At 40.8% G+C, this 280396-nt stretch overlaps 1 protein-coding gene, 1 long non-coding RNA gene and 1 pseudogene across 9 annotated transcripts; 2 read left to right on the top strand and 1 right to left on the bottom strand.

The window, feature by feature from the left end:
* The first annotated feature begins 22881 nt into the window (after window positions 1-22881).
* LOC130684930 (uncharacterized) lies at window positions 22882-40249 on the top strand. Its single transcript, XR_008999309.1, has 2 exons — window positions 22882-23147; window positions 38936-40249. It is a non-coding gene; the product is annotated as an uncharacterized LOC130684930 (long non-coding RNA).
* A 20412-nt stretch (window positions 40250-60661) lies between these two features.
* On the bottom strand, window positions 60662-256049 carry ENAH (ENAH actin regulator). 8 transcript variants are annotated; one of them, XM_036900853.2, is made up of 16 exons: window positions 254824-256049; window positions 145330-145495; window positions 141511-141688; window positions 108907-108963; window positions 104633-104717; window positions 82779-83029; window positions 80762-80872; window positions 78514-78836; window positions 77572-77714; window positions 77350-77407; window positions 76480-76528; window positions 72828-72894; window positions 70082-70144; window positions 67271-67349; window positions 64541-64598; window positions 60662-64018 (listed from the first exon to the last, which is right to left on the bottom strand). In XM_036900853.2, the coding sequence occupies exons 1-16, from the start codon at window positions 254826-254828 to the stop codon at window positions 63981-63983; spliced, it is 1731 nt and encodes a 576-aa protein (XP_036756748.2). In that variant the 5' UTR covers window positions 254829-256049; the 3' UTR covers window positions 60662-63980. The 8 variants fall into 8 exon arrangements, with proteins under 8 accessions (XP_036756748.2, XP_057363796.1, XP_036756949.2 ...); XM_057507813.1 differs by lacking the exon at window positions 254824-256049 and adding an exon at window positions 145578-145668; XM_036901054.2 differs by lacking the exon at window positions 70082-70144.
* On the top strand, window positions 246431-252088 carry LOC130684929 (cytochrome c oxidase subunit 7B, mitochondrial-like; annotated as a pseudogene).
* Window positions 256050-280396: the final 24347 nt, after the last annotated feature.

Below are 280396 nucleotides of genomic sequence, written 5' to 3'. Positions count from 1 at the left end.
CCGGCCCTTCCCGCCGCGGGTCCCCGCAACCCACTACACAAAGTCTGGGCGGTCAGGCGGCGTAACCTAAGAGATAGTAAAAAGGTGCAAACAAAACAATAAGTCCTCGTGGCGGTAGCTGGAAACGCGCGGCTGGGATAGAGGCGCCGCTGGCGGAGACGGTGCGGCCTTCCCACGTCGGGCCTCCCGGCGCCTCTGCGCTCCTTTGGGCCACGGCTGTCCTCGCGGACCCCGACCTGGGCGGTGGGGCGGGCGGGGCGAGGCTCCCGCAGCTCGCGGTCCGGGTCGTGAAAAGGGGTGGCGGGCCTGGAGCGCTGCTAGGAGGGGGCGCGGGCCGGGAGGCGCTGCGAGCGTGGGCAGAGCTGGTCCCTGCGCCCCTCGCCGAGGTATCGCCGCACCTGCCCGCGTCTGCCGTTAATGGGCCTCCAAAATGCTGCATCATCACAGCATTAACTCTGAATCTGTGACGGATCCTGAGCGTTTTTTGACAACAAATTTTCATTTTTGGTTATTTGGTTTTCTTCCTTTGAGGTCGAAAATGTAAAGCCATCCATTAAAGTTACCCATTTTGCAGTGTGGTTTTAATCAAAGTATTTCTTAACCAGAGTACTAGGTTAGCCTTACTAGGTAAATTTGAGTCTCTATTTTAAAAGCACTATACATTATAATAAATAGGCTTCTTCATTTATAGCACTGATTCAGGTACAAGAGCTCTTGTTTTCTCAGCTATAACTACAAAATATACACGTTTCAACTTAAAAAAACAAACAAACAACCTTTTCCCAAGGTTCGTGCCGGAGAGGCCTTGTAGGCGCAGCCGCCGAGGCTGTCAGCGCCGAGTAGGGTCTCCTACCCGGGTCAGAGCTGGGGGTCCGCGCCCTGCCCCCTCCCAGCACCTGGACCGACGAAATGACCATTAAGAAGTAGATGCCCAGCTGCAAAGTGATGAAAGTCAATTTGTCATAAAGTAAAATGCAGCTGTAGCTTTTAAACCAGATTAGAACAAAATTGTGTCTCTTTTTCTCAGAGGAGAATTCTACAAGGTTGTCAGCAAACAAAGAAAACATGGTATTTTGAAGTATGATTAAACTCCTGATGCTGCAGCAGAAGCTAAGAATATTAATGGCCAGATCTAGGGATGTGTTTGATCAAATGGGAAAGTAACTATAACACACGGGCTACAAACTACAATCGTCCAAGCCAAAGCACTGATTACGGGATATTTCAGATCAACAGCCGCTACTGGTGTGAGGATGGCAAAACCCCAAGATCAGTTAACACCTGTCACATACCCTGCAGCGCTTTGCTGAAAGATGACATCGCTCAAGCCGTCACCTGTGCAAAGAGGGTTGTCAGTGATCCACACGGCATTAAAGCCTGGGTGGCGTGGAGAAGTCATTGTCAAAACCAAGATGTCTCCAAGTATGTCCGGAACTGTCGCATTTAACTATGCAGTTCTATTCCCTCAGCATATTTTGTCTCTTTTTCCACATTAAACGAGGAGTAGTTGAGTGAAAGTTCATGCTCCCATTCTTTCAAACAAAGGTTTTAGTCTTTTGAACAGGAACAAAATATGGTCTTTCTTTTACAAGGCTTACTATTTACTAATGTGTTTATTATTTAAAATTAAGCCCAGATTTTTCAATTTGCTAAAAGAAATAATGCTGGTGAAAATTTATCCAGAATTTCAGCTCTCAAATACATCTCTAGTGTACATTCAGTTATTGATCAAACAAATAACCCAGACTTAATCTTGAATGCTACAAGTACTCCCTAGTAAATAAAAATGTAACAAAAGATTATCTTAAAACAAGTTGATCTTAGGCAAAATGCTAGCTGTATACACGTGACATCTTCAAGTAGTCCGTCATCTCCAAACATGGTAAAAAAAACAAAAAAGCAAAAAACACTCTTTGTTGGGGAATATAACATAACATTTTTAAAGAAGCTTAGTGGCAAATGAAGAATTTTGCTTCTATAAAGTGGGACCTTTGGTTTAAATATATCCTTAGAAATGTTGCTTTAGAAAGAAATTCACGTTTTACACATCAATCTATTTTAGCCCTTTAAGGCATTATTTTATGCATCTTGCTGATCACGAAGGAATATAAAGGATTAGATGCGCTGTTGCTGTTCTTTAACTTTACTGACTTAGATTCGTGCATTATGACTAAATCCTGAGGCAGATGGGTTTGCAAGTATTGAAGTAATTCCTAATTAACCACCAGTCTGAAATTATGCATGTTGTAAAAAAAAATTATTAAATACTTTGCAATGCAAAAAAAAAAAAAACCTACTACATTGAGCGTCCTCAGTCATTTACATCCTGTATTCCAGTATGAATGAGTTCGACAGAGCCTTTCCTGAGAACAAGGTCTGACCCAGTTGTGGTCATTGTCATTGAATTTGCCCTGGTGGAAATCTGATCTACAGAAATGCACATTGCATTTCCAAGTCAGAAACTTGTGATTTTTTGCAAAGCCCTAATTCTGAGTTACCTTAATATTTGCAGTAAGATATTAATGCTTACCTCATTTTTGCAGCAAATGACGCAGAAATGAAAACACATACACCAGCTCTATGGGGACCCAAGATAGATTACTAATCCTAATAGCCAAGCAGTGCTACATTATTCTTTTCTCATACTTTGTCCCAGAACCAAGAACCAAGATTTCACTGGGTCTCTCTCCAGGTACACGTCTGCAGGCTCACTACCGCTTATGAAGTAAAAGAAGATTCATTTTAAAACAATTCATTTTAAAGGTCAAATTTATAAAGTCTCATCATAACAAAATGAAGTTAAAACATTGTGAATTACTAGAATCAGTGTAGTGAACATTCTACTCTATAAATTATCTACTTAAGGCTTTTAACATAACTGATTTTGACATCAGAGAAACTAAACAATAGTTATTTAGTTAGTGGACTGAAGCATACTGAAAAATCAGATTAATATCTAGGCCACTTTCTCAAAAGATCTGTTGGTATTTTCCTTTTTGGCGGGGGGAAGAGACTGATAAAAGTGTAGATTTAAGAGTGGAGAATTTCTAAGCTTAGGTTTCAGAGAGATGCTTGTCAACCACAATTAGCAAGATGCGGATTTTCAGAATTAATAAAGTCACGTAAAGAGCCATGTCTTGGCATTGCTGTTTATGTGGCCACAAATGGCATGGTCCCTTTCTCCACTTACAAGGAAAATGAGAAGTAGTGGAGTAGCAAGCCCATCAGCATCGCCAACAAAGCAGCCAAAAATCACCTGTGGAGCCAGGAAACCTGGAATATGAGATACAGGAACCTCGGTGTAATACATTCCATTGTGACCATTACTTGACTCTGTTTCTCAGAGGATCTGAACTATCAGGTCTGAGCCCTCTCTTTTAAGGAATAGGTCTAGGAAAATTTCACATGGCATGAATAAGTCCAGTTGACTCATTTTGACACAGTTTTTCAAGAAACCATGGTTTATATTGCTGGGAGCTTAAGAAAGCCTTTGCCCATAAAGTACCCCAAAAGCCATCTGATAAACATTTCTACTGATGTCGTGTGATCTAAATGGTTTCTATTCACACAGTTCATGATTAGCATGATGGAATGATTATGTCCATCTACATAATGATTTTTTCCTTGATTTTGTTAGAAACACACTTCTGTGTATTTGTAGCACTTACCTGTTTCTTTTTTCTTAATAGTTAACCATCATTGGCCAGAAGAGGAAACTGAATAGACAGATCCAAGTACACCACTAGGCGCAGCTCCAAGGGAAGAATTTTAGAGAGGTGGTGCACCGAACCTGAATGTGTTGATGACACAGAAAGAAAAGCAGGACCTGGTGTGATCATTGTAACAACTAATGCTAACTCATAAGTCCTGACCTCTGCTGGCTGCTACTCTTAAGTAGTTCACTGTGCTGCCTGATCTATTAACCCTCAGGACGGCGCCAGCCAGGGGTGTGAATTCCAGTTCAGCACTCCCGCTCAGCCCTTCTCCAGCAAGTTCTCCAAGTCTTAATTTCCTCATCTGTAAAATGGGGATAATACATGCACCTATTCCACAAAGTAGTTGTGAGGATTAAATGCAATTATACATGTTGGGAGGGAGAGCAGTCAATAACTCTTTATATAACTTTTTTCAAGTCCATTAATTCACCATTTTTAATCAATTATAAATAGTTTTAAAGGGTGTTTTCAATAGCAGATATGTCAGTAAGTTTTTATTGCAGTTGATTATCTAAGTATCAGAATCCTTTGTGCCCTCCTGTACTGTTGTATCTGCAGTTTCTTTGTCCCTACTATTCAAAATGCAAAATCTAACCTATTCACTGGGTTACTTTTAAAGCGTAAAGATCCTTTGTTCAGAAAGTAATCATTATCCAAACTTAACTTTGTTTTTAATAACTTTAATAATTTGCTGATTAATAACTTTAAAAAAATAGCCTTTGGGAGCTCTTGCCCTGATGGATCCTTGCCAGCCTGAGCTCTCTCCATTCCTTTTTGTATACACCACTTCATCCTCCCATTCTAAGGGAATTCCTGATGGGTCCAAGACATGTCCTTTTCTTTCATGCTTAGACTACCCTTTACACCCTTCCGAGAGTGGCCCGCTCTTGCTCCGGCACAAAGCTTCCTTGCCTCTGCTCCTGTGACTCTTTCCACATACACCTTTTGCTGCTTTGCCATGTATGGGCATCCACACTCCCGGAAGCAGGAAGCATCTTTTATTTCTCTTTGTATCTTTCCCCATTAAATAAATGAATGATGAGTTAATTATGAAACTGTGTCATGTATATTCCTCTAAAAACCAGACTAGTAAATCCTCTCCCTTTGGGGCTAGTTGCTGAACTTCTGTAAGGCTGGATTAAGGTAAACTTCTACGAGGCTGAATTAAGAAGTAACAGAGCTTTTGCTGGCACTGGTTGTTCCACTAACTAGGGTAGATGAGGAAGCTTTCTGCCTTGGGAGCACGGCTCAACTGCTTTCCCCTCCATGTCTCCCTTGCCACTGGCCCCTGCTTCCTCATCATCACCATCTGCCATCCCCTATGCTGAAGTCCTTCCCTCTGCCTTGGTCTTGATCTCTGCAGCCTCATATCTCTAAATCCAGATTATGTAATTAAATGTTTCTTTTTAAAACCTGTATATTTCACATGGGGTTTAGACACTGAACACAGGTGCATGGCTTGTGTTGGCACAGTTGATAAATGGTGAATCCCTGAGACCAGCCTCCACCCCACTCACACCCAGAGGCTAGCACTTGTGGCTCAAGTGTGGAGCACAGCGTTCTTGCTTACATGATACATAATTGCCATGTTGCTTCACTTCCAGCCAGAGCTGAGGCTTAGTCCATCAAGGCTCAGGCTTGGCACTTACACTTCAGCAATTGTTCCAATCCTATCGGTCAAGCTGCACCCCACCCTTTAGAAGTAGGGAGCACCAATAGTTGGTATCAAGGTAGTAGAGCAAGTAAAGAAACGTGGAGGGGACTGAGGTCTAGTAAGACCCTGCTGTGTGGACAGCACTTTGCATCCCTTACCTTACTTGCGGCTGAGATCAACTCCATGAGATAGTCTCATTATCCCATTTTTAGGATGAGGAAACTGAGATCAGAGAGGTCAAAAACTGGTACCAGGTCACATCCAGCAAATAAGCACTGGAGCAGAAACCTCTAACCCAGATTTCCCTGAGCCCACCTGGTATACAAACATGCCCTTGTCTCTACCCTTTGATTCTTTTCCCCCAGGACTCTTAATTCTGATGTCCAGATTCTAGGCTCTGTAAGATTCCTTGCATGTCTTCCTTCCAAGGGGCTGTCTTAGAAAACTTCACTTTTGGATAACAAGGGCAAGATGGCTGCAATCTACTCTAGTACACTACCTGGTGCAATTAAATCTGCTTAAAACATGTTTGAGGGTGATGATAGAAAATATTTTAGATGAATGTTCAAAATAAAATTTGTGTAGTTATTTTAAATTTCTTCATTTTACTTAAGCAAGAGCATCCTAATTGATCTTACAACCTAAAACCTATTTGGAGCACAGTAATGTATGAAATTATTTTATTCAGAAAACACACCTACGTAAGAGATTAAAAATATGTATGAATATTGTAGCTCTTTAAACAGATGAATGTGACTGCAGCATAGATTTATTTGGAAGTAATACAGAGTTGGCTCAAATAGTTCTTCAACAGCATTGAATATTATTTAGTGTGAATATTTTAGGCAGAAGAAACATAGCATATTCATCCTGAGTTGCTTAAGATGTTCCTTTGCTTATCTGTGTTTAATACAAAGGGCTAGGATCCCAGAAACACCCATTGATAGAGAAACTTCAAATTGGGACCCAGCCTTTCCTCACAGCAAGTCATATTGTCAAACAAAAGGCCATTTCCAGGGCTACTCTAAGCTTATTTGACTATGTAGGTTTGGTTTTTACATGCCTAGGTTCTGAAATCTCAGTAAAATAACATTTTCCCTATGTAACATAATAAAGAACGGTTTGTCTTGGACCATCCCAAATGATCCCAAAGCCATAAGCTTTCCCATAGCATCAACCTGCAAACAGCATGACAGCAGCACCTGCCAAAAGTGTCATTTCTGCAAATATATAGGACCTCTTCCTTTTTAAAATGTCCACTTCCTCCTATTTTGCTTTCTTCAATGTTCTTTTTTGTTCATTCTCTTGGCTCTCGAACTCCTGTTGGTCAAGAAGTTAAAGTCAAGACACCCATCCTGACCCGCAGGAAAGATGCCCAGGTTCCCGCCAGGGCTCCTCCCACTGGGCCAAGACAGGCTACTCAGATCCCTTTCTGTTCCATTTTAAAGAAACGACCTATGCCTTGAACACACTTTTGCCTTCCACATACCTATTGTGTATGCGTGCAGAAAAATTCTACTTTGCTAACTGTGAATTTAATGGGATGTAGCTCCCTTCTTAATGTTCTCAAATTATAAAGTCAGACTAGAGATTCCTATTAATTGTAAGTCTTTGTTTTACATCCAAAAGAGAACATAAATCCCTGCCAGTTACCTTGAAAATACTTTGCTCATTAACACCTACTCAATAATATCTACATATACTAGTAATTTTTTTTGCTTCTTCTTAATTGTGATAAAATACATGTAACATTAAATTTACCATTTTTAAGTGTACAATTCAGTGGTATTAAGTACACTCACACTGCTGTACAACCATTGTCACCATCCATTTCTAGAATCTTTTTCATCTTTCTAAACTGAAACTCTGTCCCCATTAAATAATAACTCTCCATTTTCCACTTCCCCAGGCCCTGTCAACCACTATCCTACTTTGTCTCTATGAATTTGACTCTCCTAAGTACCTCGTATAAGTGGAGTCATACAGGATTTGTCCTTTCATGACTGGCTTACTTTACTAAGCATAATCCCCTCCAGCTCATCCACCTTGTGGTATATGTCAGAATTTTCTACCTTTTTAGGACTGAGTAATATTCCATTGTACATATATAGCACATTTTGTTTATCCATCTGTCGATCCATAGACACTTGGGTTGCTTCCATCTTTTGACTATTGTGAATCATGCTGCTGTAAACATGAGAATAGAAGTGTCTGAGTCCCGGCTTTCTATTATTTTGAGTATATACCAAGAGGTGGAATTTCTGAGTCATATGGTAGTTCTATATTACATTTTTTCCATAGTAGCTGCACCATTTTACGTGCCTACCAACAGTGCTTGAGGGTTCCAATTTCTCCACATCCTCACCAGCACTTGTTATTGTCTGTTTTTTGATAGGAACGATCCTAACAGGTGTAAGTTGGTACTACCAATGTTTTAATCAATGAAATACCTGTGATATTAGAATATTTTTATAATATATATGTTTAGCCAAACCACACAGGGTACCCTGTAAATTTTGATTTAGGATGTGCCCCTTAAATTAAGAATCATTGCTTTACAAGACTAACTGGCATTTGTGCCAATGCGATTTTTTTTAGTACGATACAAGACAACTTCTCATGTGGTTAGAGCTCAAAATTTTGCTGAGTTCTTTAGGGCTAGACTAATGGCAAGAAAAATGCTAGCAAGTAAGTGAAAGCTCTTCCAATTTCCTTAGGAAATATGACTTGAGAATAGCTGAAATATAAAAATATTAACAAGAGTAACTTAACAAAAAGAAAGCAAAGATCTCTTGGACATAAACATGAGCAACTTCTTCATGAATATATCTCCCTGGGCAAGGAAAACAACAGCAAAACTGAACAAGTGGGACTATATCAAGCTGAAAAGCTTCTGTACAGCAAAGGACACCATCACAGAACAAAAAGACATCCTACAGTATGGGAGAATATTTTCATAAATGACATCTGATAAAGGGTTGGCATCCAAAATATATGAAGAGATCACACACCTCAACAAACAAAAAGCAAATAAGCCAATTAAAAAAGGGGATGAGGAGCTGAACAGACACTTCTCCAAAGAAGAAATTCAGATGGCCAACAGGCACATGAGAAGATGCTCCACATCGCTAATCATCAGAGAAATGCAAATTAAAACCACAGTGAGATATCACCTCACACCAGTAAGGATGGCCACATCCAAAAGACAAACAACAGCAAATGTTGGTGAGGATATGGAGAAAGGGGAACACTCCTACACTGCTGGTGGGAATGTAAATTAGTTCAACCATTGTGGAAAGCAGTATGGAGGTTCCTCAAAAACTAAAAATAAAAATACCATTTGACCCAGGAATTCCACTCCTCGGAATTTACCCTAAGAATGCGGGAGCCCAGTTTGAAAAAGACATATGCACCCCTATGTTTCTTGCAGCACTATTTACAGTAGCCAAGATATGGAAGCAACCTAAGTGTCCATCAGTAGATGAATGGATAAAGAAGATGTGGTACATATACACAGTGGAATATTATTCAGCCATAAGAAGAAAACAAATCCTACCATTTGCAACTACATGGATGGAGCTAGAGGGTATTATGCTCAGTGAAATAAGCCAGGTGGAAAAGACAAGCATCAAATGATTTCACTCATCTGAGGATGAGAACAAAGAAAAAACTGAAGGAACAAAACAGCAGCAGACTCACAGAACCCAAGAATGGACTAACAGTTGCCAAAGAGAAAGGGACTGGGGAGGATGGGTGGGAAGGGAGGGATAAGGGGGAAAAAAGGGGGCATTACTATTAGTAGACATAATGTAGGGGAGGGCACGGTGAGGGCTGTACAACACAGAGAAGACAAGTAGTGATTCTATAGCATCTTACTACGCTGATGGACAGTGACTGTAATGGGGTATGTGGTGGGGACTTGATGATGGGGGTAGTGTAGTAACCATAATGTTGCTCATGTAATTGTAGATTAATGATACCAAAAAAAAAGTAAATTAACAAAAAAGCAAACTATTGCCTCAAATTACTTTCATCTCAATATATTTAATTCAAGGTGGAGGAGATGTGAGGTTCATTGGACTGTCCTTTGCAAAGCAACAAAACATTTCTCTGATGGTGAATGTGTGAGCAAATGCCAGCGAAGCTACAGTTTGTTCACCCATCTGGATTTCCAAAGATGAAAGGCAAATGTCAAACACCATGAACTGTTCAGTGTTTCAGAGCAAGTGTTTTGTACATGGAAGCATTCAAAGTCCAACGCTACATCTGCCTTTGAAATATATACATGGAAATGATAACTAAAGACGAAGGATGGTTTCCTTTCAATTCTGAGAACCCTTGATTAAAAGAGATGGAGCAATACTGACCGGCAGGACCGAATAACAGGGAACGTGGACCCAGAATCAGGGAGACCTGCATTTGAATCCTACTCTCTCCACTCATCCTTAAGACCTTGGACAAGGTGCCGAAATTTTATTTTCAGACTGTTTTCTTATCAGGAAATGGGGAAAAGTGTACATACCATTTACAGGCTGTTAGGAGGTTTAAATTTAATAATAAGCAATGACTAAATAGTTCTGAATTATCGACTTATTAATTAATTCATTCAGCGAATATGTATTGAACTCTTACAGTGGAAGAAAATTGAAAAACAAAATTTGAAACAAATTTTACAACAAATTCCAAGGGTGCCTGGAGTCTTTATGTTTATCCAAATGTGGTGTAAGTTAATGGGAGATTGAAATGCACAGCTTTTGAGGAATTATTTCAGTAAGGTTTTCCAACAAGAATCCACATACCTGTCATACAATTAGATGGCCTGGAACAGTCAGAGGCCCGCTAGCTACTGCTCAGAACACAGCCTCCCATTGGCAGGACCATGTTCCCAGTTCCCTGAATTAATACTTTTGGCTGGAAAACCATCACTCTGTCTCTGATCCCAGTGACACTGTACTGACTATAGCTAGAGGAGACATTTGCATCCCTAAGACAGCTTAGAATGACTAACTTGGCAAAATGTTTTTGCTAGTGTTTGGAAATATCTCAAAATGCAAAACTATTTCCCCTAAAAATACTTGTAGCACTTGGTAATTTTGCCATTACTATCTGACTGTAAAGTGCCAGGGGCCTGTGGCAGGAAGTCCTCCAATGGACTGGAGCGTGATCTTGCCCAGCACATACATGCCCAGCCTCCCAACATCCTCCACCTAAATACATCTTGGAGGAGGACTCACTGAATGCACACCAGATTATGAGCACTCAGGTCATACCCCGAGTCAGCATCCACTCAGGAATGATCTGAGGCTTGGGGAAGAGTGTGCAGGCCTCACATAGGCAAGGCATGGGACATGGCACAACAGCCTGGGGACTCCGGAAGGTCCCTTGCTCTGTTGGAAGGTACACTGCCACCCATGCCCTGATGAAGTGAACTAGCTTTGTCTGACCAGAGGTTCAGGAGTGTTTCATCATGAGCTGCACTCCCTTTTGGTGATATTCAGCTCAGGTTTAAGTGTTTAGTACTCTCATCACTGTGTGCCAAATGTTAAGCAATTCTGAACACTTAATTAATAATTAATAACATCCCTGAGCTCTCACTGCTGGCTCTGCCTCAACCAGCTCTGGCCAGAAACAGCTGTGTTTTTTCCTTTCAAGAGGAGAGCTGAGGACAATCCACAGAGATGACAGGGCAGAGGATGCTCAAAAGTACCTGCTTGGGGGCACTCAGGGGCAGGCCCTGGCTGCAGGCAGATCTACCTGCCCAGCAGCTCCTGGTTCCACAAGAGAACACTTCCCAGGCCCTTCCAGAACCTCATCTTGGAGAGCAGATGAAGCTGGGAGCAGAGGGCAGGAGATGTTTCCGTTTGTTTTGCACCTGGAGGAGTTCAATAGAAAAAAACAATCCCTGGCCCTTTGTTTTCTGTTTCAAGTTTCTAAACAGGAAAAACAAAAAAGGCCTGATTCCCCTGAGAGTGCCCCCACAATCCCCCACCACACGCACACGCACACACACACACACACATGCACAGGGCCTGGGCCATCTTTCCCAGAGCTCCTTGGAGGTGAGGATGGGCTCTTCCCAGACCAGGGGACCCTGCAAGGCCCTGGGAGCCAGGGGACAGAGGTGTGGATGCCACCCAGCACAGCCAGCAGGGTACATGTCCACGCCCCCTTCACACCTGGTGTCTTCGTGAGACAGCATGATGTGCATGCTGTGCTCTCACTCCAAACTGAGAACAGCCACTACACCATCATCTGGTGGACTTTGTGTCCTCGTCACGCTGTAGGCCAATAAAGATTGATTGAATGGATAACAAAATAAACACATGGAGGAACAAGGAATGGTGAGGAGGAAGGAGAGAACAGAGGTGTGGATAAAGTGTAGGTTCCTATGGCCAGGATTCTCACCTGGCTCTGGTTGGCTGCCTCACTGCATACATATGGGCAATGCATCTTTATTGACTCTATATGAAGAGCGGCTGCCTAGTACTCTGGGCCAACACAGTGGCACAGCTGCAAGGCTGCAGGAGAGCAGAGCAGAAGAGCTGGAGTGGTGGCAGTGCTGAGAACAGAGGCCCAGAGGACAGCTGTGGAGGCAGAGAGGCCCAGAGGCAGACTCGCTTGAGTGGACAGGATTCTAGTGATTGACCTGCCATGGTGGGAATAAAGTTGGATATAACCCTTTCACCCCAAGAACATTCCACTGTCCCTCCTACACTGCTGGTGGGAATGTAAACTTGTTCAACCATTGTGGAAAGCAGTATGGAGGTACATCAAAATGCTCAAAACAGACTTACCATTTGACCCAGGAATTGCACTCCTAGGAATTTACCCTAAGAATGCAGCAATCAAGTATGAGAAAGATCAGTGCACCCCTATGTTTATCGCAGCACTATTTACAATAGCCAAGAATTGGAAGCAACCTAAATGTCCATCGATAGATGAATGGATAAAGAAGATGTGGTACATATACACAATGGAATACTACTCAGCCATAAGAAAAGGGCAAATCCAACCATTTGCAGCAACATGGATGGAGCTGGAGGGTATTTTGCTCAGTGAAACAAGCCAAGCAGAGAAAGAGAAATACCAAATGATTTCACTCATCTGTGGAATATAAGAACAAAGGAAAAACTGAAGGAACAAAACAGCAGCAGAATCACAGAACTCAAGAATGGACTAACAGGTACCAAAGGGAAAGGGACTGGGGAGGATGGGTGGGTAGGGAGGGATAAGGGGGGGAGAAGTAGGGGGGTATTAAGATTAGCATCCATAGCGGGGTGGGAGAAAGGGGAGGGCTGTACAACACAGAGAAGACAAGTAGTGATTCTACAACAGGTTGCTACGCTGATGGACAGTGACTGTAAAGGAGTATATAGGGGGGACCTGGTATAGGGGAGAGCCTAGTAAACAAAGTATTCGTCATGTAAGTGTAGATTAATGATTAAAAAAAAAAATGCAGTTCCTATGTGGTGACCTCTAATGAGTTCTACACAATGATATAAAGGACATATAAAAGTGTAGGCAAAGGGTCTGTTTGTGTTTATACAGAGGATCAAAGCCTAATTTGGCTACCCCGAAAATGAACTAAGATACGATATGAAAGAGAACTTCCAACATCAGCACTCTCGGGAAGACTCATGCCAGAAGATGATCATCAAAAAACCCCAACAAAGATCCACGCACTGCTACAGCTGTAGATGCACTCATCCCACCAGCTCCTGGACTTGCCATGGGAATGAAGGAGATATCTAAGCTGGCCTGTGCATACAGTAAAACAACAAATTTGACTGGATCTATACTGTTGGAACTCAACCAAGAATTAGGAGAAGTGCAAATTGTAGCGCTCCAAAATCTTACAACTACAGACTATTTACTGTTAAAAGAACATATGGGATGTGAACAGTGCCCAGGAATGGGTTGTTTTAATTTGTCTGATTTTTCTCAAACTATTCAAATTCAGTTAGATAATAACCATCATATCATTGATAAGTTTTCACAAATGCCTAGGGTGCCTAACTGGTTTTCTTGGTTTCACTGGAGATGGCTGGTAATTACAGGTATGCTTTGGTTATGTAACTATACTCCTATTATGTTAATGTGTGTGCGCAATTTAAGTAGTAGCTTAAAATCTATACATGCTGAAGTTACTCTACAAGAAGATATGTCAAAGAAATAATCAATCTTCCCATGTTTTCTCCCGCCTGCTACTTCTATAGCTTTTCTTCTTCCTTCCTAATTACAACGAATTCTTAAATAGAATTCGTGCCTCATATCAAATTTACCGAGTATCATAACTCCTCCAAGTGGTAAAGATACCTCAAGACAAATGCTGGGCATAGAAGCCACAGGGCATAAATATGCAAAGAAATAAAAAGCTAACCATTTCAAACAATAAGGCTTCTCTCTCACTTACCAACTTAACATTTCCCTGTATGGCCCCGGAAGATGACTGGTTAGCCAGAGACGGGTAAGATTCCTCAAGGGAGGAACAACCTAAGACAGGCACAGTCGCAGGGGGGTCATCAGGTGAGAAATTGGGGATCAACAGAGGTGAGGCTTAGAACCTCACCCCCCCGTTCTGAGAGAAATCTTCTGCATATGTGGATGTTTTATTGCCCTTGTCTAGCTTGGATTAACACATAGTCTACAGGCACACACCTGATCATCTACATTTGCTCTCTTACAACACTAAACTATGTTTTCTACCTTTATGTTGTATCTACCTACCACTTCAGCATTTTATTAAAAATAATAAAGAGAGAAATGTGGTATCCACATATAAATCAAGTATAAAAATCAAATGTGTATTCATATTTGAACTGACTGTTTATAGTTCATAATGCATGAGCAAAACCAAAAGTTTCTGTGATGACTGCCCTTGTACTGTTCACCATGTAACTTATTCACTATGTAAGAATTTGTTCTCCATGTAAGAACTTGTTCGTTATGCTTCAGAAGATTGGAGACTGACGAAAATTAAGCTTGGGGTGGATTAATGATTGTGCATTGAGCATTGACTCCCCTATACAGAATTTTATTGTTGTTAACAACCATTTGATCAATAAATATGAGAGATGCCCTAACAACAACAACCAAAAAAAAGTACACACTTCCAATTGTAAAATAAATAAGTAACCGGGATGTAATGTATAGCATAAGGAATATAGTCAAGATATTGTAACAACTTGGTATGGTGATAGCTGGTACCTAGAATTATCATGTATATAAATGTTGAATCACTGTGTTGTACACCTGAAACTAATGTAATGTAATACTGTGTGTCAACTACCCTTCAATAAAAAATAATTATCTTAAAAAAAAAAAAAAAAAAAAAAAGAACATTCCACTGTCATTTCTTTGATCACAATGAATCCATAGTGAACTTGCCTGGGGCTGAAACCCATTGGCAAGACAAGTGGCAAAGTTCCTATGGATAAAATGAGAGTTCTTGTGGCCAGGATTCTCACCTGGCCCTGGTTGACTAGCTCCCTGCACACCTGTGGGCAATACATGGCTGTTGACTCTATATAGAGCTCTGCCCAGTGCTTGGGGCGCGACATGGTGGCAGGGCTGCAAGGCTGCAGGAGAGTAGAGCAGAGGCTGGAGTGGTGGCAGCACCGAGGACAGAGGCCCAGAGGATGGCTGTGCAGGGCGGAACAACTGAGCAAGAGAGGCCCAGAGGACAGCTGTGTGGACAGAGGGGCCCAGAGGCAGAGACTGACTTGCTGTATACAGACTCGCTCTGAGTGAATGCGATTCTAGTGACTGACCTGCCACCTGGAAATAAAGTTGGATATAACCCTTTCACCCCAAAGAGCGTTCTGCTGTCAATTTTCTTTGGTCACATTGAATCCATAGGGAACTTGCCCGGGGCTGAAACCCATTGGCAAGACAGCGCCCCACCCTGAGGGGCGTGGACATGCAGCTTCAGGCTCTGCCAGCTACTGCCCAGTGGACTGTGCCTCCCAGGCCGTGACCTCCCCAGGGGAGGGATGACCACGGCCCAGGGCAGAGCATTCCAGGAGGTCAGGATCTCAGCAGGACACCCAAAGAAGTTGGGGGGAGGGGTGTCCTGGCATGATTGATTAGAAAGGATACACAGGAGGGAGCAGAAAACAGGGACACGTGGTGTCAGGCTAACGCTGGAACCTGCACCCTCTGACCCAGAGCAAGGCTGCAGGCAGTGCCTGGGAATGATACTTAACTCCACTCAATGCCAGCATTTCATATACAGTGAAATTAATCCTTCCAGTGCCCCACCAGGTAGTACATTTATCTCCATTTTCAAAGTGAAGAAACTGAGAAAAGGGCTGACTGACTTGCAGGTTGACACAGTGAGTAAGCACTGGAGCTGGGGAGAGGCTCAGAGCCCTCAGTGACCTAGGAAGGACTGGGAGAAGCCAGACCACAGCAGCTCCAGTACCAGCGGCCTCCCAGAGAACCAGGGCAGGACTCCAAGCTGTCTCTGTGGTGGGATATCTCTGACCCCACTCAGTCCGTAATTACACACCCAGAGGCGAGTGGATGTGGGTGTCCACTCCCTGAAAATTCAAGGGAACTGCAGGGGCATGTTTGGGGGCAGGGGTGTGAGGGGAGGCTTGCAGGGGGGGGTATCCTGGGAGTTGTTTTCTGTTATTACAAATAGCATAGAAAGTGTTCTTAAAAGAGAACAGGGGCCAAAGCGCTCTCAGCGGATGGGTATATTCAGCACATTTGTGCACAGCCCTGGTGCCAACGTGGGGACCTATAACAAGGTCGTGTGACAAGATCTGGCCCTGTGAGGCCTGCTTAGAGTTGTTAACCTTAACAATAAAGTCAGTTATTTTACCAGTAAAAACGGGTGTGTTTTGAAACAGCAGAACATTGTTATTCAGGACAAGCAAGCTACAGCAAAACCCAGGGAAGTCCACAGCACAGGGGTGAGGAGTCTCCTCTAAAGAAGTGGCGCCGTTATAAGCAAAAAGCCCATTGGAGGAAACCGCATGTAATGGCTGCTCGTTGGCTGGGTTGTTGCCGGGCTGTTGCTGGGGGAGGCAGAAACTCTTCCCTCTTCCTCCTGAGCAGTAAAGAGGGCAAAATAGTATGAGTTGTAAAGTGTCTGTCTGCCTGCCTGTGGGGTCTGCAACTGACCAGGAGCGGTGGACATGAGAGCTCCCCATGCAGGCCTCCCGATGCCAAGTCAGCAAGGTTCCCTTGATCAATTTTTATTCTTCCGAGTAAATTGTAGAGTTAACCCATATTTAATTTCAAGGCCTGGAGTTTGTGAGATTGGCAAGGATTTATTGAGTAACTGAAGTTCACTTTGAGGATAGGGCAATTCTGAACAGTTACCCAGGGCAGGAGAGGTGCCTCGAGGAGCCGCCCCACTATTGTTTGGGGTTTGCTTTTGACTCCACTTCCTGGAGTAAAAGGTCGTTAGGGACCACGCACATGAGCAGGAAGTGGGCAGGGCTTGCTGCACGGCCTAGTGGTTCAGGAAAAATGAAACGGAAAAGTCACAACCTCTGTGGTTTGGTTCATGTCGCAATAAGAAAACCAGGAAGCTTATCTGAGAGGCTGATGTGTAGAAGTTGGGAACTGGACTGGGTCCTTTGCTTTGGAACCATAGGAGGGGAGCCAGCCTTTATTCTCCACAGGAAGCACCCAGATCCTGGCAGCTGGTAAAACCATAAGACTTAGGAAATACTCCCCAAAACATAAGCCTGTCAACAGAACGGGGCAGTCGGAAGTGTTTACAAGAATGCAATTTGATTTTTTTTTTTAATTGGTTTTCTCTAAAAGCGAACAGCCCCTCCTTCTGGTTGACTTAAGTGAGGAGCGGCAGGGGGTGGTCCTCCTCTCCTCCCCTGCTCAGGGCATTTCAGTGGGTAGAGCCAACCAACCTTTTTAATCCTGTGGATCTTCTTGGTCTTGAAAACCTGCATGGCAGCCCACAGATGGTCCACAATTGCCACCTGGATCAGTGCTAACACAAATGCTAGAAAGTACTGCTTTCAGACTAGCCAGAAAAATGTCTTTACTGGAAAATTGCTTGAAAATTGACCAGAGTTTCCATAGGGCTGCCAGTGAAGGACAGAAATACTGAAGCTTAGTGCAATGGAGCATTCTGATGGAGCCACAGGAAGACGTAACCACTACATCTCACGAAGGCATCCTGAGGGCTCAGGCAGGTGCAGCTCACTGGCTCCCAAGGTTCGGGGACCTCAAGGGGGAGAGAACACGAGTTTCCCTGCAGCTCTCTGCACCTGCTACACTTTGCTCAGCAGGTAAATCTGACTGGAAAAGCAAGACTGGGAGTGGTCCCTCCACAGGTACATGAGGAAATGCCTGAGTATTATGTGTCAACATAGTTCTTTCTGAGTTTCTCACCGTCCTTAAAGATTGCACACCACTAACTCCATTTCCAATGCTCCCCCAAGGTGGGTTATGATACTGGTGGTTCCCTGTGAGAAGCCCCTGCAGGTTGGCACCCTTGGGGGGCTGGCAAAGGTGATGTTGTAAAATGCCTATTCAGACTGTGGCACCCCCAGTGTAAACTGTCAGAGTCACTTTGATCTTAATTATAAACATGTTGGATGTTCAAGTAAACACCCAGCTCTAAAGGCAGGGAGGTAGGCCAGGAAAATCCTGGGAGGTGGGGTTGTCAGTGTCTGAAGCAGGCTGGTCTCCTAAAGTCCTGGAGCTCTTCCGAGATCCGGGTGTTTCCCAGAAGCTGCCAAGGCCTTGGCCAGCCTGGCCTCGTGTGGTTTCTGAGAACAAAGAGAAGGGGGACATGTGTGCCAGGCCTGAGACATGTGAGAAAGCCACTGCCCACTTGGGCTGCTAAACGCAAACATGCACTGGCCCTGAAACTGCAGGAAAAGGATGACCTTTTGCAGGGGTTGGAGGGTCCTTCACAGGGGAGGAGGGGAATCTGTCACCCAGACTCTGTTCCCAACCTTTGAATTGTGCCTTAGGGACTCCTGGAGGAGCTCTGTGTGCTGGGGAGCAAGTGAGCATGTCCCAAGTCAGGCCCAGAGAGGAGAGGGGTTTCTGCCTCTGGCCCCTTGCTCTTACCCCTGGAAACCCCTCTTCTGGCCCAGAGTGCCCCCTGCCCAGGCTCCTGTTTCCACTGGACACCAGGTGGGATCCCAGTGCCATGCACTGGCTGGGGCCAGCTGCCCTGAGAAGTGCGTCCTGCCAAGGAGTTCCTGGAGCATTGGGAAAAGGCCCCTTCCCAGGGGCAGGATTCATCCTATAATTAAAAGGTTGCATTTTAAAGACAACTTTTAATGATCCAAATGTTGTTGCCAGAGAGAAAAGAAAACCTCTGCTATCCCTAGGACAGTGCTGAGGGCCCTTTGTACAGTGCCTGGGGCACTGAGCCCACAGTAAGGGTTATTTGCTAGGGAAGGGATCCCCAGGGTCTTGCAGATAGATAGTGGATGGATGTTCACTCTTAAGACATCTGTTGAACACCCAGAGTGGGCAGGCACTGGCCTAGAGGAAGAGGCAGATAGGGCCCAGGTAGTGTGGGCCTGCTCTAAGGAAGCTGGGGCCCAAAGTAGGGCAGGAACAGGTCTGGGGGAGGACATTCTCTGCCAGCAGCCTCATTAGGTGGCGTGGGCTGACTAGGAGGGACTCCTACTGTACTTAATGCTTTGGTCACAGAGCAGCTCCTCTCCTCTCCCTCCCGTCCCCTTTCCTCCCTTCCTCCTTTTCCACCCTACCCCACCAGTTGGCCCCATCCCCTCCCCGCCAGGACCAGGGTCTCTGGCTGTGAGGCATCTCTACTCCCTGCAGGAACTGCCCTCAGGGTATGGCCTTCACCGGTCCTGGAACCAAGCACACACCACAGTGTAGGGGACAGCAGTCCCAGCTGTTCTCGTCCTTCTGATCCTTCTCATCCAGGATTCAGGAGCACTCCCACAAGGGGCTCCTTTCAGAACAGTCACTGCTGGAAGCGTCGCTGTGTTGTTGGCTTCCGTTTTACTCTCAGGCAGATTTAGACTTGGTTCTGAAAACATGATGGATTTCATTCCATGTTTTATTTGGGGTCAAGAGATTTCTGGAAGTCCACAGTGTCTGATGACAATGTTAGCCTTCCCAAACACACCACTGTCATTTGCCTCTGGACTTTCCATACTTTCACCCAAAACAACTGTCATTCTTGGCTTCATGGGGCTGAATCACATGCCTTGAGCCAAGCACAGGGTGGAGGACACCAGACTTGAGTGGTTTTTGTGAAGTGGTCCTGGTTAAGGACATTAGGAGTTTATTCCCCAGTTTATTCAGCTTGATTTCTCCCCAGCTCGCAGTTCTGAAAAGCCTCTCACTCTCTGGCACTCTAATCAGGCTCTTCTGGGACAGCAGGATAAGTAAGGTGTGGAGGGTACATCCTCCTCCCGCAGGGTCTGGCCCCTCTCCGGCTGGAGGCTTGCTGCCAATCACGGCTTCTCTTTCCTTCCCAGGGGCCACCTTCCATCCTGGCCCATGCCAGAGATTTAAGCACAAAGCTCAATCCAGTTGGCTGGTTGATTTCTCTGCCCAATCTGGAGAGAAAAGGAAGAATCCAACTCGGCAGAGCAGGGCAAAGTGTGACCCTCGAGGGGTCTGGCATCAGGGTGGCCTCTGGGCTCCAGCTGCCCCATCTTTCTGGACGGTTGTTCCTCATTGTGCCCGAGGCCTTCTGCTTGTGGCACCCACTGCTTCTATACCCTCAGAGCAGATGCTGTGTCTCACTCACTAGGGGTGCCCCAGCCTCCCTCAGAGTAGGAATTGTAGAAATAGCCTTCTGTGAAGCTGAAACTGTGAAGGAACAACAGCAAAGGGAGGAGAGCCAAGATTGTAGGACTGCACAAAGGAAACGCACACAGAGCCTGTTTCCAGCCTCTCCTCAGCTTAACTCCTGCCTGCATCTCAGCTTAATTTAATCTAATTTGTGTTTTTTAAATGGGAAGAGGAAACTGCACTCTCTCCATTCAATTAAAGGGCCACCTATGTGCCACTTCCTGGGCTGGCACACCTGTCAAGCTCAGGGCATGGAGAAGAACCAAGCCCTTAGGCCCAGAATCTGCCCTCAGGAGTGGGGTTGGAGGAAGGAGGACAGGCAGGCACAGATGCCTGACCACCACCAGCACACAGGCATCCCCTTCTGGCCCACACCTGCCTCCACCCCGTCCTGGCTTTCCATGTAGGTAGAGCACAGGAGTCTGTGAGCAGTTGGTTTGGGCACCTCCACCCAGCCCCTCCCTCTCTTAGGCATATCCTGGCCTGGCTGGGGCCTGGCATCTGGGCCCTTCAGTGTCTGTATTCTCAAGGTAGAGCATCACGCCATCGTTCAGGTGAGGACAGTCAGATTCAAAGAGGTGGATGACATGCTCAAGCTCACACAGATGGAAGGCTGCAGAGCTGGCCTCGTCCCTCCTGCCTCCCAGAAAAGCCTGACTCTGCTGGTACTGCCACGCTCCTGCACACAGAGAAAGGGGCCCCTGTGCCAGGGACAAGCCAGCAGGCTGAAAGGAGGAGGTGGCATTCCAGGTGGGCCTTGTGGGGTAGGCAGGATTTCAGCAGGTAGGAGACAAAGTGGGAAGGTTGTCCCCAGCAGAGGACACAGAGAGAGCTGGTCGGGAAGACAGGAAACACAGGCCAGGCCCAGGAGGTGGCTGGTGATCCAGGAAGAGCCCAGGCTACCTGTGCAGGTGGCCCACCAGCCCCTTGGAGGCAGGACAAGCTCCTGACACATTTCTCAAGTTATCCTGAACTCCAGAGTACACCTTTCCCAGTTAGCCCAGGGCTATGAAGTTGTTCCACAAAGAGAAATAAAACATGTACAAGTATGAGCAACTTCCTTCCTGATGAAGAGTGGGGCTGTCTCCAGGTAGTCTGCACTGTACCAGCCCAGCTTCCTGCCCTCAGAGCCCAGGGCCTTGTGTCAAGGGGTAGGTTGCAGTGGTCCACGTAGCCTTCTCCAATGAAAAGGACTCCATGGATGGTCAGTGGTACTCCACCACTGGGCCAGTCCACCCGGCCTTTTTATTTGATAGAAGCACACCAGTGAATGACTGAAAAATCCCTAAGTTTTCACAGCTCTCTGTAGCTTTCTTTTTTGTTTTTTACACCTGCCATTTCTCCTTTGATCCCCACAAAGAACCCGTGTGGTAAAGGGGCAGATACTTCTCACTTCCTTTTTACAAAAAAGGAAACTGGGACTCCAGAGATTGATTGGTTTATCCACATCTCATGCAGAGCCAGGATTGTGAACATCTAATCAATCCAGTGCTCTTTTCTTCACCTATACCCCGTGTGAGAAGAGAAACATCTAACCTCGTCAGGACCCCACTCAGCTCTACCTCCTAAATGCTGTTTATCCAGAATCTGACGGCTTCTCACACTTAACACTGCCACCATCTTGCCTGAATTGTGGCAGTTGCCCCCTAACTGGTCCCCTTCTGCCCTTGCCCTGCAGGCTGGTTTCTAAAAGCCACGGATTGATTTTCTCTTCTAAAAATGTGAGGTCTTGCCCCTTGTCTGCTTAAAGCCTCCCAGTGGCTTCCATCTTTCACAGTGGTGCACAAAGGCCCTTCAGAACTTGCCCACCCCTCATCTTTCACTTGCCTCATCCTTGCCACTTCCCCTCTGCTCCAGCTGCACACTCCTGGCCTCCTTGTTGTTGACTCCTACCGCAGGGCCTTTGCATACTCTGCTTTCTCTGCTAGAACACTTCCCCAGAGCTCCTGCAGCTTACTTCCCCATCTTCAGGTCTTGCCCCCACAGTACTTTCTCCATGAGGCCTTTTTTGACAACTCTTGTCTAAAAACACAACTTACCACCAACTCTTCAGTCCTTTAACGTATATATATATATATATATATATATATATATATATATGTCCCTCTTTTTACGTTTACCACTTTTTACAGCTAGAAAAATAGTGCCCACAGGGCTGGGAGCTCATCAGTTTTCCTGCGCTAAAACGATGCTGTGCAGCACAGCAGGTGCCCCTAAATGCTCAGGGAGTGAATGACTGTCAGACTCCACTCCCCGGCGTCCCTTGGTCCCAAGGACACACAGGACTGTGTAATAAGATAGTCTCTGAACAGGAGATGTGGAGGACAGCCTGCACCTGTACGGCCAGAACGTATCACGGTCGGTTCCCTGCAGGTCTCACCTCCTTCCCCAGGGCTGGGTAGCTCAACATAGGAATTTTGGGGCACATTGGGAGACTCCTTTGTTAGGGCGCACCACATCTCCTGAACCTTTCTTTATTCAGGGTTTCTAAGCACTGTGCCTGTCTGAAACCTTCAGACTCCCCACCCGCCAGACGGGTCCTGGAGGGAACAGCAGAGTAAACACGAGGTCGGAAAAGGAAACGCGGGGAGCGAAAATGGGCGTCTCCGGGCCTCTGGGTCTCTCCGGGTACCCTGTGCGCCGCGCCTCCTACCCGCTTCCCCCAGCACCCCGCCCCCTCCTCCGGGGCGCCCCGCCCCCTCTCGCTGCTCGGGGCGTCCCCCACCCCCACCCGGCCCCCTTCCCCAATTACGCGGCCGCGCTGGGAGAGCTTCAGCTCCGAGTCGGAAGCGGCAGCGAGACGGGAAGACCTGGCATTTGTCCCCAGTAGCCCGGGACCCGGTGGCGGGCAAACGCCTAGAGAGGCCAGCGGGACGCAGGGCAGTGCGTGCGTACGGTGGCGTCCAGGCTCTTCCGAGGCCTCTGGTTCCCTTAATCGCCACAACGGAAGCTTTCCTGTCGTACGTGTTCACGGCAGCACGGCGCACACCTAAGGCGTCGGTGGAAAGGTGAGTGGGTTGACAGGCCTGTGTCGCTGTGTAAGCACATGGGCTCAGCCTTAAAAAGGAGTAAGTCTGACACTTACAGCAATGTGGGTGAACCCTGAGGACAGTGTGCTGAGTGAGATACTCCACAGAGGGACGGCACCGTCCATTTCTCTCAGGAGGATCTGGTCAAATCCACAGAAACAAAGGTGGGTGGCGGGGCCTGGGGGCTGGGCGTCGGTGTTGACTGAATAGGCACTTCCGGTTTGAAAAGCTGAAACCTAGTGCCATCCAAATGTAGGCTTAAATGGTTAAATGGTTAAAACTTTCATATTTTATCACAAAAAAATTTTAACTCTTAAATTCAGCTGCTTAGGAGATAGGTGTTTGGGTGTGTTCCATGTGCAGACTCCATCGGCTGGACATGGTTAGATATTTATTTGGAGGAGAGGATGTAGCATAGTGGGGATAAATTCCTGGATTGAGACTCCCGGATGCTCACCTGCGGTCATGTGACCTTGCGGAAGCCAGTGCCCCTAAGCGCCACTTTTCCCCTTTGTAAAGTGGGCATAATGGTAACAAATGGTAACCCGGGCTTGTTTCGAAGGTAAAAGGGGACAGTACATTAAGGGCTTGGCGCAGCTCCTGACCCAGAGCAAATCCTCCAAATATTAATTCCTTTTAACTGCTACATGTTGTGCATAACAGGACTTCACAGGAAAAGCAGAACTGAAAGCTGCACTCCTGGAAGTACAGCGCCCAGTCTAAGTTTGGACTAAGCAGAACATCCAACAGAACCAGCCCCGCTCCAGCTTTCTCAGGGGGGTTTTATTTACTTTACCAGCTGCCGGGAGCAGAGTCCTAACCCAGTTTAGTCGCAGTTGATACAGTACTGTTAGTTGATTCAACATGTATTTACTGAGAACTCTGTTCTGAGCACTGAGAACTCAGAAGGGCAGCCCTGCCTCCTGAAACATGTGGTCTAGCGGGGGAGGGAGCGCCCCCTGCCGCACATTGGCAGTAACAGAGCCAGGGGCCATCCTGAGCATGTCTGCAAGTCGGGACGGCCACGCAAGCACAGGGAAATACAAACTAACAGTCATTCTTGGAGGAGGATGTGGCTCGAGACAGCCCAGGACACAGGTTGCCGGGGCTAGGGGGGCCTTCCCACAGGAGGCTCTGCAATTCGGGCAGGTCTTAGCCAAAATGTCATCTGAAAGAGCTTCTCTCTGCACCTGACCTGGAATACCTTTCCAGTACTGTCCAGTATTTTTACCGTTTTCTTTAAAGCACCTAATGGAATCTGATATTATCCTGCTCGTTATTGGCCTTTCCCCCTCCTCAGCTACTGAGAGGATCACAGAATGGTACAGCCACTTTGGAAAATAGCTTGGCAGTTTTCAAAAAGTTAAACATAGAGTTTAGCCAGTGACTCCCAGGTATAAAGAGAAATGAAAACATACGTCCACACAAAAACTTGGACACAAATTTCTTAGCAACATTATTCATAATAGCCAAAAGGTAGAAACATCTGGTAAGTGGGTAAACAAAAGCTGGCATACCCATACCATGGAATATTGGCTATAAAAAGGAATGCTAACCTGCTACAATGTGGATGAACCTTAACAACATCACCCTAAATGAAAGGAACCAGTCCCAAAGAACCACATGCTGTACGGTTCCCTTCCTACCAGATATCCAAAACAGGCACATCTCTAGAGACAGGCAGGCTGGGTGTGGGGGCAGGTATGGGACTGTGATGGGCACAGGCTTTCTTTCTGGGGGAATGAAAATGCTCTTAAATTGGTTGTAGAGTTGGTTGGACACCTCTGTGCATATACTAAAGACTACTGATAGGCACTTTTAATGAATTATATGATCATGAATTATATTTCAACAAAACTTACATTTTTAAAAAGGAATTTTACAGGTGGACTGGAGTAGGGAGGGCATGGAGGGTGACGGCAGGGAGGAGGCGTTGCAGTAGCCCTGGGCTGAACGGTGGAGCCTGAGTTGAGGCTGTGGGGTTTGGGTGGAGAGCAGGGACCTGTGTCTGCAGATGAGGTTGTGACCACAGTATGGAGCAGATGTGCATGAGCATGTAACTTTCCAAAGGGGCCCTGCCCAAAGTTTTTAGTTCAAAAGCAAAGCCTTCCAGACCTGCATTGTCATCAGCATCTGCTGGGCATAAGTGACAAAAAGCGTGGTTCCCTCCACCACGGGGCCTTCCTGTGCTGGCTAGCAGCGCGCACTACTGCCCCAGCCTGGTCCAGCTGCAGGGTAATTTCCCTTCTCCTTGGGGTCATTTCTCTCTGCTCTAGCTGTCCTTGGAATGTGGGACAGCCTTTGGGGGCTCGTGCCCCACCCAGAGCTCACCCAGAGGGTGGGATTGTTTTTAAGGGGCCTGAAGGACCCCCCCGACTTCCTGCATCTGCTGTCTGTTCCTGCCTCCCTGCAGATCTCATGATATCTACTGAGGTCTGGAGGGCAGGTGTGCAGGGAGCAGTGGCCATAGCCCAGACGGGCCAAAGGGGCTGCATAAAAATACACTGAAAGCCAAAAGGACCAAAGATCATAAAACCACCCCTGAAAACAAACCCCTAAGGAGAGTCCTCTCTGTTTCCGTAGTCCCTGCCGCCACCTCTCACGGCTCTGTGCTCTGCTCTCCAGGGGCAGGCGGCCTGTTGCAGGTTTGGGGCAAACATGCTGCTGCTCTGCTGAGACTGCAGCCTGCTCACTGCCCACTGGGCCAGGCCAGGGTGCAGTGGCAGGGCTTCTAGAGCAGCTGGGCCAGAGCACCAACAAACTGCTTTGTCCCAGAACCAAGGAGGGCAGGAGGCAGCTGTGCCCCACCACAACCCACGCCGAGCACCTGCTGTCTGGAGGAAAGCTCAGCTTTGTTTCTCGAAAGCCTGGCCCCAAACCATCCTGGCCCCAGCCTTCCTGCTCACGACCCCTTTGTCAAGAGGGCGCTGGGGTAAGGGAAGGGGGCAGCAGAGGGCACAGCGGCAGAGATGAAGGGTCTGCCCGCCCCACCCAAAGCATGGCAAAGCTTCAGAGGATTAGGGGGACCTACCTGCCTGCAGAGAGCAGAAGCTCTCAGGGCACAGAACTGTGTTAGGGAAGGAGGATCAGGTCACCAAGCCTGGCTTCTGGCCTTGGGACCACTTGGCTCTTCTCTTCATCTCTATAGGGGGTGCATGCCCTGGGCTGCCACCACTCCCCCAGCCTCAGGCCTCAGCTGCTTCCCTGTTCCTGCCTGCACTGCCTCCTCGCTCTAGTGCTGCTCACCTGCCTGTGGTGGCGGAAAATGCCTCTCCCTAGCTCCCACCCATGCAGTGCAGACCAACTCACCTGAAAAACACCAACACGCTCGGGTTCCAGATTCCCAGGGAAGAGGCTGAATGGCCAGCTGGGCTCATGGCTAGAGGGGTAAATGGCTAGAAGGGGCAGGAGGCTGTGGCTCAGGGGTTGCCATGAACTGTGAAAATACTCCAAAAACCTGTCCCCCACCCCAACATGCCACCTACAGAGGGGGACTTGTGAAGAGGCAGAGGTGGAGACAAGCAATGGGCACAGGTGTGGCACACTGAGGTTGAGCAGCCCGTGTGGTCTTTGCATACAGAACACACATCTGGTGAACTCAAACCTCTCATGGCCTGCAGAGGCCTGGCGGGAGGTGTGCCTCTTGACGGAGGTAAGGGCCTCATGGGCAGACCACCTGAGGGGGCTGGGAAAGCAGCAGCTGAGATGACGGAGGGGATGAGAAGCCAGGGAGCCAGGAGGAAACTCAGGAACAGGGCAGGACTGAGGGGAGGGAAGAGTGGGAAGGCAAGGAAGAGGCCCAGCAGGGGCTTGTGCTGTTAGAGGCCAGGCCAAGTAGAGCCTGATGGGTGAGCACCCAGCAGTGGTGCATGGAGAGGCTCCACTGCCTCTGGAGGGCCTGTGGGAGGTCCCAGGTAGGGGAGCTCCAGCATCCAGGAGGAGGAATCGCCAAGTGCAAAGACGCTGGGGGAACACAGCCCTAGGAGTTGCACCTGGTGGGATGCCTCAGCAGCAGGTGACAGGCAGAGGGGGTCAGGCCTGCACCTGTGCAGCCTCTACACCTTAGTCTGTAGCCCAGCTGGCAAGCCAAAGACACTGGTCAAGTCCAGCCCAACACCTGTATTGTAAATAAAAGTATTGGAGTGAAGTCCTGCCTATCCTATGATAGCAGAGTTGACCTCATGGCCTGAAAACATGTATCTGACCTTCTACAGAGAAAGTCTGTGGCCCCTGCTGCAGCTGTGTCACCACTTTCTTTTTTTTGGTATCATTAATATAAAATCACATGGGTGACACTGTATTTACTAGATTCCCCCCGTTATCAAGTCTCCACCACATACCCCATTACAGTCACTGTCCATCAGCATAGTAAGATGCTATAGAATCACTACTTGTCTTCTCTGTGCTATACAGCCTTCCCCATGCCCTCTCCTATGTATGTGTGCTAATCATAATGCCCCTTATTCCCCTTCTCCCTCCCTTCCCACCCACCCGCTCCAATCTCTTTCCTTTTGGTAACTGTTAGTCCATTCTTGGGTTCTGTGAGTCTGCTGCTGTTTTGTTCCTTCAGTCTTTGCTTTGTTCTTATACTACACAGAAGACTGAAATCATTTGGTACTTGTCTTTCTCCAGCTGACTTATTTCACTGAGCATAATACTCTCTAGCTCCATCCATGTTGTTGCAAATGGTAGGATTCGTTTTCTTCTTATGGGTGAATAATATTCTACTGTGTATATGTACCACATCTTCTTTATCCATTCATCTACTGATGGACACTTAGGTTGCTTCCATATCTTGGCTACTGTAAATAATGCTGCAAGAAACATAGGGGTGCATTATGTCTTTTTAAACTGGAATCCTACATTCTTAGGGTAAATTCCGAGGCATGGAAGTTCTGGGTCAAATGGTAGTTTTATTTTTAGTTTGTTGAGGAACCTCCATACCGCTTTCCACAATGGTTGAACTAGTTTAAATTCCCACCAGCAGTGTAGGAGGGTTCCCCATTCTCCGCATCCTGCCCAGCATTTGTTCCTATTCTTTTCTATGTTGGCCATCCTTACTGGTGTGAGGTGATATCTCATTGTGGTTTTAATTTGCATTTCCCTGATAATTAGTGATTAGAGCATCTTTTCATGTGTCTCTTGGCCATCTGAAATTCTCCTTTGGAGAAGTGTCTGTTCATATCCTCCACCCAGTTTTTAATAGGGTTATTTGCTTTTTGGGTATTGAGGCATGTGAGTTCTTTTATGTATTTTGGATGTTAACCCCTAGTCAGATATGTCATTTACAAATATATTCTCCCATACTGTAGGATGCCTTTTTGTTCTGCTGATGGTGTCCTTTGCTGTACAGAAGGTTTTAGTATGATGTAGTCCGTTCGTTCATTTTTTATTTTGTTTGCCTTGCCCGAGGAGATGCGTTCAGGAAAAAGTTGCTCATGTTTATATTCAAGAGATTTTTCTATGTTTTCTTCTAAAAGTTTTATGTTTTGTGACTTACATTCAGGTCTTTGATCCATTTTTAGTTTACTTTTATGTATGGGGTTAGACAATGAACCAGTTTTATTCTCTTACATGTAGCTGTCCAGTTTTGCCAACACCAGCTATTGAAGAGGCTGTCATTTCCCCATTGTATATCCATGACTCCTTTATCATATATTAATTGACCGTATATGCTTGCATTTATATCTGGGCTCTCTATTCTGTTCCATTGGTCTGTGGGTCTGTTCTTGTGCCAGTACCAAATTGTATTGTTTACTGTGGCTTTGCAGTAGAGCTTGGTGTTGGGGAGTATAATACCCCCCCACACACACTTTATTTTTCCTTCTCAGGATTGCTTTGGCTATTCAGGGTCTTTTGTGGTTCCATATGAATTTTAGAACTATTTGCTCTAGTTCGTTGAAGGCTCATCTTTTTCTGAACGAGCAAAGTGGGTGAGCTGCAAAGCCCCCACCCCCTCTTCAGTGCAGGAGTGCAGGCCTGGCTGCAGTGGACTGTGGCCCCAGTGTGGTCTGAGACCACCCAAGACTGGGCATCATTTCCCCTGAACTATGGGGCCTCCTTTAAGCTGTTGTGGGCTGCAAGTGTGCAGGCTGGCTGGGAGATTAACTGTCTGCACCCTGGAATGAAATGAGAGGAATGTACCCTGCCTCCACTAAGACAGGCAGGCCTTTGTGTCCCTCACCCAGTTTCTGAGAGTGGAGAATGGGGATTGAATGTTACTGGCAATACTTCAGGGCCTGCCCAGGCCTGCAGGGATGCTACCTGGCTGCCAGAGGAGGCCCTGGGCTTGGGATCATCCCATGGAAAGGCAAGGCCAGACTGCCCAGGGGTGGCAACAGGGCCCTGCATGGGCCCACAGAGCTCCCCAGTCTCAAGAGCAATGTGAGGGTTGTGGGGGACATCTCAGAGCCCCTGAGCTGTGGAGACTTCCCAGGACCACAGCCCAGGCCTCTTCCCTGTGTCCTGTTCCCTGAAAGCCTCAGGATTCCAGATGAGTCTGTGGAGGGAGAGAGTGCCCAGAAACGGAAAGCAGATGACCCCTCTCAGGGAGGTGCAGGCTTGAAGTTGATGAGGAAAGTTCTCAAACCCCCTCCCTGCCTCCCACTTTGGGGCCCTTCTGGGTTCTTCTCCTGCCTTGCTTGCCACACGCACCAAAATGCCACATATACAGAAGTAGGAAAGTATAAATTGCTTACCCTTGCCTGTGCTGGGGCCTCAGAGCTTTGGAGATCACTCTCCTCAGAGCCCATCAGTGTGAAATAAACCTCCATCCTCCAAGACCTCTGAGTGCTGCTTGGTTCTTCCGTCAGGTGATCCAGTCCAGGTTCTGTAACATTTGGTTCGCTGAATGGGAAACCCAACTGCGCTGGCCCATTGTTGCCACTGGTTTGGGGCAACGGCAGGGCGGTAATAGAACAGGCAATCGCAACAGAGGAGGAGCGCCCTGCCTGATCTTTTGGCAGTCTCCTGCCCAGTCAGCCCAGCTCTGCTCAGCTGTTCCTGCCGGGCTCAAAGAGGCTTGGCAGGTGAGGATCTGGTTCCGATGTCAGATTATAGTAAGGTTCCGGGGCCCCTGATCCAGCCAGTTCCCACCCACTGGGGTGGAAGGGAAGTCTGATCACCTCCCGGAGACCTCTTAGAGTTTTCACAGGTAGGGATTCCCAGGGAGGAAATGTTTAAAGTCTGGTCTGAATGTGTGAGTGATTGTACAGAGCGATTGAAACCATGCAGTTTGCACTAAATCTTTGATTTCACGGCCTGCTCCATGGAATCTGAGTGGGCCCTTTACCATATTCACAGTTGGCCACCACGACATAATAGTGACTCGGCTTCAGCTGACCTGGCCTGGGACTTAAACGGGTGCACCTTAGTCAAGGCTGACCAAAGTCTCCAAGAGGAGAGCAAATGGACAGGCATCTGACTCGTCTCCTCTCTGAAGGAGGCACCCCTCCCCTACTTGTCTGTCTTCCCAGCACTGTCTCATGGACACATCATGGGGTCGGGACACAGCAAACTCACAGTTCTCAAAACCATGATAAAAAAATTTCAGGAAGGGATTTACGAGGACGACAGACTAAAATTAACCTCTGGCAAGTTAAAAACCCTGTGTGAATCCGAATGGCCTACCTTTGGTGTAGGATAGCCTCCATAAGGAGCCCTAGATGTCCCAACAGTTTTTTGAGTCTGGCGGGTCATCACTGGAGATCCAGGTCACCCTGATCAGTTCCCATACATTGACTGCTGGCTAGGAGTTGCCCATACCCTCCCCCGCTGGGTGCGATTTGCTTGCGACAGGCATGGACAAAGTAGGGTCTTAGTTTCTCAACAAAGCAGCCTACAAAAGACCAACAGAAGCCTGAGCCTGCACAAATTTTTGCTAGTGATCCAGAGGAAGAACCAATATCTCCTCCACCTTATGTGCCTCCAAGGTCATCAGCACCCAGCCCCCAGACACTCCGCCACTGTTGGTCTCCCTGCTGCCTCCAGGTCCAGTGGACCCACTCTCCCCAGGACCAGCAGCCAGACTGCGCCCTTGACCGGGCACAGGCACCCTTCAGATACTGGTGTGAGAGGTGAGGGAGCCTGAGAGGCATGATGAAGATGGGACCACCCAACCTGGCCAGGCCATGCTTTACTATCAACTCTTCTCCACTACTGACCTCCTCAATTGGAAGCACAATACCCCAATCATACTCAGAAAAGCCACAAACCCTAGTTGACCTCATGCAGTCCCTCTTCCAAACCCATTGGCTGACCTCGAAGATTGCCGATAGCTTCTCCACACCCTATTCAACATGGAAGAAAGAAGGTAGATTATCAAAGGCACCTGCCAATACCTGGAAGAATATGCACCAGCTGGGGTCCTTGATCGGGGTGCATGGGCTGAAATCACTGTCCCTGAGAAACCCCCCAAGTGGAACTTCATCACCACTGAGGGATAGCACCAGATCCGCTGATATCAGGATACTCTCCTCCAGGGGATCAAAGTCGGGTCCAAAAAGCCCATAAACATGACTAAAATATCTTCAGTCACTCAACAATCAGGAGAGTCTCCTGGGGACTATTATGAAAGACTGTGTGAAGCTTATTGCATCTACACCCCCTTCAACCCTGAGTCACAAGAGAGCCAACAAATGGTCAACACCTCATTCGTGACCCAAGCTGCCCCAGACATCAGATAGAAGCTCCAGAAAGTTGAGGGCTTTTCTGGAATGAACATCACCCAGCTGATTGAAATTGCCAACAAAGTATATATGAACAGAGAAGTTCAGGCTGACAGGGAGGCTGAAAAGTGGATGAAGAGAAAGGTCATCCTCCTGGCAGCTGCCCTAAAGGAAAAGGATGACCAAAAGGCAGAAAGAAGCCGGCCGCCAAGAGGGGGGAAACCTAAGATGCCCCTAAGCAGGGACCAGTGTGCTTACTGTAATGAGAAGGGGCCTTGGAAGAACAAGTTCCCCAACCGAGGCAAAGCCCCAAAGCCCAGCCACTACCGGAAGGAGCCTCACAGGGAAAGGCTCACTGGCCTGGCAGGAGCAGATTGAGATTGACAAGGACCGGGCTTTCTCACACTCAGCCCCCATGAGCCCACCGTCAAAATGAAGGTGGGGTCCAAAACATGACTTTTATGGCCGACACGGGCGGAACACTCTGTGGTCATCTTCCCTGTAGCCTCCTTCAGTGACAAGACTGCAGCTATTCTTGGAGCCACTGGGATGAAAGCACTTCAGCAGCACTTCTGCCAAGCCCGCCAACGTGAACTTGGGGGCCACAAGGTCCAACATGAATTTCTCTACCTACCCGAGTACCCCATTCCCCTCCTCAGCCAAGATATACTCTCGAAACTCAGAGCCCACATAACTTTTGAACCAACTGAATGCACCAGCCTCAAACTAAGTCCAGGGCAAGAAAAGCCAGGGTTCCTCATACTGGCAATAACCACACCCAGGGAAGAGGAGTGGAGGCTATTCTGTGCCCAGACCCTCTCAAGTAGCCCACCTGAATTGAGAGCTGCTTTCCCCTTGGTATGGGCTGAAACCAAGCCCCTGTTATTGTAGAGCTGGCTCCAGGAGCCCAGCCACAGAGACAGTGACAGTACCCCTCTCACAAGAGGTGAGAGCAGGCATCCAGGAACACCTGATCAGACTCAGAGAGGCGGGCATTCTAATCGAGTGTCAGTCGCCCTGGAACACCCTGCTTCTACCAGTCAAAAAGCCGGGAGGAGGGCACCGGCCTGTTCAAGACCTGCGAGCCATTAACAGAGTGACTGTTTCTTTACACCCGGTGGTCCCAAATCCATACACCCTTCTCAGCCAGATCCCAGGGTCTGCCAAGTGATTCACTTGCCTAGACCTAAAGGATGCCTTTTTCTGCCTCCAGCTGGCCCCCCAGAGCCAGCCTTTGTTTGCATTACAATGGACTGACCCGGATACAGGGCAGCAGATGCAGTTAACATGGAGGCGGCTTCCACAAGGGTTCAAGAACTCACCCACTCTCTTTGGAGAGGTGTTGGCTACAGACCTGGCCAGCTTTCTGAGGGAATCCACACGCTGCACCCTTCTCCAGTATGTAGATGACCTCCTCCTTGCCAGTGACACCCAGGAAAATTGTGCAATAGGCAGAAAGGCCCTCCTGCAACTCCTGTCAGACTCGGGATACCAAGGCTCATGGAAAAGGGCACAAATCTGCCAGCAGCTAGTCCGGTGCTTGGGCTTCTTCCTCACCCAGGGGAAGAGGGCACCAGGGCCAGAGAGGAAGAGAGTCATTACCTCCTTAGAGACAAATAAGGGCCTATGAAAATTCCTGAGGGTGGCAGGGTTCTGCCCAATCTGGATTCCCAGTTTCTCAGAAATGGCAAGACCCCTCTACAGCCTCCTAGGGGGCTCAAACTGAGAGCCCCCTGTCTGGACAGAAGAGGCAAAAGCTCCCTTCCTGGAAATAAAGGCTGCTCTGGGACAAGCACTGGCCCTAGGCCTGCCAGGTCTAGGAAATCCCTTCAATCTCTTTGTACATGAAAATGAAAAGGTGGCCCTCGGGGTTCTCACACAGACTGTTGGGCCCTGGCAGCGGCCGGTCACATGCTTGTCAAAGAAACTGGACCCGGTTGCAGCAGGATGGCCACCCTTCCTCAGGGCGCTGGCAGCCACAGTTCTACTCATTAAGGAAGCAAACAAACTTATCCTGGGACAAGAACTGAATGTCAGGGTCCCCCATGCTGTTGTGTCTCATGAACACTGCTTCCTGTCCAATTCCCAGCTAGTGCAATACCAAGGGCTCCTCTGTGAAAACCTGCGGGTCACTCCTGAAACAGTACGAACACTAAATCCAGCAACTTTCCTCCCCACCGAAGAGGGGAGATCAGATCATGACTATTCTGAGGTAACTGATGAAGTCTACTCAAGTCATCTGGATCTGCAGGATGAAGCAATACAGAATCTGGAACTCACACTATTTAGTGATGGCAGCAGTTACTTACAAGAAGGTGTCCAGAGTTCAGGTTATGCAGTTACCACTGCCACTGAGGTCTTAGAAGCTAAAGCCCTACCAGCCAGATGGTCAGCACAGTGGGCCGAATTACATGCCTTAATCCAGGCCCTCACCATGAGCGAAAGCAAGCAAGTCAACTTCTACACCGACTCCTGGTATCTTTGCCACTGTACACATACATGGAGCAATCTACAAGGAAAGAGGTCCCTTCACTGCAGCAGGGAAGACAATCAAAAACAAGGAAGAGATACTAAAACTCCTCGAGACTGTTTGGCTCCCAAAACAAGTAGCAATTCTACATTGCAAAGGACACCAATAAGGAAACGACCCTATAACACAGGGAAATTGCCTGACAGATGAAGCAGCTGAAGCAGCAGCCAGTAAGGAGATAGGTGAAGGTCCTTCCCTCACCATGACCTTAACACCCCTGGTGAAGGCCCTTCCACACAAGTACACTGAAAAGGAGAAAGACTGGGCCACGGCTGAAGGGCTCACCCTAACCAAGAAAGGGTGGTGGATGCTGCCTGACAGACACATCTTTGTACCAACTGCAGCCGGAAGGCATCTAGTCAGTGAGTACCATCAACTCACCTACCTAGGAAAGACTGCACTGAAAGCCCTCCTCAAGAAACAATACTACATCAGCCAATTGCCAGCATTGTGTTGGGCAACAAGTGAGCAGTGTGTAACTTGCACCAGGAATAACACTTGATCTGCACCACAACCCCCACCCAGTGTCCAAAGAGCAGGAGTTGCCCCCTTTGAAGACCTAGAGAGAGACATCACAGATGTCCAGCCAAGCAGAGGACTCAGATACCTCCCAGTAATAGTGTGTACATACTCTGGGTGGGTCAAAGCCTTCCCAACAAGAACAGAATGAAGTTGAGAGGTAGCCAGAGTTCTCCTGAGGGAGATTGCGCCCCAGATTGGCCTACCATCTACAGTTCACGGTGATAATGGACCTGCATTTGTAGCAGAAGCAGACGGATTTTAACTGAATCTCTCAGTGTCACCTGGAAACTCCACACTGCCTACAGGCCCCAGAGTTCAGGGAAAGTGGAGTGAATGAATCATACCCTCAAGGGAACCTGTCTTGCCAATGGGTTTCAGCCCCAGGCAAGTTCACTATGGATTCAATGTGAACAAAGAAATTGACAGCAAAACGTTCTTGGGGTGAAAGGGTTATACCCAACTTTATTTCCAGGTGGCAGGTCAGTCACTAAAATCCCATTCATTCACTCAGAGCGAGTCTGCATGCAGCAAGCCAGCCTCTGCCTCTGGGCCCCTCTTCTGCACAGTCATCCCACACAGCCAACCTCTGGGCCTCTCTGCACAGTTGTCCCGCACAGCCATCCTCCAGGCCTCTGTCCTTGGTGCTGCCACCACTCCAGCCTTGCAGTCCTGCCACCGTGTCATGCCCAGAGCACTGGTCAGAGCTCCTTATATAGAGTCAACAGCCATGTATTGCCCACAGGTGTGCAGTGAGCTAGTCAGCCAGGGCCAGGTGGGAATCCTGGCCACAGCAACTCTCATTTTATCCACAAAACCCTAGCCAAATTCTGCCAGAAAACCACCCTCCCATGGCTGGACCTACTACCCCTGGCCCTCCTGTGTGCTCCTTGCACACCCAGAGCACAAGGCTTTTCCCCTTTTGAGCTAGTATATGGAGCCCCCACCCCCACCCCCCATGTCTAGAGAGCCTTCCAGGGAACTGACACCAGATAGGAGATAAGGGAGTAATGGAACAGCTCCAAGCCTTAGGAGCCACCCTAAGTAAGCTACAACAATACACCATAGAAAGAGCCCCAATCTCCTTGGGGACCCTAGTACATTCCTTCCAGGTAGGGGACTCAGTCTGGGTCAAATATTAGAAAAAGGCTCCCCTCAAGCCTCAGTGGACTGGGCCCCACATTGTTGATCTAACCACTCCTACTGCCCTCAAAGTTGTAGGCACCACCATTCCAGAATGAAGAAAGGCCCTGGATCCAACGATTACCCTCTGACTAATGAACACCTGCACGCAGTGGATCCTGGGATCTCTCATCCTGGGGATTGGACTCTCTACTGCTGCCCCTTCTGATTGGACCGTCCCTCACAGAGTTGCCCTTTCCATTGTTTATTGGTTAGTCGTAGGTCCTGCTGCTGCGCTTGCTGCCTCTCTTTAGTCTTGGGCCTCAGCCTGTCCAACTTCCCCATATCTCCAAACAGGTTTCTCTATAATGCTGCCTCTATACCTGCTTGGACTATGCCTAACTGCCCAAACAGCATTGGAACAGAAGCACCCTGTGTTGTATAATTTTACACTGTCATCAGGAGGAAAAGTCTTAGCTTGGTCTGATGAGTCGGGAAAGGGCTCTCCCGTTCCCTACTTATCCCTCCCGTTAGCACAACTGTTCCCTGGCCAACCAAACATACCAATATACATGTGCCCTGATGACCCTCAAGATAACCCAGCCACGAAAGGCAAAAAGTACAACTCTTCCTCAGAATTTTACTGCCCTCATGTGTGTGTGTCACTGCAGCCATCTATTCAGGTGGACTAACTAGTAACTCCTGGTTAGATATAAACCTAAAATCAGGTACGCTTAATCTCACTGTAAAACAACCCCTACATTACAAATGGGAAACTGGATACACTTGGAGAATCAGACTGTACAAGACTGGATATGATACAGGAGCCCTAATAACCATCCAGCATAAACAACTAAAGGTACCTTTAAAGCCAATGGAGCTGTTATCAAGCCTGGGGGATCCATACTTTGATCCCCATGACATGACTGGATTGTCCCTGGCAGGAGCATCATCCCATCCAGGTAAAAAAAGGCAGCGAGACCCTAGCTTGTTTCCTATGCTGCAAAATATGCACCAACTCCTAAATAAAACACTGCCCAAGCTAGCTGAAGATTGTTGGATGTGCCTCCAAACCAACCCCCTTACTATATTGGAATCGGAGACATCATGTTCCCCACCATTGTCCGCAACCACTCCTTATGCCTACACCCAGGACCACAGCTAGTTATAGGTGACATAACAGGAAATGCCACCTGCCTCTGGCCCCCTGAAATGCCCTCCAAACCACTAAAACAAGGTTTTGCTGACATCTGTGTTACCAATATCACCGCTTATGAGTCCCTAACCTACCTTGCTCCAAACGGTAAGTGGTGGGCCTGTGAAGTAGGGCAAGCTTGCTGCACCTATAGTGCTGTCCAGCCTGGGTTTGCGTCCTGGTCCAAGTGCTGCCCCAAGTGTTTACTTACAGTGGGCCCGAAGGAAGCTACCTCCTTTCCCCAGTGAAACTTCCCGGGTGAAACGGGTTGCCCCCTTGCTAATTCCTGGTTCAGTCAGGTTCAGTGTAGCTGGATCAGCTGCTGTAGGCATGGCGGCCTTAATAAAGGGAGATTTAGAACTCACTGCCCTAATCCAGGAAATAAATCAAGACTTAGAGCATCTTGGGTCTACCATGAATCAGCTTCAAGTTGATTCCCTAGCTGAAATGGTGCTGCAAAATCGAAGGGGACTTGACTTCCCGTTCATGTCCCAAGGACCCTTGTGTGTAGCACTAGGAGAAAATTGCTGCTTCTATGCAAATAAGTCTGGCATAATTAAAAATTTACTAGCTAAAGTGAGGGAAAACATTCAGCATATAAATGAAATGCTAAACAAAAAATCCTGGTTCCAAGGATGGTTTGAATGGAACCCATGGTTAACCACCCTCCTGACTGGCCTAGTTGGAGCCCTCATCCTCCTGCTCCTCGGGCTCCTGATAGGACCATGTGTCCTCAGATGGCTAAATAGCACATCTCCATAAAGCACATTTGCGCGCATAGCTGCCATAACCCTGTCTTGAACCTAGATGATACCCTCTAAAACAAATTGTTTAAAGGGGCGTCAGAGAGGGGAATGATGAGGAAATACTCAGAAAGTTCTCAAACTGTGCCCCCTTGGGGACCTTCCAGGTTCTCCCGCCCTGCTTGCTGTGCATGCCAAAATGCCACATAATACAGAAGTAGAAAAGTATACATTGCTTTCCCTTGCCTGTGCTGGGGGCTCAGAGCTCTGGAGATCACTCTCCTCTGAGCCCGCCAGTGTGAAATAAACCTCCATCCTCCAAAACCTCTGAGTGCTGCTCGGTTCTTCTGTCATGCAATCCAGTCCAGGTTCTGTAACAAAGTCAGATTAGTTTAGGAAAATGTTTGATCCTTTTATGTTCCAGTGTCATGGATTCGTTACATGGGTAACAATCTGTAACTCTTACAAAAAAGGCAATTGTCTGGAAAGAGGATGAGGAAGAAGAAAGAAACCTACGGGTGGAGGTACAGCCTGGTGTCTGGACATTGGGACACCAACAAGAATCCAGTGGTGTCCCCTTTGTTAGCCTGCCCTGCCTGTCTTTGCTTCATTTCCCCCAGGCATGTGCCAAGCACAGAACTGAGAACTTTACATGCATCGTTTACATGACAGTGCCATCAAGTAGGTATTATTGTCACTCCCATTTTACAGATGTGGGACAGGCACAGAGACATTAAGTAACTCACCAAAGGTCACACAGCCAGTGCATGGAGAGCCAGGACACTCTCCACTGCTCTACTGTGCTGCCTTCAGAGAAAGGGGGGTCATCAGGAACTGGACAGACTCTGCAAACATGTCCTCTACCCTTGGCAAGTCCCCTGCCAATAACTTGGCAGGTCACCAGGGAAGGCAGACAGGAAGCAGGGGAGGGGCTGCTGTCATGCACCTGTGCATGTCACAGTTTACACTTAACATGTGTTTCCTCACCTCAGCCTCACCACCCCTGAGGAAACACCCCACAGGAAGTCCCTGGCCCACAGCCCTCAGCTCTGAGCAGTCCTGCTGCAGGGTCTTAGGGTGCTTCTTGTCGCCTTGGTCTTGGGGAGCCCAGTGAGTGCCGCCAGCCCCGTGGTGCAGCAAAGACCAGCTGGAGTCTGTAACTGTCCAGGCACCCCTACAGAGAAGCCAGAGAAGCACCAACCCCATGGAAGGCCTTTCTGATAGAGTCCCGCGTTCACTTCCTGACAAGCCGGAAGCCACTAGCTGAGGAGGATGGGGCTGAAACAAGGACTCCTGCAGGGGACCAGCCAGCTGCGGAGCCTGGGAACCACCCTCTCTGCAGCTGGGTACTTACGGTCTCAGTTCTCCATCGGTGGAGGAGGAGGGGAGGCTAGGCCCCCTCCACAGGGCAGCGGGTGTCCCCTCTGTCCGCCAGGATCTGTGGGCTGTGAGCAGGGCTCCTCGAGGGGGTACAGGCCTGTGCTGCCCACCCTGCGTGGGGTGGAGAAGGGTTAGGAGCTCTCTGGCCTCTGCTCCAAGGCCTGCTCGTGTTCTCTCTCCCTCCTGCCTGTTCTTTCCAACAATAAACAAGCTGAACATGGCTCAGGTTAGACCTGTGAGCACTTCCCAAAGGTTAAGGGGCCCAAGGGGTAGAAAGTGAACTCATGGGCCCTGGCCCACCACAAGGCTAAGCCAGAAGTCCCAGGGAGGTGTCCCTAAGTGAAAAGCGATGGTTAACAGGGAGTGGAAATGGGGGAGAAGTTCTCCAAACCCATGCACCTGCTCCTCGGACTCCTTCCACACCTGCACTTGGTCGTGGCACAGAGTAGTCATGCATGCCCTTCAACCCTGTGGATGACCTTCAGCCCTGGAACAATTTCCTCCTCGGTAGTGAGAGGAGTTTGCCCTGGATTATCCTTGAGGGGCTTCCATGCTCTGCCCCTCAAGATCATGAGTTGAGCCCCCAGGACTGTGTGCAGGACGTCCTGGGAGGAAGGAGTAAGATAGCTTCAAGGACAGTAGTTATTGTGCCTGCCCCATACCTACTAAATCAGAGGCAGGAACTAGAAATTACATTTGAACAAGCTCACACTAAAATATGAGGCATACCACACTGGCCTTTTTCCAGTTCCTCAGCCACACAGCTTGGCACCTGCTGCCCCCTCCCCTCCATCTTCCCAGATGTCTTCCCTGACCACCAGGTCTAACAATAAACCACAAATCATTTTGTAGTATAGGTACGTCCTGTGCAACATTAGGAATTACACCAATAAAGCATTTGCTGTCAACCTGAAGCTGAAACTTCACTGGGTGTCCTGTGTATTTATTTGCTGAATCTGGCAATCCTAAGGCAGGGAGATTGCACCCCCAGCCCGCGGCAGTAGGGGGGTTGCTAGTCGGAGTTTCCTGTGGGAAAAACGGGGCAGCAGCTGCCACTCCTGCACACCGCAGCCCGCTCCTCCAGAAAGAGGGCAGCGGGTCTTCCCGGGCAGGGGGGAGTCTCTGCCGGAGGCTGCAGGGGGACAGGCGCCTCGTTTCGTGAGCCCCCGCAGCCTGGCGCTGAGCGGGAAGGGGGCTCCCGCCTGTGGTAGGCTCAGCGTCCACCCAACCAATGGGCTTCCACTAAAAACAAAACCAACTCCCAAGCGGCCCAGAGCCAACAATCCACAGTCTGCTTCCCAGGTGCCCGTCTTCATCCACCGCCCCCTCTGCCATGAGACCTTCAGTCACTCCTCCTCCCTGCCTGCGGTTTGGGGACACACGCCTGCCCCCCCACCTCCTTTCCACAGGTCACACGCGGGGAACCATGCTCTGGGGTACTGCCCAGTGGAGTCAGGCCCTGGGCAGCGTGCAGCTCCCTGCATCCCGACCCAGTGACCCCTCTAGCCACCAAGTGAGCCCCCTCTGACTCAGTGACCTCCTGACCCACTAAATCCCCTCTGACCCAGTGAGGCCCCACCCCAGAGAGGAGACCGGCAGCCACGCGCCCTGCACAAGCCGGCCGTGCCTCCCACCCTTTCCTACTCACCAGGACCCTGAGCCCCTCAGAGGCGGGAAGCGCCCCGAGGGGTCCGCCCACATGCCCTGCCCCAGCCCAGCACACCACTGGCGGCGGCCTCTTGGGCCTAGGGTGCAGGCTCGGCCCCTGTGCCCCCAAACACGGCCTGGTGGCGGAGGCTCTGGCTGCGGAAAAGGCACAGCATCTACGACGCCCCCAACCGATGCGCATCCCACGCAGCCCTCCCGAGGTGGGGTCCCCTCAGATCCCCTCCTCCAGCCCCTCAGCCGTGCTCTGCACTATTCCTCACACGACCATTGGGCCCCCCCACCATCTGCCACTGGCCCTGAACGTGAGACTCGCTCCGGCCTCTCAAAGGTGGACCCGGAATTGAGGGTCGGACCCCAGGCAGGCGTTGGGCGCAGAGGACTGAGGTGGTCGGGACGAGAGATCTGCGAGCTACCTTGGGCTGAATGCGAACGTGATGCCAGCGTTCCCCGACAACCCCGAGCGCGGGGAGACGACCGCCAGCCGGCAGAGGGCGCTGCCCACCGCGTCGGGCTGGATCGACTCCCAGGGCAACCGCCCGGGGCTGCCCGAGGGCCGCCGGCCCACCCCCAGGGACCCGCGCCCCGTGCACCTTGGGCACCCCGGACGCTCGCCCGCTGCATCCACACCCCACACATCTGGGTGCATATCCCAAGTGTGAAGGGGAGTGAGGGCCTGGAGGGAATCGCGGGGACTGTGTAACTCTGAGCGGCCTTTGAAGGGATGGAAATGACACTGCACGCGGACGCAGAACACACTGGGCGCAGGCCACACCCGGAATGTCAGGGCTGAGTCTCACTCTGCAGCCCAGGTCTCTTCTGCGCACCCGCTCCTGAGGCCTGCCCTAGTCGGGGGTCATCACATCTTCCTGACTGCCCGCCTTGGACCCCTTTACCCTGTGTGGAGTGCCCTCACTGTGTCTATGTGCCCCTGCCCCCAGCCCCAAGCCTGCGAGCTCCCAGAACAGGGTCTCCCCAGCACCCACCAAGACAGGCTGGCCAGAGAGAGAACTAGGACCTGAAGAATGACACACAGGATACAGAAGTAGTGTTTGAGCTCTGCTTCCTTTCCTTAGCAAGGAGATGGGGATAAAACCTTTCCGGTCAAGGTGGGGAAGGGTATAAGTGGCTACACAGTTCCCCTTCCTCCTGGGGGTCGGATGCCAAGGGTCAGCATTCTAGTAGGGAGAAAAGTTGTTTCCAAAGTGTCTGCCAGGTCTCTGGCAGCTGCAGGATACAAGAGGACATATCTATGTTGATAATTTTACGTGCCAAGCTGACTGGGCATGGGATGCCCAGACATTTGGTTAAATATTATTCTGGATGTGGCTGTAGGGGTGTTTTTTAATGAGATTAACATTTAAATTAGCAGAGATTGCTCTCCCAAAGTTGGTGGGCTTCACCCAATCAGTTGAAGGCCTGAATAGAAAAAAAAAAAGCTGAGGCTTCCACAGGTAGGAGGCAACACCTGCCACCTGATAGTTTTTAAGCTGGGACACCAGCTTTTTCCTGTTTTCAGTCTTGAACTGAAACATGGGCTCATCTTGGGTCTGAGCCTCCAGCCTTCAGAAAGGGATGACCTCATTGGCCCTCCTGGGTCTCCAGCTTCTGGCTACAGATCTTGGGCCTTGTCAGCCTCTGTAATCACATGAGCAATTCCATATATATGCAGATATATATTCCTTATAATAGGAATGTGTATATACATATATCCTACTTTATCTAGTTTTCTGGAGAACCCTGATACAATATACTGATCACAGGAGCAGCACAATCTCCTTCTACCCTGTCACTGGCAAAGACAAGCCCTTTGGGTATGTGGAAGAAAACTGTGAGTGTGCAAATCTGTTGAGTCAATGTACCTGTCTTGCCAATGGATTTCAGCCCCAGGCAAGTTCACTATGGATTCAATGTGACCAAAGAAATTATAGTAGAATGTTCTTGGGGTGAAAGGGTTATTCTCAACATTATTCCCACGGTGGCAGAATCTTGTCCACTCAGAGAGAGTCTGCATGCAGCAAGCCAGTCTCTGCCTCTGGGCCTCTCTACCCACGCAGACGTCTCAGTCTCTGTCCTCAGCACTGCCACTACTCCGGTCTCATCTCTGTTCTCCTGCAGCCTTGCAGCCGTGCCTCCATTTTCACCCAGAGCACTGGGAAGAGCTTTTTTATTTTGAGTCAGTAACGACACATTGCCCACACGTGTCTAGTGAGCAAGGCAACCAGGGCCAGGTTCCTTCCTGTGGCAACCTGGCCATAGGAACCTTCATTTTATCCACAGTGTACCTCTTTAGAGTCTGTCCTTGGAAACCAGCTGCACTTGCTATTGAATTGCATGAGTTCCTGATATATTTTGGATATTAACCTCTGATCAGACATATGATTTGCAAATATTGTCTCTCCTTTGGGAGGCTGCCTTTTCATTTTGTTGATAGTGTCTTTTGCTGTGCAGAATAGCTTTTTAGTCTGATGTCGTCCCATCTGTTTATTTTTGTTGCTGCCATCTTTGCTCTTCGTGTTGGGGCAGGCCTTTGAGAAGGTGGTGGGCAGTTTTGCCACATTGTCAGTTTCTTCCTTCCTACCTCCCACCCTGAATGATAGGGGCCAGACCCTGAAAGGGCTTGTTAAGAATTCAGTCCATTTTGAGTACCTGATCTGCATATTGCAAGGCTTCCTCGGGCTGCCAGCCGTGGACTGAACACAGGACAGGGAAGGAGGCTGTTTCAGGTCCAGGGGAGACAGAGGGAGCATGGGCAGGAGGATGGAAACAGGGGAGCTGTATGAGAGGCCATCGGGAGGTGGACTGTTTGCGACAGGTGCACTGATCAGCAGGTGAGAGTGCTCCCAAGACGGGGCAAAGGCAATGTCTGGAGGGAGCAGTGGAGGAGTGCAGGGGACTGTCGGGGTCATCCTGTATCTGAGGTGCCAGAGGGCTGAGGGTAGAGGGTAGTCAGGACTCCAGGGGGACAGCTTGAGCAGCTGCTTTGAGCCCCTGGAATGTGGAGGGGAAACTAGCATGTGGGGCTCTCCCAGGAAAGCTGAGAAGTGGCCACTGAACAAAACTTTCAAAGCACCAGCAGAGAGAAGGGGGGCTCCAAAATAGCTGGAGAAGCTGAAAGGAGGGGGCCAGACAGTGTATCCCATCACTGGGGGGCTTGGGTGCCCTCGTGGGGCCTGAGGGAGAGCCAAATGCAGTGCACGGTGCAGATGGGAGGGTCAGAAGCTGCTCTCCCATGCAGCTGGCACAGTGCTCGGCCTGTGACAAATGCAGAGAAAGGGAGCTATGCTGCCCCCTGGCCTCTTCCTGGGCTGCAGAAACAGCTCCTGATTCCCTTAAGTTCCTCACTGAGACTACTGATAAAGCTCTGCTGTCCTATGCCTTGCATAACCTAAGGGCAGAGGTCAAGCCCTGGCTCACTTTGGCGAGCCGACCAGACCAAAGAGGACGGGATGTGCTCACTTTGTTGTTGTTTTTTTTTGGTATTGTTAATGTACAATTACATGAGCAACATTATGGTTACTAAACTCCCCCCATTATCAAGTCCACACCACATACCCCATTACAATCACTGTCCATCAGTGTAGTAAGATGCTATATAGAATCACTATTTGTCTTCTCTGTGTTATACTGCCTTCCCCGTATCCCCCCCTACATTATGTATGCTAATCATAATGCCCCTTTTTCCCTCTTATCTCTCCCTTCCCACCCATCCTCCCCAGTCCCTTTCCCTTTGGTAACTGTTAGTCCATTCTTGAGTTCTGTGAGTTGGCTGCTATTTTGTTCCTTTAGTTTTTTCTTTGTTCTTATACTCCACAGATGAGTGAAATCATTTGGTGTTTGTCTCTCTCCGCCTGGCTTATTTCACTGAGCATAATACCCTCTAGCTCCAACCATGTTGTTGCAAATGGTAGGATTTGTTTTCTTCTTATGACTGAATAATATTCCACTGTGTATATGTACCATATCTTCTTTATCTATTCATCTACTGATGGACACTTAGGTTGCTTTCACTTCTTGGCTATTGTAAATAGTCCTGCAAGAAACATAGGGGTGCATATGTCTTTTTGAAACAGGGCTCCTGCATTCTTAGGGTAAATTCCGAGGAGTAGAATTCCTGGATCAAATGGTATTTCTATTTTTAGTTTTTTGAGGAATATCCATACTGCTTTCCACAATGGCTGAACTAATTTACATTCCCAACAGCAGTGTGGGAGGTTCCCCTTTCTCCACATCCTCACCAGCATTTGTTGTTGTTTGTCTTTTGGATAATGGCTATCCTAACTGGTGTGAGGTGATACCTCATTGTGTTTTAATTTGCATTTCTCTGATGATTAGCAAGCATCTTCTCATGTGCCTGTTGGCCATCTGAATTTCTTTGGAGAAGTGTCAGTTCAGAACTATTTGCTTTTGTTTGTTGAGGTGCATGAGCATTTCATATATTTTGGATGTCAACCCCTTATCAGATAGGTCTTTATGAACATATTTTCCCATACTGTAGGATGCCTTTTTGTTCTACTGATGATATTGTTTGCTGTACAGAAGCTTTTTAGTTTGATATAGTCCCACTTGTTTATTTTTGCTTTTGTTTCCCTTGCCTGGGGAGATATGTTCATGAAGAAGTTGCTCATGTTTATGTCCAAGAGATTTTTGCCTATGTTTTTTTCTAAGTTTTATGATTTCATGACTTATATTCAGGTCTTTGATCCATTTCAAGTTTACCTTTGTGATGGGGTTACACAATGATCCAGTTTCATTCTCTTGCATGTAGCTGTCCAGTTTTGCCAACACCAGCTGCTGAAGAGGCTGTCATTTCCCCATTGTATATCCATGTCTCCTTTATTGTATATTAATTGGCCATATATACTTGGGTTAATATCTGGGATCTCTATTCTGTTCCACTGCTCTATGGGTCTGTTCTTGTGCCAGTACCAAATTGTCTTGATTACTATGACTTTTTAGTAGAGCTTGAAGTTGGGAAGCATAATCCCCCCAGCTTTATTCTTCCTTTTCAGGATTGCTTTGACTATTCAGGGTCTTTTGTGGTTCCATATGAATTTTAGAATGATTTGTTCCAGTTTGTTGAAGAATGCTGTCAGTATTTTGATAGGAATTCCATGAATCTATAGATTGCTTTAGGCAGGATGGCCATTTTGACTATATTAATTCTTCCTAGCCAAAAGCATGGGATGAATTTCCATTTATTGGTGTCCTTTTAATTTCTCCTAGGAGTGTCCTGTAGTTTTCAGGTTATAGGTCTTTCACTTCCTTGGTTAGGTTTATTCCTAGGTGTTTTATTCTTTTTGATGCAATTGTGAATGGAATTGTTTTCCTGATTTCTCTTTCTGCTAGTTCATCATTAGTGTATATGAATGCAACAGATTTCTGTGTATTAATTTTGTATCCTTCAACTTTGCTGAATTCAGGTATTAGATCTAGTAGTTTTGGAGTGGATTAGGGTTTTTTTATGTACAGTACCATGTCATCTGAAAACGGTGACAGTTTGGCTTCTTCCTTACCAATCTGGATGCCTTCTATTTCTTTGTTTTGTCTGATTGCCGTGGCTAGGACCTCCAGTACTATGTTGAATAAAAGTGGGGAGAGTGGCCATCCTTGTCTTGTTCCCAATCTTAAAGGAAAAGCTTTCAGCTTCTCACTGTTAAGTATAATGTTGGCTGTGGGTTTATCATATATGGCCTTTATTATGTTGAGGTAGTTGCCCACTATACCCATTTTGTTGAGAGTTTTTATCATGAATGGATGATGAATTTTGTCAAATGCTTTTTCAGCATCTATGGAGATGATCGTGTGGTTTTTGTCAGAGATGATTGTGTGGTTTTTGTCCTACTTTTTGTTGATGTGGTGGATGATGTTGATGGATTTTCAAATGTTGTACCATCCTTGCATCCCTGAGATGAATCCCACTTGATAATGGTGTATGATCCTCTTGATGTATTTTTGAGTTCAGTTTGCTAGCTTTTTGTTGAGTATTTTTGCATCTATGTTCATCAGGGATATTGGTCTGTAGCTTTCTTTTTTCGTGGTGTCTTTGCTTTGTTTTGGTATTAGAGTCATTCTGGCTTCATAGAATGAGTTTGGGAGCATTTCCTCCTCTTCTACTTTTTGGAAAATTTTAAGGAGAATGGGTATTATGTCTTCTCTAAATATGTGATAAAATTCAGCAGTGAATCTATCTGGTCCAGGGGTTTTGTTCTTGGGTAGGTTTTTGATTACTGATTCAATTTCTTTGCTGGGAATTGGTCTGTTTAGATTTTCTGTTTCTTTCTTGGTCAGTCTTGGAAGGTTGTATTTTTCTAGGAAGTTATCCATTACTTCTAGGTTATCCAGCTTGTTAGCATATAGATTTTCATAGTATTCTCTAATAATTCTTTGTATTTCTATGGTGTCCATTGTGATTTTTCCTTTCTTCTTTCTGATTCTTTTTATGTGTGTAGATTCTCTTTTTCTCTTAACAAGTCTGGCTAGAGGCTTATCTATTTTGTTTATTTTCTTGAAGAACCAGCTCTTGGTTTCATTAATTTTTTTCTATTGTTTTATTCTTCTCAATTTTATTTATTTCTTCTCTGATCTTTATTATGTCCCTCCTTCTACTGATTTTGGGCCTTATTTGTTCTTCTTTTCCCAGGGTCAGTAACTGTGACTTTAGACTATTCGTTTGGGATTATTCTTCCTTCTTTAAATAGGCCTGGATTGCTATATACTTTCCTCTTAGAACTGCCTTCACTGCTTCCCACAGAAGTTGGGGCATTGTGCTGTTGTTGTCATTTCTCTCCATATATTGCTTGATCTCTGTTTTAATTTGGTCATTGATACATTGATTATTTAGGAGCATGTTGTTAAGCCTCCATGTGTTTGTGAGCCTTTTTGTTTTCATTGTACAATTTATTTCTAGTTTTATACCTTTGTGATCTGAGAAGTTGGTTGGTAGAATTTCAGTCTTTTTGAATTTACTAAGACTCTTTTTGTGGCCTAGTATGTGGTCTATTCTGGAGAATGTTCCATGTGCACTTGAGAATAATGTGTATCCTGCTGCTTTTGAGTATAGAGTTATGTAGATGTCTGTTAGGTCCATTTGTTCTAGTGTGTTGTTCAGTGCCTCTGTGTCCTTACTTATTTTCTGTCTGGTTGATCTGTCTTTTGGAGTGATTGTTGTGTTGAAGTCTCCTAAAATGAATGCACTGCATTCTATTTCCTCCTTTAATTCTGTTAGTATTTTTTTCACATATATCAGTGCTCCTGTGTTGTGTACATAGATATTTATAGTGGTTATATCCTCTTGTTGGACTGACCCCTTTATCATTATGTAATGTCCTTCTTTGTCTCTTGTGACTGTCTTTGTTTTGAAGTCTATTTTGTCTGATACAAGTACTGCAAGACCTGCTTTTATTTCCCTATTGTTTGCATGAAATATCTTTTTCCATCCCTTCACTTTTAGTCTGTTTATGTCTGTGGGTTTGAGGTGAGTCTCTTGTATGCAGCATATAGATGGTTCTTGCTTTTTTAGCCATTCTATTACTCTGTGTCTTTTGATTGGTACATTCAGTCCATTTACATTTATGGTGATTATCAATAGATATGTCCTTTCTTGCCATTGCAGGCTTTGCATTTGTGGTTACCAAAGGTTCAAGGGTAGCTTCTTTACTATCTAACCATCGAACTTTAACTCAATTATTATGCTATTATAAACACAGTCTGCTTCTTTGTTTCTCTCCCTTCTTATTCTTCTTCCTCCAGTCTTTATATGTTAGTTGTTTTATTCTGTACTCTTTTGTGTTTCCCTTGGCTGCTTTTGTGGATAGATGATTTTATTTTTTGCCTTTAGTTAGTATTTGGTTGGTCTGCTTTCTTTGCTGTGATTTTATTTTCTCTGGTGACATCTGTTTAGGAGTATTTCCATCTAGAGCAGTTCCTTTAAAATACCCTGTAGATGTTGTTTGTGGAAGGTAAATTCCCTCAACTTTTGCTTATCTGGAAATTGTTTAATCCCTCCTTCAAATTTATATGATAATCTTGCTGGATATAGTATTTTTGGTTCAAGGCCCTTCTGTTTCATTGCATGAAATATATCATGCCATTCTCTTCTGGCCTGTAACGTTTCTTTTGAGAAATCTGATAATAGCCTAATGGGTTTCCCTTTGTAGGTGATCTTTTTTCTCTTTCTGGCTGCCTTTAATACTCTTTCCTCATCTTTGATCTTTGCCATTTTAATGATTATATGTCTTGGTGTTGTCTTCCTTGGGTCCCTTGTGTTGGGAGATCTGTGGACTTCCATGGTCTGAGAGACTATTTCCTTCCCCACGATGGGGAAGTTTTCAGCAATTATTTCTTCAAAGACACTTTCTGTCCCTTCTTCTCTCTTCTTCTTCTTCTGGTACCCCTATAATGCGAATATTGTTTCTTTCAGATTGGTCACACAGTTCTCTTAATGTTCTTTCATTCCTAGAGATCCTTTTATCTCTCTCTGCCTCAGCTTCTCTGTGTTTCTGTTCTCTGATTTCTATTCCTTTAACAGTCTCTTGCACCTCATCCAGTCTGCTCTTAAATCTTTCCATTGATTGTTTCATTTGTGTTATCTCCCTCTGGAATTCATCCCTTAGGTCTTGCATATTTCTCTGTAGCTCCATCAGCATGCTTATGACTTTCATTTTGAATTCTTTTTCAGGAAGATTGGTGACTTCAGTCTCACCAGGCCCTCTTTCTGGTGTTTGAAGGATTTTGCACTGAACAAGGTTCTTCTGCCTTTTCATGGTGATGGAAGTGATCGCTGGCAAGTGGAGCGTGTGTCAGCTGGGAGAACAAAGTCCCTTCCTGCCTGCTGGTTGCCTTACCCATCTCCGCTGTCTGTGCTGGGCAACTGCGCACAGGGAGCAACCTCTAGGTTGATCCTCTGAGCTGCCTTGTGTAGGGCATCCCTCAGGGTGGTCTAGGGCACTGGCGGTGGTTGCAGGTGAGCAGCGCATGTTCGCTGTGAGAACAGAGCCCCTACATGTTTCCTGGACTCTGTGCCAGTTTCCTCTGCCCTTGCTGGTTAACTGGGTGCAGGGGGCAGCCTCTGGGTTAATCCCCTGAACTGCCGTGGGCAGGGCAGCCCTTGGGATGGCCTATGGCACTGGAGGTGGTTGCAGGTGATCAGCACGTTCGCCACGAGAACAGAGTCCCTATGTGCTTCCCAGACTCTGTGCCGGTTTTCTCTGCCTGTGCCAGGCAGCTGCACATGGGAGGCAGCCTCTGGGTTGACCCCCTGGGCTGCTGTGGGTGGGGCTGCCCTTGGTATGGCCTAGGGCACTGGCGGGGTTTGCAGGCAAGCAGCACGTTTGCCACTAGAATAAAGCTCCTTTGTGCCTTTCAGGCTCTGCAGCAGTCAACTGCAGGCAGGAGGTAGCCTCTGTGTCTGTCCTGGTTAGCTGCACACTGGGAGAAGGCTGTGTGGTTGCTGTGGGCTGAGCTGCTCTGTAGCAATGGTGGGTCAGCCGGTTTGTTTGTAGTGCCGGTAGGGGGGAATGAACGGCAGGCTGCTTATTGATGTGAGGGGCTTCAGTGCTGCATTTCCACCCACGGGGTTAGGGCGCATGAAGTTCCTTAAAGTTCCCAGGCAGCTGGGCTGAATGTGCCAGGATGATTTTATCCACCTGTTAAACCCTTGTCCCTTTAATACTTTTAAAGCACCCGCTTTTCTTTTGTCCCAGGCAGCCAGCGTTGGGAACCTGTTCGCAGTCTTAGTCTCGGATTTTGCTTTTCTGTTCCTCTAATATCCAGCACACCATGCAATGTGTGTTTGTGTTCCCAGTACAGATTACTAGGGCTGGTTATTTAGCAGTGCTGTGCTTCCACTCCCTCCCCACTCTGATTCTTTTCCTCCTGCTGGGGTGGGGGGAGTGCTCGGGTCCTGCCAAGTCACAGCTTTGTATCTTACTCCCTTTGTGAGATGTTGAGTTCTCACAGGTGTAGATGTAGCCTGGCTGGTGTACTTATCTCTGGTCACCCTTTTAGGAATAGTTCTATTTGCTGCATTTTCAAAATACATATGGTTTGGGTAAGAGATTTCCACCACCCTACTCACACTGCCATCTTGAGAATCCCCCGGGAGTTGCTCATGTCTGTTTGACAAAAGCTTTAATTCCCATAAGCAGCAGGCACAGCTGGTGGTTTCAGGATGAGCACCCCCCTGCCCTGCCTTGGGCCTCCCACCCACCAGGCCCTGGTGCTGCCCATGGAGCCAGGCATCATCCACCTGCTTTCCTGAAGGGCCAGTACCCTGTCCTCTGAAGACTTTCGGACCTTTAGGCAAGAAACAATGTCCCAGTGGCTGCATCTGCCACACAGGCCCAAACTGCAGAGGACCTGATGCAGCCCCTAGCCCCTGGGCCTGGCCCTAGGGCACCACACAGCATGCTATCTTCTGTAGACCTCACGGGGTCCTAGAACATTAAGGTCTTTCTTCTTTTTAAAAAAATCAGACCCCCACCCTCACCTCCTGCCATGTCTCTTACAAGGAGCTCTCTAGAAACCACCAGCCTGGCATGGCATGCGGTGGGACTTCAGGGGACAATGCATGATGCCCAATTCCTTCCCCCTCAGATACCCCTCACTTCGCCTCCACCCTGTGGCCTCCTCCCCATCCTTGGGGCTGGTCAGCAACCCCATCCCACTGTCACCAAGGACACCTGCTCTTCCTGAAGCCCAGCCCAGCCCTGGATGCCGATGAACAGATTTAGCCAAGGCCCTTGGGCAGCAGGCCTCATTTCACCTGTTATGTCACTACATACATTGCTCCTTGTGTGCTGTGACTTGTTTTGTGGATATAGCCTCCAATCTCCTGCCCTCCCCAGGCACACACAGGCTGAAGGGCCAGGCCACCTTTTAGGGGCAGATTACACATGCTTCTTCCCCTTGCCTGCCACACAGGTCTGAGGAAGAGCACAGTGCCCAGTCGCCTCCCCCAAAATTTGGCCCCATGCCTGTGTCCTCTGGTGCCACATCTATGTGGAGAATCTCCTGGGTTGTGAAGTGTTTGCTTTAGTTACAAGCTGCTGGGACCTGGCTGCATGTGTGTGCATGTGCTGGGGGCAGCACAGGCTCCAAAAAGGACAAGTGGCCTCTTTGTGCTGTCACGTCACTGCCTGACTGGGCAGGAGCAGATGACATTCACATCACCCTGTATTCCAAAGGCTAACAGACAGTTCCTGGACCCTAAGGCCTTAGGTGCAGCCCTCTGTAATCCTGGTTTTTGAGGTATAGCCCCGATCCCACCACCCTGCTGGCTTAACATCCATCCCTGTTACATTAACACATGAGGGTCCAGAAAGCAGCTCTAAAATCCAGAATATTACCTCTTGCTTTCACTGACTGGGAGGAATTCCCTGTGGGTGTGTGAATCCTTTGTTACTGTCTCTGGGACACAGGCTGGCCTCTGAGCTCCAGCACCATCCGGTGGCTGGAAAAGGAGTCTGTCTGCGAGGAGGAGGGTCCACCACCCCGTCCAGCTGTGCCCAAATCCCAGCCTGATGCTCTTTGCTGACCAGCCCTTCTCAGCAGTAGTGAGAATCTGATGCGCTCTTGAGTGACATTAAGTGGAAGAATTCTCTCCCCCTTTTTGAAAATTTAGGAGAGGAAAGGAGTTTGGGGATTTTCAGTAGCTCATAGTTAGAAAAAAATACTGATTCCCCATAGTGCCAAAGAGGATTGATTGTCCTTTACACTGGAGATGTGCATCTTCCCATCCTCTTCATGCCCTAAATCTTTGGGTTCCTGCACAGAGGGTGAAATTACCTCCTTGAATCAAGCAAATTCCCATGCCACAATGAGGCTAGTGAACACCCCTGAAGGAGAGCATTTTTAAGAACACAGAACAAAGACAGTTACTTCCTTGGTCACTGGGACTGTGCCTCCCTCACTTTCCTGTTTATCATCAGCAGGCAAAGAAATAGTTGCTTCACAAATCTGCACTTTGTTAGGTATACTTTAGAATGAAACCAGTTTTAAAAACCTAATTTCACGGAGTTTAATAAACCCACCTTTGTGAAGGAGAAACCCCTTATCTTCTAAGCAAAACCCTCACAATAAATGTTGACATGAACAATATTCTTGTAAAATGGAGAGGAGTTTAGCTAGAAACTGCTGGACGTTTCCCAGGTTTCAGGGAAACAGTGATTCCAGCTAGTGGCTGGAGGCAGGCTTGGCCCATGGTTGGTGCACTAGTGCTGACATGGGCCGGCCACAAAGGGCCAGTGCCTGGGTCACATCAGGAGTGCCTTGCCGGTGGTCCACACCTCCCAGAGCCGAGCGTGGGCCTGCTGTGAGGAGAGCCCAGGAGACCAAGCTGGGAGCTGCTCTAGCCCGGCCAGAGGGCACCACCCACCACAGTGCATGTGGCTGACCCTTTCTGGAGTACGAAAGGAAAGCAGCCAGGCCCAAAGGCACAACTGCACTGACATAAGGCACAGGCAGTGGGGCTGGGGCTCCCCTATCATGGGCTGGGGGTGGGAAGGGATCCCCCAAGACCTGTTAAGAATGTCATTTCCTGAGCTGAGCCCGGTGCTGGTTGTAGGGTGAACCCAGAGTGCCAAGCCAGCGGACTGTCTATGTGCACACTTGTTTTCCTTCAGTTGGTTCTCTTAAAGCGACACTGAACAGGGAATCCTGGCTGGGAGGCCTCCTGACCATGGCGTTTTCATGGGGCCTGGGAAAGGACCTGTGTGACCCATTGGCGGGACAGTGGTTCTCGTTTGTCACCCAGCTGAAGGCAGCCTTGAACGTTACCTCTGTTAGCTGTCGTGTGAGGGTGGAGAGGCTGCCTCACGTCCTGAGACTGATGGTCAGTCAGTTGGCCTGTCTGGGGCAGCCCAGCGCCTGCCTGCAGTGGGGCTGCTCCCGCCTATGAAAACCACGAAGCGGGAGCTAAAAGATGTCACTAAACCTTCCAGCAGAGGGGACAAAGCCTGGGGCTGCTCTGCTGGGGGCCGCCTGTACCTTGTAGACAGCAGATGCCCCATGTCACAATTGCTAAAATGGCACTGGAGCTATCAAATCTCATGACAATAAGCTCCAAGCGAGCTGCTGAGGGGCCTGGCAAATCTCTTTATTGTGCAGTCTTAGAGGATGACCTCTTTGCCATGGACAAGGGGACTCAGCCTGGACGGAGAGGCACCAAAGGACAGAGGTGTGGTGGTGGCCACAGTGATGAGAGCTCCCTGCCAGCACCGCTCCCAGAGCCCAGAAGCTGAGTCACAGGGCTTCTTGGCTATTCGCAAAGGTGGGAGAGGTAGAGAACCTCGGCGTTGTGGAAAGAAATGACCTTCACTTGCTGTAGCTCAGCCTGTGAAAGGGGCCGAGTCTTCTTTCCTTCCCTGACTTCAGAGTACGAACACAAAGACACTGCAGAAAGTAAAGCCACTAAGTGGTCACATCCTTTACAGTGGGACCTGTGAGCTCCCTACCAACCAGACCCAGCCACTCATAGCTGAAAGGCACAGGGCCGTAAGGAAATCTGACCTTACTCCTCCCATGAGCTCCAGCTCACGGCCTTGAGACGTGGTGGTAGAACCATTGCTGGATCATGAACCAAATACAATACTAAGCAGCACAGGGTACCGGGCAGTCCCAGGAGAGCAGAGGGCACTGCAAGCAGCCTGATCCTTCAACTGCTTGGGGTCCGGGCTGTGGCCCTGATGTCTCCAGCAAAGGCAGCACTGAGTTTCATGTAGACGCCAGTAAAGGAGAGTGGGATTCTGGGGACGAAGCAGATTGCCTGACACCCTCCTTAGTGACGGGCTGGATGCAGAAGGTGTCCACAGAAAGCTCTTGAAGCTTTTAGAACTCAGCATGTTTTAAGGTCAGAATCAGAACCAACAAAGTAGAATACGAAAATTTCACGTTACATAGTTTTGGTAAATTAAGAGCAACTGGTAAAATAAATACAAGTCTCCTTTGCATTAAGTATTTTGTTTTTTTATTTCAAAAAAAGAAAGGATACCAAGGAGCAGAAGAGTGAAGCAGTTAAAACAGCAAAGCTGCAAAGTAGGACAGAAAGTTGCAAGGGAGAAATGGGTCAGATTTCAACATTACGGTTGCTTAATGCAAACACAGGGGTCCAATGCTGCCAACCTGTCACATTAAGGCCAGTGACTTCAGCAGGCTCGCTGACCCATCCGAGTGAGAGTGCTCAGCCCCTTTGTTGCTGCACCTCAATTTTAATATTCCAGACACGCCATGCACATACAGGTTACATGTCATGGCTACACAAAATTACATGTGATTCACAACAAAGTCGTTTGAAGGCACTGTATGGCCGGCAGGAGCTGCTTTCTGTTAAGACCTTCCCAGGCTTTCTTACAAGTGGTCTTTTTTATTTATCCCTGTTTCGAACTTTGCTGCAAAATCCAGGTGCTGTTACATCCTACCTCCTGCAACTATATTTGGGTTTCACATCTTACCCACCACCCTTCTAAAAGGCAGACACCAAGCTTAGAAGACAATGTTTCCTGACAACAAGATGCTCTTTTATTGGATTTGCAAATGATTTGAGTCAAACAGCAATTTACAATTAGTTGCTTTAAAACAAGCTACTACCAGATTCCCTTACTCCTGAAATTCAGCAAGGCCCATGACTCAGAAATTCCATGAGAAAAGATACCCAAGGCTCTGTATACACAGGAAATAATTTCTGATTTAAGTTAAAGCATAGCCTCGTGCATGTTTAAGTCAGCCTTACCTTCTAAGGCTATGCCAGTCCTGCTGCCCTAAGAGGCTGCCCAGGCTATAGACCTCAAGATGTATGGGCTGCATGTGTTCACATCTTTAGCAAAGAAAACAGCTCTGCATAATCTCTTATGGACACTTGAAGCAAAGCAAGATAACATGATAGACACCCATTTGGACCATACGGAATTCACCTTTTAATTTTACCAACTGTCCTATTGTACTGTATGGCTTGCAGCCTAGCAACTCAGTCTGGAAAGGAAAATTTATATAACACTCTGAATCTCTTAATGGAGATGGTGTGTGTTGTTCTCTAACCAAAGAGGTGTGTCGCTGAAACCCCCACCTTCAAACACAAGGTAAAAAGCACCAACCAGCTTTACTGTCTACGTTTGCTCACATGCCCATCCTGACTCCCCAAAAGCTCATCAAAAAGCCAGTGGAACTGGTTTCTGTTCAGGTCAAGTAAAAGATTTTGTGAACTCCTCCCAGAGGTGAGGTGAGAGAAAGCTTTAAACTAGAACTTACCAAGCTCTACCTCTGCCCCCAGCCCACTCTGCTCCCAGCGCATGGGCCGGAGCCCAGCCTTACTTGCAGGTGTTTCCACAGTTGCAGACTGTGGGGGGCTGGTGGGGAAAGGCTTCCTCACTCAGTCATATTAAGCAAACCAAGATAATTTCTATGAAAATATGTAAATACTGCAATTGAATTTTGAATATTTTGCATCAACTACAGATGTCTTGAAGTAGTTTTCTTTCTGGCTCATTCACTTGTGCTACAAATACTTCATTTTCCCCAGAATATAATACACACACATAGTGAAAGGCATATCGTATTGGTAACAAAAATGTATTTCCAAAACACACACCCACTGAGAACTGAAGCTGAAGAGCGTCTATAGAACAGCACTCATGTTTTAAAGCCCAAACCCTCCAGTTCAGCCTCGTGACATTGCGCCAGCTAACTCCACCTTCTTAAGATCAAGCAGGGACTCAGAGCAACCTTCACTCACATGGCACAGACGTCACAGGTCTGTCAAGAAACTGCTGAGTCTTTTGAATTAAAAACAAGGGACCAGGGCAATGTACATACTTACAGTCAGAAGGGCAGAGAAGGGATATCATTACCTTATTCCTCAAGGATGACAGGGGTGAACAACAGCCTGGGAGGTACCGGAATGGCAAAACTACTGATGAAGCAAGACTCAGACCAACATCCACCCCCAAGAATAAAGGGCTCCTTCACTCCACCTGGTGTCTTAACTCGAGAATAACTCCTGGACCAGAACAGGAGTCAGAAGGGCTGTCACAGATGTATCATGATCGGAGCCTGGTCCTCATGTCTCATGTGAGCCCTGTACATCATTACACTAGGTCTTTCTGAATGAAGGGCAGAACATGTGTCCAGGCTGGGGGCAGAAGGCCTGCAGCCACCTGGAACCTCACCCACAGAAGCGCTCATGCTGCAGAGGAAGCTGGCCCATCAGCACCACACATCAGGGACACTATTTACCTGACAGCGTCCCTGCACCCATTTTTCTTTACTGTCCACACTGAGATGAAAGTTTTTTTGTGACTAGATCCTAAGATTTCAAAGCAATTAAAACCTGCACTTAAGTTCTGAGCAAAACTCAGGCCTTTCTCCCTTTCTCTTGGATCAAAAAAGAAGAAATCAACCAACCAGTGGCTGCAGGGGACACGCGGGATGAGGAGATGCAGAGCTGTGTTGGGGCGGATATGGCCCCGGACAGAGTAGAAAGCTGGGAAGCCTTGCAGCCCAACTGGCCAGGCCACAGGGGTCCAGAACAAGACCTGTCACCAGTTCCACAAAGGCAGGAGGCACAGAGGGAGTAAGGGGCGAAAAAGTGGGCCCAAGAAGAATCTTCGAATGTTTACTTTCAGAAACAAGTCTATTTTATGTGAGGACCAAATATTGTCCCCCAAATTTCTTGTTAGCAGTGGAAACTGATGAAGAAGAGGCTGTACGGAAACCAATCTGTAAATCCCTGGTTTTAATTCAGCTTTCTCCTGAAACTCCAAACTTTCCCAATACCTTTCTGCCAGGGCATTTATTCCCCCTGGAAATTCAGTGTCTACTGCCAAACTTCCGGGCCCTTCTGAAAACAGAACCAGCTCAGGGTTGTGCAAACTCACACCCAGCCCCTCAGGGCCCCAGTCAGGTGGGGCTCACACTTTGGGGGTTAAGTCAGTCTCCCTGAGGCCAACACGCCTTAGACTTGAGGACACCAGGAGGAAAACAATACTGTACTGGAAACACTTATTGCCATGGCAGGCAGAACCAACTGTGCTTACACCGAGGCCAAGCTTATGGTGACAATGGAAATCCGAAACAGTATTTCTCACCTAAAATTTAAATGAAGGAAATTGAGAAAGACTTCTTTAAATGCCTTTAGTCTTTAAAAAAGGGACTAAGAGTTTCCACGGATGTGACTAAGGACATGGGATGTTGCAAGGTTTTAGAATCACATTTTAAATGGCCTTCTCCAGCACATTTCTTTTGTATAGCATGTTTTAAGGATAAGCCAAGGGACGTATTTTCTCGGTTGCTATAGATTTGAATGGAAACTTTTGGATGTGATGGAGAATTAAATACCATTGATGTAAACCCCCTACCCATGTAAATATTTTTTCTGCTAAGTGCCTTTCCTTTGTAATCAATCCAGAGAGCCAGCTGTATATTCCCCTATACATTCTAAGCTTTCTGGGAACACCAATGACTAAAAACCAAGCCCATGACATTATTCACTTCCTATATTAATGGTTTCTTCTTTGTATCTTTTTAAAATTCTGCTATCTACTGCTGAAGAAATTCTTGCCGGCCAAGTCAAATTTAAACATAATAAAACTACAAGGTGGTCATTGAACAGATTTCTAAATTTATGGAATGCAAACAGCCCTCTAATGAAATATGTAAGTTTTTCAAGTAATTTTTATTAAAATGAAAAGCTGTATTATTTCAGAACACAGCTGAGAAAAGGCTGAATTTAGTGACCAGTGCACTGGTATATCTGAATTTTCTTACTAGGAGTTACATGCCTTTAAAAAGCACTTCACACACAGAGAGCACTTTTCAGGTGCCGCCATCCACTCACTCTCATTCCCAACCTCCTACAATGGCCCTGATTTTCTCCCTTTACCTAGGAATCCCGTGATACTACTCCAGAAGCTTCCAGAGGCTATAGGCTCGATTTCCCTGAGCATTTAGTATGCCTAACAGAAGTGGGGTAAAGTTCAGTGACTGATTTTTTGGTTAAAACACTTAACTGAGGTTTCAGCTTTACTTGTTCCATACATTAGTCAGCAAGAAGTTGAGGCCGCCTCTGATAGTGATACTTCAGTTCAAAGTTAGGTGCAGCAGACGCATATAAAGGGAAAGTCATTGTCTTCTCAATCTTTGTATTGATTTCCTCAGATTTAACAGAAATAAGCCATAAAAGTCGGAGTAATTCTTAACATCTTAAGTCATCACGATGAAGTTATTTATTTGCCCTGTCACAGGGATTGTTAGAAGGAAAAACTACTTAGAAGATAAATATACATGGTTCATACTTGAGCAGTTTGCAATGCTATCTCCTTACTGAAAGACTTAATCTGCTTATGTGACTACACCACTGGTTTTCAACAGATACATCCTAGAACTCTGATGTGGACTAACCCTAAGCATCTTAAATTTCCTATATTTATCTTTTACTCTCTTTTCTCATCAACTTTGGACTTTTTTTTAAATTTGAAGGTTTCAGTTTTCCAGTATTATTAAAACATATATATATCTCTTTGATTCTCAAAAATCACCCTGGACAACATAAAGAGAACCTAACCCACAGCCTAAATCTGTACTGTAGACTTTCCAACAGTACTTGGCCATATAGATGTCCTTTCCTGGGGGGCATCTTGCAGGGTTTAAGCAACTTCAATTTCTTAGTCAAATGTGCTTATTTATACTCAAGAGAGAACTATTCTTCTAAGTCTATGTTCTCTATGTTCTTATGTAGCCAATGGTGTACTAGGCTATTTTGTTCACTCAGATTCATGAAGATTACCTATACATACTTCAAGTTTAGGCTGCAGAAGCATCAAAGTATAAACATTAAACGGCTTTTCAGTGACAAGTCAGAGGTTATTAAGCATCAATAATTTCAATACACTTTTGAGCTCCCTTCCTCATTCATGAGACCCAAGACGTATAGATAAGAAGTCATAAGTCATCTTCTAATAAACATGGTACCAATAGGAACAGTTTTGGAGTTTTGAAATGAATGCTAGAGTAAATGTCTTTAGGAAAGTAGATTATGTAATAAAGGAATTGAGAGCAGCAGGAGGACTTTCACACAGGTGTGTTACATGATGTCATCTTTATGCTGCTAACCGGTAGGATTTAAAAGGAAATGTGGTTACAGTGATGATGGCTGCCAGAAAAGAATTACAGAGGTCCTGCAGGCAGCCTCCGAACAGTGCTTCATAGGATTACGCTACATAGAATTCACAGGCCAGCTCCTCCCAACAGCCTGGAAAGCATGCGCAAACTCAGGAGCCACAGAAGGTGGAGCTAGGTGGATGTACAAGGTTATTCTGTCTGCTACTTAATTCGTTTTTAAATGAGAAGTGATTTTTAGTTTGTAGACAAACATTCTGATTTACATTTGAGGGAAAGAAGAACCTGAGACAGGGTAGAGAAAAATCAGTCGATATTTTTATAATTGTGGACTGCGCGGTGACCGCAAATGTCAGTGAGCAAAAAGGAACACAGTCCCTGAGAACAGAGGGGATGACGGAGGGGAAACTGGGCCCTGGTGAAAGAAAAAAGACAAGGGCTGTTCTATTTCTAATGAAGACATTACAATTTTTAAATTGGAACTCAAAATTAATGCTTCTAAGAGATAAAAAGTACTGCAACTCATATGTAGGTTTCAAGACATCACCACACTGTATAAACAAACATTATGATACAAATTTTACTGTATTTAAAATTCAGTACCTGATAAGGCTTTTTACTACTCAATGTCCTTTATCCCGCAAACTATATAAAAGAACATTTTAACTGCATAAATGAGTTTAAGTATCTATGTTGTAGAACAAAATGGAATAAAATTAAACATCATTCTCTTGACTACAAGGGTAGGACTATGTTAAGCTGGGCTGAGAGAAAATAAGAACAAAAGGGACATGCCCAGTTATTACAAACACAAAGTAGACACATTATCACATATTCCCTTTGAATACATTACTTAGTATTTATGACATGTGAAATCTTAAAGTGGTTTGTAACTTTAAGTAGTGAAGTCATGGATTTTAAGAAGTTTTTCACATTCAATATAACTTGAGAACTGACATTATTTCAGATTATCTAAGTGTCACAAACAAGCAACATGTATATACTGCAATTTTATTTCAATCGCACAGATGAAGTTAGCGTGTAGGAAATTTAAATGAAACAGTGCGGTAAAAACAGCAGAGAACCGAAAGGTCTACAAAGGCAGTACACCTAAGCATGAGAACTCAACATTCATCTTCAGTGTTGACTTGACACCTAATGCTTGCAAATTCCAAAACAAACTGTGCAATAGTGATGACTATTCTGAAGAGATTTCAGCACCAGCGTAAGGTTTATACATTCAGTAGGTTTGCAGTTGACTTGTCAGCCATTTACACGGTGTGTAGTACAGACCTGTCATGGTCAGATCACAGTGTTGGGAAAAGAACCCCCTGTAATTAGAAAGGACCTCCTAAACTGCACTCAGCTTAAGACACCCAATATACACAAGCATGAAAACCATCATAATAATGTGGTTCCAAGAACACAGTTCTGACAAAGAAATTAACTTAAGCTTCTGTTTTCCATTTTAATTACTGAAATCTCTAACTGACAAAAACTGTCACACAGGACGGGAAAGGTATACTGACTTCGGTCAAACGTCTTGGGAAGAACACATGTAGTGATCTGGGATAATGCAAAATGATGTAATGTGATTCAACACTGTTTTTTTTTTTTGTCATTTTACATGGACATCATGTTAATTAGACCAAGGCACAAAACGTTTAGTGCATAAACCAGCTTCTTGTTAAGATCTAGCATTTTATTGAACTCTTTTACTTTACTTTGGACCACTTGTACCCAGTACTCTATCCTACTATAGACTATCTAACTTAACCAACAAAATTAAAAGTTATTTCTGACCAGATTTATAGAGGACCAAACGTTTATATCATCAAAGTGTTTGCATAACCAAAAATATAGTAATAAAGATGAAAATGCCTATTTTTTAAAAAATAGTACTTTATAAGCTTTCTGCATCTTTAATATGCAGTAGTATGATAAAGAAGAGTTGACAGAAAAAGAACTGTATACTTGAATTATGATAGCTCAATCTAAAAATGAAGTTTCTACAGAAACAGGAACTTTTTAACAAGGAAAAAAATTCCCTCATTCAAACCTCTTTAAAGTGGTAAAGGTTACATATCTGCAGCATTTAGAAAACTATGCTATCAGCAAGCTCTGTTTTATGAACTGAGACTAAGAAGCCTGGAAGGCAGATGAAAATGGGTATTTTCTTTAAAATTTTAGTGAAACTTCTTTCTGGTAATCAGATTTCAAAACAAATATGGCACATAACAATTCAAACATAAATCAAGATGGAGAGCCTGGAGAATTTTTGATTTCCTGAATTTTCAAAAAAGCCTGTGATTTCAACATACAGTACTTCTTCCCTATTTTAATCTTAATGCATTCAAAGAAAAGGGAGTAGATTGCATACCACATGCGCGTGAGCAAACACACCCCATAAATACACACACATGTTGGTAAGCGTAGCATCTAATTCTTTCCTCCACCACCTCAGTCTCCTTTCACTTATGAGAAGATAATTATGCAGAACTCCTCATTGGTTTCCCTGTACCTAATGATTTCTGTGACCTTAACTGCTGCCCTCATTGTTACTTTTTATATTTCAACATTACAAAATTCAAAAGCAGCTTCATAGTCAAGAACATGTACCTGAACACCTGTATAATCACAGGGCACCCAGATAATAACAAATGCCAAATTCAGGGATCAATCTTTGAGTTCCACAGTGAGATATAGTTCATGTGAAGCTCAGAACCATGTTTCAGACCACTGAAATTACTGATGTTAAAATACAAACAGCTGAAGACATGATGTAAAAGATTAACTACTTGGTCTGTTAACATATTTACCAATTAAAGTCACAAAATATTCCTCATTATTATTCATGCAGGTAATTGAGAAAAAAGACAGTGCAGAAATTAACTTTAAATAAAAAATTATTCCTTCCCTTCCTCCCACTCCCCTAAACTCTACAAAATGTTTTCCCTGGGACTAGGCCTTCAAAAGGCCACTACATATTTGTGTGACATGCATTACTGTCTGCAATTAAAAATCTAATTTTGTGGTGGTTATAATTACATTATAAAAAGGTCCACATGCATAAATCTAAAAAAGGTTGAAAACCTACAGTAAATCTACAATACATTGTTTTACATTTGACCAGTGGTTTGTGTTATGTAGGAGTCATAGATTTGGTAAAGCATTTTAACAATTTAGGAAGGCATCTAAATCTTTAAATTCTGGACGATTTTTATGTTTCAATCTACAAAATTGCATGAAGGCTAACTCAAGAGACTTTTTATCATTCTAAAATTCCTCAAGCTGGACAGACAAATCATTTTTAGGACACTTTCTTATAAATACCACCTTTTGAAAGCTCACACAATAATCCCATTTATTCCACATTTTATGATCTTAACCTACACAAGGCTGACCACAATTATTCATGGAACATCAAATACGATAGGAAGATGAACCTGAGAGAAACCTTTACAATTCAACAGCATAACTTGAACTCTTTATCAGCACTCTCTGAAAAAAATTTCATAAGCCTTTCTCCTCTTTATGTTAGCAATGAATTGTGGAAAATGTGCAATTTTATCTTGACTTGAAAGTATTTCAATGCACGGTGATCTTGCTGGCCAGGCCTGTATTTTCTGTGTAACTGTTACTCTTACACGACTCTCTTCCATCCCGCTGTAAAGGTCAGAAGAAAGCAGCGAACAGGAGGGAAACAGCTTACGGTCAGAGTAATCATGTCTGAGGGCTTTCGAAGCGTGTTGGTTTCTCCCTCCTTCTGACTGTGTCTCTGTTCTCTTCTTACAGCTCACATAATTTAGGGGGTTGTTAACAGTTGTTTGTAGGGGTTTTTTTTTTTCCTCCAGATAAAGTCCTATCTCTCCTTAGTTTGTTTCTCTATGCCGTATTTGACTTGCTCAGTTCCTGCCTGATTGCTGGGTAGGAAAAGGAAAAGCATTAAAAACAAATATAATTTTAGGTAAAATTGAGTGATTCATCCCTCAGAGATGTAATGATCATATTCAAACTCACAGTAATGAAAGATACACGGACCTCATATCTTTCATAACATAAATCTCTTCCTTAGTAGGGAGATGATACTAACTTACTAACTTCTGGACATGTATATTTATTCTCTCCCATTGAAAACACTGACTCTGTGGGCTCCAGAAAGAGAGGGCAGTGGCACGAGTGGGAGGGCAGAGAGACCTAGACAAAGATTGTTTGCTCAGTTTTCCATCAAGTGCAGCTCAACACCTGAAACGGAGGGGGGGTTCTTAATTATGTGATTCTTACAAATAATTCCCATATGTGAAAAAGAAAGCACCCTCCTCACACCCGGACATCCTAAGCCAAACGAAGGGCATGACACTAGGGAAAAGTAACTGGGTATTTCCTTATTCACATATTCTTAAAAATGCCTGTTAAACACACTGCACATTTCTTTTGACACTCACCCTCAATGAGCTCTTCCTTCAGCTTTGTTAATTCTTTCCTCATTTCATCTAAGATGTCCTAAAGAATCAGAAAAAAACATCAATACAGGAAAAAAGGAACTGCTAGAAAATTCCTGCTCATATGAATTTAACAATGCATATAACATATGACATATAGTTTTTGCTTCCAGTGTCAGTTTATGTCTTGAAGCCTTGGCCTTGGCAATTTTGGCTATAATGGTCTTCCCTTCCCAATCTTCCCTTACACTAGCCCAGCAAGATATCAACAGCATGTTTTCTAAAACTAAAATAAGGACTCTTTGATCCAGTGAAAGGTATGATTCAGAAAGATAATAGCTCTCTGCTTTCAACCTGTCTGAGTGGTGAAGCATGAGTAAGCGGCAAGGACTGACAAATAAGCTGGACAATCGGCTCTGGATAAACCTGTCACTCAGCTTGAAGTATGTGGATTCCTTAGGAATCACCACAGCTGCCAAACTATGTTTCAAGGAATTTAGAATTCCCTTGGAGGGCCCCAAGGGGCTGCCCTAACAGGTGGAGAAGAAGGTGGTTGGGAACCTGCTGGCTTGCACTGTCCAATGGCAGCCCCAGCCACAGGTTACTGAGCACTAGGTGTGGCTGGTCTGAAATGAGGTGCATTGTAAATGTAAAACATACACCAGGTTTCAAAGATTTAGTATAAAAAAAAAAAGTACAATAACTTATTATTAATTTAAAAATATTGACTATATGTTGAAACATTATTTTGGTTATATTAGGTTCAATAAAATACATTAAAATGAATTCCATTGATTTCTCTGTCATTTAAATAATGTGGCTACCAGAAAGTGGTGCATATTATATTTCTATTTAATAGTAATATTCTGGATTCTCCAAATACTCTATTTATAAGTTCAGTTTGAAATAATGGACACCCCCAGTTAAGATGATCCAGACCTGTGTAATGGGAAAGACAAAAGGGTGAAGAAGGCAAGGTGATGGAATCTGAGCAGGTGGAAAGGTGACAGCTATCCTTGGGTGGTGAGTTCTGAATTAGCTTTTACTTGTGTATGCCTCAGGGAGAACTAAACTGCTCTGTTTAAGGCTTTTGTTTTTTTTTAAGAACTTTCATATTTAAAACAAGATTGAAAACTATCAATTAATTTAATTCCTCCATTTACCAATGAAGAAAATGAGGCATAGAAGTTATTCTATGGACTCAGAAATATCCTCACTATGTTTAAATCAGTCCTGAAATCAAAACCACCCCTCTCTTCCACTCCATTGCTTCAGACAGTCAAGGACTTCCCATATTTTAAAGTATGTGCAAGTGCTCTATTTTGAAACGTTTTTCAAGAAAAGAAAGCTGGATTTAATACACAGGCAAACAACAGCTTGATTCCCAATGACCACACGCTTCCTTTTCAAATTGCGTAACTCAATTTAACTTTTCAAACAGCTCTGCAGTATAAAATTAGAATTATTTGAAATTGTTAGCATTTCTCTAATCCCTATCTAGTTTTTATTTTAAACTCTTATTACTGCAACATTATTGGTCCTTTCTTCAGGCCCACTCAAACATTTTCTGTCATTTTTGAAAAATAAGTGACACAATGGGGGAAAATGGAATAAAGAAGTGGGTTCTGATCCTGACTCAACTACTTACTGAGCCGTGAGAGTGAGTAAATTTAACTTCTCTGAACCTAGATTTGCAGAATTTGAGTACAAACCACACGATGTGATTGCTGCGAGGGTCAGAAGACAATGTCATGCTAAGAACCTAGCAAGTACCTGGCCACGTAAGCCACCAGACAGGCAGAAAGTGGCTGTTAGAGTGACCAGCATGGTCTTCACTTCTGAGGCTATTATAAAGTGCAGGGCAAGGAAACAAGGGTTGAATTTTTTATTACAGGGCTTAGGTCTGCAAAACTGAGGGGCACTTTACTAAGGTGCACTGCCTTCCATTTCCAATTTTTGAAAATTATTTTACCTCTTCCAGGAATAAAATATTTTAAACTGCATAATCTCATTACCTATTACTCCTTCCCCCTTTTTTTTGAGTATATAAGGTATTAAATATAATGCATATATACTCAAAGTGTTGACAGTATCTTTTCTCTTACAAAGTTGAACTATTTGTACCATTTGGTTACCTGTTTTACCTAACATGGGCAAATGTTCATGATTTTTTGTTAAATAGTCTCAACAAAGACTCCTTAATGGCTGCTGAGCCCTCCCCACCCTGTACAGAGATACGCCTCTTCGATACTTTAATAGCATAAATTCTTGGAAGTAAAATTGCGGGGTTAAAAGGTTAAGATGTTATTTTTAAGGCGTTTGATCTGTTTTCCCAAACTACTTCTTAGAAAGGAGTATAGGGGAGTGCCCATTTCCTCATTCTTGTGCAAACCACACTTGACAGGTCCATTTCTGCCAACAATAAGTGAGAAGTATGAGCCTGTGTCTTTTTACACTTGTCCATCACGCACTCCATGTGAAGTTTATACTACTATCCCATCACACCACTCGCCTTCCCTCCACCTCTGGGGAGACATTGTGCAAACTCACCTAACAACAAAACAAGGATGTGAAAACAAATAAAGTATTGATGCCAGTACTTAATTTGTATAAAAATATCTTAACTCTGTATTCTTTTCACTTCTACTCACGATCTGTTACATGTGTGCATGTGAGATTTTTTTTTAGAAAAGAAACGAGTACAAATAAAGGACAGCAGCCACTGAGGCCTACCTGCTTCAGCCTGTCGTAATCCAGGCCCTCGGTTGGGACTCCATTGGCACTGGGCTGTGATGAGGGTGCAGATTTTGGTCTGTACAAATGAGATTTCCAGGATAGGTAAATAATACTGAGAATATTTAATGGATGCATCATTAATTACAGATTTACAAACCCAACACCAAGATTTAAATACATTTCTTAAAACACACTGTGTTAAAAAGGTAATAGTCAAAGTTGCAGGATTGAGTAGAGCGGAAAATATTTTTCACTTTTCCCAGCATTTTGTAAATAAATCAGAAAATAAGTGATGAGATGATGGACTTCTTCAGCAGAGAGTAGAAGACAGCGTTATCTGGACACGAGGCGGGAACCTGGCAGCGAGGAGTATTGATCAAGACATAGACAAGAGGCGAGCTTCAGCATCCAAGGCCTGTGTAACACAACCCTGTTTTCTTCCTCTGTTTGAAACTGTGCATCATTATCTATTAAGTATCTGGCAAACCAATGGAAGGGAAAATATATACTTGAGTGTTTTACTCTAATATGAGTCAGTTTATAAATTCCATGCCATGGTTTGTGAGGAAAAAAATCTTTGTAAGGATGATTTTTTGAATATTCTATTCCATTTTCAAGAATCAAAGTACGAATATTATATCAAAAAATAAATCTCAGGGATTACATGTATTTTAAGAAAAAAAGTTTCAATGTCAAATAAATCAGCTCATGGCTCCCTCTCCCATTCTGGCAGTGAGAGAATCCTAAGAGGAAAACCTAGCGTTTTAATGGGGCACCCCTCTACCTTCTGGTTCAGTATAGTAAGCCACTCTCTAAGGGTCACAAATCAATGCAAATTAAAGCCACTAGTCAAGTCATAGTCTTTCAATTTTGCAGTTTCAATTCAAATTAAAAATAACTTTTAGTGTTAGAAATCTAATTCTTATAAAGCATATTGTACTTCAAACACTGCTGTGAAGATGAAATACTGAGTTAACTGCTTTAATATCAAACATGACTGTTAAAAGGTTGTCATGAAGCTAATTAATTTTATTAGGTATCTGCCACTGTGCTTATATGAACAAGGAAAAGTGTAACTTTCAGAAAATTTCATCAAATATGCTCTGAGCTAGGCACTATGGATGAGGAAGATTTACCTGATAAAGCTTCTTTTTACTCTGCTGAGGAAACTCCTTAATTCCATGATCACTTACAACACATGAGACCCACTGTGTGCAGGTCCCAGTGCTCAGCATAGTCTGGCCCAGTGCACATTCTTCAAGGCTGACACTGTGCATTTCATTCACTGATGTGATCTGTTCCTGCTCTCCAGAACTAAACTTCTAATCACTCTGCTTTTCTTTCACTTTTCACATTTAAGTGCCACAACTAGCTAATTATTTTCTCCCTAAGTTATATAATGAACACCCCTGAAATTCATGTCAATTAACTACAGTCTATTACTTAGGTGACGGTATGTTATGAATATATTCATATTTACTAAACAATGCAAAAAGATTAATGTTGTTATATAATAAACAACTGTGGAAACATGCAATTTAAAGAAATTTAATTCATGCTGACATGCAATCCACCACCACCACCATAATTAACTAAAGGGGGGAACTTTTCATACTGAAGGAAATAAGTAATCACCACTTTTTAAGAAAAGGTTTACCAACAATATTATCCCAGGGGCACTATGTGTGAAAACAGCAAGATAACCGAGAAGAGTCACAACACACAATCTCACTGTTAAATGCTGTTTTTCTACGTGCCAGCAAATTTTCTAAAGAAGTTTTTGGGTCAGAACAAGTAAACCACTTCAAAAAAAGCAGGAAAAATGATTTCACTATTGTAATATAAACACTTTATACAGACTTCACTGGTTGACAAACTTTTCAAATATTTTTATCATCAGTCCCATAAAAATAATTTCAGCAAGTAACAATTTGGCAAATAAAGTCTGATTACAGACCTCCTTACTGGCTGCCATAGATGACCCACTACTCAATTTAAGTTCCCAGGAAACCTGATGTACATTTAAAAAAAATAGATGCCTACAGTGACATGGGTATTATCTTAGTTATTTCTAACCTATGGCTTTTTTACCATAACTGATAACAAAATATGAGGCTTTCTCAGAGGTTTTTATTCCCTTATAATGAGAGTATTGCCTCTAGACACCTGCCAATAACTATATTTAAATAACTATATTTAAGTCCCTATTCTGCCAAATTAATTCTAAATATAGCTTAAGCAATTTGACATTTTTAACAGTGTTGATTTTTAAATAAGAAACAAATACATGTTTCATATCTTAAGTTTTCTTAGTTTTAAAAAAATGGTATAATAGGAGGACTCATCCTAGAAAATGAATAATCCATTGGATGTTAGATGTTAGGTTGTTAAAGACAATACAAAGTTTTCTAGGAAACAGACTACAGAATCTTCCATCCCATTTTGTAAAAGCCTTGTGTCACACTTATAAGAGAATAGCTTTTAAAAGAAAATGCAAAAGCTGCAACCAGCCAAGATAAAATACGTATGGCCCAAGATTCCTATTCTAGTATTTCTGATGTTTATTTTAGCATTTATAGTTATCCTAACCCAACTATAAAGTGATGGCAGGGAAATGAATACTATTTATTTTTCTAATTAAAATCTAGAATTTTTTAAAAAGTATTGTGAATAAAGCTAAATACACAAGATTCAATCTTTCTATAAGTACCTCCCTTGTGGTGATTACCAATCCATGTAGAAAAAGCTCAGCCCTATCCTGAACATGTTATTTAAGTCTCATATCACAAAGTCACATCAGGATGATACCTGTGTAATGAATCACAGGACCTGTTGTCAAAAACAATCTGATTTTTCCTTGGAGAATCCCGTCTATGAAGGGGAAAAACCATTTAAAGGGGTATACTTTTAATAAATAGAACTTTTAAAAATAATTCTCATTATGTTACTGTTTTATAGGTTTTAGTCATAGCAAACAAAATAAGAACCAGAAGAGTCCATTACCTTTAAGATAATCATTTATAAAAAAAAAGAAGATACTTGGAGACTAAACCTAGTTATGTGAGGATATTCTGCTTGCTTGACCATTACAGAGAACAAAAAAAATCATTATGCAACGGCTACTCTTATAGATTGTAGACACAGTAAAATTTACCTACACAAAGATTCAACAATTTTCAAAAACAAGGACATTTCTATTAGGGTGAACATAAAGCTACAGACTCAAATGAATAGCACAGTAGAGATCACTGAGGCTTGAAGTACACAAAGTTAACTCTTCTCAGGAGCCTCAGGAGGCTTTTTCTCCATCCTGAACACAGATCGTGAGCTCTTAATAAAAACAACAGAAGAATCACAAACTCTCCAATGTTACACTACAGTCACAGTTCAAAGCATTTCTAATGATAACATTCCTGCTTCTTCTTCTCTGATATGTTCACCCACTAAACACAGCGTATGGCAACATCTCATACAGGACAGGGGTCAAATCAGCTGACTACTGACATGCTTTGACAGGGACATCCAGACGAGAAACAGGCACTCTCCCTACCGTGCAAGAATGAGGCACTTAAAAACGGACAATGTGCTTGCTTTCCGAAGGAACATGGGAGATAACTTAAGAGGAAAAGCAGGATAGTTAAGTCTTTTGAAATATTTTTAAAACTTTTTATTGTTTAAAACTGCTTGCAGTGAAACTTTAAGGTAAACATATCACTGGCTGAATCACATCTATCAAAGGGTATCTGAGTGGCCAGGAAATAATTACATGTTTCAGAATTCCTATTTTGGGAAAGGTGAGGAAAACCACCCAAGTCAGGACATGATTAAAATACACTATATGGGTAACAGAACCAATATGCCATCAATCCATATAAAGTATTTTTTAAATGGTGACCTTCAGAACACTCATTGCACTTCCCTTAGAAGTCTGAGAAATCTTTCAGAGAACATTTTTTTCTTTCACTAAATGGACCCAAATATATCAAGGAATACATTCCATTTGGAGAGCTGTACAAGTTCCTTCTAAGATATGCCTTCTGCCATGGGCTCAGGGTTAGCTCTGGGCAAGCTCACTGTGGGATTCCTATCATGAGGAAGGGACTGCGAGTGGCGGCAAAGAGGAGAAAGAATTCTTCACGGCACAATTTACATCCTCAAAGGATGTAGAAGTTCTGTTCTCTGATGTGCACTTGATAAATGAGGCTTCATAATGTGCTACTGAAGAGAATCTGTAACAACTACTAAAGCTGCATTAGTACACGTGAGTTAGGTATGGGAGAAAAGTAATTGTGCAATTTTCCCACTCTTGAAAAACAGGTCCACCAAAAGCAATGCCTACATTTTCTTCTAAAATCAAATACATTCACCTTGTAGTCACTTAGAAACTAGAAGCTTCAGTGGAGCTTCATTGTGTCATCACCAAATCTTTCCTACTAGCAGAAACGACCATACACAAAAAAGCAAATGTAAATTTAGATGAAGCTAACACAGAACAGATTTGTGACAACATAAGGTCTAACCTTGTATTTTTGTCAATTCGGTTTCTATAATTAGAGTCAAGGCAAAAATAAGGCAAATTGCACAGAAAGAAAAGGCAAAAAGTGTCTAGATACATACATTTCTGGGAAAAAACATAAATCCTTTAAATATATAAGTCCTTGTCTAATAAACCAAGAAAAAGTTTCATCTATGTTCAAGACCTGTGATTTAGGTTGGGTATGATAATCCAGTCTGCCTCGCTAAGGAATGCTGACAATGCTTGACTGTGCCCTCACACAGTCACTTGTAGAAACACAGATTAAGTAATCTTGTTTCTGGGCACTATCTTTTCTAATCTGATTATAGTTAGCAATTCCGACTGAGAGAAACAAATCTTTCTAGTTTACAAATTCAACATTTTAGGTTTTATTTTGCTGACTCTCAAACATTGCAGTCCTTTCTCTCCATTGATTTTCAGTGTAAAACATAAAACTTTCTTTCAAAATTTACATTTACAAAATGAAGAACATCACTGGGACTAATGGGGACACATGACCATATTACATAAAATTGTTGTTTAGTCCTCAATTTTTTAAGAGTGACAACGGCATTGGGGCTGCTAGGAGAATGTTCTCTTCTCAGAGAAAACACTTAAGTATTCAGGGTGAAACAGCCAATTTGTAAACTGCTTTCCAACTATCAAGATGGAAAAAAGTGTGGATGTGTAGAAAGAGGCCAAGCAAATGTGGCAAAATTTTAACAACTGCTAAGTATGTACTTACTATTCTTTCAACTCTCCTATAATTTTGAATTTTTCAAAATAAAAAAACTGTGAGGAATAAAACTATCTTAAAATTTCAGACAAACTGGTGCAGAGCAGATTTTAGTCAGTCACTAGTGAAAATATGACATGGCCCAGTGGGTGTCCAACAGGTAGGGGTTATAGGTGTTTCATTTGCTCTGTTGTACAATTTCAAATCTACCATTTGCGTTTTTTTTACAATAAAAATATAGATAGATGCTAACTTCTTTTTAGATATACATACAATATAAAACTTACAAAAAAACCTGATACCTGGAGATAACAGGTGACTTGCAGCCATTCATTGTATTTGTTCTTTCCCAAGGTTTTCTCGTTGGTTCTTTAAAAATAAAGAACATTAAGTTATTAAATATCCAATGTGGTCCCAGAGTTATTGTAAAACAAGTAACAGAATACTGAACACTATTATATGTGTTTATGTAGCAACATAGATAAATAAAAATTTTATTTTCGATTCTGAACTTCAATTAAAATCTGTAAGGATTCTAGTTTTTACAATTTCAGACCTTAAAATGGAAAGAAATTAATAAGCAAGTATGACAAGTTTCCCCAGGAAAACTTATATTACTGAGTCTAAAATACTATAAATTCTATATACTAGATGGTAAGATGTTTCTCTAATAAAGGTAGAATAACAAGAATAAAGGTAAGATAATTAATTTATTAGAATAAACGGTATAAATTAATAAGGATAGTTTAAATTTATTAGAATGGGATAGTATTATAGCTATACTATTTTTAACTATTTTTAGCAGCAATGGTAAAACAAAAAGTAGGAGCTTAAATGTGTTAATTACTTTACTACTTAATCTAAATTCAAATAGTTCTCTTGGGAAAAAATTCAAACTGTAAATAAATTTCAGAATCATGCAGTTCGACTATACTTTCTTGAACCTCAATCAATCAATTCTTGGGACTTAGCAGATAATTCCAGCTAAATATAAGTAAGTTCACTCTAAGCCCTTATTTAAAAAGATAGCCTGGACTGACTCACTGGACAGCAGTCTACTGTGCTTTGGTTTCTAATCAGGGATGACTCACTGGTGCCACTACTAGCGCCTCACTAGATGACTGGGTGGAATCGTGTCCTGTAAGAAAACACCTGGGCCACACGAGAAGAGCATGAATACACAGTCGGGCTCTCACTATAGTTTTAACCAGGAAACTGCTCCGAGTGCCACTGTGGCCCTGAAATCAACGGGTTTCTGCACCTTCTTACTGAGGTAAATTGTCTTCTCTTCGAATGATACATGTGCAAAAACTAAACTTAACCTCTCCCTTGAGACCACTGCTTTTTTCCTGCATTTGTTGCATTCATCCACCTACAGTGAAACCCAAGGTCACCACTCACCTTGTTTACTTCCTGTAAACAATCACCAGTGCCTCCTTTTTTAATTACACTCTGTTATTCCTTCTTTCGTATTCCAGCAGCTAACACATTCTTTCCAACCACCACACGGATGGCCACAGAGCTGGCCAGGGGATACTCAATTATCAGATGAGGTTCGGAGAGACGGAAAAACCCAAGAGACATTTGCGAGAGTAGGCGAACAGAGGGAATTCTGGACCAAATGGAAGGACAACTGATCGGGCAGGGAGATGGTCACCAGGATATTATCAACAAAGAGGCAGGCAGCAGGTGGAGAGGTTGAGGAAACAATGCCACCATGATAAGATGACAGGGCTACTATGTAGCAGCTGGCTGAGGTCCTTTCTCCATCAACCAAACCCGAACTTCCTTTTCATCTTTAAAGAGCTCATCCAGTTTTGAGGAAGAGTGGGTCAGTCTGGCTCTGCAGGTGGTGAGGCTGTCCTCTCTGGGGCCTCCAGGTCCGTTTCAGGAGGCTGGGTCCCCTTAATAGGTCCTGGGAATGCTGGATCTTTACCGGCACTTGTCTCCTATCTCAGTCACTCCCAATTTCTGCCACACTATGACAACTGCCATTTTAATGTCCCTAAAACAGCTTCAGCTGGCTGTCCACTCAACTCTTGTAGGGTTGTCTAAACTCCTGACCTTTTCTTAAAAGGCTTTCTGGTTCTAACTAGCTCTTCCAACCTTTTCCCCCAATACTCCACAGAAAGAATTCTCCATTCTGATTAGGCCAGTCCACTTCATATTTCCTGTCTCTTCCTACTTATCGCCCACTCTCCAGATTTGTTCATGCTACGCCAACTCCTGAATACCACCCCTTACCCTACTGTCAGCCAAACTCAGTGTCCTTCAAGGTACAGTAAAATGTCATTATTCTCTACAAAGATGACCCAGGTGACTCCAAATTATACAATCTCCACCTGTTGACATATTATTTAACAGTCAGCATGTGGATGTTAAACATTTAACTTTTCGCTGTGTGTATCTCATCTTCTCAGCTGGCCCATGAGTTTCATGTGCTGAGGGCACCTTTATCTTTCACTTTCTTTTGGCCTGTCAAGTGTCTGACACATGCCAATTTAGAAAAAGAACAAACCTGAGTGAAACAAGTGAAAAGGGAAGCCACCAGTCCTTCTGGACGAATCCTTTACATATATGAATGCAAACACACACACACACACACCACCACATGCAAGATGCATGCTTTAGTTTCCTGTATTTTAAACAAGGACCTATATATTAGAGAAGGCATTCTTAACTTGAGGTACATGGAAAACCTTCAGGGAATTCATAAATATTTTATAATTATAAGCAAACTTATATAAAACATGGTATTTCCCTCCCTGGGTTCATAGCCCTTTACAAATTCTAAAAGGTTCTGTGACCCTGAATTATAAAATACCTACAGTCTTCTAAACAGCATATATATTAATTTTGGCTTTATGGAAAATAAAGCTATACAGTAAAAGACAAAGGTATTATAGCCAAAGATTTTTAATAAAGGTAATAAACTGATTTGAGTCCTAACAGAGGAAAAACAATATACAATGTCCCAATATTTATTGTAGAGAGCCATCAGACTTGACCAGCCACTATTCAGTAAGAATGAGATTTTTTTTCCACAAATGGATTATAATCACAAAAACAAAAACTTTTTAGGATTTCTAGTGAGTGGAATTCTAGAGGCAGCTGGTAATCTCCCAATCAAAATATGTAGGAATTAATGCAGAAGTTTCTCTATAATGGTGTCCTATAGATCACTTAGATCTTAATTCATCAAAATCATCAAATTTATTTATGTTACTTTATTCCAAATTAGATAAAGTGTTCGGATAGTCTAACTCTAAGTCTTTTAGTCAAATATGAAGACACATGTAAAATGTAACACTGTCATATTCTAATCATGGATATTATACTAAGTACCTCCAGTGAAGTATATTTTGTTAACATTCTAAGTAATAATTCTATGCCCAAGACTTTTCAACGTCAAAAATTTCACTGAATTCAGTAACATTTCACAAAAGCATTACGGAGATTTTCTTTTTAACCTTAGAAACTAGAAGCTTTTTTCCTTATGAATGGTTAAAATGACAACTTTCTCCATTTGAGAATGTTTTGAAATAGACTTCAATACTAGCTACATGCTTACTTAATCTTTACCTTTAAGAATCAATTTAAAATGTTCCCCTACCATCTGATAATGTACTTTCCCCTTATTTTACTGAATAACCTCATATCAATAGCAATATACATAGAATCTGTGAAAATTACGATTTTCAAAGAAAATATCGTCAGAAAAAAACTTTGAGTTTTAATGGATCCCCCAATATCAGAAAGAAATTAACAGCTGCTTCTGGGATCACAAAAGGCAGAGGAAAAAAGTCAGTGCTTTTGATATAAACAAGGAATTTGAACATTTCAGTGAGGAGGCAGTCACTTGGCCAAACCATGGGAAAATGGGGAATTATTAACTGAGGGGTATTAATACTTAGAGAAAGTTCATAAAGGTTAAAATATATCTCTTGAACTTACCAGGTGTACTTGCTGAAGAGGCCTTAGAAGTTACAGGCTCTGAATCTTCCTGAACATACAGAAATACATATTAATGATTACCACACCTACTAGAAACCCGTTATATGGAGTTGGCATCTACTTCCATTTCTAATATTCTCTCATCCATTCCCCACCTCCCTTCACCAATCCTTCCTCCCTTCCAGGCTAGCTCACACATTCTCAGCCTCCTAGCCATCCCCTCCTCTGTTTCCCATGGATCCTTTCCCTCATGTTCTCCCTAAGCATGGCACTAGCTGATGTTACTAAGCCAGATATGAGATGGGGACTTGAGGGATGGCATCAAAGAAGGCCAGATAACAGAGAGAACAATTATACTGTTCATTAAACACTAATAGATAGAACAGATAAAGTTGAGTTTGGGCAAATGAATTGGGGAGAAAGACATAAAGGTCACACTCTTAAGAGGCACTGCTAATAATCACAGCTCCTAAGGGAAACATCTAAACATCACTGATTTAGTCTAATTCCTTCATTTTAAATGCAAGGAAACTGAGACCCTAAGAGATTTTTTAAAACCTAGTAAAGGTCATTCCCTCATTTAATGGTAGGTTTGGTACATAATCAAACTCAACAGGTTTAGGTACATAATCAAACTCTACAGGTTTAAATTTCAGAGCTTTCCCCACAGCTCTACACATTCAACCCATCTTAACTAAAAAAGCCATTAAAGGTTTCTATAAAATGCTCAAAACAAGTCATTTAAAATATCTGAAGAATTAAAAATAAGCAAGTGTAGTTCAAATCAATCTTTGACACAATTACTGAATGAGTTGAGCTTGAACCTTACCCTCACATTTTCAGGGCAGCAGACCATCTTAAGTAACTTACGTTTTTGTCCTCTTTTTGTTCTGTCTCTACTGTTGATCCCTTTTCAGCAATTCTTCTCCTAGAAAGAAGGATAATCTGATTTTTTAAAAAATCTCTTAGTATAAAGACTACTCCCAAAGGGAAGAACTGCATCTAGTCAAATTATCTGCAAAAAAAAAAAAAAAAAAAAAAAATCAACAAAATCCTCTAAATTCTGGGTATGACCACATAATTGTCACTTACCTCCTGGCCAGGAGGGCACTCATTTCTTCCATTAAACCACCACCCCCTAAGGGAAGGGGTCCATTCCCACGACCAGTGTCTGTTTTCAGTGAGGCTGAATTCACACCGACATTCCCCCCGCTTGGGAAAGAGGCATCCTCCATCTAATGAGAATGTACACAGTCAACTCCTCGGTTAAGCACTCCTACATTTATTAGTATACAATACTCAAAACAGAAGGATGCATCTGCGTTAATTTCAATAAAAATACGTAAGTATTATTTTTTAAATCTTAAGAACCATTTAAGTGAATAACTATCAGTGAATGTTTTATCAAAATTAATGGCCAATAATGGGATAAAACAGTATCACACATGTGTCCTTTTGTGATATACTGAGAGGGATATATTACTTTCGTGTTAAAAAATGCATAACCCATATGTAATCTTAAGGGAACATCAGATATATCAAACTGCAGGATGATCACAAAATAATTGTTCGGTAGCCTTCAAAAACATCAGTGTCATGAAAAAAAGATGAAGGAATTGTTATAGATTAAAGTAAATTAGAGACATAACAACTAAATGTAACAGGTGATCGTGGACTATAAAAAAACTGCCATAAAAGACAATACTGCACAATAGATGAAATCTGAGTAAGTATTCCATCAAATAAATTTCCTGACTTTGATAGTTCTCTCAATTCAGACCAAAAAAAAGAGTGTGAATGTGTGTATGTAGATGGAAAAACACAGAGAAGGAATGAAGCAAATACGATAAAAGTTAGTAAGTGCTGAATCTGGGTGATGGGCTTACAGAAACTCCTTATATTATTTGAAGTTTTTAATCAATGAAGTTAGTAACGTAAGGTTTGTAAAATTAGAATACAGTAAATACAGTATTTTAGATATTGAGAAAGCCTAAGACATATGTAAAAAATACAGTAACTTGGAAATGCATTTACCCGTGACACCTTCCTAAGTTTCGCTCCAGCAATTGCGGCTGCAAGTCCAGTTAAAGGGCGATTGTCTTCAGACACTGATCCCGCAAACAATCCAGACGCCGGGAGGGGAGGGGCGGGAGGCGGAGGCGGAGGCGGAGGCGGAGGCGGAGGAGGGGGCACCTGATTAGGAAGAGGGGGCGGTGGCGGGGGAGGCGGGGGCCCTGAGGCCGGCAGGGGTGGGGGCGGGGGTGGGGCCGGGAGAGGCGGGAGTGTGGAGGGTGCCTGGGCGGGGCCTGGGGGGAGCGGGGGAGGCGGGGGAGGTGCAGGGGGTCCCGAGGCAATGCCTGAAAGAAAGAAACGTCAAATAAGGCCATCAACAAACGGCACCGCCCAGTGCCACTGCCTCCTGTGGAAAGGTATGGTGGAGTGCCCTGCTAAATTAAACTGACCCAAACATTTACTACGTATTAATGAGTTCGATTTGTTGCAGTGTTTATAGAGTCCAGATCAGTACTAAAAAGCTAAAACGTGTAACTGCTCAGTGTTAGAGCTTTATTAACTGATCAGATGTTAGGGCTTTTTGTTCATGGGGATGTGGTAAATAAATGCTTACAAAATTTGGGATGGGGTAGTGTCCTTGAGAGAACAAACTAGTGTATACAGTGGCAGTACTATATGAATCAACAGACCCAAAATAACATGTGTAAACCCTGAGTGTTGAGACAATAAATTCACAATAATGAAGACATATATTTACTTGTTTATCGAAAGCCAAACTGGCTGGACTAAGGACATGAAAGACAGGGTGGATCCCAGGCTTCAGTATCTCAAAAACATTCCACACTTAAATCCAATTACAGAGTTGAGATCAGGGAGATAAAGGAATCTTCTAGAAAAAAGTGAAGCTGCAAAATAACTATCAGAAATAATTAGATGGTATAGAATTTGAAGATTTTTTTTTTAAAGCTTGTAAGTCAGGGGGTAAGAGAGAAATGTCCCAATCTTAAAAAATCATAAAGGGTGTGAACAAGAGCTTATTTCATATCAGAAAAACGAACTAGCAGGACCTCCCTTAAGGCTGAAAGGGGTGTTGTAGGTCAAGTAAGATGCAATTTGCACACTGGATGGTAAGTTTTTTGACAGTGCCGTCTTTGAGTAGTTAAACAGCTGAAAACGTAAACTGCTCAAAGAAGCCTTCAGAGTCCCGGGCTGCCTGTCTCTGCCTCTAGTCCAGCATCACTGTCACAGGGACACTACAGTGCAAATACTAGAATCCTGGCTCAATGTTGAAGTAAATCTGGTAAACCAACAGGAAAAATATACACACAGCGATAAAAGTATTACTTATCTTAAAAACTAAGATTTTTAAAAAGTGGTGTGTTTAAATCCAGGGTATAAAACTGTTTCCTCTTAAGTACAAATATGCTGTCATATTCCTTCCTGTATTCTCACTGAGCCTTTCTTTTGTTTAAAAAAGGTTGCTAAGCATCTTATTTGCTTACAGAACGAGGTCTTTCTCTACTTACAAATAACCCACATTTAGAACTTATGCCCTCTCCCCAGTTACCAGGATAGCAAGGTTTGGGGATCGGGGGTAGGCGACAATAATTGGAGAGGATTCTCTTCTCTCTACCCCTTCAGCTCCTTATTTCATCTAATTTTGGACCACAGAACCCTTTGGAGCATTTATCAAGCCTGCCATCAGCTCCACCCCTTGTACAAAATGAGGCTGCTCTGTAGGGTTTGGGTGGCACCATTTCTGTCAGTCTAATATGGAAGGCCTAATACAGGAGAGGCCAAACAAAACAGGGTACAGATCAGAACTGTCCCATGAGACTCTCGGATGATCTATTTAATGATTATAGTTGGGCACTAAATATAATCTCTAAGTTTCCCAGAAGTTAAAGGAAAACAAGATAGATCATATATTTATTGTGTAGACAAATGTGTCAAGTAATGTTTCCCTAGCAAAATTTCAAAGAAATGCATCATGGAGGCCCTTAAGTACTGGGAAACATAGTTGGAGAATTATGATACTGCAGAAGATACCAAAATCTAATTCAACATGGAAATTCCTCATATTGATCTGCTAAATGCAATTAACCCAACAGAAAAACCCCACTTATTTTCTACTTCAATGATTTAAAGTACGGAACTATGGCACTGTGGCATAAAACTGTCCGTTCACCCACCCTCCTAGACACCTAAAGTTGCTGACATACACTATTTTCAAGTGATGAGTCATTAGATGTAACGATGGGAGCCTTACCCTGTTGGGCTGGAGTCTCGGCCGGCTGAGAGGCTGCCTGCAAGCCTGGCTCAGAAGCAGAGGAGTCTCCCAGCACAGAGTTTAGAGGAGTCTCCACAGAGGCAGGGGCAGCTGCAGAGGGAGAAGGGAGAACACTAGGCTTGGATGAGGGAGTTGAGGCATTAGGGGTACTTGGAGGAGAGGCCTGAAGTCCACAGTGTGACAGTGGTGTGAGGAAAGGCTGTGGAGGCGGTGGCGGAGACACTGGGTATGCCACGGAGTCAGGCAGCCCGCTGGGGGCCGTTGGTGGTGCAGGCACTGGGGGCGCAGGAGAAGAAACACTATCGAGGAGGACAGGCCTTGGGCCAGCAGCTCTGCCTGGGGGGCTGCTAATCATTACTGGAGGAGATGGAGGGAGGGGGGAGAAATTGGAAGTAGACCAGGCACAGGGCTTCGTAGCTGGAGGCTGAGCAGAGGGTGTGTTCACAGGAGAAGAAGGTCGAGAGCTTTTGTTCAGAGGACGAGGAGCTGTAGCATAATGGGGAAGAACGGGGTGGAAGGCTGAACCTATAGATGTCGCAAAACGTGTCGCTGAGTGTCGAAGTGGTGGTGTAGGGGGTGTGGAAGTAGCTGGCAAAGCGGTCACTACAGCATAATCAGGAGTGGCAGCGCACACTGGAGCGGAGATGACTCCAGCATAGGGCACAGTAGGTGCTGGAGGAGGTTGGCAACTGGCCTGCTCAGGAAGTGGCACGCTATACAGGGAGCTGTCGGAGGATGAAGCTGGACAGAGGTGGGAAGCGGCAGCAAAGACAGGATAAAAAAGGAGAGAGAAAAAGGGAGCTAGTAAAGCCACAAAACCAGCATTCAGACAAATGTACAAATGCAGACTACAGTTAGTACTAGAGAAGTAAGCACATGTGCAAACAGCTGAGTTCACCCGAGAGTGTTTTAACTATAAACACATTCTGAAATTCAGAAGAGGACGAAATAAATTTTCTTTTAGTCTCCTAAGTATATTGATAAATTAAATTGATTAGCTTATCCTTTACAAGAAAATTGTAGTATCTTGATTTTCATTACTTAGTCCATTTAATTACATGAATAGGACCACAAATGGAAGAGTAAGTTTAGCTGCTTTCTTAAAACAAAGAGTGAAAGTGGCAAAAAGTTTATTATAAAGGGCTAGGAATTCCCTAGTCAAAGTTTATTCATGGAAAAGTTTTGCTTTGTTGATGACAATCCCAGGAAATAATTAGGCAGTTAAAACAAATGAACTAACTCAAACAACAAACCAATTAACTAGTATCTAATCAACCTACATTGAAACTTTGATACAGGCCATATGGAACAAAAAATTAATTCCACTATAATGTTAATACATGTCTCACACTTGCAGTCACAGCTTATCCCTTAATATACTTCTATAATACCAAGCAGAGTATGTGTGCATACATCCTTACTACTCTTTTCTTTTTTCTTTTTTTCTAGATGATTCTCAGACATTTAGCTCCTGCTAGGTAAAGCTTCCCAAGCATCTCAAACAGGCCTTCTGTCTTTCAATAAGTTCCATCAGATTTAGTAATGGTCACTAATTTTTTCACAAAACTATAATGTATTTAAATTAATAGTTTTAGAGAGCATATTTTTCACCTATTGTTTTTAATTCCTCTTTCAGAAACTTATGAACAAAATCAGGCAAATTTCTTGAACACTAAAGTACTCAGGACAATTCAGGCAATCTCAAAAGAGAAATCTATTCCAAGTTCCAATATAAAAAATTTCCCATGGAAACACACTTATGCTTTCTAGTCAATTTACAGGGAGCTCTAAGAATTAGAATGCCAGAATAAAAATTTCCAAGAGCTTTCTGTAAGTCTCCAAGCAATAGAAGCAATACAGAGAGAAAAAGGAAATGTTGAAGTAGCAATTGCTGTGCATTTCCCACAATTTCCAATCCTATGGCTTCCCAAGCATCTCAAACAGGCCTGCAAGGGGTCACCCATCATCTCCGACAGTGCAGGGCCGGGCTGCTTACCGGCGCTGGGGATCCTGCGCTCCCGCTCCAGCTGCTCCCGCTCCAGCTGCTCCTGCCGCTCGCGGTCCAGCCGCTCCAGCCACTCACGGTCCCTGTCCAGCCGCTCTTGCCGCTCCCTTTCCTGTCTCTCCCTCTCCAGTTGCTCCTGCTCCAGGCGCTCCCTCTCCAGCCGCTCGCGTTCCCTCTCCATTCTTTCCCTCTCCAGCCGCTCCCTCTCCAGCTCCTTTTGCCGTTGCTGTTCTTGTAGTTGCCTGAAATTTTTATAAAAAATTTTATATGCAGCTGTGGCTACTCATCATTAAAAACCTGTTCCTGAATGTAAACTAGTTCAATCATTGTGCAAAGCAGTACGGAGGTTCCTCAAAAAGCTCAAAATAGAAATACCATTTGACCCAGGAATTCCACTTCTAGGAATTTACCCTAAGAATGCAGGAGCCCAGTTTCAAAAAGACATCTGCACCCCTATGTTTATCGCAGCACTATTTACAATAGCCAAGAAATGGAAGCAACCGAAGTGTCCATCGGTAGATGAATGGATAAAGAAGATGTGGTACATATACACAATGGAATATTAGTCAGCCATAAGAGGAAAAGAAATCCTACCATTTGCAACAACATGGATGGAACTAGAGGGTATTATGCTCAGTGAAATAAGCCAGGCAGAGAAAGGTAAGTACCAAATGATTTCACTCATCTGTGGAGCATAAGAACTAAGCAAAGACTGAAGGAACAAAACAGCAGCAGAATCACAGAACCCAAGAATGGACTAACAGTTGCCAAAGGGAAAGGTACTGGAGGGGGAGAGGGAAAGGGAGGAGAAGGGGAATAAGGGGCATTACGATTAGGGGGAAGGCAGTATAGCATAGAGAAGACAAGTAGTGACTCTATAGCATCTTACTACACTGATGAACAGTGACTGTAATGGGGTATGTGCTGGGGACTTGATAATAGGGGGAATCTAGTAACCACAATGCTGCTCATGTGATTGTATATTAATGATACCAAAATTAAACAAACAAACAAACAAAAACCCTGTTTCTTTTACAGGGAACCCACAGAACCATATTTCTGATTCAAACACAAAGCAACATAGAACATATAAGCAACATCTCTCCCACCACGTGAGCAAAGGCTACTTCAGACAGAGACCTACAGTTTCTCAGAGATGAAAGTAAGTTCTTACTGGGATCATTTTTGGCTGACTGCATCAGCATATTACACTAGTGTCCCATTTCACAATGTACTGTGCATGAATAAAGTGCTGCAAATGAATGAATGTTCCAAATAACTGAGAATATACAACTTTAAAGACAAAGTCTTTTTTAAATCTCTTAATGAAAAAATTCCTATATAGAAATTCCTTCCTAAAAAAATTAACTTCAAATTTTCATTGTACAAGTAACACATGGCACCAGTGTCTTGGCACTTTCCTATCTGAAATATACTTTAATACTGAGCAGGGTGCATGTGCATCCATCCTTACTACTTTTCTTTTTTATTCTTTTTCTAGATGATTCTCAGACATTTAGCCTCTGATAGGTAAATTTTAAAATCAGTTTGTCAAATTTACCCCTTATGCTAAGATCTAGCCTCTCAATATTATTGTTTTATTAAACTTAAAAGATCAACCACACAGGAGATTCTCATCATTAAAAACCTGTTCCTGAATGTAACCTAGTTCAATCATTGTGCAAAGCAGTATGGAGGTTCCTCAAAAAGATGGCGGAGTGAGTAGGGTGGTGGAAATCTCCTCCCAAAACCATATATACTTTGAAAATACAGCAAATACAACTATTCCTAAAAGAATGACCAGAAGATATAGTACACCAGCCAGGCTACATTTACATCTTCGAGAACTCACCATCTCACGAAAAGGGTAAGATACAAAGCTGTGACCCGGCAGGACCTGAACACTTCCCTCACCCCAGCTCACCAGCAGAAGGAAAAGAATCAGAGTGGGGAGGGAGTGGAAGCACAGGACTGCTAAATAACCATAACTTCAGGCGCCCTAACCCCCTGGCTGGCAACACAGCACTGAAGCCCCTCACAGCAATAAACGGTCTGCCATTCATTCCCCCCTGACTGTACTGCAAGCGAACGAGCTGATCAGCCATTGTTGCAGAGCAACCGGGGAGCAGCCCCACCCACAGCAACTACACAGACGCTCCTCCCAGTGTGTGGCTAACCAGCCCAGACCCAGAGGATGCCCCCTGCCGCCAGTCAACCAACACAGACAGTGGAGACCAGTGCAGAGTCCGGAAGGCACAAAAGGGCTTTATTCGAGCTGTGAACACGTGGCTTGCCTGCGATCCCCACCAGTGCCCTAGGCGATCCCAAGGGCCGGCCCACCCACAGCAGCTCAGGGGATCAACCCAAAGGCTGCCCCCTGCGTGCAGCCGACCAGCACAGGCAGAGGAAGCCGACGCAGACTCTGGAAAGCACGTAGGAGCTCTGTTCTCACAGCAAATACCTGCTGATCGCCTGTAACCACCGCAACTGCCCTAGGCCATCCCGAGGGCCGCCTCAAGCACAGCAGCTCAGGGGATGAACCCAGAGGCTGCCCCATGCGCACGGTTGACCAGAATAGGCAGAGGAAACTGGTGCTGGGACTGAGAAGCATGTAGGGGCTCTGTTCTGGTGGCAAACACGTGCTGAACGCCTGCAACTACTGCCAGTGCCCTAGGGCATCCCGAGGGCTGCCCCATCCACGGCAGCTCAGGGGATCAACCCAGAGGCTGTTTCCTGTGTATGGCTGCCCGAGACAGGCAGCACAGACTGGCACAGAGTCCAGAAACCACAAAGGGGTGGTGCTCTGACAGGAGAACACATGCCAATTGCCTGTGACCCCTGCCAAGTGCCCGAGGTAGTCCCAAGGGCCGCCCTGTCCAAGCAGCTCAGGGGATCAACCCAGAGGCTGCTCCCTGTGTGCAGCTGACCAGCACAGACAGCAGAGATGGGCAAGGTGACCAGCAAGCAGGAAGGGACTTTGTTCTCCCAGCTGACACACACGCCACTTGCCGGCAGTCACCTCCATTGCCATGAAATGGCAGAAGAACCTTGTTCAGTCCAAAATCCCTCAAACCCAAGAGAGAGGGCCTGGTAGGACAGAAGTCACCAATCTTCCTGAAAAAGAACTCAAAATAAAAGTCATAAGCATGCTGATGGAGCTAGAGAAAATTCGCAAGACTTAAGGGATGAAATCCAGATGGAGATAACAGAAATGAAACAATCAATGGAAGGAGTTAAGAGCAGACTGGATGAGGTGTAAGAGACTGATAACGGAATAGAAATCAGAGAACAGGAATACAGAGAAGCTGAGGCACAGAGAGATAAAAGGATCTCTAGGAATGAAAGAATATTAAGAGAACTGTGTGACCAATCCAAATGGAACAATATTCACATTATGGGGGTACCAGAAGAAGAGAGAAAAAGGGTTGGAAAGTGTATTTGAAGAAATAATTCTTGAAAACGTCCCCTAGCTGTGGAAGGAAATAGTCTCTCAGACCATGGAAGCCAAAAGATCTCCCAAAACAAGGAACCCAAGGAGGAGAACACCGAGACATGTAATAATTAAAATGACAAAGATCAAAGACAAGGACAGAATAATAAAAGCAGCCAGAGAGAGAAAAAAGATCACCTACAAAGGAAAACCCATTAGGCTATCATCAGACTTCTCAGCAGAAACCTTAGAGGCCAGAAGAAAATGGCATGACACATTCAATGCAATGAAACAGAAAGGCCTTGAATCAAGAATACAGTACTCAGCAAGATTATCATTTAAATTTGAAGGAGAGATTAAACAACTCACAGATAAGGAAAAGTTGAGGGAATTTACCTCCCACAAACCATCTCTACAGTGTATTTTAAAAGGACTTCACTAGATGGAAGTTCTCCTAAGGCTAAACAGATGGCACCAGAGAAAATAAAACCACGGTAAAGAAAGTAAAACAACCAAATACCAACTTAAATGCAAAATAAAGTCAGCTACCCACAAAATCAGTCAAGGGAAAGACAAAAGAGTACAGAATAAAAGACCTACAATATAAAGAGTAGAGGAGGAAGAAAAAGAAGGGAGAGAAATAAAGAATCATCAGACTGTGTTTATAATAGCATAATAAGTGAGTTAAGGTAGACGGTTAGATAGTGAAGAAGCTACTCTTGAACCTTTGGTAACCACGAATCCAAAGCCTGCAATGGCAAGAAGTACATATCGATCGATAATCACCCTAAATGTAAATGGACTGAATGCACCAATCAAAAGAAAAAGAGTAATAGAATGGATAAAAAAGCAAGACCCATCTATATGCTGCTAACAAGAGACACACCTCAAACCCAAAGACATGCACAGACTAAAAATGAAGGAATGGAAAAAGGTATTTCATGCATACAATAGGGAGAAAAAAGCAGGTCTTACAGTACTTGTATCAGACAAAATAGACTTCAAAACAGAAAGTCACAAGAGACAAAGAAGGACATTACATAAAGATAAAGGGGTCAGTCCAACAAGAGGATATAACCACTACAAATATCAATGCACCCAACACAGGAGCACTGACATATGTGAAAAAAATACTAACAGAATTAAAGGAGGAAATAGAATGCAGTGCATTCATTTTAGGAGACTTCAACACAAAAATCACTCCAAAAGACAGATCAACCAGACAGAAAATAAGTAAGGACACAAAGGCACTGAACAACACACTAGAACAGATGGACCTAATAGACATCTACAGAACCCTACACCCAAAAGCAGCAGGATGCACATTCTTCTCAAGTGCACATGGAACATTTTCCAGAATAGACCACATACTAGGCCACAAAAAGAGCCTCAGTATATTCAAAAAGATGGAAATTCTACCAACCAACCTCTCAGATCACAAAGGTATAAAAATAGAAATAAATTGTACAATGAAAACAAAAAGGATCACAAACACATGGAGGCTTAACAACATGCTCTTAAATAATCATCTCCATAGACGATGAAAAAGCATTCGACAAAATTGAACATCCATTCATGATAAAAACTCTCAACAAAATGGGTATAGAGGGCAAGTACCTCAACGTAATAAAGGCCATATATGACAAACCCACAGCCAACACTATACTTAACAGCAAGAAGCTGAAAGCTTTTCCTCTAAGACCGCGAACAAGACAGGGATGCCCACTCTCTCCACTGTTATTCAACATAGTACTGGAGATCCTAGCCAAGGCAATCAGACAAAACAAAGAAACAGAAGGCATCCAGATTGGTAAGGAAGAAGCCAAACTGTCACTGTTTGCAGATGACATGATACTGTACATAAGAATCCACTCCAAAATTACTAGATCTAATATCTGAATTCAGCAAATTTGCAGGATACAAAATTAATACACAGAAATCTGTTGCATTCCTATACACTAACAATGAACTAGCAGAAAGAGAAATCCGGAAAACAATTCCATTCACAATTGCATCAAAAAGAATAAAATACCTAGGAATAAACCTAACCAAGGAAGTGAAAGACCTATACCCTGAAAACTACAAGACACTCTTAAGAGAGCTTAAAGAGGACACTAACAAATGGAAACTCATCCCATGCTCTTGGATAGGAAGAATTAATATTCTCAAAATGGCCATCCTGCCTAAAGCAATCTAAAAATTCAATGCAATCCCTATCAAAATACGAACAGCATTCCTCAATGAACTGGAACAAATAGTTTTAAAATTCATATGGAACCACCAAAGACCCCGAATAGCCAAAGCAATCCTGGGAAAGAAGAATAAAGGGGTGGGGTGGGGGGGAGTTCTCACTTCCCAACTGCAAGTTCTACTACAAAGCCACACTAATCAAGACAATTTGGTACCGGCACAAGAACAGACCCACAGACCAGTGGAACAGGATAGAGAGTCCAGATTTAACCCAAACATATATGGTCAATTAATATACGATAAAGGAGCCATGGACATACAATGGGGAAATGACAGCCTCTTCAACAGCTGGTGTTGGCAAAACTGTATAGCTACATATAAGAGAATGAAACTGGATCACTGTCTAACACCATACACAAAAGTAAATTAGAAATGGATCAAAGACCTGAATGCAAGTCATGAAACCATAAAATTCTTAATAGAACAAAAAGACATCCTACAGTATGGGAGAATATATTCATAAATGACAGATCCAATAAAGGATTGACATCCAAAATGTATAAAGAGCTCACACACCTCAACAAACAAAAAGCAAATAATCCAATTAAAAAATGGGATGAGGAGCTGAACAGACAGTTCTCCAAAGAAGAAATTCAGATGACCAACAGGCACATGAAAAGATGCTCCACATTGCTACTCATCGGAGAAATGCAAATTAAAACCACAATGAGACATTGCCTTACACCAGTAATGATCGCCATGATCCAAAAGACAAACAACAACAAATGTTGGCAAGGTTGTGGAGAAAGGGGAACCCTCCTACACTGCTGGTGGGAATGTAAACTAGTTCAACCATTGTGGAAAGCAGTATGGAGGTTCCTCAAAAAACTAAAAATAAAAATACCATTTGAGCCAGGAATTCCACTCCTAGGAATTTACCCTAAGAATACAGCAGCCCAGTTTGAAAAAGACAGATGCACCCCTATGTTTATCGCAGCACTGTTTACAATAGCCAAGAAATGGAAGCAACCTAAGCATCCATCAGTAGATGAATGGATAAAGAAGAGGTGGTACCTATACACAATGGAGTATTATTCAGCCATAAGAAGAAAACAAATCCTACCATTTGCAACAACATGGATGGAGCTAGAAGGTATTATGCTCAGTGAAATAAGCCAGGTGGAGAAAGACAAATATCAAATTATTTCACTCATATGTGGAGTATAAGAACAAAGGAAAAACTGAAGGAACAAAACAGCAGCAGACTCACAGAACCCAAGAATGGACTAACAGTTACCAAAGGGAAAGGGACTGGGGAGGATGGGTGGGAAGGGAAGGATAAGGGGGGTGGGAAAGAAAGGGGGCATTATGATTAGCATGTATAATGTGGGAGGGGGCACAGGGAGGGCTGTGCAACACAGAGAAGACAAGTAGTGATTTAACAGCATCTTACTACGCTGATGGACAGTGACTGTAATGGGTTTGTTGGGGGGACTTGTGATGGGGGAGTCTAGTAAATATAATGTTCTTCATGTAATTGTAGATTAATGATACCAAAATAAATAATAAAGAAAATTTAAAAAACTACCCAAGAACAAAATCCTTGGACCAGATGGACTGACTGCTGAATTTTCTCAGACATTTATAGAAGACATAATACCCATTTTCCTTAAAGTTTTCCAAAAAATAGAAGAGGAGGGAATACTCCCAAACTCATTCTATGAAGCCAGCATCACTCTAGTACCCAAAGCAGGCAAAGACACCACAAAAAAAGAAAATTACAGACCAATATCCCTGATGAACAGAGATGCAAAATTACTCCACAAAATATTAGCAAATCAAATTCAAAAATACATCAAGAGGATCATACACCATTATCAAGTGGGATTCATCTCAGGGATGCAAGGATGGTACCACATTCGAAAATCCATCAACATCATCCACCACATCAACAAAAAGAAGGGCAAAAACCACACGATCATCTCCATAGATGCTGAAAAAGCATTCGACAAAATTCAACATCCATTCATGATAAAACTCTCAACAAAATGGGTATAGAGGGCAAGTACCTCAACATAATAAAGGCCATATACGATAAACCCATTAGCCAACATTATACTTAACAGCGAGAAGCTGAAAGCTTTTCCTCTTAGATCGGGAACAAGGCAAGGATGCCCACTCTCCCCACTTTTATTCAGCATAAGACTGGAGGTCTTAGCCATGGCAATCAGACAAAACAAAGAAATAGAAGGCATCCAGATTGGTAAGGAAGAAGTTGGATAGGAAGAATTAACATTGTCAAAATGGCCATTCTGCCTAAAGTAATCTACAGATTCAATGCAATCCCTATCAAAATACGAACAGCATTCTTCAACGAACTGGAACAAATAGTTCTTAAATTCATATGAAACCACAAAAGACCCCAAATAGCCATAGCAATCCTGAGAAGGAAGAATAAAGCAGGGGGGATCTTGCTTCAGAACTTGAAGCTCCAGGTTCAATGCCACAGTAATCAACACAGTTTGGTACTGGCACAAGAAGAGACCCACAGATCAGTGGAACAGAATAGAGAGTCCAGATATGAACCCAAGCATACATGGTCAATTAATACATGATAAAGGAGCCATGGATACACAGGGGAAATGACATCCTTTTCAAGAACTTGTGTTGGTAAAACTGGACAGCTACATGTAAGAGAATGAAACTGGTTATTTTGTCTAACCCCATACACAAAAGTAAATTCGAAATGGATGAAAGACCTGAATGTAAGTCATGAAACCATAAAACTCTTAGAAAAAAACATAGACAAAAATCTCTTGGACATAAACATGAACAATTCTTCATGAACATATCTTCCCGGGCAAGGGAAACAAAAGCAAAAATGAACAAGTGAGACTATATTAAACTAAAAAGTTTCTGTATAGCAAAGGACAACATCAGTAGAACAAGAAGACATCTTACAGTATGGGAGAATATATTCATAAGTGACATACCTGATAAGGGGTTGACATCCAAAATATATAAAGAACTCACACATTCAACAAACAAAAAGCAAATAATCCAATTAAAAAATGGGCAGAGGAGCTGAACAGACAGTTCTCCAAAGAAGAAATTCAGATGGCCCACAGGCACATGAAAAGATGACCCACATCACTAATCATCATCAGAGAAATGCAAATTAAAACCACAATGAGGTATCACCTCAAACCAGTTAGGATGGCCAACATCGAAAAGACAAACAACAAATGTTGGCGAGGTTGTGGAGAAAGGGGAACCCTCCTACACTGCTGGTGGGAATGTAAACTAGTTCAACCATTGTGGAAAGCAGTATGGAGGTTCCTCAAAAAACTAAAAATAAAAATATCATTTGAGCCAGGAATTCCACTCCTAGGAATTTACCCTAAGAATACAGCAGCCCAGTTTGAAAAAGACAGATGCACCCCTATGTTTATCGCAGCACTGTTTACAATAGCCAAGAAATGGAAGCAACCTAAGTGTCCATCAGTAGATGAATGGATAAAGAAGAGGTGGTATATATACACAATGGAATATTATTCAGCCATAAGAAGAAAGCAAATCCTACCATTTGCAACAGTATGGATGGAGCTAGAGGGTATTATGCTCAGTGAAATAAGCCAGGTGGAGAAAGACAAGTAGGAAATGATTTTACTCATCTGTGGAGTGTAACAACAAAGCAAAAACTGACGGAACAAAACAGCAGCAGCTCACTGAACCCAAGAATGGCTTAACAGTTTTCAAAGGGAAAGGGACTGAGGAGGATTGGTGAGAAGAGAGGCAAAAGATGGAAAAAGGGGCATTACGATTAGCACACATAACGTAGGAGGTGTGGCATGGGGAACGCGGTATAACACAGAGAAGACAAGCAGTGATTCTACAGCATCTTTCTACGCTGATGGACAGTGACTAATGGGGCATGTGGTGGGGATGTGATAAAGCAGGGGCTCTGGTAACTATATGTTGCTCAGGTAATTGTACATTAATGATACCAAAAGGAAAAAAAGATAAAACACAAAAAACATCACATCTTTTAATCTTCATATCTAAAAATGTAAGGAATGTCTCAGTATTTATTCGGTTCTGCAAGAAATCTCTTTAACTCTAGGTCTTCAAATGCTGGCTACGGGGTCACTTTGTGATTATATTAAAACCTACAAAGGCCTATTGTTTGTGCCTGTAAAACACAGCTTGCTTTTGACTTCCAAACATATATATAAATACAGCAAGAAGATGGCTCCAAGTAGCCATCCGAACCTAAACCACAGTCTTGTTAAAAAAGTTTCCTCTCTCCAAAATAAAAAAAAGTCCCCATCTTATAGATAATACATTTCGAGGCGGAGCCAACATGGCGGCGTGAGTAGGACAGTGGGAATCTCCTCCCCAAAACATATATACTTTTGAAAATACAACAAACACAACTAGCCCTAAAAGAGAGACCAGAAGACGCAGGACAGTGACCAGACTGCAGCTACACCAGCGAGAACCCAGCGACTGGTGAAAGGGGTAAGATATAAGCCCCGGCCCGGCGGGACACGAGCGCCCCTCCCCCCAGCTCCCGGCGGGAGAACAATAGGCAGAGCGGGAGGGAGACGGAGCCCAGGACTGCCGAACACCCAGCCCCAGCCATCCGGGCCAGAGCGCAGACACAGTACATGCCCAGGGGGCCCTGGATACTGGGGGAACAGGGAGTAAGACCACTGAGCGGGTGCTGAAGCTGATGCCCCTGTGACAAAGAAAAGCGGGGGCTTTGTGAAAGTCTTAAAGGGACAGGGACTTAACAGCTTGACGGAAACAACCCAGGTCACAGTACAGCAGCTGGAAATTACAGGGAAAACCGGGTGCACTAATCCCCTGGGCAACAGCTCTGAGACCCCTCAGGGAGGCAAACAGTCAAGCAGCCCCCCCATCCATTACCCCACCGGGCGCTGCGAAAGCAGAGAAGCAGCCTGAGACAAATTCCGCCCACAGAAAGGGAAATTTCTCCCTTCCGGCCAGGCAAGACACAAAGACCCACTCTACACGCAATTACCCAACACAAGCCACTAGGGGTCGCAGTTGTCCCAGTAAAGAAAGGCCAGTAGCAAGTGAAAATTTTGGCCCTCCCATCTGACAGTCAATAGCACCTGTCAACATGAAAAGGCAAAAAAATATGATCCAGACAAGACTAACCCAGACAGCTTCGGCATCTGCTACATCTTCCCTTGAGAAGGAATCTGGGGAGATAGATTTAGCCAGTCTACCTGAAAAAGAATTCAAAACAAAAGTCATAACCATGCTGATGGACTTGCAGAGAAATATGCAAGAACTAAGGAAGGAGAATTCAGAAATAAAACAAGCTCTGGAAGGACTTCAAAACAGAATGGACGAGATGCAAGAGACCATTAATGGACTAGAAAACAGAGAACAGGAACGCAGAGAAGCTGATGCAGAGAGAGATAAAAGGATCTCCAGGAATGAAAGAATTTTAAGAGAGCTGAGTGATCAATCTAAAAGGAATAATATAAGAATCATAGGTATTCCAGAAGAAGTAGAGAGAGAAAAGGGGATAGAAAATGTCTTTGAAGAAATAATTGCTGAAAATTTCCCCAAACTAGGGGAAGAAATGGCCTCTCAGACCACAGAGGTACACAGAACTCCCATGACAAGGGATCCAAGGAGGGCAACACCAAGACACATAATAATTAAAATGGCAAAGATCAAAGACAAGGACAAAGTATTACAAGCAGCCAGAGAGAAAAAAAAGGTCACCTACAAAGGAAAACCCATCAGGCTATCATCAGACTTCTCAACAGAAACCCTACAGGCCAGAAGAGAATGGCATGATATACTTAATGCAATGAAACAGAAGGGCCTCGAACCAAGACTACTGTATCCAGCACGAATATCATTTAAATATGAAGGAGGGATTAAACAATTCCCAGACAAGCAAAAGTTGAGGGAATTTGCCTCCCACAAACCACCTCTACAGGGCATCCTACAGGGACTGCTCTAGATGGGAGCACTCCTAAAAAGAGCACACAACAAAACACCCAACATATGAAGAAGGGAGGAGGAGGAATAAGAAGGGAGAGAAATAAAGAATCATCAGACTGTGTTTATAATAGCTCAACAAGCGAGTTAAGTTAGACAGTAAGACAGTAAAGAAGCTAACCCTAAACCTCTGGTAACCACAAACTTAAAGCCTGCAATGGCAATAAATTCATACCTTTCAATAATCACCCTAAATGTAAATGGACTGAATGCACCAATCAAAAGACACAGAGTAATAGAATGGATAAAAAAGCAAGATCCATCCATATGCTGTTTACAAGAGACTCACCTCAAACCCAAAGACGCGCACAGACTTAAAGTCAAGGGATGGAAAAAGATATTTCAAGCAAACAACAGAGAGAAGAAAGCAGGTGTTGCAATTCTGGTATCAGACAAAACAGACTTCAAAATAAAGAAAGTAACAAAAGACAAAGAAGGACATTACATAATGATAAAGGGCTCAGTCCATCAAGAGGATATAACCATTATAAATATATATGCACCCAATACAGGAGCACCAACATACCTGAAACAAATATTAATAGAACTAAAGGAGGAAATAGAATGCAATGCATTCATTCTAGGAGACTTCAACACACCACTCACTCCAAAGGACAGATCCACCAGACAGAAAATAAGTAAGGACACAGAGGCACTGAACAACACATTAGAACAGATGGACCTAATAGACATCTACAGAACTCTACATCCAAAAGCAACAGGATACACGTTCTTCTCAAGTGCACATGGAACATTCTCCAGAATAGACCACATACTAGGACACAAAAAGAGCCTCAGTAAATTCCAAAAGATTGAAATCCTACCAACCAACTTTTCAGACCACAAAGGCATTAAACTAGAAATAAACTGTTCAAAGAAAGCAAAAAGGCTCACAAACACATGGAGGCTAAACAACACGCTCCTAAATAATCAATGGATCAATGACCAAATCAAAATGGAGATCCAGCAATATATGGAAACAAATGACAACAACAACACTAAGCCCCAACTTCTGTGGGACACAGCAAAAGCAGTCTTAAGAGGAAAGTATATAGCAATCCAGGCATACTTAAAGAAGGAAGAACAATCCCAAATAAATGGTCTAATGTAACAATTATCGAAATGAGAGGCCTAAGGTCAGCAGAAGGAGGGACATAATAAAGATCAGAGAAGAAATAAATAAAATTGAGAAGAATAAAACAATAGCAAAAATCAATGAAACCAGGAGCTGGTTCTTCGAGAAAATAAACAAAATAGATAAGCCTCTAGCCAGACTTATTAAGAGGAAAAGAGAGTCAACACAAATCAACAGTATCAGAAATGAGAAAGGAAAAATCACGACGGATCCCGCAGAAATACAAAGAATTATTAGAGAATACTATGAAAACCTATATGCTAACAAGCTGGGAAACCTAGGAGAAATGGACAACTTCCTAGAAAAATACAACCTTCCAAGACTGACCCAGAAAGAAACAGAAAATCTAAACAGACCAATTACCAGCAACGAAATTGAAGCGGTAATCAAAAAACTACCAAAGAACAAAACCCCCGGGCCAGATGGATTTACCTCGGAATTTTATCAGACATACAGGGAAGACATAATACCCATTCTCCTTAAAGTTTTCCAAGAAATAGAAGAGGAGGGGATACTCCCAAACTCATTCTATGAAGCTAACATCACCCTAATACCAAAACCAGGCAAAGACACCACCAAAAAAGAAAACTACAGACCAATATCCCTGATGAACGTAGACGCAAAAATACTCAACAAAATTTTAGCAAACCGAATTCAAAAATACATCAAAACCATCGTACACCATGACCAAGTGGGATTCATCCTAGATAATACATTTCACAGTGTTGTGGGGGAAGAATAAATGAGGTAATGCCATAAAAGCTCTTTAAAAAGTACCTGGAGCATAAAAACACCAATAATAAATGTGAAGTATAATAATAATCATTTGGAAATTTCCAATTAACACTCTCCCTGGACTGGCTACTAAACTCGTTGGGTTCTGACTAGAGGCAGAGCTGAATGACAGAACATGGTCTCTATCTTCTGTTGCTCTGCCAATAATATCTTCCCAGATATCTCTCCCCTTTGTGTCCTCAACTGACTGTAAAACAGAAGGAAAAGCTCCCTTGACAAATAAATCAATCCCATTTCTTTCAGAAAAATATCAAGCCTCTTTGGACATACCACCATTCCTGTCAACTGCAAGAAAAACGGAGGAACCCTGTGCTAGTGCTTATTATGAATAGTGGCTGGTTAAGATACGGCTACTCAACAGTAAGATCAGTTTTAGGATATAGTGTTGATTTCATTATTTGATATATTTGATAAACCACTTGCTGCCAAAGCGCCTGAGAGAGAACAGTATCACCACAGGAGTGAGGGCAAGAAAGCAGATATATTCAGAATAATATTTGTAATAATAACTAGACAAAGTCAGTTATTTTTTTAAAATTATCTACATCTAATGAATAAACTCAGCTGGAGCTTAAACTTAAAACACACGTGTCAAAAACTGAGGCCATTTTATACGTAATATGCCATGCAATCTATTGGGTCCAAGGTGGAAGATACACCCACACTATTCTAATTAGAATACATTTGACTACAGGAGGTGAGGGAAAGTAACTTTAGGTAGTTGTACCAAGGAATCTATGATGAAAAGATTTAAGTTATGAGGCCCCTTTATAAGCCTGTGCCACCTCTTTTGTTTCATTTTTATCAAAATAATAGAAGAACAATGTTTTTAAAGTGTATAATAAAACCAGTGGGGCATTGCTCCAACACTCCACCCGTTCCCAACACATGAGACAGTTACTGCCAACTCCCTTTCTCATGCTTTGTCCCAGCCATTACATACTGGCCTCTGGTAAGAAGCAACCTCCTGCAGCTCAAGCTCCTCAGCACACAGAGCCACCCAAGACAGTCACAGGAGACTGATTTCTGGTAAGTCAATGTTCAGAGTCTACATTACTAATAAGATAACATGAATACAGCCCACAGTGGAACCACACAGTATTCTAAGACTACATTTCATTTCTTATTCTAGGTTCTTGGGTTTTTTTTACCAAGTAAACGACCGCTTCTCTAAACAATACGATACTTCTAACACAAAAGGCAAGCTTAAGTCACAGGCAGAAGGCGGGTATGAGGAAGTGAATCTGAGAGAATTACTGAAGAATGGCATTTTTAACTAGGGTGTCCTGATTTAAGAGGACCGTTCCACAAGTCATGACATTCTAAGGTTTTCAGTCTGTAAAAGATAAAGAGGATCTTCTGATGTAGGAAAAGATCAATGCCAGAGAGATTTCCCCAGCTCACTGACAGATGACTGAAGCAGGCAGTTCATGCAGCCACAGGAGATTCTGCTGTGTATTTTCTTGATTTGAAGGTAAGAAAGGAAAGTGCTCAAAGTCCCTAGCTAATGGTTAGCCTGCCACTGAAAAGATGTAGATCCAAACATATTCCCCAAGTAGTGTGTCAAAAAAAAAACCTCAGATTTACAAATCTTCACTAGTAAAAATAATTCCCAACTTAATTGGATGGCATGTAAATCTGATGATCATGTTTTGGCCTTTCCTAAAGCAGGATATTTGTATATCTTTTTAGATCTATGTATCTTTATAAACTGCTTTTCTCAGCACTATCACTGCCAACTCACAGACTAGAGATGCAGGTGATCACAACTATTTCCTTGGAGCCTGCTAGAGTCTTTTTCAAGGTACAAGGACCCTAATTCTGAACTATGAAACAGTCTGGCAGACTAATTTTTAAGATATGTGTTTTACAGTAACTTTAAAGTTTCTGAGAAAATTTACATTTTCAGAAATGATTATAGTGCAAATGACCAATATTACAAGAGCATTTAAAAAATATCAAAAATGTTTCCTCCTACCACCAAAATATCTATTTCTCCCCGAAGGTAAAGAGATGCATAAAGCATTGTGAGATTAATATCTTTTTAAATATATTCAAACACATACTTATGTTGACTTATTTTTCTTAAAAGCAAACAAAATATATGTAACAAAACTTAAAAATGCATTTAATACACCTTACCTATTATGAATGGTGTTAGGTAAGATAAATAAAGAATGATTTAAATGTTGGCATAATGAAGTAGGCAGGGCAGATTAAGAAAAATGTGAGTTGATAATATTAAGTAACATTTTGATTTATAACTAACATTTGCCAGAAAATGAAACTATGAAAATATGTTTTGATTGAATAACGTGGGGCATTTCACATTTCTCTTTTAGTAAACAAATTAAAAAGGGATAAAATGAAACAAGATAATTTTTAATACTACAAAGCTCTTGAGAAAAAGGACAATACTTACAAGAGAAGGTAGTCAACTTTGGGTCCATTCTGCCTCTGCAGGCTAATCTGAGGGCTGTACACTTTCATTGTTCCAATTCCCCACTTACATGCTGGGATTACAATTCCCCTTTTATATCTTTTAGGTAGTAGGGGTGATTTGAAAATTATTTATAGATATTAACTAAATTAAGTTCCATATTGAGACTAAACATAAGACTGACTCATGTTTCTTAGAATATATTTCTTCATCATAGTCAGCCAGAGGAGCCAAAATTAATAATATGAGTAGAAACCAAAACCTGTTATTAACAATACACATACGAATGGAAAACTAAACTATACTATCATCATGCTACTATAGTAAAGGTATTGGACTAATACAATTTAACATCTAAACATTCATTTAATCAATTTCACTCCCATTAGAATAAAGAAATTAATTATAAAATATATATAAAACTTAAAAAGTTCAGTAGTATCACAAAGCTTTAAACAGCTCTCTCTTCCACACCCTCACCACTTCTGATTTTACGCTCCAGAAGCACTACTTTCAATATTTTGGTATTTGTCTCCTGTTTCTAAATACAGTAATTTATTTAGAATGAGTACTTCCCAGCTTTTCAGATTTCGATTTTATCTGCTGACTACCTACTACACAAATTAATCCCTATGCCCTGTAACCCACCCAAACGGTTCCTTACTCCTCCCTCCTCCCAGTAAAACCACACAGCACCACTTTGGATACATTAGTGTTTACTCATCATTCATGGCTAATCCTATTTACTATTCAGAACAGTTTCTTTCTCACTCTGGAATTAAAAATTACTATTTTGTTTCATTTGATACCTTTTCTACAGACCTCTCCCTACTTCACCCTCCAGCAGATCAGGAGCTCTCAGATGGTACTGTGTATCAGATCCTGTCTCCTTTCCTTTGCCTTTCTGGAACAAGATTCCATGGTTCCTCATTCCTGCTGCAGCTTCTTCATTCTCAGTTCACTCTCCCACTTTAACAGAATATGCCTTTAACAGAATATGCCAATAACAACACCCCAGGAAGCTGTGCTGGACAGGGAGCTCAGACAGCACGTACTTCTCAGGGACTGAAGCTTCCATCCCCACCCCCAAGGTTTTAAAACCTCTCTCCCCCTTCTAGTATTTTAAAATTCCACAGAAATATGCCTTCATGGTTGGCGTTTTACATTTTTCCTACTTACCGGTTGGACACTTGGTGAGTCTTTTCAATTTGGAGCAGGGGTCCTGGCAAACCACAGAGGCTCCTGTCCGCCTACACCCATTTGTTCACACACTATGGCAAGTTACCAGCAGAGAGCTGAACAACAGCCAGAGGCCTTGCAGCCCACCGTCTAAAACATGTATTATCTGGCCCTCTTCTGAAGTTTGCACACCCTTAGCCCACATGGCCAAGTCACCAAGTCCCAGGAAATATTATGTTCTTTATTTGCAGATTCCATTTCCTCACATTTTTGTTCCCTCCCGCCACCTGAAACTCCTATTATTTGGATGTTGGACATGCTAATCTGATCTTACTTTCTTTCTTACATACTGCGCCTATCTTTTACAACTATTTTCAGGGCAATTTCCTCAACCTTATTTCTCAAACTTCCCATTAAAAAAAAAAAATGATTAAAAAAAAAAGATTTATAAGTACATTTTCTTAATCTGATTTTTTTAATAACTACAAAATTTTGCTTCGTTAATTATATTCTCTTAGTTCCCTGAAGCTATTACAGTATACTTTGTCTTCTTCTGCTTCCTGTATTACATCTGTTTCCTCCAATTTCAATTTTTTATCTTTGTTCTCATCTGTCATCATGTTACTGAAGCTGTCCTCAGAGGTTTGAAGACCCTTGGCTGTCCATTCATATATGTTGGTGGCACTAATGCTAATGAGAAAACCTTCAGTGAATGAGCTTCACTGGCAGGACCCTGAGTGCTAACATTTTCATCTTTTCTCCAAGTCAATTTTCCCAAAGAGGACTCTTGAAATTTCCCGTCTGGGCTGTACAGGCCTGGCTTCCAAGGTCTAGGAACTAAGCAGGTGAAAAAGGCCAACTTGGCTAACTCTGGCTAATCCTCCTTTTCAGTACGGCACCTCACCTGATCTTCCATGTGGGGCCTGGTATGTCTCAGTGCAGACCATGGGTCAGTAAAGTCTACTGTAAAGGGCCAGACAGTATCTCTGTCACATACTCCTTTTTCTTTCTTTTTAAAAAACCAACTCCACAAAAACATACAAGCCATTCTTAGATCTCAGCTGTGCAAATACAGGTTTCAGAGCTGACTTAGCTGGGGAGCTGTAGTGTGCTGAACCCTAGCCTAGACTGTTATGTCCAAAATGGTAGCTGTAGTTTGCTACAGAGCACTTAAATGCTCCCTCCTAGTTTGAACTGAGATATGCTTTAAGTACAGAAATACATACTAGATTTTGAAACATATGCCATATTTTTCATACATAGTTTGAAAAAAAAGAATGTGAAATATCTCTAAAATTTTTGTATCAGTTGCCTATTGAAATGACATTTTTATTGGGCATCTACTTTAGGGTAAGCACTGTCTACTAGTGCACAAAACTGCCAAAAATTGTTGCCTTTATTTTTCTTGAGGTACATACAATAAAATGCAGAAAACTTAGTGGACATGTGCATATTCTCAAGTATAACCATCATGCAGATCAAGATATCAAGCTGTAACTCTCGGGGGAGAATCCCGGAGAAAGTCCCTTTGAAACCAAAATCAGTCAAAGGGAGAAATAAAGTGGGAGAAACCCATTTATTCCTTAAAAGCGCTCATCCTGCTTCTCTCACCACCCACTGCAGAAGAAGAGAGAACTCCACCAAACCTCTCAGGTCCAGATATGCCCTGCCCCCACTCACCCAGGTATTACCCACACAAGCATTCTCACTAAAGTTTTTAAAATATTAGATGCATGCAGTTAAATATTACTAAAATTAATTTTACTTGTTTTTTCTAAAAATTTTAAATGTGGTCACTAGAAAATTTTTAAATGACACATGATTTACATTTTACTTTCCTTGAACGGCACTGGTCTGGAGAACTTGTAGTCCAACCCTCTTATAGGATGGATCTCTCACCTCCTGTCTGGGTGTGGTGAAGAACCTGGGTGTCTGAGCACTCAGAAGACTTTGGACTGACCCTCCTGCATGTGGCTCCACGACATGGTGTGCACCTCACTTCCTCTTCAAGGCATGGCTCAAGATCTTCTCCTCCGGAAAGCCTCCCCACCCTCAAGTAATTGCACAGACAGAAAAGCCTCAGCAGTAAGATCTTCTTACTCAACTGTCCCAAAACCTTACAAACACATATATTTTCTGCCTCTTATACCCCAACATCTACATATAAATCAACTCAATACCAGAAAACTTTTTGGCTTTTTGTTAGAAATTTTATCCATACTCTACTCTGAAGTAGCCTATAATGTTCACTGGAGGTAAGATTCATATGTAAAATAAACAGTAAATAATTAAATATAATTGAGTGTATGATTAAGTTGTAGGTGTTGAGAAAACAAAACCATTAATATACCTGGAGAATAATCTACAGAAAATGACAACAGAGAAAGGAAAGAAGGGCATGTCAGAAGAGGTGAGTGCCACACACTGAAGCACAGAGCAGAAGAAAAGTGTGGCATAAAAGGAGATGGTCACGGGAGAGAGAGAGATGCACGTGTGGGTTCCTAAATGCCAGGCCAAATTACACTGGACATGAGGAGAGCTGGTCATTAGGGATACCAGGCAGGGAACTGATGCAACAGCAGTGTCTGGACTTTATTCAAGATGGCAGATATGAGCCATATCTTTCCCTACTCCAAGATTCTACTGGAATTCCAGAAAAATCACATTTATACACAAACCCACGACAAAGCAGAAAACTGACAGAGGGATCATTAGCTGACCAAATAATTATCATCAAATTTCTGGAAGACAGGAGGGACAGGGAGTAGTTCTAAGTCTAGACCTCTTTCCTAGTTCCTATAAATAATAGTACATCCATCTACCTGTTCTACTTACACACAAGCAACAAAACCTAAAGACCAGTTAAGCACTGCTAGGGCCAGCACCTAAACAGGACAAAGTATACATACACGAGGCATCTCACAACAATTACTAAAAACTCACTCAATACTTATTTCCACTAAAAATGTAAGCTGCAAGTTCATGACAACCACCAGGCTGTGGATCATCATCTGTGACCTTAAGCCAGGAGTGCCCTTCGATGGTCTGTTTCTACTCTGTAATGCCTTAAGTCTCTAGAAACTGTCAGGGATTACCTGCTTTCCCACTGCGTATTATACCAGAGGTACAGGCTTTCTCCTGGTTCTTCCTAGTTTTCTACAAATGTGTTACTGTAAATAATACTATGATCATTTTTTAAAATTTTTTATTAAGGTGTGATTGATATACACTCTTATGAAGGTTTCACATGAAAAAACAATGTGGTTACTACATTTACCCATATGCCAATGCAGTCACCGTCCATCAGTGCAGCAAGATGCCACAGATCCACTATGTGCCTTCTCTGTGCTACACTGTTCTCCCTGTGAATACTATGATCATTTTTAATTACTTTTCTGTTTGTGTAGGTGTGTGACAACAGTATCATAACAATTCTAACTTGAGGAATTATTCTGGTATGTTTGAAACTCACAATATGGAACTGAAATTATATTCTTTAAACTTTCCTTATTTCTACAGGAATTTAATTTTATTTATATCTGCTACATCAACACTCAAAAGAGCTGGACAGATTTCACCAAATTTGGAGGCTACTTCTGGAGTGACCTAATTGAATATATAGGCTAGGGCAAATTCAAAACTCATTTTGGGAGATCTTCGTGGGCCTTCTTCGAGAGCTAGGTAGTTATACCAAAGCAGTAAGAGATTCCTTCAACTGACTGTCCAGGGAACATGACACATGTATTAAGACAGCATGAAGAAGAATCATGTTTCAAATGTGAGATCCAAGACAAAGGCCACAAGAAGAAATGCTGGCTTGCCATGCTTTCCAATCGGAAAAATCCATCTATAAAACGATCACCAACTCTCCAGAACAAAGCACAGATGACCTACTAGTGATAAAAAGCAACATCAAATCTGTAAAAAGTTTTCATCTGTTTAATATGGAACACACCTAGCTCCATTTTAGTTACCAAATATACCTGAATCTTATAAAACCATTTATTACAAAGTAACTTGTAACTCAGAGACTCTATGTTAATTCAGAAAAGAACTATCCCTAAATGGGGCTCTATTATCACTTCAAATATATTTCTAAACTACATTGAAATAATGAAGATAATGTCATTGATCTCATGCAACCAGCAGCTTAGTCCTAAACAGACAGATTTTATATTCCATTACTAAACCCTGTGGTAGTATCTCAAGATCAATGCCTTATACAAACAGCCAACACTATTTCAACTTTCTAGTTAGTCAGGTGAAAGCCATAATGATGACAAACAATTTATAACTACTATAAAAATAAGACTCCTTGAAGTATAAGACTCCTTCTGTGTGTTGTTGTATATTTAAAATATTTTAACCTTACATGAGTATGATTTTTACCAAAAAAGCAGACACAAAATTTTATAACACTTTGTGTCCAGCCTAAGTACGTGCTCACTTATTAATGGTGATTCCAAAACTTAATAATATAATAATAAAAGTTCTGACTTTCAACTGGCTGATGAGACATAAACTACTTTCAATATTAGGATGTTCAGAGTCTGCCCTTCTGCAACAAAAAGAAAAAGTGTCAACAATAACAACACAAAAAGTGTCTCTTACAAGTTATTATTATTCACCTTCTCTGAATTTCCAATTCTTCTTGTGATGGGCCGTTCTGAACTTGGGCAGGTAGTTGTGAATTTTGTCTGGGCAATGTTGGCCCTAAAAAGGGAGGAAAATAGAGATGAACATTTTATTTGGCTGGATAGAGGAGATAAAATCATGAGAAGAAAAACATAAAACCGTCACATTTTTACAAATGTATCTTCTTTTTGTTTAGCAAAATAAAAAATAAAAGCTTTACAACACAAAGCAAATGAAAGACTACAACATAATGCTGTCATCATCTCCAGAAGGTGTACTTGAAACAAATGGAAAACATCAACAACAAAGGAAAAATAAACATTTATATATGAAGAGCTTGAGTAAAACAAGGATTCAATAAGCATCTGAATAGGCACCTAAGCTTGACGTTTTCTCGACAATGAGACATTCTCTCTGGGGTACTTATTCATGAAGTGGAGAGGAAGAACTTATATAAAAAATCAGAATTCAAAAACTCACCTAAATAGAACACTGGAAATGAAAAACAGGAGAGAAAGAGCATGAGAACCTCATTACTAGACTGAAGTATGCTAATGCATTTATCAAACTGCCCGATTTAAGCTGCCATTCTTATTTAACGGCCTGGCATCTCCAGCATTGGTGAAAACAGACATTTGCTAAACATCCACATATAATTAGCCTACTCTTTAATATAACAGAGGTTATCTTAATAACTTCTTATTTGGGGTTAAAAAACCAACCAAACAAAAAGCCCTGCATTCAAAGCAACATGGTTCTGTCATGAGAACCCAGTGACTGTCCATCCCCAAGCCACCATGTACAATGCAGAACCATTCTTATCATCTTACAAAGAATGCCACTAAATATGGGACATTTTAATGTCATTGGATATAAAAATTAAATGTGTCATAAAATGAGAGAAATAAATACTGGGCCTAGCATACATTGCCTAGGGTTAAAACAGAATGACCTTGAAATCTAATTCAGTAAACAATAGAACAAAGAAAAGGTAGACCTTCCTCTCCTGGAGAGAAATATCAGTAGTGATATGCTTACATAACTGTGAATTCTAGTGTGCCAGCAAATGCCCCTAAGCAGGTATTTAGAAAGTGTTTTGTAGACCACTAGTATAACAAACAGTATAATAAATAAATGCTTCTGTGTACTAAAGCAAACTCCTGTAATCTTACGAGTTAACAGCACAAAGTATCTACTTCATACTAGTGGAGCAGACTTCACAATTATAAGGACAAGGTTTATTAGATTGTAATACAATACTGGCATATCCCAAGTGTAGAAAAACAAATAATTTGATCTGAACTTACCTAGTCATTTTTTTTCCTCATCTCTTTACACATGTTTTTAGCTTAATCATTTAATTTGTCCTCTAAAGACAAATTAGATGACAATTGCAGTGATAGATTTCATTAGAGCTCCTAAAAGAGTCTTGTTATTTTTGAGAACCACATAAAATGAATACAAAAATATATTAATCCCCTGTTATCAGCAACAACAAAAAAATCAAAAAGCTTCTTAATATACAGAAACCGTTTTGGATTTTTGTTTTTTTAGTTAAAAACTTGGCAAACTTGTTTGTTTTGTTAGTTGAAAACTTTGCTTATAAGCAAACTTCTTTTAAAAGGAGGTTTTTAAAATGCAGGCAGTATTTTTCTGGCTGATAACATTAATTATAAAAATAATTTAATACAGGTTATTCATGAAGCTGAGAAGAAAAGAAAAAAATACAAGGAGGATCCTTTTAAAATGGGGAGAATTTTCATCTAAGAATAATTCATAAAATTATTTCCTGCATGGCTCGTTGTGATTTGTCTCTGGGCTATTTGTCCACAGACTTCTTTAAATGGAGGCCAGCAAAGGAGAAGCCTTCCCACAGGCACTTTCTCACATCTGTACTTAATCTGTTTTTTTTTTTATCAATATTGTCAAGTCACAGTGTCAGGCACATTGAAATTCAAGTGCACTTAAAAATAATGTAAATATACTGTAAGAACTAGGAGTTCTTGGTCAGTTGTGAACTTGAGGGGCATAGCTGCACCTCTTTTTTGTCAAACACCTACTGGGTACAAATACAGTTGGTAAAATTACACCAAAGGCACCATACCAGTATAAAGCAGGACAAAGAGTAGGCACCAGCAGTCAGTTGCCACTGTATTTTCTGGAATGTAACAATTACTCACATATGCCCTATTCCTAAATGAGCATCTGTACTCTCAGAACACGCAGAAAAGGCTTTCCTAGCCAGTGGGCAAATGAGTGTCTTGTGAGCATGTGGTGGCTAACAGTTCTCTTCTGGAAATATATAAAATTTAAAAAAAAAGAAGAAACAAGAGAAGCTTCTTTGTTTCTACTACAGTGTCCTAAAGAACAGTAGCTATTTGAGAGTAAATTTTCTCTGTCTTATTACCATAGCCAAAGACATGGTTTATCTTAATCTGTCTTGGCTAGAATTCATATAGCAAAGTATGTGAATTACTGCTTCCAATAAGGAAAACGTATGTGTCCATGCCGTTGATATGGTAGTTACAAACAATGGAAATCAGAATAGAATCTTTCGACCAGCAATGACTGTCACTTCATCTTGACTTCAACACTGAGTTTTGGCTGAAGCTTGCTTCATTTACTGCCAGTTTAATTGTCACAAACCTAGTTTCACACCTTGCCACAGACTATTTAAAAACACAAGACTAAAAGACCAATAGGTGTTGTTATACACAATACAAATTTAAACTTAGCAATGTGGGAAATCTGCTTTTTAATACCTCATTTTACAACTTAAAATTTTTTCCTTTATTAAGGGCAAATCAAGCTCTTCTCTGCAATTGGGTAAACTGCATCTATCCCTCTGCATGGGGAACTCAACATACTACGTAGCAAAGTACAGAACATCCAGTAGTTTTTCAAAATGAAGTAAAATGAGTCCTAATAACACAAATATGAATAAAACTCATGGCTAATTCAAAAGATGGCCTGAAAGAACCTCCAGGAGGAGGCAGAAAAATAATAAATAAAAGTTCCTGATTAAACATTTAAAATCTGCAACAATTAATTATGGAATCTGGGAAGGAAAGGGGGATTTATAAAGAACTGCACAACAGGCTCACTGTGTAACTGTGTCATGTGGAGCAAGTGTAAAACATAACTTCAGAAATACACTAGAATTTTCATTTTTAGGAATTTATAACATAGGCTTCTTTGCCTAAACCAGCAAGTACATAAAATTTAAAATAATTCTCTTTCTAGGTAAAGAAACAATATATCAATAATTCTGAAGAATCACATCAAAATCTCTGAGTTACATGGATAAAGTACATATACACAGTTGAACTGTTTATATAAAATATTAGCAGCATTTTCATTTAATTATTTTATTGCTCATAAAATAATCTGGCCAGTCAAGGTATACAGGAATCCAAAAAAGTACATATGAGTTAAAAAAAAAAAGCTCTAAGAATTAAAAGTCACTTTTGAACTTAGAACTTAGGTTTTCAAAACAAAGTTTTAAAATCAAATGAGAATAAAAAGAATTCCGACAAGAATGTGTGTGTGTGTGTGTGTGTGTGTGTGTGTGTGTGTGCATATAGTTATACCCGTATGTAAGGATAAGAATATTCATGTATCTGATTAACTATAATTTGGAGGGCCTAAGTTACATACTTGGTTTGTCCATGAAAATAATACATGTATGTATACACATGTGTATATGAAAGTGAGTGTGAAAAAAAAAATGTACCAGCTTAAACTCACTCCTAAGCCACAGATACATAACCCACTGAACATAGGAGGAGGCTGTCAATCAGCAATCAACCTATTAAAGCAAGTAGCAGCTTATAGCGGCCTCACAACATGTACACCTATACATTAAATTCAAGTTAAACAAATGCTCCCTTCTAGGAAAGCACATTTGCATGCCCAGATCATATTAAAATCAATGTATTTTTTTCCCTTAAATTTTAAGTTAAAGGGTTGCTCTCTAACAAAATGGTTGAAAACAAAAACAAATGATCAAAAATCCCCTCTCATTCACGTTGGAAGTAACAAGAATTAGTTTTAAGATTCTAATTCTAAATAATTCTAAGAAGCCAACCCAGAAGCTGGCCATATCACCTACATGAACCACAACAAATATCACAACATAAAACAGTAGCTTGCTGTGTATCCCAAATACCACAAACCAGACTATGGCCTATAGAAACAAAAGTTACGGAAATGTGCAAGTAGTATGTACCACAGCTTGAAAAAGTAATGGAAACATAATGTTGCTTACCACAGAAAATACATCGCAAATTAGTGCTGTCCTGGGTAGCAGTAACCTTGCTCTGGGCTGCAACAGACACCTTGGTGTTAGAAGCTTCAAAGGACAACGGGGCCATCTGAAGAACTTCACATAAACTAAAAGGTGCTTTGAAAGGTTCAGAATGTATTTTATACATACGTCCTATCTAGATCCTCATTCTGGAAGCTCTGTAATGTAATAAAAACATCCTACTTATATGTTAAATATCCTCTTTAACATAAGCTTTAAAAAATGTCATGTGTAACCTTATTTGTGGAAAAACCCTATAATAAGCCACAGATCATCAATGATTCACTTAGTGCTTAATTACTTCCTGAGTTATACAGTCAGAGAGTGCAACTGACTTATGTTTTACAATTTTATTTTAAGAAGTAAATGGTGCTGAGGCATAGGAAGTCAAGATCTGTGGCCAAGTTAATTTCATGCTCTCTAGCCTCTTCTAATATTGTTCATTTTAGGAGAATTTGCAGCTGAAAAAATTTTAGGGGAAATGCTTAAGATTAACTTAACATGAGATGAACTCATTTCCCACAAGCTGAAAAAGACCAGAGCCATTTTCAACAACCTGAACAGCTAGTGTTTATAGTCACTGAAGTAAAAACAGGACGATCTTCCTTTGCTTTGCACTCTGAAAAACATCAAAACTATTCATTGTTTTACCAAGTCACATTTTTTATTCCTTTTTTTCTCAGTATGTACATTATCTATACATATTTGACAAAATATCTTATTAAAAATGTGTAGCCCATTAAATAGCCATTTAATACTTAGGTTATCTACATTAAAATTTACCTTAAGTATTAATGAAGTAAACTCTCTTTAAGAGAAAAAAACTCAAGAAATGATTGTTAAAAGGGGAAGGGATTATATAAAGTCAAGGCGACACTCAAAACTGGGGTAGGAAAAACAAAATTAGTTTTTTTCAGTATTACATTAGTGACATTCAAAACTTTTTACTTCATTACTTTTCATAAAATCCTAAATAAATGTTTTCAGCATGGGAAGGATTTTTTTCCCCATTGGTATTAACCAAGAAATAATGAACAGGTTAAAAATATATTGACTTCAGAAAGACTATTTGAAAGCAAACAAGACAGTATTTCAGATTTCCCTGTAAAACTACTCTTTAAATAATACAGTTTATGCTAACTGAATTTGCATAGACTCAGAACCAAGCCAATTTATATTTTAAAAAGTGCACATCTTAAATATTTTTTAAATAAAATCTTACATATTCAAGAGAATATTTCCATCATATTTAGAAATTAAGACAATATAATCTAAGTTTAAATCTTATTTATAAAAGTATCACATACAGCAGGTATTTTCAAATACAAACAAAATAAATCAGATTGATAAATGTCACCTTTGCTAAGTACTTCCAACCACCCAATCCATTATTAAAGTCACATGCACAATATTTACAGTAACAACATAGAAAGACCACAGGTACACATATAAAATGTCTACCAAGCTGATTTTAGATCATTCCAAAGGAGATAAGTAATTCAGAAAATTTTCAATGATTATATTTTAAGTGTATAATTAAAAAGTCTGTCTTACCAATGTTTATAAAACTATTCAGACTTTATTAAATAAACATGCCTAGTCTTCAGGTTTTCCCCATCAGATTCTTTCATTCGTACTTAAAGGAAACAAAATGATAAGGAAAACAACTTACAAGAAAAACCTGAAAAATTACCTTGTCTCTGACAGCAAACTGCCACATTCCATTACCAATCATTTTGGCAAAAAGTCGTCTGATAATTGCCAGAATGCAGGTAAACCATTATTACTGATGAGACAAAACAAGTTTCCTCCCCAAACTCCCAATCTTGCCAAAGTTTAAGCTGATGGGTAGCATTCTTGCACTTGGTCTCTTTAAGCATCTTTCTACTGACTTTGACACCATACATCACAGGAAACACTAATCTAAACCCTGATGAAGGTACACAATTGCTACTGCCATTCACATTTCTGGAGGACATCAGTGATATTCCACATGTCAAAGCTCAGAGCACTTCCTGCTTAATAGTGATGTGGTGGAGGGGCAGGATGGACCAGGGGAAAGAGTAGTCAGCGGAGAGGGTGAGTGCATCCAACGACATGATGATCATACCTAGTCAGCTCTAGGACTAGTAATGCTACTCTGCATGTCTTACATTTCATCTGAGGACGTTTCTCCATAAACTCACCTTATTAAAGTAGGTGTAGGCCTGAGAGAATTAAGGATGGGCTCTAGAGCATAAACTAAGGAGGTAAAGGTGTATCAAAAAGCAAAATTTAATATTTCTCTCAGACTTCTGGAGAAGAAAAATGACCACCTCTACCACAACTCTGACCTTAAAATAATCGTCATGGTTGTTCATTTCCTTCTAACATAGTCTATAGAACAGCCATTCCTCAGGCTTCCCTCCCACCCCTGCCCCGCCTTTTAACGTTCTTTACCATTAGGTGTTCTGTATGAGCAAGGAGATGTGGAAACCTTGGGTGAGTTGTTAGTAGCAGAAGATGGCAGGCTGTTCAGGTTTGATCCACATTACCGTATTTCGTTGCTATTACAATCACTACAGTAGACCCAAGCATTCATGTTTTGAATATTTGAGGTTTTGTCTATTAGCAGTTAGTCCCAAGGCAATTTGTAATGTGGAGATTACCCATTTTAGCATTTTTTCTGAGGATTAAATGAGACAATGTTGCTTAAGGCTGGCTTTAATTTGATCTGCACTCTCTGGAAAGCTGGTCTATTGAATGAGCAAGCATCAACAGCCAAATGAGCAGCGTGCATACCTCTGACCATCAATATGGCCCTCAGGTAACCTCATGATTGCAAAGTTCTATTTTATATACTTACACATGAGACAGGATGAAAGCACATGTGCTCACATTTGCTCCAGAGAATCTAGACCAGAACAGAGGAAGACAGTGCATTGGTTTGGCTGGCTGCATTCAAACACAGGCACCATGGGAATGCAAACTGGTACAGTCACTTTGGGAAACAGGGTGGAGGATCCACAAAAATTAAAAAGACAACTAACTACACCCCATGAGCCAGCAATCTCACTCCCATGTATATATCCAAAGGAAATAAAACAGGACCTCAAAGAAGTATCTACACCCCCATGTTCACTGCAGCACTGTTCACAATAGCCAAGATATGGACACAACCTAAGTGTCTGTCAACAGACAAATGGATAAAGAAGATTCAGTAAGTGTGTACACACATGCATGTGTGCACACAGTGAAATATTATTCAGCCATAAAAAGGAAATCCTGCCATTTCCAACAACACAGATGGACATGGTATCACTTGCATGGGAATCTAAAAAAGCCACACTCACAGAAACAGAGTGAGTGTAGGGAAGTGGTTATCAGAGACTGGAAGTAGGTTGGGGGACACTGGGAGAGGTTAGTAAAAGAGTACAAACTTTCAGCTCTAAAATGAATTAAAGTCTGAGGATCTAATGGAAACATGGTGACTATAGTTGTTAACAATATTATAGAATTGAAATTTGCCAAGAGAGAACTTAAACATTCTCACCAAAAAAAAAAAGATAACTGTAGGAGGTGATAAATGTGCTAATTAGCTAGATAGGAGAAATCCTTTCATAACATATATATATATCAAATCACCATGATGTACACTTTAAGTATCTTATAATTTCATTTGTCAGTATACCTCAATAAAGCTGAAAAAAATAGATTATGTTGCAGGGCACTACTAGGACACATAAGAATTACAAACAGTAAATTTTGTTCAGAGTGATAGTAGCATTTTATAAGTGTCATTTAAAAAGATTTTCAAATTGTTTTATAATACATATAGTTCTTAAATGAAAGAAAATCATTTTATCTCAGGAAATGGGGCATCATCCATCTACAGGCATGCATGAAAAAAATACCACCATATAGAAATTCTTTTTTTTTTTTTTTACTGAATTAGGCAAAACTGTATATATGATGGGGTCCCCTGTCCCTCTTCAATTTTTTAACATTCCCCAATTCATGGCCTCACATGTATTTTATTCCCTTCTAAACAAATGTGAAAATGACTGTTAACAGTTGATAAGCTGCTGATAATTCATTAGGCTTGAGGAGCAGTAGTCTCAATGTGCTCTTTAGCCCAGCATCTGTTTTGTAAGCCCTTTATTTTTAGTTGTGGAATGACTGCCTGCTTCCAGCAAACCAAACATGAAGAGTCAACCACAAGTCGAGGGGCCTCCAACTTCCCAATCCTGTCCTATACCAACACTTCGAGATGCAAGAGTAACCCGTGTCCCATATTCATTTCTCTGCTGCTTTCCTGAGCACAGACCTGCCATCAAATCACTTGCTGTCCTGGCCCTCAACCCTTGGTTACTAGAGGCACCAGTAAGTATTGCTCAGAGAAACTACAGCACATCAGGTAGAAGGCTGCTTTAACAAAAGCAATTAGCTTCTACTAGAGTTTTTCTGACCAGAGCTGTTATCTCTTCAGTCACACAAACAGAAACCTAGGACCCTCCTCGCCCCTTCCTTCTCTTTTCCACTACTTAACCTATTTCCAAATCGTTAGTGCAACTCCTAATTTCTCTCTCAATTATCTCCACTGCCACTGTTCATAATCCATGACCTCTTATTTAGACTAACAGACTTCAAGGTGGGATACATACATCCCAGAATGCTAAACATAACAGGGTTGAGGAAAAAAACAGCAGCACTTCTATTTCTTTTCACCTTTTTCTTATCCATTTTACATTTCTATTTTTTTATGTTTTGCAGTCATCAACACCCAAGTACATATATATGAACTATAAACACTATATGCTATATATAATATATATATAATTATATATATATAATAATATATATAATAATATATATATAATATAACATATATATATATATGCTATAAACTAAAACTATATGCATTAGGGGATAAGCTAAAAAACATTAAGAGACCACCAGCCATCACCTATTAGGTAATAGACATCACCTAATTAAGTAGCCCATTCCAGTCTTGGTACCTCCTTCCTTCCCCACAGCAGTCAGGCAGTTTATACAAAACCACGTTAGAAAAAGCATAAAACCCAAATGTGATTTATTCCCACCAGGAGGTTTAAACATTTTAACAGTAAGGAATTAACAAAGGGCCACCTGGTGTAAAATATGCCAGGAAGCTGCTCAGGCTGAGAGTGGAGGTAAGGGCCTGGCTATACCTGTTTGTGTTTTTTTAAACCTACCAATGAAATTAAGACAAATGTAAGAGAAGGCCCAATGTGGATATAATTGGTTTAGGTGACATCTGGGAAAGAATGTGAACCCTGTAGTACTCAGCCAATGAGGAACCAGGGGAGGGACTTGCGTACTAGGGAATAAATTACTTGGCTCCAACGGCCTCCGGTGGGCCTGCTCACCAGATACCCAATCTTGCAAGACCTTCATTAAAGCCTTGCTCCGCTCTTCTCTTTGTCTCCATGTCCACTCATTGAGTTTGGACCAGTGAGTGTGTTTCTCACACAGATAAATAACCCCCCTTACTAAAAGCTCTTCAATTGCTTCCCACTGCTCTTCAGATAAATATCAAAATCCAGTGCCTTCTCCCTATGGTGTGATCATTGCCTATCTCTCCCAGTTCATACTTTTGTCACTCTCTACGTTCCAGGGACACTGGTCTTTCAATTTCTCAGATGTGCTATATATACATGCTCTCCCCACACAAGGCCTTGCACACATGTGCATGCCTTCTGCCTATGAGATTCTTCTCTTGGGCAGCTGCAAGGCTTCCTTCTACAATAGTTAGTGGATACTCAGTTGGAGTCACTTGACCCCCACATACCTAAGATAAATATTATTCCCTCCTTCACTAGGAATTTCTTTTCCTATTTCAAATTTCAGCATATATTTTTTTCCTATTAGCCACTTCAAAAATCTGAAGGAGATAAGTATAAATATAAAATAAATATTTCTAAGGAATAAAAAGAATGTCTAAAGATTTAGGAGAAAAGTTTTAATACAACATTTAAATTAGTCAAAGTGGTCCAAACTTCTATTTGGACAAGAAAGAAAGTAGGAGCCAGGGAGAAAATAAGACCAATGACAGCCTACAAAACTGAAGTTGGTGGGTAAACAGTACAGGCACCCAATTCCATGGGCAAGGCTCATTTGGGGTGGGGGTGCATTCCACGACGTGAGGATGCCTCAGATTTTTAGGGAACTCACCTAATTTTACTCCCCCATCCATACATAAAGAGCTGAAACTTTTAACAAAGGAAAGTGTTTTCATTCTAAAAGTACAATACAGAGACTTCCAAGAAAAAGTTCTTTCCTACTTTTGTGAGAAAAGGAATTAAGAGAACCAAAAAGAATGAAGTTTCTAAACTAATGTTCTTGTGGGGGAAAGGAAGGCAGGGCAATTCTGGACAAGAAAACAAAACCTGAGGAGTAAGAGGATAACCTTCAGAGATTTCACAAATTCAATTCTATTTATGTTCAATTTGGCATAGAAAATTACTACACATTTCTGCTATAATTTACCAAGTTTTAAAATGTTGAGTTTTTTTTAAGCTAAAGAATCTGAGAAAGGCTCTTTGCTTTTAATCCGTTCTTTAAATGTTAAGATGCAGTCATTACATTCAGGTACACCATACTCACCCAACTTTGCTAAAACAAGAAGGCCAATTGTTAAAACTTACAGAGCACGCCTAGGTACATGGACACTTCTTATGATTGAATTTTCAAAGTGCCATGTATGACACAGGCTACAAGGCAGGTGAGTCTTGGCAACATCACACTAAGGGAAAAGCCAGTCACAGAGGCCACCTACTATATGGGCCCATTTACCCACAGAGTCCAGAGCAAGCAAATCCAGAGACAGGAAGCAGATTCGGGCTGCCAGGGGCTGGGAAATAGCAAGTGGGGTGAGGACAGTAATAACAGCTCAAGGGCAGAGGGTCTCTGGTTGGGGTGATAAAAATGCTCTGAAACCATCTGTAGTGATGGCTGCACAACTCTGAATACCCTAAAAGCCACTGGATGACACACCTTCAGAGGGTGGACCGCACAGTATGCAAAGTAAATAAAGCTCAATAAAGCTGTTGAGGAAAAGAAGTGCCTGCTGGGCTTGTGCTTGTCCTCCCATAATAGTTTTAACATAAAGCTGAAAACATGGACCACCTCTCACTTCTCCATTGTGAAAGTAGTAAAGCAGGATTACCCCAATGGGAGATTTTAGGTAATTTTACTTTCTTCTTTATGGTCTTCTGTACTGCTGAAGTTTTTATAATAATCACATGACATCTTAATCAGGGAAAAAAACCTTATCTTTACCTGAAAAACAAAATGCTGTGCTCGAAATTGGGGTTCTATTACTGAGAGCAGTTTTGGTCAGGGAGGGATCTAAATGGCTCTTGTTTCTGACAAGACAATTGGATGTAAACAATTAAGGAAATGACCCCATTAATTAATACCAATTAATGTAAGTGAAGAAGTGACCCCAAGGTCTGCAGAGCCAGAATCTGGATGGCCCCCCCAAATCGGACTCTAAGCTGCCCCGGGAAGGCAAGAGGCAGCCCCCACCATCAGACTGTTTTTCAGCAGGAACGAAAACCAAAGGCATTTCTTAGGTCATGACTCTGAACACACACCCATTCCGGATGGCTCATCAAAAGCAGGGCTGTGCCAGTTAAACCGGGATAGCTGCCCCTCCCCCACGGGAGCCCCCCTCCCGCCCGCCCCCCCTCCCCCGGCCTTCTTGTTTCCTCAGCGCACTAACTCATGACAGTTCATCAGGGAGACCAAGAAGCAACTTCTATAAAAAAAAACACAAGACAACTAATACTCAAATAATGAAGATGGCTAAATTTGATTTTTGAAATTCAAAGGTGTGTAAAATTTTATTGAAAGAATAGGTTTTTTTTGGGGGGGTGGGGCGGGTGAAACAAGTGAAGGTGATAAGAGGTACAAACTTCAAATTATAATTTAGTCACAGGGATGGAAGTGCAGCATAGGGAATATAGCTCATAACATTGAGCTACTTTTTTTTCATAATTTTTGCCTCAGTGTGTATAATACAATTTTATTTTCAAGTATCACACCCCAGACAGGAGCTAGGTTTTAGGACTCTGGTATTTCCACATGGTCAATCAGCCCAGCAATTATTTCTGTGTCATAATATTGCATATATTTGTATGCAGACAGATGGTACCAAGGTATTTAGTAATTATATATAATTGATGAATCACTAAGTTGTTCATTTGAAACAAATACAGTATTTTATACAAACTGTATTTCAAGGGGAAAAAAGTTTTGTCAAATACATAAATAAACTGGATTTGTTCACCTCACATGGGGTTTATTAAATAGAGTTAATATAAGTAAAGTTATTGGTGTGGGCTATTTGCAAGGAATAAAATTAAACTTGTTCTACAAATTAAATATAACTTCAGTCCCTGAAATTTAACTGTATCCATAATGATATATATCTTTATTTCACCACTCTAAAAAAATACATTGTCTCATAATCAGCAGGTCATAAATTTTGGTAAGCCAATTCAAACAGGATGGTATATTACTTAGATGAAACATCAGTATATTCAGACAAAGAAAAAAAAAGCCATCACCTAATTGCCAAATTTATAAAAACTAAGGAAACTTTAAATCAGTAGTGTCATGTTCCCAGTCTCCAGACTCAAGAAGTGTTAATTAAGTACTACTTTTTAAGAAAAACTGTGTACATAATACCTATTACCATATTTAAAATTATATTTTTAGTTTTTTAGTTAAATCTATAGGCTTATCTTATTCTACTTTCTTCATCAGATATTTATCAGGTTAAATCTCAGTCTAAAAATAAGATATAACACAGCAGTAACTCACTGTTATTTAAAAACAAAATGAAACAAAACAGAGGAAGGGGGAAACAAACTTGAATACCAGCAAAAGCCTAGGAAACACATTATAAATCCAAATGCCAACTGGCAGAGCATAAGGTCTTTCCAGTTTACTGTGAGTGACTGCTCAATTATTACTTTCTGTTATCTGTTCTGAGCCTGCTGTCCACCTCACTAGACTCCAAGATACTCAAAGGTAGTATCTGTGCCATATTTACCTTCCTATTACAAGCAAACTGCACTCCCAGCTTGGCATAAAGCAACTGACAAATTTGTTTAAGTTGTTTTTTATAGGATTGATGCAACTTGAACAGAACTCGTTGAAATTATACTATGTGCTCACTGTAATCTAAGGACCTTTACAAACATTAGTCCTTCTAGATAATGCAAATAAAATAGGAGAATGAATGAATCTACATTTAATTTCATAGCTAAAGGAGCAGGAGAACTATACAATTCCAGAAATATTTAGACAAAAGTCAGGGAAATAAAATTGTCTAAAAACACGATATATGTGATGGGGAAGGTAGGGGTTCCTATAAAACCTAATTCAATATAATATAAAGAAATAACCCAGAAAATCTAGACTTGACGTTTTTAATGGACTGTATGTACAGCTGAGACTCCACAAGATTCTGGGAGAAAATCACTTCTTCAAAAAGCAAGGGAGGCCTGATCCCACAGTATGGGAGAACGTATTTGTAAATGACATATCGGATAAGGGGTTAAACATCCAAAATATATAAAGAACTCACACACCCAAAAAGCAAATCACCCTATTAAAAAATGGGTGGAGGGGGGATCACGGGAAGATGGCGGCATGAGTAGTTCAGTGGAAATCTCCTCCTGAAAACATATACATTTATGAAAATACAATAAATACAACTATTCCTAAGAGGGACACCAGTGGATGCAGTACAACAGCCAGGATACATCTACATCTGCGAGAACCCAACATCACACGAAGGGGGTAAGATACAAGCCACGGCCAGGCAGGACCCGAACGCCCCCCAACCCCAGAACCTGGCAGGAAGAAAGGAGTTGAAATGGGGAGGGAGTGAAAGCCCAGGACTGCTAAAGAACCAGCTCTAGAAATCCGCACCCGAAGCACAGACACAAGGTGCACAGGGTGCTGGATATTAGAGAGACAGAAAAGCAAAACCTGTGGGCAGGTCCCCACAACTGGTGTCTCTGAGACAAAAGAAAAGTGAGTGCTTTTTGCAAGTCTTAAAGAGACAGGGACGCCACAGCTGGATGAAGTCGTCCCAGCATACTTAGCCAGCAGCTGGGAATCCCAGGGAACTTTAGGCGCCTTAAATCCTGGGCCGGCAGCACAGCTGTGAAGCCCCTCACGGCACTAACCAGCCTGCCAGTCGTTCCTGAACTGGCACGGACCCCGACACATGGGCCCAATAGTGGGAGAGTGGCAGCGCGCACTGAGGGCGGCGGCACCAGAGGGAACAGGGAGCGGCTCGTGCAAGCCCGCAGCAGCAGCGACCGAACAGCCCGGGTGCGGCCCGCACACGCCGGTGGCAGTGGCGCCACAGGAGCCCAGGAGAGGTCCGTGTGGGAGAGGCCCGCGCACACGTGCAGCGGTGCCAGAGGGAGCACCCACGCTCCCAGAAGCCAACCAGAATCCCAGCCCAATGAACGATCACCTGGGCCAGACCCAAAGGCCGCTGTTGGTACACAGCTGCTCGGCAGGGGCGCCGCTATTGCAAAGGAGCGCACCTGGAGTACCTGCCACTCCCCACAGGGCTCCATGATGCTCTGACGGAGGCCCCGCCCACAGCAGCTTAGGGGATTAACCCGGTGGCTGCTCCAGGAGTGCGGGTAATGCACACAGGCAGCAGAGAAGGGCAAGGCATCCAGCAAGCAGGAAAGGACTTTCTTCTCCCAGCTGACACACCCGCAACCTGCCTACAGCCACCGCTATCACTATGAAAAGGCAAAAAAATTTAGTCCAGTCCAAGATAGTTCAGACAACACCGGAGAGAGGATCTGCAGAGACATACCTAACCAGTCTCCCTGAAAAAGAATTAAACATGCTGACAGAGCTGAAGAGAAATATACAAGACCTAAGGGATGACATCTGGAGAGAGATTACAGAAGTGAAACAATCTCTGGAAGGATTTATAAGCAGAATGGATAAGATGCAAGACGCCATTGATGGAACAGAAACCAGAGAACAGGAACGCATAGAAGCTGACACAGAGAGAGCTAAAAGGATCTCCAGGAATGAAAGACTATTAAGAGAACTGTGTGACCAATCCAAAAGGAACAATATCCACATTATAGGGGTACCAGAAGAAGAAGAGAGAGAAAAAGGGATGGAAAGTGTCTTTGAAGAAATAAATGCTGAGAACTTCCCCAAACTGGGGGAGGAAATAGTTGCTCAGACTACGGAAGCACATAGAAATCCCAACAGAAGGAACCCAAAGAGGACAACACCAAGACACATAACAATTAAAATGGAAAAGATCAAGGACAAGGACAGAGGATTAAAGGCAGCCAGAGAGAGAAAAAGGTCACCTACAAAGGAAAACCCATCAGGCTATCATCAGACTTCTCAACAGAAACCTTACAGGCCAGAAGAGAATGGCATGACATACTTAATGCAATGAAACACAAGGGCTTTGAACCAAGGATACTGTATGCAGCACGATGATCATTTAAATATGAAGGAGGGATTAAACAATTCCCAGACAAGCAAAAGTTGAGGGAATTTGCCTCCCACAAACCACCTCTACAGGGTATTTTAAAGGGACTGGCTCTAGATGGGAGCACTCCTAAAAAGAGCACAGAACAAAACACCCAACATATGAAGAATGGAGGAGGAGGAATAAGAAGGGAGAGAAATAATCATCAGACTGTGTTTATAATAGTTCAAGAAGTGAGTTACATTAGACAGTAAGGTAGTAAAGAACCTAACCTTGAACCTTTGGTAACCACGAATCTAAAGCCTGCAATGGCAATAAGTATATATCTTTCAATAATCACTCAAAATGTAAATGGGCTGAATGCACCAATCAAAAACCACAGAGTAACAGAATGGATAAAAAAGCAAGACCCATCTATATGCTGCTTACAAGAGACTCACCTCAAACCCAAAGACATACACAGGTTAAAAGTCAAGGGATGGAAAAATATATTTCATGCAAACAACAGGGAGAAAAAAACAGGTGTTGCAATACTAGTATCAGACAAAATAGACCTCAAAACAAAGAAAGTAACAAGAGATAAAGAAGGACATTACATAATGATAAAGAACTCAGTCCAACAAGAGGATATAACCATTATAAACATATAGGCACCCAATAAAGGAGCACCAATATATGTGAAACAAATACTAACAGAATTAAAGGAGGAAACAGAATGCAATGCATTCATTTTAGGAGACTTTAACACACCACTAACTCCAAAGAACAGACCCACCACACAGAAAATAAGTAAGGACACAGAGGCACTGAACAACACACGAGAACAGATGGACCTAATAGACATCTATAGAACTCTACATCCAAAAGCAACAGGATACACATTCTTCTCAAGTGCACATGGAACATTCTCCAGAATTGACCACATACTAGGCCACAAAAAGAGCCTCAGTAAATTAAAAAAGACTGAAATCCTACGAACCAACTTTTCAGACCACAAAGGTATAAAACTAGAAATAAATTGTACAAAGAAAGCAAAAAGGCTCACAAACACATGGAGGCTTAACAACATGCTCCTAAGTAATCAATGGATCAACGACCAAATTAAAATGGAGATCCAGCAATATATGGAAACAAATGATGACAACAACAACACAAAGCCCCAACTTCTGTGGGATACAGCAAAAGCAGTCTTAAGAGGAAAGTATATAGCAATCCAGACATATTTAAAGAAAGAAGAACAAACCCAAATGAGTAGTCTAATGTCACAATTATCGAAATTGGAAAAAGAGGAACAAATGAGGCCTAAGGTCAGCAGACGGAGGGACATAATAAAGGTCAGAGAAGAAATAAATAAAATTGAGAAGAATAAAACAATAGAAAAAAAATCAATGAAACAAGAGCTGGTTCTTCGAGAAAATAAACAAAACAGATAAGCCTCCAGCCAGACTTATTAAGAGGAAAAGAGAGTCAACACACATCAACAGAATCAGAAATGAGAAAGGAAAATCATGACGGACCCCACAGAAATACAAAGAATTATTAGAGAATACTATGAAAACCTATATGCTAACAAGCTGGAAAACCTAGGAGAAATTGGACAACTTCCTAGAAAAATACAACCTTCCAAGACTGACCCAGAAAGAAACAGAAAATCTAAACAGACCTATTACCAGCAACGAAATTGAAGCGGTAATCAAAAAACTACCCAAGAACAAAACACCCGGGCCAGATGGATTCACCTCGGAATTCTATCAGACATACAGAGAAGACATAATACCCATTCTCCTTAAAGTTTTCCAAAAAATACATGAGGAGGGAATACTCCCAAACTCATTCTATGAAGCCAACATCACCCTAATACCAAAACCAGGCAAAGACCCCACCAAATAAGAAAACTGCAGACCAATATCCCTGATGAACGTAGATGCAAAAATACTCAACAAAATATTAGCAAACCGAATTCAAAAATACATCAAAAGGATCATACACCATGACCAAGTGGGATTCATCCCAGGGATGCAAGGATGGTACAACATTCGAAAATCCATCAACATCATCCACCACATCAACTAAAAGAAGGACAAAAACCACATAATCATCTCCATAGATGCTGAAAAAGCATTCAACAAAATTCAACATCTATTCATGATAAAAACTCTCAACAAAATGGGCATAGAGGGCAAGTACCTCAACATAATAAAGGCCATATATGATAAACCCACAGCCAACATCATACTGAACAGCGAGAGGCTGAAAGCTTTTCCTCTGAGATCGGGAATAAGACAAGGATGCCCACTCTCCCCACATAGTACTGGAGGTCCTAGTCACAGCAATTAGACAAAACAAAGAAATACAAGGAATCCAGATTGGTAAAGAAGAAGTCAAACTGACACTATTTGCAGATGACATGACATTGTACATAAAAAACCCTAAAGACTCCACTCCAAAACTACTAGAACTAATATCAGAATTCAGCAAAGTTGCAGGATACAAAATTAACACATAGAAATCTGTGGATTTCCTATATCCTAACAATGAACTAATAGAAAAATCAGGAAAACAATTCCATTCACAATAGCATCAAAAAGAATAAAAAACCTAGGAATAAACCTAACCAAGGAAGTAAAAGACCTATACCCTGAAAACTACAAGACACTCTTAAGAGAACTTAAAGAGGACACTAACAAATGGAAACTCATCCCATGCTCTTGGCTAGGAAGAATTAATATCGTCAAAATGGCCATTCTGACCAAAGCAATATACAGATTCGATGCAATCCCTATCAAATAACCAACAGCATTCTTCAATGAACTGGAACAAATAGTTCAAAAATTCATATGGAACCACCAAAGACCCCGAATAGCCAAAGCAATCCTGAGAAGGAAGAATAAAGTTGGGGGGATCTCGCTCCCCAACTTCAAGCTCTACTACAAAGCCACAGTAATCAAGACAATTTGGTACTGGCACAAGAACAGAGCCACAGATCAGTGGAACAGAATAGAGACTACAAACATTAACCCAAATACATATGTCCAATTAATATACGATAAAGGAGCCATGGACATACAATGGGGAAATGACAGTCTCTTCAACAGATGGTGCTGGCAAAACTGGACAGCTACATGTAACAGAATGAAACTGGATCACTGTCTAACCCATACACAAAAGTAAATTCGAAATGGATCAAAGACCTGAATGTAAGTCATGAAACCATAAAACTCTTAGAAAAAAACATAGGCAAAAATCTCTTGGACATAAACATGAGTGACTTCTTCATGAGCATATCTCCCCGGGCAAGGGAAACAAAAGCAAAAATGAACAAGTGGGACTATATCAAGCTAAAAAGCTTCTCTACAGCAAAGGACACCATCAATAGAATAAAAAGGCACCCTACAGATCCAATAAATGACAGATCCAATAATGGATTTACATCCAAAATGTATAAAGAGCTCACACACCTTAACAAACAAAAAGCAAATAATCCAATTCAAAAATGGGCAGAGGGGCTGAATAGACAGTTCTCTAAAGAAGAAATCCAGATGGCCAACAGGCACATGAAAAGATACTCCACATCGTTTGTCATCAGAGAAATGCAAATTAAAACCACAATGAGATATCACCTCACACCAGTAATAATCACCATCATCGAAAAGATAAACAACAACAAATGTTGGTGAGGTTGTGGGGAAAGGGGAACCCTCCTACACTGCTGGTGGGAATGTAAACTAGTTCAACCATTGTGGAAAGCAGTATGGAGGTTCCTCAGAATGCTCAAAATAGAAATACCATTTGACCCAGGAATTCCACTTCTAGGAATTTCCCCTAAGAATGCAGCACTCCAGTTTGAAAAAGACAGATGCACCCCTATGTTTATCGCTGCACTTTTTAAAATAGCCAATATATGGAAGCAACCTAAGTGTCTGTCAGTAGATGAATGGATAAAGATGTGGTACATATACATAATGCAGTATTACTCAGCCATAAGAAAAAAACAGATCCTACCATTTGCAACAACATGGATGGAGGTAGAGGGTATTATGCTCAGTGAAATAAGCCAGGCGGAGAAAGACAAGTACCAAATGATTTCACTCATATGTGGAGTATCAGAACAAAGGAAAACTGAAGGAACAAAACAGCAGCAGAATCACAGAACCCAAGAATGGACTAACAGTTACCAAAGGGAAAGGGACTGGGGAGGATGGGTGGGAAGGGATAAGGGCAGGGAAAAAACAAAGGGGGCATTATGATTAGCATGTATAGTGTGGGGGGTGCACTGGGAGGGCTGTGCAACACAGAGAAGTAGTGATTTTACAGCAGCTTACTACACTGAGAGACAGTGACTGTGAAGGGGCATGTGGGGGGTACTTGGTGAAGGGGGGAGCGTAGTAAACATAATATTCTTCATGTAATTGTAGATTAATGATACCAAAATAAAAAAAAATAAAAAATTAATGGGTGGAGGATATGAACAGACACTTCTCCAAAGAAGAATTTCAGATGGCCAACAGGCACATGAAAAGATGCTCCACATCGCTAATTATCAGGAAAATGCAAATAAAAACCGCAATGAAATTTCTACTCACACCAGTTATGGTGGCCAACACAGAAAAGACTAGAAACAACAAATGCTGGCGAGGATGTGGAGAAAGGGTCACCCTCCTAGATTGCTGGTGGGAATATAAACTAGTTCAACCATTGTGGAAAGCAATATGGAGGTGCCTCAAAAAAACTAAAAATAGAAGTACCATCTGACCTGGGAACTCCACTCCTAGGAATTTACCCAAAGAAAACAACTTCTCAGATTCAAAAAGATATGCACCCCTAATGTTTACTGCAGCACTATTTACAAAAGCCATGAAATGGAAGCAGCCTAAGTGTCCATCAGTAGATGAATGGATAAGGAAGATGTGGTACACATACAAAATGGAATACTATTCAGCCATAAGAAAAATAAATCCTACCATTTGCAACAACATGGATGGAGCTAGAGGGTATTATGCTCAGTGAAATAAGTTAGGCAGAGAAAGACAAATACCAAATGATTTCCCTCATTTGTGGAGGAGTATAACAATGAAGCAAAACTGAAGGAACAAAATACTAACAGACACACAGACTCCAAGAAAGGACTAGTGGTTACCAAAGGGGAGGGAGAAGGGGATTGTGGGGTATCATGATTGGTGCACATGGTGTGTGTGGCATTACGGGGAACAGTGTAGCTCAGAGAAGACAAATAGGGACTCCGTGGCATCTTACTACACTGATGGACAGTGACTGCAAGAGGGTATGGGGGACTCAATAATAAGGGTGAAGGTAATAACCACATTGTTTTTCTTGTGAAACCTTCATAAGAGTGTATATCAATGATAACTGAATAATAAAATTTAAAAAAAAGCAAGGAAGGCCTGGTCCATTGACACTTTCCAAAGTGAAGAAATCCTGTCCCTAAGCCTTACCACCAAGAGCCATCAGGAGGCAGGGCACAAGGGCTATGTTAAGGGGAGGAGTGACATTAAAAAACAGGCGGTGTCTTTAGAAGGGTCACTTGGCTGTACATCCTCAAGCAACAATCCTATGTTGACCTTGTTTTTAAGCAAGTGGAGACAAGCGCCTGCAGGAGTCACACCAACACTGTTCACAGAAGATGAAATGAATGAGCAACACTGATGTGCAAGTCATTATATAACACTTGCTCAAATTCATGCTTTAATAAATAGGTAAATTTTGGCAGAGGAATAATTGCTGGGCCAATTGACAATGTGGTAATATCAGAGTCCTAAAACCTAGCTCCTATCTGGGATGTGGTACTTGAAAAATAAAACTGTACTATACACACTGAGGCAAAAATATTTATTACAAGGGAATTGATACAATTCAAACTGATTTCCCACAAGAATAGTATCCATCTGTAGTAATAAAATAGCTATGGCTTCCTAAGAACAAAATCCTAGAGACAAACATCTATTCATGTAAAAAATACTATATATCATATTACTATTATTGCATTAACATACTTGAGAGTTGTTTCTATATCACATCTTGGTCTAATTAATAGGATTTTAGGCTACATTAAAAAATTATGTGTCTTTTGGTCGTCAGCAGAGATACTTTGAATATTCTGATTTTTATGAGCAAATAAAATCTGCTAGTACAGCATGGACAAGTAATGACTCTAGTATCTTACTATGCAATGGGGTGTGGAGGGGGGACTTGGTAATATGGATGGATGTTGAAACCACAATGTTGCTCGTGTGAAACCTTCGTAAGAGTGTTTATCAATGATACCTTAATTAGAAAAAAAACAGAGCCAGGGTGCATGTGAAATAGACAACTAGTGTATGCTTATGAAATTTATACAACCAAAATAAATTACAGAAAGTAAAAAAAAAAAAAAAATCTGCTAGCAAGTGTCACTGCATGAGCACTGCCACTAGCTTTGGTTCTGCCAAATTTACTTACAGTCCAGAAAGGAAAAGTTTCAAGAGTTTTGAAAAAAAGAACAGATTTGGTGCAAGAAAGAAGATGCAAGGACCTGGATGCAGGGGTATATTAAAGCAGAGTTAAGAGGGGCCAGATCCTGAAGGAACTAAGTTACGTTAAGCAATCTGTACTTTGTTCTAAAAGCAACAGAAGGCTAGTGCAAGGTTATTTGGTGCATGCAACAGTAGGTATGCAAAAATCCACCCTACCTTGTGTAAATATAAGGTCCATCCCAAGTATTATCTGCAGAAGAAACCTGAGACCCATTTCCCAGGAATTAATGTTACTCATCCCCCATCAGTATCTTCAAACTGGGGACGTATGATTCTAAGGCTTACAGAAAATTTTAAATCCATGGGGACCAGTGACACTACATCTGAATAAGAAAAAGTAATTCTTTGTGTTTAGTATAGCATTACCACAGTAAAGATCAGGACAGTATTTGGAGAGGAGCCACTTAATAACAATGTGTTTCTCCCTACATGAACAGCACTGTCATAGCCAAATACCCTGAAAATCCCAGAAAACAGAAATCATGCATCATCTCAGAAATCACAAAAGCCCACAGAAATAGCAGGCCTACCTTGTAAGAACTATTCTTGGTTGGTTACCTGAGTAGCTGGCTGTATCTGCTCATTCCACTTTCTAATTACTACTCCATGATATTCTTGGTACTTAAGATTGCCTTACAGATATTCCTGATCATGTCTAATCTCCACACAATTAACAGCTCCTTCAGCTCATCTTTAATTACTATTTTGTTTCTCTCATAGCATCTAATATAGTACCATATTAGGAGTACAAATAATGCCACTTATTGTGGCTTTTCTTCTTACCCCTTAGGAATTTTTACAGGTTAATGAAACAATATCAATGATACTCTTTATTTATGAAATACTGATTTCAAAGATACCTTATTTAATACCACTTCCAAAAGATGGTAGAATTTTTTAGAATTTTTAATTTAATAAAATCTTTAGAATTTTTCTATCTTACCTAGATCATAAAAACAGGGGTGCTCAATGTTAATTCAGAGGTACTGCACCCAGGTGCACACACTCTTAGTGAACACAGACACAGACAACCTGACGGCATACCATCTCACATGGCTTATGGACACATGTTCAGAATGAAGCTGTGAAAACTGGGCAAGTCTGGCTGCCACTATGTGTTTTAATTGGCCTCACTGAAAAGTCATGCCGGCAATTCACCTCTAATCTAATCATCAGTTTACAGAAAGATGGATTCTGTTCTATTAAAGTTTCCATTACCCCCTGCATTCCTGTATGAAGATGAGAAGTCCTACAGAAAGGTCTCACAATTTTTGACTGCTTAACATCCAGCAAATGCTTCCTCAATTTGTGAGCAATAAATATGATTAAAATTTGGGAATACAAGTAAAGAACTGATACAAATTACTATTCTCATACATGAAAACATGCAAATAACCATGGATGACAGTCTTAGATCACTGTAGCACCATTAATTAAGTTTCGAGCTTATTGTAAAATAGGCCTGAAAAGAACTGAGTCACCACTAGACCTGTATTAGACAATACTTTATAAGATACCCAACTGCCAGAGAAGCAGAGACAATGAGACGCAGACAGAATATAGTGTCCATCTATAATAATAAACTATAGACTAAGATAATTTTCTATCAATTATAAAATGAAGATTTATCAGAAAAATCCTACCTATCTCTTTTAGTCATCTAATCATTTCTACTTGGGGCAAGACAAGATAGCCTAAGTCCTATAACATAAGACTAAGGCCATGTTCATGAAAAATACAGCATTAGACTTGGTTATGATCAAGTTAAAGCAGCCTTCTCACACAGTGAGTGATCAGGAACTTAGAAGTCATGGGTGAAAATATTTTAAAATTCATTTATTATAAACATAATTTACATATTACATGGATATACAGTAATTCATATATTTTAACATAATTATGAAAATTACAAAAGAAGTTACAAATGGACCAAGTAACTTGAAACCAGAAAAACCTCAGACAGACCTAGAAACAGCAATGATGGTTACCAGTGCTGGATAGGTGATGGTCACATCCAGCATGAAATAAGTCCACCAGACCTATATTTTCCCTGTCACTGATAGATGATGATGGTGACAGGAATTCAGAATAATCTTTGTCTGTTTCTATGACTGGCAAAGAATGTCCAGATGCCCATGAATTCATCTTTAAGGGGGGGAAAGAAGATGAAAAACAGAAATAGAAGAAATAACAATGACAGGCAGAAAGGTTTCTCTGTTGTAGCAAAGCCAGGCTTATGTCAAAGAGATAAAAATCCTACACTGAAGAGATAGTAAATATCTACAATAAATTCTCATGGAATAAACAAACTTATCCAATCAATAAACAACAAACAAGATTTCTTTGCTAGGCTGCCTGAAAGAGATAAAAAGACATCAGAAAATCCTGTTTGTAATAGCTCTCCTTGGTTAAGTTAGGACAGTAATTCTCAAAGGTTCTGGCCATAGGACCCCCTCAGACTCTTATAACTTCATTGAAGACCCTGAAGAGCTTTTGTTTATGTAGGTCATATCTACCATTATTTGTTGTATTAAATAAATTTTTTCAGTTTTAATTTCTAGCAATTCATTTTTAAAATGACTATTAAAAAGCTGTTACATATTAACATAGATAACATTTCAGTATTTCCCAAAACACAAAATTATTTTCCAAATAAAAAATACTAACAATTAGAATGACACTGTTTTATATTTTTGCAAATCTCTTAATGTTTGGCTTAATGGAAGATGGCTGGATATTGTTTTGGTCAAAGTATAATGAAGAAAAAGGAGTGCCTTACAGACCCCTGAAAGGGTCTCAAAGAGATCCTCAAGGGTCCTGGACAACACTTTTTAAATATTTGGGTTAGGGCTTTAAATTCAAGGTTTCTGATTCTACATCTGGTTTAGCACAAAAGAAAATGAGACTATGGAGAACAATCAAGTAGACAGTAATCAGGAATGAGTCCTGTTCATGAAGAGGTTTGTAAACTAAGAGTAGCAGCTACAATTAAATGTTCATTCTGACCTTCCTGTTACAAGAATTAGGTACAGAATAATTTCAATTATTAGTCACTATAAATATTAGAAAACAACAGTACACTGAACAAATGAGAAGGGCCTGATACATAAGTAAGGATCACTTGCATTAATCCAGTCATTTTCTGGTCCCAATTCACACCAAAACTTCCAGGTAGTTCTTGTGTGCGAGGCACAAAGGGAGGCCAAGGCAAAGAAGCAGGCTTCCAATTGGCCTTTATGAATCCATTGTAGGTGAAAAATAGCTATGTACCCTCAGGGAGACTCAAGAGACCAGTCACCCAACTCATTTTCCACATATGCTTAATTCTGCCATGGAACTCTGGTTGAGAACAGCTGGGAGAGAGGCTGAAAATGGGGGCTGAGGTACAACAGTAGGGCACAAGAACCAGAAGCCTAATTTGGTGAGTCAGCCTTTCAAGGGCTAGAAACCTTGTCATTATTTTAACTAGTTCCTTGGACTCGGTGAACCTGTCCAAGGAAACTGTACTTATCATTAATCTTTGTCCTTTGCAAAGTAATCATATTTAACTGGTCATGTTCAGTTCAGGTACTAGGACTATTTAAACTTTTGTTATCAGTACCTTGACACAATCACAAGACCCCAAAATTCCTAAAATGTCAATAGCTAATTAAAACTGTTGATTGGTTTTAGATAAGTACCTCTATAAAGAGCAGGTAAGTTTTAGTCCCAAAGAAGCTCAACTGAAATATTAATGTGTGTTTGGCACATATTAGGTATAACTCTCTAATACCAAATATCAGGTATGTTATTATTTAGCTTTCCAAACACTGAAAATTATCTCACAACTACTTCAGCTGTTTTGTAGTAGTTTTGTGGGTAACAATGGAAAATCACTATTCTAATCTACACAGAATTACCTATGAAGGAAAAGGACATTCATTTAAGACACGTATGTTAACTCTGTTAATATATTACTAAACTGTGGACTTAATATTTTCATTCTTTAATTTCATTCTAATGTCTAATAAAAATAAATGGAGTCTCTTTTGCCATACTGTGAGCTATTTAAAGAAAAAATTATGTCTATTTAACATTCTAAAACGTGTACTCAATTCACAGAAAAAAATTCAAATTTATGCTAAACTACATTTACATTTTTCTCCTTTCTCCCAAACTACTGATTTTCTTCATATAGCAGAAATAATTTCAGGTACCTTATCACCTGCAAATAAATACTGATGTTTTCCCAGAGATGTCTATTGTTGCCATGTGAAAATGGATAGCCAGGAAAAAAGCTACCTTAGGGAATGAAGTACAAGTACAATATTGGTTTCCTGTTTCCATCACTACAATCTCTTCCCCATTTGAATTTTCTTCTCTATTTTTACTATCTCTGCCTCCACTCACAACTTAACGCTTCATTCGCAGCCTCTAGTAACTCCCTTTTCAAACCACTGCTGGCTTTCTAAAGGATGGTTTGTTCACATGATTCCATTTGCTCAAACATGTACACTGAATAGCTATCGTTCAGTTTCACAGGTTGTTCTCCATCAGACCTACCTTTCTGACTATCCCCACCAGGACAATCAGCAATTCCCTGCTCTACAAATAGAGCTCTTTATTTCCACTTTTATAACTCCTATACTATTCCCCCACCTGACAGGCCTTTCCCCTTACCTCCACATGACTACATTTTATTCATCTTTCAAAATCAGCTCAAAAAGCCATCTTATTATTAAACTTCCCCAAGTGCTCCAGTGAAAAGAATCCCATTCACATTCCTATACTCACAGAGGATTTAATGCATACCACAGAGGACTTTCTCTTTTGGATTACAGCTATGCCTTATCTCCCCTACAAGAGTAGAAGAATTCTTGAAACAAAATCTGAGTCTAATTCCCCTTGCATATAGATGCACTCAAGTGATGAGTGAATTATTTTTCAGAGGGAAAAAAACAACAGTAAAATGTCTTTACAGGCAAATTAAGGTAAAGAAGAGGTTGGGGAAAATTTCAGTCTCTCTACCACTTTTTATTCCTCCAAGTAAGTTCATACACATAGAATTACGTATGTATTTTTAAATGTTAGCACTCAAAAATAACATTTTATAGCTTAACAATATTAATGTCTTTATGTCAGTTAATTCCCATAACAATACTCTGACACAGGGACTCTCATGACCCTTATATACACAAGGGAACAGCCTGCCCCCAGAGGGAGAGCCAACACTGAGTCTTTTGACTCCAATTTAGTTCTTTCCAGTAAATCACAATAAAAGACCTTAACATTTTTACTAAAAAAATAAAAAATTAAATGAAAGTTTATCTCTTTCCAATTTTCTCACTCTCAACAGACTTCCCTCAAAAGCCTTTAAAAATATGCTTTGAAGATCTTAACTGAAAAACAGAGAAACAAAATAAAAAGAAATGGCCTGAAGGTCAGAAGACTTACTCCAGGTGGGCTGCTTTCTAGGTATGCAGTCTTCAGGACAGTCCCACTGCTCCATGAAAATCTTCCTAACTGAAATGGGGAGTGACAGCACCCACAAAGTGACCTCGCCTCGTGGCACAGACAGTGGATTCAGCAATGGGAAGACTGCGTAAGAGGCTAAGTATGAGGAGGAAGCAGCTGTGACGGTGCCCACAAAAACTGCAACTGCCATGTCACACCTTTTGCTCCTTTAATCCTAATGAGGAGGCGATGCTTCATCTGTTTCACAATGTTACTTCAGTAAGATCAGTTGATTTAGAAAATCAACTGAAAGCTAAAAGTGAAAAATACTGTCCAAAAGTACCTTTGAGATTATTTCCAGGTCCAGTTTTATAATATTTTATGAAAGCATTAATAAAGTGCCTAAAATGCAGTTTGTTCTAAAACACAAGATCAAACACTCATTTTGCCCCTTGCTCAAGGAGATGCATTCAGGAAGAAGTTGCTCATGCTTATATTCAGGATATGTTTGCCTATGTTGTCTTCTAAGAGTTTTATGGTTTCATGACGTACATTCAAGTCTTTAATCCATTTCGAGTTTACTTTTGTGTATGGGGTTAAACAATGATCCAGTTTCATTCTCCTGCATGCAGCTGTCCAGTTTTGCCAACACCAGCTGTTGAATAGGCTGTCATTTCCCCATTGTATATCCATTGCTCCTTTATAGTATATTAATTGACCATGTATGGTGGGTTTATATCAGGGCTCTCTAGTCTGTTCCATTGGTCTATGGGTCTGTTCTTGTGCCAGTACCAAATTGTCTTGATTACTGTGGCTTTGTAGTAGAGCTTGACGTTGGGGAGCATAATGCCCCCAGCTTTATTCTTCCTTCTCAGAATTGCTTTGGCTATTCGAGGTCTTTTGTGGTTCCATATGAATTTTAGGATGATTTTCTCTAGTTCATTGAAGAATGCACTTGGTATTTTGATAGGAATTGCACTGAATCTATAGATCGCTTTAGGCAGGATGGCCATTTTGACAATATTAATTCTTCCTATCCATGAGCACGGGATGTGTTTCCATTTACTGGTATCTTCTTTAATTTCTCTTAAGAGTATCTTGTAGTTTTCAGGGTATAGGTCTTTCACTTCCTTAGTTAGATTTATTCCTAGGTATTTTATTCTTTTTGATGCAATTGTGAATGGAATTGTTTTCCTGATTTCTCTCTCTGCTAGTTCATTGTTAGTGTATAGGAATGCCACAGATTTCTGTGTATTAACTTTGTATCCTGCAACTTTGCTGAATTCAGATATTAGATCTATTAGTTTAGGGGTGAATTCCTTAGGGTTTTTTATGTACAATATCATGTCATCTGCAAACAGGGACAGTCTGACTTCTTCCTTGCCAATCTGGATGCATTTTATTTCTTTGTGTTGTCTGATTGCCATGGCTAGGACGTCCAGCACTATGTTGAATAGAAGTGGGGAGAGTGGGCATCCTTCTCTTGTTCCTGACCTTAAAGGAAAAGCTTTCAGCTTCTCGCTGTTAAGTATGATGTTGGCTGTGGGTTTGTCATATATGGCCTTTATTATGTTGAGGTACTTGCCCTCGATACTCATTTTGTTGAGAGTTTTTATCATGAATGGATGTAGAACTTCGTCAAATGCTTTTTCAGCATCTATGGAGATGATCATGTGGTTTTTGTCCTTCTTTTTGTTGATGTGGTGGATGATGTTGATGGATTTTCAAATGTGGTACCATCCTTGCATCCCTGGGATGAATCCCACTTGGTCATGGTGTATGATCCTTTTGATGTATTTTTGAATTCGGTTTGCTAATATTTTGTTGAGTATTTTTGCATCTATGTTCATCCGGGATATTGGTCTGTAATTTTCTTTTTTTGTGGTGTCTTTGCCTGGTTTTGGTATTAGAGTGATGCTGGCCTCATAGGATGAGTTTGGAAGTATTCCCTCTTCTACTCTTTGGAAAACTTTAAGGAGGATGGGTACTAGGTCTTCACTAAATGTTTTATAAAATTCAGCGGTGAAGCCATCTGGTACAGGGGTTTTGTTCTTAGGTAGTTTTTTGATTACCAGTTTAATTTCATTGCTGGTAATTTACTCTGTTCAGATTTTCTCTTTCTTCCTTGGTCAGCTTATGAAGGTTGTATTTTTCTAGAAAGTTGTCCATTTCTTCTAGGTTATCCAGTTTGTTAGCATATAATTTTTCATAGTATTCTCTAACAATTCTTTGTATTTCTGTCATGTCCATAGTGATTTTTCCTTTCTCATTTCTGATTCTGTTTATGTGTGTAGGCTCTCTTTTTTTCTTGATAAGTCTGGCTATGGGTTTATCTATTTTTATTTTCTTGAAGAACCAGCTCTTTCTTTCATTGATTCTATTGTTTTATTCTTCTCAATTTTATTTATTTCTGCTCTAATCTTTATTATGTCCCTCCTTCTACTGACTTTGGGCCTCATTTGTCCTTCTTTGTCTAGTTTCATTAATTGTGAGTTTAGACTCCTTATATGAGGTAGGCCTGTATTACAATATACTTTCCTCTTAGCATGGCCTTGGCTGCATCCCACAGATTTTGTGGTATTGAATTGTTGTCATTTGTCACCATATATTGCTTGATCTCTGTTTTTATTTGGTCATCGATCCATTGGTTATTTAGGAGCGTGTTGTGAAGTCTCCATGTATTTGTGGGATTTTTCATTTTCTTTGCATAATTTATTTCTAGTTTCATACCTTTGTGGTCTGAGGAACTGGTTGGTACAATTTCAACCTTTTTGAATTTACTGGGGCTCTTTCTGTGGCCTAGTATATGATCTGTTCTTGAAAATGTTCCATGTGCACTTGAGAAGAATGTGTATTCTGTTTCGTTTGGGTGTAGAGTTCTGTAGGTGTCTGTTAGGTCCATCTGTTCTAATGTGTTGTTCAGTGCCTCTGTCTCCTTACTTATTTTCTGTCTGGTTGATCTGTCCTTCAGAGTGAGTGGAGTGTTGAAGTCTCCTAGAATGAATGCATTGCATTCCATTTCCCCTTTTAATTCAGTTAGTATTTGTTTCACATATGTAGGTGCTCCTGTGTTGGGAGCATAGATATTTATAATGGTTACATCTTCTTGTTGGATTGACCCCTTTATCATTATATAATGTCCTTCTTTGTCTTGAAGTCTATTTTGTCTGATACAAGTACTGCAACTCCTGCTTTTTTCTATTAGTTGCATGAATTATCTTTTTCCATCCCTTCACTCTTAGTCTGTGTATGTCTTTGGGTTTAAAGTGAGTCTCTTGTAGACAGCATATAGATGGGTCTTGTTTTTTTATCCATTCAATGACTCTATGTCTTTTGATTGGTTCATTCAGTCCATTTACATTTAGGGTGATTATCAATACGTATGTACTTATTGCCATTGCAGACTTTAGATTAGTAGTTTACCAAAGGTTCAAGTTTAACTTTCTTACTATCTAAGAGTCTAACTTAACTCACTTAATATGCTGTTACAAACACAATCTAAAGGTTCTTTTCTTTTTCTCCTCCTTTTTCTTTCTCCTCCATTCTTTAGATATTAGGTATCATATTCTGTTCTTTTTGTCTATCCCTTGATTGACTCTGGGGATAGTTAATTTAATTTCACACTTGCTTAATAATTAGCTGTTCCACTATCTTCACTGTGGTTTTATTACCTCTGATGACAGCTATTAAACCTTAGGAACACTTCCATCTACAGCAGTCCCTCCAAAATAGACTGTAGAGATGGTTTGTGGGAGGTAAATTCTCTCAGCTTTTGCTTATCTGGAAATTGTTTAATCCCTCCTTCAAATTTAAATGATAATCTTGCCGGATAAAGTAATCTTGGTTCCAGGCCCTTCCGCTTCATTGCATTAAGTACATCATGCCACTCTCTTCTGGCATGTAAGGTTTCTGCTGAGAAGTCTGATGTTAGCCTAATGGGCTTTCCTTTGTATGTGATCTTATTTCTGTCTCTGGCTGCTTTTAATACTCTGTCTTTATCCTTGATCTTTGCCATTTTAATTACTATATGTCTTGGTGTTTTCCTCCTTGGGTCCCTTGTGTTAGGAGATCTGTGCACCTCCATGGCCTGAGAGACTATCTCCTTCCCCAGATAGGGGAAGTTTTCAGCAACTACCTCCTCAAAGACAGTTTCTACCCCTTTTTCTCCCTCTTCTTCTTCTGGTATCCCTATAATGCAAATATTGTTCCATTTGAATTGGTCACACAGTTCTCTGAATATTCTTTCATTCTTAGAGATCCTTTTTTCTCTCTGTGCCTCAGCTTTTTGTATTCCTCTTCTCTGGTTTCTATTTCATTTATTGTCTCCTCCACCATATCCAACCTGCTTTTAATACCCTCCATTGTGTTCTTCAACGATTGGATCTCTGACCTCAATTCATTCCTGAGTTCTTGGATGTCTTTCCGTACCTCCATTAGCATGTTAATGATTTTTATTTTGAACTCCCTTTCAGGAAGAGTCACGAGGTCCATGTCATTTAAATCTTTCTCGGGAGTTGTATTAATAATTTTACTCTGGACCAGGTTCCTTTGGCGTTTCATATTTGTTTATGGTGCCCTCTAGTGTCCAGAAGCTCTACTCTCTGGAGAAGCTCAGCCCCTGAAGCAGTATCGGGGGTCGCAGGGCGGGGGAGTGGGATTGGTGCCTGGGGGTAGGAAAGAGTCCTGCTTCCTGTCTGCTATGCCTGCCTCCACTGCCTTAACCAGTGGGCCGAGCACACAGGTGTAAGCTTTTGTCCCAGAGCAGCCGGATATGGATCCCTGCTTTCCATAAGCAGCTGGAATCCGTTTCCCCAGGAACTCCGCCTGTCCCAGCTTTCCAACCCTGTAATCACGACATTATGATGAAAGCACCATGAAATGTAGGTTTGTGCTCCCGAGCATATCTCCGGAGCTAGGTATTTAGCAGTCCCAGGCATCCACTCCGTCCCTGCTCAGTTTCTCTTCCTCCTGCCAGTGAGCTGGGGTGGGGGAGGGGCTTGGGTCCCACTGGGCCACAGCTGTGGTACATTACCCTGCTGCGTGAGGTCTGCTCTTTTCTCCAGGTGTATGCGGTCTGGCACAGTCCTCTTTTGTGTTTCTCTCTTATGGTTAGTTGTATTAATTTTATTTTCGTATTATATGCAGTTTTAGGAGGAAGCCTCTGTTTCACCTCTCATGCCGCCATCTTTAATTCTCTCTCCCAAAAAATTGTTTTAATCCAGGAGAGACAACAGGTATAAGAACTTGCTTATGCAAACTGTGGCAGGGAGGACCACCTTGATGATTCTGTGGATAGTGTGGGATTAATAAAAGAAAAGGAACATAAAAAAGGCCTGCGTTCTAGAAGCAGAATGGCATTGGCTCCTATGAAGATCTTTCTTACAGCAACGTTTACAGTAGCAGAAGATCGCAAACTACCTGTCCCTCTGTAGAGATGTGGCTAAATCACTACAGTATAGTCTCACTGTGGAATTCTGTATGGAGTTAAAAAGAAGGAAAGCAGATCTGCATGGACTAGCATACTGAGATCTCTAAGATGGTTGCATAAAAAGAAAGTCACAGCAAGGCACAGAGAATATAACCAATGATTCAGTAACAACTTCCTCTGATGACAGACAGTAACTGCAGTAGAGACAGTGAGGACTTAAGAATGTGGATAACTGCTAAACCACTGTGTCGTATACTTGAAACTAATATAAGATTGTATATCAACGATACCCCAGTAAAAAAAAAAGTTACAGAACAAAAGCAGAGTATTCTTACTGGCTATGCATATGATTTTCCTTTTTTAAAAACTGGACTTAAAAAATTATACCATTTTCAAATGACTTAGACCTTTCTCAAAAACAGTTAAAATTTTGGTAAAAATTTACCTCCTCCAATCATTACAAGGACTGACTTTATATTTTATATAATCTATAACTATTATCTGCAAGAAGCACTTGATAAATAATAGAGAAATAAAAAATACCAGTCTTGATAATGCATTTTGAATGTACTTGTTTAATATTGAGCCCATGTCCACTAGACGAAGGAAACAGATAAACTAGCATTTGGTATAAAAGGGAGAACACTAATTCAGCTCTTTCAAAAATGTGAGAACATGTGATCTGTGTTTTTTTAATTCCAAATATAACACACTGTAGAACAAGCTAAAAGCAAAATAAAGGCAAACATTCCTGCCACCCACCCTTTTCATAGAAGAATTGGAAATATTAAACACACAAACAGAGCACCTTGGAAAGGTCAGTATGACTTGCCCCAAAGAAAGCTCCTTTTTCTTAATTAAAAAAAATGTTTTGAGGACTTGGAGGGTAAGAGAGAGAGGAAGGGAGAATTATGTGATTATTCATTTTGGCAAAAAAGATGGACTAGTAAATTTCAAATTCTGCTCTGGAGAACCCTATAGATGCCTCTGTGCCTATGGGCCCCAATGTCTCACATTAATCAGAGAAGCTCCATTTTTTCTGGTCTGTATATGCATTGAGCCCCTGAAAAGGACTATTTGAATAAAGATGTCCATAACTTTAAGTCTGAAAATCATTAAGAAGGATTAATTGATAATCAATGAATAATACTGGCATTAACACCCAACAAGCACAAAAATAAACAGAAGTATTCAGTAAGGAAAAGTGGTTTTAAAAAGTAAAACATTAAGTAGGTAAGACTGGTATCTGTAGTTGTTTTATCTTTATGAGTAAGTTTGTTTCTTTTGCTTCTGATCAGATTTATGGGGCACACTGTCTGCTTGGGGAGGGGACATGCAAGTTAGGCTTTTAACTTGGTTCTGGAGGGAAGACAATAGATGGTTGTAGCGAGGAACTGGCTGTGAACCCCACGCAAAAAGCTGAGTGAAGCTCTGTTCAAGACAAGAGTGACATTATAGGGTTTGTTTGTCTAGGTGAATGGGAGGGGCCCACTCAACTAGTAAACTGGGGTGGGGAACATTTTTACCTTACTTTGGAGATCTATGGGAAAAATTACATCCTTTCCAAAGAACACTTCTGATTCTTAGAATCTAAATCACCCTGCCTCCACTTCCAAGCCAATTAATGCCATCACACATCAGAAATCAATGTTTAACTATAATAATTTATGAAAATGGTCACCTTCTACATAAGTCTGACTATCAAGAACATCAATCATTTTATATACTTCGTTTTCTCTGTTGAAAAAGCTACAGAACCAAAGCTCTTCTAACCATGGCATGGGCCATGACACAAGGCAATGGCTAGGGGACCAGTACTTCCACTGGCTCTCCTTCCCCAGCCCATGCTCTAGGAGTTGAGATTGCAACAGAGAGGAGAATAAAGTTTCAAAACAATCTGAGAAGAATCTATTAACTTTTCTTTGCCTTACCTAAATGCTTCTGTAGTGAGATGATGGACGATGTTCCCATTTGCCAAACTTTACAATGTGGAAACTACTTTTATGACAGAGAATGTAATTGAGTCTCTCCATATTCAGACTCATTAATTTCAAAAGATCAAGATCAGAAGGAAAAACATTCATTAGCACTTGCATTTTGAAAGCAACCTGTATGACCATGTACTGATAAAAACATTCCTTTCCATTTGGTTTAAAAAAAATTGATGACAAGATGAACAACAATTTTAACCACTTTAAATTACTAACATTTAGTTCTGAATATCAACAGATACTCTTTTGAAGATTTAGAAATAAAAATAACACAAGTTTGTCCCAAACATGGGGAAGCCAAATGTTTCTGTGATACACATACTCGTTTAACTTTGGTACTTTAATTATTTATTATGTAGTTGACCTATTTAATAAGACACTGAGAGCTACGATTCTAGTTTCTTCCTTAGAGTAAAACCAATGGGACCAAAAAGCAATTCTATACCTGCAACAGAACATTGTAGAAATACTGATGCCTCAAGAAAAGTATGGTGACCTGGGGGAGAGATGATCTACATACAAGCTGAACATACAAAGAAGACTTTTCTAAGCTATTTTCTGAACTTACTGACAACACAGGAGAACTTCCAGTGGTTTCTCAAAACAGATATGAGAGCTATGTACAAATTATTTATAGAGATATTAATTTCCTCAAAAGAAGCTTTAATATAAACTATCTGTAGGCATAACAGCATATTTATGGCAAGATTCCAAAATGTTTTCTTGCTTTGAAATTCATATTTGAAATAAACTAACACATGAACTAGATGTTTCAATCCTTTTTTAGAATAGAGCAAAGTATAAATAAAATATAACCTACCTATTTAACAGGTTTTGAAATTCTGTACTTTCAGCAAAATATCAAATTTTAATCTGATTATATATGTCCTGTCTATTATTTAGCACATTTATATCAAGATCACTACTAAATATACAACAAAGGCAAAAGTAATATTTGTATTGTTTTATGTATAACATTAATTTTCTGACTATAAAACCTGTCACCCTGAAGAAATAAACACACATGTGGTATATTTTACTTTCTATCTTTTAAACAAAAACAGAGCTCATCTCTGACATACATACAGATTTAAATCCTGGGTTTTTAAGCAGTAAATTTCTATATATCCTTCTAACCACGTAGTGTCAGAGGAGATGCAGTTCACAGCTTGTAGCACCTGAGAGCCCTCCAAATGATCTTTAAACAACTTTTAGAATCAAATTTTTATCTACTCGGATGAAGGTGACCTAGTCCTACTTGAATGAAATCCATGGGTTCGGTAGTGTCTTAAAAAATGTGTTTCAGAAAACATGTTTCTTAATAAAAAATGAGATGATGATAAACATGCACAATTTCTGTCCACTGCATATTCTCTGGGCCTCATGTCCTGGCAAAAAGACTTGTGGTTCTTAGAGCAGGGTGTAGACAGTAACTTCAAAGGACAGTTAAAAAACTACCAACTAACCAATCACATAAGATTATTCTTCTAGACTGTATGTTTATTATCAACAAACAAAAGCTCACATTGTTGTAGAAAACAATAGAAATTCAAGAATTACTTCAACTACATATATGATTTAAAAATTGGTCAAGAAAAGATTTGCTTTAACATAAATACGGCACTTCAGTTCAAGAGAACAAGTAAGCCATGGACACTGTACCTGTTTCCTGTGAATTCAACACTTCTAAGGCATGCATCATGGCACTTGCGAAGACATTGGCATCCTCTTTGCTGCCAAAGTTGAGACCATACACCTGTCTAGCATCTCGCCATTGGTGGAAAGTCTGTGTAGCTTGATTGTACTTCAACCCTTTAGGAATGGCACAATTTATCACGACCTAAAAGACAGTAATACTCTGTAAAGTCAAGCTACTAACTAGCAAAAGTCAACAAATCCTAATTGGATATATTCATTTAAACTGCTTCTGATAGACCATGGCATAAATTAGCTAAAACAATTATTGAGGGTAAAACCAGTCTGCAAAGTTAACAGTCTGATGGGAGTTGAGTTGTCTAATGGTTACAAAGGCCAGGCCTTAAAACAGAAACCAGAAAACAAAAAACAATCTATGTCCCTCACTAAATACATCTTAATGTGTTTATTGAAGTATTACAAATTCAAAAAGTCTACAGAACATAAACATGTATCTCAGTGACTGTTCCCATGAAGCCAAACTCTGACCAAGAAATAGAATGTTAACACCAGAAACTACCTTTGTAACTCCTCCCACCTCCCAAAAGCCACACTCTTAGCATCCTGGTTTTGCAGGTTTTGGAATTTTATTATAAATGTTACTAGATAATACGTATTGTAATGTACATTTGCCCTCTTTCCCTCAAAACTGTTTATGAGTCATCTATTTGTTGCACATAACTGTGGTTTATTCTTTTTCATTGCTTTATGGCATTCCACTGTATAAATCATGTTTATTTACCCATTCTCTCTCATTAGTAAGCATTTGGATTATTTGCAGTTTGGGGCTATTAAAAACAGTGACATTTTGAGCATCCTAAAAAATGTCTACTGGACTTATAGGCAAATGGTTCTGTTGGGCATACATCCATAGTGGAATTGTCACAGGCCACACTGTGTTCAACTGCAGTAGAAACTATGACTAGCTTTCCAAACTGGTCAATCAGTGTCACTTTCACAGCAGCATACAAAAGCTTACACTCACCATGCTACAGTAGGTATTGTGTGTCTTTATTTTGGTAATTCTGGTGGGTATGAATACTACATTGTGGGTCTAGCTTGCATTTCCCTGATTACTAAGGATATTTAGTACTTCATGCTTTAAAGGCTATCTGGGTATCTTCATTTATGAATAACTGCTTAACTTAATTCTCTTGACCATTTTTCTACTGAGTTGTCCATCTTTTTTATTGATTTTTAAGAGTCCATCATGAATTCGAGGTATTATCCCACTGTTGGGTGTCTGTGTTGCAGTATCTTCTCCCATTCTGTGCCTTGCCTTTTTACTCTTTGTGGTATCTTTTCATGAACAGAAGTTTTTAACTTTTATTCATTCCCAATCAGCAACCTTTTCCTCTACAGTTAATGCTTTTTATGACCTGTTTGTTTCTCAATCTCAAGGTCATGACAATATTATCTTATAGAAACTGTATTTTAACGTTCATATTCACATCTCCAATCCAGCTGGAACTGATTCGTGTCCATGGTGTGAAAACAAGGTTTCAGTTTCCCTCTTATTTCCACATGGCTGTCCAGTTGGTCCAGCATCTCTCTATCAGCTGTGCTGCAGGCTTCTTTTTCATAAATCAAGTGTCTAAACAGTTCTATTTTGTTCTGCTGGTCAATATGCCAATCTGAGCCAACATTACAGTATCCTAATTATTGTAGCTTTACAGTAAGCCTTGACAGCCACTAGAGTGTGTCCTTTGTCATTCTTCAACACTGCTTTAGCTATTCCCAGTCCTTTGTGTGCAGCTACGATTTCACATTCAGGTTATCAATGTTATTTATCCCATCTGCCAGTCTCTGCTTTTAAGTGGAGTGTTTAGTCATTTACACTTAATGCAAATTATATATAAATTTGGGTTTAAAGCAATCATACCCTCTTTTAGAGTTATTATTACCCTATTTGCTTGCTCGGTATGTGTTTCCACTGTTTCAGTGGTTGCCCTAGAGATTACAACAGGTATCTTAAATTAACCAAAGACAAATAAAAACTAGTACTTTTCCTTTCCCTCAATGACACAGGTCTTTACAATACTTTACCTCCAGTAACACCAGAAATCCCTTGCCCATTCTGGGACCACTGTGCTATTTTTATCAGGCATTTTAATTCTATGTGTATTTTAAACCCCTTAAAACATTACTATTAGTTTTATACAGCTGATGATCTCATAAGATTTACCCAATATTTACACTTTCTGTTACAGCTACTACTTTGGAATGTTGTGCTAAAAACATTCAACAATTTCTGCAAAGTTTATAAGTTGTTGAGTTTTCTTTCCTTCTCTATAACAGCATCTTAAGGAGTATTTGATCTGTTTCTGGTCTAACTCACCGCTGGGACAGAAATTTCCGGAAGACAAAGAGAAGAGAAAGCACTCAGCGCACCTTGGGCAGCAGGGGTCTTGGTACAAACACTGGGGAGACCAGAGAAGGCTGTGCAGTGGGTACACAGAGCAGGAGGGAGACTATGGTGGAGAAGGACAAGGGCAGGGGGCAGAGAGAGAGGGCAGAAAGAAGGGCAGGCTGGAAGAGTCTGTACTGTTTAGGTAAATTTGCTAAATTCAGTGAGTTGCTCTTTCTGCAGACTGACTGAGGCCTATGAAAGATCCTCTCCAGAGGAACACTGCATCTGTTTTTGCCAAGTGCCCCCAAGTCTCACTGGCTTGCAAGTAGTTATTTCTTAATTTCTTGACTGGAGCTGTGTAGGTGAAGCAGGAGACCCCCAATTTTCAAGGAAGCTCCTAAAGCAGCCCAATCAGAAACACCCCTGGGCCTACCTAGGCCAACATGAGGATTGTTCTCAGTCCTCTTTTTATGGTGTGCAGCCCCTCTAAAGGTTCTAGCTTTATGCAGAGACATCAGCTTCAAAGACCAACCTCTCAGAGGCCCATAGTCCCTGCATGCATGTATGATAAATCTAAGTCCCTGGCTATTTCCAGTTCATGATCTCCATCCTAAAACACAGGGCTGATGCAGCATCTGTTTATACACTATACATAGTATTTCCTAGTGGAAACCTATGGATCTACCTTCTTTCTTCAGTAAAAGCCCAGCTGGAAATCTGTTATATTCCCGCATATGTGTTAACATTGGTTGATTCCACTATCTCACCAGTACCAAAAATATTTTATAAAACTATCTATAACAGTTCTTGCTGGTTGTTAGTATATGCCTAATGCTAATAAGACCATATCCATGTTTTTCTCTACTTACTGCTCCTGATCTATTAAGGCTCAAGAAATCAAGTAATCAGATAATCCAGTCAACCCTTCTAAGAAATCCAGAGCAGAGAATTAGTAAAAGCTTAGTTGTCATCCCAGACATGAATTATGAAAGTGTAGCTCCTCCAGCAACCTTAATACCTAAAATTTTCCTACCATATATAAACTTACCAATACTTTCAGAACTATTTACACCTCTAGCCCCATACACCATACCTTTGGCAGAAAATGAATTCCTTAAGCATACAATCTGCTACTTAAGTGGTATTTCACATTTTTGCTTGTCCTAAATTTACTTTAGATTCCAAAGCCTAGTTATTTGGAAGGCCACAAGATCTAACAACTGTTTGTAATGGAAAATTTCATATTTATATTTTTGTACAATTAGTTCTAAATCCTCATCTAAATTCAGGCTTCATAAAAGGTGGGAACATAAACCTACATCCAGTTTTTTCCAGAAACTACTTTAACTATAGCTTTAAACAACTATTTAATTTTACTGAATATACGAAGTCCTTCTGTAATATTAGATAACTTTAAGAATCTAAAAGGCCCTTACCTGATGGTCCTGAATCTTCCTGCCCACCACTCTGAATGTGTTGTTGCCTGTATGGTGATATATATGAACTCTGCTGAACCCAGTTGAGCCACCAGCTGGCACCCACTTCTTATTGGCATCATCATAAACCATCACAGCAGCTCTTGCCTGACAGATACTCTGTTCACTGTGAAAAATAAAATATGCAAACTTAAGGTATTTAAAATACGCTACATTTCCCACAGAGCCATATAAACCAGTTAGCCAACCTGGCAGTGAGTCAACAGTTGATGCTTTACCGGCTGCTAAATCAGCAGCCAGCAAGTCAGAGGCTTCAGTGTCCTCATGGGTAGTCTAGTGGGGAAGACAGACAAAAAAAAATCAAGTGTAATGAGGGACCAGGAGGAGATCAGGATCCATGAAAAGCACTTAGACAAGCAACCTGAGAAATGTTCTCTTCTAAATTTGAGTGTCTAACACATTCATGAAACTGAATATAACTAACACGTATAAAGTAATCATGTGTTTGTGTGGGAAAATTATTTTTATCATCACGGTTGCTTCAAAGTCTATATAACAAATTCTGGCTCTTATCGCCCCCTTGAGATAGGGAGTGGCCACAAATAATCAGTAGATAGCAAGGTGAAAGTCCTGGATGCCACTTGGGCAAGATAAAGTTAACATCCTGTGTTTTAAATTTCATTTAAAAATGAGATGATTTCTAAGGATCCTTCTGGATTTTAAACTCTAACCTTCACAGATAATTAAAGAAGAAAATACCAATCTCATGATAGAAACTTTAAACCTCTGCTTCAACTATTTGTTACCAAGTGAGACAGATACAGAAATGAATAAAATGTAGAGACGATCTTAATTTCGATTAAGTAATGGTTTCATCTTTTAAATATTCTAAATACTAATTCTATTTTTTTATTTCATATCATACTTTATTTTTACAAAAATCAAATATCAAAAGGGAGCAAAAAAAGAAAACAGGTACCTTATACTATTAACCTGGTTAAAATACTCCATCTCCACACAGAAGACCAATCTGGTGCTTAAGCAGGAGTAATGGAGATGCTTCTAAATAGCTCATCCAACACCATCTTTAATGAAAGCACTGCTCATTATACCAATTTTAGCGTCCAAGACTTTAAACAGTAAATCATGTGAGTTCTTCCCCATGAATTTTCACATCTTCAAGAATCAAAGTCACTTGCACAGCTTCCCCTCTTCTGCACATCTGCCCCACCTCTCAACAGTAATGAGTGTTACTCTCATCATGTGACATAATCACAGAAGATCATGGGAAATCTAAAGGGGTCACAGCACCTTTAAGCAGTAAAGACACTTAAACAATTTCCATTTGAAAGATTTTACAAAAACTAACTTGTACTAATATTTGTGTAGGTACAAACACTGAAATAAACCCAGTGGTAGTGGTAATGTCTTAATTTTCAGGCTGTACTGAAATTTTTTGGTAAAGTAGTTCTGGGAATAAACACAAGCCAGTGACTAAAGCCTTAATTATTTTTAAAAGCTTGATTAAAGAAGCACTGGTCAGCACAGCAATTGAAATCTCTCCATCACTTACAAGAGAAATACTTAAGTAACATTTACCTAAACTTATACAAAGATTACATGAAACAAGTTAAGGTAAAGCGCCCCTGTGGGTAAAATTGCAGTATTTCCACAATCTCTTGCCTGGCCCTAGTGCATCTCCATATTAGCAGGTGTTTCCAAGGGGTGAAGAGAAGTAGTCCATCTCCATATTAATATGTAATTACAAGAGGGAGCGAGAGCATACCTAGACCTGAGAGGTTGGGTGGGGGTCCTTTTTGTAGCCAGGTCATGAGAGACACAGGCCAGCAAAAGTGGACAACTGCTTGTAAGCAATAAATGGGTTTCTCCCACTTTATTTCTCCCTTTGACTGATTTCGGTCTCAAAGGTAATTTGCCACAGGCTGGGAGACAGATTCCCCCTGCCCAGTTATATCTGGGGTAGTTGGCAGGATCTCTGAACCGGAAATCTGTCTACATGGTTGCGACCCTTGGGTAGGCTGCCCTTAGAGATGGTGGGGAGGCCCTAGTGACTGCAGCAATGGAGGGTGCAGCTTCACCTGGGAGCCCTCTACCTGTGGGGCTTCCAATTGGAGCCCGTAGCGGGGAATTGGTCTAGGGTAAAACACCTCCTAGAGATGCTTTCTCAGAATTGGGGAAGGGTGGAGATAGCAGAAGCTGTGGAAGTAGCCCTCAGTGAGATAGAAGACTGCTTAGAGGCCGTGAGTGGTCATGTGCAGCCAGGACTGTGGGATGTCTTTTTCTTGAGATAATGGAAACAGTTATGGAGGAGAGAGACACTTCAGCATCGCCTGGAGGAGCTGGGCAATGACCTATAGGTTGCCCTTAAGAAAGAGAGACACTTATTGAGAGATGGGTGCAGTTCTGGAAGATAAGTTAGCAGCAGTGAGGGAGGAGGCAGCCAGAGAATCCATGTTGCAGGAGGCCATGGGGGAGAGGGAGGAATGAGTGGTGCCTTCAGCCCTGGAGATGGTAGAGGAGGTGCTGGGGGACGGGGGTAGGCAGTAGGGCCAAGGGCTGATCTGTTGCCAAGGCCACCACCCAAGGTACCTGCTTCTCCTGTATTAAAGGCCTGCCCTGTTGTAATCAAGAAAATAAAAACACAACAACTGCGTGCTCCTCAGGGGGAAGAGCCACCCCTCCCAAGGTTGTGGAGCACTCTATGCTTCACCCCTATACCCAGGATGAGCTGGCGGTGGACATGAGCATTCAGTTTCTGCTGAAGCCATCAGAATCCCTGCCTACATGGCTTTTGTGTCTCTGTGAATGGGGGTGGAAAACAGTGTTATGTCAGGTTCTGAAATGAGCAGACTGGCTTCCCTGACAACTCACCCTTCCCTCCGGCAGCAGTTCCAAAGTGGCTGTCACAATTCTGGCAACCAGGAACTTCTGGATCGGCTGACAGTAGCCATCAGAGCAGTTTGGTCTAATCAGGTGATTTACCATACTTACCTACTACCTGGAAAATGTATGCAGAGCTCCAGCAGGGGTTACAGGAGTTGGGCATAAAATATATAATCTATAATAAGGACCCCCAGGGCGTTGATGAGGAGTTGTTCCCCAAAGGAATGAGAAATCTGGTGCTCCATACAGCTCCCTCACCTCTCTTTGGGCCCCTAGTAACTGTTCTTGCCCCTGACATAGGGCAACCCATAAGTGAGGCTACTCATACTTTAGCAGATCTGGGGGAGGTTGAAACAGTAAGGGCACAGAAGGAAGTATGGGTATGACTGAAAGGAGAGGTGCAAAGGGCCCCGTGAAGGTCTCGAGGACCCAGATGTGGGATGGTTTGATAAAGATTGGGGTAGTGAAAGAAAAACTTGATGAGCAGCACAATAGGATCTTGTTAGAACTCAGGCACCAATTAAAGCCAGAGCAGCAGTTCCAGCCACTGAGGTTCAAGACAAGGAAGCCAGAGTCAAAGCCCCAAGCCAGACCCGTGTCCCTGCAAGACTTCCTGGGGAACAATACTTAGGCTCTGCCTGAGCCCTCACCCCCACAGGAGGATGATTGGGCATCGTGGTTTGACTGGGAGCAGTCAAGGTCCCCACTTTGAGGGACATGGTGGGGACCAGAGGCCACAGGTAGAATTGGCAATTCAATGGTCCCCCATGAATATACAATGGGTCCTTGTGCTAATGGACACAATAGCTGAATGTTCTCTGATTTATGGCAACTCTGAGTGTTTTCCTGGGACCCCTGCTGTGACAGACAGCACAGGGGTAAAGCAATTAGAGTGAAAAAAGCCCAAATCCCATTGGGAATAGGGTGTTTACCCCTAAAGGAGTATATACTGTGTACATTTCTCCCATCCCTGAATATATTTTGGGAGTGGATATCCTGCAGCGCCTGTGGTTACAGACCACTGCAGGTGAGTTCAGACTGAGGGTACATGTGGTAAAGGCAGTTCTGAGGGGACATGCTATTCACCCACCTGTAGCTCTGCCTGTACCTCAGCAGGTGACAAATACTAAGCAGTATAAATTGCCCAGGGAACACAAAGAAATTAGAGAAGCTCTACAGGAGTTGGAGATGGTGGGCATCATAAAGCCCACTCATAGTCCTTTTAAATCCCTGGTGTGGCCAGTGAAAAGGCCAGATGGCTCCTGGTATATGATCGTGGATTATAGGGAATTACATAAAGCCACACTCCCTTTGCATGCTGCTGTCCCCTCTATAGCAGCCCTTATGGACACACTCAGTCATGAACTAGGGATGTATCATTATGTAGTAGGTCTTGGTAATGCTTTCTTGTCTACTGACGTATTACAGGAAAGTCAGGAACAGTTTGCCTTCACATGTGAAGGCTGGCAGTGGACATTCACTGTCCTTCCACAGGGATACCTCCACAGTCCACCATCTGTCATGGACTTGTAGCTCAGGACCCAGCCCCATGGAAGAAACCACAACAATACAGCTGTATCATTACACTGACGATATTACGCTCAAGTCTGATTCTCTTGCAGATTTAGAAGGGGCAGTTCCTAAACTGCCACAACATCTACAGGAGAAAGGATGGACTGAGAACAGCACCAAGGTTCAGGGACCTGGTTTGTCTGTAAAGTTCTTGGGGGCTGTCCGATTGGATAAAACTAAAGTTATCCCAGAAGCAGTCACAGACAAGTCCATGCTTTCCCTACCCCTCCCTACCACTGTGGTTACAGACCACTGTAATACAAGAGTTTTTAGGTTTTGGGGCTACTGGAGAGTGTTGATCCCACACTTGATACAAATTCTGAAGCCCTTATACTGGTTGGTGTGAAAGGGCATCATGTGGGAATGGGATGAAACAGGTGCAGCTGCTTTTACTGCTGCTAAGTGAGCAGTCAAGGTTGTACAGGCCTTCGGTGTAATGGACTCATCAAGGCTCTGTGACTAGATGTTCAGGTAGCCGAAGATGGTTATGGATGGGGCCTTTGGCAGCAGCTTGAACAGACATGCTCACCTTTTGGATTCTGGTCACAACTATGGAAAGAAGCAGAGGTCTGGTACACCTTGACAGAGAAGCAACGGCTGCTGTGTACCACGCCTTGCTGGCTACAAAGCCCATCACTGGAACAGCTCTGACCAAAGTAATAACCACCTATCTAGGGTGGGTGTGAAACTGGACCCTAGGGCCATGGAGTGGCATGGCACAGATGTTTACACTGGCCAAATGGGGTGCATATTTACAGCAGCGTAGCACACTCTTTACTAGCCCCTTAAGTGGAGAACTCCAATGCTTACTGGGCCCGGTGATGTATACCAGTGGAAAGCAGGAAGAACTTGCTTTTATGCCATTGGTAGCTGAGAGTCCTTATCAAGAGGGAAAAGCCCCTATACCAGAAGATGCTTGGTATACAGATGGCTCCAGTAGTGGGCAGCCCCCGAAGTGGAGGGCTGTGGCTTCCCATTCTAAGACTGAGGCAATATGGATGGAGAATGGAGAGGGAAAGAGCAGTCAATGGGCTGAATTGCAGGTAGTATGGCTCATGATCACCCAGGAGCCCTCCCTTATACTTGTCTGCACTGTCTATCGGGGCTTGACCCTGTGGCTACCGACATGGTACCATGCCAACTGGATGGTTGGTCACCAGCCCCTTTGGGGGCAAGAGTTATGGCAAGACTTATGGGCCTCTGGTCAGACTAAGACTGTTACCATACATGATCATGAGACTGGCCATTTGCCTTTGCAATCCCCAGGGAATGATGAAGCAGACGCACTGGCCCAGGTGCGCTGGCTAGAAGGAAAGCCTGCCTATGATGTAGTCCAATGGTTACATCAGCATTTGTTGCATGAGGGGCAAAAGACAATGTGGGCTGTAGCCCCGTCAGTGGGGCTTGCCGTTGGCCTTTGACAAAATCAGCAGAGCCAGGAAGGAGTGCCTTGTGTGAACTAAGAGGGACTTACGCCAAGTTCAGCAGCAACATGGGATAATAGTAAAGGGGCCAATACCCCTTGTCAGGTGGCAGATAGACTATACTGAGCCTCCATCCATATCAGAAGGATATCGGTATGCCATGACTTGTGTGGACACAGATACTGGCCTATTGGTTGCTTTTCCTGTATGTTGTGCAGATCAGCAAAGCACCAAGAGGGGCCTACAGCGTCTCTTTGCAGCCTATAGATGACCACAGGTGATTGAGAGCGATCAAGGCACCCACTTTACTGGACATGCATTACAAGGATGGGTGCAGCAATTAAGAATAAAGAGAAAGTTTCATGTATCATATAACCCTACTGGGGCAGGCATGATAGAGAGGTACAACAGTTTGTTGAAATCTGGCCTTTAAGATCAGGAACAAGACAAGAATGCCCATTCTCCCCAGTTTTATTCAACATAGTTCTGGAGGTCCTACCCATGGCAATCAGACAACACAAAGAAATAAAAGGCATCCACATTGGCAAGGAAGAAGTTAAACTGTCCCTGTTTGCAGATGACATATTGTACATAAAAATCCCTAAAGAATCCACTTCAAAACTACTAGATCTAATATCTGAATTCAGCAAAGTTCCAGGATACAAAATTAATACACAGAAATCTGCTGCATTCCTATACACTAACAACGAACTAGCAGAGAGAGAAATCAGGAAAACAATTCCATTCACAATTGCATCAAAAAGAATAAAATACCTAGGAATAAACATAACCAAGGAAGTGAAAGACTTATACCCTGAAAACTACAAGACACTCTTAAGAGAAATTAAAGAGGACACTAATAAATGGAAATTCATCCCATGCTCTTGGCTAGGAAGAATTAATATTATCAAAATGGCCATCCTGCCTAAAGTCATCTACAGATTCAATGCAATCCCTATCAAAATACCAACAGCATTCTTCAATGAACTAGAGCAAATAGTCCTAAAATTCATATGGAACCACAAAAGACCCCAAATAGCCAAAGCAATCCTGAGAAAGAAGAATAAAGCTGGGGGGATTAGGCTCCCCAACTTCAAGCTCTACTACAAAGCCACAGTAATCAAGGCAATTTGGTACTGGCACAAGAAGAGACCCATAGACCAGTGGAACAGAATAGAGAGCCCAGATATAAACCCAAGCATATATGGTCAACTAATATACAATAAAGGAGCCATGGATATATAATGGGGAAATAACAGCCTCTTCAACAGCTGGTGTTGGCAAAACTGGACAGCTACATGTAAGAGAATGAAACTGGATCACTGTCTAACCCCATACACAAAAGTAAACTCAAAATGGATCAAACCCCTGAATTTAAGTCATGTAACCATAAAACTCTTAGAAAAAAACACAGGCAAAAATCTCTTGGACATAAACATGAGCAACTTCTTCATGAACATATCTCCCCGGGCAAGGAAAACAAAAGCAAAAATGAACAAGTGGGACTATATGAAACTAAAAAGCTTCTGTACAGCAAAGGACACCATCAGTAGAACAAAAAGACATCTATAGTATGGGAGAATATATTCATAAATGACTTATCTGATAAGGGGTTGACATCCAAATTATATAAAGAGCTCATGCACCTCAGCAAACAAAAAGCAAATAATCCAATAAAAAAATGGGCAGAGGATCTGAACAGACATTTCTCCAAAGAAGAAATTCAGATAGCCAACAGACACATGAAAAGATGCTCCACATCACTAATCATCAGAGAAATGCAAATTAAAACCACAATTAGATATCAACCTCTCATCAGTTAGGATGGCCACCATCCAATAGACAAACAACAACAAATGTTGGTGAGGTTGTGGGGAAAGGGGAACCCTCCTACACTGCTGGTGGGAATGTAAACTAGTTCAACCATTGTGGAAAGCAGTATGGAGGTTCCTCAAAAAACTAAAAATAAAAATACCATTTGAGCCAGGAATTCCACTCCTAGGAATTTACCCTAAGAATACAGCAGCCCAGTTTGAAAAAGACAGATGCACCCCTATGTTTATCGCAGCACTGTTTACAATAGCCAAGAAATGGAAGCAACCTAAGCATCCATCAGTAGATGAATGGATAAAGAAGAGGTGGTACCTATACACAATGGAATATTATTCAGCCATAAGAAGAAAACAAATCCTACCATTTGCAACAACATGGATGGAGCTAGAAGGTATTATGCTCAGTGAAATAAGCCAGGTGGAGAAAGACAAATATCAAATGATTTCATTCATCTGTGGAGTATTAAGAACAAAGAAAAAACTGAAGGAACAAAACAGCAGCAGACTCACAAAACCCAAGAATGGACTAACAGTTACCAAAGGGAAAGGGACTGGGGAGGATGGGTGGGAAGGGAGGGATAAGGGGGAATAGGGAGCATTACGATTAGCACACAATGTAGCAGGAGGGGACACGGGAAAGGCAGTATATATAGAGAAGACAAGTAATGATTCTATCACATCTTACCACACTGATGAACAGTGACTGTAATGGGGTATGTGGAGGGGACTTGGTAATAGGGGGAGTCTAGTAACCATAATGTTGTTCAAGCAATTGTTCATTAACGATTCCAAAATAAAAAAATAAACAAATCAAAAAATCAAAGAGAAAAGCTTTTTAAAGAAAATGAAGATCTAAACAAGCAGAACAAAAAATACAAAAATTTTATAATCTTTATACTACCATTCTATCTGCATTGTAACAAGCCTAAAAATGAACAAACTGGTCAGAAGTCTTCAACGTTGTGAGTCAGTAAAGTAATTATGCAAATGATTAAATTAGCAAATTACTCAACTATAGTTTTGTGAAGATCAGGCACTAAATTAGCTTTAAACAAAATTTTCACTTTATGACCAAATGTAACTGGTGTATATATACCTCATCTTTCTGTACTAATTTTTTTAATGAAATGTGGCATTAGAAGGCTAGAAACAGCTGTTTGTTTGTTTTTAATATAAAAACAGTGGCGCTACATGACAATTTCGTGGCTTTGCCAGATAATTTATCCCTAAATATAGTCAGATTTCCTGAACAGGTACATAGGATGGTAGAGAATGTTTGCCAAAGTCTGTTCTTATGGATACCTGTGACTGAAGCTTCTTGCTGGTATTTAAGCACACTGAGGACTGCTTGGCTATTTCTGTATATATTGAGATGGCAATAAAGCCATGCCTCAGACACAGCAAAACAGTAACTTCCTTTCAGACATCACTGATTAATCAAAACTTGTCAAATAAACTATGACAGCACATAGTAGGTACTCTTTAAGTATTTGTTCAGTACATAACTTCATCTAATAAAATCCTACTCATCAGAAGGACTCTGAGGAGATATCTGAGCCACAGGAAGGGGCTGGGATTGTACTCCAAGCATACTGGAAAGCCACTCCAGGGCTTTCAGCAGAACAGAACTTAAAAGATGATTCTAGCTACTATGTACAAAATGGATTTGAGAAGGTGGCACAGAAATGAAGAATGGAAGCATGATTGCCCATGAGATGTCTGTATGATGAGACCAGCCTGGACTAGAAAGGGAGAGAGAAGCACATGGGATATTTGGCTGACCCTTCAACAACGCAGAGATTAGCGATGCTGATCTCCTGTGCAGTTGAAAATCTGCATATAACTACTGACTCCCTAAAAACCTAACTGCTATTAACAGCCAATTGCTGACCAGAAGTCTAACCAATAACATGAACAGTGGATTAACACATTTTGCATATGTTCTATTATATGCTGTAATCACACAATAAAGTCAGGTGGAGGAAATGCTTTTTCAAATTGTTACAAATCTCCAAAACATTTTCCAACATATTTATTGAAAAAAATCCATACATAAGTGGACCCAGCTTGCTAATACTTGGAGGCGGCAGGCAGCTGCTTGCTAGTCACAATTAGGTGCTGCCATAGCCACTGATTGAGCGAAACAGGAAGAACAGTGTGAATGCCACCACAGGCAGGTACAACTCATGACAGCAAAATGATTTCCTGCAAGGCAAGAAAACCACCTGGGAAACAGCTCCAAATATGTAGAAAAGCAAAACTTACTGTAATTACAGACCACATGGTTTTGTATGTATCATTCACCTTCCTAAGAAATACTAAGATTAAAAAATAATATAAAATAAAAATGTCAACATGTCCCCACTAAATTCTTTATCCCACATCAGTATTTATGTGCCAAATAAAAGTAAAATCTAACATAACAACTGACCCACAGTCACCAAAGAAAACAATCAGCATATCTAAAGCAAGAAGCATGTTCCAGAAACTGTTTCAGCAAATTTGCAGGGTTATCCTCTAAGTTGAAACACTGGGACTGAACACTGGGAGAAATCATTAGGTTAAGTAAAATGCTGAGCAAGTACCACAATGGAGACACTTACATGCAATCATGCATGTTTAGGAATAGTGAAAGTGATCATTTTAAGGTTTTTATGTTGCTATTTGACTTTAATGAGGAATACCTTACTTAAAGTATAGAATCTGCAAAATTCTGTAACTATGATTTGACCAACAAAAGAACCTGTCAATAACATAGCAGGAGAGACAGGAATGATAAAATGAAAATGCACAGTTTCAGTATTCTTAGAACCACAAGAGAGAGGAGAAAACAAGGGTGGAATTTCTAAGAGTTTGTGGAGAGAAATGAAAGTGAAATCAGATTGGGCAGGATGTAAACAGAGAGAAAAGCAACTGCTAGGGGAATATCTTGAATGCAAGCCTGCACATGCCGGAGACCTGGTCTGATAAGGAGCACGGGCACATCCATGCCCGCTTGCCTTCCCTGTGATGCAAAGACTAGCCAGCAAAAATAAAACAAATCTACTTTGAAAGATTAAAACTGTTTCAGGACACTGAACTCTACAACTATCCATACATAAATATTTTCAGAGCCTATATACTATCAAAGTATTGCTGCACTACAAGCACAAAAATCTTAACAAAATCAGAGAGGGAAAACGTACTATACATGGATTACTATCTATGGTATCTAGGACAGACTGACATACTCCCACTTAGTCACAGTCATAAAGAACCCAGTCTCTATATTATGACAGATCTAAAACCCAGGGACAGTTAAGTGACTTAGGTAATTAACCACTGAGCTATCACTGCAATGATGTTACTAGTAAATGAAAATAAATACTAACATGAACATAACACTAAGTGCCACACACTGTTCTATGTGCTCAGCCTTATTAATTCATTTATCTACTCACCAACCTTATTTCATAAATACTTGTTAATATTCCTATTTGAGAGACAAGAAATTGAGAGAGTGGTAGAAATGGGAGTCAAGCAGCCAGCTGGCTTCAGAGTCTGGACTCATGACGACTCTACTTGAATCAGAGAGTTAGAACCTGCCTATCAATTACATTAGTTCCAAAAATTACCTCCTCACTAAGCTTTCTATTATTTCTGCATCATACATCATATTTAATTTTAAGGTAAGTGAAGGGAATTTAGTATAGTTGATATACAATATTATACTAGTCTCAAGTATACAACACAGTGATTCAACAGTTATATACATTATTAAATCTTCACCCAACTCCTGTAGTTACTGAAAATATCACCTCATAACAAAAAACATGTCTACCCTACCACAGTTTTTTAAAGATATCAGTACAGATCATATGCATGTCCTTCAGGAAAAGTGTCCTTCAAATAGAATCTGAATCTCCTTCAAAGGGTTGCAAGAAGACAAAAATCTGTCACAACATTTTAGGCATCAAACTAGATAGATACACTTACACAATGAAAAATATATAAATATAACATGATTATTAAAACAAGTCATATGATAGAACAGAAACCACCATTCCATTATTTTAAACTACTCTGATTTTGTTACTACACAATATATCAGTTTAGCATCATAGGGAGTACATGAACTTTAAAATATATTAGCCAATTTGAGGAATACAGCCCTTTTTCAAAAAGAATAGGTAAAGAAGAGTAATATGAGAATTTCAGCTATTCTGATCCAACTAAGTGTAGAAAAGTACTGGCTAGGAAATTTAAATTTCAGCCTTGAACTACACAAAAAAGATCCTTTCAAATAAATTTTAAAAAAGAAGGTTAACTATGAATACAGATTGAGCTGAGGGGTGACACTGTAAGCATTTACTAACATCTCCCCAACTAAATGGGATGGCAGGGACCATGTATTACCAGCCTATCATTTACATTAACTAGGAGGTTAGCTCCTATTTAGTAGGAGCTTGCTAAATTTCTGCCAAATCAAATGCTTCATGTAAGATGAAGTGTTAATTTTTTTAAAGGTACAACATAAGAAAGTTCCATTTTATGGCCAAGTTCTAGACAGTTACAGTTGCCAGAAATCTCACCTTTACATAAGTGGCTACCTTACTGTCTCTAATTTTCCTAAAATTGGACATATCTATATTATTATCAGAACACATTATAGAAAATGTGAAAAAGGTCAGCAGACCTAATAAAATCTGGTAAGTAGTTTATTACTCAAACATCTCAGCATCTGAAATTAAAACACTGCATCAAAGTTAATTATTCTTTAAACCAGTTACTAAAACAAGATTCTTTATCAACTGGGCTTACCAATCTTCAATCACTCTTGAAGTCAAAAAACAACTTGGCAAAGATTTTACTTGGAAATTGAATGGTCAAAAGATGGCAGCATGAGAGGAGAGACAGAGGCTTCCTCCTAAAACTGGATACAACTAGAAAATATAGTTGGTGCAACTAATCCTGAGAGAGCAAAAGGAAAGAGGACAGCGCCAGACTGCATACACCTGGAGAAAAGAGCAGACACCACCAAACAGGGCACCAATACCCCTCCCGGCGACCCCCAACATTGCTTCAGGGGCTAAGCAGCTCCATAATAGAGCTTCTGGACACTAGAGGGCTCCATACACAAATATGAAATGCCAAAGAAACCTGGTCCAGAGTAAAATTATTAATACAACTCCCGAGAAAGATTTAAATGATATGGACCTCGTGACTCTTCCTGAAAGGGAGTTCAAAATAAAAATCATCAACATGCTAATGGAGGTACGGAAAGACTCAGGAATGAATTCAGTTGGAGATCCAATCGTTGAAGAGCACGATGTAGGGTATTAAAAGCAGGTTGGATATGGTGGAGGAGAAAATAAATGAAATAGAAACTAGAGAAGAGGAATACAAAGAAGCTGAGGTACAGAGAGAAAAAAGGATCTCTAAGAATGAAACAATACTGAGAGAACTGTGTGACCAATCCAAACGGAACAATATTTGCATTATAGGGATACCAGAAGAAGAAGAGAGAGAGAAAGGGATAGAAAGTGTCTTTGAGGAGGTAGTGGCTGAAAACTTCCCCAATCAGGGGAAGGACATAGTCTCTCAGGCCATGGAGATCCACAGATCTCCCAACACAAGGGACCCAAGGAAGACAACACCAAGACACATAGTAATTAAAATGGAAATGATAAAGGATAAGGACAGACTGTTAAAAGCAGCCAGAGACAGAAATAAGGAAAGCCCATCAGGCTAACATCAGACTTACATCAGACTTCTCAGCAGAAACCTTACAGGCCAGAAGGGAGTGGCATGATCTGTTTAATGCCATGAAGTACAAGGGCCTGGAACCAAGATTACTTTATCTGGCAAGATTACCATTTAAATTTGAAGGAGGGATTAAGCAATTTCCAGATAAACAAAAGCTGAGAGAATTTACCTTCCACAAACCTTCTCTACAGTCTATTTTGGAGGGACTGCTAAAGATGGAAGTGTTCCTAAGGTTTAATAGCTGTCACCAGAGGTAATAAAACCACAGTAAAGAAAGTAGAACAGCTAACTACTAAGTAAATGCAAAATTAAATTAACTATCTCCAAAGTCAATGAAGGAATAGACAAAAAGTACAGAATATGATACCTAATATATGAAGAATGGACGAGGAAGAAAAAGGAGGAGAAACTGTGTTTGTAACAGCATACTAAGTGAGTTAAGTTAGACTCTTAGATAGTAAGGAAATTAACCTTGAACCTTTGGTAACCACAAATTTAAGCGTACAATGGCAATCAGCACATACCTATCGATAATCACCCTAAATGTAAATGGGCTGAATGCCCCAATCAAAAGACATAGAGTTACTGAATGGATAAAAAAGCAAGACCCATCTATATGGTGCTTACAAGAGACTCACCTCAAACCCAAAGACATGCACAGACTAAAAGTCAAGGGATGGATAAAGATATTTCATGCAAACAACAGGAAGAAAAAAAGCAGGTATTGCAGTACTAGTATCAGACAAAATAGACTTTGAAACAAAGAAAGTGACAAGAGATAAAGAAGGACATTACATAATGATAAAGGGCTCAGTCCAACAAGAGGATAAGACCATTATAAATATATATGCAGCCAACACAGGAGCACCAGCATATGCGAAGCAAATACTAACAAAACTAAAGCAGGAAATAGAATGCAATGCATTCATTTTAGGAGACTTCAACACACCACCACTCACTCAAAAGGACAGATCCACCAGACAGAAAATAAGTAAGGACACAGAGGCACTGAACAACACATTAGAACAGATGGACCTAACAGACATCTATAAAACTCTACATCCAAAACCAACAGGATATACATTCTTGTCAAGAGCACATGGAACATTCTCAAGAATAGACCACATACTAGGTCACAAAAAGAGCCTCAGTAAATTCAAGAAGATTGAAATTCTACCAACCAACTTTTCAGACCACAAAGGTATAAAACTAGAACTAAATTGTACAAAGAAAGCAAAAGGCCCACAAACACATGGAGGCTTAACAAAATGCTCCTAAATAATCAATGGATCAACGACCAAATTAAAATAGAGAAAAGCAATATATGGAAACAAATGACAACAACACAAAGCCACAACTTCTGTGGAACACAGCGAAAGCAGCCTTAATAGAAAAGTATATATCAATCCAGGCATATTTAAAGAAGGAAGAACAAACCCAAATGAATAGTCTAACGTCTCAATTATCAAAATTGGAAGAAAAAGAACAAATGAGGCCTAAATTCAGTAGAAGGAGGGACATAATAAAGATCAGAGAAGAAATAAATAAAATTGAGAAGAATAAAACAATAGAAAAAAATCAATGAAGCCAATAGCTGGTTCTTTGAGAAAATAAACAAAATAGATAAGTCTCTAGCCAGACTTATTAAGAGAAAAAGAGAATCAACACACATCAATAGAATCAGAAACGAGAAAGGAAACATCACGACAGACACCACAGAAATACAAAGAATTATTAGAGACTACTATGAAAACCTATATGCTAACAAGCTGGAAACCTAGAAGAAAAGGACAACTTCCTAGAAAAATACAACCTTCCAAGACTAACCAAGAAAGAAACACAAAATCTAAAGAAACCAATTACCAGAAAAGAAACTGAAGCACTAATCAAAAAACCACCCAAGAAGAAAACCCCCAGGCCAGATGGATTTACCTCGGAATTTTATCAGACATACAGAGAAGACATAATAGCCATTCTCCTTAAAGTTTTCCAAAAAATAGAAGAGGAGGGAATACTCCCAAACTCATTCTATGAAGCCAACATCACCCTAATACCAAAACCAGGCAAAGACCCCACCAAAAAAGAAAACTACAGACCAATATCCCTGATGAACGTAGATGCAAAAATACTCAACAAAGTATTACCAAACCGAATTCAAAAATACATCAAAAGGATCATACACCATGACCAAATGGGATTCATCCCAGGGATACAAGGATGGTACCACATTCGAAAATCCATCAACATTATCCACTATATAAACAAAAAGGACAAAAACCACATGATCATCTCCATAGATGCTGAAAACGCATTTGACAAAATTCAACATCCATTCATGGTAAAAACTCTCAACAAAATGGGTATAGAGGGCAAGTACCTCAAAATAATAAAGGCCATATATGATAAACCCACAGCCAACATCATACTGAACAGTGAGAAGCTGAAAGCTTTTCCTCTGAGATCAGGAACAAGACAGGGATGCCCACTCTCCCCACTGTTATTCAACATAGTACTGTAGGTCCTAGCCATGGCAATTAGACAAAACAAAGAAATATAAGGAATCCAAATTGGTAAAGAAGAAGTTAAACTGTTACTATTTGCAGATGACATGGTACTGTACATAAAAAAAACCCTAAAGACTCTACTCCAAAGGTACTAGAACTGATATCAGAATACAGTAAAGTTGCAGGATATAAAATTAACACACAGAAATCTGTGGCTTTCCTATACACTAACAATGAACTAATACAGAAATCAGGAAAACAATTTCATTCACAATTTCATCAAAAAGAATAAAACATCTAGGAATAAACCTAACCAAGGAAGTGAAAGACCTATACCCTGAAAACTACAGGACACTCTTAAGAGAAATTAAAGAGGACTCTAACAAATGGAAACTCATCCCATGCTCTTGGCTAGGAAGAATTAATATCATCAAAATGGCCATCCTGCCCAAAGCAATGCACAGATTTGATGCAATCCCTATCAAATTACCAACAGCATTCTTCAACGAACTGGAACAAATAGTTCAAAAATTCATATGGAAACACCAAAGACCCTGAATAGCCAAAGCAATCCTGAGAAGGAAGAATAAAGTGTGGGGGATCTCACTCCCCAACTTCAAGCTCTACTACAAAGCCACAGTAATCAAGACAGTTTGGTACTGGCACAAGAACACACCCACAGACCAGTGTAACAGAATAGAGACTCCAGACATTAACCCAAACATATATGGTCAATTAATATACAATAAAGGAGCCTGGACATACAATGGGGAAATGACAGTCTCTTCAACAGATGGTGCTGGCAAAACTGGACAGCTGCAAGTAAGAGAATGAAACTGGATCACTGTCTAACCCCATACACAAGAGTAAATATGAAATGGATCAAAGACCTGAATTAAGTCATGAAACCATAAAACTCTTAGAAAAAAACAAAGACAAAAATCTCATGGACATAAACATGAGTGACTTCTTCATGAACATATCTCCCGGGCAAGGGAAACAAAAGCAAAAATGAACAAGTGGGACTATATCAAGCTAAAAAGCTTCTGCACAGCAAAGGACACCATCAATAGAGCAAAAAGGTACCCTACAGTATGGGAGAATATATTCATAAATGACAGATCTGATAAAGGGTTGACATCCAAAATATATAAAGAGCTCACGCACCTCAACAATCAAAAAGCAAATAATCCAATTAAAAAATGGGCAGAGAAGCTGAAACAGACAGTTCTCCAAAGAAGAAATTCAGATGGCCAACAGACACATGAAAAGATGCTCCACATCGCTAGTCATCAGAGAAATGCAAATTAAAACCACAATGAGATATCACCTCACACCAGTAAAGATCACCACCACCCAAAAGACAAACAACAAATGTTGGCAAGGATGTGGAGAAAGGGGAACCCTCCTACACTGCTGGTGGGCATGTAAATTAGTTCAACCATTGTGGAAAGCAGTATGGAGGTTCCTCAAAAAGCTCAAAATAGAAATACCGTTTGACCCAGGAATTTCACTTCTAGGAATTTACCCTCAGAATACAGGAGCCCAGTTTGAAAAGGACAGATGCACCCCTATGTTTATCACAGCACTATTTACAATAGCCAAGGAATGTAAGCAACCCAAGTGTCCATCAGTAGATGAATGGATAAAGAAGATGTGGTACATATACACAATGGAATATTATTCAGCCATAAGAAGAAAACAAATCCTACCATTTGCAACAACATGGATAGAGCTAGAAGGTATTATGCTCAGTGAAATAAGCCAGGCGGAGAAAGACAAGTACCAAATGATTTCACTCATATGTGGAGTATAAGAGCAAAGAAAAACTGAAGGAACAAAACAGCAGCAGAATCACAGAACCCAAGAATGGACTAACGGTTACAAAAGGGAAAGAGACTGGGGAGGATGGGTGGGAAGGGAGGGATAAGAGCAGAGAAAAAGAAAGGTGGTATTACGAGTAGCATGTGTAATGTGGAGGGGGGGCATAGGGAGGGCTGTGCAACACAGAGAAGACAAGTAGTGATTCTACAGCATCTTCCTATGCTGATGGACAGTGACTGTAATAGGGTTTGTGGGGGGGACTTGGTGAAGGCGGGAGTCTAGTAAACATAATGTTCTTCATGTAACTGTAGATTAATGATAACAGAATGAATTTAAAAAATTAATATAGCCTTACTAAAAAAAAAAGATTTAACTTGGTAAAGGTTAATGAAACAATCATCTACTTATATCTACCATTTGCATTTTTTTAACTCGTGGACACCTCTCTCATCTGCTACAGATCCGTTTTTCATCAAAATTAAAGTTAATTCTCTCCCATGCCCACCTTGGCTAGCAGTGTCAAAGCTCACTCCCAAAGCAGGAATGCAAAAAGGCATTTGTATACCAACACTCACAGCATTATTCAGAGCAGCCCATCCAATGACCATGGATGGATGGACAGATAAACATAATGTTGCCCATCCATGCAATGGAGTATCATTCAGCCTTAAAAGGAAGGAAATCCTGCACCTGCTACAACATGGATGGACCTTGAGGACAGTCGGCTCAGTGAAATAAGGCAGTCACAAAGAGCCAAAAGGTGTATGACTCCACTTACATGAGGTCCCTAGAGCAGTCAGACTCAGGGAGACAGAAAGCAGGAGGGTGGTTGCCAGGGGATGTGGTAAGGGAGGAACAGAACTGATTATCTAATGGGAAGAGCTGTGGTTTGGGAAGAAAAGAAAGTTCTAGAAATGGGTGGGGGTGATGGTAACACAACAGTGTGAATGCACTTAAGGCCATCAACTGTACACCTAAAAATGTTTAAAATAGTAAATTGTGTTATGTATATTTTACCACAATTTAAAACACATAATAGCTTTTAAATGTTAAGAAAATCTAAGAAAGTATTTTTGTCCATCAAAGAATAAAACTGTATTTATTAATCTCACTTGTATTTGGTTAAAGGTTGTATCTTATTACAAGTTTAAAAAAATTAATATAATAAAGAAAACATAGACAACGATAGTGACATTTCCCAGAGTTAATCCAACTTGTTATAATAAAAATTTTAAGTTTTATTATGCTACTTTGAAATGTTTCACTACTCTTACTTCTTTCTGTAAGACTCTCTTTAGGTTGCTACTCACAATTCATTGCTTCCTAGCTGTAAACTTTGGTTTTAAAATGTCTCACTGTTTTATGTTCCTGGTTCCTACTCTAAGAATACACTATAAGAAATAACATTTCTTCCTTCCTCCCAACAACAAAAAATGGCTCTCAATGTCCTCCACCTCCTGGTATTCATGCCCTTGTGTACTCTCTGCCCTCTTGTGTGGGCTGGACCAAGCAACTTGCTTCTATTCTACAGCACAAGTTACGGAATGTCATTTCCAAGGATAATTTACAAAAAGACAGTGGCTCCCATCTTGTGGGAAAGGCGCACATGACAAGGCCAAATGCCAAGAAGGAACTGAATGAGGCCTCCTCAGTCCACCAGCCTGCACCAGTACTGAACCAAACAATAGCAGCTGAACCAAAACAATAGCTACATGAATGAGCTTAGAAGCAGATTCTCCTCTGGAATGACCAGCGAGACAGCGGCCCTGGCCAACTTCTCAACAGCATCTGTTGAGAAACCCTGAGCCTGATACACCCCCACACATGCCCTCTTGCCTGTGCATAAGACCATGAACATCTTTTTCCCCCTATTAGTTTCAGGTGCACAACACAGAACTTGATATTTGTATATATTGCAAAATGGTCACTACACACACACAGTTACAAATACCTTTTCTTATGATAAGAACTCTTAAGATCCACTCCCTTAGCAACTTTCAAACATACTCAAACATATAAAGTATTATATTGACAGTACTTTAAGTAAACTTCTTAAAAGCCAAAATGATCTCACATTTCACATGCCCCACAGCACTTAGCACACAGTAGACAGTGTACAGGGCTCATATTTTTATCTAGCCATGCATTCTTTTTAAATTGGACTTGCAATTTTCAAAGATTAATTCTGATGTACTAGCAAACCTAACCCCTCATTAAACAGTATGCTAGTTCACAAAAAGCAGACATTAGAAATGGTCACAGAAGGAAGAAACACAGGGAAACACTTCACTTGCCAACACAAACCTCCCCATCCTAGCAAATCCTCCCATTAACAAGTTTTTCTCAGAGCAGTACATTAGAGATTACTTAACCTATTTCCTTAATTTTTGCCTCACATTATTTTCATTGGTTGCACGACAGAGTCACCCAAAGTACTCCCAAGCCCTGCTTAGTTAAAAATACCAAGCATGGATGTTTCTAGCTACACGGACAGAAGATGGGGCCAGGTGAGACAGACCTAGAAGTAAAACCAGGTGAGGGATGGCAGACTGGGGTTTCACTTCTTTTTCTTATAGTCTCAGTTTACAAGATCATTAATTTCCTGAGGTAATTCAAGGACATGTGTGATCAATGTGGCAAAAGACAAGCACCTCATGCAGAGAATGGAAGCAGAGCACTGCAGATCTCAACCTCGTTTTTCTCAGAAAATCTATGCTTCTGGAGAAGTAATGGCCACATGAGCTCCTATCCAAATGAGAGTCCCATAGATAAAACTATAAACTCCGGATAAAGTTCATAGAACTATGTGAAAGTACTAAGGAATGACAGAAGGGAGTCAACTTTGGTAAGGAAGGAGAGTTCCCTGATCTCTGCAGCATTTAGCCTGAAGACAGATCACAGTCTGTGCTACAAGAGAGGGCTCAAACTCCGACAGAAAACCCCCAAGTCTTGCTCACTTAAAGAACCGAAGGATAGAGTTCAGGGCAATCCACAGGTGCTGCAGAACTGGAGGATAATCCTAGAGTAACAGTGGGACTGCGGGAGGGTGTGCAAAGGTGAAATTTTGTGTACATACTCTGCCTAATCTCCCCAAGACCTCTGAACTACACATGTGCAGGGCACTGTCTAAGCACCCTAGCTAAGGCTAAAAGAAGTGAACTAAAATCTGCTGCCCAAGAGACAGAATTCACAGTTCAAGTTCACCAAGTTATTTGCCTGCTATAACAAAACCATCAACATTCTTTGGAGGACTGCAACAGAACACAGAGGCTCCTCAGCACAGCACTCACAGGACCCACAACGTAACTGAGACGTACTCAACATTCTCCAGAGAAAAGACGGTTAGTTAACGGAGCCCAACCACACCATGCCAACCAGTGCTGGCTCTGAAGGCAGCTACTGTAACTATGTTCAATAATATTAAGTAAAATATGCTTATAACAGAAAGACAGGAAGCACCAGAGGAATTTTTTTAAGTGCCAAATGAAAATTCTACTACTGAAAAATACATATTTTTTCCTTATTATTAAAATTAAAAATTCTCTGGATGGGCTTAAAGCAGAATGGAGAGAGCAGACGACAGAACTGGTAAACTTTGTATCAACAGGATGTAGCCAATCAAAAGATAAGAAGGAAAAAAAATTGGGGAAACAATGAGAAGTAGTTCAGGGACCTGTGGGAGTATTATCAACAGGTCCAATGGACATCTAAGAAGAATCTGGGACAAAAGAAGTGAAGCATAAAAAACACAGAAGTAACCATGGGTAGGCATTCTATAGTCAAAGATAAAAAGAAATGCTTGAAACAGCCAGAAAAAATGAAACTTATATACAGGAGAACAATTCAGATGACCATGGTCTTCTCCAGAAATGAGACCAGAAGACAGTAAAACAGCATCTTTAAAGTGCTAACATACAAAACTGTCAATTCAGAATTCTACATCCAGGGAAAATATTCTTTAAAAATGAAGGCAAATAACAGCAATTATCTACTGGGCAGTGGGTGAAAATGAGGTGACATAAGACGGGCTTCAAGGAGCTCTGCCTTCACCCCCAGGATTTTCTGTATCTCAGAACAGTTTTGGGTTTACATGTGTCTGCGTTTGTCAAAATTTACCCAGTGGCCTATTGTGCTGTGTGTATTTTACCACAAGAGGAAAATAAATTGTATCACTGAACCCTAGTTAATGATATACATCCTGAAGTACTTAGGAAGTGGGCTGATGACTACAAGTAATACACCTAAATAAAAGTTATATAAACTCACATATATATGGATGGAAAGGTAGGTATGTGATAAAGTAAAATGCTAATGAACAGACTAGACTGGTGGATGTCAGAGGCAGGGGTTGGGGGATAAGATGGGTGAAAGGGATCAAAATGTAAAAATTTGCAGTTATAAGATAAATAAGTTTCATACTGCTGAAAAATTAAAATCCTGAACAATGTTTTTTTTTTATATTGAGGAACACACAGTAAAATCACAAATCTCAGTGTACAACTCAATGAATTTTGACATACATATATATACACACACACACACACACAGTCACGTAACCATTGCCCAAATCAAGATATTAAACATTCTTATTTTATTTGTTCCCCTCTCACCTATTTCACCCATCCACCCATTCCCTCCCTTATGGCCACCACCAGTCTGTTCTCCGTGTTTACAAATCTATTTCTGTTTTGTGTGTTCATTTGTTTTTTGATTCCACACACAGGTGAAATCATCCAGTATTTGTCTTTCTCTGAATCCTGAACATTTTAAAAAATGTTAATAGGAGAATCTAGACAAAGGATTATATTTTTTCACTGAATAATTCAACCTTTCTGTATGTTTGAAATTTCCCATAATAAATTTCTGGGTGGAGAATTAACCAAGTGTCCTTTCCTGTTCTTTCCATCTCTATAAAGGAGCTAATTATACCAAGGCTTCAAACCTATAATGAAAATTATGTAATGTAGTATATTTTTATATCTTCATTAATAAAAAGGAAAGACAAAAGAATGGCATGTTTTATTAATACATACTCATTCAAATAAGTACTCTAAAAATTCCAAGCTGAATGAATTGAGAAGCAATATGTAGATAAAAATAATCAAATTTTGGGAGGTTGTGTAATGACTTCCTTCCCTTATCACTCAAAACACACATACACAGAAGCAGGACTTAAAAATCCATACTCACAGCTTCAACAAATACCTGTTAAAAAGAGCCAAAAAGGTATTTACAGCCTATAGTTCTTTCCTGAGCTCCAAACCCACAAAGACAACTGCCTAATATGTATTTCCACCTAATTATCACAAACATACTGCAAAAACAACCTATTTTCCTCCCTTATCCTATCTCCTCCTTCATCCCTATTTCAAATCCCAGTCAAAGGACTAAAAACCCTACTGTCTGGCCCCAGCTAGAGATATGAATGCTACTCTAGACTGCTTCTCTGCAGTCACTGGTCACCAGGCCCTGTCAATTCCACCACTCAAATGTCTCTACTGCCACCCCATCCCATGTGATCCACTGCCACTGTGTTAACACATTCTTTCTTTCCTGGATTACTAACAGGGCCTCCAAAAGGGCTCTCTTGCCTCTGCCCTCTTCTGTTGGAAGCCCCATAATCAGCACTTCCTCAACAAGGATAAGCATCTTACTATTACCAGGGAAAGACAATGTCCTACTATTTCTGCATAGGACAGTCTAGTTAAGAATATTTTATCAGGATCTTTTATAAAATAGATTTATATTTCTGTTGGCTTCATTAATCTAATTTTCAGGTAAACTGTTAAAGACAGTTTATTCACATTACCACATCACTTCTGTTGTTAAAACCAGATGACAATGAGATCTTAGATTTCATTATGGAACCTTTGCTAAGCATGTATGTTACCAAAATCATTGATATATGGAATGTAACTTTTTTTCTCATTCATCTTATAATTCAACATAGCTTCAAATTTTTGAGATCCTAACGGCAGTACTGTATTTACAGAGGGGTTATAGCTTTAGAAGCCCTAGAGCATGGGAGTGAAGGATACAGAATCTGCAGTGAAACCCCAATTCCAGCTGTCATTCTGGTCACACAATTGTGTGACGTTAAACAAGTTATTTAGCTTCTAAGTCTCAGTTTCCTGATTTCTAAAGTGGAATAAAAATAGTACCTACCTCATAAAACTGTTCCAAAAACAAAATCACATATATAAAGCACTTCAAGTATTTGGCACATGGTGGGCACACCACAATGTTAGCCATCATTTCATCAGCACTGAGATCACTTCAGTAAATGAGGACAGCAAACAGACCCAACTCCAGAACCACAGGTTAACACACTACCTTACAACTGCAGCACACCCTTATTTAACCCTCGACGTGTTGAAAGACAAACCCAAAGATCCACAGCACGCACGGAGTCATCCTCTGACAGATTCAAGAACTGGAACTCCCCACTCTGCCAGCTGGTGAGTGGAGAGGGAGCCTCCTACCATTTACATTGCCAATGAAGCTTTCCTCATTTTTACTCACCCTGGGGAACCCATTCTATGCTGTGGCTATTATATTACAGGCTGCAGTGTTTACATATGACTCTGGGATCATAATGGCCTTGAAGTATCACAAGTATACAGCTGCAAATGGTTGCTACTTTAGCACGTCTGTGGGACTGGAATATAATTCTAATTCCTTGTTTCAATTTACATTAACTGCTGTTGCATGTGATTTAATAAGGATTATGGACTCTTCAAATTCTAAGAACTTGCTTTTTGTTCACTTTTAATATTTGAATTAAAAGTCAACTTAAAGATACAAATGAATATAACATCCATGTACAGTGGATACTTACTCAAACTAAATCAATACACTGCGCGGCTCATGCTTAAAATAACCACTGAGGAAAGCATGGTTTTCCCATTATCCTAAGGAAGCCCTTAATTTCCCAAGAATATTTCTTGGACATTTATGGTTCCAGACCAGATTTTCATATAGTTTGGCCAACACATTCAACATCACTAGCTGCCAACTCCTGCTCAATACTCCTTTATAGAAGTTGTGAAATTCTGTCCTGAAAAGGTCTGCCCACTACAGCTCAGAAAGCATATCCTCTCCTCTTTCTCCATATATAGGTCCTCTATACAGACAAGAATTCAGCCCTTCAACATGACATACCAGATCACTCTTGTCACAAACTGACTAAATCAAGTAAGGTCATTACATTTTAGTTCTGAGTGCCAGACTATGTGACTACCATACAACAAAAATTCCAGAAAATACTGAAGATTATAAAAGACAGCTACCAGGAGACCTTCAACACAATGTCCTAAAGAAGTCTAGGCGCGTTGAAGAGCCTATGGCACATTTCTTGAAAGTTTCATGTTTCATGCTAAAACGTTAATGAGTATTCTGCAATTCATTCCATTATATGGTCTGTTTTAATATGGTCTTCTCCCCAAAAAAATCTTTCAGCAAAATTGATGCTCCAGGTAGATATGCCTCATTTGTCTTAGGGTCTGCTGCATCCACAAGCACACTGCAGCCTGTCCCCGAGGGGTTGCAAGCACCCCAGTGTGAGATAGAAGGATCAAGAGAGCTGTAAAAGTGCTAGGCAAGGAAGCCTGGATTGCAGGTGAGCACTGAAACCATGCAGGCATCAGGAGCACAACAGTAGACAGGCAGAAAGTCAGCAGTGGTGCGATCGTCACTGACAACAGAACAAACAGGGTAAAAGCTAAGAGTGGCATAGGCATCACTAGCATTTGACGTTTTGTTCGCAGGCTTTGGCAGGGTGTTCTGAAAGTAATTACAGCACGGCACGATCGAAGAGAATACTGGCTGTAACCTGAAAAACAGCAGCCAGCTTTTACCATTTGTCTCATCCAGATACAAACTGCATGACATTCAGGAGACTGTGGCGTGTCTTGCTTGTGCTGTGCTCCTGCAAATTGTAAAACGGTAATTATTACATGTTTTTTTAAAAAGTGCCTGACCAGAAGGCCTTAGCACTGTGCTTTTCTGGTAATATCAACCAAATAGTTACTGACAACCAATGGTTGCTTTGCAGAACAAACTGTTTGCTGCAACCCACGGAAGGACTTACAGCCCTCCAGTGCGCATCCACTGTTCTTAGACAGCATGAGCCATAAAAATTCTTGCTGACCTACCATCTGAAGAAGCTGAAGTGAGTGCATACAAGGAGGTGAAGATGGAAATGCAGAGATGATTTGTCATCAAGAACCAATTACCTTGCTTCTCTGGCACATTTTAGGTTCAAAGTTGAAGGCCTATTTGCTCTTAAATGGCTGCAAAAAGTGACGAGCACATGTAATACTATTTTCTGAATGAAGACATCTTCAAGCAGAGCACAAAGTCTCAGTTTCTGGAACTGCTTCAATTAAATTGCATCATGACAATCGGCTAAATCTTGTCATTCGAATGGGGGCAGCCATCTCCCTTCTCTCCATTCCATTGATCATGCTATTCCTGAATGTCCAGAAAGCCTTCTTTGCCCACCACTTTGCTAATTGCTACTGCTCACTCCATGTCCAAGTGGTTCACATCCAAGTGGTCTTGGGCTGGCTTCTTCTCACATTACCCCTCAAGGAGGTCTGCAAGAACAATAGAATTCCAGGTATACTCCTCTCACAGCCCAATTCCCACCGTTGTACAACAATTCGTGTATCAGTGCGCGTCCTAGTGTAAGAACTGCATCACCTACCTACAGGATTAATATGTGAAGCACATACAAGGTATTTGCTGACATCAAAATGAGCAAACACATTTTAATACCCAGCATGAAACATGGGCAACCACTATTTCAATCTTCATAAACTTTTGTTAGAGATCACCTTCCATAAATACATAATTTTGTATTTTAAGTCAGAAGGAAAATTTCTCTTAAACATCTTTGCTTAAAGCACAAAATACTTCATAGACAGCTAAAAGCATAATCAGTGAAGGCTGGAAACTATATATGCAGTAAATAAACATACAGAATTAATTCAACTGGGAAAACAGGCATATAAAAAACAACATACATGTGGCAGATGTTTAACTGAAGCTTGGGAGCAACTCAATCTTAAAACAACGAAATTAAGCACGGCACAAAGATTCAAACTAAATGTTTTACTGATCAGTTCATTTTAATCAGATGAAGTGTAAAAGTGAAGTTGATTTAATAAAATATATCTTGACATGAATAGTTGATCACACTTACTCTAATTTTCTATAAAAATGAGGGAAAATACTCCCAGTTTTTCAACAGTCTAATCATGAAATGTGCTCTGTCATGACAAAAAAGTACCTAACATAAAGCAGGCACTTCTCAGAACATGCTGAAGTATGACATTTATACCCATATTCTTTGTTAGCGTAATCTTTTAAATTTGTAGCAGCAGCTGACTATCAGGTGGCATAGGACCTAAATTACGATCCTACTTCTCAAAGTAATTTCCCATATATCTCAAAGAAACTGCTGTGTAATTTTTATAGTACATCTAAAAACATAAAGTTCAAAACATTAAATGAATTTCATCTAACATTTAGGAATATGAACAAAACACAGTCAACTCAATTCATGTAAAAAGTAATTTAGCAGAAAGCAACATTCAAAATGATGAGTAATCCAATTCACAAAAAATAAAAATGTTTATGGGCTGCATTTTAATTTTGGAAGTGTCCTCTTTTTTCCTCAAGATACTTAATGCCTAAAACTGTACTTGCAGGATTCCTGTTAATATTAATTCCCTATTACTCAAGAACATAGTCTTTTTGACTAACAATGTAGAAACCATAGTTTTCACATATCTTGACATAATTCTATGCCCTCTCACAACTTTGAGACTTTTCTGAAGCTGGTTTAGTTTTATTTAGTATTTCCCTGACTGATCTCATAAGCCACTTCACTGCAAAAAGCTCATGCTACCCTCTAATACTCTATTCTGAAGTCCCATTGCTAGTGCAACAAATAGTGATTGAAAAACCCCATTTTCAAAGGCTCTTCTTCTCTTAGTGACAATCGCAGTAGAGACTTATATTTTACTTAGGCTAAGCCTGCCAGGCAAACCCACCTCACTGATCCCTCTACCAACCAGACCTAGCACTTTATCAGCAAAGTCTGAGGGCTCGCAGTGAGTTCAGCCCTCTCAGGCCTTCAATTTCCTAATCTCCAAAATACAAAGGTGTTTCTGAAATTAGCCAACCATACTACAAAACTAAGAGGACCACATATAGTCCTAATGAAGCTATATACAGTTTCATATTAGGTCAGGGGACAACTGGCTTCAAAAGGTCCTTTTCCAAAAAGTTCAAGTGTAGCACTTCAGTTTTACCAAAGAAAAAGACTACAAATATTCTTCTCCAATTATTAAGCATTAAACGAGTGATTTGGCTTATGTATATTACTCCAAAACAGTTGTAACATGTTTTTAGAAACTTCACTTTTTTCATCTAAGAATACAGTTGAAACTTGGATCTTATAAACACCTATTTCATTTCAAAAGCCACAAAATAAAAACATAGGTGATACAGATGCAACTTGGGTACAAAGGGTTAAAATTACTGTATATCTCACATTTGGCAGGCTATTCCTCATCCAGTTGCCACCATACCAATAACTTCCCTATACATAAGTCTTTCTCTACATGTTCAAATGAAAATTAAAATACAACATCTGACCAGTGAAATAAAAATGGCAAATAGGTTGAACAAGTGGGAGAGCTGTTGGTTGCATCACTTCTGTCATTCTGCTGAGAGGTCCAGGACCGAAGACTTAATTAAAAACCCCTTCTCATCTCTCCTCTCCTTTCTTGCACACTCTTGAAAAAGACAATAAAAGCTCTCCAGTCAAGTACTGGAAACCATTCCTACGTGTGTACATATATCCAAAGTAACCAATTATTTGTTTCTGTTCTGCCAAGAAACAAATCTCCTACCAGTGGTGACTTAAAACAATTTGAACATTAAAATCATGTTAAATCTTCACCCACAGAGACTCTGTGTTTTGTAATGGTCGTATCTTGGAACAAGTTTAACACTGAAACAACTATAACCCAAACTGAAAGACATAATTCAAAGTAAATAATCTCATTAAAAAGGTCAAGGTTAGGAAAGACTGAGGAACTGTTGCATATTAAGACATGTGACAATGAAACCCAACATGCCATGTGAAATGGATCCTACACCAGAAAAAGTATGTTTCTGTTTTATTTTGCGCCACTAAGGCTGAACAAAATGTTAACAGATACAGCATAAGGCCTACTAGGTACATTCTAAGATATTTCACTGAAATCCAAATTTGAAATCAACCTTTTTATAGCTTTGTAGTAAAATCTTTACTTTTTATTCTGGCATTTTTAGAGTTTCCCTCTGCTTAATGTTTTTTTTTTTTCACAATTAATAACATTATTATCTAGTTTTATGTTTCTGTATGAGCTCATTCTTCACAAAACCTCTGCAAGGCCAGCATTCTTAATTCCTTTTCAAAGAAAAATAGCTGCAAAGAACTGAAGGAAGCTACCCTAAGAGCACCAGGCTAGGCCAAAAACCCTTCTCAGTGTTTAATATACTAATGTCTCAAGAGGTAAATTAAAGGGAATTAAGTTGTTTGACCTAAAGAAGTACTCCCATACTTTAGTTTTAATTGGCACTTTAACCTTTCGGAAAGAACATATAAAGTAAATTATATAATATCCTGCTGCCTTCTAAAGAGAGACTCCCCCACCAAACAGTAAACAGGAACAAGAAGTAAAATCACGAAGAAGGAATGAAGGAAGTAAGGAAGGAGGGAGGGAAAGAAAAAGAAATGAAAGGGAAAGACAGAAAATATATCCATAATAAAAGAACTAAAAATCCTAGATAATATGGACTTGATTGGGTGAAGGGGGACCTCACCCCAAGAACATTAAATTGTAATAAAGTCCTTGTCTTATCAGAGAAGATGCAGTGTAAGTTTTTAAAACCAACAGAAGTAAACAGATAATATGGTTTAAGTTAAGAGCAAATAGCTAATGCACACACAAAAAGACATGTAATTTTTAAACCAATGGAGGAAAATTCAATCTATCCAGTGGAAAGCAGGAAGGGACAGAAGGGACAAAAAAGAATGAAAGGACAGTAAGAGACAACAGAGCTGGAAGAGCTACCTTAATACCCATTAAAACATAAAGACAGACAAAATTATAGGAGAGCAGTCAACAGAGTAAGAGAAATAGAAAAATCACCATTTTAAACTATCAAGCAAAAACCTATGGATGCTAAACACTGGGTTAGTTGTTGGATATCTATTCGGTCTCAAAGAATCACTCCACAGATCACTTACTTATAAAGAAACATGGATGCCTTTAAATGGACAGATCTGATGGACACCACTGTAATAAAATGATCTGATCAAATTTAATATCCCAGTATTGGAGAAAAATGCCATGATAGGGTTCCAGATGGCAGTTCGAAAGAACACAGCATCACTACATAATACTCCTGCCTCAAAATGTTTAGCCTGAATGTATTTATGCAGAAACAATCAAACATATCCAAAATAATGGATATTTTACAAAGCAACTGGCCTGGCCTCCTCAAAATAGCAATGTCAAGAAAGAAAAATAAATGAAGGCTAAAGAACTTCTAGAATCTGGATTAAAGACTAATGAAACATGGTGATTAAATGAAACTACTGAATGGGAGAGAGGAGAGCAATAAAGAACATTATTAGGAAATTGAAAATCTGCGTGGGTATTAACATGTTATCAATGTTAAATATCTGGAGTGTGCTAACTGTACTGTGATTATGCAGGAGTATGCCTATGCTATTTATATTTAGGGTAAAGACTCTCAAAATGGTGTCTAAACAGAACAATATACAAAGAAAAGTTAGGAAGAAAGCAAGTATGAAAAAATATTAACAATCAGTCGATTTATATGAGTACATTAATTTTCTTTGTAATACTCTTGTAACTTCCCTACACATTTAAAGTTTTTCAAAAAAAGCAAACTGAGAGGAATTTAAGGAGATATAAAGAGGTCATATACTGATGATAATGACAAGAAAATAAGCTCTGTCCACCATAAACAAATTTACACTAAACAATATGCCTCAAATGTCTCAAACAACTTAACTGTAGGAGAAAAGTCAACAAATTGCTAATTTACTCTGTTCAGAACTGATAGATCAAGCAGACAAAAAACATAAGCAAAAATACTGCAGTCTGGAACAACACAGTTAGAAAACTCAATTTAGAAACACACAGAAACTCCATCCTAAAGGAAGAGAAAATACACATTTTTTCTAGCATATCTGAAACATTTATATAAATAAACCATGTGCTGCTCATAAAGGAAGCTTCACTAAATTCCAGAGTTGATCTTGCATATTATGTTCTCATATGATACAATAAAATTAGAAATGAATAAAAAAATAACTATTAAAAAATTCCCAGCTTTGGAAACCAAAAAAGTATAATTAAATAGCCTTTAGATTACAAAGGAAATCAATGAAAATGAAGAAATACTTAGAAAATGTACGTGTCAGAACGAAGGTAACTTTGGGAACTTAAAGGAGAAAACATAAAGCTTTAAACACGTTTATCAGGATACAGAGACAGTTAAAAATTTTAAAGTCAATAAGGCCAAAGAAATAAAAAAGAAGGAAATAACAAAGATGAGCAGAAATCAATAAAAATCTAGATCAAAAGAACTGGAAAAACTAAACACCACAAGCTGTTTCCTGGTAAACATTAATAACTCAGATAAAACTCTAGTAGAATTCAATCAAGAAAAATAGGAAGATGACCCAAGAGAAGGGAAATAACTGAACAGACTTCTCTAACAGGGGAATCTTTTTTTTTATATAAATGTGTTAAATTTTATTTATTTGTTTGTTTTTTTAATTTTGTTATCACTAATCTACAATTACATGAAGAACATTATGTTTAGTAGGCTCCCTCCTTCACCAAGACCCCCCACAAACCCCATTACAGTCACTGTCCATCAGCGTAGTAAGATGCTGTAGAATCACTACTTGTCTTCTCTGTGTTGTACAGTCCTCCCCATGCGCCCCCCATTATACATGCTAATCGTAATGCCCCCTTTCTTTTTCCCTGCCCTTATCCCTCCCTTCCCACTCATCCTCCCCAGTCCCTTTCCCTTTGGTAACCATTAGTCCATTCTTTGGTTCTGTGATTCTGCTGCTGTTTTGTTCTTTGTTTTGCTTTGTTCTTATACTCCACATATGAGTGAAATCATTTGGTACTTGTCTTTCTCCACCTGGCTTATTTCACTGAGGATAATACCCTCTAGCTCCATCCATGTTGTTGCAAATGGTAGGATTTGTTTTCTTCTTATGGCTGAATAATAATTCCATTGTGTATATGTACCACATCTTTTTTATCCATTCATCTACTGATGGACACTTGGGTTGCTTCCATTTCTTGGCTATTGTAAATAGTGCTGCGATAAACATAGGGGTGCATCTGTCTTTTTCAAACTGGGCTGCTGCATTCTTAGGGTAAATTCCTAGAAGTGAAATTCCTGGGTCAAACGGTATTTCTATTTTGAGCTTTTTGAGGAACCTCCATACTACTTTCCACAATGGTTGAACTAATTTACATTCCCACCAGCAGTGTAGGAAGATTCCCCTTTCTCCACATCCTTGCCAACATTTGTTGTTGTTTGTCTTTTGGGTGGTGGCGATCCTTACTGGTGTGAGGTGGTATCTCACTATGGTTTTAATTTGCATTTCTCTGATGATTAGCGACACCGAGCATCTTTTCATGTGTCTGCTGGCCATCTGAATTTCTTCTTTGGAGAACTGTGGGGAATCTTTTTAAATTTTTTTCTTAAGGTATCATTGATTTACATTCTTATGAAGATTTCACATGAAAACCAATGTAGTTACTACATTAACCCATATTATCAAGTCCCCCCGCCATACCCCATTGCAGTCACTGTCCATCAGCATAGTAAGATGCCACAGACTCACTGCTTGTCTTCTCTGTTACTGCCTTCCCCACGATTCCCCCTACACCATGTGTACTAATCATAATACCCCTCAAATTCCCTTCTCCCTCCCTCCCTCACCCCTCCTCTTTGGTAAAAGCTAGTCCCTTCCTGGAGTTTGTGAGTCTGCTGCTGTTTTATTCCTTCAGTTTTGCTTTGTTCTTATACTCCACAAATGAGGGAAATCATTTGCTATTTGTCTTTCTGTGCCTGACTTATTTCACTGAGCATAATACCCACTACCTCCATCCATGTTGTTGCAAATGATAGGATTTGTTTCTTTCTTATGGCTGAATAGTATTCCATTGCGTATATGTACCACATCTTCTTTATCCATTCATCTACTGATGGACACTTAGGTTGCTTCCATATTTTGGCTATTGTAAATAGTGCTGCAATGAACATAGGGGTGCATATGTCTTTTTGAATCTGAGAACTTATATTATTTGGATAAATTCCTAGGAGTGGAATTTCTGGGCCAAATGGTATTTCAATTTTTAGTTTTTTGAGGAACCTCCATACTGCTTTCCATAATGGTTGAACTAGTTTACATTCCCACCAGCAGTGTAGGAGGGTTTCCCTTTCTCCACATCCTTACCAGCATTTGTTGTTCTTAGTCTTTTCAATGCTGGCCATCCTAACTGGTGTGAGGTGTACCTCACTGTGGTTTTAATTTGTATTTCCCTGATAATTAGTGATGTGGAGCATCTTTTCATGTGTCTGTTGGCCATCTGAATTTTTTCTCTGGAGAAGTGTCTGTTCAGATCCTCTGCCCACTTTTTAATAGGGTTATTTGCTTTTTGGTTGTTGAGGCATGTGAGTTCTTTATATATTTGGGATGTTAACACCTTGTCGGATGTGTTGTTTACAAATATATTCTCCCATACTGTAGGATGCCTTTTTGTTCTGCTGATAGTGTCCTTTGCTGTACAGAAGCTTTTTAGCTTGATGTAGTTCCATTTGTTCATTTTTGCTTTTGTTTCCCTTGCCCAAGGAGATGCATCCAGGAAAAAGTTGCTCATGTTTATATTCAAGAGATTTTTGCCTATCTTTTCTTCTAAGAGTTTTATGGTTTCATGACTTACATTCAGGTCTTGATCCATTTTGAGTTTACTTTTGTGTATGGGGTTAGACAATGATCCAGTTTCATTCTCTTACATGTAGCTGTCCAGTTTTGCCAACACCAGCTGTTGAAGAGGCTGTCATTCCCCCATTGTATGTCCATGGCTCCTTTATCATATATTAATTGACCATATATGCTTGGGTTTATATCTGGGCTCTCTATTCTGTTCCACTGATGTTCTTGTGCCAGTACCAAGTTGTCTTGATCACTGTGGCTTTATAGTAGAGCTTGAAGTCGGGGAGCACAATCCCCCCCTGCTTTATTCTTCCTTCTCAGGATTGCTTTGGCTATTCGGGGTCTTTTGTCGTTCCATATGAATTTTAAAACTACTTGTTCCAGTTCGTTAAAGAATGCTGTCGGTATTTTGATAAGGATTGCATTGAATCTGTAGATTGCCTTAGGCAGGATGGCAATTTGACAAGATCAATTCTTCTTATCCATGAGCACAGGATTTATTTCCATTTATTGGTATCCTCTTTAATTTCTCTCATGAGTGTTTTGTAGTTTTCAGGGTATAGGTCTTCCACTTCCTTCATTAGGTTTATTCCTAGATATTTTATTCTTTTTGATGCAATTGTGAATGGAATTGTTTTCCTGATTTCTCTTTCTGCTAGTTCATCGTTAGTGTATAGGAAAGCCACAGATTTCTGTGTATTAATTTTGTATCTTGCAACTTTGCTGAATTCAGATATTCTAGTAATTTTGGAGTGGATTCTTTAGGGTTTTTTATGTACGGTATTATGTCATCTGCGAACAGGGACAGTTTAACTTCTTCTTTACCAATCTGGATGCCCTTTATTTCTTTGTGTTGTCAATTTGCTGTGGCAAGGACCTCCAGAACTATGCTAAATAAAAGTGGAGAGAGTGGGCATCCTTATCTTGTTCCCTGTCATAAAGGAAAGGCTTTCAGCTTCTCACTGTTAAGTATGATATTGGCTGTGGGTTTGTTGTATATGGCCTTTATTATATTGAGGTACTTGCCCTCTGTACCCATTTTGTTGAGTTTTTATCATGAATGGGTGATGGTGAATTGTCGAATGCTTTTTCAGCATCTGTGGAGATGATCATGTAGTTTTTGTCCTTTTTGTTGATGTGGTGGATGTTGTTGATGGATTTTCAAATTTTGTACCATCCTTGCATCCCTGGAATAAATCCTAGTTGATCATGATGGATGATATCTTTTGATGTATTTTTTAATTCGGTTTGCTAATATTTTGTTGAGTATTTTTGCATCTGTGTTCATCAGGGATATTGGTCTGTAATTTTCTTTTTTGTGTGGTGTCTTTGCCTGGTTTGGTATTAAGAGTGATGCTGGCCTTGGAGAATGAGTTTGGAAGTATTCCCTCCTCTTCTACTTTTTGGAAAACTTTAAGGAGGAAGGGTATTAGGTCTTCACTAAATGTTTGATAAAATTCAGCAGTGAAACCATCTGGTCCCATAGTTTTGTTCTTAGGTAGTTTTTTGATTACCAATTCAATTTCTTTGCTGGTAATTGGTCTGTTCAGATTTTCTGTTTCTTCCTGGGTAAGCCTTGGAAGGTTGTATTTTTCTAGGAAGTCGTCCATTTCTTCTGGTTACTCAGTTTGTTAGCATATAATTTTTCACAGTATTCTCTAATAATTCTTTGTATTTCTGTGGTGTCCGTTGTGATTTTTTCTTTCTCATTTCTGATTCTGTTTATGTGTGTAGTCTCTCTTTTTTTCTTGATAAGTCTGGCTAGGGGGTTATCTATTTTGTTTATTTTCTCGAAGAACCAGCTCTTGCTTTCATTGATTCTTTCTAATTGTTTTATTATTCTGGATTTTATTTATTTCTGCTCTTATCTTTATTATGTCCCTCCTTCTACTGACTTTGGGCCTCATTTGTTCTTTTTTTAGTTACATTAATTGTGACTTTTGACTGTTCATATGGTATTGTTCTTCTTTCCTGAGGTAGGCCTGTATTGCAATATACTTCCCTGTTAGCACGGCCTTTGCTGCATCCCACAGATTTTGCAGTGTTGAATTATTGTTGTCCTTTGTCTCCATATATTGCTTGATCTCTGTTTTTATTTGGTCACTGACCTATTGAGTATTTAGGAGCATGTTGTTAAGCCTCCATGTGTTTGTGGGTTTTTTCATTTTCTTTGTGTAATTTATTTCTAGTTTCAGACCTTTGTAGTCTAGTATATGATCTATTCTTGAAAATGTTCCATGTGCACTTGAGAATAATGTGTATCCTGCTGCTTTTGGGTGGAGTGTTCTGTAGATGTCTATTAGGTCCGTCTGTTCTAATGTGTTGTTCAGTGCCTCTACCTCCTTACTTATTTTCTGTCCTTTGGAATGAGTGGAGTGTTGAAGTCTCCTAAAATGAATGCATTTCATTCTATTTCCCCCTTCAATTCTAAAAAGGGAATTTTACCTAAAAACTACTGAACGTGTAATCTAGATGGAATGTGAAAATAGTCACAAGAAAATATAATGTATTTGAATAGACTGAAAGAAAAAAAGTTTGGAAAATAGATCAAAAGATTAAAAAAACTGAAATGGCAATGCTCCTCCCTCCACCCCCCTCAAAAACTGGCTGAGATTTTTAATAGGTAAATTCTACCAAGCTTTCAAGATACAGTTTATTCTTATCTTAAACAAGTGTGTTCAGAAAGTAAAAAAAGAACAAAAACCACCTAGCTCTTTTTATCAAGTTAGTAGAATCTTGACTCTCAGACCAGATTAACACTATAAAGTTATAGGATAATTTACTCACAAAAGCAGGTAGCTTATCCTACTCATAAATAAGTAATCCTAAATAAAATATTGACTAACTCAATCCAATAGCGTTTTTTTAAAAGATTCTCTATATTAAAGTAGGAAAGAAAAAACATGATATATCAATAGAAGCAGAAAAACTGAAGAGATGGGCATCTATTTAATAACTTTTTTTTTAATCTTAGCAAACCAGTAATAGCGGAGTTCCCTTAGTGTGGTAAAGATTATATATATACCAAAAACCCATTAGAAATATAAAATAGAGAACTTCAGGTATAATCTCTTTAAGTCAAAGGAGGATGTTCCCTCACTGTCTAGCATAGTGCAGGAGTCCCTGGCCAACACTGTGAGAAGGAAAAAGTGTACCATTTAGAAAAGAGAAGCAAAAAAATCAACCCTGTTGCCAATGACACCTATCCAAAAGGACCAACACAACCTGCAATTAGTGGAATAGCATTTCCCTACCAAAATTAATCCATAAATTTAATGTGATCTCAAATTCTAGTTGGATTCCTCAGAACTCAATAAACTTAAACCTGAAATGTTTATGCAAAAATAAAGGTTAGCCAAGAGCCAAGTCAACCTTAAAGAGAATAAAAATAAACTTGCATGATCAGATAAGAAGACACACCATAAATTTAAAGCCCCAGTATTGAGAACAGTTAGGTATGATGAGCACAAGAACAAATGGCCAAATAGAACTAAATAGAAACTTACGCTACGATACACAGAATTAAATAATTTAATAAGGGACAAAAGCACACCACCAATCAATGGCAAAAAAACTGCTTGTCTCATTAGTGGCTCTTGACGGGCCAAAATGAGGACTCCACCTGGAAAATTATTTTTCCTAAGTAATTAAATAATTTAACAAACATTCAAAATTACATGTGAAACTTGTTGAAACTTCTGAAGGGTTTTATAAATACAAAATCCTTTTATATATATGTATATATATATGTGTGTGTGTGTGTGTATAAATATATTAAAAATTACAGTAATTTCCAGCTCCTATAAAATTCTTAATTATACAATATGCTAAATAAAATTAGAGAAAATTGGAAAACATATACCTTCAAATATAACCTTGTTTTTTTTTTCACTTTCTCCAAAACTGCAGCTCTGTTAATCTTTAAATTTGACACTATAGTATCAAGCTTCAGCTTCAAAAAGGAAAGGAGCCACTACGTTTATTCTACCATAGACCCAAAATGTACAGGGAGGCATTCATTACAAACATGCTCGGGCTACCTAAGTGCTACGAGTCATGTTTACTTTCAAAGACAACACTTAGGGGAGTATGAATCAAAAGGGCTGTGAAAAAGTGCATTAAGAAAAACATTACTATTTACCAAATGTAAAGTTTTAAAAATTAGAGCATCAGCCAATAGAAAGAACTGTAAAACTGAAATCACTTTATATAAAATTTCACAAACTCAAGCAGCATATGACTTATGGGATTAAACAGTCAAAATAGAAACTGTTAATCACTTAGGATAGAGAAGAAAAAGACTGTTGGAATGAGAAATGTCTTCTAATGAAAATACTAACCACTAGTCTTTCACATTACCAGATTGTAAGGGGTCAATCTTACTCTAAATCTTATTTATTCAACTGTAATAAAATTAAAAACTTTTTGTTAATTTCTGCTAAAAAGTTCTAATAAGCAAAAACACAGGTATGCCAAAAAATCTTTACACATTTTGAGTAAAATAATGACATTATCATTCCACTAAGTGAACTCAGAAACAAGCTATTTTTAGTGGAAGACACAAAGGAGAATTCCTTGTCTCTTCTGATTTGAAAAAACCAAGCTCTTAAGGGGATATTCCAGGTATAATTAAAGTCCAGACTCCCTTAACATTTTCGACCAGTGAAGTTAAGTTACTGCTGTTCCTTTTGTCTTTGGATAGCCAGTGACTTGGGAGAGAATGGACAGAGCTAAAGGGGAAATAAGGGCTTTCTATTGAAGGGGGTGAGTAAGCAAGCGGGAAATAGGTATTACACAGCTACTAACAAAGGAGGACTACATACTGTATGACTTTTACACGAGAAATAAATACCAATGCTTAAAAATTCTTTGTGTTCAACATAAAACAAGGGAATATATTAACAACAGTATGTGAAAACCCCAACAGTAGAAATCCTCCTTTTTTATTCAGGTAAATATCACAACAAAGCAACAAATACTTACAAATGGGGAAAAAACAAGACTTGAAAATAAGCATAATTCAGGTTGCTTAAATAAACCCTAAGAGGATAGACTATAAAATGGCTGCAAGCAGACTTCAGTCAACAGAATTAAGCCATCACAGCGGCGTTGTGAGGTTCACAGCTTAGACACAATAGAGATGACGTCAGTGTACAGGGCTGATTTCTCACAGGGTTTATGAAAGAAAATCTGCACAACAGGAAAACAATTCCAGAAACACGAACCGAGAGCAATCAAGGTGCTCCCTAATCTCTGAAATGCAAATACGAGATGCCAAATTAAAATCTGAAACAAAAAATACACAACTTGTAAGAGCATAGCGTATTATTATAAAAAGACAGTAAGAACACTACAAAATAAAGCTTAAAACATGTAACCCAAAGAGCCACACCTGCCCTTTCCACAGCTCTGCTGTACCACAAAAGTGCTACTCACAATGGCTAAACAAGTAGTGAATATATTATAACCTAATTTTAAAACACTGGTAGGTACAAAGATCTAGCTTTTAAATTTTACTCTCTCCCAGCACCGAAAAAAGTCATTTTTTCCTTAGTATTTAACCAAGCAAGATCTAATAGTTAAAACTAGCCTTTCAGTTTCACAGTTCAAACAGTTCTTGCAATGTGGAAGATTAACTCTGCCAACAACCAGGATACACTGAGGGTGTGCATGTGTGTGACATCAGGCACCAAGCAAAACTCAAGCATTGGCAAAAACATGGGTCACTCACTGATCTCTACTGAAAACCAATGGTGATTCACAATAGGCATCCCTTTTGAATATGGCATAATAATACACCATATATAGGAACATACTCCTATACTGTTTTTAAACCATCATCATATAATTAGAGAACTAAAGAGATGTATTCCAGAAGTCATTTTAAGACTAATTACAATTAGCTGGAAACACATATTCTGCCTTGAAAAATGACAAATATTATGTAAGATAAATAAATAATTTCTATTTAGCGCTGATGAGGTTTCTAGAGAAAAGTTTACGAATGCCAAAGAGCAAAGGGCACTGAACGAAGGGTTGTATTCTCCTCTTACAGCATTAGTTAGTCTGATGCTGACGGCCAACCTTCAATGATCCTTACATGTGCGATGCACTGGGTGAAGGGTTTCCAACCACTGTCTCTTTTAACTCTTGCAATAATCATATGAAAAGTTACTCTTGGTATTCCTCATTTTCCAGACGAGGAAACTGAAGTTTAGAAGCTAAAGAGCTTGCCTCAGTTTATAAAGGTACTAAGCCATAAAACAAGAACTAAACTTGAGCAATCTGAGCCCAGAATCCTTCCCTTAATGACAAAGTATGGATGCATTGAGTCTTTCTGGTTTCAAAGTCTTCATCCGTGAAATGAAAGATTCTATTCTCTTTAGTTTAATTAACAAATGAAAAAACAGCCAACAGAGTTTTCAACTTTTCAACAAGACAGATCTAAAAGCAATGGAAAAATCTTTAAAATCTGGAGATCTTTAAAATCAGTTAAGAAAAACACAAACACCACAATATAAAAACGGACAATTCACAAAACATTACAGGCTGATGAAAATATGAAAAATATTGAAGCTCGCTATGGCAAAGAAATGCAAATTACAAGAAGGTATCTTTTTAAACTCTGATAATGTTAGAATGGAAAAGGGCACCAACACATCTTGTTGATAAAGGTGAAATGGCCTAAGCATTTGAAGGGCTATTTGTCCTTATACATAAGATATCCACCCATTCAGCAGACTTCAGTTCTACAGGTTTCAGTTGAGTAAATAAATGTATTATGTATATGTAAGGATGTTAAACCAACTACTTTTGAACAAGGGAAATGCCAACAAAGGACTGACTTGAACGGAACCTAATGAAACTGCCAATATTCAATCATTTATGAATAGAAAATCACATAGTAATTTTTTAATGCTATTTACACTTGAAATTGACACTTTTTATACTAAAGAGGGGGGAAAGGATACAAAAGATTTTATTTTTTGAAAAAAGAAAGACCAGTAAGAGAATATTTGAGAGTCAATCTATGTTGACTAAGACATACACTGACTTAATTTCTTATACTCACCCTGTTGATGTGCTGTTACTCGGAGTTCATAGATTTGGGAGCAAGTCTAAGAGGTTAAATAATTTAGGGAAATGATGGAGAGGCAAGGCTAAGATTCCACTCATGCCCACTTACCTGACAATAAAGCTGATACTGTGTCTAGCAGGTCACACTCACACACTGAGTGTATCTGAAATAATACTTCTTTCAAAGTATAAGAGATAGTAAGATTACTTGTTAAGGACTGAATGGTATCCTCCATCTCCACAGAAATACATTATGTTCAATTCTAACCCCGAGCACCTCAGATTGTAACTGTATTTGGAGACAGGATCTTTAAAGAGGTGATTAAGATAAAATGAGGTTATACAGGTGGACCCTCACCAAGTAAGACTGGCATCCTTATCAGACATTAGGACACAAAGGGAAGATCAAAGCAAGAAGGAGGCCATCTAGAAGCCAAGGAGAGCAGAAGAAGCCAACCCTGCTGACATGATGACCTTGGACCTATAGCCTCCAGACCTGTGAGGAAATATACTTCTGTTGTCTAAGCCCCCAGTCTGGTATATTTTATTATGGCAGCCCTAGCTGACTAATAAAATACTCTATCTAAAAATACTGAACATCTTACAAATCTAACCCTTACACTTACATCCCCCATGTTATTAAAAATATGCTCCTTTTGGATAATTATCCATAAGCACCAACAGAATTTTTCACAAATACTTTTTCTTTTGGCATCATTAATGTACAATTACATGAAGAAGATTATGTTTACTAGGCTCCCCCCTTCACCAAGTCCCCCCCCCACAAACCCCATTACAGTCACTGCCCATCAGCATAGTAAGATGCTGCAGAAACCCTACTCATCTTTTCTGTGTTGTACAGCCCTCCCCGTGCCCCACACACACATTACACATGCTAATTGTAATGCCCCCTCTCTTTTTCCCTGCCCTTATCCCTCCCTTCCCACCTCCCCAGTCCCTTTCCCCTTGGTAACCGTTAGTCCATTCTTGGGTTCTGTGAGTCTGCTGCTGTTTTGTCCCTTCAGTTTTCCTTTGTTCTTAGACTCCACATATGAGTGAAATCATTTGGTACTTGTCTTTCTCCGCCTGGCTTATTTCACTGAGCATAATACCCTCTAGCTCCATCCATGTTGTTGCAAATGGTAGGATTTGTTTTCTTCTTATGGCTGAATAATATTCCATTGTGTATATGCACCACTTCTTCTTTATCCATTCATCTACTGATGGACACTTGGGTTGCTTCCATTTCTTGGCTATTGTAAATAGTGCTGCAATAAACATAGGGGTGCATCTGTCTTTTTCAAACTTTTACATTCTGAGGGTAAATTCCTAGAAGTGGAATTCCTGGGTCAAATGGTATTTCTATTTTGAGCTTTTTGAGGAACCTCCATACTGTTTTCCACAATGGCTGAACTAATTTACATTCCCACCAGCAGTGTAGGAGGGTTCCCCTTTCTCCACATCCTTGCCAACATTTGTTGTTGTTTGTCTTTTGGGTGGTGGTGATCTTTACTGGTGTGAGGTGATATCTCATTGTGGTTTTAATTTGCATTTCTCTGATGACTAGCGATGTGGAGCATCTTTTCATGTGTCTGTTGGCCATCTGAATTTCTTCTTTGGAGAACTGTCTGTTCAGCTTCTCTGCCCATTTTTTAATTGGATTATTTATTTTTTGTTTGTTGAGGTGCGTGAGCTCTTTATATATTTTGGATGTCAAGCCTTTATCAGATCGTCATTTATGAATATATTCTTCCATACTGTAGGATGCCTTTTTGTTCTACTGATGGTGTCCTTTGTTGTACAGAAGCTTTTCAGCTTGATATAGTCCCACTTGTTCATTTTTGCTTTTGTTTCCCTTGCCTGGGGAGATACGTTCATGAAGAAGTGGCTCATGTTTATGTCCAAGAGATTTTTTTTTCTTTTTCACAAATAGTTTTAATGCAACATTAGGTCATTTAAAAAACATACCTAAATTTAACCTACTAGCATTACCATATTTTAATAGAACAGTTGAAAAGTGTTGGTAGTACATTCAAAATAAGTAAACTTTAATAACCTTAACCAATTTAAAAACTAGCCCTCCTTATGTTTAACCCACAAAATAACCAAGCACATACCAAGGTCCTGAAAAGTCAGCTGACAGTGCCAGGCACAAAGACCCACACTTTCCTTGGCAGAGTGGAGCAGTGGCATTTTTTACAAGTACAACACTAAATAATTAATAAATTTTTAATGGCAGAGACCACAAACAAACAAACAGAAGGACTAGAACAGGCCACAGATGCCAGCACACTTGCAGACACTGGAAAGCAGACAGATAGGTGGTAATGGGCTTAGAAGGTTGAAGAAAACAGAGACTGTCTTGTGGAGCTGTGAAGGGTAGGTACCATAAAGAAAGCCCAGAAAAAGGCTCAGGAATCAGGAGTGGATAGGCCAAAAAGAATTGTTTGAAACTCCATATAAGGAGTCATCCATCCAACTCTCAGATCCCATAACCCAAGTAATTCAACCAGACACTCAGGCCTTCCTCTGGGAAGTGACACTAGAGGGACTTGCAGACAAAGGCATTTCGGAGGGAGGAATAATGGGATGCCAGTCCAAATACTGAATGGTAACTACCAACCACCTGCTACCCTCCTCTTCCCCAACTCAGCCACAGAATCCTAGCAGTCAGTTTATTCTCTTAGGCAGAAAAATCTCTCTGTGGAAAACAAAATGCCTTAAAGGAAGAAAACCTACAGACATTGATAGCTGACGGCCTCTCCAAGAAGACCAGACCCGCCCTTCAAAGAGGAGTACCACTCAGTGAGCTCTGCCTATGGAAGTACACCTTCCAATTCACTGTAAAAGAACCTCACGTTTAAATCTTAATAGATGACCAAGAACCATAAAACATTTGAGTGCCTCTAACTTGAAAGGTAGGCAGCAAAACAGAGGGAGGCAGGGGGAAGGTTAAAAACAAAAACAAAACAGATGATGCAGGGAACAGCAAAAATGTCAAATTATATGTAATTAATATCCTCAAAAAATATGAGAGCCATTGATAAAATAAATCTTATTAAAAGGGACATTCATAAACCCAAATAAACTTTTGAAATTTAAAAAGATAAAAACTGTAAATCCAGTAAGAGAAAAATAACAAAGATAGAAAATGGAAAGAGAAAATAAGAAAATTGGTTTAGAAGGCCCAAAACCCCGTAACAAGAGTTCTTCCTTTTCAGAAAGTTGGTTACCAAAGAAATAATAAATTTCTTACCACTGAAGGGTATATGTTTCTAGATTCAAAGGGTCCATGGAGGACCTACTACATCAATTTTTTTTTTCAGACTTGCACTAAGACAAATGACAGTAAATTTTGAGCACCAGGAATAAAGAGATCCTACAGGCTTCCAGAAAGGAAACTCAGGTTTTTTCCAAAGGACTGAAATTCAAACTGACATCAGATTTTTCACACCAACACTGGAAACTAGCAGACAATGGAGCAGCGCCTTCAACAGCTGCGGAAAAATCATTTCCAACCTTGGCTTCTAACCACAGCCAAATAATAATCAAGAAGAGACTCTCATAAAGAATATTCTTAAATAGTCTAGGTCTAAAAGAATTTGCTTCCACACTTCATTTCTTAGGAAGCCACAATGCTAAGTAATACAGAAAAAGGGCAAAGAGAATTCCCATGATGATGGTAAAAATTCTACAAGAAGCTAGCCAAGAAAGAACCAAAAAGTTAAAGGTAAAAAAAAAAAAAAGACACTGAAGAATTACCTGATGTGTCTAACTACACTGGAAGGAGAGTTAAAAGGAGAGTTTAGAGCTGAGCAAGTGGTGACTGACAGCATGGAACTCTACATAAAACAAAAAGTTATTTTAAAAGAAAATGTAACCATAGTATATATTATAACATGGATGCTCAGATTAAGTAATATTTATGTGATCATTGTAATACAAAAATACACATTGTGGGGGATGTTAAAAAACTACAACCCTGTCTTCCATAGTGGGAAGTCCAAAGATAGATTCTAAAACTGGAGCAAGTCAAGAAATGTTGGTTTAAGCATATTATCTAGAATAACAAAAAGCTGCAGAAGAAATGAGTAAAAGCTAATGGTGGTTCCTCTGGAGAGCTGGATTCTAGAGGGAAAAGGAACAAGATTAGAGATTTTTTAAGTCTAGGCCTTAAGAACTATTTGACTTTATAAGCTATGCATTACTTTGATAAAAATATTGTAAAATCATGCCTTTTTAAAAATCATGCTTCAGAATAACATTTGATTACAGAGGAAAGCATTCACAGTACATTTTAGGGGAGATCACATTATAGGACATTACACTCAATGAAAAACCAGTACTGCATGAAAACATAGGAACTACACACACCCAGAGTTGTGTTTTCTGAAGTAGTGACACTATTACCATTTTCTTATGTAAGCCTTTTTTGTATTTTTCAAATTTCTCTTCATATATATGCATTATTTTGTAATTTTTTTTTTTAAAGTTAATTGACGGAGAAGGTTAGAAGGTTAGTAGAGCTCAAAGATGGAAGAATTAAGGCAATACTGATTCCTACTCTATTAAATCACTTAGCCACCACTGTGGGGTAAAAAATAAATTTCTGATTTTTATGATTACTATAAATACACTGGGGACACTCATAGCATCTAATAAGAAAACAAAGCAATGCCAGGTCCCCAAATCAGAAAATATTCCCATTTTCTTCAAGTATGCTTACATTTCATTAGTCTTAACCTTCCTATCCACATTATCTGGCCTAGAGAGTTGACTTCCAATTTCAAAATTATAGGTGAAGCAGACACTTTGTAAACTTAAAAGTAACCAGACATGAAAAAAGGAACCCACTCCAAAAAAAGAACTAAAAAGAAAAAAATAAGCCAACCAACAAAGTAGAGGAAATATTTATACCAACTGCAGCATTGCAAAAATACTAGAACTGCAACTGTTAACAACTACTGCACAAGTGAAGTTGGCCCTCATACACATGCTCAAGAGAAACACAAATTCTAGAATGTTCATGACATTTTAGTATCCTAAAACGACAAACAACCCAATGTTCATCAACAGGAGAATGGACAAATGAGCATTTCGCACAATGAAATAGAAGGGACAACATGGATGAGTGGCACAAACCTAGTGTTATGCCAAAGCCAGACATGGAAACCACACTGTATGGTTCTGCTTATGGAAGTACAGAAACGGACAAAACTAATCTGTGAGGTTGTGACTCAGACAGCAGTTCACCTCTGGGAAGAAAGAGACTGTGCCTGTAAGAGGGCATGAGGGGAGCTGGGGTTTTTTTCTTGGCCTGGGTGCTGGTTGTGAGTCTACTAATGTGGTGGAAACTGAGCTGAACACTTGTGATACATGTGCCTTTCTGTATCTGTTATACATGTTCTGTATGTCAATAAAATTTTCAGGCTGAAAAAGGGTAACCTTAATGGCCGAGAAGCACATGAAAAGATGCTCAACACCATCAGTCATTAGGGAAATGCAAATCAAAAACCACAGTGAAACACCACTTCATACTCACTGGAGTGGCCATAATAAAAACAAAAAAAAATGTAGGGCGGAAAATAACAGTTGGTGGAGGATGTGGAGAATTGGAACTTCATACATGTTGGTGGGGATGTAAAATGGTACAGCCACTGTGAAAAACAGTTTGGAAGGCCCTCAAGTTGAACACAGAATTACCATACAACCCAGCAATTTCACTCCTAGGTATATGCCCAAAGGAAGTGCAAACAGACACTCCGACAAATACTTGTACATAAATATTCATAGCACCTCTATTCACAATAGCCAAAGGTGGAAACAACCTAAATGTCCAACTACAGATGAATGAATAAAAATGTAGTACACCCAAACAATGGAACAAAATGGAATTAAGTACTGGATGAACCTTGAAACCTTGGCCAGATGAAAGAAATCAGGCACAAACGGCCACATATTCCATAATCCCATTTACATGAAATGTCCAGAGCAAGCAAATCATAAGAATCAGTATGCAGATTGGTGACTGCCAGGGGCTGGGAGAGGGGAGGGGAGGGCATGACTGCTCCATGAGTACAGGGAGGGCTTCCATCTGCAGTGATGAAAAAGTTCTGGGACCAAACAGTGCTAACAGTCACACACCACCACAGAATTGTACTTTAAGATGGTCACCATGGTTAATGTTCTATGTATTTTACCACAATGAAAAAGTTTCAAAAAAAAAGGTAATGACAGAATACAGTAAACACTCTCCATGCAATGGTAATTGGAACATAAACTAAAAATGAATTTTTGCAAAGTATTTTGGTGATAAATAACTCATACCTTTGCCCCAGTTCATATTTCTCCTTCTGAGAACCAACTCTAAGAAACAAAAAGCTTTGGATCCAAAAGTGCTTATTGTAACATTTATAATAGCAAAAGAGGGGAAGGGAGAGGAAAGGAGAGAAAAAAGAAACGGAAGAATTCTAAATGCCAAACTTCCAGGGAATGGATAGGTAAATCATGATATATCTACAAAATTAATTATGCCAAAACTAAAAAGTTTACTAAATGCATTCATTATGAAATGGGGGAATGTTTACATTATGAAGCAAATGTGATAAAAGCAGAATACAAATTCGGTAAATACAAGCCCAGCTACGCAACAAAAAAGACTCAAAGTATGTTTACTATGGGTTTGCTATGGGCACTTTCTCTTTCTGCTTTCTGTCCCTTGAACAAAGTAAGCTCCTTCTTATCTCAGGGCCTTTGGACCTGCTGTATCTTCTAGTTGGAATGCTCTTCAATTCCACAGAACTATCTCCTCATCTTTCAGGCCAACTCAAACCTTACCCATAGAAAAGCCTTCCCTAACCACCCCAATCAAGTCAGGCCTAGGTAACCCCACCCCAACACATTTACCTTCTTTGCACTTAGAGAACCTGAAAGTAATTGAGAGGTGTATTGGTACAACTTTCTCCTCCATTCCCTACTGGGATGTGGGCCCCCAGAGTACAGAGATTCTTGCCTTGTTTACCTACAGATCCTGCCCCCCCATATCAGAGAACTGTGCCTGCCAGTAATGATGACAATTTGTGAAGCTAATCAATAAACACTGTTGACTGATTAATTTGTTCCTTCTACTTTTCCATACTTGGTTAATTTTCTATAATTAACACAAACTATTTTTGTACTTTTAATCCAATTTTTATATGTAAAACTACTTCAATGGGCAAATGTCACTTATCAAGCCAAAGAAAATATGTAACTTTACTGGATACTCCCAAAGGACAAGAGTCTGGCTTTCTGCCAAAACAAAAACTATATATCCTTCCTAATAAAAGATAATACTTTAGTACACTTTATAGCATATCTCCCATATTTTCAGAAGCTTAGAGACCTGTCTCAAATTTCTGATTCCATGAGGCACTTAACTTTTCCTATTACCACCAAGCCTACCTCTCTATTCTGCCACTCCAGGGCCCTTCCCTCCACTACAAATCCTTTGAGTAATATTTTAAGAGTCACATGTAAGGCACAAGAATTGTTTCAGAACTCACTGGAGACAATATGGCAGTATTAATGTTAAGGAAAAAATTAAATTTTATTCATATAAGTGAATTTTGAATTAAAACACACTTGAAAATCAGCCTAACTGCTGTGGAAATGCAGTTTCACAAGAATATAATTACACATAGTATTTATAACTAAATTTATATTGCATCCATATGTAAAAATTGAAGAGAAAAATATCACTTTCTAAGAGAAGAGCTAGTTGAGATGTTCAAGAATCAAAAGTGATACTCCAGGGTATCTCCAGACGTCAATACAATATAGGCAATCAAAATTTACTCTCATTATGTTTTTACCAGCAATTGGAAAACTGAGCTCATCTACTAAGTCAAGGTTTGAGGTGCTCAGCTTAAGCACTGAAAATCTGCTGAGTGCCAACAAATGTAATCTTGGACTCAGAAAGAAAAGGACTTCTCCATCTGTCATTCTATAGTTAAGTGAAATGTACCAGTCTACTGATAACTGGGCCATCAATGCTAAACGTGAATTTAAGTTCTGCTGTCAATGATACAACCAAACTAAATATGCAAATACACAAATGTACCTCCAAATTCTTGTACCCTAAGCTTCCAGGCTCAAAGATACCACAAAAGACCTTCTAGAAAAAGGTCTTCTACTACCTGTCTGAGTAACACAAAACACCTTCCAGCTGACTGACTGACAGTTTGCAGGCAAACGTTAAATAGAGATTGGGGATATTAAGATCCTGGCTCAGGATTTAAACATACTATCTGTAAAAGGTCAGCATACACCCAAATTAAAAGCACCCACTGCAGGTTCTTATTTCTATAGTATTAAATAAGTATTTGCTTAGACAATCTTAACAGAAGGGTCTTTACAGAACAGTACTAAGCAGGCAATGGTCACAGGCCAGCAATTAATTTAGTCTCTTCATAAACTCTTGACATAATTCATACCAATAGAATTGATCAGATACATGACCACTACATACAATCCCAACATACTAGCAAGCTAAGGACTCAACCCAGGTAAGTAAATTCTACTACTAATGCTTCTAAAAGTTATGAGAATTTAAATTCCAACACAAAATATGGATGAATCTGGAAGCTCCCTTGAAGAGAAAGTTTATCAGTTAGAAACATTACCAGCCCGAGCTAAGTGAATATAACATGTGAGAAAGAGAACACTTATCCTTGAGGTAAAGGAACATAATTTTAGAATCCAGGAGGCAGATTGCTACTACGTACCAACTTGCACCTAATCTCCAAACACACTGTTCAGCAGCTGTTGCCCTTGCCAAAGTCTCCATTCTCTTCCAAACACCTCCTTGGAGGAAAATGACAACTCCCTGAAAACAATCAGCCTTCCTAACAATCAACTTTTCCAATAACTGAGGAGACAGAAAAAGTGAATCATGGACCAATATCCCTAAAAACTAAAACCACCAGCAGCTCTTGGTATGACTGGCTTACCCATCTCTCTTAAAAAAGACTGGTCATCCAGATAGAAAACTGGCCACTGGTACTGCTTTTAATCACCCAGTTGCCAATTTGGGATTTCTTTCTCCTCTCTCTCCTTCCAGGAAAACACAGCACAGAAATGAGGGGAAGATAATTGTAGGGGCCGGCCTACGGCCGAGGCTGAGTCCCACTATGGCTGAACACCGCCCTTCCACTCTAGTTGACCAATGCCCTAAGGTGGCGCACGCTTCCTGGGCGCCACCCTGCCTGGTTTGGTGGCATTAGCATAAGGAAGTTGCTCCTATAGGCTTGCATGATCTTGATCACCATAGGCCAGCTTCCTTTATATAAGGCATAAGCAGGAAAGAGAAGCACTCACTCACTCTCTCACTCTCTCTCTCTCTCTCACTCTCTCACTCACTCACTCACTCACTCTCTTTCCCACTCTCTCAATCTCTGTCTCCCTCTCTCCCCTCATTCTTCTTCTCATTCGCTCCCCCCGGCTGTTGCTTCTTCTCACTCACCTTCTCCCGGCCTTCCGAGCAACAATAAACAACTGAAGTGAACCAGGTCTGTGTACGTATCGCTGTCGTCACCGCCACAAGGGGCGAACGCGGTATCTGGTGCCGAAACCCGGGAGTTTTTCTCCAACCACCCAGAGGAGAAATTAGTGGACGCAGACGCCATAGAGCTTCTTACCCTGAAGCAGTACCTGTGGACCCCGTTCGGAGGGATTGCTCGGGAAGGCGCCTCAGATGAGAAGGGTGAGTGGACCAACGAGCAAAGCAAATGTAGGAGTAGGAAAGGAGATAGCAAGCGGCTGTGGTGGGGATTTCTGTTTTGTCTGTCCGTCATAGTGTTCCTTGTTGTACTGTTTTGTTTTGTCAAAAATGTTATGAAAAGTTAGGGCGCCAGTGAAAGTTCGCGGGATAGCGACGAAGCCAGGAAAGTTCGCGGGAAAGCGACGAAGCCAGGAAAGTTCGCGGGAAAGCGACGAAGCAAGGAAAGTTCGCGGTATAGCGACGAATGCAGGTTAGCGATAAGAGTTCCCTTTACCCATAAACTTAGAAGTAGCCTTTTATCCTTTAATCGCTAACATGGGATCTGAAGAGTCTCGAATTAGAGTAGAAGAGCCTTTGAGAGCACTCCTGAGGGCCAACGGAACCTCATTAAAAACAAAAACCGCAAGGGCTTTCCTCCACACGGTGGAGAAGCATGCTCCGTGGTTCCTAGATGCAGGAAGAATCACTACCCCCGTGTGGGAAAAGTTAGGCGAGGATCTGCGCAGCGCAGATCGCAGGGAGCCGCTCCCGGCTGGGACGCTCCCCATATGGGGGCTGGTTAAGAGCTGCCTAAAGGAGAATAAACCTAGTTGTAGAGAGGCCATAAGGGAGGGAGAGGAGATTCTTGAGGAAATGAAAGAGGAAAGAGCCTCTGCGAGAGCATCTGAAAGTGGATCTACACAGGGGGGGTCCTCTGATGAGGAAGAGGACCAAGAATTATCAGGAGAAGAGTTAGAGGCTAGGGCTGCTCAGAGAGGACATCGGCCCACATTGTGCTCCTCACTGAGCCGACTGAGAATAAGCAGAGAGGAAGGAGAGACTAGCTCAGCCCCTCTCCCCAATAAGAGCAGTAAGGTAGAAGAGATTGTGCCAACCGCCCCAAATTATCCATTTTGCTCTCCAACCTATAGAGCAGAGCCACCCCTTTACCAGAGTTACTCATATTGTGGTGGCCAGGGGTGCCAAGAACAATTGGGCAAGAATAGATGGAGGGAATGGCTAAACATGGAGGGGAATGCAGCCTTCCCAGTAATAGAAGATCCAAACACCCAGCAAAGATACCATCAAGCCCTAGATTTTAAGCTTGTTAAAAGCCTAAAGGAAGCTGCCATCACCTATAGAGTGCAAGCAGCGTTCACTGTGGCCATAGTGGAGTCATTAGCCACTCAGAATCTAACACCAGATGATTGGGCTAATGTAGCCAGAGCACGCCTTACTGGAGGTCAGTACCTGCTATTCAAAACTGCGTGGGCAGAGCTTTCTCAAGACACTGCCAGGCACAACGCTGCCGCAGGGAACAATCAGTGGAACCTAGAGATGCTAATGGGCACAGGACCTTACCTAGGACAGCATAATCAGATAAATTACCCTCCTGCTGTGTATATGCAAATAGCTACAGCAGCTGTCAAGGCCTGGAAAACACTCCAGGGCATTGGTGATTTACAGGGTCAATTATCTAAAGTACTCCAAGGACCAAATGAGCCTTATGCAGACTTCTTGGTAAAGTTAATGCAAACTGCAGGCCGTATATTTGGAGATGTTGACACAGCAATGCCCCTAGTAAAACAGTTGGCCTATGAGCAAGCAAATAAATGGTGTAAAGAGGCTATCAGGCCTTGGAAAAATAAAGATTTAAATGTGTACCTCAAAGTTTGCAGGGACATCAATGACACATTAGTGCAAGAGCAAATTGCCGCAGGGCATCTTCAAAGTTCTACTTCCCCATGGAATACACCCATATTTGTCATAAGAAAGAAGTCAGGAAAATGGAGATTGCTGCATGATTTAAGAGCTGTAAATAATCAGATGATTCTCATGGGATCAGTGCAATTAGGTTTACCATTGCCTATGGCCCTGCCAAAAGATTGGAAGACCATTGTAATAGATATCAAAGATTGTTTCTTTTCCATCCCTCTTCATTCTGAGGACTGTAAAAAGTTTGCCTTCACTGTACCAGCCATCAACCACGATTGCCCAGATGAGCGGTATGAGTGGAAAGTGTTGCCACAAGGCATGGCAAATAGCCCTACTATGTGCCAGTTGTATGTGCATGAGGCCCTGGCAGAAGTTAGAAAAAAGTTCCCTGATGTAATTATCTATCATTATATGGATGATATTCTCTTATGTCATGAAAAGAATAGTAAAGTAGAAGAAGCCCTCTGCTTCTTGCAAGCACACTTTAAGATATGGGGTCTGGAACTAGCACCAGAGAAAATACAGGCAACTTGCACCAAACAGTATTTAGGAATTAAATTGGAAGATACTATTGCTAGGCCATTAAAAATGACCATAACAACAGATCAATTAAAAACCCTTAATGATTTTCAAAAACTACTTGGAGATATAAATTGGGTAAGGCCATTCCTAAAGCTTACAGATGAAGAGCTCAGTCCATTATATGAGACACTGAAGGGCGATTCTGATTTATCATCTCCGTGCTCTCTCAGTAAGCAAGCCAAGGATGCCTTGAGCCTAGTCCAATCCCGCTTGCAGTTTGCCCAGGTAGATAGAATAGACTATGGCAAATTGCTATTCCTTATAGTGATACCCAGTAATAATAGCCCAACAGGGGTACTTTGGCAGGAAGGGCCAATTCTCTGGGTATATCTGGCCCACTCTCCAGGAAAAACATTAAGATGGTATCCTCAGAGTATAGCTGATTTGATCATCAAGGGAATCAGGACAGCTATAAAAACATTTGGGATTCCCCCAAACATAATAATAACGCCTTATACTGCTGAGCAGATTGAATGTCTTACTGCATGCTGTGATGCATGGGCTGTTGCTTACAGCATCACCAATGCTTCCTTTGACAACCACTACCCAAAACATCCTTGGCTACAGTTCTGACAAACAGAGCTGTTGGCTGTAGCACAAGCCTTTACGCTTTTCTCACAGGAACCTTTTAACCTTTTAGCAGATAGTCAGTATGTAGTGAATGCTGTGTACATCTTAGAGAATCTCTTTTTGACAATGTAGAACAAGCTGCTCAATTTCACAAACAATTCCATGTCAATGCACATACCCTTCGCCTAAAATATAATATTACTAGAGACCAAGCAAGAGCCATAGTAGTCAGTTGCAAATGGTGTGTCACACTCCTACCCTCCATCTCAGGAGTTAATCCAAAGGGGCTACTCCCCAATCACATTTGGCAAATGGATGTTACCCATATTCCAGAATTCGGTAAGATGAAATATGTCCATGTGTCTGTAGACACCTGCTCAGGCATCATTTTTGCCTCTTGCCATACAGGAGAAAAATCTAGAGATGTCATATCTCACTGCCTCCAGGCATTTTCGGCCTGGGGAAAGCCCAAACATTTAAAAACTGACAATGGGCCAGCATATACATCCCAGTCGCTCCTCAGCTTTTTAAAAACAATGGATATCACCCACACCACGGGCATTCCCTATAACCCTCAAGGGCAAGGCGTGGTAGAGCGCGCCAACCTGACCCTTAAAAATGTTCTCTATAAACAAAAAGGGGGAATAGGGGCAGACTTCAGATCCCCCAGAGACAAACTTAACATTATATTGTTCATTTTAAATTTTTTGACATTGGACAAAGATGGCCACAGTGCAGCAGAGCGGCATAATCGCCGTTCCAGGCCTAAAGACATGCCCGCAGTTATGTGGAAGGATGTATTGGAAGGATCATGGAAAGGCCCGGATCCAGTGTTAATCTGGAGCCGAGGCTCTGTTTGTGTTTTCCCACAGGACCGAAACAATCCCATCTGGGTGCCTGAACGCCTGACACGGAGAGTGGCAAGACCAGAACCGGAAGTGCGAGATGCCGATGCCACTGATGCTCATCCTGCTACTGATTCTTCAGCAGGCGATAGCGGAACACAGAGAACTATGGGGTCTGGTGAAGGCTTGGCCTATTCCACTCCCGGTGACTGAAACTGCACATACCTTTCCTGCCTTTTTCTCTACCTATAGTACACTTAATCTCCCATATCTGCCTTTTGACAGCTCTATGTGTTACTGGCATTCCTTTCATAACCTCTCTAAAGCTGCCAATCTGTCCAGGAAATTAGGCAAGATGTTATCCACCAATTGGTCCAGTGAGTTTGATGTGCTCACCACTCAGCTATGGCTAGAAATATTGAATGTTAGTCCCCAAAAAGTTAGAGGCGCTGTCTGTAGCTCAGTTTGCTGAAGCCGTGCTAAATGCCACCAAAGCCTGGTCAGGCATGGGTGTTCTGTTCCATGCAATGGCAACATCGGAAAGTGCGGATGGCTCTGGTGCAGGCCATGGCAGCTATAGAAGAAGGCATCTCCCCTAGGGTGTAGCACAATATGTTGGACCAGTAGTCAAAGACGGGTAAGATCAGGAGGTACGCATACCAACCTAAGACAGGGCGCAGACCTTAGCTGTCTGTTGCCTTATGACGGGTAAGGATGCTGCACCTCCCTGACAACCTAAGACAGGCATGGTCCCCGAGCCTCATTGTGCTAAAAAACAAAAAAGGGGGAGAATAATCACCTCTGTTCCTACTGTTACTTCGGCATCATCATTCACCAATAAGTAGTTCACTGAAGATAGACCAAGGTTCAGGACTCTCTCCATTCATTCATTCACTCCATCCACAAATACTTACCGAGTGCCTACTAAATGTCAAGCAGCATTCTATCTTGTTTTCCTCTGAATTCACAGATTAATTCTCAATGATTTCTGTAGAAAAAGTCAACTTAGGAAGTTTTATGTTCTACTCACAATAACATGAAAAAATGAAAGCCAACTCTGTGCCTTTGGTTTTCCCACTACCTTTTACACCAGCCCCTACTTAAGCCTCTTTAAAATAATAAAAAGACCTCAAAGAGTCTGCCTGGCTTCTTTTGTGCTATACTATATTTCATGAAAAAGCAGGTAGAGGAAGGACATGAGTCAGGGATCAGAGGAGTTTGGGACGACAGAAGAGAAGGACTATCATTCAGGTCTATGGCAGAAAGGCCAAAGGTTGAGGAAGCCCCAGGACCCCGACAATGGCATATCTTGAATCTGCAAGAAACCCAACCCACATCAATTCACCTCCCAAAACACCAGTTGTCAAATTTCTGAGGCTAGTATGGACACATACACATACACAGAGAACAGAGACCATTTCATGGATAACTTGACATTACCACATGGTAGCTATGTTCTCTCCTATTCTATTCTCCTCAACGTTGTTAAAAACCCACAGTTCTTCAAACCCTAAAACACTGCCCCCTTGTCTTACTCTGGGAACAGAGGAGGGGAGAATAACTGTTAGAAGACCCATCTAAACCCTGAAACTAGGGAGAATCCCTGTTCAAAACTGATGAGGGGGTAATGCCAAGGGGGCAGAGGCCTTCGCCCTTGGGCATCCCACTTTCAAACTCCGAATGAGTGGTTCCAGAGAGGTGTTTTTAAGAAATATCATATCAATGCTGTAGTCCCAGTATTTGCCAAATAAAAACTTACAGATGTCATCAGTAATCAAAAAACTACCCAAGAACAAAACACCTGGACCAGATGGCTTCACTGCTGAATTTCATCAGACATTTAGAGAAGACATAATACCCATTCTCCTTAAAGTTTTCCAAAAAATAGAAGGAGGGAATACTTTCAGACTCATTCTATGAAAACAGCATCACTCTAATACCAACACCAGGCAAAGACACCACAAAAAAAGAAAATTACAGACCAATATCCCTAATCAACATAGATACAAAAATACTCAACAAAATATTAGCAAACCAAATTAAAAAATACATCATGACCAAGTGGAATTCATCTCAGGGATGGAAGGATGGTGCAACATTTGAAAATCCATCAACATCATCCACTATATCAATAAAAAGGACAAAAATCACATGATCACCTCCACAGATGCTAAAAAAGCATTCGACAAAATTCAACATGTATTCATGATAAAAACTCTCAACAAAATGGATATAGAGGGCAAGAACCTCAACATAATAAAGACCATATATGACAAATCCACAGCCAACATCTTCATACTTAACAGTGAAAAGCAAAAGCTTTTCCTCTAAGATTGGAAACAAGAATGCATACTCTCCCCACTTTTATTCAACATAGTACTGGATGTCCTAGCCACAGTAATCAGACAATACAAAGAAATAAAAGGCATCCAGATTGGTAAGAAAGATGTCAAACCATCATTGTTTGTATATGACATAATATTGTACATAAAAAACCCTAAAGAATCCACTCCAAAATTAATAGATCTAATATCTGAATTCGGCAAAGCTCCAGGATACAAAATTAATACACAGAAATCTGTGGCATTCCTATACACTAACGATGAACTAGCAGAAAGAGAAATCAGGAAAACAATTCCATTCACAATTGCATCAAAAAGAATAAAATATCTAGGAATAAACCTAACCAAAGAAGTGAAAGACCTATATCCTGAAAATGACAAAACACTCATGAGAGAAATTAAAGAAGATATCAATAAAAGGAAACACATGCTATGCTCATGGTTAGGAAGAATTAATATTGTCAAAATGGTCATCCTGCCTAAAGCAATCTACAGATTCAATGCAATACCTATCAAAATACCGACAGCATTCTTCAACAAACTGGAACAAATAGTTCTAAAATTCATATGGAACCACAAAAGACCCCAAATAGCCAAAGCAATCCTGAGAAGGAAGAATAAAGCAGGGGGGGATTGTGCTCCACAACTTCAAGCTCTACTACAAAGCCACAGTAATCAAGACAATTTGGTACTGGCACACGAACAGACCCATAGACCAGTGGAAAAAAACAGACAGTCCAGATATTAGCCCAAGCATATATGGTCAATTAGTATACAATGAAGGAGCTATGGATATACAATGGGGAAATGACAGTCTCTTCAACAACTGGTATTTGCAAAACTGGACAGCTACATGCAAGAGAATAAAACTGGATTATTGTCTAACCCCACACAAAAAAGTAAACTCAAAATGGATCAAAGACCTGAATGTATGTCATGAAACCACAAAACTCTTAAAAGAAAAGATAGGCAAAAATCTCTTGAATATAAACATGAGCAACTTTTTCCTGAGCACATCTCCTTGGGCAAGGGAAACAAAATAAAAAATGAACAAATGGGACTACATCATGCTAAAAAGCTTCTGTACAGCAAAGGACACCATCAGCAGAACAAAAAGGCATCCTACAGTATGGGGGAATATATTTGTAAACGACATATCCGACAAGGGGTTAACATCCAAAATATATAAAGAACTCACATGCCTCAACAACCAAAAAGCAAATAACCCTATTAAAAAATGGGCAGAAAATCTGAACAGACACTTCTTCAAAGAAAAAAATTCAGATGGCCAACAGACACATGAAAAGATGCTCCATATCGCTAATCATCAGAGAAATGCAAATTAAAACCATAATGAGATATCACCTCACACCAGTTAGGATGGTCAACATCCAAAAGACAAACAACAGCAAATGCTGGAGAGGATGCGGAGAAAGGGGAACCCTCCTACACTGCTGGTGGGAATGTAAACTAGTTTAACCACCATGGAAAGCAATATGGAGTCTCCTCAAAAAACTAAAATTAGAAATACCATTTGACCCAGGAATTCCACTCCTTGGAATTTACCCTAAGAATGCAGGATCCCAGATTTAAAAAGACATATGCACTCCTATGTTTATTGCAGCACTATTTACAATAGCCAAGAAATGGAAGCAACCTAAGTGTCCATCAGTAGATGAATGGATAAAGAAGATGTGGTACATATACACAAAGGAATATTATTCAGCCATAAGAAGAAAACAAATCCTACCATTTGCAACATGGATGGAGCTAGGTGGTATTGTGCTCATGAAATAAGCCAGGCAGAGAAAGACAAGTACCAAATGATTTCACTCATCTGTGGAGTATAACAACAAAGCTATAACTGAAGGAACAAAACAGCAACAGACTCACAGAACCCAAGAATGGACTAACAGTTACCAAAGGGAAAAGAACTGGGGAGGGTGGGGGGAAGGGAAGGATAAGGGGATTAAGGGGCTTTATGATTAGCACACATAATATAGGGGGGACACGGGGAAGGCAGTATAGCACAGAGAAGACAGGTAGTGACTCTATAGCATCTTACCACACTGATGAATAGTTACTGTAATGGGGTATGTGGTGGGGACTTGATAATGGGGGGAATCTAGTAACTACAATGTTGCCCATGTGATTGATTGTATATTAATGATATAATAAAAAATATATTTCATAAAACTTACAGATGTCAAAAATGTCTGTAGATAATTAAATGTACTTAGGTGACCCATATTAAATTGCCAGTATCTGATGGTTTCTGACCTCCAAAAACAGCATAGCTCATAGAGCTTTCCATAATAATGTAATACATATTTTAAGGACACTGCATTAAATGGCCTAAGGCTAGAGGATCTAATCAGCCCTCATAAAGACACAGTTTTCACAGAAAGACCTGCGCTAAGCTCCCCAAACAATTGATTTCAAAAGCTGGACCTATCTGAAATTTCTCAAACTCGGCCAGGATGCCTTCAAGTACTTTAGCTTTTCAATGTGACCATTACTGGTTTCTCCTCCTAACCAGAGAACTCCCAAGCCTCTGCTTTTCCATACAACTTAGAATGCCTGGTTCATTCTTGTTCTCACCAAATCTGGGGCCTTCACTCTGCCTGCTACTTCTATCATCCCCATCTCATTTTGTGAAAGCATGTTCAGCTCAAACCAGCAGATTAAAGCTCCTTAACGGTGGAGACAATCCTTTTTAATCTTGGAAAATCCACTTCTATGCAGTCTTATACTATCAAGCAACAAAACATGCCCCAAATTAAAACATTCTTCTCCAAAAAATCCCTACCTCATTTCAAAATGCCTGACATCTTCCTCTGAGGTGTGGCAATGCTGCCGCCTTCCTACTAACAAATTCCAGAGCACTGGCAAAATCTTTCACACCCCGTGGTCTCTCATCTTACATACTGGAGTCATTACTCTATCAATGCTTCTTCAGCCACAAAACACTCCAAACATTTCTTCATATTCCTGCCAACAATCTCAGCACGTCCAGCCACTCTCATTGCCCTTCCACCATTCACACCCACTTAGTATGGCCATAAGAACTATCTCTGTAAACTTACCTCTTGGCATTATACTAAGTTAACTGTCAAAGGCAAATACTGTATGTTCTCACTTGTATGTGGAATCTAAAAAAGTCAAACTCATAGGAACAGTAGAATGGTAGTCACCAGGGGCTGGGAGCATGTTGGTACAAACTTCCAGCTGTAAGATGATTAAGTTATGGGGATCTGATGTACAGCATGGTGTCTACAATTAACAGTATTGTATTATATATTTAAAAGTTAAGAGAGTAGATCTTAAATGTTCTCACTACACAAAAAAAGGTTAATTATGTAAGGGGATGGTGGTGTTAACTAACTTTATTGTGGTATTCATTTCACAATATGCACATATCATGTCATCCCACTGCACACCTTAAACCTATATGTTTTTTGTCAGTATCTCAATATAGCTTGAAAAAAAAGTACATATGCAAAATAAATTAACAAACAAAACCTGCCTCTTCATCAGCCATCAAGATAATTTTATATACATACCATGAGGATCTTGTCACTCTATCCTCCATGAGGATAAGTCTTCAGTGGTTCTTCCTAAGTTAGTATTTCAAATTCAAACTTTCCCAGATGCTACATGGGCCTTTAAGACCTGATTAACCCCAACAAGGCATGTCATGTACCTCAGAGCTCAGCCCACAGCTTTGCCGTCACAAATAAAATCATACAAGCTCTCTGCACACCTGTCCTCCCTGTCAGAGACCTACCCTCAAAAGCCCCTGGAGCAGGAGCATTTGCCAGGGAAAAGGGAACCATTCAGAACCACTTAAGCTCTTTTATTTTCTCCTTGCCTCCCTCTTCCTATCTCTTAATTCAAAAGCAGCTAAAATTCTGTTTCTACCCCCAATGTGAACCATTCTGCCTACCAGTGTTGGGTATAGAGAGGGGATTTCAACACGTCACTGGTCAGCTCTTTAATTCTTGCTGCTTTTAAGACCATGTGACAACATGTAAAAGTGTTCTTGATGCCATGTTAAAGGAAAAAGGTCACAAATGGTTATGCAAATTAAGTAGTGGAGTATATGGGTGACTTTTCTATATTCCAAACTTCTATCAACATATTTTCATGGAGGATGGACTGTCCACTAACTTGACAGCAGAGACATGAGAACTTACAGGTCAAAACTCATCAAACTGTACATTTTCAGTATATGACATTTACTAGCTATCATATATACCTCAAGGAATCTATTAAAGTGTCTTAAGTTGTATTAAATGTTTACAAGCTTTAAACATGTAAGGGTAGCTACCAGGAAAAGGCTGGCACGTGGGGGACCACAAAGAGTAATCTGCTCCATAAAGCCACTCTAAGGGTGAATTTCAAAAGGAAGAAACTCCTTTTGAGGAAGGGAGATAGGATTCTAAAGAGAAATTCCCCACACACACCCATTTTACAGAATTCTCTACTTGAAGCAAAAAATCTTGCAAGTTAGGTTTTAGAAATAGAAGAACTTTTGTACTGCAGAAAAGATTATGGGTACATTAAAACCCAAACCAAGAACTTTCAAGACACTAAAGCTTTTACCATGGACTTAAGAAATCTCGGAAAAAATAAGCATAGAGAAAGGAACAAGATAGGTTTTCTGATTTTTAGGGATTGTGATGAGTCATATGAAATATGTATTTGGTCATTCATATGACCAATATGTACCTCCCAGGTATATTTGGTCTTCATCCACAGTTCCTGAAAACCCTAGTCTTAAAAGTAAAACGGATGTTGTCTTGTTAATGAGAGACTTTTGGACCCCTACCACAGGTGGGGGCTGGAGGTGGAATCAGCCAATGCCAATAATTTAGTTAATTATGATTCTGTAATGAACCCTTCACAAAAACCTGAGAAAGGCTTATCACTCTCTGCTTCGTTGGACCCTGCTTCTAAGTTAAGGAGAGCTTCTATGCTTGGAGAACCAGAATGCCTCCATGTGCCACCAAGCCAGGCCCCAAGCTGCAGGAGGATAGAAGCTTCTTTATTTGGGGCCTTGCCCTATGTATCTCTTCATCTGGCTAAATCGCCCTTCATTAAACTGGTAAACATAAGTGTTTTTCTGAGTTCTGTGAGCTGCTCTAGCAAATTAATCAAACCCAGGCAGGAGGTCGCTGGAACCTCCAATCTGTAGCACGTAGGTCAGAAGCACAGGTAACTGCCTGGGGCTTAAGACTGGCATCTGGAGTGGGGTATGGACAGCAGTCTTAAAGGATAGAGCCCTTAACTGGGGGAATCTGGTGCTGCCTCTGGGCAGACAGCATCAGAATTGAGTTGAGTTCTCCAACACCCTGCTGGTGTTCCAGAATTGCTTGGTGTTATGTGTGGGAAGACCCCCTCCCACATACTTACACACATTGGAAACAGGTCTGGAAACCTGAAAGGAGTTATACTACTCTTGCTTACTCCTACTGCTGTGTATAATATTGTTATTGTTACATATATGTATGTATGTATGTATGTATGTAGGAAAACACACCCACAGAGGGGTACACGCAATCTTGTGCTCAGCTTTTATATTCTGTTGCCCTATTTTTTGTATTTTATCTGTAATGAACAAGGTAAATCAGTCCCTTTCATTCATTTTCTACACTATTTTTCCCAAGTTCTCTTTGTTTTGCTTCATATTAATAAAATACTCCCCCAGTGGCATTCAGATTAGAGGTTAACCCTTTTTGGGTTGGCTAGCTATTCTAAAAAACCCCTGTATTGACCTATCAACTGAGAACAGAAGAAAGGAAATAACCAACAAGTCTTTTAATCAGCAATCAAAACCCAAAATTTCAGCTGTAAAACCAAAGTACAACAATCCTTCCAGTAACAAATCTCTTAATACAGAAACTTTAAATGCTGAAAGCTTCACAATTCAGCAGAGGTTAGACAATCCATCCTGGACAATGAAAGGATGCTGTTCTTCTCAACATCTGAACTTGGACGTGCAGGGGATGAAGCAACAAAGATGGAGGTTCCTAAAGGGCGGGTGCCCTGGGACCCTGATCCTCATGATTCCTATCCCAGGTCACAATCATACAATGTGTGCATCACTGCATCCCCAAATGAGTGGGAAAAATCACGCAGCAAGTGTCCCTAACCTGGTGGGATGGGAAGTGCCTCCTCCCATAGTCTGATATCTGATGATGGAGTACTGTGGTCAGCAATATGGACAGAGATCACTGAGGTGTGGAATCCCACCCCCACTCTCACACATAAACCATTCCTGACAGCAGAATGTGTAAAGGCTGAGGAAGAGTCTTCGTTTAACAATCAGTTTTCATTTCAAGGGTCAAAAGATATGAAATCCCTAGTTAGGGGGTGAGTATTGTTTTAAAAACTAAGGTATAAGCAGTTACTTAAAAAAAGATAAAGTAAATATAAAATATAGGTAAAATTAATTTTCTAAGTAATTCTCACCTCAAATTCTAGTTTTTTGGTTTACCTAAAGCAATTATTTAGTAGACTGTTTTTTTTAATCCCCTCAGAGACTTTATAAGAAATGAGATGTACCTTAACCACCATTTAAAATTTATCCTAGGATCAAGCCGCCTTTTATTATTGTAAAGGAAAGGAGTGTCACAAGGTACATTCCTCAACAAACTCTCCAATCCTGTAAATCTAACAAATCATGAAAACACAGATCCTCAATTTCTTTCTTCATAAGACCTCACCTTTTAGAAGACTGCATCTTCTGCACATCTTTTGCTGCTGTCCCCCTGCCAACCATGAGGCTGCCAGCATCCCTTCTCTTAGGAAGGTGTTCATTTTCCACAACCCACTGGTGCTCACCATGTGCCCCAGCCCACTGGAGAAGGAACGGTGACCTAGCAGGGCTTCTCACCAGTCTTAATCCAGGGTTCTTCTGAGATTAAAGGAAACCATGATTTCAACATACAGAAACAATGTTATCCAGAGACCATGTGTAAGCAGACCGCAGGAGACGGGCTGCTATTCTCACCCCCAAGGATCCAAGGGTGGCCAGCTCCAGCAGCTCTCCCAGTGACTCTGTAAGCAGTGCAGGGTCTTTCTTAACTAACTTGAATTTTCGTCAGTGTCAACAAAATACAGAAATAGACAAGTAAGAGTCCAGTCCAAATGAGACTGATGAATTACCACTTTTGGAATACCTAGTGTAGTGACTTCCATATTTATCTCAACTGTATTATTAACATTTCATTTCTTCTAATTTCCCCTCATTTTTATAAAGGCAGAAACACAAAATAATCAAATAAATGCATACAATGTTCTACAGAGACACTGATATTGACAAAACTAGCTGCTGGGTAGGCAAGCTGTGCCCCTGTGCAGTGGTCCACATTACTGCCAGCTGACAGGATGGTGCACCTATCATGGCAAGCATATAGTAATTTACATAATTATCCAGTGGCTATGTTGCACATCTGAAACCAACATAATATTATATATTACTTTACTGCAATAAGAAATAAACAAACAAATTAGGCTTTAATCAGCAAAAAACCCAAATTACTGTCAGCTGACATGAAGTGCTAAACTGAGAGAAGAGGGTACTCAACAGTACAGGTATATAGCATATGGAAGCGCACATGGGTAAAGTCCTTTACTAAGAATTTCTGTACTAAGTCGTTCAGAAGGAAATAGGTAATCTTTCCTCTGGTACACCAGAACATAGAAATGATAGGATCTAAAGTTTACAAAGTCCAGAGCAGAAGATGCATGTTTCAATATTACAAGTCTTAGTTGATATTACTTATAATTTAGCCAGCCCTTTGTTATTTTTATGTTGAAAGTCTGAGGAAAAACTGTCACTGAAATACCTATTTATCCATAGGTATAAATTGTACGAACACATCACACACACTGATTTGGATACGCGATATTTAAGGTACCTAGAAGTTACACAAAATGAATTAAGTTGTCCTCTTATTATCTGGAGCTCACAAGAGAGAGATAGCCAGAAATTCAAATCCAGTCATGGGCAGCACACAGGGAGGGGGCAAAAAGCTCAGGGGCCGAATAAGACTGGGGAGGAAGAATAGTTCCAAGGCAAGAAGAGAAAGAAAAGGGAGGAAAAGCTGGGGAGACCCAGCCAATCAGATTAAGGAGAGAACCAAGAGAGCTTAAAATAACTTTTAAGTCCACCTGGTTTAAAGCCAGAAGGGGCACCTGTGTTGAACTGTGTTAAGAGGCCAGAGGTCACGACCCCCACATCTCAGCTTCCCCCTTGACCTTTCTTCTCTTCAGAGGGAAAAATTCCATCAGTACTTCACACTTGTGAATTCCACAAGTTTTTAGGGTAAAGCTACTTTACCTTCACAGGTGTTAATGACCTTCTAGCTAAAATAAATAAGTAACAGTAAATCAGGTCACATCTAAGATACACCCCCTGAATAAGGCAGCTACTGAAGCTGAGTCACCTCCTCCACTGACCACACAGAGCCCACTGGAGGGGGAAGGAGGGAGCCAACCCTCTCCTGCCCCAGCTTTCAAGGGAAATGTCATTTGACCATCCAACTTATCAAAATCGTTAAGGGAGCTGAAGAACAGGAAAACTCTGCTTCATGCACCCAAATGGAACAGCATTAAATGAAACCTTACCTGGGCAGTGACTTAAGAGTATGAATTGAGTATGAGCAAAACAGAGGTTTACAAAGCAGGCTAAGGAGCAGAGTAACTGAAGCCATGTCTTCCTTCTCTCAGATCCGATCCCAACCACTACTATAACTCTAGGAGTAAGTCACCTAAGGGCCTGGCAGAGCTAGGAGTCAATTCTCACATTTAAAAGCCATCATCAAAACATTCTCTCCTGCTGCTGGTTGTGGTAAAATGAGTACTCCATATATTTACAGGCTGGCATGAAAATTGGTGCAACACTTTGGAAAAGCATTTCACAGTAAGACTCAAGAGTTTTAAAACTATTTCAACTTATTCAGAAATCTAATACTATTTCTGGAAATCTACTTTAAGGAATTAGTCTGCAATTAGGAGGAAAAACCATTTGGGTTCATGAAAACATTATTCACTATATAAAATCACTTAACTATGTAAAAAAGACATTTAAAGAGAAATAGGTAAATTACAGTGAAATAATAAAATTCTGAGTTTTTAAAAGCACAGAAAATGCAAAACATCAAAATGAACAAAGCAAAAAATGCAGAGTAAAATCAAACATATAAATGCACAAAAATCAAAGGAGGAAACTTTTAAAAGATGTGCTACTGAGAAAAGAAATGAAAAGCACACTGTAGATAGAGCAAATCTGAATGAGCAGGATTGGAAAATATAAACCAGGGAAGATCAAGGCCAAAGGTTCTCAAGACAGAAGTTCCGCCAGTACATTCAAGAAGGGGTGGGGACTTGCTGTGCATCAGAGGGAAAGGTAAGTTATTTAAAGAAAGGGGACAGAGATAAAGTACCCAACAGAAAGCGGAGTTCAAAATAATCCATCTCTTTGCATCAAGTGAATGTTCATATGACACCCTGCACTGCTCTCTTCTGATTCTTGCTGTTATTCATGATTGCCAGTACTACCATTAACTCTGGATCATCCACGAAGGAGAGTATGAATTGAGAAAATACTACGCAGATGATATAATGCCAACTGGTTTTAAACTTTGGATAGCATCACATTAGAATTCTCTATTACTAGAGATATATAATATCTATATATTAGAGTAACAACATACCTTCCTATATATTTGTATTAAGCATAAAAATAATTTGCATTCTCTGTACACTCCATTAGAAGGAACAGCATAGAAAATGGTCCAGAAACAAACTGAAAAAGAGAACTAGGTCTCTTTTATAGTACCAACCATAACATAATTTTATATACAATTAAGCATAATATGTAAGAATACTAACGGGATCCTTTTAAAATACTTACAAAAAACACTGCATATACTGAAGGGATTTGGAGCCAAATTAAACTAACAGTCCAAAATGCTGTTAAAGTATATTTACTTTAAAAGCTACAAAAAGCAGTTTTTTAAAAAAACCACTGCTTACTGCTAAACAGAATAGTGATTCCAAAAGAGCACAACTCTGTAGTGGTTGAAAGCACAAAAGAACAAGGGTGGCCCACTAATGAGTGGTGCTTGTTCTCAGGGCCTCAGTCTTCCCACTTGGAATATAACTGAAGTATTTACCTTACAGGGTTGTTATAAAGATTAAAAAGTTAATTAATCAAAAGTGTTTAGAAGATGACCTGTACTAAATTACTAAATGGATGCAAAAGACTATTTATTACCCAGTTCTGGAGCCAGAGGTGATTGATGGTTTGTACAACAATGTGAATGCATTTAATGCCATAAAACTGTACACCTACAATTGGTTAAAATGGTACATTTTATATGTTTTACCATAATTTAGAGAAAGGCATATTATCCAGCACCCATTTGCTATTAAAACGTTCTCCTGGAAGAAAATAAACTATGAGATTCTCATTAGACTCTATGCACACTTGGGATTCCTACAAAAATAATGCTCCTCAATTAAAGGATGCTGGTATCAACTTCTGGGTCCATGCTTCTCAAATATAAATTTCCAAATAGTATGTTGTGCTATGGTAAAGCTCTGATAAATTTTTAACTTGAATTTTTAAGCAAAAAATTCATTCACTAGAAGTTGGCAATATCACCCTTGCACAGAACAAAACAGAAATACTGCTCTAACCTGAAACATCTTGGAAACAGATCCATAAAGACCTTTCTTTGAACATAAGCATTTTAGTGTATCTTCTACATAAGAACAGAAAGACTTCACAGATCTTAAACATAACCAGTTACAAAAAGCTACAAAAATCTTTAAATGCCTGTTTTAAAATAAAACCTTCCAGAATAGCCCAAATCCACTTCTCTCAGATTACAAAATGAGCATGTGGTGAAAGGGACACAGAATACCAATTTACTATACCCTAAACTGACTGACAATGTCGCATAGCAACAAGATTCTGCAGTCTGAAAACAGCACAGAACTCCTTTTCTTGATTTGCCAAGCCACAATTAACCCCATCAAGGCTGAGAAAGTATGCAAAAACAAATTTGCATAGACTACTGCACCTACATCTTAAGTCTAATGACATAAATTCTAAAACCACCGAGCCACAAGCCCAAATTCCAGACTACTTACAACTTGAATATATTGGTCTATCTTCCTCTCAATGTTTCCTTATGCACTAGCAAAAAACTGCTACTCAATTTTGGACACATTTAAAGACATCAACTTCAAGAGCTGGATTTTTTTAAATTCCTAGGTAATAGCATACCCACACATTTTTAGTTTCATAATTTAAAAGAAATAATCTGATACTTTATTTTCTAAAAATCCTAATTTATAAACAAGGGCTATAATTTCCTAATGATTTAAGTTTTCTCCTACTTAAAATTTATTTGAGCTATTTTTATGGATTGCCTATATGCTTAGTTAGTAACATTTCACAAAACTACAGAATCTTGCTTTCTCTAAAGAACAAAATGTAAAAGTTTTCAGTTACCCTTGCCATAGCTTTAAATACTCTGCTGTGGGATTTCCCCATTTTTCTTGAGAAAGTTAAATGGCTGCGAAATCCCACCTAAAAAACACATTAAACACAGATAAAATTAATTTCAGTTTTGAAGATGAGAAGGTTCTTTATTCCATGAATTCTACTTTTAATATATGTTGACTGAGAAAATGTGATTCAAAAGCACACTTAGGAAATGAAAAAACTTCAGGGATTCAAGATGGCAGTGTGAGAGGTGAGACAGGGAATTCCTCCCAAAACCACAGATAGTATGAAAATGTAGTTAATTGATACAACCCCAAAACAACAAGAAAGAAGGCTGAACCAGACTGCATACAGACCTCACCAACAGAACAGACCTCAAGAAACAGGGTAATGCACGAAAGCCTTAATCCGGCGGGACCCAAGCCCTTGCCCCACCCCAGCTCACCGGCGGGAGGAAGAGAAACAGAGCGGGGTAGGGGATGGAAGCCTAGAACTGCTTAACACCCAGCCCTGGAGGTCGGCTTTGAGAGCAGAAACCTACACTGTGTAGTGATCTGGACGTGGTAGAGTGCTTGAGAGACAGATTCCAGCCATTTGTGGAGGGGATCCACACCCCACCGCTCTGGGACAAGGGTAAGGCAGGCGGTCTGAGAGGCTTCCTAGCAGAGAGGGCTGCTGAAGGGGCGGGGTTTTCACGGAGCTTGCTGTGCGGGGGAGGGGAGAGCTGGACAAGGTTGTCTGGGTGTGCTCTGCCCAGCTGGTTGGGACTTTGAGGAGCTTCAGGCACCCCAATCCCCCTGGCTGCCTACTCAGCTGCGAGGCCCCCCCACTGTGACACGCAGCCTGCTGCACCTTCCTCCTAGCCTGCCAACACTGATTCACAAACCTGCAGTCACTGTGCTGGCATCAGGCCAGCCAGAGGGAGGTCCCGCCTACAACAGCTAGAGACACAAAGCACAGAGGCTTACACCTGTGTGCTTGGCCCATTGTCTCCGACACCGGAAACAGGCACCGCAGACGAGAATCAGGAAACAGATCTTTCCTCCCCCCAGGCACCAGCTCTGCTCCCCTACGACCCCAACCTCACTCTAGGGGCTGAGCAGCTCCAGAGACTGGAGCTTCTGGGCACTAGTGGGCACCACACAGAAATATGAAATGTCAAAAGAACATGGTTCAGACCAAAATCTCACAAATCCCAGAAAAAGGGTCAAATGAAACTGAACTCACCAATCTGCCTGAAACAGAGTTCAAAATAAAAATCATAAACATGCTTATTGAGGTACAAAAAAATATTCAAGAACTCAGGAACGAATTTAAGTCGGAGATTCAATCATTAAGAAATTCCATACCTGAAATGAAACATACAATGGAGGGATTTAAAAGCAGATTAGATGTAGCAGAAGAGACACTAAATGGAATAGAAATTAGAGAACAGGAATACAAAGAAGCTGAGGCACAGAGAGAGAAAAAAGAATCTCTAAGAATGAAAGAATATTGAGAGAACTGTGTGATGAATCCAAACGGAACAATATTCATATTACAGGGGTACCAGAAGAAGAAGAAGAGAGAAAAAGGGGTAGAAAGTGTCAATGAGGAGGTAATTGCTGAAAACTTCCCCAGGCTGGGGAAGGAGATAGTCTCTCAAGCCATGAAGGTGCACAGATCTCCCAACACAAGGGACCCAAGGAAGACAACATCAAGACATATAATAATTAAAATGGCAAAGATCAAGGATAAAGACAGACTTTTAAAAGCAGCTAGAGAGAGAGAAAAGATCACATACAAAGGAAAACCCATCAGGCTATCATCAGACTTCTCAACAGAAACCTTACAGGCCAGAAGGGAGTGGCAAGATATATTTAATGCAACTAAGCAGAAGGGCCTTGAACCAATACTATACCCGGCAAGGTTATCATTTAAATTTGAAGGAGGGATTAAACAATTTTAAGATAAGAAAAAGTTGAGAGAATTTACCTTCCACAAAGCACATCTATAGTGCATTTTGGAGGGACTCCCATAGATGGAAGTATTCCTAAGGCTAAATAGATGTCACCCAAGGGATAGACAAAGAGTACAGAATATGATTCATACCATACAAAGAATGGAGGAGGAAGAAAAAGGAGGGAAAAAAGAGAGAGAGAACCTTTCAGTTGTGTTTGTAATAGCACACAAAGTGAGTTAAAGTAGACTGTTAGATAGTAAGGGACTTACCCTTGAACCTTTGGTAACCACGAATCTTAAGCCTGCAATGGCAATAAGTACATACCTATCGATAATCACCCTAAATGTAAATGGTCTGAATGCACCAATCAAAAGACATAGAGTCACTGAATGGATTAAAAAACAAGATCCATCTACATGCTGCCTACAAGAGACTCACTTCAAACCCAAAGACATACACAGATTGAAAGTGAAGGGATGGAAAAAGATATTTCATGCAACTAATAGGGAGAAAAAAGCAGGAGTTGGAGTACTTGTATCAGACAAAATAGACTTCAAAACAAAGAAAGTAACAAGAAACAGAGAAAGACATTACATAATGATAAAGGGGTCAGTCCAACAAGAGGATATAACCGTTATAAATATCTATGCACCCAACACATGATTACCTACATATGTGAAACAACTACTAACAGAATTAAAGGGGGAAATAGAATGCAATGCATTCATTTGAGGAGACTTCAACACACCACTCACTCCAAAGGACAGATCAACCAGACAGAAAATAAGCAAAGAAACAGAGCCACTGAACAACATATTGGAACAGATGGACCTAACGGACATCTACAAAACACTCATCCAAAAGCAACAGGATACACATTCTTCTCAAGTGCACATGGAACATTTTCAACAATAGATCATACACTAGGCCACAAAAAGAACCTCAGGAAATTCAAAAAGACTGAAATTGTACTAACCAGCTTCTCAGATCACAAAGGCATAAACTAGAAATAAGTTACACAAAGAAAATGAAGAAGCCCACAAACACATTGAGGCTTAATAACATGCTTCTAAAAAATCAATGGATCAATGACCAAATAAAAACAGAGATCAAGCAATATAAGGAGACAAATGACAACAATGATTCAACAACACAAATTCTGTGGGACGCAGCAAAGGCCGTGCTAAGAGGGAAATATATTACAATACAGGCCTACCTCAGGAAAGAAGAACAATCCCAAATGAACAGTCTAAACTCACAATTAATGAAACTAGAAAAGGAAGAACAAATGAGGCCCAAAGTTAGTAGAAGGAGAAACATAATAAAGATTAAAGCAGAAATAAATAAAATTGAGAATAAAACAATAGACAAAAATCAATGAAACCAAGAGCTGGTTCTTCGAGAAAATAAACAAAATAGATAAGCCCCTAGCCAGACTTATTAAGAAAAAAAGAGAATCAACACACAACAACAGAATCAGAAATGAGAAGGGAAAAATCACAACGGACCCCAAAGAAATACAAAAAATTATTAGAATATACTACAGAGGAGGGGCAGAAGATGGCGGCGTGAGTAGAGCAGCGGAAATCTCCTCCCAAAACAACATATATCTATGAAAATATAACAAAGACAACCCTTCCTAGAATAAAGACCAGAGGACACAGGACAATATCCAGACCACATCCGCACCTGCGAGAACCCAGCGCCTCGCGAAGGGGGTAAGATACAAGCCCCGGCCCCGCGGGAGCCGAGCGCCCCTCCCCCCAGCTCCCGGCGGGAGAAGAGCAGGCAGAGCGGGAGGGAGACGGAGCCCAGGACTGCCGAGCACCCAGCCCCAGCCATCCGGGCCAGAGTGCAGGGCCCTCGATACTAGGAAAACAGGGCAGCAAGAACAGTGAGCAGGCACTGGAGGCTGGGCGACAGAGGGCATAAGAAAAGCACGCGACCATTTTTTTTTTGCTTTTTTGCTGTTTTGTTTTGGCGAGCGCTTTTTGGAAGTCTTAAAGGGATAGGGACCCCAATACTAGGGAAACAGGGCAGAAAGACTGGTGAGCAGAGGCTTGAGGCTGGCACCGCAGAATAAAGAAAAACGAACGACAACCTTTTTTTTTTTTTTTAATTAAAAACTTTTTTTTTTTTTAATTAAAAAAAATTTTTTTTTTCTTTCTTTTTTTTTTGGTGGGCGTTGTTTTGTTTTGGCGGGTGCTTTTTGGAAGTCTTAAAGGGGCAGGGCGGGTCACTTAATCCAGAGGTAGGGAATCCGGGATCTCTGGGCACCCTAACCCCTGGGCTGCAGGGAGCAGGGAGGCCCCTTACGGTGATAAATAGCCTCCCAGCAGCTCCTGCTCCAACGCGACTCCACCATTTTGGAGTAGCTGCCCGAGCCAGGCCACGCCCACAGCAACAGCGGAGATTAACTCCATAGCAGCCGGGCAGGAAGCAGAAACCCTGTCTGCGTGCAGCTGCGCAGCACAAGCCACTAGAGGCCGGTGTTCTCCCAGGAGAGGAGGGCCACAAACCAACAAGAAAGGAAGTCCTTCCAGCCGTCACTCGTCCCAGTTCTGCAGACTATTCCTATCACCATGAAAAGGCAAAGCTACAGGCAGACAAAGATCACAGAGACAACACCAGAGAAGGAGACAGACCTAACCAGTCTCCCTGAAAAAGAATTCAAAATAAGAATCATAAACATGCTGACAGAGATGCAGAGAAATACGCAAGAGAGATGGGATGAAGTCCGGAAGGAGATCACAGATGCCAGAAAGGAGATCGCAGAAATGAAACAAACTCTGGAAGGGTTTATAAGCAGAATGGATAGAATGCAAGAGGCCATTGATGGAATTGAAATCAGAGAACAGGAACGCATAGAAGCTGACATAGAGAGAGACAAAAGGATCTCCAGGAATGAAACAATATTAAGAGAACTGTGTGACCAATCCAAAAGGAACAATATCCGTATTATAGGGGTCCCAGAAGAAGAAGAGAGAGGAAAAGAGATGGAAAGTATCTTAGAAGAAATAATTGCTGAAGACTTCCCCACACTGGGGGAGGAAGTAATCGAACAGACCACGGAAATACACAGAACCCCCAACAGAAAGGATCCAAGAAGGGCAACACCAAGACACATAATAATTAAAATGGCAAAGATCAAGGACAAGGAAAGAGTGTTAAAGGCAGCTAGAGAGAAAAAGGTCACCTATAAAGGGAAACCCATCAGGCTAACGTCAGATTTCTCAACAGAAACCCTACAGGCCAGAAGAGAATGGCATGATATATTTAATACAATGAAACAGAAGGGCCTTGAACCAAGGATACTGGATCCAGCACGACTATCATTCAAATATGACGGTGGGATTAAACAATTCCCAGACAAACAAAAGCTGAGGGAATTTGCTTCCCACAAACCACCTCTACAGAACATCTTACAGGGACTGCTCTAGATGGGAGCACTCCTAGAAAGAGCACAGCACAAAACACCCAACATATGAAGAATCGAGGAGGAGGAACAAGAAGGGAGAGAAGAAAAGAATCTCCAGATAGTGTATATAACAGCTCAATAAGTGAGCTAAGTTAGGCAGTAAGATATTAAAGAGGCTAACCTTGAACCTTTGGTAACCACGAATTTAAAGCCTGCAATGGCAATAAGTACATATCTTTCAATAGTCACCCTAAATGTTAATGGGTTGAATGCACCAATCAAAAGACACAGAGTAACAGAATGGATAAAAAAGCAAGACCCATCTATATGCTGCTTACAAGAAACTCACCTCAAACCCAAAGACATGTACAGACTAAAAGTCAAGGGATGGAAAAACATATTTCAAGCAAACAACAGTGAGAAGAAAGCAGGGGTTGCAGTACTAATATCAGACAAAATAGACGTCAAAACAAAGAAAGTAACAAGAGATAAAGAAGGACACTACATAATGATAAAGGGCTCAGTCCAACAAGAGGATATAACCATTCTAAATATATATGCACCCAACACAGGAGACCCAGCATATGTGAAACAAATACTAACAGAACTAAAGGGGGATATAGACTGCAATGCATTCATTCTAGGAGACTTCAACACACCACTCACCCCAAAGGATAGATCCACTGGGCAGAAAATAAGTAAGGACACGGAAGCACTGAAAAACACAGTAGAGCAGATGGACCTAATAGACATCTAAAGAACTCTACATCCAAAAGCAGCGGGATATACATTCTTCTCAAGTGCACATGGAACATTCTCCAGAATAGACCACATACTAGGCCACAAAAAGAGCCTCAGAAAATTCCAAAAGATTGAAATCCTACCAACCAACTTTTCAGACCACAAAGGCATAAAACTAGAAATAAACTGTACAAAGAAAGCAAAGAGGCTCACAAACACATGGAGGCTTAACAACACGCTCCTAAATAATCAATGGATCAATGACCAAATCAAAATGGAGATCCAGCAATATATGGAAACAAATGACAACAACAACACTAAGCCCCAACTTCTGTGGGACACAGCAAAAGCAGTCTTAAGAGGAAAGTATATAGCAATCCAAGCATATTTAAAAAAGGAAGAGCAATCCCAAATGAATGGTCTATTGTCACAATTATCGAAATTGGAAAAAGAAAAACAGATGAGGCCTAAGGTCAGCAGAAGGAGGGACATAATAAAGATCAGAGAAGAAATAAATAAAATTGAGAAGAATAAAACAATAGCAAAAATCAATGAAACCAAGAGCTGGTTCTTTGAGAAAATAAACAAAATAGACAAGCCTCTAGCCAGACTTATTAAGAAGAAAAGAGAGTCAACACAAATCAACAGTATCAGAAACGAGAAAGGAAAAATCACGACGGACCCCATGGAAATGCAAAGAATTATTGGAGAATACTATGAAAACCTATATGCTAACAAGCTGGGAAACCTAGGAGAAATGGACAACTTCCTAGAAAAATATAACCTTCCAAGATTGACCCAGGAAGAAACAGAAAATCTAAACAGACCAATTACCAGCAACGAAATTGAAGCAGTAATCAAAAAACTACCAAAGAACAAAACCCCCGGGCCAGATGGATTTACCTCGGAATTTTATCAGACATACAGGGAAGACATAATACCCATTCTCCTTAAAGTTTTCCAAAAAATAGAGGAGGAGGGGATACTCCCAAACTCATTCTATGAAGCTAACATCACCCTAATACCAAAACCAGGCAAAGACCCCACCAAAAAAGAAAACTACAGACCAATATCCCTGATGAACGTAGATGCAAAAATACTCAACAAAATATTAGCAAACCGAATTCAAAAATACATCAAAAGGATCATACACCATGACCAAGTGGGATTCATCCCAGGGATGCAAGGATGGTACAACATTCAAAAGTCCATCAACATCATCCACCACATCAACAAAAAGAAAGACAAAAACCACATGATCATCTCCATAGATGCTGAAAAAGCATTTGACAAAGTTCAACATCCATTCATGTTAAAAACTCTCAGCAAAATGGGAATAGAGGGCAAGTACCTCAACATAATAAAGGCCATCTATGATAAACCCACAGCCAACATTATATTGAACAGCGAGAAGCTGAAAGCATTTCCTCTGAGATCGGGAACTAGACAGGGATGCCCACTCTCCCCACTGTTATTTAACATAGTACTGGAGGTCCTAGCCACGGCAATCAGACAAAATAAAGAAATACAAGGAATCCAGATTGGTAAAGAAGAAGTTAAACTGTCACTATTTGCAGATGACATGATATTGTACATAAAAAACCCTAAAGACTCCACCCCAAAACTACTAGAACTGATATCGGAATACAGCAAAGTTGCAGGATACAAAATCAACACACAGAAATCTGTGGCTTTCCTATATACTAACAATGAACCAACAGAAAGAGAAATCAGGAAAACAACTCCATTCACAATTGCATCAAAAAAAATAAAATACCTAGGAATAAACCTAACCAAAGAAGTGAAAGACTTATACTCTGAAAACTACAAGTCACTCTTAAGAGAAATTAAAGGGGACACTAACAGATGGAAACTCATCCCATGCTCGTGGCTAGGAAGAATTAATATCGTTAAAATGGCCATCCTGCCCAAAGCAATATACAGATTTGATGCAATCCCTATGAAACTACCAGCAACATTCTTCAATGAACTGGAACAAATAATTCAAAAATTCATATGGAAACACCAAAGACCCCAAATAGCCAAAGCAATCCTGAGAAAGAAGAATAAAGTAGGGGGGATCTCGCTCCCCAACTTCAAGCTCTACTATAAAGCCATAGTAATCAAGACAATTTGGTACTGGCACAAGAGCAGAGCCACAGACCAATGGAACAGACTAGAGAATCCAGACATTAACCCAGACATATATGGTCAATTAATATTTGATAAAGGAGCCATGGACATACAATGGCGAAATGACAGTCTCTTCAACAGATGGTGCTGGCAAAACTGGACAGCTACATGTAGGAGAATGAAACTGGACCATTGTCTAACCCCATATACAAAAGTAAACTCAAAATGGATCAAAGACCTGAATGTAAGCCATGAAACCATTAAACTCTTGGAAGAAAACATAGGCGAAAACCTCTTAGACATAAACATAAGTGACCTCTTCTTGAACATATCTCCCCGGGCAAGGAAAACAACAGCAAAAATGAGTAAGTGGGACTATATTAAGCTGAAAAGCTTCTGTACAGCAAAAGACACCATCAATAGAACAAGAAGGATCCCTACAGTATGGGAGAATATATTTGAAAATGACACATCCGATAAAGGCTTGACGTCCAGAATATATAAGGAGCTCACACGCCTCAACAAACAAAAAACAAATAACCCAATTAAAAAATGGGCAGAGGAACTGAACAGACAGTTCTCCAAAAAAGAAATACAGATGGCCAACAGACACATGAAAAGATGCTCCACATCGCTAATTATCAGAGAAATGCAAATTAAAACTACAATGAGGTATCACCTCACACCAGTAAGGATGGCTGCCATCCAAAAGACAAACAACAAGAAATGTTGGCAAGGCTGTGGAGAAAGGGGAACCCTCCTACACTGCTGGTGGGAATGTAAACTAGTTCAACCATTGTGGAAAGCAGTATGGAGGTATATCAAAATGCTCAAAACAGACTTACCATTTGACCCAGGAATTGCACTCCTAGGAATTTACCCTAAGAACGCAGCAATCAAGTTTGAGAAAGACAGATGCACCCCTATGTTTATTTCAGCACTATTTACAATAGCCAAGAATTGGAAGCAACCTAAATGTCCATCGATAGATGAATGGATAAAGAAGATGTGGTACATATACACAATGGAATACTACTCAGCCATACGAAAAGGGCAAATCCAATCATTTGCAGCAACATGGATGGAGCTGGAGGGTATTATGCTCAGTGAAACAAGCCAAGCGGAGAAAGAGAAATACCAAGTGATTTCACTCATCTGTGGAATATAAGAACAAAGGAAAAACTGAAGGAACAAAACAGCAGCAGAATCACAGAACTCAAGAATGGACTAACAGGTACCAAAGGGGAAGGGACTGGGGAGGATGGGTGGGTAGGGAGGGATAAGGGGAGGAGAAGTAGGAGGGTATTAAGATTAACATACATGGGGGGGTAGGAGAAAAGGGAGGGCTGTACAACACAGAGAAGGCAAGTAGTGATTCTACAACATTTTGCTATGCTGATGGACAGTGACTGTAAAGGGGTTTATAGGGGAGACCTGGTATAGGGGAGAGCCTAGTAAACATAATATTCGTCATGTAAGTGTAGATTAGTGATACCAAAAACAAAGCAAAAAAAAAAAAGGGCAGTTCCTGTGTGGTAACCTCCAACGAGTTCTACACAAGGGTATAAAGGGCATATAAAAGTGTAGGCAAAGGGTCTGTTTGTGTTTATACAGAGGATCAAAGCCTAATTTGGCTACCCCGAAAATGAACTAAGATACGATATGAAAAAGAACTTCCAACATCTGCACTCTCTGGAAGACTCATGCCAGAAGATGATCATCAAAAAACCCCAACAAAGATCCACGCACTGCTACAGCTGTAGATGCACTCATCCCACCAGTTCCTGGACTTGCCATGGGAATGAGGAAGGAGATATCTAAGCTGGCCTGTGCATACAGTAAAACAACAAATTTGACTGGATCTATACTGTTGGAACTCAACCAAGAATTTGGAGAAGTGCAAATTGTAGCGCTCCGAAGTCTTACAACTACAGACTATTTACTGTTAAAAGAATATATGGCATGTGAACAGTCCCCAGGAATGGGTTGTTTTAATTTGTCTGATTTCTCTCAGACTGTTCAAGTTCAGTTGGACAATATCCACCATATCATAGATAAGCTTTCACAAATGCCTAAGGTGCCTTAATGGTTTTCTTGGTTTCACTGGAGATGGCTGGTATTTACAGATATGCTTTGGTTATGTAACTATACTCCTATTATGTTAATGTGTGTGCACAATTTAAGTAGTAGCTTAAAACCTATATATGCTGAAGTTACTCTACAAGAAGATATGTCAAAGAAATAATCAATCTTCCCATGTTTTCTTCCGTCTGCTACTTCTATAGCTTTTCTTCTTCCTTCCTAATTACAACCCTTAAATAGAATTCATGCCTCATATCAAATTTACCGAGTATCATAACTCCTCCAAGTGGTAAAGATACCTCAAGACAAATGCTGGGCATAGAAGCCACAGGGCATAAATATGCAAAGAAGTAAAAAGCTAACCTTTTCAAACAATAAGGCTTCCCTCTCACTTACCAACTTCACATTTCCCTGTATGGCCCCGGAAGATGACTGGTTAGCCAGAGACGGGTAAGATTCCTCAAGGGAGGAACAACCTAAGACAGGCACAGTCGCAGGGGGGCCATCAGGTGAGAAATTGGGGATCAACAGAGGTGAGGCTTAGAACCTCACCCCCCCTGTTCTGAGAGACATCTTCTGCATACGTGGATGTTTTATTGCCCTGGTCTAGCTTGGATTAACACATAGTCTACAGGCACACACCTGATCATCTACATTTGCTCTCTTACAACACTAAACTATGATTTCTACCTTTATCTTGTATCTACCTACCACTTCAGCATTTTATTAAAAATAATAATAATAAAGAGAGAAATGTGGTATCCACATATAAATCAAGTATAAAAACCAAATGAGTATTCATATTTGAACCGACTGTTTATAGTTCATAATGCATGAGGAAAACCGAAAGTTTCTGTGATGACTGCCCTTGTACTGTTCACTATGTAACTTATTCATTATGTAAGAATTTGTTCTACATGTAAGAACTTGTTTGTTATGCCTCAGAAGATTGGAGACTGACGAAAATTAGGCTTGGGGTGGATTAATGATTGTGCATTGAGCATTGACTCCCCTATACAGAATTTTATTGTCGTTAACAACCATTTGATCAATAAATATGAGAGATGCCCTCACAAAAAAAAAAAAAAAAAAAAGAAGGACAGACTTCCAATGGTAAAATAAATAAGTAACCGGGATGTAATGTATAGCATAAGGAATATAGTCAATATATTGTAACAGCTTGGTAGGGTGATAGCTGGAACCTAGAATTATGTATATAAATGTTCTACCACTGTGTTGTACACTTGAAATTAATGTAATGTAATACTGTGCGTCAACTACCCTTCAATAAAAAATAATTATTAAAAAAAAAATATATATATATACTACAAAAATCTATATGCTAACAAGCTGGAAAACCTAGAAGAAATGGACAACTTCCTAGAAAAATACAACCTTCCAAGACTGACCAAGGAAGAAACACAAAATCTAAACAGACCAATTACCAGCAAAGAAATTGAATCGGTAATCAAAAAATTACCCTATATCAAAACCCCCAGTCCAGCCAGATTCACCGCTGAATTTTATCAGACATATAGAGAAGATATAATACCCATTCTCCTTAAAGTTTTCCAAAAAATAGAAGAGGAGGGAATACTTCCAAACTCATTCTATGAAGCCAGCATCAACCTAATACCAAAACCAGGCAAAGACCCAAAAAAAAAGAAAATTACAGACCAATATCCCTGATGAACATAGATGCAAAAATACTCAACAAAATATTAGCAAACCAAATTCAAAAATACATCAAGAGGATCATACACCATGACCAAGTGGGATTCATCTCACAGATGCAACGATGGTACAACATTTGAAAATCCATCAACATCACCCACATCAACAAAAAGGACAAAAACCATATGACCATCTCCATAGATGCTGAAAAAGCATTCGACAAAATTCAACATCCATTCATGATAAAACTCTCAACAAAATGGGTATAGAGGGCAAGTACCTCAACATAATAAAGGCCATCTATGATAAACCCACAGCCAACATCACACTTAACAGAAAGAAGCTGAAAGCTTTTCCTCCAAGATCGGGAAGAAGAGAAGGATGCCCACTCTCCCCATTGTTATTCAACATAGTACTGGAGGTCCTAGCCATGGCAATTAGACAAAACAAAGAAATACAAGGAATCCAGATAGGTAAAGAAGAAGTCAAACTGTCACTATTTGCAGATGACATGATATTGTACATAAAAAACCCTAAAGACTCCACCCCAGAACTAATAGAACTGATATCGGAATACAGCAAAGTTGCAGGATACAAAATCAACACACAGAAATCTGTGGCTTTCCTATATACCAACAATGAACCAACAGAAAGAGAAATCAGGAAAACAACTCCATTCACAATTGCATCAAAAAAAATAAAATACCTAGGAATAAACCTAACCAAAGAAGTGAAAGACTTATATTCTGAAAACTACAAGTCACTCTTAAAAGAAATTAAAGGGGACACTAACAGATGGAAACGCATCCCATGCTCATGGCTAGGAAGAATTAATATCGTCAAAATGGCCATCCTGCCCAAAGCAATATACAGATTTGATGCAATCCCTATGAAACTACCAGCAACATTCTTCAATGAACTGGATCAAATAATTCAAAAATTCATATGGAACCACCAAAGACCCCGAATAGCCAAAGCAATCCTGAGAAAGAAGAATAAAGTAGGGGGGATCTCACTCCCCAACTTCAAGCTCTATTATAAAGCCATAGTAATCAAGACAATTTGGTACTGGCACAAGAACAGAGCCACAGACCAATGGAACAGACTAGAGAATCCAGACATTAACTCAGACATATATGGTCAATTAATATTTGATAAAGGAGCCATGGACATACAATGGCGAAATGACAGTCTCTTCAACAGATGGTGCTGGCAAAACTGGACAGCTACATGTAGGAGAATGAAACTGGACCATCGTCTAACCCCATATACAAAAGTAAACTCAAAATGGATCAAAGACCTGAATGTAAGTCATGAAGCCATTAAACTCTTGGAAGAAAACATAGGCACAAACCTCTTAGACATAAACATGAGTGACCTCTTCTTGAACATATCTCCCCGGGCAAGGAAAACAACAGCAAAAATGAGTAAGTGGGACTATATTAAGCTGAAAAGCTTCTGTACAGCAAAAGACACCATCAATAGAACAAAAAGAAACCTTACAGTATGGGAGAATATCTTTGAAAATGACACATCCGATAAAGGCTTGACGTCCAGAATATATAAAGAGCTCACACGCCTCAACAAACAAAAAACAAATAACCCAATTAAAAAATGGGCAAAGGAACTGAACAGACGGTTCTCCAAAAAAGAAATACAGATGGCCAACAGACACATGAAAAGATGCTCCACATCGCTAATTATCAGAGAAATGCAAATTAAAACTACAATGAGGTATCACCTCACACCAGTAAGGATGGCTGCCATCCAAAAGACAAACAACAACAAATGTTGGTGAGGTTGTGGAGAAAGGGGAACCCTCCTACACTGCTGGTGGGAATGTAAACTTGTTCAACCATTGTGGAAAGCAGTATGGAGGTACATCAAAATGCTCAAAACAGACTTACCATTTGACCCAGGAATTGCACTCCTAGGAATTTACCCTAAGAATGCAGCAATCAAGTATGAGAAAGATCAGTGCACCCCTATGTTTATCGCAGCACTATTTACAATAGCCAAGAATTGGAAGCAACCTAAATGTCCATCGATAGATGAATGGATAAAGAAGATGTGGTACATATACACAATGGAATACTACTCAGCCATAAGAAAAGGGCAAATCCAACCATTTGCAGCAACATGGATGGAGCTGGAGGGTATTTTGCTCAGTGAAACAAGCCAAGCAGAGAAAGAGAAATACCAAATGATTTCACTCATCTGTGGAATATAAGAACAAAGGAAAAACTGAAGGAGCAAAACAGCAGCAGAATCACAGAACTCAAGAATGGACTAACAGGTACCAAAGGGAAAGGGACTGGGGAGGATGGGTGGGTAGGGAGGGATAAGGGGGGGAGAAGTAGGGGGGTATTAAGATTAGCATCCATAGCGGGGTGGGAGAAAGGGGAGGGCTGTACAACACAGAGAAGACAAGTAGTGATTCTACAACAGGTTGCTACGCTGATGGACAGTGACTGTAAAGGAGTATATAGGGGGGACCTGGTATAGGGGAGAGCCTAGTAAACAAAGTATTCGTCATGTAAGTGTAGATTAATGATTAAAAAAAAAAAAATGCAGTTCCTATGTGGTGACCTCTAATGAGTTCTACACAATGATATAAAGGACATATAAAAGTGTAGGCAAAGGGTCTGTTTGTGTTTATACAGAGGATCAAAGCCTAATTTGGCTACCCCGAAAATGAACTAAGAAACGATATGAAAGAGAACTTCCAACATCAGCACTCTCTGGAAGACTCATGCCAGAAGATGATCATCAAAAAACCCCAACAAAGATCCACGCACTGCTACAGCTGTAGATGCACTCATCCCACCAGCTCCTGGACTTGCCATGGGAATGAAGGAGATATCTAAGCTGGCCTGTGCATACAGTAAAACAACAAATTTGACTGGATCTATACTGTTGGAACTCAACCAAGAATTAGGAGAAGTGCAAATTGTAGCGCTCCAAAATCTTACAACTACAGACTATTTACTGTTAAAAGAACATATGGGATGTGAACAGTGCCCAGGAATGGGTTGTTTTAATTTGTCTGATTTTTCTCAAACTATTCAAATTCAGTTAGATAATAACCATCATATCATTGATAAGTTTTCACAAATGCCTAGGGTGCCTAACTGGTTTTCTTGGTTTCACTGGAGATGGCTGGTAATTACAGGTATGCTTTGGTTATGTAACTATACTCCTATTATGTTAATGTGTGTGCGCAATTTAAGTAGTAGCTTAAAATATATACATGCTGAAGTTACTCTACAAGAAGATATGTCAAAGAAATAATCAATCTTCCCATGTTTTCTCCCGCCTGCTACTTCTATAGTTTTTCTTCTTCCTTCCTAATTACAACGAATTCTTAAATAGAATTCGTGCCTCATATCAAATTTACCGAGTATCATAACTCCTCCAAGTGGTAAAGATACCTCAAGACAAATGCTGGGCATAGAAGCCACAGGGCATAAATATGCAAAGAAATAAAAAGCTAACCATTTCAAACAATAAGGCTTCTCTCTCACTTACCAACTTAACATTTCCCTGTATGGCCCCGGAAGATGACTGGTTAGCCAGAGACGGGTAAGATTCCTCAAGGGAGGAACAACCTAAGACAGGCACAGTCGCAGGGGGGTCATCAGGTGAGAAATTGGGGATCAACAGAGGTGAGGCTTAGAACCTCACCCCCCCTGTTCTGAGAGAAATCTTCTGCATATGTGGATGTTTTATTGCCCTTGTCTAGCTTGGATTAACACATAGTCTACAGGCACACACCTGATCATCTACATTTGCTCTCTTACAACACTAAACTACGTTTTCTACCTTTATGTTGTATCTACCTACCACTTCAGCATCTTATTAAAAATAATAAAGAGAGAAATGTGGTATCCACATATAAATCAAGTATAAAAATCAAATGTGTATTCATATTTGAACTGACTGTTTATAGTTCATAATGCATGAGCAAAACCCAAAGTTTCTGTGATGACTGCCCTTGTACTGTTCACCATGTAACTTATTCACTATGTAAGAATTTGTTCTCCATGTAAGAACTTGTTCGTTATGCTTCAGAAGATTGGAGACTGACGAAAATTAGGCTTGGGGTGGATTAATGATTGTGCATTGAGCATTGACTCCCCTATACAGAATTTTATTGTTGTTAACAACCATTTGATCAATAAATATGAGAGATGCCCTAACAACAACAACCAAGAAAAAGTACACACTTCCAATTGTAAAATAAATAAGCAACCGGGATGTAATGTATAGCATAAGGAATATAGTCAAAATATTGTAACAACTTGGTATGGTGATAGCTGGTACTTAGAATTATCATGTATATAAATGTTGAATCACTGTGTTGTACACCTGAAACTAATGTAATGTAATACTGTGTGTCAACTACCCTTCAATAAAAAATAATTATCTAAAAAAAACCCTAAAGACTCCACTCCAAAACTACTACAATATCAGAATTCAGCAAAGTTGCAGATACAAAATTAATACACAGAAATCTGTGGCTTTCCTACACACTAACAATGAATTAACAGAAAGAGAAATCAGGAAAACGATTTAATTCACAATAGCATCAAAAAGAATAAAATACCTAGGAATAAACCTAACCAAGGAAGTGAAAGACCTATACCCTGAAAACTATAAGACACTCTTAAGAGAAATTAAAGAGGTCACTAACAAATGGAAACTCACCCCATGCTCCTGGCTAGGAAGAATTAGTATCGTCAAAATGGCCATCCTGCCCAAAGCAATATATAGATTCAATGCAATCCCTATCAAATTACCAACAGCATTCTTCAATGAATTGGAACAAATAGTTCAAAAATTCATATGGAAACACCAAAGATCCTGAATAGCCAAAGTAAACCTGAGAAGGAAGAATAAAGTGGGGGGGATCTCACTCCTCAACTTCAAGCTCTACTACAAAGCCACAGTAATCAAGACAATTTGGTACTGGCACAAGAACACAGCCACAGACCAGTGGAACAGAATAGAGACTCCAGACATTAACCCAAACATATATGGTCAATTAATATACAATAAAGGAGCCATGGACATACAATGGGGAAATGACAGTCTCTTCAACAGATGGTGCTGGCAAAACTGGACAGCTACATGTAAGAGAATGAAACAGGATCACTGTCTAACCCCATACACAAGAGTAAATTCAAAATGGATCAAAGACCTGAATGTAAGTCATGAAACCATAAAACTCTTAGGAAAAAACATAGGCAAAAATCTCTTGGACATAAACATGACCAACTTCTTCATGAACATATCTCCCCAGGCAAGGAAAACAAAAGCAAAAATGAACAAGTGGGACTATATTAAGCTGAAAAGCTTCTGTACAGCAAAGGACACCATCAATAGAACAAAAAGCCAAGAAATGGAAGCAACCTAAGTGTCCATCAGTAGATGAATGGATAAAGAGGATGTGGTACATATACACAATGGAATATTATTCAGCCATAAGAAGAAAACAAATCCTACCATTTGCAACAACATGGATGGAGCTAGAGGGTATTATGCTCAGTGAAATAAGCCAGGCGGAGAAAGACAAGTACCAAATGATTTCACTCATATGTGGAGTATAAGAACAAAGAAAAACTGAAAAAACAAAACAGCAGCAGAATCACAGAACCCAAGAATGGACTAATAGTTACCAAAGGGAAAGGGCCTGGTAGGATGGGTGGGAAGGAAGGGATAAGGTGGGGGAGGGAAGAAAGGGGCCATTAAGATTAGCATGTATAATATGGGGGTAGACACGGGGAGGGCTGTGCAACACAGAGAAGACAAGTAGTGACTCTAGAGCATCTTACTACGCTGATGGACAGTGACTGCAATGGGGTTTGTGGGGGGGACTTGGTGAAGGGGGGAGTCTAGTAAACATAATGTTCCTAATGTAATTGTAGATTAATGATACCAAAAAAAAAAAAAAGTGAGAAAGAGATTTTTTTAAAAAGTTACACAGTTGTTCCTGACATTATAGTATTTATAGTAGTAGTTCTCAACTGGGGTGATTTTTTCCCCATTAAACATTTGGCAATAACTGAAGACATTTTTGTGCGTCACTCAGGAGAAAGATTAGAGGTCCTACTGGCATCTAGTAGGTAGAGGCCAGGCGTGCCACTGAACACCCTAGAATAAGCAGGACACTCCCCCCAATACAGAATTACCTGGCCCCAAACATCAATGATGCCAAGGCTGAGAACCCTGATTCTGAGACAGGCACTCATATTATAGGGAAAAATACTAAACTCTCTTTCAAAAGAATGAGGAACATCCAGTTTTCCCAGCATCAACAAAATCCAGTCAGCACCTTTGGGATCAACAAACAGGTCATTCTGAAATGAAAACACATGGGGAGCATGGAAAGTCCCAGCCAGAGTGTTCTATGGAGGACCCTGAGCCAGGCTGAGACATCGCTTCTGTGTGCCAGTGTGCAGGTGAAGGCTTTTTAGAAGGAACTTTGAAGAATGGCTTACCAATATGCAGGAAGTGTGTGTGAAGTAAGTAAGTGTGGGCGGGGGGTGGGGGTGCTGGGGAGAAGCGGGCTTGTTCCCAGTGATACAAATAATTGTTCTGTAGGTTCAGAGGCTCTGATTTTTAAGTTAAAGATTCATCATAACAAATTTTAAAACATTTTGAAATACAGGTTCTCTAAGAATTTAACTGGCTCCTTGCTTTCAGAGTGCCTACAAACAGAAGTCTTTCATACTAAGAAATTATGAAAGTCTTTATTCTCACACCAGGTACCATTCTTCACAGCTTTTGAAAATTAATGCCCCCTCCCTCACTAAACTGTAAGCATAAGGGAATGGGTCATGTTTATGCACATCTGTGGTTTCTGAGCTTTTATCTTTCTGGTCATATTACTAACTTTGGAAGCACAAAGCAGGAAGAATCATGCAGGAAATAGCCATGATAAGGAGCTTGGTCTTAACTCTAAAAGCAATAGGAAAACACGATTTAAGACATGAGACTGAGCACACAAAATCTGAAATTCAGATTCCCTCTAACTGCTGCACAGGTAACAGACTGGATGGGGTAATAGACCAGCACAATAAATTAGAAAATCCAGAACTAGACATACATAAAAATGCAACAGAGGACAAAATAGGTTCAAGGGTCTGAATGTGATTCATTGCCAGACACCTGTAAGTTGCCCAGGGACACAAAAGTGATCCTAGCACAAAAACATCCAGTGATGAGTTAACCACTTATAAAATTAGTCCCTGTAAAACATCCCTCCTAAGGCAGCATGAGACTGGGTCAGTACATTTCTGACTGACGTGTCCTGTTGGGCAATGACTGGCACATAATCTCACAAAGCAACACAATGCAAATCATGTACAAAGAGGAAGGGCAATCCTTCCAAAAGATGAAGGCTTTTATGGCATCAATAAAAATGATGAGAATTATTTCCAACTACTGGCAAAGCCACTGATTTAAGAGGGACACTGACCAAGCAGAACATGAGGAGCTTAGTGGGTATTAAGTGGGTTTTGTATCCTGATAGGTGTATACAGTAAAAATTCATCAACTGTAGGTACACTTACAATGAACACATTTAGCCACATGTAAATCATATACCTTAAGGAAGAAAAGAGGGACACACAAAGAGATGGTCCTCCTTCCTCCAAGAACTACCAGGTCTGAATGTGAAACGTGGAAATCCCATGGCCTACCTGCCACCAGTGTGAAGATGAAGCAGACAACAAAGATGGCAAAACGTACCTGTGTTCTCAAAAGACATCAGAAAGCCACTGAGTGCAGTGGCCTCAGTCCACTCTTCCTCTAGACCTTGATTATATGAGATAGAAGTTTTCTTAATGTCTAAGTACTTCGAGTCTGTTACTTGCAGCTAAAGGTATTTTAACAGATACAATCAGTTAATAATTGGAGAAAGCTAACAAAGATGAGATAATAGGAGGTCAAAAGAAAATAATCTGAAAATCTAAATAAAGCCTGAATTTTATTAGTGAAGTCCTTGAGTATTTGGCAAAAATGACTTTCTTTAGGATCACAGTAGAAAAATCAATCATAACATGAAGGATATAGTTCCTTGCTACACTGCAATTTTTAAAGAAAAATTATGCAAAAACAAGGTACCAACACTTGATTAATTCTTCTTCAGTTCCAAGAATTTAACACATAGTTGCAACCATAAAGTGTATGTTTTCATAACTTTTTCATTTTTCAAGATTAAACCCAAATAAAGCCTTTTCTCCCCACCTGCTATCTCTGAAATGTTGCTCCAATCCTAGGTCCATTCATTCTACATGACCTTGTTCCTGTACCAATTATTTTCAGAAAATAAAGAACTGTGACAGGTTGAAATCACAAAGAAAAATACATCATTCACTCACAGTCAACATTTAGAAAATTCAAATACAGACCTCAGTTCATAAAAGTTAGCCATTACAGAGAAGCCCTAGAGCTACAGAGTAAAAGCATGGGCACTGGATTCCAAATGCCTGGGATGGAATCCAAATTCCACTGTTCAATAGTGGGTGACCCTGAGCAAGACACATAATCTTCTGTTACTCGGTTTCCTCAACAATAAAATAGGGCTGACAATAGCTCCTACTCTGTAAGTTGCTGTAAGAGTATTAAATGGTTAACATGTAAAGTATTTCAGGCAGTAGTACTCAATAACTGTTAGCTATGGTATTTCAAAATCTAAGAAAACTGAGGAATATAAATGCCAACATTGGAATTAAGTTATTAGTGAAGGAAAAACTTTTTAAAATCACAAGCTTTATGTTTAAATACAAGTACATCTATTTTAAATAAAATTAAGATGAAGAAAAATAAGAATAGATGTACTTACAGTAAAAAATGAGCCAGAAGTTTAATTTCTAAGTATGTAAGAAGTTTTTCAAAGGTACCATATCAAACCTATTAAACTAGAAACTAGTGCACTGCTATATTTTACTGAAGATTAAATTTAAAAATCTGAACAAGGGGGGGAGCCAAGATGGCGGCGTGAGTAGAGCGGTGGAAATCTCCTCCCAAAACCACATATATCTATGAAAATATAACAAAGACAACTCTTACTAGAATAAAGACCAGAGAACACAGGACAACATCCAGACCACATCCACACTTGCGAGAACCCAGTGCCTCGTAAAGGGGGTAAGATACAAGCCCCGGCCCGGCGGTACCCGAGCGCCCCTCCTCCCAGCTCCCGGCGGGAGAAGAATAGGCAGAGCAGGAGGGAGACGGAGCCCAGGACTGTTAACACGCAGCCCCCACCATCCGGACCAGAGCGCAGACACAGTGCGTGCGCGGGGCCCTGGATACTAGGGAAATAGGGCAAGAACGGTGAGACGGTACCAGAGGCCTGGCGCTGGAGGACATAAGAAAAGCGAGCAGCCATTTTTTTTTTTTTTTTGCTGTTTTGTTTTGGCGAGCGCTTTTTGGAAGTCTTAAAGGGATAGGGACCCCAATACTACGGAAACAGGGCAGCAAGACCGGTGAGCAAATGCCTGAGGCTGGCGCCAGAGAATAAAGAAAAATGAGTGGCCATTTTTTATCTTTTTTTTTTTTTTAATTTTTTAAATTTTTTTTTTTTTGTGGTCGTTGTTTTACTTTGGCGGGTGCTTTTTGGAAGTCTTAAAGGGGCAGGGCAGGACACTTAGTCCAGAGGTAGGGAATCCGGGATCTCTGGGCACTCTAAACCCCTGGGCAGCAGGGACCACGGAGGCCCCTTATGGAGATAAATAGCCTCCTGGCCGCTCCCCATCCAACGCAACTCCACCATTTTGGAGCAGCGGCCCAAGCCAGGCCACGCCCACAGCAACAGTGGAGATAAACTCCATAGCAGCCCGGCAGAAAGCAGAAGCCGTGTCTGCACGTAGCTACCCAGCACAAGCCACTAGAGGTCGCTGTTCTCCCAGGAGAGGAAGGCCACAAACCAACAAGAAGGGAAGTTCTACCAGCCGTCACTCGTACCAGCTCTGCAAACTATTCCTATCACCATGAAATGGCAAAACTACAGGCAGACAAAGATCACAGAGACAACACCAGAGAAGGAGACAGACCTAACCAATCTTCCTGACAAAGATTTCGAAATAAAAATCATAAACATGCTAACAGAGATGCAGAGAAATACGCAAGAGATATGGGATGAAGTCCGGAGGGAGATCACAGATGCCAGAAAGGAGATCACAGAAATGAAACAAACTCTGGAAGGGTTTATAAGCAGAATGGATAGGATGCAAGAGGCCATTGATGGAATTGAAACCAGAGAACAGGAACGCATAGAAGCTGACATAGAGAGAGATAAAAGGATCTACAGGAATGAAACAATATTAAGAGAACTGTGTGACCAATCCAAAAGGAACAATATCCGTATTATAGGGGTACCAGAAAAAGAAGAGAGAGGAAAAAGGATGGAAAATATCTTGGAAGAAATAATTGCTGGGGGAGGAAATAATCGAACAGATCATGGAAATACACAGAACCCCCAACAGAAAGGATCAAAGGAGGACAACACCAAGACACATAATTAAAATGGCAAAGATCAAGGACAAGGAAAGAGTTTTAAAGGCAGCTAGAGAGAAAAAGCTCACCTATAAAGGAAAACCCATCAGGCTAACGTCAGACTTCTCAACAGAAACCCTACAGGCCAGAAGAGAATGGCATGATATATTTAATGCAATGAAACAGAAGGGCCTTGAACCAAGGATACTGTATCCAGCACGACTATCATTTAAATATGATGGTGGGATTAAACAATTCCCAGACAAACAAAAGCTGAGGGAATTTGCTTCCCACAAACCACCTCTACAGGACATCTTACAGGGACTGCTCTAGATGGGAGCACTCCTAGAAAGAGCACAGAACAAGACACCCAACATATGAAGAATGGAGGAGGAGGAATAAGAAGGGAGAGAAGAAAAGAATCTCCAGACAGTGTATATAACAGCTCAATAAGCAAGCTAAGTTAGGCAGTAAGATACTAAAGAGGCTAACCCTGAACCTTTGGTAACCACGAATTTAAAGCCTGCAACGGCAATACGTACATATCTTTCAATAGTCACCCTAAATGTTAATGGGCTGAATGCACCAATCAAAAGACACAGAGTAACAGAATGGATAAAAAAGCAAGACCCATCTATATGCTGCTTACAAGAAACTCACCTCAAACCCAAAGACATGTACAGAATAAAAGTCAAGAGATGGTAAAACATATTTCAGGCAAACAACAGCGAGAAGAAAGCAGGGGTTGCAGTACTAATATCAGACAAAATAGACTTCAAAACAAAGAAAGTAACAAGAGATAAAGAAGGATACTACATAATGATAAAGGGCTCAGTCCAAGAAGAGGATATAACCATTCTAAATATATATGCACCCAACACAGGAGACCCAGCATATGTGAAACAAATACTAACAGAACTAAAGGGGGATATAGACTGCAATGCATTCATTCTAGGAGACTTCAACACGCCACTTACCCCAAAGGATAGATCCACTATGCAGAAAATAAGTAAGGACACGGAAGCACTGAACAACACAGTAGAGCAGATGGACCTAATAGACATCTATAGAACTCTACATCCAAAAGCAACAGGATACACATTCTTCTCAAGTGCACATGGAACATTCTCCACAATAGACCACATACTAGGCCACAAAAAGAGCCTCAGAAAATTCCAAAAGATTGAAATCCTACCAACCAACTTTTCAGACCACAAAGGCATAAAACTAGAAATAAACTGTACAAAGAAAGCAAAAAGGCTCACAAACACATGGAGGCTCAACAACACACTCCTAAATAATCAATGGATCAATGACCAAATGAAAACGGAGATCCAGCAATAAATGGAAACAAATGACAACAACAACACTAAGCCCCAACTTCTGTGGGACACAGCAAAAGCAGTCTTAAGAGGAAAGTATATAGCAACCCAACCATATTTAAAAAAGGAAGAACAATCCCAAATGAATGGTCTAATGTAACAATTATCGAAATTGGAAAAAGAAGAACAGATGAGACGTAAGGTCAGCAGAAGGAGGGACATAATAAAGATCAGAGAAGAAATAAATAAAATTGAGAAGAATAAAACAATAGCAAAAATCAATGAAACCAAGAGCTGGTTCTTTGAGAAAATAAACAAAATAGATAAGCCTCTAGCCAGACTTATTAAGAGGAAAAGAGAGTCAACACAAATCAACAGTATCAGAAACGAGAAACGAAAAATCACGACGGACCCCAAAGAAATACAAAGAATTATTAGAGAATACTATGAAAACCTATATGCTAACAAGCTGGGAAACCTAGGAGAAATGGACAACTTCCTAGAAAAATACAACCTTCCAAGACTGACCTAGAAAGAAACAGAAAATCTAAACAGACCAATTACCAGGAACGAAATTGAAGCAGTAATCAAAAAACTACCAAAGAACAAAACCCCCGGGCCAGATGGATTTACCTCGGAATTTTATCAGGCATACAGGGAAGACATAATAGCCATTCTCCTTAAAGTTTTCCAAAAAACAGAAGAGGAGGGGATACTCCAAACTTATTCTATGAAGCTAACATCACCCTAATACCAAAACCAGGCAAAGACCCCACCAAAAAAGAAAACTACAGACCAATATCCCTGATGAACGTAGATGCAAAAATACTCAACAAAATATTAGCAAACTGAATTCAAAAATACATCAAAAGGATCATACACCATGACCAAGTGGGATTCATCCCAGGGATGCAAGGATGGTACAACATTCGAAAGTCCATCAACATCATCCACCACATCAACAAAAAGAAAAACAAAAACCACATGATCATCTCCATAGATGCTGAAAAAGCATTTGACAAAGTTCAACATCCATTCATGATAAAAACTCTCAACAAAATGGGAATAGAGGGCAAGTACCTCAACATGATAAAGGCCATCTATGATAAACCCACAGCCAACATTATATTGAACAGCGAGAAGCTGAAAGCTTTTCCTCTGTGATCGGGAACTAGACAGGGATGCCCACTCTCCCCACTGTTATTTAACATAGTGCTGGAGGTCCTAGCCACGGCAATCAGACAAAACAAAAAAACACAAGGAATCCAGATTGGTAAAGAAGAAGTTAAACTGTCACTATCTGCAGATGACATGATACTGTACATAAAAAACCCTAAAGACTCCACCCCAAAACTACTAGAGCTGATATCGGAATACAGCAAAGTTGCAGGATACAAAATCAACACACAGAAATCTGTGGCTTTCCTATATACTAACAATGAACCAACAGAAAGAGACATCACGAAAACAATTCCATTCACAATTGCATCAAAAAAAAAAATACCTAGGAATAAACCTAACCAAAGAAGTGAAAGACTTATAAAACTACAAGTCACTCTTAAGAGAAATTAAAGGGGACACTAACAGATGGAAACTCATCCCATGCTCGTGGCTAGGAAGAATTAATATCGTCAAAATGGCCATCCTGCCCAAAGCAATATACAGATTTGATGCAATCCCTATGAAACTACCAGAAACATTCTTCAATGAACTGGAACAAATAATTCAAAAATTCATATGGAAACACCAAAGACCCCAAATAGCCAAAGCAATCCTGAGAAAGAAGAATAAAGTAGGGGGGATCTCACTCCCCAACTTCGAGCTCTACTATAAAGCCATAGTAATCAAGACAATTTGGTACTGGCACAAAAACAGAGCCACAGACCAATGGAACAGACTAGAGAATCCAGACATTAATCCAGACATATATGGTCAATTAATATTTGATAAAGGAGCCATGGACATACAATGGCAAAATGACAGTCTCTTCAACAGATGGTGCTGGCAAAACTGGACAGCTACATGTAGGAGAATGAAACTGGACCATTGTCTAACCCCATATACAAAAGTAAACTCAAAATGGATCAAAGACCTGAATGTAAGTCATGAAACCATTAAACTCTTGGAAGAAAACATAGGCAAAAACCTCTTAGACATAAACATGAGTGACCTCTTCTTGAACATATCTCCCCGGGCAAGGAAAACAACAGCAAAAATGAACAAGTGGGACTATATTAAGCTGAAAAGCTTCTGTACAGCAAAAGACACCATCAATAGAACAAAAAGGAACCCTACAGTATGGGAGAATATATTTGAAAATGACAGATCCGATAAAGGCTTGACGTCCAGAATATATAAAGAGCTCACACGCCTCAACAAACAAAAAACAAATAACCCAATTAAAAAATGGGCAGAGGAACTGAACAGACAGTTCTCCAAAACAGAAATACAGATGGCCAACAGACACATGAAAAGATGCTCCACATCACTAATTATCAGAGAAATGCAAATTAAAACTACAATGAGGTATCACCTCACACCAGTAAGGATGGCCGCCATCCAAAAGACAAACAACAACAAATGTTGGCGAGGCTGTGGAGAAAGGGAAACCCTCCTACACTGCTGGTGGGAATGTAAGTTAGTTCAACCATTGTGGAAAGCAGTATGGAGGTACATCAAAATGCTCAAACAGACTTGCCATTTGACCCAGGAATTGCACTCCTAGGAATTTACCCAAAGAATGCAGCAATCAAGTTTGAGAAAGACCAATGCACCCCTATGTTTATCGCAGCACTATTTACAATAGCCAAGAATTGGAAGCAACCTAAATGTCCATCGATAGATGAATGGATAAAGAAGATGTGGTACATATACACAATGGAATACTACTCAGCCATAAGAAAAGGGCAAATTCTACCATTTGCAGCAACATGGATGGAGCTGGAGGGTATTATGCTCAGTGAAACAAGCCAAGCGGAGAAAGAGAAATACCAAATGATTTCACTCATCTGTGGAATATAAGTACAAAGGAAAAACAGAAGGAACAAAACAGCAGCAGAATCACAGAACTCAAGAATGGACTAACAGGTACCAAAGGGAAAGGGACTGGGGAGGATGGGTGGGTAGGGAGGGATAAGGTGGGGGGAAGAAGAAGGGGGGTATTAAGATTAGCATGCATGGGGGGGGTGGGAGAAAGGGGAGGGCTGTGCAACACAGAGAAGGCAAGTAGTGATTCTACAACATTTTGCTGTGCTGATGGACAGTGACTGTAAAGGGGTTTATAGGGGGGACCTGGTATAGGGGAGAGCCTAGTAAACATAATATTCGTCATGTAAGTGTAGATTAATGATACCAAAAAAATAATAATAATAAAAGGCAGTTCCTGTGTGGTGACCTCCAATGAGTTCTACACAAGGGTATAAAGGGCATATAAAAGTGTAGGCAAAGGGCCTGTTTGTGTTTATACAGAGGATCAAGGCCTAATTTTGGCTACCCCGAAAATCAACTAAGATACGATATGAAAAAGAACTTCCAACATCAGCACTCTCTGGAAGACTCATGCCAGAAAATGATCATCAAGAAACCCCAACAAAGATCCACGCACTGCTACAGGTGTAGATGCACTCATCCCACCAGCTCCTGGATTTGCCATGGGAATGAAGAAGGAGATATCTAAGCTGGCCTGTGCATACAGTAAAACAACAAATTTGACTGGATCTATACTGTTGGAACTCAACCAAGAATTAGGAGAAGTGCAAGTTGTAGTGCTCCAAAATCTTACAACTACAGACTATTCACTGTTAAAAGAACATATGGGATGTGAACAGTCCCCAGGAATGTGTTGTTTTAATTTGTCTGATTTCTCTCAGACTGTTCAAGTTCAGTTGGACAATATCCACATCATAGGTAAGATTTCACAAATGCCTAAGGTGCCTAACTGGTTTTCTTGGTTTCACTGGAGATGGATGGTAATTACAGGTATGCTTTGGTTATGTAACTATACTCCTATTATGTTAATGTGTGTGCGCAATTTAAGTAGTAGTTTAAAACCTATACATGCTGAAGTTACAAGAAGATATGTCAAAGAAATAATCAATCTTCCCATGTTTTCTTCCGTCTGCTACTTCTATAGCTTTTCTTCTTCCTTCCTAATTACAACCCTTAAATAGAATTTGTGCCTCATATCAAATTTACCAAGTATCATAATTCTTCCAAGTGGTAAAGATACCTCAAGACAAATGCTGGGCATAGAAGCCACAGGGCATAAATATGCAAAGAAGTAAAAAGCTAACCTTTTCAAACAATAAGGCTTCTCTCTCACTTACCAACTTTACATTTCCCTGTATGGCTCCAGAAGATGACTGGTTAGCCAGAGATGGGTAAGATTCCTCAAGGGAGGAACAACCTAAGACAGGCACAGTCGCAGGGGGGCCATCAGGTGAGAAACTGGGGATCAACAGAGGTGAGGCTTAGAACCTCACCCCCCCTGTTCTGAGAGAAATCTTCTGCATACGTGGATGTTTTATTGCCCTTGTCTAGCTTGGATTAACACACAGTCTACAGGCACACACCTGATCATCTACATTTGCTCTCTTACAACACTAAACTATATTTTCTACCTTTATCTTGTACCTACCTACCACTTCAGCATTTTATTAAAAATAATAATAATAAGGAGAGAAATGTGGTATCCACATATAAATCAAGTATAAAGATCAAATGAGTATTCATATTTGAACTGTTTATAGTTCATAATGCATGAGCAAAACCGAAAGTTTCTGTGATGACTGCCCTTGTACTGTTCACTATGTAACTTATTCACTATGTAAGAATTTGTTCTCCATGTAAGAACTTGTTCGTTATGCTTCAGAAGATTGGAGACTGATGAAAATTAGGCTTGGGGTGGATTAATGATTGTGCATTGAGCACTGACTCCCCTATACAGAATTTTATTGTTGTTAACAACCATTTGATCAATAAATATGAGAGATGCCCTCACAAAAAAAAAAAAAAAAAAAAAAAAGGGACACACTTCCAATTGTAAAATAAATAAGTAACCGGGATGTAATGTATAGCATAAGGAATATAGTCAAGATATTGTAACAACTTGGTATGGTGATAGCTGGTACCTAGAATTATCATGTATATAAATGTTGAATCACTGTGTTGTACACCTGAAACTAATGTAATACTGTGTGTCAACTACCCTTCAATAAAAAATAATTATCTACAAAAAAAAAAAAAATCTGAATATATGGGGGGAAGAATGGAAATCTCAGTATTACAAAAGGGTCAATTCTCTCCTCCAGTGACATTAATCCATTAATTTAATATAATTCTAATTAAAACTCCAACAGTTTTGGTTGTGGGATTTATCTTTCTTATTTCATTTTTATTTTTTATTGATGAAATGATTCTAAAACTAATCTAGAAGAATGTATTAAATGGAATAGCAAATAGTTTTGAAACAAAAAAAGTAACTTCCCTTAGTAGATGTTAAAATACATTATACAGATAGAGTAATTAAAACAGTAAGATACTAATATAGAATTAGATAATGAATCCAGAATTAAAAGTATTTATGGGAATTCAGTATACAATTAAAGTGGCATTTCGTATCAATGGGAAAGGATTGGATTAACAAAAATTATGTTGGCAAATGACTAAACATTTGATGTTTATATACCAACCTCCCATCTTGCACCACAATAAATTTCAGGTGGCTTTTATCTGAACAAAATTGAAAACAGTAGAAGTAATAGAAGAAGATGTAGGCGAATATGTATACAATTTTAGGTTGGGGAAGGCATGACATCAAAGGCAGAAACTATAAAATTAAAGACTGACAGATCTGACATGAAATTTTAACACTTCTGTAACAAAACAAAGTTAAAAGTCAAGTGACAGATCTAGAAGACACATGTGGTGGATTTTAATCCTGGCCCCAGCCCTAGTGAACACACCTCTTGATATGCCCTTGTGTAATCTCCCACCTTGACTCTGTGCTTCAACAGGTGACTCACTTTGGCCAAGAAGATATAAGGGAACAGGACACAGGGACATTGGTAAGAGCTTGTGCACTGGTGCATGGTATCATGGAAGACTGCTACTACTAAGTGAGAGAGTAATACAGACACACCCCATGAACCCAGGCAAGTTCACAAGCGGGCCCAGGTTAAGACCAGAACTGTGTAGCCACCTCATATGTGTTTTACTACATTGTGAGGTGGTCTGTTAAACCATATTAGATAACTGACACAATGTACCTGCATTCTAAGGGTTACTATCAAAGCTATTAGAAATCACTACAAGAAAAACTAAACATCCCATTGGGAGAACAGACAATTCACACAAATATACAGATGTCCTAAATCACATAAAAAAATACTCAACTCTATTAGTAATCAAAGAAATACAAATTAAAACAATGAGATAGCACCATTTAGCTATCAGATTGACAAAGACTGAAAAAACTGATAATGGCATAAACTGGCATTTTCATCTACCGCTGCTTATCAGAAACTGTATAAAATTCCCCTTGGTGTGGTAATTTCATTTCATTTACTGTTCACAGAGGCCTGTGGTGAAACTAGGAATACAGACATATAAGGCAGGATCTTAATAATTTTGGTTTTAGTATTAATTTAGGTTTTACTCTACAAGCACTAAGATGCCACTGAAGGCTTTAGCGGTGCAATCACAGTAGCTATCTCCACTTGAAGATGATTCTAACTGATGCATGGAGAATGGGGGACAAGAATGGAAATGAGGGCATACTAACTGTTCAAGTGATAGTAACGTGGCCTAGATTTGAGTTGTGTCAGTGAGGCAGAGAACAAGTGGAGGTGGACCTGACAGGACATGCCGAAGAAAAACCCAAGAAAAAGGAAAAAATAGGCTCCTCCTTGATTTTACTTCTAGCAACTTAACTTGAAATACATGTGGAGATATGCAATACCAGATATGTATACAAAGACATATCCAAAAATGTTCACAGCAGTTTTTTATAATAAACTAACGAAAAATATCTAGAAGTGCATCCCAAAGAGATTAAGTAAATTAAGATCATTCAAAGCATAGTGAAAGTACCACACACTTAGAATTCTAAAGAGCTGCATTTAGTGACAAGAACGATATGGAAAGGGGCCCGTTACGAAATACATAATGTGGCATACGTTTCACATTAAAATAGTATGTCCTCGCTTTTATTTAAAATATACTCACACACACGCACATTTATGGCTGCATATGTGTGTGTTTGTGTGTGTGTGTGTGTGCATATTTATAAGTCTAGAAAGCTATATATCAAAGTATCAAAATTACAGATGGCTTGGATTTGAGTTAACATCTTTATACTTTTCATACCTTCTAAAATCTAAGTAAAACCTGTACAGCTTTATAACGGAAGGAAAAATTTTTTTTAATTGACCAGACATTTGGACAATAGTAATTGGGTCATTTTCTTAAAATAATGCGAATACAAAGATTAAAGAGACTATAAAAAAAGAATAAAACCTCTAAGTCTTAAATGAAAACTTACTCATAGATCTTAAATTGTAAAAAACTGTCGTAATTTGCTTGCAACACTTGCCTAGTTTTAGATGAGAATTTGGGAGAGAAGAGGAAGGGACATCTCCGGACTACAGAACAAAGCAAACACTCAAATATAACAAGTATTTAATCATTAAAAAAATCAGAGCCAGAAAAGATCCCTTCACTGCAATGTAAAACAAGCAATCTGGATTCCCTTGAGATTTGACCTAAAATAAAGAGCTATTCATCTTGTTTCATTTATGTTCTGGGATTCTTTATGAAGCTTCTTCCCTACCAAGTTGACATATAACACAGACACCAAAAAGGACAGGAAACTGAGGACCTTAGAAGCACAGATAAACATAGTCATTTTGATTCATATAATCAGATGTACTGGTTACCAAGACCAAATGTTCTAGAAGGCCTTCACCACTGGAAAAGTACTCACCCCATTTTAAAATGTTATCAAGGCTACTTCGGTCCCCCAGAACAAAACTTTTTGGTATTTAAGATTACTGTAGACACCCAAAAAACCACCACTCAGATTAAATAGTTCTGAAGGTTCTCATAGATTTGCTTCATCAAAGTGGCCTTAGCCATCCTTACTTGTAACAGGACAGGCAGCAAATGGCTCCTCCCTTAGAATGAAGACAGGGCTCCAGAATTTGTTCAAGCCTCTCTAAGGCACCACCACTTCAGCATTCCTGCCTGGTTCCCAGAGAAAAGCCCAGGGGCACTATCTTCGAGCCCTCGTCTTTAGAAATCATAAAGATGTCAATTTAAAGTATCAGCCTAACACATGGTGTTGTGTGGGGTAGTCACAGGGAAGATAGTAGTGTAACACAGAGAAAACAAGTAATGACTCTGTGGCATCTTGCTATGCTGATGGACAATAACTGTGGTGGGGTGGGTGGGGGACTCGATAATATGGGTGAAGGTAGGACCACCATGTTGGTTATGTGAAATCTTCATAAGATTGTATATCAATGATACCTGAATAAAAAAATAAAATAATAAAATAATAAAATATCAGCCTAAAGTAATGTCAGAAACAATGTAAAGCAAGTAAAGACCCTCTTCTGATATTATCTATTCCAGTGAGTAAGTGAAAATAACAATCCAAGGATTGGGGGTTGGGGGTTAAAATATAATTCATATACCATAAAATTCACCACTTAAACTATAAAAATTCAGTGGTTTTTTTAAGTTGTACAACCATCACTATTATTTTTTTCCGCTTTTTTTTTGCTATCATTAATCTACAATTACATGAAGAACATTATGTTTACTAGGTTCCCCCCTTCACCAAGTCCCCCCACAAACCCCATTACAGTCACTGTCCATCAGCATAGTAAGATGCTGTAGAATCACTACTTGTCTTCTCTATGTTGCGCAGCCCTCCCCATGCCCCCCCACACATTATAGATGCTAATCGTAATGCCCCCTTTTTTCCCCCCCACTTATCCCTCCCTTCCCACCCATCCTACCCAGTCCCTTTCCCTTTGATAACTGTTAGTCCATTCTTGAGTTTTCTGATTCTGCTGCTGTTTTGTTCCTACAGTTTTCCTTTGTTCTTATACTCCACATATGAGTGAAATCATTTGGTACTTGTCTTTCTCCACCGGGCTTATTTCACTGAGGATAATACCCTCTAGCTCCATCCATGTTGTTGCAAATGGTAGGATTTGTTTTCTTCTTATGGCTGAATAATATTCCATTGTGTATATGTACCACTTCTTCTTTATCCATTCATCTCCTGATGGACACTTAGGTTGCTTCCATTTCTTGGCTATTGTAAATAGTGCTGGGATAAACATAGGGGTGCATCTGTCTTTTTCAAACTGGGGTCCTGCATTCTTAGGGTAAATTCCTAGAAGTGGAATTCCTGGGTCAAATGGTATTTCTATTTTGAGCTTTTTGAGGAACCTCCATACTGCTTTCCACAATGGTTGAACTAATTTACATTCCCACCAGCAGTGTAGGAGGGTTCCCCTTTCTCCACAACCTTGCCAACATTTGTTGTTGTCTGTCTTTTGGGTGGTGGCGATCCTTACTGGTGTGAGGTGATATCTCATTGTGGTTTTAATTTGCATTTCTCGGATGACTAGTGATGTGGAGCATCTTTTCATGTGTCTGTTGGCCATCTGAATTTCTTCTTTGGAGAACTGTCTGTTCAGCTCCTCTGCCCATTTTTTAATTGGATTATTTGCTTTTTGTTTGTTAAGGTGCGTGAGCTCTTTCTATATTTTGAATGTCAACCCTTAATCGGATCTGTCATTTATGAATATATTCTCCCATACTGTAGGATGCGTTTTTGTTCTGCTGATGGTGTCCTTTGCTGTACAGAAGCTTTTCAGCTTGATATAGTCCCATTTGTTCATTTTTACTTTTGTTTCCCTTGCCCAGGGAGATATGTTCATGAAGAAGTCACTCATGTTTATGTCCATGAGATTTTTGCCTATGTTTTTTTCTAAGAGTTTGATGGTTTCATGACTTACATTTAGGTCTTTGATCCATTTTGAGTTTACTTTTGTGTATGGGGTTAGACAGTGATCCAGTTTCATTTTCTTACATGTAGCTGTCCAGTTTTGCCAGCACCAACTGTTGAAGAGACTATCATTTCCCCATTACATGTCCATGGCTCCTTTATCGAATATTAATTGACCATATATGTTTGGGTTAATGTCTGGAGTCTCTATTCTGTTCCACTGGTCTGTGGCTCTGTTCTTGTGCCAGTACTAAATTGTCTTGATTACTGTGGCTTTGTAGTAGAGCTTGAAGTTGAGGAGTGAGACCCCCACCACCACTTTATTCTTCCTTCTCAGGATTGCTTTGGCTATTCGGGTTCTTTGGTGTTTCCATATGAATTTTTGAACTATTTGTTCCATCATCACTACTATTTGATTCCAGAACATTTTCATCACTCCAGAAATAAACCTAATACATACCCAAAGAAATGATTACTCCCTGTTCCTCCTTCACTCTACCCAGATGCTAGCAACCATTCAACTTTTTCTGTCTCTATAATTATGCCAATTCCAGACACGTCATATCAATTGCATCATACAATACGTGGCCTTTTGTGTCTGACATTCCTCACCTAGTATAATGTTCCTGTGCACACTATGGCGCACATCAGTCCTTCATTCTTTTTGATAGCCAAATAGTATTCCGTTGGATGGATATACTACCACCTTTTGATTATCCATCCATCAGTTGATAGACATTTGAACTGTTTCCACTTTTTGGCTATTATGAATAATGCTGCTATGAATATTTGTGTACTGTTTTTGTGTGGACCTATGTTCTCATTTCTCTTAGGTATACACCTAGAAGTGTAACTGCTGACCATATAGTAATTGTGCTTAACTTTTTGAGGACCTGCCAAGCTGTTTTCTGAAACAGCTGCACCATTTTACACGGTTTTTCACACTCTTAACATAAACTTAAGAAATGTCAGACTTTTGTAGCAGTAGGGGATTTACTCTTACCAAGCCCATTTTATGTGCCAAGTGTTATGCCTATATAATTTCTGATTTAATTTTCCCAACAACTCTGTAATGCAAAAATATCTCTATTCTACAGAAGAAATTCCAATCTCAAAAACTGTTAGTAACCTAGTCAAAAAATCAAATCAGACAGTGTCAAAGTAGAAATTCAAATTTAAGTTGACTTCAAAACCCGCTCTCTTTACCTTCTACCATGCAACCTCTACACTTAGGTATATATGCATGCTGCTTCTCACCAAAAGGATTCTCTGGAAAAGCTACATTTACTTAAAAATCAGAATCATTATAAAACAGGAGCTTCCCAATGTACAGAAATTTCTAGAAAACAGATGTGGTCTCTCGCATAAATCAGCTCCTTCATTTATTTTCTTTAGTAAATGACTGCTACAGGTAGTTACTTAAAATGAAACTATCTATAAACCACTTAAACATTACACAGATTAACTTCTTCCATCAAAGTTGTATCTACTGACAAAAAATCTGGGTATCTTTTGCTATGGCCTGAATTATCCCCCCAAAATTCCTATGCTGCAGCCCAAACCCCCAATTCGGACAAAGGGCTTTTAGGAGGTAATTAAGATTAAATGAGGGCAAAAGGCAGGACCCTAATCTGGTAAGATTGGTGACCTTAGAAGAAGAGGAAGAGCCATCTCGGTCTCTACCATGTGAGGCCACAGCACAAAGGCACTGTGAATATGGCAATCTGCAAGTCAGTGAAGAGCCGTACTGAACCTGGCCATACTCGCACCCTGATCTTGGACTTCCAGCCTCCAGAACTTTGAGAAAAAAATTTCTGTGGTTTAAGCCACCCAGTCTATGGTCTTCTGTTATGGTACCCTGAGCTAACGCTATCTTCTTTCATGGATAATGAACTATCCAATTATTGGTATTTTAAGCAGTGATAATAAAAACAAAGCAGCACTAAGTGAAACAGAAAATAAGCTAAACCAGGAGATATGAATAAGCTTTTTGCTCAAAAATATTTACAGGTCACATATCTAAGAGACTAAAAACCCCAATAATGGCCCTTCTGTTAATTCAGTATTCAATGAGAAAGTCCAGGAAACACGATACTTTCCGAAGGGCACTGGAGTTAGACAAATCTGAGTCTGATTCTTTCTGGCCACTTCTGAGGTTTGTGTCTGAGTAACAAAAAAACTCTACACCTACTCCCATGGTCAGGAATGCCGATTTTTGTTTGTTTGATTTAAGTAACTTAACACTTACTATATGCCATGCCCTACAATACACTCTACAGTAGTAGCCAGTATAGCTTCTAGAACATTACAGGTACTCCAAAATGGTGGTGGTTATTGTCAGTGAATCGATTCCAGAAAAAAGTTAAACATGTATATCAGTATCCACTATTTCCAAATATTTTGCTGGCACTATGAATATAAAAATGCAATCCCTGATCTTTGCAAGGGTACTTGATTTGGAGTTGAAGCAAACCAGCAGCTGTAGCTGCCGCAGTTCTGTCCTCACCTGCACGATGTTTCCCTTGGCCAAAAACGCACGAAGTCATTTCCAAGTTCGAAGCACTGAACAAACAATGGCAAGGCAGAGCCACCAAAAACAGACACCTGATTTCCATGACAAATATGGTAATGATGTATTAGTTATTGAAGCCACTTTCTGCGCTGCAGTACGAACATATATCAACACAACCTGGAATAGAATGGAACCTGTCCCCTGTTGGCAGAGTCACCCCAAGGAAATGGAGAGATCAGTAATCAATCACCCCAGCTGATATAATACTGAATTGCTTCAAAACCAACTCACAATTGATGCCAAGTAAAAGAACTGTGTACTCGTTAAAATATATGGCATGAAGAAATAAAATACATTTGAAACCTTTAAAAAAATGCAGGAGCTTACAAAGAAGACAGATCATGATAATTATAAAATAATGTAATAAATGCAATAGCAAAAATATTTAGAGCAATAGGCACACACAGGAATAGCGAGAGGGAGAAAAGCCAGAGATTACTTAGCAGAAAGTCTGACAAGGAATTCCTTTCTTGTTTTCTATTGAGAAAACTTCATAACCCTTATTTGGGGAAGCAACTACCAAGATACAAGCTTCAGTTCAGATTCTTTTTAACCTTTACTTCACTAAATTCCATCCACCAATCTCAAAGAAAATGGGGTGGGGGAGAGCTGCCTTTAAATTGGCACAGGAAAAGCTTAAGTATCCTCTTTCTCCCACAACCACATAAAAATCACATTTTTCCAAATCATTTTTACACTCTTGAGAAAGACTGTGTGTTTTACAAGTTATACAATTAACCGAATGTAAGCTGTATGTAGAAAAAGTAACCAAAACCATCAGTCCAGTATGTAATTTCTAATACACCAGCCAAATGGAGCCTACCTTGTTATTTTGCTTATTCCAACTGGGCTAACAAGGTGTCCAATACCTTGCAGGAAATTCATAAACTTCAGTAAATTTTCTCCATTTATCCACACTCTTATTCAAGATTTACTGACTTAATAAATACCTATAAGGCAAAACAATGCCTAAATACAAGGGCACTGACATTCCAAAAAAAATGTGAATTTGGCTCCTGCTCCTAAAATAAACATATGTAGGAAAGTTACACATCCAACAGCCAGGAGAGTAAAAATAAAGACCCACAAGAAAAGACAGGCTACTATTTGTGTCCTTTCATGGATATCTCACTTGACACTTGACACAACGATCCTGTGAAATTATAGAATTACCTCCATTTTTATCAGTTTGCTCAATTCACAAGTCAGCATATAAAAGCTGGACCTTCTGAGCTTTCATTGTACCACACTCTAAAACATACATTAAATTTATTATTACCATAAATGAAGGTCACAAAATCACAAGAAGCATTTCAAAGACTCAAAATATATACACAGAAAGCACACCTAAAGATCTGTTTTCCCACTTATAAAATAAGTAAGGTGGACTAGATCACAGATGGTTAAGTAAGCAGCAGGAAACACTCCCGCACGGCTATGGGACCCATGTCCAGTCCCAATTACTACTCATGTCACTGTTTCCACCAAGCCCAGAAATACATTCATGTCCTTATAAACATGCTGCCCACTACCAACACAAGTATATAAGTCAAAATCTACTTGCCATCTCAAACTAGAAAAAGCCCAGAAAAGTGAAGCATAGTTTTACATAACTAGCCTGAACACAACTAAGCCTCAAACCTAAAGGAGTATTAAAATTGTATAATTATTACAAGTATACAAAGCACCTTCTCTTCTATTGTCATTTGACCCTCACTACCCAGTAAAAAACTATCCCTATTTTTACATATTTTCAAATATGGTTCAGTGAAAAAATATGACGAGCTAAAGGCCATCCAGCTAATAAGTGGCTTGGCTGAATCCTTACAATCCTGCTATACCTTTTACATGAGAACATCAGAATAATGAGTGGAAGTCTGGACTATTTAATATGAACCCAAGAAAGTCAATCCAAAATCTTCTGAGTGCTTCTTAGGCACTAGGCTAGATACAACTATTTTAAAGCAGACAAGTTACTCTTTCTATGGGAAAACATCTTCCATAAGTAACTAACCAACTAGTAAAAAAAAAAAAGTGCAATCATTTAAAAAGCACCCATTATATTACTGATACACACACACACACACACACACACACACACACACACACACACACACACACCCCTACCTTAATCACAACTCATACTTTTGATACATTACGTAAATGAAAAATTAGAATTTAAACAAAATTTGGAGGTTACACTAATAAGGATACCAATTTTGGAGGACTTTACCCTTTCACTGTCTTGCATTAGAAACACATCTCATTTAAATTCTCATCTTTAAGCAAAGGATTAATGAGTAATTCTACATATATAGCTTTTTACATGTGTAGAATGCCTTTAAGGCTGTTTCAGGAATGTATTGCTCAGTCTCCTATTATAGGTATTATTCCATTATATATAGCAGCAAGCAGGCTGGCCCTAAAATTAAAGTCATCTGAGGGATCTTATCATAAATACTTAACAGCAAGGTATTCATCATATCCACTCTTCAGAATTCTGACCAACTTAAGTGGAAATTCCTACCCATGCATTTCTATTTCTGCATGGCCTGTAAAACATCAGAACTACTCCTTAATATACATAAAAGACTCAATCTAATAAGGTATCATTTATGTCTACCGTACTTGAAAGCATCATTGAGACTAAGTCAAATAATAGTATAACCTGAAAAGCCTTCTTTAATAAACCAAAATGTCCCAAAGCTTTTTGCAACCAGCACGAGAAGCTTTTACTCGCATTCTTGTCGGTCCTACTTTTACAGGCATCTAAGGAAATGTGTATACACGAGTTGCACAAACGACCTACCAAATAATCCAGTGCCTTCCAAAGTGAAAAGCTGATCCTCTTTTCTGTTCTTAAATCATTCAAAATTAGCTTACAAAGAATTACTGTAGACGACTTGAACAAACTTTTCAGACCTCTTTACCATGTTCTATATTTAAGCTACTGGAAAGCATTGGTGTTTCCTCCCTCTTCACATTTAGTAAGAAATAGGGCAAGAAAACAGCTTAAAAATTACAAGGTACTTTTTATTAGAAACATCAAACTTTACTGCATACCGAAAACTTTAACTTTTTTTCTGTTTTGGTTCACAACCTCCAATCATCTTACTTAAAAATATCCCACTTCCACTGTTTTCCATTTCTCAATATTAAGACAAGTTTACCCAAAGTTCGAAAAAACTGGTAACTTATCTGTAATACCCCTATAGCATTAAATCTTTAAAGCAGAAGTCAACAACACAGTATTACTAGATATAACATTACATATGTTTTATTAAGAGTTTCTGAATTTTCAAGGACATTAGTAACTTGATTTTTTTTTTAATTCCCAAAAGCATGGCTCGTTTCAGGTCACATTTCACAAAGATTATGTTTTTTTATTTATATGCCATAGCTTGTTAAACTGATCCATTACATATGAAAATAATTTGAGTGAAATTACTAGGAAAGGGGGTCACTGCAGCAAACACAATGTATAAGGCCATCAAATTTGGAATCAGAAAGACAATTTAAGTTCACAGTAAACTGAAGTGAGAACACAGCAGTTTAACACAAAAAAAAAAATTAAAAAAGAAAATGGGATAGCGTTCAACCTTAAGAGGAAAAAGAAGAAAACAAGTTTAAAATGGGAACTACTTGAGAAAGGATTCCAGTGACATGACAGTTTCTTGCCAAAACCAAGGAATTTGTAGATTTTATCAATCAAATTTAATTGTATTTCATTATGAAGGTCTTGGCAACGGCGGGCCATTAATCTTTAACACAAAGGAGATTCAAATCCAAAAGAACCGTAAGAATATCTCTTCCAGGAGAGAGAAACGGAGTAATTCACTTTATCCACAATTGTTTAATCTACAAGGCCTTTCGGGATGAGAACGCAGAAAGGATCGGCCTTCAGCCCACCAAGTCCCATTCTCACGAAGTCCTGCGCCAATCGGAAAAGAGGCGAGGGACACACAACAGGCTTAGGAAAGGCTGACAAAAATCTCCAGTGAACGACACACCACATCACGGTTTATTCTCTTACACAATTGGAGAGAGTGAAGGAAAAATATCACACAGTATGTTTCATCGTATCAATTAAAAAACGTTTTATGACGGTACAGTCACTGCTTTCCTTTGGGGCTGAAAAAACCATCTAGCTTCTGTCTTATTGATTATACCGGATGGGGAAGCAGCAGCTGCTGCAATGCAACACAGGCTTCCACGGAGGAAGGAGAGAAAAGGGTTCCCAAACTAACCGTCGCCCGGCCCCGTTTACACCCACCGCACGACAACTTCCCTAACAGGCCTCGCACGGTGCCCGCAGCACGACCCCGGCCAGCCGCCCCTTCCCCGTCACCCCGGACTGCGCCGCGCATGGCGCCTTCCCCGCCGCCACGGAGCACGGTCACCGAGCGCGTCCCACCTCTTTCCAACTTTTCTCCCGTTTTTAAATTAAACACCAGAGTCTTGTAATGTAAGCGCACGGAATTTTTACGCGTAAACGGGAGAATACCTGTCTCCCGGCAACACGCACGCCCTCAGGCTCGAACCCTCCCCACCTCTCCGGCTCGGCGGACGATGGCCGGGGGAGGGAGAGGAGAGCAAATTAGATTTCGGGAGGGAGATCCTGGGCGGAGGGAGAGCACGAGGGGAACGGGGAGCGACGGAAGGAGACCCCGGGGGAGGAGTCGGGAGGGCTGAGGGGAAGACAGAGAGACGGGGAGGGACAAAGGGGGAGGGGAGAAGCCGGGAGCTGCGCCGGCCCGGGGAGGGAAGGCGGGTCCGGAGGGGTCGCGGTTCCCGCGGCACAATGGCCCGCGCCCCCGCCCGCGCCTCACCTCATGGTGCTGGCGGCGCCGAGGCTTTTCCGGCGGCGGGGAGAGCGGGGAGCGCCTGCCGACGGGCTCTCCTTCAGGGGCGGGACGCCACACGGGGACGCAAGACCGGCGCGCTTCTGCTTGGGCGGCGGGGCTACACCATCTCCCGCACAAAGCAGAGGGCCGGCGCTCAGGACGGCGAAAGAAAGCTGGAGGGGCGCGGGCCGAGAGCCGAGCGGTGCCGCCGCCGCCTCCTGCTGCGGGAGCTCCGCGCCGCCCTCGGAGGGTACCCGCCCGCCGCTCCGCAGGCCCGCGCCGCCGCCAAAGCGTGTGCGACCGGCAGCTGCGGCAACAGCGGGAGGAGAGCCGGGCCAGCGCGGGGCGGGCGGAGGCGGGGCGCGGAGGAGCACGCAGGCACCGCCTCCCTCCGCCCGGGTGGGGGCGGCTCCCCGCCGGCGGCGGGCCCAGGGCTGCGGGCCGCGGGGGCGCGCACGGGCTCGGCGCCGGCCCGGGAAAAACCCTTTGTTGCCTGCCTCCCGCCCCGCCCCGCGCACGCTGCCCTCTGCCGCCAGGCCCGCCCCGCAGCGCTCCCCTGAGGCGGGGGAGCCCCGGCCTCCCCGCGGCCGGCTGCGGCGCCTGAGGCGCTGGGCGCGTGACCGACCGCGGGGCCTCGGGCCTGCTCGCGGACGTTTACCCCTCGCGGGCTGGTCCTCAGCTCGGCCCAGGCCGTGGCCGGACCGGGCAACCTCGAGAGACGCCTCAGCGAAGGGGACGCGCAAATTTAAACCACGGGCGTCGCGGCGGCCTCGCCCCTTCCCGAGGGCCCGGCTTCCCGCCGATGTGCTCGCCGCGAGCGGGGTGACTTCACCAGGCGCGAGGGAAGGCGCGGCCCGGGCGACCTCGCCGCCGTCGGAGGGAACTCCGCAGGCGGGGCCGGGGACGAGGGCGCCTGCGGTTTTCCGTCGCCCACCGGGGTTGAAATCAGCCCTGTCAAAGGGTCGTTGCAAAACGCTGGCGAAGCAAACTCGTTGGAAGTCTCGGGGAACTAGAAACCGGAGGGTATAGCTAAGGGAGTTGGTCTGTCCAAAAGCAAATCCAACAATAAAAAATGTAAACTGGACGAGTGGAAGGTCGCTTGCAGTGTCGGGGACGGCGGTGTGTTTCCTGTGTAAAACAGAACCGGTCCCCGTTACTGGGGGCCGGAACCAAAGTGCAGGGCCTGCTGCGGCCCGAGAACACACACCAAAGTTCGGTGGTTCATTTTAAGACGTAGGAACAATTTGGATTCTAATTACGACGACTGAGCTTGTCTACACTTACAAGAGAGAGAGAATTGCCCAGTCTTGACCTTAAAAAGCTCTGGTTTCAGACGGGTACCGAGTTAATTTTCTTTTGGGAACCTGCAACCTCCAACAGCCCTACAGAAGCAGTGCCCTGGAGCTATGGCACAGGACCAGGTGGCCTCAGGTAGTGGAAAGCACAATGCCTCTGCTTAGACAGTGTGCCTGGAGAGCGCTAATTTCCGCCCACATAGCTAATTACCGCTTCCCACCAAGGTGTTTTATTCAAGAATCTCCAAGCACCTCAGAGTAAAAACCCTTGCCAGTCAAACGTCCTTGGTGCCATATTACCAGTAGAGACAGGGAAACAACTCAAGAGCAGGGTAAGTTAGGGCAATAGGCTCCACTGAAAATCATAAATACTAACTAGGAGGTTCATTGTTCCATCTAAAAGACTCTGTAATTTATGTATTTAAAACACATGCAACTCAAATATTCTCCAAATTAACCAAAGAATATTTGATGTGAAGGCTTTTTTCCTGTAAAAGTAATAAGGCATATTGAACCATCTTGGAAAAGTATTAATAAGACATATTCAACCACAAAGAATTCACATCAATTTGCCTTAGTCCATTCATAGCAATACCGTAAAACCAGCAGAGCTTGTCTCAGGGAAAACTCTTACAAAGGGCCAAAAGAGGTGGAGATTTTGCTGTAATGACTCAAACTCTCTCCTGCCAGAGACAAGAGGCAAGGATAAAAATTCCTTACAGATGACTCCATAACCTACTTCTCATTTGTGATAGCTAAATCCATCCTGTGCTAAATAAGTGATATATCACATCATCTTTATCCTCACCGCAAATACGCCAATGGTATGGGCACCAAATTAAGCAATCCAAGTGGAAAATGCTGTTCTTATTTTCTCTGTTTATTAAAAATGTAGCAGCCAAGAATTTGGGCTGCCTACAACCATTTCCATCCTTTTGGATGGCAGCCCGCCAGTTCACAAGTTGGTCATGCCATTGCCTTTGGATTTAGATATTGCAATGGGTGGCCTGACCTCCAAAGGTCATTCTGTAGAAGGGCAATTTGTCAGCTGTGACAAAATGTTACTGCTTCTTGTTCATATTTGGTTTAACAATCAAAGAGGGCAAAAGGGAAACCTGAGCTAGGAAATCACAGACTAATTCTGGTCACAAAGGAAACTTTGTGGAACGTGTAACCATTTAGAATAAAAGAACTTTAGGCATGGAAAGAATCTTAAGTCCAACCCACTCATTTTTCAGAAAAGGAAAGTGAGGTCCAGAGAGGTTAAGTGAATTTACCCAGTGTCACTCCGTCCCTTTGAGGTGGAATTGGAACTTAAACACAGGATTTCCAGCTACAGTCCATTCCTCCTCCTCCACCTCATACTTACTTTTCTATGACAGAAGGAAGAATGAGCAAAGATTCTCTCTTCATCAACCCTGCTTAAGAATCAGCTGAGCCTGTGTTGTCTTGGCTGAAGAGTGAAAATCATCAGAGCTCTCATAAGGGTTGCCCAGCCCACAGCCCTATGCCTGGTCCTCATGCAGGCACCCAGGTGTTTGAAAGGCAAGGGAATGAATATACAAATTAGTGGATGAATGACTGCCCCAATCTAAGATGAAGAGAAAACTTTGCTAAAGGAAGTACACTCTCTTCTTAGAGACAGGATGACCCTCAGCTTCCCCTATAGCTCATCCTGAGCGCTGTCACAGCAGGAAGCCTGTCCTAGCCCAGGCCTTCCCAGCATCACAAGTTGGGCTACACACCTGTTCGCATGTAGTGTACACCCCGGTTTATGATGAAACCAAACACACTTTTGTTGGAGATGAGTTTGCTGCAGGAGTGTTCTCAGTCTGGCTGACAGAGGGTTCTCTGAGAACAGGCCTTGTTTAAATCCGTCTGATCGCATCAGCGTAGGCCTGCCCTCCATTTATGGGCATGAGGAGGATGCATGACTAATGCTACTCAGCAGGCAGGAAATCATTGCTAAGGATTGTAGGCACAGTCTCTCCCCCATCACCCAAAAAAGGGTTCTCCCTTGAAAAATTAGGAGTTACTTAGGAATGAGTGAGGAAGAGGAGGTAGTTTTAGTGAATGTGATTGTACACTTTCTACTGATATCTAACATTATTGTGTTCTCTTTCATGGCAATTAGCTCACAGTATAATTTTTGTCTCCCCAAGAATGGAAAAAAACTAATGTAGAACATGATATTCCAGTAGGACTCAAGATATTTTTATTACTCATCTTTCAGCTTTAGCTGCCATATATAATCTTGGTTCTAAAATATTATCAGGAGACATAGACATTAAAAGAAACTATTTGTTTCTCTGCCATTTGCATTTTTCTTCCATTTGTCATTTTCCCCCTTCCAAATTAAGATTTATTCAGTTGATTTCATTTCCTCTTCCCCAGAGTCTCTTTTCTTAATGCTACATGTTTAAACTTGGCAGAAGATTCCTAAAGCCTGAACAGTACTGGAGTAACATTAATCAGTAGAGGCCATGTTCTATCTATAAAATGTAACACATTATTTCCCCAAAATTCAGCCATGGCTGCCAGTTAAAGAATACAGCAGGTGAATGCCAATTCTAAATAACAATCAAATTATGGTGCTTTAGAAATTGGATTGTAAAGAAACATCACCATAATCGAATTCTGAACTCTTTTATTTTAGAAAAATCTAGCTGGTAGCTTGGGAAGAAAAACAAGTAGTTGCCCTCTTTCTTGCATTGTCCCATTTACTGTAATCAAACTTGAGAAGACCAATTATCTTAGAGACGTTATGATCAGGTGACAACTGACCTTGGAGTATTTCCTCAGAGGATATCAGGAGGAAGGTTAAAAAATAAAAGATGATTTTCTGGCTAATCACAATAAAGAAGAAAGATATTACCACTAGAATGTATCCTGAACAGTTGTGTAAAATTTATTCACACTGCTTAATACCACATCTTCTGTAGCTTTTTTCCCCACATCTCAGGTAAGCTTCAAAATTCATTAAAATCCCAGTTATCTTTCTTTTTGAAACTGTTGCTAAGCACAGTGACCTGGCCAAATTCCAGTTTGAGAATTTATCTTCAAATTTTCATTTCTTGGGTTTAATGTCAAAATTCAATCTCTAATCAAGTCTTCCTAACGTCAGAAGAAAAGCAACCATTATCAGAAAAATAATTGCATTACGTGTCAGTTGTAATTCTTTCACCAGCCTCCAAACATTTTAATATCCTTGAGTCATTTACCATCATACCAACTTATGATGAAATAAAATGGTGATATACTGATTTTGTATATGAAGAGACTGTGTCCTTTAATCAAGGTAGCCAGTGGCTAAGCACTCTGGTAAGAAATGAATTGAATTGCAACTCAAAAATTAAAGCAATTAAGGGCAGAATTTAGTCTCTCAATCCCATCTCTTCTCTGTACTAATACCTGCTTTAGATGGAAGCCAACATAGATAGGCTACTTGAGGAAAGTAGTGTGCTTTGAGTCACAGGAATGTAAGAGATGAATATAGCTAAATGACAGCTGGCCGACAATGACATTTGCTAACCTGCTGGGTACCTACATTAATTCAGTGAATCCTCACAACATTCCTAGGAATTGGGCACCACACAGTCATCCTTGTTGTACGCATAGCTGATGAAGCAAAACACAGAAAGGTTAAAGAGACTGCCCAAAGCCATACACTAGTAAACGAGAAAGCCAAAAGAGCCAGTTCCACAGGCCATACTCTCAACCCCTGTAACAGACGGCCTCTTTTCTTTCACTTAACTTCCTCTGATTAAGAAAAAAAAGAAAAAACAAAACAAACAAACAAGACTCAAGGTCCACTTAGGAAACTGAGCTAACATAGTTAAAGACAAAACAAACATTCTCAAGTCACTTAACTCCTGATACAGCCATAGGCCATACTGCCTATCATGACATTCTAATCACCCAAGCTCTCAGTAAACCTCTCTCTTAAGCAGATATTGTATCCCAAGTGCCTAGACTTCTACCTTGTGTAATGTGGGACTCAACAAATGAGTTAAGTGAGTCTTCAAATTAGGGAACTCCAGTTAACACGGATCTTTTTCCAGAATAACAATGCCACTGCGAAGTGACTGCCAGTAATTCATTCATTCCCCATCCCTTCACCTCAGATCTCCCAGGCATATGACTAGCAGATTGCTTGTAGAGCTTACAGGGGTTGAGTTTCTTAAACCAACTCAGTGAAACAAAAACTCATAGAAATGCTTGGAGTTTACTGGCCAACATTTTTTTGTTGACTACAGAGCAAGAAACAAAATGAAGCCAAGTCCAAGTGTCTTATTAAAGGTGTCTGGAGAAGTGCCTACATTCTCTTTATTAATATTCTAATTAGTGTCATAGAGACTTGATAAAGAATACCACATCCCTAGGTGACCCCATCTATCTTTAGCCTTGGTTGTTTGCAAAGCAATAGAGCATAGAAGTCTTCATCTAAGATGAGACTTAACAAAAGCTTTGAAAAGGACTTACCTACTCTTTATTTATCTTCCTCTGAAAGACCTTTTCAGGACTTAAATACTCATTGAAAATTTACCCCCAATGCAGTGCTTTTAATATTTCAGGGAAAGGCCTTAAACATACCCTACTATCTTTGCTCTCCATTAATGCTTTCTTATCTAACTTAGAGGGCATTTTATATCTTTGAATCATCTCGTAATTAATTTGTCTTTAAAATAGCTCCTGTTTTGTGTGTTTTTTGTAACCCTGCCTTCACTGACATCTCGCACTCAATTTGACTCAGTGTCTCTCACTTGCAAATAATACTTCCCTTCAAAAGTCCACAGTCTGGTCTTTTCTTTCTTATTTTTCACTTTAGTTTCTCTCCAGTGAGAAAGAGGGTGATCTTGATTTGCTTTAAGTTATTTATATCTTCAGGCCTCTGTTTAGTATCAGGTCTGGTTTGGCATTCCGTTCCTACTGAATGATGCCCAAATTAAGTTAAGAAACAATTCCTAAGAAAGCTGGCCTGTGATTCTTCATGTTCTTCTGGTATCCCAAGCACTGGACAGCCTGTTTAATTTTGAAGGTTGATGTAACCAGCTAAGTTCATAGTTTATGTCAGGTTTGACTCAGCTTGTGCCTTCCAGAGTAACTCTGTTCTGAGACTGGCTGAGGGGTTACAAGTAGGGAAATAAGAAGTAAAGTCTTCTGGTGGTAGGGTAAATGCAGAAAAGTTGTTCACATTTGATCTTGGTTAACTCCTACTCATCTGCATCAACCCAGAGATATCAGCAATTAACCCTTTTCTAAGGATAAGGTTTCTATGAGAGGACACTGAGTGGAGTTTAGTAACAAGGGGCCCTGACCCTAAATCTAATATATCTACTCCCACCATTACCATCAAGGTATCAAGGAAAAGGAGAGTTCTGCTTTGACCTTTTATCTGGATCTTTTTGTTAGGATTCTGGTTGTAACTGACAGAAACCCAATTCAAAGTAGCTTAGGCAAAAAATTTGTGTATTTCAAATATGATCTTCAGGCTAACCTGTAGCCTAGGGCTCAAACATGTCACCATCTCCATATCATCGCTCTCCTTATCTTTGCCTTTGTGTTTTGACCTATTCTCTCCTACTATATCCAGTTCCAATTTCAGTCTACCAGCACTGGAATCCCAAAGCTGAACAGGCCGTGCAACCAGCAAAGACTCTGACTGGACCAGCTTGAGCCACATGACCCTCCTGAACCAATCACTGTGAGCAAAGTGGAGAGGTTCTCTAATTGGACAGGACCATACCATAGGCCCACCCGGTGGTCAGATTTTTTTTTTAATGGTCATAATAAAAACAATATGGTCTATATCAGTAAATAATATAATGGTCATGAATACAGTATGTCTTTGGGTTGGTCTCTCACATGACTCTGCGCTTGGTCGCGTGACTTGTTTCGGCCAATGGGACAATAGTAAATATCCCATGCAAATGACTTGTATTCCATGCAAATGACATAAGCAGAGACTTGTAAAGCCTTGCACACTAGGGCCAGCCCTTGCTTGCTGTCCTTTTAAAACCAAAAATGAGATGGCCACGTGAGAAGCCTGGGCTGGTTTGCCAAAGAGAGGCCACATGCATAAAAGAGCTGTCCAAGTGGTGGTCTTGGACCAACAGCCTGTCAAATAAGGGTTTCTCTTTGTGTTTTGACCTATTGTGTTGTTTCATCCCAAATCCTGCCTGGCTTCTTACTTATGACATTCAGTTCTTCACTGAGAATTTTCCCAAGTGTAGTAGCTGATGCCTAAGAGTGTGTTTGGTTAGGGCCAGTATCTTCCTCAGTGTCTTCCTTTTAACTCTGCCACCAAAAAACATGAGGGGTCCTCCAAGGATGGCTTATGTAAACGACATGCAATCCAGTTGGTTTCCAGGACTTCTTCCAAAGCACTTCAGCCCAGGCCCAAAGGGCTTCCATCTATCACCCACTTTCCCCTCACTGATTCTTCCCTCTTCTCAACCCAGATGTCCACTTCCAGCAGACCTGGAACCATCCAACCCTAGCTGAGCTGATCCAGACCAAAATCACTGCCCAATCAACTCACAGAGTCATGAGGAATAATGGTTATTGTTTTAAGGCCACTTAAGTTATGGGGTAGTTTATTATAGAGCAAAATGAACTGATACAGCAATTCTTCTCTGCAGGAAGTTCCCAGTCTGTGAGTAGAGCAATGGCTTCTTCACTGAGGGCACATTTGTAGCTGCAGCTCTTGCTCCAGTTGAAGGATATCCACCCAGGACATCACATCCAGGTTGCTCTGAAGATCTCCTGGAGTCCATGTGCCTTCTGCACCACAACTCCTCACTGTTGGTCAGTTAATACACTTTGGAGTTCTTCCTCCAAAAGTGAGGAGCAAGTACAAGATGGGAAAGTCTGAGCAGAATGGTAAAAAGGCAGGGCCTCTTAGGGCACCAAATTGGATGCAGATAAGACAGAAGGTCATGAGCAAGAACCGTAACTTGCAAGCTGATGATCTCGATTCTTGTTTCCCTCTCTGCTTGTCTTTTGTCATCCACAGATCTTTAGTACATTCTTGTTTGAATGTTCCAAACTTCTCTCAGCTGGTACACAAGAAATTCAGAGTCTTTGTGCATGTTCAAGTTCAAGTAGCTAGGAGGAACAACACCCATCTTAGGCCATCAAGTTGGTGGCAGGGGTAAGTATGCAGCAGATACTGCCCCTAACCAGCAGCACTCTTAAGAGTCAGCTGTACCTGGAAAATTTTCAGTGAGGGATGGTATGTCTTGGCTGAGGAGCCAGGCATGAGTTTGGATGAAATCCATGTTTCTCTCCAATTTGAAAAAGACACAGGTCATTCCTCAGAAGAGTTCAAGGTCACTTTTCTCAAAGGAGAGAAGAGGAGAGGAAGCAGATATTCCTGGAGGTCTCAGAGCAATACTTTAGATCTTGGCCTCCAGACTTCCTGGGCAGCAGTCCAGTGGGTAAGTGCAGTGAAGCCACATGGTATGAGAGACCCGAAGAGGCTGTAAGAAGGAAACTTAGAGCTCAAGTCCCCTACGTCTGCTGGAAGTGGACACCTGGGTTGGGAAGAGGGAAGAATCAGGGAAGGGAGGGTGGGTGGTAGGTGGAAGCCCTTTGGAAATACCTGGGTTGAAGTGCTCTGAAGGAGTCTGGAAACCAAGTGGACTGCATGTGGTTTAAATAAGCCCTTGTGAGCACTATAATCTGCAATCACAATATAGGTAGGTCACGGCAAAGGCAGTACAGCACAAAGACAAATAATAACTCTATAAGCATCTTACTACACTGATAGACAGTGACTGCAATAGAGGGGGTGAGAACTTAATAATGTGGGTGAATGTTGAAACCACAGTGTTGTTTATGTGAAACCATCACAAGATTGTATATCAGTGATTCTTTAATTAAAAAAAAAAAAGATAAGCCCTTGCTGGAGGACCCCTCATGTTTTTTCCTGAGAGACCCAAGCCACAGTCTGCTGCCTTGGAAAGGCAATTATATTGTAGTCTGTGCCAGAGCACAAGAGACCTATATTAGCCCCTCCTTCTTAGAAGGTTGAAATAGAAAGACAGCTCAGGCTAAGGGAATTATTTCTCATATAATAAAACCTCAGGAAAGGCAGGATGGAGTCTCAAAGAGTCAAGACCTTTCTCTGACCAATTTTGCTTCTCTCTGAGCATAAGCTTCTTTCTCTCAGATTGGCTTCTTCACAAAGCGGTAACCACAGCTGCCGGCAGCTCCTGGCTTACATCTTACTTGGCCATCAGTGAGGAACGTGCTCTATCCCAGTAAACTGTGGGTAGGGAAATAGATAAAAGCTCTGATTGGCCTGCTTGGGTCACGCACCCACACCTGTCCTGAAACCGCCCCCGGGATGAAGTACTTTGATTGATCTAGCTTGGGTAAACTGCCTGGCTTGAGCGCCTTCCTAGACCCATGCCCCTACAGGAAGGGAAGAAAATCTCCTCAAAAAAAGGAAGGGAATTTTCCCTGGAGATGGAGATAAGACAGTTCTAAATTCTTCTGGCTTCCTTGCCAAGTTCTGCTGCTTCCCAGTGGATTACTTGCTTAAGGATGGAAAGGAATACAGCAAAGTCAAAATAATGGCATGGTGGCCATAGCCCAAGCTCTGGACAATGTCTCTCTTCTTTTTTTTTTCCTCACTTTATCTCACTCCATATTTTACTTCTCCACATTTCTTTTTGCCTGTATGTATAATAAAAATTGTGAAAATAGAAATAAAAATGAACATATAAAGAAATAAAGAAATTTTAAAAACCAGCAGCATTAAACATAATCCAATTATTTTAAACCTCAATACATAAATAGAACAGAGATGCATTTAAAACATAGAAAAATATAAAAATAATATTTCAAATGGGTGAAAAGTATGCATGAATCCTTAAATTATTTATAACTCTAATGGAGTTTATTAATACTCCATTAACATCTAGTTGAGTTGCTTTTTGCTAACATGTGGAACTGGGGCTCTGCATTATATCAGCTATTGAATTCTACCATATTAATCTCTCTCTTTGGTTGACTGGATGGAGTGGAAGATCTTCTCTATTTTTGTTTCCATCTGTGTCTCTGTGATATTTTAAGATATCAATTTATAATTAAATAGAACCAAGGGGAAGAGCAAAGTACAACCCAGGGAGAGTATATACCATGAGCAACTAAAATCAGATCAACTACCCTGTTTATTTCATTCACTATAAGTTCAATTTATTATTTTAAAATAAAATTTATTGTATAATTTATGTGTAATAAAATGCATCCACTTTAAGTGTACATTATTTCAATGAGTTTTGGCAAATGTATATGTCCTTGTGACCACCATCACAATAGCACTAGACAACAACCCCATCATGCCAAAAATTTCCTTTGGAACATCTCCTAGTCAACCTTTCCCTTGAGCTCAGCCCCAGGCAACCACTGGTCTGCTCTGTGTCATTATAGACTAAATTTATCTTTTCTAGAGCCACATATAAATATGATCATGCAGTGTATATTTTTGTGTTGACTTCTTTCACTCAGTGTAATGTATTTGTGATTCTTCCATGTTGTTAATGTGTATCAATGGATCATCCCTCTTTATTGCTGAGTAGTATTCCATTGTATGGATATACCACTATTTGCTTAAATTTGTTTATCCATTTATCTGTTAATAGGCATTTGGGTCATTTCTAGTTTTTAGACTGTTATGTATACAACTGATAAAAGCATTCATAAGTCTTTGTAGGGACATATGTTTTCATTTTTTTCTTGAGTAAATAATTAGATTTGGAATGGCTGGATCTTAAGTTTAGTGTATATTTAACTTTATAGGAAACTGCCAAGCTGTTTTCCAAAATTATGGTATCATTTTACATTCCCACCAGTGGTACATGAGGGTTCCATTTGCTCCACATTCTTGTCAGCAGTTAGTATAGTCAGCCATTTCAATTTTAACTGTTCTATGGATATGTACTGTTATTTAATTATGGTTTTAATTTGCATTTCCCAGATGACTAATGATGTTGAATATTTTTTCATGAGCTTTTTGGCCATTTGTATACCTTCTTTGTTCCTTATTATTGCCACTCTTCCACATTTAGGCTCCCATCATTTCCTGCCTACAGTGTAAATTTCTAACGCATCTCCAGTGTAAACCAAGGTCTGATTACAGCTTAGTCCTAGTTATAAGCCTTCCACAGAGCCCTATTTTCTCAGAAAAAAAGTTCATACCTCTTAGCATGACATTCAAAACTTTTACCAATTTAGCCACATGAGGATTTTTTAAGATGTATTCCCGGCCATTTTTCTTCCCTACCTTTCCTCCCCAAACCCTATGTTGATCATTCCCTAATCCTCCCATAAGTGCTCATTGGCTTGTGGCTTTGCTCATGGTATATACTCTCCCTGGGTTGTACTTTGCTCTTCTCCACATGAATACAAATAATGGTCATTCCTAAGGCAGCTCAAAAGTCTCCTCTTCTGGGGAGCCTTCTCAATCTCCTCAGGTAGAATTAACAGCTAGCTTTGTGCTGTGGTAGCTCGCAGCCACACTGCTAACAAGGTCTGCACCACTATCTGCTGTGGTGCTTGGCTGTGGGGCTGCCTGCCTCTCCTCACTGGAGCTTGACTCCTTAGGAACAACAACAGTGTCTTACATATTCTTGCACTCTGAGGGCCTCGAGTTACCTCCGCTTGGTAGCATTGGTTGACTGAATGTGCGGAGAGATGACTGAGTGAATAAGCAAAACAAATCTGCCTGTAGGCACATTGTTTGCCTTCGCTACACCTCCATTTCCTTGCCTATAAATTGAGAGTTAGAATAGCTGATTTATAGTGTCTTTCCAGTTCTAATATTTTTAAAGTTCTATATTTATTATTTGAAACCCAGTAAAATAGTATATTTCAACATGTTCCAATACTGGTTGGTGGCACTAATTATGTGACACTGGATCATCATTGACTTTGACGTTTTGAAAAGCAGCATCTCATTTGCTCTGAAGTGGTAAGATGAAAACAGAGGGACTCTTTTCAATTAACTTTGCTAGCAGATGTGATAATGTAAAACTTCACCATGTTATCCTATAATGCAGCAGCCTCTCATTGTCATAGTTCCCTATAAGTTTGTGCCTTTATGTTTCTATATGACATGTTTTTTCTCCTTAGTTTGAGGGAAGACAAAAGGCAGAATGATAATACTTAGGAAAATATAGTCTACCATTTAGCTGTAGAGTTGCAATTAAAGCAATCTAGTAATTATTACTTAAACCGTAACTTGTACTATTTATTGTCTTTTTAAAAAAAGGATGTTTACCAAGTATATCAAGTTGAAAATATATGATGAAGAAGTTTTTTCCATAGGGGATATGACAAATATGGGTTAAAATAATGCAAAATTGTTATCATATTTTTTGACTTATAAATCCAGAAGTTCCTTTTCCAAATTACTACCCTGGGAAAAGTTAGAAATTAAAGTCTATGATAGCTCCTTAACTTCTTCCCAGTATTATAGCATTTGTTAGCTGGCAACAGCCAGAGCCAAATCCACAATTTGGATTTCAAATTTAGTAAGTGGTAAATCATTTGTAAGACCCAAAATATACAAAGCTACAGCAGTGACAGTATCCTTCCCAAGCAATTCAGAAGGATCATAAGCACACTGCCAACATTTATTAATTGTTCTATAAAAAGACACACATGAAGGCATGAGTTCCAAAGGCCTGGTGATGCCAGAGCAGCATTAGGAATACTGTTAACTGTCAATTAGCTCTGAAGCAAATCTGCTCATGGAATTACATAATCTTCCAGGACTCCTTCATATTTTTTAGCTGTTTTTGTCCAAATTACTGCTTTGCTTCCTCTGCTGATAGTTCAAGTGCCACAGTGAATTGGCTCATTCTGCATGTCTCTTTCCCATATTTAACAGATCAATATTCCTGCCATTTAGGAAATGGTACCAGACCAGAAATATGTCTCTGAGCATCTGTCATTCCCCATCACTAAAATGGGAATAACAGTCTTGACACAGAGTCTACCTACTGAGGGTCCTATAAAAACAGCTTTAATTATTTTATTTTAAACTTTAGAGTATCCCCAAGAGAGTCCAGAACATGAAAACCTCCCAAGCAGATGATAAAAAATGATTATTTTATTATTTTTATTTTTTATTGAAGCATAGTTGATATATGACCTTATATTGGTTTCATGTATACAGCACAGTGGTTCAACAGTTACTCACATTATTAAATCCTCACCCCCACTGGTGTGGTTTACTACCTGTCAACATAGAAATATGTTAAAGAATCATTAGCTATATTCAAGAGATGATTATTTTTAAAAGGATTCATACTAAACAGCTATTAAAAGTAGGTATCTAAAGATTTTTTTTTTAATGTGATGATATGGGAAAATGCTCTTGGCATAGTATGAAGTGAGTAAACCAGGGTGTAAGAATAGAACAAGGTCACTTTTTAAAAATAATAGTGGATAAGCCACAACCCCATGAGCATGTATGTCAGGATTAGGGAATAATTAAGAGTCTAAGGTGCAAGTGTGTGTGTGTGTGTGTGTGTGTGTGTGTGTGTGTGTGTTTGGGGGGGTCGTCGGGGAGAAAAGGTAGAGAAGAAAAATGGCAGGAAATATACACCTATGTAATAAATATATACACACATATACATACATACATAAATGTTTATACACACATGTGCATGTGGTAGAGGGTTCTATAGAATGGAGGGATCAAACAAAAGATGTTTATTGACATCTCTGGACAGTGGCATTATTTTCTTTTACTTTTCTATAATTTCTAAATTTTCTACAATGCATATATATTATTTAATTAAAAATTATTTTTCAAAATATCTTGTAGGCTTCTTTTAAATAGCTAGTTTCTCTATACATTTAAAATATGATTTTTATTATCATAACTGCTGTATAAAGTGAGACATATCTGCTTCACATAGAAAACTCCCCACTGATCCAGAGTTCTGAGAGTTGGTGGTTTTCCCTACCTAAAAGACAACCAAGAGCCAATAAGTAAGCAAAAAGGCATTTGACAGACAAGTGCTGGTGAGGATGTGGAAAAATGGGAACAGTTGTGCACTGTCAATGGAATATAAACTGGTGCTGCTGCTGTGGAAAAGAGTGTGGCAATTTTTTCTCAAAAAATTAAGGCTGGACACTTTTTACAATAGCCAAGATATGGAAGCAACCTAAGTGTCCATCAGTAGATGAATGGATAAAGAGGATGTGGTACATATACACAATGGCATACTATTCAGCCATAAGAAAGTAACAAATCCCACCATTTGCAACATGGATGGAGCTGGAGGATATTATGCTCAGTGAAATAAGCCAGGCAGAAAGACAGTGAAATAAGCCAGACAGGAAAAATTTCCCTCATTTGTGGAGTATAACAATGAAGCAAAACTGAAGGAACAAAATAGCAGCAGACTCAGAGACTCCAAGAAGGAACTAGTGGTTACCAAAGAGGAGGGGTGTGGGAGGCCAGGTGGGGAGGAGGGGAGAAGGGGGTTGAGGGGTATTATGCTTAGTATACATGGTGTGGGGGATCACGGGGAAAACAGTGTAGCACAGAGAAGGCACATAGTGGATCTGTGACATCTTACTACACTGATGGACAGTAACTGCATTGGGGCATGGGTGGGGACTTGATAATATGGGTAAATGTAGTAACCATATTGTTTTTTCAAGTGAAACCTTCATAAGAGTGTATATCAATAATACCTTGATAAAAATTTTAAACAAAAATTAAGGCTGGAATTACTATAGAGAATTATCCAGCAGCCACACTTCTCCATACATACCCAAAAGAATTGAAGCAAGAAGTTGAAGAAATATTTGCACACCTTGGTCATAGCAGCATGATTCACAATAGCCAAAAGGTAGAAGCAACCTAAGTGTCCATTGATGGATGGATAAACAAATGTGGTCTATGCATGCAATGGAATATTATCAGCCTTAGAAAGGAAGGACACTCTGACACCTGCTTCACACACATGGACCTTGAGGATATTATGTTAAGTAAGATAAATCAGACCCAAAAGGCCAAATGTTGTATGCTTTCACTTATAGGAGGTCCTGGAGTCATCAAACTCATAGAGACAGTAAGTGGGATAGTGGTTGCCAGGGGCTGGAAGGAGGGGGAGTCACATGGTGGTGTTTAGTGGGGACAGAGTTTCAATTTTCCAAGACAAAAAAGTTCTGGAGATGGATGTTGGTGATGGCTGTGCAATAATGTGAGTGAGTGTACTTAAAGTCACAGAATTGTCATTTAAAAATGGTTAACATTTTTATGTTATGTATATTTTACCACAGTAAAAAAAAAAAAGTAACATCTCCTAGAGAAAGTTTAAGGACCTCTCATGACACTTTTATTTTATTTTATTTACTTATTTTTTTTAGAGCCAGGGAGACTTCTATTGAGAGATACAGTGAGAAAACAGACAGAGCTCCCAGCTCATGCCAGGAGGGAACAAGAGAATCCGTAGTGGTGCATTGTCTAGGGGGTTTTATAGGCAGGTGAGGATTTTTCAAGAACATGAAAAAAAAGCTTAGGGATGTTGACTTATTAAGTGGTCCCAATATATTTACAATTAACTTGATACAAGTAACCTCCTGCTCTGTTGATTTCTCTCTGAGATATTAGCATCTTAGTCTGGGGGCATATGAAATAAGGCCACCTGCTCAGCCTGACCCCAAGGTGGGCTGAGGTATTGTTTGCTAAAGAGTAAGTGAAGTGCAATCTTATCTTTAAGGTGGAATCCTCTTGCCTTTTACTATGTTATGGCTGGGCTTGCATACTAAATTAGTTCACCCAGTTTGCAAAATCACTTCATCAGATCTGAAGGAGAAAAGACAGCACATAGGCCTGGGCCTTTTAGCATGTTAAAGTGAATCTTACACATGATTATAAATGATTAGCATAAAATAAACATGTGCTACTCTTCCTTATCTGGGGTACACCAACTGATCTTGCTGAAGAATGACTCTAGAGCTGAATGCTTAACACAGAGTTTTAGTAGGGGGGTTTCCTTGCATGTAGTTACATTGCTCTGACTGCAAATATCCTGCCTTGCTTTTTCCGGAGGCCCTCACCCTACTCTGACTACACCCACAGTCCCTGTCTCATTACCCCTTCTACAGATAGAGACCCTAGCTGCTGCTAGGGAAAGAGGGAGATGACCACTCTGGCTGCTTCATGCTGAGAGGGGGCGCAATGAGGGGTGCAGCTAGGTCTCCATCAGTGGTCAGTTGAGAGGGCCTCAGAAGATTGGCACTTCTATTCCGGGTTCCATTTCTATTAGTATTTGCAGTTTTATGGCTTAAATGACAATGGTTAAAAATCTGATGAGAACTTACTGTAAGACAGTTGACATAAGGAAATTCAGATATTTCTTGCAGTGGTGACCATAGGCTTCCATGAGATTGATGAAGTTAGGAGAGAGTTAGGAATGCCCCCTGCCTCACTCAGAGGCCAGGGTGGCCTGAAGAAGCAGGCTGGAAGTTAGAGACAGAGAAAGAAAGACACTCCTCACGGATACCCAGTTGGGCTGTCCGGGTCTGATTCCAGACACATGGGCCTTTGAGAAGCCGCTGAAGTGTAGCCTCAGCCTAGACTCTCGCAGTTGCCTGCGGCTTTCCTCACTCCCTCGCATCCAAGGAGATGCCTCTGAAAGGGAATCCTGGCCTCCACTCAGCTGACATTCCCGGCTCCCAAGGGAGACGGGGGATCCACTGAGAGAGACGCAGGGGAACCTGTCGCTTGAGACTTTGAGATCGGCAGCCGGGCTAGTCCCATTTAAGTGGCTGACAAGCGCCCGATTTTGTGTGCCATAGACGGCTTCCTTCTGTAAGGACAGGGAAAGAAAAGGCAGACTTGGATGCTGATACTCACCTCCGAAGTTATCCCAGACGAGCCCCCAAAGATGATGCCAGGGTTCTTGTTTGCAGAGTCAAAGAATGAACTTAGCAAACAGTCAAGGTAGGAGAGCCAGGGAGACTTTTATTGAGAGAGCCAGTGAGAAGACAGACAGAGCTCCCAGCTCACACCAGGAGGGGACAAGAGAGTCCAACAACTTTATTTTTAAAAATATCTAACAACCAATTCAAATTTCCCAACTGGAGTCAGAAAAATGGTGGACAAGTGCTGTTACTTCCTAGAATATCTTGTTGTGTTCCACTTAAGCAAGGAGTTAAAATGGGACATATATAGGACTGGCGTAGCCAGTGAATCATCTCTCTATTTCTCTTTTACAAATGACCAGGAATTGTAAGTGGGTAAGCAGGCTTTGGGCACCTGGTGAAAGTATAATTGTGCTGGTAACCTAACTCCAGCAAAAACTCTCAGCAATTCAGGAAGCTGCTGGCTACTTTGCCCACTCCCTCTGAAATGTCTACGTTTTCAAAAATCTCTGGTGTCTGAACCCTTTTAGAAAAAGTAAGATAGAACTGTACTTTACTACATATTCACCTATAAATTCATTTGTCTTAAAGGCAAGTAACATTGATAGAACCCCCGAAATTCAGTTATTTGAAACTCTTATTTACACTGGACTGCAAACAAGAAATGAAGACAAATACTTCACTTAATTACAGCATTTGGTCCAACACCCCTAACCTTCTTTCAAGGAAAGATTGCCTTGTTCAGTGGAATGACTTCTTTAACAATGAACCATTCATTCACTGGTGACTGCAGCAGCACAGCATTCAAAGTAGCTTTTTAAAGCAAGAGATTAGCCTTTTTGGGGTGAGGAAGACTGGGAACAGGTAGGGATAGGAAACTGGATCCATTCAACCTGGGTTACCCAGGACCTGAAAGCCAGGTCCAAACTGAGGTCTGTCACCTCTATTCCAGTTTTAATGCAGGTATGTCTGCATTACACTGATACTAAGGCAGCTTTATCTGGTCAGCACAACAGGGGAGAAAAGCCAAGAGGACCAAGTGACCTTCTGCTTTCTGTCTGGAAACCATAGTGGAGATGGGCACAGAAGTGGTGAAGGAAGGATGGTACTGCTCACCCTCTGCAGAAGACAGTTTTTCCTCCCCTATTGTCTACACGGCATTGCTCATCTGCACTGAATTCTCCTTAAGATAAAACAACTGTGCTCAGGGGCTCTTATAACAATAAGAAATTCATAATATTGTATAGCCTTATTAACCAAAATTAGGGATGGGTTTTAGGATAGGAAGAAATGAGTTTTTGGATGACTATGAGACACAGCGCTAACCGAGGGCCAATTTGAATGAAGAGCTGAACTTGGGAGAAAGAGCAGCAGGGGAGCATGGCAAGATGAGCCTGCCCTGGCAAAGAAATGGTAGGCACCACTAACTCCAGCACTTTCCCCACATTTCGCACTTAAGAACTGAAACCATCACTCCTCATTTGCCTATGGTTTCAACAGGAGGACCTAAACCACCTAGAGTCTGCATTAGTATGACTTCATTGTTCCATTATGTTTATCAGAAGTGCTTTCCTGTTCCAGGAGACACTTACACAGGCAAATAACCTTATTGTTCATTGCAAGAGTTTCCAACTCTTTCAGCAGAAAGCCTCAGTGCTTTTTGCCCAAAGACTCACCTTGTCCTAAAATTCTGGCCTTGCTGTTCCCACCATTATATGACAGTTTTTACCAATCATACTCCAGCCCCATATGCAAAGACTGGCCTTAAACCAAATTTCACATTTGCAATAAATTCCAACCTTGCCTTTTCCCTTCCAAAACCCACCAAAACTTCGCTGAGGTGGTGTTCTCCCTTCCCACATTGAGCAGTAAATTTGGCTTTGTCTAATTGGCAGGTTGTCCCGGTGTTATTTGGGGATCCAGCATTTGACATACTGGTGTTCATTGATAATCACTATTGTGACTTTCATGAATGAAAAACATAATATTTTACAATTTACAAAACATTTTCCCCTGTGTTAACTCCTTGGGCCCATGTACCACTGTGAGAGGTGAGGTGGGCAAATGCTGGAAATGTGACCATTTCACACTGAGAACACAGGCCCAAAGAGGGAAAGTGAGTGACTTATTTGAGGTTCAACAGCCAACTATAAGGCTGAGTAGAATCTTTATTCTGGGTCTCCTGATTTCAGATGTTGGCCATAAACCTGCACAGGTCATCATTACAATATTCAGTATTTCAATAGGAGATAAAGCATTTTCATAAATCTTGGAGAACCAAAGTGTATTAGTTTGCTAGGACTTCTATACTGAAGTGCCACAAATTGGGTGACTTAGAACAGAAATCATTGTCTTACGGTCCTGAAACCAGAAGTCCAAACCAAGGTGCCAGCAGGTTTGATTCCTTCTGAGGGCTGCAAGGCATCTATTCCATGCCCCTCCCCTAGCTTCTGGAGGTGTTCTGGCAATTCTGGGCGTAACTTGGTTCGGCTGTATCACCTGACCTTTGCCTTCATCTTCACATGGTGTCCCCCTGTGTGTGTGTGTCCATGTCCAAACTTCCTCTTTTTCTAAGGACACTAGTGGTATTAGGTTAGGGCCCACCTGCTCCAGTGTGACTTCGTCTTAACAAATTACATCTGCAGTGACCCTATTTCCAAATAAGGTTGCATTCTGAGTTCTGGGGACTAGCACATGAATTTTTAGGGGAAATAATTCAACCCATGATACAAAGATAGGAGAGTTTGTTCCACCTTTGCAAGCCATGCAGTTCATAACTGATGCTTTTATTCCAGCATGTCCTTGGAACTGGGGATGAATTGGAAGACAAAGTTTGCCATAGCATAGTGATGCTTAGTACGTTAAAACAGCTACGTTTCAGGAGCTGCTTTGTGGCTAATTTTACTTTATTCTTGGTAATAAATAATCATGAATACTTCATGAATCATTGAGCCAAGTGCGCGGCTGGAAGCATTGCTCCTATTTGGTTTAAACGATCACTCCATTTCTATCACATTTTGAGTGAGAGTAGCAAATTCCACTGAAGAGCCTGGTCCTGTCTGGCACAGGTGGTATTCCCACTGGTAAAAGCGCCAACTAAAGTTTGTGCAAAAATGCTGTATTTTCATCAAGAAAAGAAGATAGGGAACACAGTCTGTTACCAAGTTGGGTGAATTTATTCTAGAAACCTTTTCTGCTTTAACATTCAATGGCTCCTAGGAGAAAACATTCTATTCCTCAAAAAGAGTCTTGCCCTATTCATTTACCAACTATGAAAATAGTTGATGCTTTAAACAGTCAGTGAGGACAGCCTAAAGGTGATGTTCTTTTCCTTCTTCTGTTTAGTCCATTTTTTGTTTGTTTTGATGAAATCTCTATTTTGAGGGGGAAAGGCATATTTGCTTACTGGAAACAGATGTTTGTTGAGTTAGTGGATTAGATGTTTTTGCAGCTATATTGATTTGGGGTTTATGTAATATTGCACACATTCAAATATTACCTATGTATTACGTATGAAACCAGTCTGTAAGTGATGAACTGTAATGATAAAATAAATGCTTGTGAAACCCACTGCCCTAAGAACCAGAGTACTACTAGTAACTCCTCCCTTATTTCCCCTCCTCTCCAGGGGTAACTACTGTCCTAAATTTAGGATCTCTTTGCTTTGAAAAGGAAATTGCCATGCATGTAATATGTTGTATTGTTTTCTTTTGCTGTGTGGGAGCTTTATTAAAAATAAGTATATGTAGTCTTCTATGCCCAGCTCTTTTCTGTCCATATTGTGTTTCTGAGATTGCCCATATTGTTGCACATAGCTATAGCTCATTCCTTTTCATTGTTTGGTAATAGTCCATTGGGTTAATGCTCTACAATTTATTTATCCATCTTCCTGGAAATGGACATCTGAGTTGGCTGCAGGTTTTTGCTCTTGTGAATAATAACATTCCATGCCTCTTAGTACATATGTCAAAAAGTTACTCTAAGGCATTGGTTTTCAAACTTTAAAAAAGGTGATATTTTACACACAAATAATAAAAATATTTTATGTAAGTATATTACACCATGACCTGTGCACACATGAGAGCACACACACATATGAAACAATGTATGAAACAAAACTTATCCTTACTACAGACAGTGTTCTTTAAGCTTTTCTATTCTGTTGTATTCTATTTTGTTTATTAAAAATGTTGGTTATATAACACTACATTGGTTTCATGACTAACAAATACATGTTTGAGAAAACCCGATCTAGAATACATACCCAGAAGTGAAATTGCTAAGTCCTACTCCAGTGCATGTTCAACTTTACAACAAAATGCCCAAGTGTTTTTCAAAGTAATTATACCCATTTACCCTCCCACTAGGAATGTGAAAGAATTCCTGTGGTTTTACAACTTCTCCCACACTTGCTATTGTCGGATTCTTGTTCTTATTAATCTGGTAATTGTAAAATGATACCTCACTGGAGTCTGCATTTGCAGTTCCCTGAGGAATAGTTAGAGTGCGTATCTTCTTGATTATTTATCTACCTTCTCTGTGAAATGCCTGTTCATGACTTTTGCCCATTTTTCTGTTTGTGGGTCAGGGTGGTTCCAGGAAAGTTTCTGTAGCAGTGCAGTCCAGGGAACTGTGTTATTAAGTGCATAATATTTTTCAATGGTAACCATGATAGAACTGGAGTTTATATTAACTAAATCAATCATGAAGGCAGCTACCCCAACACCATAAAAGCAAAAATTAAATAATACACAAGCCACTATAATAATAAAGCTATGATCCAGGAAATGAGTAGAGTTCTTATTTGCTGCTTACATGATCTGGAGAACAACTTCAGTTTTACAAGGTTTGTGGTGGTCCTACTTTGGCTTTGATGACATTATCCTGGGTATTTGGGTCCTACTTCCCATAGCTCAAAGGTTCTCAAACTGGGTGCCCTGGAGCCCTGCTATTCTGGGATAATGTCCAAGGGGGAAATATCAACCCCCCTGAGTGTCAGCCTCTAAGATGCCAAGAGCAAGAGCAAAGAGGATGTAAGGGTAGCCAGGGCTCTGGGCCCTTCATCTATTTCAGCCAGAGCAGCCCTTTACTTTTTGTCGTTATTAATAGAACCCCATGTAAGAATACATTTTTATAAATGTGCATTCTTTTTTTAAAGTTTGAAATCCACTGCAGCAGTTCACCTTGAAGCAAAGATCCTTAGAACAGTGGGCTGTAGCTAAACAGGAAGGCCAGCCTGTGTTTTGCCAATAGTTTATTTTCCTTCAAGTGGACAGAGCTCCTAACACCTTTTCTCTTTCCCCTTCCCTTGACATTTCTGAGGGCTGATCAAGGGTCCACAGTTCCCCCTGCCCCAGCTGGCACAATCTTCTGGTTCCTTCTGGGTGGCAGACTACAGTTGTCTTCCCAAGTCTGTGCCCCTCTTATTCCATAACAATAGCTTTTCAGCCCATATACTGCCACCCAGCCAGAGGCTTCGTCTCCCCACCTGTGTGTTCACTGTAGATATATGACTCTGTACTCACCAGGACAGTGAGCGCAGTGATGCGTGTAATCCCATATCACTTGCTTAAAAAGACATTGTTGATCCAGGACTTCTCTTTCACTCTCCCACTACCTGCAAGCCTAGCGCTCACATGGTGGTACCCTGCAGCCCCCATTCAGACAAGGAGAACTCTAGGGGAAGGAAGAACAAGATAGATAAGACCCTAAAGGACTGTGTGATGCTCAGTTGCCCCACCAGGTGGGACTGCTCACCTCCAGATTGTTAGCAGGGCCTATCATCAATTGTCATGTAAGTGGTTTGCAAGCCTGCTCTGTGACAACCAGCAAGCCCAGGTTTGGGGTTGAGAGAAGCCTCAGGACTGTGAAATGAGTTCTACAATTTGGGCAAAGAAGCTACCTTGGGACTCCTGAGACCTTACGCTCATGGGGAGTTGGGTGTGGGGTGGGAACATACTTGACACAGAGGCAGAGGGCCTCGTGCTGTAGGTAGGACTTCCCCCCTACCAGGAACTGCAGCAGACATCTCATGTGCAGGCAGGGATGTGGCCCCAGGCCCTGGCCCTCCAGCAAGTCTGAGATTTCTTCTTATTCTCCTACTGGGATCTCTTCTTTGGGGTCTATACTGGTTCAACCTCCTCTGCCAACAGAGAAGGACATCGAGCCCCAGTAGCTTGCCCAAGGCCATGCAGTGATGTAGTGACAAAGCCGGGAAGAGAATTCAGATATCCCTGAAGCATAAGCTATGTCAGTGTGCCATGACAAAGTGTGTGCCCACATTTTATGATAGGATCTAAGTCAGCCATGCTCATACAGAAACAAGCATTTGTATGTGTCTTGATCTTGGCATCTGCCTGTCCCCAGGCCCCTCTCAGATTCCTGCTGCCCTTCAGACCCCTTTCCCCAAATTTCTCCCCTGAGCTAAGAGTCCTCCTGCTGGGCCTCCCTCACCGCATCCTCCCTCCCCCAACCTGGCAGGCCCAGCTGTCTGATCCTGCTCCAGGTCTTCTTTCCTCTCTGCCATGTGCTGCACATCATGGAAAAGAGAGCGGGTGGCAACCCTCGGACGTCTGCCCACAAGACACCAAGAGAAACAGGAGGCATCTCCTGGAAGCATGATCTTCTGACATCCAGGAATGATGGGGTAATGAGCTCAGGGCTGGCTCTCTGAGTAAGACCACCAGCTTCACTCTGGACACGTGAAGCCACATCCTAAGGATGAACAGCTGTAGGGATGGGACCAAATTATCATTAGGCACATATCCTCCATTGTTCATACACTTTTCCTGTCAATGCATTTCTGGTTAAAAAGAAATAAGAAAGCTGCCCTAGAATCCAACACCACTGCTTTTTTTACATTTTTATTTTAGTATCATTAATCTACAACTACATGAAGAACATCATGTTTACTAGGCTCCCCCCTTCACCAAGTCCCCCCGACATACCCCTTCACAGTCACTGTCCATCAGCATAGTAATATGCTATAGAATCACTACTTGTCTTCTCTGTGTTGCACAGCCCTCCCCATGTCCCCCCCCAACACTATACATGCTAATTGTAATGCCCCCTTTGTTTTTCCCCGCCCTTGTCCCTCCCTTCCCACCCATCCTCCCCAGTCCCTTTGCCTTTGGTAACTGTTAGTCCATTCTTGGGTTCTGTGAGTCTGCTGCTGTTTTGTCCCTTCAGTTTTCCTTTGTTCTTATACTCCACATATGAGTGAAATCATTTGGTACTTGTCTTTCTCTGCCTGGCTTATTTCATTGAGCATAATACCCTCTAGCTCCATCCATGTTGTTGCAAATGGTAGGATCTGTTTTTTTCTTATGGCTGAGTAATATTCCATTGTGTATATGTACCACCTCTTCTTTATCCATTCATCTACTGATGGACATTTAGGTTGCTTCCATTTCTTGGCTATAGTAAATAGTGCGGCGATAAACATAGGGGTGCACCTGTCTTTCTCAAACTGGAGTGCTGCATTCTTAGGGTAAATTCCTAGAAGTGGAATTCCTGGGTCAAATGATATTTCTATTTTGAGCATTTTGAGGAACCTCCATACTGCTTTCCACAATGGATGAACTAATTTACATTCCCACCAGCAGTGTAGGAGGGTTCCCCTTTCTCCACAACCTCGCCAACATTTGTTGTTGTTTGTCTTTTCAATGATGGCAATCCTTACTGGTGTGAGGTGACATCTCATTGTGGTTTTAATTTGCATTTCTCTGATGACAAGCGATATGGAGCATCTTTTCATGTGTCTGTTGGCCATTTGAATTTCTTCTTTAGAGAACTGTCTATTCAGCTCCTCTGCCCATTTTTGAATTGGATTATTTGCTTTTTGTTTGTTGAGGTATGTGAGCTCTTTATATATTTTGGATGTCAACTCTTTATTGGATCTGCCATTTATGAATATATTCTCCCATACTGTAGGATACCTTTTTGTTCTATTGATGGTGTCTTTTGCTGTACAGAAGCTTTTTAGCTTGATATAATCCCACTTGTTCATTTTTGCTTTTGTTTCCCTTGCCCGGGGAGATATGTTCATGAAGAAGTCAAGAAAAATCCATGAGATTTTTGCCTATGTTTTTTTTCTAAGAGTTTTATGGTTTCATGACTTACATTCAGGTCTTTGATCCATTTCGAATTTACTTTTGTGTATAGGGTTAGACAGTGGTCCAGTTCCATTCTCTTACATGTAGCTGTCCAGTTTTGCCAGCACCATCTGTTGAAGAGACTGTCATTTCCCCATTGTATGTCCATGGCTCCTTTATCACATATTAATTGGCCATTTTTGTTTGAGTTAATGTCTGGAGTCTCTCTTCTTTTCCACTGGTCTGTGGCTCTGTTCTTGTGCCAGTACCAAA

The sequence above is a fragment of the Manis pentadactyla genome, chromosome 9, assembly GCF_030020395.1.
Source record: "Manis pentadactyla isolate mManPen7 chromosome 9, mManPen7.hap1, whole genome shotgun sequence".
Lineage (NCBI taxonomy): Eukaryota > Metazoa > Chordata > Mammalia > Pholidota > Manidae > Manis > Manis pentadactyla.
The sequence above is the reverse complement of the archived record's forward strand: the minus strand, read 5'-3'. Positions and strand labels throughout refer to the sequence as shown.

Bases quoted from the DNA above. Each gene is read 5' to 3' on its own strand.
- ENAH (XM_036900853.2), bottom strand. The intron at 141,689-145,329 runs GTAAGGGCCTTT...ACTGTCTTTTAG, and splicing joins GGAAGATTCAGGACCATCAG to GTCGTGATAAATTGTGCCAT. The intron at 80,873-82,778 runs GTAAGCAGCCCG...CTCCCTCTGCAG, and splicing joins GCGCAGGATCCCCAGCGCCG to CTGCCCCTGCCTCTGTGGAG.